This window comes from Symphodus melops (assembly GCF_947650265.1).
Source record: "Symphodus melops genome assembly, chromosome: 7".
In the NCBI taxonomy this organism is placed as follows: Eukaryota; Metazoa; Chordata; class Actinopteri; order Labriformes; family Labridae; genus Symphodus; species Symphodus melops.
The window spans coordinates 14166479-14429887 of record NC_136697.1 but is presented as its reverse complement, the minus strand read 5'-3'; the positions used below and the strand labels follow the sequence as shown (position 1 = coordinate 14429887).

General features: G+C 40.6%; 13 protein-coding genes across 34 annotated transcripts; 4 read left to right on the top strand and 9 right to left on the bottom strand.

Annotated features, from left to right (window-relative positions):
- Positions 1-856: 856 nt before the first annotated feature.
- Positions 857-4674, bottom strand: stap2a (signal transducing adaptor family member 2a). Its single transcript, XM_079349333.1, has 11 exons — positions 4380-4674; positions 3541-3612; positions 3341-3460; positions 3195-3251; positions 2949-3100; positions 2731-2862; positions 2555-2624; positions 2059-2161; positions 1852-1947; positions 1640-1768; positions 857-1518 (listed from the first exon to the last, which is right to left on the bottom strand). Exons 1-11 carry the CDS (start codon positions 4485-4487, stop codon positions 1463-1465), a joined length of 1095 nt encoding a protein of 364 aa, XP_079205459.1. The 5' UTR covers positions 4488-4674; the 3' UTR covers positions 857-1462.
- Positions 4675-4836: 162 nt separating this feature from the next.
- LOC306827490 (endophilin-A2-like) lies at positions 4837-15366 on the bottom strand. 4 transcript variants are annotated; one of them, XM_079349339.1, is made up of 9 exons: positions 15189-15366; positions 11489-11557; positions 11189-11405; positions 10842-10975; positions 10327-10485; positions 9450-9553; positions 8579-8712; positions 8395-8454; positions 4837-7664 (listed from the first exon to the last, which is right to left on the bottom strand). In XM_079349339.1, the coding sequence occupies exons 1-9, from the start codon at positions 15231-15233 to the stop codon at positions 7480-7482; spliced, it is 1107 nt and encodes a 368-aa protein (XP_079205465.1). In that variant the 5' UTR covers positions 15234-15366; the 3' UTR covers positions 4837-7479. The 4 variants fall into 4 exon arrangements, with proteins under 4 accessions (XP_079205465.1, XP_079205466.1, XP_079205468.1 ...); XM_079349340.1 differs by having other exon boundaries at positions 8395-8451; XM_079349342.1 differs by lacking the exon at positions 15189-15366 and adding an exon at positions 14919-15091.
- A 1848-nt stretch (positions 15367-17214) lies between these two features.
- On the bottom strand, positions 17215-30690 carry LOC306826639 (nuclear receptor ROR-beta-like). The gene is made up of 10 exons (XM_079348090.1): positions 30261-30690; positions 23719-23804; positions 23446-23587; positions 22600-23124; positions 22111-22232; positions 21842-21974; positions 21195-21302; positions 20498-20608; positions 19889-20001; positions 17215-19798 (listed from the first exon to the last, which is right to left on the bottom strand). Exons 1-10 carry the CDS (start codon positions 30265-30267, stop codon positions 19637-19639), a joined length of 1509 nt encoding a protein of 502 aa, XP_079204216.1. The 5' UTR covers positions 30268-30690; the 3' UTR covers positions 17215-19636.
- An 11976-nt stretch (positions 30691-42666) lies between these two features.
- Positions 42667-43827, top strand: LOC306827141 (G-protein coupled receptor 55). The gene has a single exon (XM_079348808.1). The coding sequence runs from the start codon at positions 42916-42918 to the stop codon at positions 43762-43764; it is 849 nt and encodes a 282-aa protein (XP_079204934.1). The 5' UTR covers positions 42667-42915; the 3' UTR covers positions 43765-43827.
- Positions 43828-46568: 2741 nt separating this feature from the next.
- LOC306826731 (semaphorin-6B-like) lies at positions 46569-78481 on the bottom strand. Of its 2 annotated transcripts, XM_079348226.1 has the most exons (17): positions 77884-78481; positions 63199-63322; positions 62260-62371; positions 61292-61352; positions 61111-61173; positions 58700-58798; positions 58523-58613; positions 58154-58273; positions 57518-57606; positions 56964-57181; positions 56745-56876; positions 56354-56503; positions 56009-56185; positions 54146-54286; positions 53512-53589; positions 52043-52104; positions 46569-50785 (listed from the first exon to the last, which is right to left on the bottom strand). In XM_079348226.1, the coding sequence occupies exons 2-17, from the start codon at positions 63317-63319 to the stop codon at positions 49800-49802; spliced, it is 2700 nt and encodes an 899-aa protein (XP_079204352.1). In that variant the 5' UTR covers positions 63320-63322; positions 77884-78481; the 3' UTR covers positions 46569-49799. The 2 variants fall into 2 exon arrangements, with proteins under 2 accessions (XP_079204352.1, XP_079204353.1); XM_079348227.1 differs by lacking the exons at positions 61111-61173; positions 61292-61352; positions 62260-62371; positions 63199-63322; positions 77884-78481 and adding an exon at positions 60092-60513.
- Positions 78482-79803: 1322 nt separating this feature from the next.
- Positions 79804-85958, top strand: abhd17aa (abhydrolase domain containing 17A, depalmitoylase a). The gene is made up of 6 exons (XM_079348228.1): positions 79804-80010; positions 80654-80738; positions 81011-81489; positions 81748-81942; positions 82645-82824; positions 83902-85958. The coding sequence occupies exons 3-6, from the start codon at positions 81014-81016 to the stop codon at positions 84125-84127; spliced, it is 1077 nt and encodes a 358-aa protein (XP_079204354.1). The 5' UTR covers positions 79804-80010; positions 80654-80738; positions 81011-81013; the 3' UTR covers positions 84128-85958.
- Positions 85959-87637: 1679 nt separating this feature from the next.
- On the bottom strand, positions 87638-94969 carry LOC306826733 (uncharacterized protein). Its single transcript, XM_079348229.1, has 12 exons — positions 94634-94969; positions 93714-93885; positions 93043-93115; positions 92768-92871; positions 92244-92333; positions 91436-91507; positions 91277-91339; positions 91088-91187; positions 90883-90939; positions 90493-90592; positions 89885-89995; positions 87638-88700 (listed from the first exon to the last, which is right to left on the bottom strand). The coding sequence occupies exons 1-12, from the start codon at positions 94672-94674 to the stop codon at positions 88685-88687; spliced, it is 999 nt and encodes a 332-aa protein (XP_079204355.1). The 5' UTR covers positions 94675-94969; the 3' UTR covers positions 87638-88684.
- A 3534-nt stretch (positions 94970-98503) lies between these two features.
- On the bottom strand, positions 98504-170265 carry ptprsb (protein tyrosine phosphatase receptor type Sb). Of its 11 annotated transcripts, XM_079348030.1 has the most exons (35): positions 169908-170265; positions 155177-155387; positions 150282-150430; positions 149394-149535; positions 138417-138605; positions 130208-130318; positions 124160-124429; positions 122733-123112; positions 120689-120890; positions 118338-118474; positions 117959-118103; positions 115581-115910; positions 115251-115444; positions 115081-115107; positions 114721-114838; positions 113861-114523; positions 113006-113100; positions 112061-112314; positions 111859-111946; positions 111424-111642; positions 110394-110551; positions 109750-109761; positions 109407-109519; positions 107684-107781; positions 107298-107421; positions 106690-106865; positions 106427-106546; positions 105317-105471; positions 104768-105053; positions 104131-104309; positions 103640-103766; positions 103200-103325; positions 102345-102499; positions 102065-102200; positions 98504-101128 (listed from the first exon to the last, which is right to left on the bottom strand). In XM_079348030.1, the coding sequence occupies exons 2-35, from the start codon at positions 155313-155315 to the stop codon at positions 101060-101062; spliced, it is 5886 nt and encodes a 1961-aa protein (XP_079204156.1). In that variant the 5' UTR covers positions 155316-155387; positions 169908-170265; the 3' UTR covers positions 98504-101059. The 11 variants fall into 11 exon arrangements, with proteins under 11 accessions (XP_079204156.1, XP_079204155.1, XP_079204159.1 ...); XM_079348029.1 differs by lacking the exons at positions 113861-114523; positions 114721-114838; positions 115081-115107; positions 115251-115444; positions 115581-115910 and adding an exon at positions 125976-125990 and having other exon boundaries at positions 109407-109522; positions 109750-109764; positions 169908-170255; XM_079348033.1 differs by lacking the exons at positions 113861-114523; positions 114721-114838; positions 115081-115107; positions 115251-115444; positions 115581-115910 and adding an exon at positions 125976-125990 and having other exon boundaries at positions 109750-109764; positions 169908-170255.
- A 2780-nt stretch (positions 170266-173045) lies between these two features.
- Positions 173046-176643, bottom strand: fem1a (fem-1 homolog a). Its single transcript, XM_079347653.1, has one exon. It carries the CDS (start codon positions 176430-176432, stop codon positions 174579-174581), a length of 1854 nt encoding a protein of 617 aa, XP_079203779.1. The 5' UTR covers positions 176433-176643; the 3' UTR covers positions 173046-174578.
- A 2775-nt stretch (positions 176644-179418) lies between these two features.
- LOC306827287 (C2 calcium-dependent domain-containing protein 4C-like) lies at positions 179419-181869 on the bottom strand. The gene is made up of 3 exons (XM_079348998.1): positions 181750-181869; positions 180399-181178; positions 179419-180283 (listed from the first exon to the last, which is right to left on the bottom strand). Exons 2-3 carry the CDS (start codon positions 181146-181148, stop codon positions 179732-179734), a joined length of 1302 nt encoding a protein of 433 aa, XP_079205124.1. The 5' UTR covers positions 181149-181178; positions 181750-181869; the 3' UTR covers positions 179419-179731.
- Positions 181870-206932: 25063 nt separating this feature from the next.
- On the top strand, positions 206933-210395 carry LOC306826958 (phospholipid hydroperoxide glutathione peroxidase-like). Of its 2 annotated transcripts, XM_079348553.1 has the most exons (8): positions 206983-207063; positions 207563-207587; positions 207863-207957; positions 208110-208254; positions 208832-208983; positions 209622-209646; positions 209731-209790; positions 210104-210395. In XM_079348553.1, exons 2-8 carry the CDS (start codon positions 207567-207569, stop codon positions 210134-210136), a joined length of 531 nt encoding a protein of 176 aa, XP_079204679.1. In that variant the 5' UTR covers positions 206983-207063; positions 207563-207566; the 3' UTR covers positions 210137-210395. The 2 variants fall into 2 exon arrangements, with proteins under 2 accessions (XP_079204678.1, XP_079204679.1); XM_079348552.1 differs by lacking the exon at positions 207563-207587 and having other exon boundaries at positions 206933-207063.
- Positions 210396-211784: 1389 nt separating this feature from the next.
- LOC306827363 (phosphatidylinositol 4-phosphate 5-kinase type-1 gamma-like) lies at positions 211785-227976 on the top strand. Of its 7 annotated transcripts, XM_079349120.1 has the most exons (19): positions 211786-211872; positions 211967-212116; positions 215099-215127; positions 215281-215364; positions 215479-215609; positions 215706-215823; positions 217978-218130; positions 221264-221563; positions 221774-221982; positions 222063-222146; positions 222801-222849; positions 223030-223114; positions 223235-223405; positions 224042-224198; positions 224312-224368; positions 224463-224985; positions 225848-225922; positions 226445-226528; positions 226665-227976. In XM_079349120.1, exons 2-19 carry the CDS (start codon positions 212026-212028, stop codon positions 226665-226667), a joined length of 2403 nt encoding a protein of 800 aa, XP_079205246.1. In that variant the 5' UTR covers positions 211786-211872; positions 211967-212025; the 3' UTR covers positions 226668-227976. The 7 variants fall into 7 exon arrangements, with proteins under 7 accessions (XP_079205247.1, XP_079205249.1, XP_079205248.1 ...); XM_079349121.1 differs by having other exon boundaries at positions 211785-212116; positions 226448-226528; XM_079349124.1 differs by lacking the exons at positions 211786-211872; positions 211967-212116 and adding an exon at positions 214346-214575.
- Positions 227977-236696: 8720 nt separating this feature from the next.
- LOC306827478 (ephrin type-A receptor 4-A-like) lies at positions 236697-259800 on the bottom strand. The gene is made up of 19 exons (XM_079349318.1): positions 259544-259800; positions 258763-258830; positions 256172-256369; positions 255745-255855; positions 255055-255409; positions 247284-247439; positions 246088-246618; positions 243899-244023; positions 243601-243760; positions 243371-243482; positions 242364-242422; positions 241995-242108; positions 241717-241902; positions 241567-241628; positions 240924-241133; positions 240496-240672; positions 238011-238198; positions 237740-237925; positions 236697-237195 (listed from the first exon to the last, which is right to left on the bottom strand). Exons 1-19 carry the CDS (start codon positions 259698-259700, stop codon positions 237078-237080), a joined length of 3273 nt encoding a protein of 1090 aa, XP_079205444.1. The 5' UTR covers positions 259701-259800; the 3' UTR covers positions 236697-237077.
- Positions 259801-263409: the final 3609 nt, after the last annotated feature.

Below are 263409 nucleotides of genomic sequence, written 5' to 3'. Positions count from 1 at the left end.
TGATAACATGTTAGGCTATCCTACAAAAAAGGAAGGATTGTCCAGTTTTCTCTTCAGTCATTCACTCAGTATTGATTTGATTCCAACATATATCAGTTTAATCATTTGCACAAGCCTGACACTAAAGACAAATGAATGACATTTAATAAAAGGAAAAGGACACATCACACTCATGCAAAACAATTTAATAGCCCTGATATCTAAAAAAAACTGTTTTGTGTTAGCAATCAAGTACACATGACACACCATGAACAAACATACAAGTAAACATTTCATTGCAAGAAGAGACTTGATCACAGTTTGCCACAAGTACTCAGATGTTTCACATATTCAAGGACTGGCCAATTGTCATAGTGCTAAAAAAACAGAGAAGTTCTGGTTGATAATTAGATCTGTGATGAATCCTTTTTTGTTTATAAAAGGTTGAGAGGTAGGATTTGATGTTAAACTATCATGAAGCCAAAAATGTGTGTGGGGTTCAGTTTATAGTATAAACGACATATTTTAAGTATTATGCAGAGTGTTGTTAAGGTTTCTGCATTTTGAGTTGACAGATGGGCCAATAGAGGGCGCTCTTCAAGACTGAGGAGATACTTGAAGAGGAACAACAATCACCTGCAGTTTCCAGGCAGGTCTGAGCAGGGGTGAGTCATAGCACCGAACAATAGCATATACACAGTTGCAGAGAATAAGGACACACTTTAAAGTAAGCACCAACAGTACAGTTAAACAGTACAGTGTCATTGAAACAACAATACAGTATATTAATGGTTGCTTATTAATTACCAACAGCAGCAGGAACAGATTGTGCATTTTTTCCCCAAGTTTTTGGACAGCTTGATGATTTTCACAAACATTTCTTTTTTTTTTTTTAATCTCCCAGTCATAATACATGTCACAATGTAAATGAAGAAGTCAACTGAGTCTAAACCTAATGGGGCTCATTCAGGTTCTGAGGAGATAAAGTTTCTCAGGTGTCAAATGTTGATCTTGGCATCTTGATCAGCAGTTGCTCAGTCATCAGCTATCAGGCTCAGGTTGTGAAGCACGTTTCAATACTTTTCAGCTGCCAGTCAAATCTACTCAGTATTTGTTGTTGATTTTGATCTGGATGAAAATCATTCCTTGTGGAATTTTTTTTGCTCAAGAGACAGTTTGTAAACAGCTTTATGTAAGTGGACAAAAGACAAGTGTATTGTTACTCCAAGGAGAGCAGCATTTTATGATTCAGTCCAGTGTTTAACAGCCAGGCTTGATCTTAACGACCTCATTAGAGTCCATTTAATCAACAAATCCAAAACTGCCATTGCACGAAACTCAGAACCATTGGCATGTCCTTTTGAGAAAGTGGTATTTGTATTCCCTTGTCTTCCACTTTAAAGGCACAGGATGATTACATAGCTGCGGCGAGAAGTGGTTTGGCACCAAAGAGTGAAAATGCTGTGATCCTTATGATTAAAGGTCACTCCTGGCTGGCTCGTCTCTTCTCCAGCTTCATTTTAAGTTCCTCATTGAGTGCTGTGCAAAAACACAAGAAACATGTTAAGAAAAACTTGGAATCTTGACCCACTGAACTTAAACGTAAGCGGTAATAAAATCAGGTTGGAGTGCATAAGGTGATATCTGATTGTCTACTCACTCTGTGCAAGAGGTGACGGGGAAAGGATGAGGCGTCTCATTGGGTTGGTGGGCGAGGCTGGCACCGATGACGTCAGGATGCGACGGTCAGGGGCAGGGGATCTGGACAGCGGGCTGCTGCACCAACGATCTGAAGCAGAATGGAGGCACTGAAACGATCGTTGTTGTCTGAGCAGGAGTGTCTGCATGTCACTAAATGTAGCTGAGATAAACCTTGTTTTGGAGGCAGGGCAGGAGCCTTTGGCAGAGGGCTGGTCGGGGCAGTGTGGAGGATCCTTTCTCCGTTCTCATCATTAGCCGAAACGTATGCTGATGTCACAAGCAGTACAAGTTTATATTGTAATTGTTACTCGTTTCTTAAAGAAAAAAAATCACAGTAAGACAAAATCTTATGTGCGTGTACTGCATGGTGGGACTCACTGATATTCTCTTCATATGGCTCCTCAAGTAGGAACGGTAGAAGAGTTCCTGCTGTTTTTTCGACAAGGGCATCAATGACTTCATGAAGTGAAGCACATGGGATCTAGAAAGGTGAATGAATAAGCTGTAGGTTAATCCCATACAGACTATGATGTTGATGTCTAGGGCTGTTAGACATAGGAATTTAAGAACTCTGTGATTTACAATATAATAAATGATGACAGACTATTGAACACAATAGCCAGGTAATATTAAGCACAGGCCATGATATCACTGATCAACACTGAAGATGTTTCTTTAGATTAAAAAAAATGACCTGTAGAATCTGTACATGTCACAGTTTAACTCAACATTTGCATCTGTATCAGGAGAGAAACGTTGGGTTGATGCAACTGTAACCTGAGCTTTTTACTGTAAACATAATTACAATAATATCACACTACCATATCTACATCAAATCACTTATTGTAAGAATGTGAAACTATAAACCACTTACAGGATTTTCTACATCAATCACGTAACCGCCCTGATCCCTCTGAGTCACTCTATAATGTCTGAACACTGACCTGGAGTAAAAGGAGAGAAACAGAGTGTATGTGTGTAGAATTAACAGTGTGACTACAATTTTTGCAGCCGTGGCGTGCACACGTTTAGTCTTTTTTTTTTTTTTACCCATTCAGGTCCTGTCGAGTCGTGACAGCCAGTGAGCAGCCATCTCTGCCTGGACGGAGCAGCATGTTACCACAATCTGGGTGTCTCTCTAAGAGGACTTCGGCTTCTGTTCGAGAAACCGGCCGGAAACACCTGCATTCACACAAACACACCGTCTAAAAGGCAATAAAGTAATTCACACAAACAGACTGATGTTCCTACACAGCTAAAGAACTCACGGTGGGATCTCTCCTACTAAAGGCACAGAGAGGGGCGAGGGAGGAGCACGTGTTGGGGTGCGAGTTCTCCGCCTGGACCGTTCTTTGTCCACCACCTCCTTAAGCATCTGAAGCTGGCCAGGCAGCAAGGTAAGACAGGACGGGACGTTAAGCTGTGATTGGACAAGAGAGATAATATTTGAGTTACCCCAAAACTGGGAGGATTAGAATAACAGAGATTTATTTATACAGAAGATGAATACTTGCATCTATGACGGAGTAGAGGAAACCTTTCCATAGCTCCCTAGATTCCAAGTTGGGTGCCTGGGGAAAACAACACACTGAAACACCTTTCAAAAAGTATGGATTTAATGCACATGTATGTGTTAGGCATATGTAGAGTAGAATTATACGGTGAGTTTGGTCTCTCCATCCTTCATGCGCAGGATGAGTCTGGCTGCCTCCAGGTTCCTGTCTCGACTATAATCATCCTTCAGTGACACAAACCCACCAAGGTCCAGCTTCTCCACATACTGTAGTAGCACACATAACACACATTAAGGTACTATTCAGATGTACCTAAAAAAATGCATTTATATAGTCCAAAACTTACATGAGCATCCTTGGCATTGTTGAAAAAGTATAGGGAATTGCCGCACAGACATGTCCACAGACGCCTGGATGCCTGTCACACACGCAGGAAAGGAATATGTACATTTGGCTGAAACACTGCTGCCGGTTTGCCCACATGTATAATGGATGTTTCCTGTTTTATCACTCCCACATGCCATGTCCCAAGAGATGGAGACACAGCTGCTGACAATCTGTCGCCATGGATCACAGCAAAAGCCTGCACCTGAGCCAGGCTCACATTACATGTCAATATTACATTAAAATGCGCCTAATGAGAGAGGGTGGGTCCAAATGTAAGGGGAATGCCATTCCTTATCACTGAGCATAAATCAGCTCATTCCAAGAACATTCAATAGAAATATTAATGGGTAGGACCAGATGCAATTCTATCTTTAATATAGGCTGTTTGAAATGCAATAAAAGGATCAGAAATATAGCAACAAAGGAGTACTTATCTGTAAGCTATGCATTTCCAAGCCAGTGCATTGTTATTGACATAAGAAATCAAATCACAATGGTAGGTGAATTGGCATGCGATACTGACAATCGGATTTCATTCGGGGTTTTTTTTTTTTTTTTTTTTTTTGAATGCGCTCCCTGTCAGAGTAATAACATGACAAATCTGTGAATCATTAAATTGGAAAATCCCTGGCAGTACCAGGCTCGCCTCGCCCTATGTGCACAATAAAGAAGTTGACAGTTCACTAGGAATAGGGAGGATAAGCCGGTGTGCTGCATACACATCTACACACTGACCACCGCTATCCACAGGACACACAGGAAACAACATGGCACTTGATCTGCACCGGCAGAACCTACCTTTTCTTTGGGTCCTCGCTTCTCCAGATAGCCTTCATAGTAGCAGGGCGGGAGCTGCGCCCTGGGTCCCCCCGGCCCGGAGCGCTGCCTGACGGGTGCAGCCGCCATGAGTGTCACTGGCTGGGCACCGACCGAGGACAAAGGGGGCGCTGAGTAATTCGGGGAGTGACACGCCTTCCCCGATGAGATAGTGCTGTGGCAATAATCCAACAGCTGGCTGCTGTAGCCTGCTGTGCTTGGGGATCAGACAGATGGGTGATATAGTGCACATTTAAAAATGTGATTATATATATATACGTAAAAAAAAGACACGAAAAATGATTAGGTGTATTTAAACAAGGATCAGATGGATCTAATGTCAGAGAAATAGTCCTACACCAGCTCAGTGTACTTTATCAATGAATATTGTGTCAATTATTCAGTTTTGAGGGGAACAAATAATTTAAAAAACATGAGCGAAATTACTAAATATTTATTTGAAGAACAACTTCCACTCCCCTTTACATAGTAATACAATAACAGTAAATGTACAATACTTAAAACATAAGATTACATTTAGTATAGAGGTAAATCATATCCTTAAAATAATCCAGGATAATCCCACTTTTGTCACAGTTCAAAAATTAATCATTGCAATAAGACACAAGAGGCTGTAATAAAGACACATGCAAAGCAGTTACATTTTAACTCGTACAATTCCATTAACTTAAGTTATAATAAAATAAGCTTTTTAGTCTGATAATACTTCATCAATATTTGGAAGTGGAGACACAAATGCGTATGGAGGCAACTGAGCCATCGAATGTAGTGTTGCAATCAATATCAGCCTTATCGTTCAGACACATTTCAGCTGTGAAAGCAGCAAACAAAAATTGATCTTGGTTCTTTGTTCCACAACATCATTCATCGTCAAAATTATACAAGCTACATAATAGCTCAACTGGAATCCCTCCTTCATATTCTCCTTCCCAGGGCTTTTGTTTGGTGTAATGAGGCATGTAAACGCACACCTGAACCACACACTTATTACTCAGCATAGCCCCTGGCCCTCCACATAACATGAATAACATAGCAGGAATGAAAATATATCATTTAAGAGGCACATACTATGACAACAATGAGAAGATTATTCCAGGGATGGACCAGGAGACTGAGCTGCAGAGGCACCATGGGATTGGGATGGAGCAGATAATGAGAAAGGGGACAGGGGTAAGGGGGCAGGTGGTGAATAAAGACCAGTGGGGGGAGGGAGGGTATAATCCATTGCTGTGTGCCCTCTCCATCTCAAAAGACCTGTCTGTTCCACTCCCAGTTAAACCAGAGATGGGAGAAATGAGTAGGGCGGGGGGCGGTCTGACAAGGGGATCATTACAAGAGGAGAAAGTTGGAGTTTTAGTGAACAAAACAAACATTTACAGTTCACACTCAGTTCGTAATAGGCTTAATTGAAACTGAAACCAGCTATTGTGTGCAGGCCTTCCTCATTATAAGTAAATTCTGCACTCAATAGTTTGGAGAGAGCATTTTCTGTCATGTGTGGTGCACAGATTCAGCCTGAAAACTGAGGCAGGTACAAAAACACACTCGAAACACATCAGATTAATTTCCATGCTCCAAATTGGAGGTCAGAGTGGAAAAGCAAAAACTTACCACAGCACTATTTGAAGAAAACAACTCCCGGACTAAAAATGTGTCGACAGTTTAGTAAAAGCTCACTAAACAATGTGAGTGACACTGCCTGCAGTATCAATAAGCCAGAGAAAATAAGGAACTGAAGTACGTGTGCTTTTGGCTTCCAAGTGATACTGAAATGCTTTGTGTCACGTTGTTGGAGCTTGAACTATGATGGGAACAACGGTTGCTTCTCTTTCTGAAAATATGTGGTAATGAAAGAGAAAAAGGTGTTTGCAAACATTTAAATTAAGTTCCGAGCACTGACCGCGCAAACAATGTTCACTCTAATGTCAAAAGCAGCCTCAGGAAACATTTCTTTGGCATCAGCTCTATAAGAAGGGAATTGAGTGCAGTAAGAAACAATGGAGCATTGGAATAAAGAAACCCCAGATATACTTTAGTGTGATGAAGGAAATAAAACTGACAAGATTTATGGACACCCAGGGAAAGCAATTATAAAACAAGTTTTCTGTTATTAATAAACGGAGTTAATGTTTGAAAAGCTGTTTCAGTTTTTTTGAAAGTAGTGTAGAAATAGAAAAATATTTAACACAGCTGACCGTTAACGATAGATGCCGACTTGTTTCAGTTATTTGTTTTAAAGTTTGAAATAAATGAGGGAAAATATTTTAACATAAAACAAGCAACCCTGTATGGATTTAGGAAGGGATAATAGAGCCTCTATAACAAATGGTGAAGAGTGATCACCAGTACCACCAGGGGGCAGTGGTGCATAGTGTAAATCATTGAAAAGAGGCAACCAGTCCTCCATGTTGAATATATAAACCAACAATAACAACTTAAGTAAGTCTGAAGACAGAAATCAAAACTGGTTGGAAAAAAAAAAACACTGCATAGAAATGCATGTGTGAAGTACCAATATGCTCAATGAGATTTACTTTAGTTCAAACTATGGAATATTATGAATATATAATAGGCTTATTTGTATGCTATGTATGCAAGAGTGTGTGCATGTGTGCTCCTGCACCTCTAAGGGCCTGATCACACAGAAACATCTTTGGAAAAGCGTCCCCAGTTAAACCCTCCTTTTCCTATGGTACTGTGTGCTTTTACTAATATCATTTTCTCTTGATCTTTCTTCATAAGTCCAGGTGGTGAAGTGTTGTGTACAAAGTACACAGGTGCGTAGAGTTTGAATGAAAGGATTTAGATTTTTGTAAAAGCACCTAAACATCTGTTTAGCTGATTAAACTGTCCGTAATGTTTTTAAAGAAGCCATTAAATCTTGATGGAATGTAAAAAAAAAACCCAAAAACATTTTTTACTTAAGACACAAATAAAGTCCCTGTATGAAGATGTTTACCCTTTCAGAAAAATAAAGAAAATCTACTGTATCTTTCGCATATTAGTGATGCCCTCTCTTCCCCTTTCTTCCTGTTGTCCCTTTCTTGCCGTGCTGTTTTCATTATGGCAGAGGGACTACAACTTCAACATAGTTGTTAGGGAAGAATCCGGATTTGCCGCGAATGCTTCCCTCGAACCAGTTCTCATCGATCTGATTGACCAAGGTGATGATGTCGCCCTCATGGAAGCCCAGCTCTCCGTCGTTCTCTGGCTCAAAGTCATACAGGGCTTTGCAGCACGGCTCAGCTGCACAAAAAAAGGGAAGAGAACGATTTTAAGAAACTTTATGTGTGAAAACCTTCCAGTAAATACATAGACTCCCTTAAAAATAGTATTTATAAGAAGTGCCACCAATGTGTTTTCTAACAGAACTCTGGATTAGATCATAAAACAAACACCAGTGAAACAGGACACGTTTACAAGTTAGTTATCAGTGTGGTAAGAACTTCTGAACCTCAAGATCAAAATCTTCTGACATATAACATAGCCAAAGTATTAATATTACAGTCATGGCAATTTTCAAATTTAGTTTTACAAACATTTACTTCCTTTCATTTGTGAATCAAGAAGTGTAATGTTTATAAGCCATGAAGTGATTTTTCTTGAGCTTCAGAAGCGTCACAGGTCAGTGAACCGAGAGAAACAGAATTCAGCAAACAGTATTGACCATATGTAGTTGTAATTAACACAAGCACAGTCAATGTTCTCTTCAGTCTCAAATGCAATAAGATTTGCCGATGACTTTATTCATCTGCAGCCCAGGTCAGATGGACTCCCTTACACTCTGACGAGCTCCGCCTTGTTTTGAGATCTGACAGAGGGGACTGAGTGGACCCAACAAACACCGTTCAGTAATGTTAGGTGAATACTTCACTATCACAGAGACATGCATACACCTCTCCCAACACAGGAAGTGAAGGCAGTGATGTGCCCTTTTGCTGTAGTAAGACATGTTCCCTTCTTCCGTCTAACTCACAGGTTTTGGTCTTGATGGAGGTTCTGTTGAAGGATTGGCCGCGATATTGTGCCGAGGCTGCTTTATGTCGCAGAGGGGAAAACACATCAGTCTGAAGAATGAGACCTGCACCTTCTTCAGAGTACACAGACATACACTCACTCACATCATATACGTATATACACAAACACAAATGGAAGTTTACCAGGAGTGTAAGCTGGAGGGCTTGTGGCAGCTGGAGAGTAACTTCCGTTAGATTGCTCCACATCTCCATAGTCAAAGGCGGGTCTGGGTTTGGGTGTGTATTCACGCCTTGGCCGAGACTGAGCATCATTCACTCTGCATTTCAGAGAATAAAATAAAACAGTGATTACCACAGCTAATACCCGAGGAACACTCTTCTTCCACCATAACTATTTTTTTTATTTTTTTTTGGAAAAAATAAAATAAATAACAACAAACAAATTTAAATCCTCCTATCCTCTATGTGAGACCATTGACACCAATGATTTGGCTATACGTGAGAAGCTGAAATGCAAATGTTTTCTGTTTCGCTGCATACTATGGTCATGTAGAATAAGGTACTAATAAACACTAAATGTCTTTTACTGCTGCAAACCTTGAATTTCCCCACTGGGGATTAATAAAGGATTATCTGATAATGACTAATAAGCTTCTCATTAGCATGCTAATAAGAAACTAGTTAAGTGTTTTTAATTGGTCTCATCTTCTTGACGACTATAATCCAGTTACTCCGACTACAGGTAAGATGCCCGAATAAAGGCCTGAGACCTCTCCATTAATGCAGAGTGAAAAACCGAATTTCCCCTCGCGGGATTAATAAAGTATATTAAAAAAAAAAAAAAACACTCTTTTTCCAAACTAAAAATATTTATTTTTACGCCTGTGTTGTTCAGTTAAAAAAAAAAAGTGATTAGCGCTCAGCATTATACTCTCCTTCACATTTATTACTTTCAGCCAGATAGACGTGATGATCCTGCTGAATCATTGCTCGTCACGAATCAGAGGACACACACAAAGGAATGCTGTCTTCCACAAACAGTCATTGCACTGACCTTTCTCTCAGTCTGTCAGAAAGCTCCTCGAGTACCTGCGAGGCCTGCCTGTGGTACTGCAGCAGAGACTCCACCAAAGAAGACAGCTGACTCACCTGCTCCACCTACGAGTGCACACACAGTCAAATTATTTAACAAAGACACCAGATACAATGACAGCACCCAAAGCATTCTTTACTGGTTTATGTTTGAATTCCAGTCTGTCACTGTCCCATAAGTTGTTAATCAGGTCAGTTTAAGTCATCATTACAGGAACTTCAGCTCTGAAACGTTGCATGCCAGCAGGTATGAAAATGGTAAACACCAAACAGGACAGGTCTGACAGGCTCCTACTTATGCTAGTCACTGTGGAAAAACACAAGACTCGCTAACGCTGTCCTTCAAAGATGCTACACGTTTCATTCCACTTGTAAAGCTTTCAGCAGTGAGCAACAATGGAAACAGAAAAATCCGACAGCAAGAATGTATGTTAGTACATGCAATACAGGCACACTGACAAAACTGTAGGCCTTACTTTTGAGCCATGAAGGTTGCAGCTTGTACTCTCCACTCTCTGAGGTTACCTGATCTCAAATCTTCTGTTCTGCTTTATAGCAGTGACACTTCAACCCACTGATATTGATGTGAACTTTCCAACATTTATATCTATGTTTCCATGTGTACCATCACAGTTTAACTCTTACTGTTACTTAAAAACATCTTTAAAATAAATATAAGTGACGGGGCAGGGTGGCCCCCGAGCTTTTGCAGTTTGTTGGCTTTAACCTTACAGAGAACAAAAACATTTGTCTAAAAAAGGTATTTGAACAACTAAACAGGTCCAGTAGGTTCCGTCTGCAATGTAAAGTGAATCAAGTTTAGTCTACAGCCTACTCACATCTGTTTCCAGCAGGTTGTACATGGAGTTTTCAGCCATTTGTCTTGACTCGTGGAACTTCTCCAGGGCCTGCCTAATTTCTTCATCTGGGATTTTACCTTGACGTTTCTTTTTGTAATCATAGTCCAGACGGCGGCCCTCCAGCTTCTTAAGATGGTGCTGAGAGATGAGATTGAAACGGGAGGTTTTAACAAAAGGCAACCCCCCCCCCCTGATTACAATTTTTAATTGTAATAAATGTGCACATTTTAAACATTTGTGTCTAGGTCTACTCTGACCCTTAAATTCCACCAGATGTGTGTTCAGTCTGTCTCTGCTCTGTTAGGGTGTTGACGGACGAGGGTGCACAGAGCCGTAATGGAGTGAAGCGAACACGCAAATGTACACATATGTGGTGAACGTTCTGGGTGAGACTTGATTTCATGCTTTTATAGCTGATATGCTGAGGGACTGTGGCTCTAATTAGCAAAGGCCTGGTGTGGACATGCAGAGACATATTACATCTTTAATTTTACCTGAATGTCTTTGACGTCTTTATCAGCAACTGCCTGCAGAGGGTCAATAAAGTTCTGCTTCACATCAATATCCAGAGAGTCCTTGACCTCTGACAACCTTTTCATTGAATCTCCAATGTCTATCAGAGCCCCACCTGCAGAACACACATGCAAGATACCAGCTTTAAAGGCGTGTGGAACATCTCTGGGCATATTAACAACAATCAGGGGTTCCAATATAAGGAGAATAAACAATGAACAAAACAAACGAATGCAGTCTGAACTAATTTACACAAATTGTTTAGTTTCAAAATAAAAACACACGTCTCTCTCTTTATTTCATCCAGAAACTGTGGACACATTCTCACCAAAGTTAGTGTCCTCGCCCATATCCCGTCCATACTTCGTCATGCACTCCCCCAGGAGGCCCTCAGACTGGGGGTAGCCCGGACTCTTAACCTGCCCACGAATTTTGGACACTGTGTTAAGCATGGAAAGCTTAGCTCTTGTTGCTGGGTTGGGCTGGAGGTACTCGGATGTTTTATTAATGACTTCCACCACTGCTCGGCTGGTCACATCTGCTCTCTGTTGGTAAGGGGAGGAGAATGGCAATAGTTAACACCTTTTAACTTGAGTTTAGTTGAAGTATTTTTGTGTTTGTAAGTTACCTTCTCAAGTTCCTTAAAGTCTTCATCCAGTCTGGTTCCCTCTGCACCACCAACCTTCTCGCTCACCAACTGTGAACACAAAGCAATAAGAACATAAACACTTGTTGATGTCAACTTATATCCTTTCTACACTTTTACTAATTTTCCTTTATTCCCTTGTATGCCAGATTTATACCTCCATCTATTGGTATTGGTAACTTTGACTTATTGACCGACATGTCTTTTTGTTTAACTGTTCCTGTAACAGCTACATTTCCCTGTGGGAATCAATAAATGATAATCTTATCCTAAATGTTTCCCGAACAACTACCTAATGATCATCACATGGGTCATCATACAAAAAAAGATGGATTGGGTTCTTTATATTAAAGAAATGATAGTTGATCTTTTTCACCTTTATTTGAGGATTGTATATTTATGTACACACTCCAAAATTAAGCCCTCACGCTTAGCTCCGTCTACTTGTGATCCCATCACTCAAAGGGATTTTAATAGCAGGTGTAAACGGCCCAATACTTTCTGAAAGTGACACGAGATCAGAAGCTAAAAGACAAACCCTGTTTAGCAAAATTGTCAAACTCAAGAAATGCTCATGTTTTCCCCAATCTCCGAACAATCCTTCACAAGGCCGAGAAGCCTGGTACCTCAGCTTGACTCTTTTCCTGTGCTGAGAGCCTCTTTTCCAGAAGGAATTATACTGAAGGTTTTTTGTGTTTCCATCAGGTCAGCACATACACTGCCGTTTCCTACTCGACAGCCAAGTAACTGGATACTTTTACAAAACACGCATGCTAACTTTATCCTACCAACCCTCCCTAATTCAATTTCTCACTGACAAATGGCACATACGTTCTCCACTCCTTATCCAGAGCAACAAACTCGAAAGTCCTGGGCAGTTAGCTGGCAGGCCGAACAGAGACTCACTGTGTGCAGCTGCCATAACCACTTGACTGAAGAACCAAATGGATCAATCAATCACCAGCGTACGCAGCACACAGGCATAGCAAAGTAATGTAGTTAAAACACCAGCATCTTTGGTTCATGGGACACTTTCAGCAGGACATGTTTAATAATGAACGATAAAAGACAACAATCTATTTAAACAAATGTACCTCTTGCTCCCAGATGTTAAAGTTGTAGCTAACTGTATGAAATCCAAACACACACATTTTCAATACTCCATCTGCCTTAAGGGAAGAATGTGAGACTAAAAATCAAGTATATCCTCTGCAAATGTCTCTCTGAGTCATGACTGTCTACAATGAGTGAGAAGCACGAGTCCCGCCAGCTGTACTGTTCTCAGAGCAGTGTTTACATCACGTTTACATGGACAGGACAGACTTGTGTATAACGCTGTTTTAGACAAAGATGAGAGAAAAGAATAACACTGGATGTCACGTAAGTGTCTTTACATTACAGTCATCATTCTGTGTCAATATGAGGCGAAGAGTTAAACAAAGTGTGCTTACATTAGACTGCTAACAACAATGCAGGCCACCAGCAATTACAGCTTGAGCAAAGGAACATTTTGTCCATCGTTTGCACTTCATGAGGATTAATTATGGTGCGTCCTAATTCACAACTCTTTTGTGCCGACGGAGAGGGATTGGAGGTGTGCCGCTGGAGGAGAGCGGAGGCTTCAGACAGTTTGTTTTGGTTTAACGTTGGTGCTCAAGGGGGTGACATCTACTGGTTCAAAATGTTACACATTCTTTCTTTAATAATTGAAAAAACAAGACATTTGTCCTCCATGACTAGTAAGCCCGATTACTTTTTCATCAAAGTTATAACGTTAAGCTTTAAATGCCCATTCTTTTCTTCTTATGAAACCTAAAGAATATAATATGGAGGGTTTAAAAAGGGACGTTTATTAACAAGAACATTTAACTCAGTATTCAGTGGAGGTGGACTTGGGGTTGTTAGTACAGTCAAGTCAATGTTATTCAAATAGGTACCAATTCCTCCAAAACTCATGACACCTCTTACGGAGCAGGTTTTGACCTATATTCTTTTGAAACTATTTTTAACAAAGACCAAATAATACCAACAATAAACGAAAACACAACATAACATAATCCAGATAGAGTGAATTACACTGAAACAGTGAGTCAACTAAACACAATGCTCACAGTGTCAACTGAATACTAACATTCAAAGTACTCTGTTCAATCATTAAGTGGATCTAGAATATTTTATTACATGACTACTTGGACCTTGTTAGGCAACTTAAACAACTGATTACCTGACTCCTCCCTTTCTTTTGAAAGCCTGAATGGAAACACATAACACTTGTTGGCCAGGTATGTTCTGACACAGAGCAGGATGTTCAGTATTTGACCTATTGGTAAACATAATGGATGTGCCATTAATTACAGTGGGAGTTTGCCGGTGGCATTATTTGAAGTTTGTTTCAACAACTAACTAAATCGGCCTCCTTTACTGCATCACTTATAAAAGTGGAAGCTGGTTTGGGCAGAGTATTCACATGTTTCAGATTCCAGGGCACACCCACTGAACATTGAGTTGTCATTTTGCTAAGACATTGTGTAAGGCCAAAATATGAATTTGTTGAAATGCAGGTGACCCCTAAACACAGTGTTTTACCACGTCTTTTTGTGCTTCAATCTTTGGTGGTTAACTAAACTGCCTCAAAAATATTTTTATTATTGTCCTCAAAATGAGTGTTTTTTCACTTTACAAAAGGACAAGAGAATACTGGCTAAAATTTCAATCAACAGGGATGTGATGTTAATGCACAGATGACTTTTTTTTATGAACATTTGACTGAAACACGACACTCAATTTGTTTCCATATTTGCTTTGTTAAATTGGATTTGCTTCCTTAAGCTCCATCTGGTTTCACTCTGTAATTTAGGTCATGTCTGTCACACTGAGAGCATGAGGAAGTTGGTGAATTAAAAAATTCTCTCAGTACACAAATCATTAAAACATGTGTTGAACTGTATCACCAACACTGAAAATGTGTATGTTACAAGGGTGAACAACACTAAATCACAAATGAGAAACAAACAAGAGCATGTGATTGATGTCTCTTTTGTGTACATGCCATCAAAACATGGCGACACAAAATACCAACAATATCTGAAGAATCTCCATCAACACTTTAGAAAAAGCCTCACATGCGGGTCATTTTGACTTTACTTTATTTCAGACCCAGCTCATAAAAAAACAGCAACATAAATATAGTTGGTTTTTTAAATGTTTTAACAAAGCAGCGTTGATGTTATAAACTAGTGACAGGTTAGAAACTCCAAGCAAGATGGACAAAACTTGACAGAAACATATCACAATTAATATTAACCTACCACTGAGAAACGCATTAACAGCGAGGAAAAGTAAATATTTATAGGATGTGAGCATATCTAAATAAAACAGGGGCAAACAATCAAGTACACGTTAACTTGCTTACCTGGAAGATTAGCGTAAGCTAATTTAACAACACAATTGTGCCACATTTAACATTTGATAAGAAAGTGTTTTAACTACTGAGCAAGGCAGTCTTAAGCTTTAAACAAGTCGAATATAATAATGAATCTTGTTGCGTATTTTAACCGCCGCACATAGGTTTTTTATACTCTGGTTTCAAGTCAGCACAAACTCTCAGTAAAAGTGACGAAGACGGAGCTAGCCGAGGAGGCTAGCTAAGCTAACTGCTAACGTTGAAAAGTGGCTCGTTTACCTGACTCGCTTTGTAGAATTGCTTCTTTAGTCCGGCGACCGACATGTTGATCCGTCAATGTTGCCGCTTGGACCTCGACGGGGAAAATGTGTTTTAGTGTCGTTTCTGTGAGTTTGAAGTTTAAAAGCACAGACAAGCAGCAGACCAACACGTCGTCTTCAAACTTCGCACAGTAGATGTAAAAACTTAATAGGCAACCACAATGTGCTGTCTGCAGGAGGGAGGAGGAGGCTCAATGCTGCAGGAGAAAGTCGGTCAGAAACACTCAAATATACACCAGCACACTCAATTCATGCATGCAAACATCCTTCTGTCTTGACCAATTATCTAAATGAATTAAAAGCTAAATTAATCATCTTTTTTTTCAGCTATATTATTATGTGTTGCGCCTGCCTTCTGTCAGCTTTTTTTGCTGTTTTTTTAAACAGAAATAAATGAATTGGGATGCCTGTACACGAGCAATAACAACCCAAAGATTGATTAATTGTAGTAGTTTTTAATGCTTTTAATCGATGCAGATTGGGTAGGTGTCCAGCAGGTGTTTATTTAAATCCTACACTGCAAAGCGAGTGTTATTGTGTCGTTACAAGACAGCATGATGAGATTTTTGGTTAGATAATAATACTTACACATGTACATGACACAAACAGAAAGGGGTTTAGGGCATAGACTAAAAATTAAACGAAGAGTTGTTAATTTTCAAAAACTTAGCATGATTTTGAAAGTAGCACCCTCAGTGCTCAGACTCCACCCATCCCTCTGAAGCCACGCCCCCTCATTTACATACAGTATAAACGACCTCAGCTCATCCTTTACATTGACAAGAAGCTTTAAACTGCTGGTGAAGCTGCAAGTAAACTCGCAGTATAAACCAGGGGTCTCCAACCTTTCTTCATCTGAGAGCTACAAAATAAAAGTGGCGAAGAGATACTTGCTTGCTATTATATAGCTTGCATTTATTTACAAAGCAAACATCAGCTGAATTAAGCTACTGTTTGTACATGTGTGAAAATACAATAATCTGAAATTCACATCAATATCCACGAAAACATTACTACTTGTTTTTTTATAGGCCAAATAAGTGAATAGTGGAAAAAGGTGTATTTAATGTTGTTGAATTTATTTATTTAGTTTTTGTAGGTTTGGTCAACCTACAGGGGAGCTACTGGAAACCTGTCCGCAAGCTACCTGTTGAAGACTCTTCGTATAAACCCTGTCTGTGACCCACTTTAAAAGTGAGCTCGTACAAAGAGTACAGGCAGGGAGACAGGGAGGCATGATTGGTTCATCAAATAGGTACCTCTTGGCAGACTCTTTTTACAGGCTTACAGCTGCTACAGATGACAGATTTCCTTTGCTCCTTTTTCAGAGCACATAGATTTTTAATTTCTGTTAATACCTGAATTTCAACCAAAATATTAAAAAGATCATCTGGAGAAAATTAACCACCCTGCCTTGAAGGTTTAGAGGTATTGCCACAGGGGGTGGCAAAATCAACACAAACTGATTGTTCCTCACACCATTATCACATTAATGTAGCTAACCCAATTTTGTACTCCCTTTCTGTCACAATTAATAGAATATTTACTGATTTGTTAAATAGTTAAGTGAAGATGGGTCTTCAAATGGTACTAGAGTTTATAATGATTATGTTTTCTATCACATGAACCATTTACCTGTTGTTTTCTCAAAATTATTTAACTAAAGACACATAGCACTGAAAACAAATCTTATGTCAAAAAAAGTTGCAACCAGAAAGTTTTTTTGATGTATAAAAGACTGTTATAATCAACCTGTCATCGCATTTCTGACTGGTTGTTTCCTAATTTCCCCTATATGTGCAAGAATTGCTTGCAGATAGCACACAATGATTAAAGGATTAGAGCAGTCAATATCATCTTTTACATTTCCAGTAAAATATACATATTGGTGAAATTAGAGACTCATTGGAAACCAAGAGACAAAATATAAGGGAATTGTGATGGATGAACTTCAACATTTAGGTTAAATGAGACTCATTGAAACATTTTAAAAGAAAAGGAAACCATTTATTACATTCTTAAAACCACATATAATGCATCCCATTGGACAACAATATATATTGCGCTGTGTGACTCGGACTAGTAATATACCTCTTGTACATTTTGTCATACAGGGAAAGAGAAGGGAAAAAGTCTATTCTTTCTTGATTTGACTTGTCCTAATCTTTCTTCAATAAAAAAAACAAAAAACAGATCACTGACTTTACAAGACAAAAGTGGAGCCACTTAAAGAAAAGGTAAATAAAAGACTGACAAATAAATGTAAATCACAGCAAAAGAAACATTTTAGCCCAATAATAAAATCCATCTGTAACTCTTAACTGATTTAGTCGGGGTTTTTTTAAATTTTATGAACTCCTATGTCTTGAAAAAAAGGTCAAGTTACAATATTAGGACACACGAGAAGGGCTTTGACACTTTGTGAGTAACATTCACAAAAATAGAACACAGTGATAATGGTTATGGGTCTCATCTTAGGTGCAAAGGTGTGAGGAGCACAAGGCTTAAAGATGACACAGGTTATAAAGGAACAAGAAGAGATCACAGCTAGCTCCCTGAGCCGCAGGCAGCAGGTCCGCAGACTCTGCTCAAGAACATCACAGCACCCAAGTAAGACATTATGACCATTATCTTCATTTTAGACCGGCCTGCAGGAAGTGTGGTTTTTATGTACATGATTCACATAAACAGATGTGGATGATTTTGAATAACAGATGTGGAATATAAACAAAAATAATGAACTAACTGACTGAAAACCAAGTCTTACTGGCTTTGAGGCCCAACTCAGGGGGCAGCTGGTAGCTCTTTCTGGCCTTAGACTAGTATCCAGTGAGAAAGAGAAAAGTATAAGTGCTTGGTGTTTGGGACTAAAAGAGAGAGGGACAGCAAATGTACAAAATAATACAGATGCCCCAATCAGTAAGGAGGGTTTATGATACATATTATGAACCATGAGCATCCCAGCCTTTAACCAAAATGAAACATTATGAGTGACAGACAAATATTCTACACCTATGGTACTGATTAATGATTAGAAAAGAACAGGTGAGGAAACCCTGTGTATCCCCATTCATCTTACAGTTCATGAAGTCGTCTTTTGCCTTGCTTTCTGTTTTCTTTAGTGTCCTGTTTGTCCTGCTGTCTCTTTAGACAGGGGGGGGGGGGGGGGGGGGCAGGCAGCAACAGCGTTCACTGAAACCTCTCTGATTAATACAATGGAGAAAGGCAATGTCATTTTCACCTTTGTTTTGGGTAATGCTGCCCCCCCGCCGCGTTGCATCTACAACAAGTGTCCACCCCATTGCTTTAGCGCGCCTTACCCAGTTGGGCTTCGCCGTCATGTTCAAGAAGGGATTGTTGCCCAGGAAACCTGAGAGTTCTGTCGAAAAAAGGGAATAGTCCAGAAAAACAGTTGAGTCCAAAAAAATCTGCCTTCATGAAATATCCATCCTTTTTTTCCCCTTCTGCCTTTACAACGTCTTACTTCCACTTTTCTCTCTGGACTGAACTCTCGCGCTCCAACACTCCCCATATACTTATATAGTCATCTATTTACATTCTTATTTAAAATATTTGTTTATAAATGTGTATATAAATTAAAGATAATTTCATCTTTTCCTGTCTCTAAGTGGCATTTACAAGGAAAGGGGTGTGTGGGACTGAGGTTTCTCATTGCATTACAAAAGCCTACAAAGAGGCAGCACCGAACACTGTCTAAATGTGTGCGTGACTGGTTCTATTCTGATTATGGAAGTCAGCCTGAGCTGTGAGTCATGTCATATCTGTGTGTCCTTTATTTATGGGGATATGACTCATGATCTTGGTCCATAAGTAATGGTCGGTAAAAGGATATTCTCTGTATGAATACGCAATGATACCATACTGAGATGTATTAATACAGAGATACTTATTGACTGAAAGTTGTATCAAATGAGCTGTTGATCAAACATGTCTTCTTTTACTATGTGTAAAACTCTGTCTCAGAGTGGCAGGGTTGTACATTCACTATAGATAGGTTCTTAATGGTGCACTGGTGCTGATCGATGAGGTACATTCATAAATGGTTTGGTGATCCTCCGTGGATCTGATGTTCAAAAATGGTTCGAGCTTAGATCTTTCACATGCTAAGTGGGCTGCTGTGTTATTACTACTATGCCCATCCTGCTTGTATTTAATGCTACAATACGCAGAGGACCATAAGCATGTGTGGTCTGTAGTGTAAGGTGCATTTTGCCTGCTGGGAAAATGGAGGACTACTTTGGGATCATGGGAGACGGAGTATTTAAAGTACTGGATTGTCTCGTTACTGCTGGTAGTTATTGAGCTTCAACTTCTCTATTGTACTCTGTCTCTCCTTTTTCTTCCCTACCTCTTAATAAACTCTTTCCGTCTCTCTGGTTAGTCTGTCTAGCTGTTGGTGGAGTCAGGCAGAGACAACTCGCTGCCAAACACTTCCCGGTACAGTGGTGGGAAACTGTAAGCAGTCTCCGGATGGACCAAACGGAAAAACTCCAGTTTGTCAATGTGGAGGTTACAGATAGACTTCATTATTGGCAGCTTGGACACCATCTGTTGGAACAGAAGACATACAAAGGCGACTTTGTAAATACATACATTCATGTAAATACATGCTTGTTTATAAAGAGTGTTTGTATTTACCTTGTCTAGTTTCTCATCAGAAGCTCCGCTGTTGTGCAGACTGTGCTGAAGAGCCAAGTAGACTTTCTCCTGTAGTTTCTGAACCTTTTGGCCTTCTGTTAGCCAGGGTCGATCTACAGGAACGACAATGTTAAGCCATTAATATCAACCCTTTAGTGTAAACAGTTAAATAGTCAAATCTAAGGCTGCAATGTTGTAACTGCTGTATTAAATCAAATTAGCCTAATATATCAGATGTCTCGCACATCTTATTCTTTTCAGATTTCCAAAAGAATCAGCCTTAAATATTTAGTATATAAGGAAACTTAAAGACCTTTATTGAGATTTACGTTTACATTAATAACATTTGTATCCCATTGTCCATTCCACGCAATGTCAAAACTGGATATTAAGTATTGGAATTTGATTTGAACAAGTTTATTTGTGACACATTAATGAATAAATAATAATTGAAAATCTATTTAAAAACTTACATAGTTGAGTATGTTGTTTTATACCAAGAACAAAACAGCAATGAATAAGCTACTGCAGGTCAAATTGTCTTCTCCTTGAGCATGATTGTGTTTTTTGTCTGTCTGTGTGAGCAGGAAAGATGAAAAAAAAAATCACCAGGAGACAGAAGGACTGCGGCACTAAACAGAGCCATTTCTTCATCCGACAGCTGCAGGCGGCAGAGTCCTTTCCCGAGGTCAAACACTGCACTGACCAGGTCATCACAACCTGCAGAAACACACAACAGAAATATTATATTTGAAAACCAATAACTGGAAGTCTTTAGTCGGTAACTAGGTAAGTTTGACCACTGGTCTTAGATATGATTGGGTCAGTTGTCAAACTTACCAGGATTAATATGATTCTGGCCTTATTAAACATTATGGGAAGCTCTGGTACTTCTTAATTTAAGTAAAATCACTGTTGCCTGATTTCTCACTATTAAAAGCGCCCATGTGTTATTAAAAATGTACACAGAAAATCAGTTATGTTAACTAGCATTATATTTATACCAAACAACTTGGTTGACATTCCCTAAATTAGTTCATAGTAATGTTTTTTTGGAATTTGTAGTCACATTTTTCCATCGTTCTTTAGGGTGCTTAAGCAGCATCATGAGATAAAAAACCTGGTCGGAATTTTAGCCAGTTCTCGCTTTTAAGAACAGCTAACTTGAATCCGAAACAACAAGGTCATTTCAAATAAGGAATTGTGTTCGTTTTAGCTCAGTTCCTGCATATTATATTCCAACAAATGAAAAAAAACACAAAAGAAGCTTTCACATGTGATAGTAACATTGCCACCGGAGACTCACCAAGTGCTTTGAAGAAGTGAGCCGGGGCAAACTTCCCGTTAAAGAAAATGGTGTTGTTGTTGACGTTGAAAGCTCGGCACATGCGTATCAGCAGGACTTCCAGACAGCCTGAAATGGTAGCCACAGATAGACCCAAAGATATGGAGGGAGATGGAGAAGGAAGAGGAAGAGGGAGGGAAGGATAGGGAGGGGCCAAGATACTCCAACATTCACAAAACAACACAACATAATTTAAATGTTTGACCCAGATTGGAGCACAGCATATATAAGACATTTTTGAACCATTTCAAAAACAGATGGATACCCATATTTTAAGAGTTCAAAAGATTTACATAATGTAAATGCATTGTCAAATATATGCAATGTATGTCACAAATGTAAAGTTAAATATGTGTTGAACAGATACAGAAAAGTAATTGAAGAATTTATTTCCAGAATGGTGTTTTTAAGCCCCAGTAATTGAACCAAGTGTGTGTCATTCATTGAAACAAAATTATGGATAATAAATAAGGTGAAGGTAGAAGGTTGGAGACAAAAAAAACAGGAAGGAACTAAAGTTAGCAAGTTTCAGACTTTGTTGACTTTGAAAGGATTCACTTGAACATTCAATATTTAGATTGTGAATAATTTATAGGCTGTACACTGACCTGCTTTCAGCAAAATAATCTGATCGTTCTGGCACAGGTCCATGAAACCAGTGATGCGTTTGGCAAACTCCACCACATACTGAATGGCATTGGTGATATGGTGAGCACACTGCTGCCACATCCACTCAGCAGACTGAACAAGTAATACAAAGAAGGAGATGTGAGTTTTCAAGTACATCACAGTGACAGTGAGCAGTTATTAAGATTTTGTCATACTTCAAATTTGACTACAAACACTTTTTGAATACACTAGAAGTTTCATATCGTACCTTGTTTTGAAAAGCCCGCGTTTCCTCAGGTGTGTATTGTGCCCAGGTGAATCTCTTCATGTCTTCAGCGCTGTACTGACATGTCTCCAAGTGAGACTTAACAATACTCTGAGTGATGCGCTCTGTGGAAGGACAAAAAACAACCTAAACATCAGTGTTTTCTCAGTAGGTAGTTTGGGATTGTAGCAGTTTCAGGCTTTCAAGAGAGGGGAGTGGAGCTAAGTGTAAAAGTGGTATTGTTTACATGCACACATCTTGCGTGCATGTAAAGGCAGTGTGACCTTCGATAACTGAAGCTTTGCACCACTCGGCTTGTGTGTTACACGAGCCTCAAGGAAGAAGCTAACAGCTCATCTAATCATCTTATCTCTGAGGATGATAGTATCTTCTCCACCCCAAGAACAAATAATTCACGTTGCATTACGGTACAATGAGAGGCACCAGGACTGAATGCACAACAGGTTCTTTTTAATCATAGTCAGGACTCACCAAGGTCTGTTGTTGAGCAGTCATCAGGCAGGTGGTCCAGCAGTGCATGTGTATGTCCCAGCAGATGTGCGTGAGAGTGTGTATGCAGAAGCTGGAGTCCGTTGCTGTCCCCTCCGTCCATCATGGTCTGCTGTGGGGAATTCTGATTGGACAAGGATGAGGATGAAGAAGAAGCGGACGATGAGTTGGAGGTGTTGCCAGTGCTGGCTCCTCCTCCCAGCAGCTCCAGGCTGCAGTATTCGCTGGCCTCCTCGGGGGTCAGCGGCAGGTCAAACAGGTCGGGCAGCGCCGCAATGTCATCAAGGTCACTGAGGGTGGAGCTAGAGCCCCCAGTGCTGTAGGAACGGCTCAGACCCTCTTCAGCGTCCTCCCGGCTTCCACCACAGACACTATCTTCCTTGGTCAAGGACAGAGTGGTAGGTCCTCCCCCTCCAGAGCCCACACACTCCAGGGACTTCTGGTGTTTTTGCACCTCAGCATAGAGGCTGTCACGCTGTTTCTTAGACATACGACCAAATTTGACAGCTGCAGGGAAAAAAACATTTTATTACATTAGAACACATCCAACACCTTGTACAACTAACTGAAACAAGTCACATCCCATTTTGAAGAGCCATAGACCTATATGCATAACTTAGATTACATAACAACCCGATGTTCAAGTCCCCAAATGAAGTTCACATGAAACGTTTAATCTGTTTATTACATCTCTTTTTCTCTGCAACCAACACAAGAAGAAGATCCTCCTTAACTCAGCTGATGTGAAACATATGCTGTTGTACATTACTACTCTTTTAACGCTGCATGCTGTATTGTCAGAGGGTACTACAGAGTGTGTGTGTTTACCGTCTCTGCTCATGCCCAAAGCCAGACACTTCTGTAGGCGGCAGTGCTGGCAGCGGTTGCGGTTCGTTCGGTCGATTAGACAGTTCCTCTGACGGGAACAAGAGTACATGGCATTGTTCTGTTGGCTGCGGCGGAAGAAACCCTGTAACACACGACACACACATTCAAACACTGTTAATGGCAGGCATACATCTTGAACAGACTTTTAGATTTGTTTTTTGTTTTTTTTTAACTTTGACAACCAGAGTCACTCTCCGTGTGTTTTCTCCTCACCTTGCAGCCTTCGCAGGTGATGACTCCATAGTGGATTCCTGAGGACTTGTCCCCACAGATCTTGCAGGGTATGACCTCGATTTGAGCTGCAAGAACAGAAACAACAGAGGTCAGACCACTGAAACCTTATGTGACCTTGAGATCTGCAACACATACAGCTTTTGCCTTATTTGACTCCATTGAGTCATACTGTGGAGGGCTGCCAAACACAGTTAATATCTAAGCGATAACACAACATTAAGTAACAGGATACCAATTCAATCAGACATAACACACACTTTCTCAGATGCACATGTGTGGCCTATAACCACTGTCAGTGGGGAAAATGTCCTTTTTTTCCCTCTTACAAAAAAGTGAGCCAAGATTTTATTGAAGATCCTCTTTCTTACCTAATTCCCCAAACACAAGTGCAATCAATAACTGTCCTTATATTAAATGATTAACTTATCAACGCTCAGGATTGTTTTTCGTGGTAAAGTTGTTTTTTAGGGCTTCCTTTTTCCTCTTTGCCGTGCTACCCAGTTATCAATTGTGCACTGTTAGCAATATTTAACTGTCGCCCTTTTGGCTCAATATCAGTGACATATTAGTCATTTCCAACTGTGCTAATGATGCACAGCTGTAAAAAAATTATAATACATCCACTTGGAGTTGACAAGGATGCAAAATGATGCTGTTTTGCATAATTCCTCTTTTGAATTGAAAAATTGGACTGTGATTGTTCCCATTTAGTGTCATTAAATAGGAAATTATTACATTTCAATCTTGGCAGCATCTTCATCCCTTCTTTAAAGACTGTCTGTTCTGCAGGTGCTACTTTTGTCCCCCCCCCCCTCTTGAACCCTCTTTACTTGTCTTGTATGTGGTGCAATCATGACTTTAGCCCCTGCCATTACCTTGTCACAGTTGGGCTGATGTAGCGATGTGTACTCAGAGCTCTAATGCTATCTCCTGCCTCAGGCTGATACAAAACACAGCAACAAAGCTTTAAACAACTTTCATTCAGGTGCAACATTGAATTTTTCTTTGCATCCCTTTGTTGGCAGACCTTTTCTTTTAAATGCAAATAGATTCTATAGGTAATGTTTCTAGGTTGACACCCATTGTAATATTTCTTGGAAGTCCCTCTTGGTGTCTGATGCAGTCTGATCCTGAGGTCAGAACCTGAAACTCCTCATCTGTACATGTGTTCTAGTAAGAAACACTACTTTTATCATTTTTATATCCTATTTTGTGTGTGTGTTTTGTCTCTTTTGTTGTGCTTTATGACACCTGAACTGTTGCTTTATTATGGTCCTCCAACAGAACACATAATGAACTGAACTGAAGTTTTATTATGAGGAAATGATAAACCCATTTAGGAACAAATCTTCTTCTGCACCAGACAAAAGTGATCATAGTTAAAAGCACACATTGAGGGTCAGAGCAATGAGCCACCTGAAATCCTGTGTTACTTGTTTATTCATTATTTTGTTGATTAGAACAACCCTGAAGACACATTTTCCTATAATAAGTCAGAGGACAGATAACTAGCCATTAAGTGTGTGTCTCTGAACCCAGCATGTGAGAACAGAGACACAAACAGATAGCGAATCACGTGACTTCTGCTGATATGACATATGCACAAAGAGTCCTTTCTTCATGAAGAACATAAACAACAGCAGCCATATCAGTAAACAACCGTTGCTAAGCCTTGGTATTTGTTTAATCTTCAACTAATTTATCAAAAAAAAATCCCATTTGTCCCACTTTTTGTGGAAAAACCTGCGTTTGTGTAATTGAGGAGGGATTCTTGCACTCTTAGGTACTGGAAAACACCAACTTTCCCTTCTTTCCACCCTTTAATGACACGGTCGTCTGTCTCTTCTCTAAAACTGTTGACTAAAATACTCCAACTGATCACGGCAGCTGCAGGCATGCAATGGAAAAATATCTCCCTCCTCCCTTTCTCTCAGGTTCCCCCTCCACCCCTCCCTGATCGCTCAGTTATATAACTCTCGTCTGTGTGCATACCTCACAACACTCATTCAGCCGGCTCACTCTAGCATTACTGAAACCCCACCCTCCGCAGACGATCTCTTTACGACTGGCTGAGAGCTGCTCGCGGCGTCCTCTGTATTGGCTGAGTCATCTGTCAGTCGGGCACTGTAGCCTGTCAGCCCATGTGGACACTCTGTCCTACTGACACACTTTCCCACTGCAGGGGGAGAGGGAGGAGGGAGGCAGGCGCGCGCCTGGCTCTATACACACCAGTTTTAAGGTGGAACTGTAGATTGCTCAGACTTCCTGATTAAAACAAATGTTTCCCTGTATGCTTACAGCTTGCATCATAAAAGTGGCAGTTACATAACAGCAACATTATTGAAAATAAATAGACATAAAACGACTTGAAAACTGCAATTGGCTGGATTGGTTATTGCCCACAACTGATCTACACGGATTACTCTTGAGTTTATTTCTCTTTAACTTTTTTTCAGATACTTGTTACCATAACAGCTTCTGGACAACACAAATAAAAGAACATTAAGGGGGCATATCACTGAGTCTGGGTTGTGGCTGCATTTCTGCAGAGAGTCAGAGAAGAGAGACAGTGTGCATGTGTGGTTGTAGCAGCGAGGGTGGGTGGCTGGGCAACTGTGTAATTCTGGCTCTCAGCGCAGACAAGAATAGAACGGGTTGAAGCAGAGGCTCAATGTCAAAAAGGGGAGGGGGCTGAATAGCTGACATTCAACTTGAGAGTTTCTCTGCCCAGGTTGGACCACAGCCAGGTACAGTATACACTTTCACAGTTTAATCAAATGTAGTTTCCTGACAATAAAAATGATCTGAAACCAATAATCTAAATACATATCATTTCTTTTAACATAAACTTCACAAGAAGCCGTTGGTTACTTGAAGAACTGAGCCAATGCTTAAAAAAAAACAAAAAAACCCACTAAAGATTGTTATCATTTTAACTTTACTTTTAAAAATCCTCAGCCAGTTCTTTAAATAATGAAATATGTTGACACTTCAATAAAAAAAATAAGATTACGATGCCAAAGTGTCACAGATCAAACATTTTAAGTTTGGATTAAACCCCAATAAAAATCTGTCCATTGCCTGTTTACTCTCAAATCAGACTTAGAAAACCACCAGCTATGCACATTTAAGAAGCAGAAGCCAATATTTGTTCTGTTTTTTTTTTTTTCTTTTCTGCTTGAAAAGCAACTTTAACAATATATTACCAAATGACCTTTGGCCTATCTATTTATTTATTTAACCAACATATCATTTAATCTCTTCAAAACGTCCCTGTTAAGAGATATACTGTACACTCTGTTGAAATCAACTTACAAAAAGATATGTCAAATTCAACTGTCTCAAGAATGACAATAGAGACTCACATCGTACCAGTAGCTAAGCCAACGTTAAAGACACATTTGTCTTTCACCCTAAACATCAATGGTGACCTTTGCTTCAGGACCAGTCTCTAGCCTTTGACCTTAAGCTCTCTAGAGAGAGTCTCCATTCCTAGAAGATCCATACCAATCCTGCTACTTGCTCACATGATGAATGAATCCTGCTACCTTTATCTCTTTACATTTCTCAACCACTGACACAATAACCAAGTCTACAAAGAAAACTTTGAGTTGGCATCTGTTTGATCAGCACATCATCAAGTTTGTGTGGCACACCCAAGCCTCTGCTAAAAACAAACTGGCAACAGACACTTTGTACAGTTCTGCTTCAAACAACACTGACCCCCAAGGAGTGTTTATCAGCCAGCTAAATGTGTAGCCGTGTTATCTGTACTTAAGGCTAATTCAGAAGGGTGGGGTTGTGTGAGGAGGAGGGCAATCACTGACTTTGTGTTTCCAACACTTCTTGGTATCTAATATGGAGAAAAAAAACCCCAGCCTGTAATTGTCCAACATGAGCCTGCTGGACTAGAGTCTGGCAGTCACTGTGTCAGTGTGTCAGCGTGACAGAGGAGAGAAGATGAATTTTGACCCTCAACGTGTTTACTAACATATTTGTGCTGAAGCAAACAAGACCTAATCACACATCTGTTTTCCAATCTGAAGACTCAGTACAGGTCGTTCATGTTTACTTGTTATGCAAGTCACAATAATGTGCTTACTGCCAAATGTCCCCAAGCAACAGATTGACACAAGGTGCAGTAAACTGGCAATCTGTGTGTTTTCTTTCATTTCCCTGCTGTACGAATGACTGGCAGGAGGAGAAAACAAGCCCAGTACGAGGTGAGGGGCCTTGTGCTTGAGCTCTATACAAATTAGCAATGCTGAGGCACTTGTTCTGTCATGCCTCTCTGTGGAGTGTAGGCTTACAGTGCAGCGCATAGCAGCATCACAGCAATCAAATATGGTTGTCCTCTTCGCTTTCTTCCTCTTTTAAAATCATTTCCATGTAGGGGAATGTTTTAGTGTTATCTTGTGTCCGTAAGACGGGTAGCTTGCAAAATCTCAAGCGATCGAATATTGTCAGATATGAAACCAAACCCGGTTTCTTTTCACACCTTCTGCTTCTATCTTTGAAAATGCCATCCTCGTACGCGCATCTGACATTCTTCCCCTCGCAAGGTTGATGCATGAAAAACAGAACAGATGAGACATACAAACTATCCTGTATGAGCAGCCTCTGCATTCAAATCAAGGGGCTCTATTTTAAAAGATGCAAATACCAGAGGAGGCCAAGCTGAGGCCCACTGAGGGGGGATTACAACACTGCTGAGAATTTCATGGCTTTCCTCTGCTGGTTGTTGATGTGGGAATGAGTCTCATGATCTTTCTCTATGGCTTGAAGAAACTTAAAGTGCACACCTCTATCCAGAACAGTAAAACAGATATCCAGGCATCTACTAAAGGCCTTTCTATGTCTGTCAGCATGGTAAAGCTCCTGGAAAGACTTAACAATTCAGACTTACATAAGATTACAGATCTGAGTGTATAGAGGGCTAAAAATGCTGACATGCTCTTCTTTCAAGGGAACAACAGGTTGAGCGACTAACCTACATTTTCAGTGCAGTGAGAGAGAACAGAAAGGGCTGAGGATTATTTACTTTTGGATATCCTGCCAGAATTGGAACCTCCCTACCCGAGAGGCCCCCTCAGCTTTTCATGACTCCCTCCCTCTCTTCTTTTAAGTTAAAAAATTCATCTCTTCCCCCCCCCAAAAAAAAAAAAAAAAAAACCCAACCTCCTCAAAGATTGTCTCCGGCCCTGCATAACAAAAGATTGTAGCGTTTTGCAAAGCTCAGAAAAGCAACAAAAATGAAACAACATGGAAACAAATCTTTAAAAACAAGGATGATTTAAAGTATCATCTGAGTTGTTTTTTTTGTTATCAACCAAAGAGTGCCGCAATAACTTGCATTTTAGATTCAGATGACATTATGTAATGTGTGCACAACACCAAATGCACAAAAAATCTCCATGTCGAAAACATGACGCGCGGGGGCCTAGTTTACTATAGTTAGTGAACTTGTTTGACATTTTTACGTAGGCTGTAATCAAACAACCATTTTTGTTAATAATTATCCGCCGTGCCCATTTCCAAGTTCAAGTTCAGTCTGCACCAGTGAGCGCGCATGGCACCGCACATGGAGGTGCACGTCCCGCGGCAAGGCGCTTCCCTGAGCTGCTCCTCCTCCCTCCGCTGCGTTTGCTGCTGTATAATGTTTGGTGACATAACTAGGTCAGTGGAACAGCCGATTCCCTCTCCCCCCCCACACACAGTCACATTGTCGGCCATGCTGGCACAGCCATCGCATCACAACAACGTCACAACTACACACTCAATGCTTAGATTTTGCTTTTGTAAAGAAAATGATACAACATTGTTTAGTTTACATCAACATATTTAAAAAAGGTCGTTAAACAGAAAAAGTGTTGAATATCGCAACATTGGTTGTTTACATTCAAATATATTGTAGATAATAACTTAATATTATATTATGTTAGGCTCTTTTTGTAAATGTTCACTATTAAAGTGTTGACTTTACTTGATTAAAAACCGGATGGACTCGAATAACATCTTGATTACATAATTCTAGTTTCTCTCTCTCATGCCCCTCCCTCTTCCCTATTGCATAACGCCTAACATGGATCCCCAGACAATCTTTTACAGAAGGACTACCAGGTGAGATGTAAATCATATTTCATTAAAATTAAGACGCATTTTGCAACGCCGTGAATCAGATGACAAAGTCACGCATGTGTGCCACAGAAATCTTGGGCTGATTGAACCATAAACAGACCAAATAGCATGTCTAAGAAAACATTTTTCATTTTCTATTTCTATTTGTTCAAACAAGCTCTGGTTTGACTAAATGCTGACATTCAGTAGAGCATGCAGCCTCGGGCTCTGTGCAACCATAATCCAGTCATGAAGGATTAATGCACACAGGAAGGAAAACAGGCGCACTCAAACCCTTGTCCGCGCACATGTGGCCGCTGAAGTCTGTTCAAAACTGAACTCTGATCATTACCAAGTTGCATCCAAACATGCACACATGTATTGTGACACAAACATCCACTTACCTCTCATGTTTGACGTGTTCTTGTTGAGTCGTGGACGTTGGAAACTCGGCTACATGTGGATCATGTAGATGACAGGAAAGATCAGGATAAAACGCAGTGCCAGAGTGACCTGGCTGTGTAAATATTAACTTCTGTCCGGCTGCAGACAACTCTCGTAATACACGATGAAAAAAAAAAATACCGAAACTCCTCTATCCTTCCGCCAAGTCCGAGTAAAATAAAATAGTGCAGAATGTTGACTTGGATAGCATCGTTTACAGCCTCGGTTAATAGATTTGGCTAAAGTGTTCTGACAGAATAGTCCCACACGGTTTGACGAGTGGTGTTCAACACCCCCCCACTGCTCTCTGACTCTTTGCTTGCTTTCCTCTCAGTCTACCCTGCTAACCTACTTTCTTCAAGCGTGGACTCTCCTATGATCTCACTGCCGACAGCTCCTCTCGCGGGGGCGCGCAGACGGGAGCGAGTTTAAGGTGGATAAGCAAATGATTGACTAGTGTTCAGCTCTTACTCTCTCTGGTTAAAAATAAAGATGATCACTGCAAAGAGATAAGTCAGTTAATCAAACCCAAATCACTTTTGCGTTCACAAATTTCAATGTTTGCGTTTCCCCCTCTGCCTTTGAAATGTAATGCCATTTGCACTAGTTAGCGTAACTGCAGACTGTAGTCTTAATAACCATATCATAGATTCATATCAGTCATATCAGGTGATGAGGAAGTTGAAAAACGGGTTCTTTCTTGTGCATGCTGAGGCATTATTCTGAATGTATTTACTGTATGTGCTGTAATGGTGTTGACCTGGATAGTTTTATGTAACCATTTGGCCTCAGCCAGCTTCCTAAAATAACAAGCTGTAATGCTTGTTAAGTCTTTTTTTGGACTGTTTGTCTGAACAGCACATTTAGATTTATCAGTTGTGGCTTGGGATGAGCAGTTTTCCCATATAGTTACACTTCATAGTCCAAATGAACTGAGATAGATGAATCTATTAGAAGAGATATTTAAGCAAGTTGCTGGCAGATTTGAATCCCCAACACTTCCAAACATTGCACTTAGTGGTGCAGTCATCTTTAAAGTGGTACATGAATATATGACAATGACACGCTCATTCCAACAATTATTTTAAAAAAAATGTGGGGAAAAGCTTTTTTAGTTTTTGAAAATTGTTGGACAATCTCTCTGCAGTGACTTAAGACACCCAGTATATGGACTTGTAACATATTTAATCAAGCTATTCAAATGAACCTTGTCCCTCGGTGGTGTTCTTTGTAAAGGATTATAATAAAATGTCTCTTGTCTCACTCCCATTGATGGCTCACTAAAATTCAAACCAGCTTAGAGTGGTGTCACAGACTTGGATCACAGTCGTCTGGTTCCTGATTCATCTTCACATTTCTCAACTGGACATGCAAGGACATATCACACACCTACTACTGAATCAATTGCGTCTCATTTATGTAAGCCTCGTCTTTTATTGCAGCAACATTTGTGATTTTCCGCTTGCATGAATCATCTCTTGTCTGTGTGCAGTCCTTTCCTTTTTTAAAAACTTGTAAATGTGTGTGACATGTGCCCATGAGGAGGTGTGTGGGTACTATGGAGGGTGAGGGGTGGCAGTGGTGTTGCTGTAATGGGTGGCTTTATGATGCAATGTTCTGGCAGCAGTGTTATGAAACAGCATGAAGGCAGAGATTACTCAAACTAGGTTAGTGGAGCAGCCGAGCACAGAGCGCCTACAGTCACGGATTCTTTTTGCTGATTCTCTTGCACACATCGAACACATGCATTCACTCAAACAGGGAAACACAAGGATTCACATTCTTTTCTATTTTTCCTCTTTTAACCTTTCTCGGGTTTTGTTCCTTCATATAAAAATGCGGATCATAATTTATTTATACAGTTCCTCTTCTCATTTCCCAGAGTCAAAATAAAATATTGTCTTACATTTAAACGAATGTAGCCTTGCAAACATGTTCAAACCTTAATTAATGTTGCCTTCCCTGCACATTTTTCCTCTTAGCTTATTATGTGCTGTTTCTCTCCCCCCCTGCATGTCTGCTTCAAAGCCCCCTCTGTTCTATGTCTCCCTTGACAACGGCAGTGACACTTTGACCTTAGCTCTTATGTAACCGCTGCAGCTCAGTTAGACAGCAGAGGAGGGAGAGAGCGAGAAAGAGTGGGAGGAGGAGCAAGGCCTTGGTGTAGCTGGAATAAGGCAGACATTTTGTTACCTTATAATAAAGTAAGACATGAAAGAAGAGAATGGGTGAGAGAGAAGAAGATGATTTGGCAGGACTTAGTTGAGAATGCCATTGAAAGCATAACAGGATGAAGAAGTAAAAGGGGAAGTCATGCAGGCAGAGCAGCTGCAATAATAGACAGATATTTAAAATGTTAACGTGTGGCAAGCAAAGCTGCAGCACAACAACTCACAGGTAAAATAGCCTATTTACCTTTGATCTGTTCATTCAAAGAAAACCGAGTCCTTAGTAACATAGCCATTAAAGACATATTATTCCCATTTTTCCCATTTTCTAACAGTCCACTGTGGTCTAAATGAAACATCTACACTGTGCTTTGGTCAAAATATAACATGAATCAAACACCAGAGGAGGTTTGTGACCCTGTAGAAACCTGCTCTCTCAAAATATAAATACAATGAGGCCTCGCCTGAGTTTTTTCCAGTAGACATTACTCCTCTGTAGAGAAAATAAAAATGGTGGACCTGTGCAGAAGTTTTGCTCTAGGCTGGAGGTGGACACCATGGGCAGAGATACCAGAGGAGGGGATTTTCCTACTAGTATCCTACTTGGGATGTCACAAACCGAGAACATTTTAAACTGAGCATTTTTCTGTGTGGTAAGACTTATGCAGACCACAAACAAATGACTGGATGGATTTATTTTGATAGCGGTCGACACTCAGGTTACCCAAATAAATGTTCAAAAACACTGTAAAAGTGGATTTTTCACAATATGTCTCCTTTTGGTAGCTCTGTTGAGCCAGTAATAAACAGAAATGATCTCCCTGCAGAGAAGCATTAAAACACATTTTAAAAACCCACTCAAACATGGCCTATAAATAAATTGCGTGTCATAAGGAGCCCCTTTTTGTCCCTTTGGTGAAATGAAGACATTTTCCTGCAGTTCCAGGATGTTTTTTCTTGCCACTGTAACTTTGCAAAGTGTTACTTAATGCGGAGCTCATGGTGGATGAACATTAGCTCTTTTGTAACATGAGTAAGGTTTTTTCCGGTTGTTTTGTAAACTGTCTCCAGATAACATTTGTTATTGATGGGCGCTATCCAAACAAAGATTGATCGATTATTTTTTGTTTGTTAGTGATGTAATATAACAAAGCAGTGATATTTAAGTCAAACTGAAAAAACAAATAAACACACATCTACAGGGTACAGACAGACAGTTACAGTTGTGAGAGTAGAAACAAAAGGTTTTCAGTGATGAATGAAAGTTGAAGATGAGTCTGCTTTTACAGCTAATATATGAGGGCCCGGGCCGCCCCCGTGAGGACTAGAGCCTCGATACATGGTGATGTGTGCGCTGCCACTCTGCAGCGCCCCCTCAAGTAAGTTTTTTAAGCAGTTTTATTTTGTTTCTTTGTAAAACATCGTTTTTGGACGGTTTTTCTTTACTTCACCCACTTGTCTGAGTATAACTTCTTATTGATATTTTATTTCAGTTCACTAAGTTAATACTTTGTTGTTGTCTTCCTGTGCTGTACGAGATTTGCATTTTATATACTTCCTTATGTTTACAAGGGCTATTGTTGTATAACGCTAGTAACGTTGCATTTGTATTTCTCCCCTTCCAGGATATGTTTAAAGTCTGTATGCAATAACGCACTGAAGAAAACTCTCCTTTTTATAAATATCATTAAAGGAGGACCTCCCTAATCATCAGAAAATGTAAGGAAAAGCTTCAGTAGTTTGTTGCTGCTCTTGCTGGGACTTGTCAGATGTCACCAACACATGAATATCATCTACACGGAGAAAACCTATCCGAACATTATGTGTTTATTAACCGGATTTTCAAATGTTCAACCCATCGATGAAAGCCTCTCCATCTCTCTGAATGCCAGGCAGGCATTTTGTTGTTGTCATGAACAGAAGGCAGAAGGTTTCTCCTGACTTAGATCAAAGTCGATGCAGCCTTGGGTTGAATTTAAAGGCCTCGCTCACATCAAGAGTCTTTGTAGGGATGAGGGACTAACTGTAACAGATTGGCTGCACATGGTTACAGTGGGGCCCCATGCCCGAGCTCTTTGCCTGAGCTGCATTGAATACTCACATTCCTATCTTTTGCATGCCTTCATTGAGAAATTGTGGGAATTTTACATGCATCCCTCATAAGAAAATTCACTACAGCTATTTCCTAATGTGTCCTTGTGTATCAATCACAGCCACATGCACAGGCTTTCTACACTGTGCTAGTCCGTTAGCTCAGATTATTTCAGGCTCCTTCCTGCCATCCTACAGAGCTGTAATCCCTGTTCCCTCATTCGCTTAATCTCCCTGTTTTCTCCTCTCTGCTTGCAGCATTAATCCCTCTCTTCCCTCCCTGCAGCTCTGTAATCTGGAGCTGTGAGCTTTGCTGCGTCACTAGGTCACTGTGTCAGATGAAGTTCTAACTTCTCATTTCTTTTCTTTTTTTCTTCTTTTTTCTTTGGATGTATTTTGTAGGCCTTTTTGCTTCTGTTAGATAGGACATCTGAAGAGGAATCGAAAATGTTGGGAGGAGAGCGTGGAGGATGACATACAGCAAAAGGCTGAGGTCGGATTCCCACGTCAGCTGCTATGAGATCTATAGCCTCTGTACATGGGGTTTGCAACATAACCGTTAAGCTACCTGGGACCCCTACATCTGATCTCTTTTTTGCCCTCCCAGCTCCTGTTTCCACTCCACACTAAAGCACATCTGCCTCTTTATTTCCCTCTTTGGCTCCTCTTATCTTTTTCATACTGCCCACACTGTAGCGTTAGATAAAGCCTGCAGTCAAACTAATGTGAGTTCAGTTAAAAGTCATATAGGTACAGATTCATCTCACTGAGTACTCGCACTCCCCCAGCTCTCAGACATTACAGAACAAGTACACACCTATTGACCAAAAATCTGGAAAATGGTGAGGTAGCTGGAGATGGGCAGGTCGACACCAATGACTTTTTTTCTGCAGTCCTTATTGTCTGTTGCAGTCTATGTCTGTCCAGACAGTGATGAAGGTGCAGAGAACAGACTGGATTTTCATTTTGATTTAATAAAAAGAACTCTGAAAGACAACTGAAATAGGATTCTCTTCTTCTTTAAGGCTTTAAACAGCTAATTTTCCTAATCTGATTCCAACAAAGGAACTTGATCCAAAAAAACACAACTGCCAATATGCAAACGAAACACCACTCTGGAATATTTTATTGCAGATACTACGTATCAGTTTTTCTCTCTGCTGTAGGCGGGATTTGCACTGACCAATCAAGTTTCTGCAAAATTTGAATCAGTAGGCCTATATGAAAACTGGACAAACCGCACCTGCACAGACATGACAAAGGAGATAAACTCAGATTCAAGATATTTTTCAGAAAATGTTAAGAAGAAATATATTCTTTAAGCATGATCATTCAATGTTAAATAGAAATACTTCAAACCAAACTGTTGTAAATAGAAATAAAACCACGTCCACAGGAGCTGCTTTAACTGAGACAGAGTAAAAACAAAGTGCAGACGCAAAGTGTTTCACCATATTGTATTTGATTTTTATTTCAGCATGTGCTGCTTTCTGCAAACACAATCATCTGACCCCATTGTACAGTGGGACAGCAACAATTTACCTCCAGTGCACCTGAACAGTGAATGCCTTTTCACGAGCTCTCTACAGTGAGAGCTGAATAGGAGAAGATTGGTCCTTTCTTATTTTACACAAGCTGTCACATGAATAAAAAAAACAAACCTCAAGTCATAAGCCCACTGCCCAAAACCTCAAAATCACATGAATGTGACTTTTAAACATGAAAGATCCTTATGACATGTGGCTAAACCTCGGCTGCATGCATGCACACAGACTGCAAGCTCTGTTTAGATTCCTACAGTAGGTCTCGACTTGTCTTGAAAAACAAAATCAGCAGCGAATCATTAGTTCTGTCATTCACTGTCTCCTTTTCAGTCGCCCCTCCAAGCCTCAGTTTCTCTCTGCCTTTGTTCCTGATAAAGCAGGTTCCACATCCACACCCACAGACATTTGAATAGAGGGAGGACTTGGTTATGTTGACACAGTCACAATACAGAGCCTTTAATTTAGCTAATGCATTGTGAAAACAGTGGAGATTTATGTAACATGCAGCCATTACAACAGATTATAACACTTGGCTTAAACGCATAAGTGGAAATGCTGTGCAGCTTTTGTCTGTGTGGACATTATCGCGTCAATCTGATGCAAATACAAATATGGATGTGGTAACAGGACAAGGTGGTTTCTATGGCAACTGCCCAGTGTTTATCTCGAGTGTGACTCAACGTGCTCTGCCATGTGAGCATGACCCAGTTACACCAGGCGAGTGTGATTGCACCCACACATGGAAGCATACAGGCACCACATGCGACCACATATGTGATCCCACATGGACCCCCGACAAGTCTGTCTACAGTAAACAAGGCCAGCAAACACAGCCCGGTGGAGAATAATAATAAAAAAATCCAATTTCCTGCGCATTTGCCTCAACTGTGACTATTCTCGCTTCCGCCTGGTATCTTCCTGCTTCCCTCATGTTTATCCCAATGACCTACATCATGTGTGCCATGCCCTGGGCACTGCTGGAGACTCACACAATTTCTAAATACTTCAGATGAGCTTTACTCAGAAAACAGAAAAAAAATGAATAAACCTCTGGAAACGATGCTAAAGTCCTTCTTATAACATTACTGGATACCTATTCATTTTCTTTTATGCTTATCTTCTATTTAGATTTATTTCTTACTATGTTTATTCTCTTTAACCTTAAGACCATCTGGTCAAAACGTGGTATGCTGTGCATCCACATACATCTCGCCTCAGCTGGTATCTTTAGTGAGATAAACACTACCATTTTTAAATCAGGTAGTTGAGTTCATGCACTGTAAAACCGCCCAGATGACTCATCCATAAGCAGCCAACAGCAGCAGAGACATCTAGCGGTGGGATTGCAGTACAACATGTTGGGCTTATGTAATACTTGGAGTTTGCTCTTTAGCGTGCATGTTTCATGATTTTCAATCCACATTGTCAACAGACCGTGCGGACACATGTTACAGTTAGTCACCAGTTGGGTATTGTATCAGGTTCAAAAACAGCAGATGAATGCACAGATTGTTATCGATCATCTCTGACACAAACTAATAAAGAAGAGATTTGAAATTTATTTATGTGATCCCAAAGCAAATGTGTATCAGTGACACACTTTCTGAGGTGCTTGATCACAAATATAAGACCCCCACAAACATTATGCAATCATGCAGCCTTGCGTAATCCGTCATCACAAACAAAATGTAGGGCCAAATCTTCGAGACTCGGGCGTGTTATAAGGCCCACATGGTGTGGCCGATTCGTTGAACTGTTTTTTCAAGATGCAAGTTGTCTTTGTTTGCAGCTGATGTGTTTCCTGGATGCTGATTTTGAGGTTTTCTTATGTAATGGATAAAGTGGAAGCGGGTGCTGTATGGTGTAACAAGAGAGAAACAGGCAGACAGTGCAAAAAGTCTGCATTGCGTCACAGCAGGGAGCAGAAGGAAAAGAAGGGAGACAGGAGGGAGGGGCACAGCCAGGGGAGAGAGGGGTGTGTCTTCACTGACCTAGTTAGAGCAATGGACACCCCCCCCCTCCACACACACCACACACACACACCACCACCACCACCATCCGCCACAAGACTGACGTGTAAAGGGCACTTTCAAACAGTACCAGACAGATAGGAATGAAGTCAGGGAAGCACTAAAGTGCTAGCAAGTCAAACAGTGAGAGAGAAACAGGCATATGTTGGACACAAATAAAGAAACCAAGACACAGAGACATAATATAGCGAGGGTTTTATACCAGATCATGGGCAATCTGGGAAATATCTTTGTGAAAACAGGATAAGCCCAAAGGGTTTCAGAACAAATTAATGTTAACAACAGAGCCCGTCCCAAATATGGAGCCCCTTCATATCCTGTGCAATATTAGATTCCTGCCTTTATTTTCAGAGAATAATATCTTTGAAGCAGCTTTTAATAAAATTGGAGTGGCGTTAAAAATGTAATAACCGCTGAAACTAAAAGCTGTAATTCCTAATAAACAGGATGTAGTGTAACATTTCCTGTACTTTAAGGCTTCTCGTTGTCTATTGGAGATTTCAAGAACCTTTCACATCCTGAAGCCACTGAGTCTCCAAGCTCCTTTGACAATGCTGGTCTATTCCCCTTTACAGTCACCATACACTTAACCTTGAGTCGTTTCTCTAAAAGGATGAATATTTCCCCCACTGGCTTTAAATGGTCCCTATTTCAGTTTGGAGGACGCAGTCTACGTTTTCAGCTTGAAAGGTGGTCACCTCTCCTAAAACCATACTCAACTAAAAATACATTTAAAAACATGAAACACCAAGTTAAAGGGCAACTTTGTTCTCAGAACTTTTCTGCTCTGTCATCTGTTTTTGTGTCTTGTGTTCTCATCTGTTCCGTTAAGCCCTTCCAAAACTTTTTCCAGATCGCATTTTCAGATTTCCATTCTCGACTCTTGTTTTTCAGGCCCTCAGTCAATCACTCTTGGTTTCCTTCTCTCAACCTTTTATTTTGCTTGCGGAATAAACTTTCAGCTCTGTATTATTAGTTTCGGTGTGTGTCGGTGTGTTTTTAAGTCTGAAGACAGGAAACGTGGGGAGGAAGTGGGGGATGACTCACACCAAACAACTGACGGAGTCTAACCTGCATCCAATGTGACAAGGACTGTTTTAAGCTGATTACTATAACTCAGAAACAATCTGAAGTCATTTTATCTCTGCACTTTGCTGACCATGCCAAACTCTTAAATAATGTTAAAAAAAAACTATTGTGATGAAGTTAAGGAACCATATCCTGGGATAGTTTTGTTCAGTTGTGTCTTGTACTTGATGCTTGGCCAGTTTGCTTTGATTCATGTTTAAACCTTAATTTCGAGAGAAAGAGAGTACAAAGTTTAAACTGTAATACCTTAAACAGAGCAGTTGTCCTTTTATTATATACAAGCGTTTAAAAGTTTTCAATTATTTTTATTTTTTCAGCTACAACTTGACTTTTTCTTATACAGCCTGAAGGCCAAATCATCTTTCATTTACTTGTCATTGAAATATCAGAATTCAACCTCGGGTCAAAAGGTCACAATGGAGATGATTCATCCAGTCCAATAACAACGACATTTTATGATGACTGGGGAAAAGCATTTTTAGTAAACGTTTAACTTCCTGTATTTATATCAGAAACTCCAATGAGTACAAAAAACAATGTTTCTGTTTATCATAAAAATGTAATATTAAGTTCTAATGTTTGCATTATGTTACATCAATGTATGTTGAGTCATTATGTTAATTCGTGATTTGCGTCACGAAACACTCACTCTCTTAGTCACCCGACACACCCTCTACCACAAACAAGCAGACCAGAGGCCACAAGACAAACAAACAGTTGATGTTCAACATGGTTACTGTATGCAAAAACAAAACAAAACAAAAGCAAAGCACATGCTCCGTTTCTGCAAAGCTTTGCAAAGCTCAGTCTCGAAACAAGCACCCATTAAGCAGGCCATGTGTGCACATTTTATAGAACATAATAAGATAACTAAAAGCAGGTTGGTGAGAGCTCCTATAGTGAGAAAATGTAGCTCTAAGATTCACAGTTTTTGCCATTATCTGTGGGTAATACAATATGTTCAATTCAGAGGCCAGTTTCCAAAATCTCCATCATACAAGGAGGATTCACCCCATGAGGATTGAGACTGTCAGTTGTTGTCAAGCTCAGGAGGATTTTCAGGCTGTCTTTGTTGCTCAGTTGATGTTTGACAATAGAAAAACAATAACACATGGCGTGAGACAATAATTTCTCCATAAACTCATGAACACACTTTTTCCTAGGCAAAGTGCCCAAAATCTAAAAATGTCGTGTTTTTCTTTTGTTTTTGTTGAAGTGTGTCGCATCCTCTTGTCTGACAACAGAACAACACACTGACCCATTTTTCTCTTCAGCCAAGCAGTTGAAGAGTGGAGAGGTTGTGCTCAAAGTTGTGCCTCTTGCTCATGGACACAATTTATTCAGCAATTTCCTTTTCCAGTGGGCATAGTGCAGATCTTGACCTTTAATCTAACCTGCACTGCGGTTTGGAACTTTATTTTTTCCTCTTCTGGGTTGTTTCTGGATAATCAAAACATTAACATGGTTGATTTTTTATTAATTCAAAATTAAACGACCAATCCACTGTTTTCCCCTCAGCACACTTTGTGTCAGTTTGTTTGCAACCATAAAATTATAAACAATTTATGAAAATAAGGACATGCACACTTCCCCTTGAAGCTACGTGATAAAACTGTGCATGTGGTCTACCATTTGGTAAGCAGGTCCTGTTACTTCTTCTGGCTTCTACGTTTCACTTTTAGCAGCAGAGACTTGCACGTGTACAAAAAAGGGGGGAAACTGAATGTAAAGTTCAAACAGTGATCTCTAACTGAAAGACAAAGTTGTGCCGATGCCTTCACAACCATTCAGGAAAGTTTAAGACGAGAAGAAGATCTAATTTGGTAAGTTTAGTTTGTATTCATCATCATTTGATCAACAAACCGTAACAACCAGTATGTTACTGAAAAAATGGATGAGTTAAAATGCTGTTTGTCGTTGTCCTGGGGTCATTTCTGACCCCAAGGTCAATCTTTTGCTGTCAAATATGTTTTTTATTCATCAAATAGTCTGAAAGTAATGGTGGTTGTTCGACAATGCTCTTCATGATTCAACTAAATTTGAAGTATTTAAAGTAAGGGTGTTTTATGGATTTTTAAAACTGTTGTCTTCAAATATACCCCGCAGCACAAAGTGAGGTAATGGAGCCAATTGTCGCACCGTGCTGCTCTCCAAAACATCTTTGATGTTGGATGTTTGATGTGTGGGGTCAAGCAATATTTATGACAACAACAAAAAACAACTAACAGACATGTAAATGAGGTCTTAATGGCCTTACATTTTAAATAACACTTTAACCGGATGACTCCAGAGGACAGCAGGTGTGAATATGTGCTTCCTCTAAAAATATTCAAATGATTAAAAAAAAAGCATAACACTAAACTTATACCTATAGACATACACATATACCACTCGGTGACAGGTCAAATACTCAAAATGATATAAAGTCAAAATATTTCCTTGTTTCATTTTATTTCCACTCAAATCCAGGGGATACTTTTACGTAGAGGTCTATAAGCCCTGAATTCCAAAACGAAAGGACAAATGTGTGTTAAAGGGTTGAACTGAAGTACAACTAGTGGTCTTACGACACATTACCACAAATTTACCACACATAGTAAGATAAGGACGAGCCAACAAGACACCTGCTAGCTCAACTAATGAACATCGCTGCACTTATTTGTTTGCTTATAAACCGTATGGAGCTTTACTCGTAAACTAGTAAGGAAAAAATGTTCTCATTTGCTGCTGACATTTTAGCTATAGTTAACTAGTAAACATTTTCCGAGCCTCACTAGTTAACTAGTAGATATTTTTGCACCTAACAACTTAAGATGTAGGAATTTTTACAGTCTACTAGTTTACTCTTAAATTTTTTCAACGTTGCTGCACTTGTTTACTCGTTTACAAGTTACAGCTAATGACCTCAGTAGTGCAGGTGACTGAGCCAACATCAGAGATATGTTGGAGAGCAGCATGGTGGGACAATGTGCTCCAATACCTCACTTAGTGCTGTGGGGTCTGTTTGACAGGAGTTATAAAATTCCATAAAACACACACACATTCATCAAATTACTTCAGATTTAGTTTAATCATAAAGAGCATAGTATCGAACAACCACTATTACTTTCAGACCATTTGATGAATAAAAAACATATTTGACGGCAAAAGATTGACTCCAGGACAATGGAAGGATTGACTGGATTGCTGTAGTGATTATCAAGTAAGATGGAGATCACTTCCTTAAAGTATTCCAATCTAAAAGACAGAAGACAAAGCTCTCCCTTTAGCTAATTGTATTCTTAGTTTCATCTAATGGCCCCAAACTTTCTTTTTCAAGAAAGTAAAACAAAAGAGAAGTTCTCTTTAAAAAGTCTGCAATTTTGATCCAAACATTAATCTTGACTTTGTAATGTTCATTTGACATAAGGGACGTAACCTTATGTGTGTCTTTTGTGAGATCAGCAATGTTACAGAGGTATCATTCGAAATGGGTTTACTCTCTAAAGAGGGCAAACAATTTCAGCAAGTAAACACTTTTCTGTTTTAAGACAGACCTTGAAAGAATTCAAGCCATTTAAACTAATATTCCAAGCTGTATTGAACAATGTTTAGTAATATGTTTGTGTGTGATTCTTTTGCAAACCTCATCAACTTCCTTTTCTAAACTAAGATACTTTTATTATTTTAACATGGCTACTTCCTGCAGAAACTATGTCCACCAACCTCACCTGCAAAGTGGAACTTATTCAGGGTCTGGCTTACTGTCCAGTGTTTCTTCTGGGTCTCCTTGTCAATGCTGCGGCCCTGCGGGCCTCCATTTCCCAGCGAGCCTACTGGACAGACACCCACATCTACATATTGAACCTGGTTGCAGCCGATTCTGCCCTCCTCCTCTTCCTTCCCTTCAGGATCTATGATGCCTTCTTCTGCCTGCCCAAGACATACTTTTGTACTTTCCTTCTTAATACACATTACATCAACATCTATGCCAGCATTTTCACATCGACTGCCATCAGCGTCCATCGGTACCTGACTGTGCAGTTCCCGCTGCAGGCGAGATCATGGAGGAGAAGGAAAGAGGCAGCTTTAGCTGTATGTTTGACCATTTGGGTGTTTGTGGTGTCAGTATGTTTTACATTCAGTGAGGACAACCACCCCCCAAAACTATGGACTTGTTTTGAACGAAATAAAGATCAGAAGCTGAAACTACAGTTTTTTGTCATGCTGGAATTTGCAGGCTTCCTCGCTCCACTCTTGATTGTCGTTTTTTGCTCCAGTCGGATCATCTTTATTCTGTTAAATAAAGACGCAAAGTCAAAGGAGAGCAAAAGCACCATCAGCATAGTAACAGCAAACATGATTGTGTTCATTGTCTGCTACACACCAATCCACATCAGCTTTGTTGTTGACTACTTTAGCATACTGCCTCCCAACTGGCATTTAGAACAAACCATTATACCCCAACGCATATATAAACTTTTGTCTGAATGGATTGCTTCTACCAACTGCTGCTTTGATTCGATCAGCTACTATTTTTTACTGAAAAAGTTTTATTTATAATTTTGCAGAACAATAAAGTCCACTGTCATCAACAACCTTTTTGACAATGCAAAAACTATTTATGAAAACTGGACAAAGCCTCTTGGTTATAAAAGTTGTTAAACCTGCATCCTTCAGCTGGAAAGGTGCGGGTGACTCCGCAGGCTGCTTAGTAGTTTCCAACTGAATTGAACAGGGACAAAAAATAACACAACTCTCACGTTAATATATTACCTCCTAAAACACGTTTTTTTTGACTTTATCGTTTTTAATAGTCACTAAACAAATGGGATGTGGTCTCTGGTACTGCCTTATACTGGTTCCTGTTCCTTGCCCTACAGATCCTTTAATGTCTCCATTGGTAACTTGTTGTCTTCCTTTGCTCCCCTGGTGTTCCCCAAGGTTTCATACTTGGTCCAGTCCTCTTATCCACATTTTTATCCACTTGCATTGATAACTGTAATCTTCAATGCAGCCACAGTTTAAACAATCAAAAAGAAGAGAGCAGATTACTCCAGTTATTGCCTCCCTATACTTGCTATCAGATTAGTAAAGAATGAAATTATAGTCTGCAAGGTGTTAAAAAGCCTTTTTCTATTGCCTTTCAGAGTTCATGCTCCTATACCAGCCAGTCAGAGAATTTAGATCATCTAGCCAAAGCCTTTTGTCCATGCCAAAATCCAGGACAAGGTGTTATAGGGATAAGTCTTTCTCTATTGCTGGTCCATGACTGTGAAGCGATCTACCTTCCAACATCAATTTCTCGCCTATTGACATTTTGAAGACTCTTAAAACATACTTCTACCCACTAGTCTTCTAGCACCTCTCCATGATGCATCAAGCTCGGGGCTTAGAGATCTGTACGTTTTGTTACAGTCTACATCATTGTTACCTATTCTTTTTTCATTTTAACTGTCGTTCCATTCATTGATATTGTTCCTATGATTGCTGCAGTTGAGGTGCTGCCATGGCAACTACATAAAGTGTTGATGGTACTGCTGTTTTGTTGTTTTCTTGCAGCTAAAAAAATCATGATGGCAATGTTTTTAATGTCTTTGTTTGTCCTTTGTCTGTGACCTTCTAATGATTTTTGCCTATCTTGACATGTCCTGTTTAGCACTTCAACAGTGTTGTTTATAAAATGCTATATAAATAAAGTGGAGTTGAGTTTCATGTATTTTCTAATACTTCATGATGTTAAATTGATAATTTCTTAGGCTGCTAGTCACTATCACAGCCACAACTTAACAATGATAGAGATTTTGGTGAGTAATATGTCCCTTCAGTATCCAAATAATAAGATGGCAACGACCAATCTAGGACTAGTAGATGGCTTCCTCCACCTCTTTGTATTCTATTTGACAATGTAATATAAACACAAGTTAGTTTAACTTAACACAGCAAGTTTAGTCAACCATTCTTAAGGCCTACTAATGAATAATGAAAAATGAAAGAGCCTGTTAAATACCTGGATCAAGTATAATGAGACTCTGGAGAGAGAACAGAGAGAGAAAAAATACTAAAATGCTATTTTCAGGCTACATTTGGGCGCTAAACAATCCACAGATATTTTACAGGCATCACATTTTTTCGCTCACTACCATTTTGAAGCCAAAAGTTTCACAACTTATGACAGTCAAATAAGACCACCTCATTTTGGAATTGATTGCTGTGTAAATTGAGCGAGAATTGCTATGAGGAAAACAATCAGATAAAACCTACTTGTGAATTGACTTCACTTTTCAAGAGTGAATACTAAATCCACCTTTTTAAACAGCGGTGCTCACATTTTTATTGACGCATACCTGCAGTACAAAGTGGAGAAGAGGGTTGAAAACAAAGTGGGCTTTATAGAAGCAAGGGGGATTGAATGAAAAATGATATCAAGTTGAATTATAGGACTTGTAGGCACAGCGTATCTTCTACCTTTGCTCCCATTTGTCTTTTTTGAGTTACTGTACTTTATGGTGGACAATACATAAATGGTTTATCACTTGTTTTATCTGCAGGGCAGTAGCCAGCTGACTGATTGCAAAGAATATGATTGTTTAGAACTTGTTTGAGATTTATTGTCATGAAATGTTGCATACTTATAATTTGAATCTAAAAATAGGCCTACTATTAAACTGGTTCAAAGGGATTTACCAGCATCCATGTAGTAAACTGAACTTTTAATTTGTTTCTATGTTAATTCTATTTACAGTGTTGCTGATTATGTCATCATTTACAGAAGCTATAAAAAAGTTGTTTGATCAGTTACATCTGGCTTAAATTACCAGATTATTTTATTTATTCCATAGATATGTTGTGTGTACATTTTGTGTTTAAATATCAGTCAACTATGTTGACCCTGCTGTATGAGTCGTGTTCAAAGCCTTATATCAAAGTAGAGAGAAGAAGAGGTATTCTAATCTCTGCCAAGGACTTCTAAACAAATCTACAGCCTGTATTGTGCTCAGCAGTTTTTGCTCAGCAGAGAAAGTTTCAGGCACCCATGGGAGACTCTCAAGTCTCTCACAGCCTTGCTGAATGAAGGCCAGTGTCCAGCTCCATCTAGTGGCCAGAAATGTCAATGCTTCTTAGATTTTCCACCTCTTCTGCTTACTGCTTCTGCTTCACTGGAGTGAAGTTGTGAAATCTCAAACTACTGTAAGGATGACAAGTGTGTCTCATTTACAGAAAATAAGCTGCACTAATGATACACACATTATTCGTTGGGAAATGGAGGTGTAAATGTGTGTATTTGTGTGAATGTTTGCACAAGCATATAATGATATGCATTATTTCAATGAGTGCATTTAGAGGCAAATGCGACAACGTGAGAAGTCAGTCATATAATGCTGTTTAATAGCAGTACTCAAAAGATTGATGGTTATTATAACAGCAGTATCTTAGCAACTGCAAAATCTCGGCAGGCATCAGTCAAATGAGAAGGCTCAGTTCCGCCTGCGACTCTACTCTAATAACAGGGAAACAGCTGAACCCAGCAGTCAGCCAAAATCACGTACTGTGACTGTACATACATCTTATTCACAGCATCATCACCAAGAGAAAAAAATAAATCACACTTCAAACAGCCCTGTCTCTCCCGGACAACCAAACGTATACACTACCTTCAGCATGGTTATTTACACTATTCACAAATGATACAGAAAAACAGTCCATTTTCAAAATGCAAAGAAGAGAAATCAAGTTCTTGTGCTTTTTCTTATTACTGCACAGAAAAATGACGACAAAAAGAAAAACAAGTACATTCATTCTCCCAGGATGCTGACGAGTGTTTTCAAGGTCTTCCAGTATGGCAGTTGGTTGGCAACGTCAGACAAACAACAGACGAGCACTTAACAACAGATCTGCAACAAATGGTTATTCCTGTAATAGGTTAGTTTGCTGACTATATTTTACAATTTAATTATTAATCATCAAGTCTATAAATATGAGAAAATAGTGAAAATGCTAAATACAATCTCCCAAAACTCAAAGTTCGAATACAAGACTTTTCATGACAAAATGACCAAAAGCAAATCCTGACATAACAGTAGCTGTAACCAGCACAGAGCAAAGGCTTGATCAAGTTCTTGGGATTAAATCTAAAAAAAACACAACTCTTTGATATCATAACACAATTGGTGATTGGTTTCTTTCTAATTGATTTTTTAGACAAATTGTTGCAGCTCTGTAGCAGAAGAACACAAAAAGTCAAGAATGAGGACACGAAATGAGACAGACAACGCTCCCTGTGAGCGTTTTTGTTCATTTGAAGTTTTGCTTTTGAACTTCTTCTTATTGTTCTCCTTACAGATCAGCTGTCCTGAAACTAACACACTTAACGTCACAGCATCAGTGAAAATACTTCAGTGTAATCATAATGGGGATGACAAGGTTTTTGTCTTTACAGTATTTACAGTATACACGCGTGGTATTGTGAAGTGTCCGAGTAACTCTTACACAGACCTTAAAACACTGTTGGAAACTTTCAGCAGAGAGAGATGGAAAACGTATTCAACCACACACACTTACATTACAGTCAAATAAAAAAATACATTCAGCAGGTATGTTTAAAAAGGCAAACATCAACAAATATACTGCAATAAACAGATCTCCTACTCTGTGGATGAAAACAATCCTCATGGCACTTATAAACAAGTTTCTCTTTGTGTTTTTGCTTCAGTAATCAGGCATCAGTTGATCATTCGTAACCTGCCTTTGGCACTCAGATGTATTAAAAAAAAAAAAAAAAAAAAAAAATTGGGCTCTGTATATATACAAGGGTTCTGCCAATTTGAATATCAGAGCCATCTAATATGAAACCTAAATGAAAACAGATTTTCATTCATTTCAAGTAAAAATGGCATGATAAATGTTCTGTCTTGTTTGCAAGCCAGCCCCTGGTGTCACTTTTGGAGTTTCTGTTTCTCGAACATTATAATTGTATCTGAATGAAAGGTCACTATGTACAAATCAACTATATAATGCTGCAAAGTCAGCACTTCATTCACTTGTCATGTTGTGACTGGCACAGAAAGTGAAAATCGGGTTGAATATATCAAATTGTTACTTGTTGAAGTGCACCTAATTTCAGCGACTCATACTTGCTTTTTCACATCTTTGTCTTGTCTCTCTTTCATGACCTTGATTTCCTTGCTTATACACTCATACCATGTTGTATTGATCTATATGTGTTCGGTGCCACTTTCATTGGCTAAATATATGGTCCCATTTGCCTGCTGGGAACATTTCCATTAACCCTGTTGGCTCTGAGTTAAGCCCAGGGTTTTAGCCATCACTACAGTAACTGTCACTTTGTTCTGTATCACATCTGTAGGACCTTGACCCACTTTGGGCTTCGGGGGAAATTTTGTCAAATAAAACCAGACTGTCTTCTATAACGGAGAATTAATGGCTGTGTGTGTGTACGTGAGGAAAAAACCCTCAGTTGTCAGTGTTTATATATTGCAGTCTGCATACTTTTATATTTCCCAAAACACCTCCCTCTCCCTTTTTCCTTTCTTTTAGTCATGCTCTTATTTTGTAGTAGGCTCAGTTTTCTGGTGCAATCTCCTCAGACGTCCACTTGGAATTATTGGTCATTAAAAAATACATGGCATGTAAGAAGGCAAACGAACAGAGAGCATGCGGTTGGCAGAAATAGTGCTGACATTTCAGTCCTGCACTCTGCTCCAGAAAGACGTGAGTTATGGTCCCATATCCTTATGAGACAAGGTTAGAGGCATTTTAGCACACACACACGTCCCGCTTCTGGTATGCACAGAATACTAAATACTCTGTCACTTGTACAAAAACACATTAGCATCTGCTGTTTGTGTCTCAAAGAGGAAGAGATGGCAAAAGATAAAGAGAGAGGGATTTTGTGTTTTCCTGTCATCCATCAAAGTTGTTTTTACAGTCGGTTTATTGGGCTTATGAGTCACCTCCCGCTTCAGGTACTTTCATAATGTTAGGGTTTTATAATTTCATTCAAAGAACCTTGTTGGCAACCAGACCAACAGGTAATATAGAGTAGAACAGATGGGTGGCGGTCGTGTTAATGTCATCGAGGGAGAAAACGTCCAACTCCTCCATCCTTAAATAATCTGCACGAAGCCAGCTTTTAAGTGCTATGTTCACCTTTATCACTGTCCACATCCTGTGAGCCCCTGCTCTGCTGTCTTCCTTTTCTGTTTTATGTCTTTTGTTATTTCCTCTCTTCTGCCTCTTCTTGCCTCAGTAGCAGGAGAGAGAGGTAACTCTGCAATGCAGACACAGCAACAACCTCAGTCCACCTAACCAATTAGCATGAGTCAGGATATGAATGGCAGACCCAGCAGCCAGTCATAAAGAGAGCCTCATCATGGGTGGCAAAAAAAAAGGAAACGAAAAAAAAAGTGTGTGTGTGTGTGTGTGTGTGGGGGGGGCAGACTGAATGGCAAATAAAGATGTCAGGAAAAGAGAGGGAGAGAGGGAGATGGAGAGGAGTATGGACAGAGTGAGGAAGAAAAGAGAGATCTATGTAAACAAAAACAGAGTTCTGGATGCTTTATTCATTTCCTCAACAGTCACTGGCCAGTCTGAGTCCTGTCATTGCAGTTCTTCTTGCTCAACAACTGGCTAAGATCCATCAGCTCCCCAAGCTCCCCTCGCTCCAGAGCCCCCCTCAGCAGAGCTCGGCTCAGCCCAGGGGTGTGCTGCTGAGACATGTAGACCTGGCTACTTGGAGGGGGCATGGAGGGTGGAGGCAGAGACACGGGGACCATACCATGGCTGCTCAGGATGTATCCCTCAGGAGCCGGCCAGCGCAAGGGAAGTGGCTCGCCATACTCCATGGGGGCGCTTGGTGCTGAAACCACCCTCCGCCGCTCGGGCGAGTCCTGGGGGGTCATGGGGTACACATACTCTCCTGCAGACTTCCTGAGAGGGGCTTTGGGGGTTCCCCTCCCTCCTTTTTCCTGCTTGCTCAGGCAGACGTAGTGCTGGCGTGGCGTGTCATTCCCTCGTCCCTCGCCGCCGTGTCTCCCGCCTCCCCCCTGCTGGAAGAGTCTGGTGGTCAGATAGACAGAGGGAGGGATACGACAGGGGGAACCCAGACCTACAGACCCTCCCCCCAGGTACGTCTGGCTGGTGTCCCAACCTCCTGAGTTGGAGTCCGACAAACGTAGGCCTCTGCGTTTCTGCTGGGGTGTGTGCTCCGGGGTTGGCAGGAAACCCGGGTCCAGCTCCCCAGACTTCACCCATCCATTGGGCATGACAAACAGGGTTTCCCCACCCTGGGTGCATGGACGCTCCCCACCTCCCTGCCTTGTCACACTAAGCACGGAGCCTCCCATCCCGCCACCACTACTCAGAAGGCCTCTTTCACGTCGCTGTATGGCAGACTGGGAGCTGTTGCCATGGCGGCGGTTGCTTGGTTTGTGGGCCATGATCCAGCAGACGGCAAGGCCAGAGAGCGCCGCCCCAATGGTGAACGCTGAGACTGCAGAGGCCACAAGCAGGTTAAGGGAGACCAAGCTCTCTGGTTCTATCAGCAAACTCTGCTGCAGGACTCCTAAGGATTAAAAGACACAATAATGAAGATGACATTTAAAGGAACAGCAGAATGGACTGCCTCTTTAAATATCTGTCCACAGGGTGCACTCTAAAATGATGATCATTGTTATTTGGGCTGTCTCGCTCTTAATGTTTCATAATAAATCAATAACTAAAATAACACTCATAATTGGTGATCATTGTGTTCAGCTCGTCTCCAGTCTGGCCTTGAGGCTCCAAAGGCTCCAGGTTCAGAGGCCTGCAGTTGTCATCAGCACAGCTCAGACCACAGCAGCTGTCTCTCTTTTTCTCCCCACACTTTCCGTCCTGCAGTCTTGCAGGAGAGTCTCTCCTCTCAGCACATACCATTACCTCAGTGTTTCCACCCAGCTCTAATCTATCCCATCTGCAGACACAGCACCAAACGTCGGCCCCTGGCTCAGGCTCTGCTGCGCTTTTCAACGCTCAGAGTCTGTCAGGTCTGCAGTCTGGTAGCGCTGACTTCTACCGATATCAGTTTCTGAGAGTTGGAGCAAAACTAGAAGCCTGTGTTTCAGTTAAAAATAAACAATCTCGGAAGAGACATTTTAAACAACTTTGAAACTGGCCTAAAACTGTCCAGAAAGACTCAGCCAGACTGGAAATGTCTTTTTTAAGATTTTGCTGACTTTGTAAATCCAGATCAAAATTCAAAGAGCCCTCCCTCAAGCGATACTGCAGCGACATCTGAGCCCCGCGAAAATAAAGTGACATCCATATTTTATGCTATTTCAAGCTTGCTCATCGGCTACCCTTGGTCATCCTACTCAGATGTGGTTTCAGCCTTGAGAGAACAAAGCCTTGTAACCAGGAGGATATATCATTTTCCCATTGTGCGGTATAGCTGTATTGTCTACATCTCACATCCTCTCTAATTAAACTGTCTCACACTAGAAGCACGTCTGACCTATGGTAAGTAAAGTTGAAACCAGAATCCCAGTTCCACTCCTACCTGATTCAACAAAGAGACAAATACCCTCAACAATCTCAGATGCTAGAATAAAGTTTGGATGGATTCTGCTGCGCTGTGCGGAAGGAAATCTCAATCTTAATGCTTAATTCAAATTAGCTTAAATGGGGAAAAGTCATCAATGTTCTCTCTTGGATTTTATTTTTCCAGAACAAAATGTTCAGTGACAAAAAGACAGTGTAATGAAAGATTCAGCCACAAGGGGGAGCCTGCTCTCAGTCTACCACCCTCAGACTGAAGCGTCCATGTCACAGTGCTGCAACCTACCATCACAGTCGCCTAGATGGGAGGAGGTGTTTCCATATTCCACATCTTGTTGAAAAGGCAGCCTGCAGTCAAACAGATCAGATCACAGATCATTCATTTCTCTTCATAAAGAGACCGAGCAGGGAACATTTCATTAAGTCTTCTTTATTCACTTTATAAAGTCCTGGGATCTCTCTCATATCTGTTGACAGTCTAACATTCAAACTGAGTGAAAATAACTATTAACAAAAGTGGAAATGCTGCCATTACAAACTAAGTAAACAATACTTGAAAGGAAACATTTGCTAATAGAAATCACTCATTCATATGACATTTATTGATATGTCTTTTCAGTGTAATGGGATACACTATTGATCCCATTATTGATTTTCTCTTTTTTTTCAACACTTGGCAAAGAGGGTCAAAGATCAGGGTCAGTCGACAGGTGGTGATGATACAGTGACTAACCCTCATAAACAGAACTGATAATATTGTTACATGCTGTGAACTGGAATATAACTGAATGAAGGACAGTTTTTAATACTATGATTCAGTGATTAAGGTTTTTATTAGGTACCCCCAAAACATTAAACACCATACAGCCACATATGACAATTGGCTTATAATAATATTTAACAATGATAATAAAATATAATGTTAAAAACACAAAAAATAGAAAATACAAATACTTTTAAAATAATGGTGATCTTTTAATCTACTTAATGTATTTTTTTTTTAAAACCCCAAACACTTATTTTAGAGATTAATGAAAACTCTTCAACTGCAATAAATATAAAAAAAAGAGAGGAAAGAGAAACTTTTTTTTTTTGCATCATCAGATTTTCAAAAGGACAAACATTGATTATTTAAGTGTAGATTGAACATTAAAAAAACACATATTAAAGAGAAAAGGGATAGCTTTTAAATAAAGCGTTTAATAGATGTGGACCGAGGATCCATTGTACTTCACATAGTCAAATAATGAATATTTTATACTTAGAGATTTTAACCACTTAGCCATGCTGAGTTTGTTCAAATAATAATGGCCTCTTTTAAGTAACAACATAATATAAACCAGTATGTGCATGTTAAGTTATTTATGAATCACTATATTATCTACTGTATTTTATTTATTTCTCCTTCAGTTATGTTTCTCTTGTTTGTTTATTTTTTTACATTTGAAGTTATTACACAAAAGAACTCCTTGGTGGGCATTAGGGAAAAAAAGTCCAAGGTCCCCATTTAATGGAGGGGAATAAAATCTGCATATTTGGAACAACTTAAACTACACCACCCTTTCATAATTTTAAAGCATTTATTCTCAAATGCACACTCGACACAACAACACAAAGGATTGCTGTAACTACAGCAATAAAACTCCCTCAGCCCACAGAAACTAATGCAGTGTTTGCAGACAGCAAGTCTGCAGAGGTATGATACTATTATAAGGAAGGCTGGCGTGTGTGTAAATTAGTGTACATTGTCCTCACCGTGTGCCTGGTCTCAGGAAGGAGCAGGTGCTGCCTCTGGTCCAACCACAGTAAGGGTCCCTGGAGGCTAAACAACTCCTGCAAACACACACACACACACACACACACACACACACACACACACACACACACACACACACACACACACACACACAAACACAACATATGAAACAGTAAGTTTTAGTGTTCCATGTTCCAATATATTTATTTGTGAATTGATTTAAACATCTTTCCACACAGCAGTCACACAAACTGTAAGTTGCTCCTTGTCCTCAGTTTCTTGTGATTTATGCCTGCTGTGGGATTAAGGTTCACATCATTCAAAAATCTTCCCCATATGTACAGTAATACACTCCTTGTTAGTATTCATCATTCATAAATCATCTATTCTATTTTACAAGCTCAAGACTTTCTAGAGTCAAGCTAAATGCAACATGTATATCCAAGGAAAACAAATGCTTCCATAATTATTAATAGTCACAAATCTGGAATAAGAACACCAGAAGGAAACAAAAGTTGGCCAGTGAGCAGTTCCTTGGCTAATAGCCACAGCTACATTCAAACTGACCTCATTATCAGCCAAAGAAATATCGAGGGAAAGAAAAAACTCTCTCTCTCACAGTTTGTTTCTTACTTCATGCAGCGTGAGTGCAGGTGGCATCGAGACGTAGGTACTCGCACCAGGCAGGAGGAGAAGGCCAGTAGCAGAGTGTGACTGGTCCGGTCCAACGACAGAGACAAAAGCTGACGGGCCTGAGGAGAATCCTCACCACATCTGCACACACACAGACACACACAGACAGGAGGCAGAGTGTAAGGAGGTGGTCAGTGCACCCTGTTTGTCCTTAAATCAATCTGTGATGGGTTCAAAGGTCTCATCTGTTGGTATTTGAAGACAGACAGACCCAGTGCTCCCTGAGAAAAATGGTAACACCAATTTTATTGAGACCTGCACAGGCACATAAACCAAAGCTGTTTGGTTTGAAAAAATAAACACACTGAAGACAAGACTTACTTTTCCTCTACCATTTTAAAATGGTCAGGGTCAAAAGCTAATCCATCAATCTAAGTAACATAGGTTTCCGGTGCTACAAAACACTGTTTGATTTTATGATCGATTAAACAACCAACCAACATTCTGATTGTCACTGCTAATTCACAAGAAGCTGAAACTTTGGTAAATCAATAAATCAATTGAGCGTTTTTCAAGCAGATGCTGAATATTCTCTATTTCCAGCCTCTGTATTTGCAGATTTTATGCACAAATAAAAGTTTTTGTTCAGATGAAAGAAACATTTTTACTTTGACACTTTTTATACATATTTTACATATTACATATATACATATTAAGTTTTGACATTTTTTGTAAGCTGTAATCAGACATATGAAGGTAAATGACTGTTATAACATTGTCAGTCGCTGGAACCTTAAAATCCATTCTTATTATTATATATTTGAATATACTTACATTTAGAAACCAAAACTTAAAAATCCCAGGCAGAGCCAATTTAGAACAACCAAACTCATACCAATAAAGATCTGAACCTGGGTGTCATGATTTATGACCAGCTAACATTTGAGATGCAAGTGGCCTTGATTGCCTGGTCACATCCATTAACAGTATCAGGAAGATCAGACCTTATCCGTCAGAACATGACACACAGCTCCTGCTACAAGCATTGACTATTACAACTCTTAAAATGGCAGGTCTTCCTGCATGTACTATCAAAAGCCTGCAGATTAAATGCAGCAGCACGATTGATCTTCAACCTACCCAGAAGAGCATGTCACTCCACCATTTATCTCCTTACACTGACTACCAGTTACTGCTCATATCAAATTTAAAAGTCTGCTGCTCGTTTACAAAACAGCAACAAAAACGGCTTTTCCTTACCTTTTCCCAACATTAACTAAGACATTAACAAGACTCTTCTTCTCTGTGGTGGAACAAACTTTATAACTCCATTCAATCTGCAGAGTCCCTGTGCATCTTTTGGGAAAAACTAAAGATCCAGCTCTTTCATGAATACCAAAGACCTTAAGGATGATGATAATGATGACGGTAATGGCGATGCTTTTGTTTGATAACGATAAATTCAAGATGCTAATATATTGATTAGAGTTGTCAAGAACAGCCGATAATGTTGTGCATTGCCTCTGTGCATTTCTTGTCAGCACTTACTGACAATGATTCCTCTTTTTTAGATCCTCGCTTGTGTTGTACTTGCTCTCTGTCTGATGTATGTCGCTTTGGATAAAAGCATCTGCTAAATGAATTGTAGAATTGTAGTGTAGAAAAAAATCGGATTAGTTTTTTTACACTAAAATGCCTTAAAACATGTTTAAATCAAACTCAAAGTAGAGCTGAGAACAAACTCACAGCTTCTCAGTTCTTAAAAGCAGGTCGATAACATGAGTCCTGATCTACCTGCAGCAACGTGCTGGGATGGATAATTTATTGGAGATCAAGCACAAATGTGGCTCAACTCCTACTCACTTCTCTGGGTTGAATCCTTCCACCTCCTCCAGAAACACACTGCTGTGGGAGACAGAATCTCCACTGGGAACCATCAGAAACTTCAGGATTGTTCCTCTGGTGGAGCCCAAGAATAAAACTGTACGGTTTTTATGTGGACCAGCTTCTGTGTCCACCACCATGGCTGTCAGCTGGTACCTAGAGACAGATATGTACATTAGATAACCCCTTTTTTTCAACTAGATCAATAAAAGCCTTTCTTACAGACAGGCTATGATTCATATGTTCAGATCTAAGCTTCTCATTTTCATGCCATAAAATGTTCTGTATGGGTGCTATAAAAAACAATTGAGTCCGTATGTGTACCGTCCCATAGTCTTGACCACCCAGGGTCTATGCCCCAGCAGTGGAACGGTCTCATCCATTAACGGGTGGGTCTTCACAAAGTTCAGCACCTCATCTGGCAGCGTGTTAGAGGAGCTAAATCTGGATCCCTGAACTGCACATCCTCCTGGTCTGCAGATGGAGAGAGGAAGATAAAAACAAGAACGAGGATAATAAATACAAAGAGAAACGACAAAGAGAAAAAGAAAGAAGCTGCTGGAGGTTGTTTTAGAATATTTAATGAATGGTTGTGAAGTTGCAATGTGACTGAAATGGAGCTTACAGCAAAGGAGAAAGTAGACTATTTATGAGACAGCTGCTCAGGACAGCAGCACTGCAGTATCCTGCTAACATCATTTTTTAATAACAGTACCTGGGTTTAGGCACTGCTTCGTCCGGCACAGGAGTCCAAATAGACTCGGGGGATTTCTGCTCTTTAAACCTGCCCTCAAACACATGAGCGAGCTGCTGCATGTCAAACACACACACTGCAGAGCCAGGGATGCTGCCAAAGATGAAGAACAACATAGAATTCATGAGGAAAAAATATTTATTTGCTTTTCGTGTTCTTTTTTTTTGTGCCGCTCAATACCTGTTTGGTGGCGTTGAGAAGAGACCGAGGATGACATCGCGTCCTTGCATGTGAATGATCCCGCTCGTGGCGTGTAACAGGTTGAAGTAAAAGTGTGAATCTCCGGGGACAGAGCAGTTAAGTCGCGCCTTCAGGAATGTAGTCCACTGTTTCTCCAGGACGCGCTGAGAGCCACCAAGGTCTGCCTTACACACGCGAGCCACACGAGAAACCATCACCTAGAATAAAACAAGCAATGTCAAGTCAAATGGAGGGATTAAATTAAAAAATAGGAACAAAGAGATAAAGATAATCTATTCATTATAATGTTCTAATTTATTCCAATAATTATCTTGACATAAAGTTGACAGAACAAACAATTTAGTTTAATTTTTAATAGGAGTCAATACCACCTTTTAGCCTCATTCATACATTTTAATGCTCTAATGCATTTTAATTTTTTGGTCAATTGTTTTGTTAAGTCAAAATTGTGCAGATTTCTTTTTTTTTAAATGCACAAGAAATGTGCAAATGCTCATTAAATTTGAATTGCATAAAATTGCATGTGAGAGAACCTTCTCTAGATGATGAAACTCCATGGCCATCTCTCTGAAGAAGAAATATATATGAGGCCCCCACTCCATGGAGCTCACAAAGTATGGCTCTGAGGAAAAGTCGAATGAGAGAAAACACGATTAGTCACACACAATCTGAACAACAGTGTTGCAGCGACTGAGGCCAAAGAACCTCCAAAGTTTCTGACATGGTGCTGTAATAACACCAACATAAAGTGCTGGTGTCCACCAGCATTGCTCATGAAATATTGATGTCTTGTTTAATTTATCATCATGGACAAGAGGATACACATTATCTAACATTTATTCATCCGGAGCTGTTCCAGCTTTGACCTCAGTCTGCTTGTTATTTTCTCCATGTAAACAGATTCAACTTTTGAATTGGAGACTTGTGAACACCTGAAACTGCAGAGTCTGACTAACCTCTATACATTGCTCTGTGTGAACGTGTTCCACGTACAATAAACCTAAATATAGACCACCTCAGGGTTAGCTTCCTTTTAATGTAGTTTATTTCATTTAGCTTGCACGGTCTTATTATTCACAAATTAGCCAAAAGTCAAAACACACAAAAAAACAATTAAGTTGTCCGGCTCTTCAGGTTCATTTATGCATCGTTTTGGAACTGAAAAGCACCTCTGAACCATTTGGAGTCGTGTTTGACCGTGCGGAGGGCGGGGCTGTCACCAAGGCTGCGATAGATCACAGCATCGATGGCCAGGAAGTCTGTCACAGTGCCCGTGAAGAGACTTCCATCTGAGAGAAGTGTAGGGAGAGGAAAGGAGGAGATTAAGAGGAAGGGGAAGGTACAGATGGGGAGATAGCACAAGGTCAGGAAGATTAAAACCAAACAAGCAATGCGTCGAGAGGTCTGACTATAAATCATTTGCAAACGTAAACACAAGGGCATAAACGCTTCAATGTCTAGAGCTGAAAACTGAGTCTGATGTCTGCTAGATACAGTGAATTCTTCATCTTTAGATCACAAACACATTTATTTGCTACCTGCAAATAAAGCCACGTTGGCATGTCGTGGATCATATGGGCACCTGGCCATGCCACTCACAGGCTCTCCCACTAATTCAAGGGTGTCTCTCTGCAACAGGAAACAATTATTAAGACAAACAAACTGGCAGCTCCACAGAGAAAGATGGCTGACAGATACTGTAGATGGATACTAACAGTGTAGTTGGCACACAGTGGGTTGAATGCGTTTGTTCCACATACAAACAGGCCATCGTGCTGCCTGAGAAGAACCTTGATGAAATTACGGCACTCTCCCTGTTGTAAAAAAAAAAAAAAAAAAGACAAAAGGAAAAGATTTTAGAGGAGAGGAAATTACACAATACAGGACAACTTGAAAGAGACCGTTCTAAAGCAAAGCCAAACACCACGAGTCAGGCCGATAAGACTCCCGGTGTGTGGTATGAGAAAAGCAGCTAGTAACAATTGTTAGAGGAAATAACACTCTCAAACACACTTCATCTGGAGAAACAACAGGACAGGATTTTTTGAGCATGCCCTCAAACTGGTGGCTGCTGGTTGAGTTATAATTTAAAGCTGTTTCCTACCACTTCATCTAAAACATGACAGCACTTGTCACCCCCTTGGTTGCTCCTAAAAAATGTCTCTGATTACAAAAACTTGCAAAGATGGAAAACAATAATTGCCAGCACTTGTATAAGCCTGAGGAAGTTCACCAGGAGCTAATATAAATGGGCCTTCTTCAGGGAGACTGCAGTTTAATTTTATAACTGCAGAGGCTAATAAAAGCAATTATTCCAGTCAATAACTTTTTAAAAAATGTTTCTCTAGTGATAATATTATGCAGTAGCGCTAGTTAATTTGTAAACCTTTTATACCTTCATTTCTCCATGTCAATCAGAGGTAGAAGAAAGAATAACATTCCTTGAGAAGTAAACTCACATGCTAACAGCTAGAGTTCAGGGGCATCTAATCTTTGTAATGTACTTTCAAAATGTTCTTGAAGGTAAATACTTGAGAAATGTCACAAAAAAGTCATAAAGTCTTAAAATGATCACCTCTAAAGCTTATTCATTAAAAAAAAAGTTATAAAAGCTTATTCATCTTCTCCTGTTGCCAAGCAAAGAGCAACCTCCAGAAAACATTGCAAAAATGAATCTGGAATGACCAGCATTGTATTATTTCTTTCTAAATTTATTAAACAGACAATTCAAACCTTCTAACTGTTAATGGCTTGTTTTAAAGTTGCTGGTATGTGAAGCCTGGCTAGCAGTTATCAGTCTCTATGCTAAGCTAGGCTAAATGGCAGCTACATCTAAATTTACCACAGATTGGAGACTTGTGCTAAACTTCCTGTTTCTTCCAAACTCTTAACCATAGACTGTATTTCCCGTGATGTGCTCATTCCTAAAATCTTCAATCATGTATGCAGTCCATTCAGCTGCATCAGTTCAGTTAAGAGATTTATAAAAAACCTTGCCTACGTGACAAGGTGTATTCTTGACTGCTACCTATTTTAATGATTGGGTGATACTTCACGCAATGAAGCTTAAGACATGATCATCAAGAGCTTTAACTAATATTTCCCACCGTCTGTCACTTTCCATCTTCTGTTTCTCTTTCTTGTCTCATAAATCTTCCACACAGGTCATCCTCTCTACTCCTGCCATTGTTTCTCTTGTAACACAGCTTTAATGACTTTTTTTTAATTTGTTCTTATTTCTGTCTCTCACCTGTCTTCTTTAAAAGGAAAATCTATTTTTCATTAGTTGTTTTGTTAGCCCTTTCTTTCTACCTGATGGCTTCCCTGTTCTAAAACGGTTTAATTTTTCTTCTACCCACGCACATCCTATACATACAGTATCCACACGACTCTCATCCTCAGCTAATTCTTATTGCTGTCTTCATCCTGAGGCTGTGTTGATCTTTCTGAAAAGTTTGCTCAGTAATATTTCCTGTTGCCCCGTTTCTTTTTCCTGATCTACATCAAGGTGTTGCTGGTGATCATTCACCAAAATAATTTCTTTTTTTTTTTGTAGCTCAAGAAATAGTGACATCGTAAGTATATAATAGACTATCTACTGTACTGGATATTATTAATAACATGGAACACAGCTGTGAACATTATGTAAGGAGAAGCTGCTTGATGATGATGAATGATAGCTTATTCATCATAAGGTAAACGTGTTATCTACAGAAAACATCCTGACGAGCAAACTTCCCATAATATTTTTCTTTTGTCTATCACTTTCCCTATACACTATGCAACTTCCCTCTTTTTAGCACATGATTTCTCTATTTTCTTGTCTCCCCTGCATGCTATGAATGAACTTCAAAAGGAAGGACGCAGGTGTGCAGAAAAGTGGCTTTCAAGCTTCATAGACATCTTTCGGGCTGGGTAACGTTTCACTGCTCGGGCGTGATTAAGTGATGTGCTGATTCTGTATCAACAAGATCAAATTTGTGTAAATACCGCATGCAGGTGCACCTCGAGGAAATAAGGTTCCTGTAACAGCTGTTGTGTCTGTCCATGCGTGTGACCGTGTAGATTGTGTTGATGCATGAGAGAGTGGCTCTCAAAGTCAGAATGTTGTGTACGAGCGCAGTACCTCATGTTTTCCCTTCATCCGACACACTCGAATATCATTCTTATTGGATTCCCACGTCCGTTTCTGCAAAAAAGAATGAAACACAGTCCCAAAGCTTTTCATATTAGTGTGTATGTGTGTGGACTTTATCAGTTATTAGTGCAAGCTTGGTTTTGTGTGTGAACAAGGGAATGAGTGTTACCTTACTGAAGAACATCTCTTCACCTGCCATGTTATCCAGCTCCACTCTGTACAAATCATCTCTACAAAAGAGGCAAAAAATAAGTCCAATATATAATACACATTAAACGATGAAACCACTCATATCCAATATGATTATTTATTTATTTTTTACAGATTTTTACATTTACAGGCAGATATATATTACAAGTGGGGTAAATTCATCATAGAATAAATCAGATTCACAAAAAAAATCTTGTTTCAGGATTTATCAGACATCAGATGTAGTTTAGTAAATGAGGGCTTACAGAGTCACAGCAGCTTATGTTAATACTCATTTGGCCAAAAAACGATCTGAATTAACTATAGTCGTGGTGAACAAAACTGCAGCCTGCCTCGTTTGTGAAAGAAAATTAAATGCAAGTACTGTTGTTTTGTTGTTGCTGTCGACAAACCATTTGTGTATGATGGCCACCTGTTTGTATTTTTTAAGACTGAAATCGGTTGAGGTCAGAAAGGCTGAAGCCAGGATCAAATATGTATAAAATGTGAAATGTTTTGTTCAAAAGAAGTGGATTAAAATATAATTTGTTTTATTGATTTGCTACATTTATAAGCCTTTTCATCCCGAAGCACAGCCTGCCTCTTTCTGCATGTGGGTGCAGTTTTAGAAACTATTGGGTCATATTTATTTGAATTTATATAAGCTTTTTGTTGTCGGCACCTCAGCTTTCATCAGCACTAGATTTGGCTCGAGGACCACTGCTTGCAGGTGTAATATAATCTTTTATTTCTTGTGTAAGACTGATGTGAACAAAGAGCTTTAGCTTGACATTTAACAACAAGATTGAATTCCTCCTCCCTGGAACAAACTGAAAATGTCCTCTGCAGAGTGACAGCAGATGGAAGCTGTGGCATCAAATGAAAGCAAAAGGAAATTAATGCACAAGCGTCAGTAAGACACAGTTGGAGGCGGTTGCTGTTGGTTACCTGGCTCCTATGTAGAGTGTGCGATTGACTTGGAGGACTGTCTGTATGTGCAGCTCCTGTCTCTGAGCTGAACGATGAGCTCTGCCCAGGAACACTGGATACCTCCGCACAACTAACACAAATAAAAAAACATACATTTGTTTTGTGCATATTTCAGCATAAGCAGGATATAAAACAGCTTCTTTTACCTTCCCTCTAATAGTTTCGTCTCTTAATATTGATGTTTTTGTTTTGAAAAAGAAGGACAAAAATGAACACCAGTGAAGTTACAACCCACAGAAAGATTTTTTGATGCATGCAGCTTCCTAATGAGAAAACCTGTGTGCAGTCATTGCTATTATTTCCTTCACCCCTTCCAACATTTTCACAGTTCAGCTAAATGAGAGAGTACAGATGAGGTGGGGAGAGGAAGTGTCAGCATCAGACTCAGAAAGTTTTAAAAGAGGGAGACATCAACCTCCACAGGAAGCCCTCAGCATCAGGAGACAGATTGGGAAAAGATCTTATTGTCCTTGACTGCAGGGGAGGACGAGAGAGGACATAGCAATTCATCTTCACCTGTCTCCTCCCCTTCTCTCCTCAATCCCTTAGCCCTCTTTCTCGTCATCTGGATCAACCCTTCCGATCCAATGGTCTCCTTCTTTTTCATCTTCCTCAGCCTCTCAACACCCATAAAAATCATCTCTTTCTGTATATCTTTCTGGTATTTATGAAATCTGCCACTGAGAGATTGAGTGAAGTTTCTTTATTTTCCTGCATGCCTGGGTGGCTTCAAAGCAACTCCACACCAAGGCTCTGACCCCTGACCACTGATTTCCACATTCACCTTGGAGCCATTCATCAATTCTTCGTCTACAGTCCCATGAACAACACACACACACCCACGCATGCATGCACACACACACGCACACACACACACAGCGGGAGGGAGAAACATACCCTCTATGGGGACGTAGCTGAGAGGACTAGGTTCCTCTGGGAAAGAGCCATCAGCTAGTTGAAGCAGCAGGAGAAGAAATGCGAGGGGAGGAGCCACGGTCGCCATGGCAGCAACACACATGCACTGTTAACAGAGAGAGAGAAAGGAGAGCAAGGTAAAAATGTTATTGATATGAACTCAATATTTTCTGAGTGTGTGAGCGTGCATGTTCTGACATTTGATCGTTTTTTTCAACAGGTCTGTGCGTTTGCGTGCTTGTGTGTTTTCGTGTATGTGTGTCTGATAGCAAAGGGTCAGAAGTGCAGCAGGGTGACTGCCGCCACCAACCTGACTCCAGCAGCGAGCTAATGTGCGTCTTTTGTCTGCTTCGTGATGTAAGGGGCTTCTATTGTCAGAAATGTCACTTCATTGTCAAGCAGTGTGAATGGAAGAAGACGCTCACAGACATAAAACACACCAAGACACTCCCAGGATTACAAAGCCACTTTGAGACGTTGATGTTTCTTTCTCTAGGAGTCTTTCTTTGTGGACATATGGAGGTTATACTGCTGCTAATGAGAAACAAACAGCAGATAGCCCTTCTTAATAGATCAGAGAGCGACAATAAAAAAGGAAGGGATGATGACTAACTTGGGAAAGCTGGACTCAGGTCAAAGGTCATGAGTGCCCTATATCATTAAAAGGGAAAAGGAACAAATCTGTCTCTTCAACAAGGAATTGGGCCACTAAAGGGTCATGCAGTGTAAGATACGAGCATGCACATTTAAATAACTGAATAAGGCTGTTCTCAGAAAGCAGTGTTACACTTCTAATAAAAAATCTGGTTGCATCACATACAAATGGTGTAACTTCACAGATATTGTTCTCTAATCTCCAACATCCACATGATACAAGATAAAAAAAATAAACGTGTATCACTCGCTACAGGATATTAGTAAAGCCCCTTTCACTCAAGCATTGTACTCCTGAATATTCCCAACAATTCCCAGAAAGGGTGCATGTGTAAACACAAATATTCTTTAAACTGGGTTATGATGATATCTTGTCCAGTCCCCTAGGACTATCCTAAACTGTTCTTGTTCTGGCTCTGCCTTTCCTTGTCTCTAACATCTCTCTGCAGACTTTCGTTACTGTCTTTCCTTTGAGATGGGGGATTTCATTACTGGTCCTTTGATTGGGCACAGATATTGTTATTTGTTTGTATTTCAGATACCTGTTGATTTGCTTCATTATTATTTTTTACCTGTCAATTTGTGTTTAAGCTATTGCTTGGTTTAATTGCTTCACCTACAGTGGTAATGTTGCAATTGCACTACACCACTATGCTTCTTCAAATAGCCATTCTGAGGGGGTTAGAGAAATGGCCCCGCCCCCTCACAGACAATTTTCTTCGACTTCGTGGTGGTAGGGCTAATGGTTAAAGAAAAAGGGGTTCACACACACTTACAAACGTGAAACTTATCTGAACATCTGGATGACACAAACAAAGTGAAAAAAGTCGTCCCTTGAGTGTGAACACAAAGGAAGTTTGTTTTTGCTATTTTTTTAGAAGGTCATTACTCCACAATATATTCACATAGAACATTTTTTAGAATACAGATTGATTAACAGATTAATTTCCCTTCAAAGATTTTGGTGTAATTGTTCATTAAACTTTCATGTCAGATAATCACTTCGAGCCATTTTTACATCCTCAATGTTTCCCCTGTTGCTCTCATGTACTAGTACTCAGTTATTTGGATGTGCCTACTGTTTTAAAATGTTACATCTTCAACTTGTCACAGAACACAATTTTGCTTTGTAATGTTCATAAATTGTTCATTTTAGTGTTGATGCGTTGAAAAAAACATGGTGATTGTAGTTTTTTGCTGACAATTGAAATTAACACAGCTTTGATTTTAACATATTTTTTTAATAGATAAATCTTACATTCAGTTCTCTTTGGGCTGTTTTATATCAACTAGAAGCTTCAGAGACATCCTGAAGGAATAACAGTTATATACAACCTTTGCAGCACATATCGCCATGTTACGAGCTCAGTTGAAAACCCACAAAAGGGTTCAAACAGTCAAAAACAGGCCATCAACATCTCCCTCACCTTTTAAACAGAGACAGTGCTTCCCATAAGTTACTACCAGTCATAAATTATGTCAGCCGCACCGTCAAGCATACATTTAAATGTAGAAGCTTGTCTGTGCATTTACTCCAAACGCCTGTGGCTCAGCTGCACAGCTTGTTTCTTTGATGTGAGAATACTTTGAAAGGAGAAACAAAGAAAGAGGAAGAAGAGACACGACAAATGAGAGGAACAGAAAGGGCGGAGTACTCCAGTTTTGTATTGGGTTGCTGAGGGCTCTGCTAAACCTCTGGAAAAGATGGATTTTGATGAAATGCAAAAAGAAAGGCTGTAGAGGAAAAAAAAACAACAACATTATGAAATCTTATCCCATCAAATCAGCCTGAAAAACATGTTTCCTCTAACTCACGCCTTTTTCCTTTCATCCTCCATCTCTCCCCCTCCATCACCAACATCTCCTCTCTTCATTTCTCTCTCTCTAGATCCTTCTGTTGTCTGTACCAGGATGAAAAAAACACATGACTGATATAACGGCAGGTAGGGAGGTAGATGTGTTTGTTGCTAAGGTGATGACAACTGCTATTTGAAGCACACAAATGCATCCATATGTAAAATGTATTTTGTACACATGAGCACACTCAGCTGTGTTGTTAACACTTCAGACTGTGCATACATTTGAGTGACAGGCTGTTTGAAGACATCACTGAGGATGTGGGGGCTGCAGACTATACTCAGGGGCCACTTCAAATGAAATTCTAGCCTAAAGATTGCAGTTTTGACATCGCTAAGCCTCCTCCTCATCAGAAGCTTTGGAGGAGCCCTGAGGGGGGAGGAGGGTTTGCTCCATCCGACTCTCCATTGGGATTCCCTGAACTAGAACTGATTAAGGTTCAGGGTCAGCCTCATTTCATTACTGCCCTTTCAGGAGAGGGGTCCAAATTTGATGCTTAAATGAAATTACTTCAACTTAAAGGATAGATGGAGGGAATAAAATAAAGCATATTGTAGTGAGAACAACTTAACCCCCCCCCCCAAAAAAAAAACAAGGACAAAACAATCATGTTGCTGAGGGTCTTTTTTTGTATGTCATATGGAGGGTTAGGGTCAGGTTGTTCATCCTGAGTTTTCTTTCTACTCCTCTCTCTTTGCAAGATCCTCCTACCTTCTATTGCAGAGGTAAAGACATGAGTGAAGGAGTCAAGGCAACATGAACTTGAAGCCATTAGACATCCATGTAAAAACGGTAAGGTCTACAGATATGTCAAACAAAGCTACATCACTATTTTGGAAGGAAACATGAAAACAAAACACATTTTTTTCTGTTTCTGTCACTGAATACGATAACTTTTATTTTTGGAAATACTTAAAGTGTTGTGTATTGCAGGTGCATGTTGTGCCTCGTTTGTTGAATACACTGCTGCATCCTTTGTAACACTCTGTAGGTACCCCCATTCCACTAGTGATCTAACTGATCAATGCCTACATTATACTTCCTATCTGAATACCCAAAGCACGTATCTGAGTTGTAGTTCTGAAGTACAAAGAAACCCAATAATATGTGACAAAGGATTTGGGTTAACATTAGTTCATTTTGCAGGGCTGAGATCTGGATGTCCATATGCGTTCTAAAAAAAAAAAAAAAAAAAGCCAAAAAAAGCTGAGGTTACAGGAAGCCCACTTGTTTGTTCCTCACGCTGTGTTTCTCTCACACAAATTCTCTCCACATGCTACATACCTGCAGCCAATCATTGATGCAGCCTCCTCATTACAGTGTGTATTGATTAAGGTTATTGATCTAAAAGGTAAACCATCAGATCTCGGCCAAGTCTAATATGTTAGAGCTCTACTGCTGCGAGTCAGTCTCAAGACACAGGCAGTATTTTTAAAGGTCTCGGCTAAATAAAGGGGTTTGGGGGCAGTGCTTTGGCGTTTGATTATCAGCTTCTGAGTTTTCCCTGTAGATAAATGAAGGATAAAAGACACGCAAAAAAGAGATACCAGCCTTCAGACTTGGAGCTCATCAAGCTCTAAAAATCATCCTGCTGACGCCAGAATGAGTATGAACAAATCAAAGGAAAAGAGAGAGGAGAGGAGAGGGCTGTTAGGCTCTTTGTGTCACATTGTGTTGGCTTGATAGGATCAAATGGTATGACACTGACACGGCTATCATGGGATGCATGTAATGAAGGGGACATACACGCTGTTATCTAGCGGCCCATTAGCAAATCACCTGCAAACACTCACATCATTAACAAATCAGCAGGTCATCTGATGGAGCAGAATCACCTGCTTACACCTCTTATCAGTCCATCCATGTGTTCTTTACTCATAAGCAGCAAGTGACTGAGATCCATTTCATCTTTCCTAAAGATGTTCAGATACAATTGTCCTCCCAAATATCAATTGGGGTTTTAGCAGATAAAGATAATTACTTTGATATCAGTGTCATAAAAAGTACACAAATTCGCAAGGAAAAACACTAATATTGAAATGTTGCTAGATTTGACCATGGACTACGACAAACATGGATGACATGACTGCTCCTTAAAAGGAAAGCAAAACATTTGGAGCTCTCCCAGACTGACTGCTTTAAAGGTCATAGAATCTACCTCCTCCATGTTAACAGATAGAACATGGGTCAATCTATAAAATGATTCAAATGCACTTTCATAAAACCATGGTCTTATCATGCTGATTCATTATAGTGTGTTTATGTCTTGCTCTGTTGAAGAATGCGGCTTCTGTTACTGTGTTCACGAAGAGACGTGTCTGCTTCAGACCCCCACATTAATCTGTTCTGTGCTGTAGACTTCATCACTCTGAAAAGCCTATGCCATTTTAACAGTTACATCTGTATTTTGGTTGGCAGAAGGGGGCTTCTTCACAGTCTACCTCAGGCCTCTCATATTGACTCGCTCAGTGCCTGTCAAGAGGGTACATTGGCTTTTGTACAACAGGAGGAGTTGATAGCATGTTGCCAATCTTTTTACAGTCAATAGTTTTGACTAACAATAATCTTCAACATTTCAGCCCCTGAATCTCTTTCCATATGGATACAAGGACAGGACAGTCACAGAATGGTAGCATGTTGAATGACAACTGTAACGACAACATCATAGATCATCTAGATCTTTCATGTACACTGTAAAGACCTAACGAGGGACAAAAGCTGAAAACAAGGCAAAGCTAAACTTTGTGTCTTACACATCAGTTTCATACTTTGTATTGGAACTCTGTTTAATATCATGATACATATGAACTTCAATTGATTACATTTCATTTTCTGCCAACACAGCAATTTATTTTCGTTACATGAATAGTTACCCAAAACCAGTTCATTGTTTTAGGGTTGATAAACTTTGGTATGAGATCAGTGCATTGACTGGCATATGTGGTAAAACCTAGTTTTTATCAAAGGTCAGACTGAAACATGTGTAAGAATCTCAACAACCCCACTTTCTGTTTTTATCCTCCTAAAACTAATATGCATATGAATCAGCAAGCTAAAGTCTATGACGGAGATCTCATCATTATCTATGTAATATTTACCCATGATCCTGTCCTCAGTAGCCTCAGTGTTCATATTTGCAGGAGGCATGCAAACTAGGAAAGCCGCTGAGGAAGATCAATACACTTTCCTCCTGCTAAACACAGACAGAATAAAGATCTCCTCCCTGTGCACAGAGGGGCATTAACTGAACATGAGGAAACACTGATGAAATAAATACCAAAGGCCTTAGCAGTTAAACCAGACCCAACGCCATGAATGCTGCTCGCACTGTTGTGGACCTGTGCAGCAAAAGGCTACAGCTAGACAATAAGTAATCCTGCGAAATACAGTATGTGCCTGTGCATGGGTGACTAAAATTGGACAAATAAATCTGAATAGATCTTTCTGTCATGTTGGCACTTTGCCCCTTGCTCTGTCTCATCTGTGTTTTTGGATGCACTGTTAAATGTTGTGTTGTGATTACTGTAGGCCAAGAGTAAAACATCTCTCTCTTTCTCTGTGTTATTTCTCTCTCTCTCTGTCTCTCGCTCGCTCTCGAGCTGCTGCAGCCACTCCACTCTATGCCTTTGTTACCGTGGCAACCAATAGCAAAGCGAGGCAGAGATGTTGTATTGCAGTGGCTGTATAAGAGGGGAGGGTGGGTTCGCCCTCTGAAACATAGAATTCATGCGCACACATGTGTAAGCATTCACACATACACACAGTGATGCATACAATTAAACACGGACACAAATGTATGTGCATTCACACGGACATGGAGAAGATAGACAGGGGGGTGGGGGTCCCCTCTGGCCCAGCATTGAGGGGGATGGGGGAACTGCAAAGATTTTGTCTTCAAATATTATCAACACACTGGCAAGGCATTATAGCTCATTTCAAATCAATAGGTCAAAAATTGTGGATAATATTTATTCAACCCCAACAGTGCATTTATAACACATTTTTTCAGTGGTGTAATATTTAAGCCTGATTGAGCTGGCTGAGGGATCATCTTTTATCCATTTGGAGTCAATTATAGTTAAACCAGATTCATAAGGTCAGCATTGATTGCACGGACTAAATTATTGACAAAAATAAAAAGTACCCGTATCAAGATAACACCCTTTTTACTGTTGTGTCTCCAAGGCAAGCTCTGAGATTGTGTTTCATGGATTATAAGGCAGGTTGGTTAAACAAAAAGTTTTAAAAACACACACATAAACATAAAGACCAACAGAATCCTTTGCACCCTCTTCTCATTATAATCACACTCGGTCCTTGAGAACAGTATGCTGGTTAAAGCCCGGAATAAAGCAGGAGGCCTGAGGGTAGAAACACAGACAAGGGCTAAACTTGGAGAAGTGGGTCACCTTCATACTTCAGTCCTCCACCCTACATCACTACAGCTTCATTAATAGACCTAAAACACATTTATACTGTGAATGGAAAGGGTTGAACAAAATGTAGCAGAGAGATGCTTTCAGGGTATTTTTCTTACAGTGTAATGATTAAAGCTAACATCACAGTAAAAGTTCAGGAAAAAGTTATCTGAATCCAAAATAAATCTCACAGTTTGTCCATCAACAAGTCCAGGGTGTGTATATTATAAATAAAGAAATGTATGATTATTATTTAGAAATATACTTTCAGACAAAGTTGTTAAAGGGCGGAGTTAAAGGGCGATACGAGTCCCACAAATGCTCTGATTCTTTCAACACTACCAACAGAGTACATCCAGCAACAACTTTTTCTTTATGCTGACTTTGTATTTCAATTTCAAGCTGGTAAGTCTCCAACTCACTTTAGTGAAGAGATTCTAGACACTCCATTCCATACAGCGCTACTGTATGGAGAAATGTTCTTACTTGGTTGCATTCAGAAGAAGAGGTAGAACAATTAAAGGGCGACCATTTCTCCCTGCTCCAAAACACCAGGAGTTTCCTCTTGGATGCTCTCTGTTTTTATGCTGTCTCATCCTCGTGACCTGCTTGTATAGTGGCGCCGAGGCTTTTGGCGTTTGCTGCCTATAAGTTTACACTAACAAACATTTAAAACAAAGGCAAATAATTCTCACTATGCCACTGATACTCCTTGTTCAAGAAACAAATCAACTCTTGTGAAATGCAGTTTTTTGTTGTTGTTGCTATCTGCTAGAGAAGAAGTCTCGATCAAATATAAGTAGCTACAAAAGCAACGTGACTTTTTAGATTATCATAGCACAAACAAAAAGGAAGAAGCCACTTTCATATAGCTCTGCCTTAATAAAGAAACACCCAACATCTCTTCAGGAAAGTGAAGAGAACAACTACTGAGTTGAGTTGTATTGGACTGTCTGCAGTCTCTGCCACTTTTCTGGATACAGCCGCCTGCAACAAAACCTTGCACAAAATTGCTTATTGATGTTTTTACATGTCATGTTTCTATCAAGATTAAACACATACAATTGAATATGCAAAGAATTTTATATGTCCCAGCTAGCGGATATTTAGCTGTTTTCCTTTGTTTGTGTTAAGCTAAGCTAACTGTGATCCGTTGGGCACATTAACATGCAGAAAACAGGGTGGTAACAATCTGCTTTTCTCTTATAATTTTTTTCACATAATTAGTATTGCAAGTCTGCATACAAACAAATGCATAGCCGATAGACACATAACAAGCAAAACATACTAACATCAAGCTAACACACACACACACACACACACACCAAGGTCAAAGACAGTCTTTTTACAAATATCTAGAAACATGCTCCTTAGCAACCCCAGCGCACTAATCTGCCGTACATGTACTCCCTTTAAGAGCATTCTGTATTACACTGCTATTATTATGCACACACACACACACACACACACACATTTACACGCAGGGATCATAAGGGCACAAAAGAAGATAATGAGGCACATATGTTTTATTTACAGGTCCATTTGGACGTACACATAATTACAAGGCAAAAGTACAGTTGCCACCTACAACTTAGGCCACAGATACGTATTTGTGCGTGTGTATGTGTGTGTAACAGTACAACCACAGGCAGTGCAGGCATAGCAGACAAGGATCCCACCACTGGTCATTTTTTATTTGTTTATTTTTTGGAATTCATGAGGAGATCTATTGTCTTTAGATCTATACCTAGACCCAGAGGAGGGTGCCGACCCTGACACCAGCTTTTATCTCAATCTTTACCAGATAACAAACAATAACATTTACATGGAGTCAGTATTTCCCCACCCCCAACCCAAGTAATTGTATATTTTAATAGATTAGATCTGTCTGTAAATATCATATACTGTACATTGCTTAAGACTTAATGGTAATAATCTTAATAATAATGTGCTGAAACTGCTGGCTTTAGTGTTTTAATGTGAGTTCAAAATGGTTCCTGGAGAGAATTATTAGTTTTATAAGAAATCTCTTATAACAGGTGTCAGTACCGGTATAACCACATAATAAGAAAGTGAAGAGAGATGTACACTCAGATATTTATTCGGTTAAAATGACATGCACGCCTACACAAACAAAGGCAGGAGCAAATGTGTTTTTGAACATCCACACCTATTAAACACACTCTCTAGCACACACACTTACACACACACACACGCACGCACACACACACACTCATGTCCTCCTCAGCAGTGGAATCACTGTGTCAAGTCTTTATCTTATCGAGGTGGAGGCGATATTCCCTCAAGTGGCTGCCTGTCTCCTCTGAAACAGGTCTAATCAGAGTTGAGGTAATCTGTCTTTTGCTGTTAAATATCCTAAAATACTATTCAATCTACAGGGTCATTTATATGCTAATTCAAAGGTTACCTCTGCATAGGCCCTTGACGCAGCAGTGCTGCCTTTTAGGTTATGTGACAAGGTGGGAAAAAAGGTGGAAAGAAGAAGGAGATAGTGAGACTGAATGAAAGACAAAATGAAATGAAAAGAGAGGACAGTGGCAAAGAGAGAGAGGCGGGAGACAAAGGAAGAGAGGAGAGGAGATGAAGGAAGAGAGGAGATACAGAGGCGAGAGAGGATGGGAGATATTCCCCTGGGTGTGTGCCATAGGTAATTAAAATAGGATGGACAGAACTGGAGTCTAGCCAGAGAGAGCTCCATCTCCTCTCAGACTTCTTCCCCAATCATGCATTCTGCCTAAAACCAAATTGCAGATAGTGACAGACACAAAGAAGCGCAAGCATGCAGTGAATTATCGGCTTATAGATAATGGACATGTACCCCAAATCAATCAACCATAAATTCAGGTGACAAAACAGTTGATGTATGTACAGTACTTTTGGTGTTGCAAAGAAATGCACATGACAAAAAAACACATCCAACACACGCACACACACACACACGCACACACACACACACACACACACACGATCACACACGTTTAGTGCTGTACAAAAGCTGCAGCAAGGGCAAACGTTCCTAACCAGAGTTTGACTGCAGTAAGCACATATACATTCACTGCACAGCTCCAAGCTGGGGGCGAGCACATGAGTATTCTGTGCACGCACTCAGACACACACTATGAGCACAGAGTCGAACACACACGCACACACTCGTAGTGTCTATGACAGTAATGAAGATGTGGTCTAATTGCACAGCAGTGACAGGGGTTTGACAGGAATTTAACCTGCTTTAACGTACTGTTAGTCTGTTCGTCATGCAGTGGTAATGGTGCATTTTGCACTGTTCAAGGTAGCCTCGTCTCTGGGGAGCTTTGTGATATTTCTTATGTACAGAACAAAGACCGATGATTTTATTGCTGGAAAATTGGTGTTCTTGTCATTTTTATACCTGTAGAGAATCCTATTTGTTTTCTTTATTCTGGTTGGGTTTCGTCCAGATTTGGGAAAAAACCACAGCGCTGCCTTTTTTCCCCCAAATATGCTAAATAGGTTTTGTCTCAAAGTGACAGCCATTACCATACATCTCACATGCTGTTAGTGCTTCTCCTCTGCTGTTATAGAAGGAGACATGGGGCTGAAGGGTAGCCCATACTCTCATCATGTTTGTACTGTGATCACCAGTAACATAAATACAGCTTTTTTTGGCAGAAGCCTGCTAAGAGGATCATAGCTCACAATAGGTGGTCCACACACAACAGACATCAAAATGTCAACAAAAATTAACCTGTGAGTGGACTGAAATGTGTGCACACGCACACACACACACACACACACACACACACACACACACACACACACACACACAGGCCAGTGATATATGCACACACAGACACACCCCAACACACACAAGACAACATCTCCCCGGAGAGCTCTCTCTCCTCATCGTAGGTATAATTGTGTTGCTGCTGCTCTCCTCTCAGTTGTGACTGGTCCCAGATGAAAAGCCGTAATTAAAAGGGAGAAAAGTTGTGTTTGTTGCAAAAAAGAGGGGATGGGTGTGGGAGAGGACAGGATGAAGCAGAGAGAAAGATTAGCCACAACAAAGCTTCATTGGCTGCAAAACCATCTCGAGTAGCTGGGAGACAAAGGACTCGGATGTGCCTTTATCTCCAAATAAAAAAGTCTTCCAAATCCCTGTGGCTAAGCTGCCATAACTAAAGCTGCTGTTGGCTTAGGTCCTCGCTGAATTTGTTGGACAACAAAAGTAGGAGAAGATAGACCAAACAGGCAAGAAATATATATATATATATATATATATATATATATATATATATATATATATATAAATAAACCTCCCTGTATTTTCCACAAAGAAATAAAAGTCAAGAGCCTCAGTGCTGGCATTAGAGAAAAGGTTATTCTGTTATTGTTTTACTTGCTTGTGTGTGTGAATGAAAATGTCTGTAAGAGACTTGCTGAAAGCATGAAGTGGATGTTCATTTTCTCCCTTTGCAATTTGGTGATGTAAATGAGACCACAAAAGGTGAAAGATTACACTACCTCCATCGTTGTGAGTTGAAACAGCTGCGATATCACTCAACACCAAATTGCATGGCAGTTTCGACGGGAGGAGCAGCTGCATGCAAAGAGCCCGGCTCGTTTTAGAGACAAACTAACTCAAAGTACTTCTAATCTTGCTCACATACACTGAAACAAATACACACACATAATATGCATACACACCTGCATGTATACCATGTATGTGCTGTTAACTGCTTTGTGTTTGTTAGATGAGGGCGTGTCTGAGCTGACGTTAAAGTGATACAATAATAGAAGTAATACTCTGTAAGATGAACACACATGTTAGCACGTTATAGCCCACACAATGTGCACAGGGATGCATAAAGGAGTAGCTGCACCTCAGGGGAGGAATAAGGGAAGACAGAGTAATAAAAGTGAAGATGCATTGCCGTTCTAAAGTATATGAGGGGTTTCTACATTGAAAACAACTGCAAGGCATTATTACAAAGGCTGGTGCAGCCACCAAATACACATCACACATCCACATGACCATCATTCATCTCAACATTACAGCACCATGGATGAGTTACAGCAGTTTGCCATAGGTGACGCTGCTCTGCTACTTTTCACCTTTTAACATCTGGAAGAACTTGTCTGAAAAGCTCCCACATCAGCACAGAGAAGGAAAAATGTTTTGCATGAGTTAGTTTATTTGAAATGTACCTTTCTGCAGGACCCTCCGCCCTCTTTAATCCTGCACAATGACTCCCTAAGGTGCTTGCTTTGAGGAGGACCCTGCTAGAATAGGTCACTCAGCAGATGCCTGGCCAGTGAGGTTGCCTTTGATCTTACTGCCCTGAGGTCTACAGGCTTCAACACCCTTTTTAAATGTGGATTTTGTACTTAAGAAATCCTACCAGATAAACACTGCACCCCATGTGAGACTGAGACTCCTGTTACTGCCGACTTTTTAGAAAAATAAGCATTCCTTCAAATCTCTTGTTGCTAGCCATACCTTTGCTTTATTTTAGCACTAGTTGATAGTGCTAGTTTAAAAAGTTACTTACATTTTATTTGAACATTACGAAAACACAGTTTGGAATTCAATCTACAGCAGGGGAGGTATCAAATCTGAGAGAAAAACATCTTCTTTTTTTAAACTCTTTAAGATGATGTCGTACATGTTTTGGTGAAAAAGAAACAAATCAATCCCATTGTCGAAAAAAGTAAAAAAACAACAACAACAGATTCAGTGGCTGTTTAAAGACAAACAGTCAATGTTCCTCCCTGAACAGAAGAGGTAAAGAAGACAAATTTGTCACTGATTGCTTGATGTATTCTTTTGGCAAAGGGAACAGAGAAGCTGTTAGGTAACGACTCTCTCCTTCCAACATCTTCTGTCTGATCCATCTCACAATATTTTACACACACACACACACACACACAAACACACACACCAAGATCAAAGACAGTCTTCTTACACATTTCTAGAAACATGCTCCTTAGCAACCCCAGCACACTAATCTGCCATACATGTACTCCCTTTAAGAGCATTCTGTATATGCTGCAATCCAATCTTGTTTTTTTCTTCTCCGTGCTTGAGACGGCATGTTTGCGGCTTAGCATGTGTGATTGAATAGGGTCCTGTATGATCAATAGAGCTCATTAAATGTCCCTGTGGGCAGTTGTCTCACCCTGAAGCTCTATTAGATTGCCTTTTACCTGCAGCCTGTTCAGCCTTATTGCTTCAAGTGCTTCCAACTTTGTTTGCAGCGTAATTCATTTTCTAATTGAATTATCCAAGCCTGTCCTTTGTGTGCTATTTTCCTAAATGTAGATTGAAGGATCCATTTGGTTCCTCTCAGATCAGGCAGGGAGTGTTTTTAGGATGTTTTGGGATGGGCGGGTGGAGGCTGGAGGAAACAGTGGCTGCACCTGTTGTTCCCTGCTGTGGCTGTGTGGTGGGGTTAGCACCTGCTCGCACGGCTGCTGTGTGGCTGTCTGTGTGGGCAAGCGAGGCTAACAGGGAGACCATTCACACCCGCTCAGACTGCTGTCTGCAAGCCCTTCTCTCCTCAGCACTCGTTCACTTGCAGCTCTCCGCTCCATCATTTGCTTCTCTGTTGTTTACATCCTCGCTGTAGTCTGTATGCCAGATTGCTATCTGCCACACTTTATCCTTTGTATCCCCCAGTCTGTCTTTCTACTGTATATCTACGTCTCTCCCTCTCCTCTTCTTTTTTCTATCTTTATTTTTTATCTCCAACCATCTCTTTTTGCCTTTCACCTCACAAACACAAACATAAACAGCAGCAGCTGGGAGCTGTTAAAGTCCTTCAGTAAGAGCTGGGTAGCTTTTAGTGTGAAGGATGACGCTGTAAACACTAACTTACATAAAACTACCAAATCACTTCAGAAAGAGCTGGGACGGCAGTGAATGAGCATTTCACTTGGGCCAAGGAGGTTGTGGAGGGTAAAAAAAGGAGAGTCACTAGGTGATAAGTTTTTGTGAGTGTGAAAGACTCAATTTGGAGAAGAATATGTCTTCAAAAATATCACTAATATAACAGCTATGCCTGGAAGTGTTGATGACAGGAAATGAATATGGGGTATTTGAGTTTAAATCATTAATAACAAGGCTTTAATTTGTAAAATGTATTATGCTCAGTGCCACTCCTGTTTTCCCACTGTGACTGGGTAATGACATAATCAATTGGCTTTATGGGCCGCCAAATCATCACGTGACCTTTCACAAGAGACCTTAAGCAAATATTTAATGCAACATTGTCACATGGGGGAAATTAATATAACACCTGAACGCAACAAGCCTAGTTTTACGATCCGGGTCGTGATCCATATACGAATTTCCTCAGGCTTTGTACTCGTCTTTGCATTGCATCTCCACAATGTGCAATAATTACGAGCTCTTATTGTGCTGAGACATCACTAACCTACATGATGGCTTAGCACTGTGAAGACCATGTTGCAAGTGCAACACGTGAGAGACCAATGATTATTTGCAACAAAGATGATGCAGATACAACATGAAACTTGCAGCAGAAACAAAGAGCAGTTCATGTCCACACATGTCCTGACGATGCCAAACACACACCCGGTGTAGAAATAATGCACCATCGCGTTTGGTGGCAGTAATAAAAATGCGCACACGCTCGATATACCTGTTCATCCAATCCAACCCCCCCAGTCTCTTTCGACACTTAAATCATCTCCCAGTCCCACCATTTGGCTCACTCACCGCACCAGATGGCCAGGTAGGAAGGCGGAGGCAGGTGCCAGTCGCCTGCTCGCTCTCTCCGGTCGCTCTTGTCCCTCACAGTGGAGAAAACGGGGTCTGATGGATAGGACGGCTCTCGGTATCCAAAGCCTCAGAGAAATAACAGCAGCTCCTTAGCCGCACCTCACCTGGCTCTTCCCTCTACGGTCCCTGCGCGCCGCCGTAGCATCACCGTTAGGCGAGCGCGTCCAAAATGCCCATTCAAGTACAAAACGTTGTTGTCTTTCCCATTTAGAAATAGAGGACTAATGCAAATCAAACCGTAAATTATGATCCAAAATGCGGTTTCTTATAGCCTAAAAATCCCAAATGTTGTAATTGCGCACTAAGTCTTCTGTCGGAGGGGACCAGTCAGCTGTCTGTCTGCTTTTGGTCAAACTATGGACCTGAGATTAGTGGTCAGCAAAAAATGTGAAATCCTCCCCTTCAAAATTTACAATGTCGAGGTGAAATGTCCAAACGCAGAGCAGTCACTGTGACAGCAGGGGCCCATAATTCACAGATCCTGAAACCCAGTCCTGCAGTGGATCAATGATGAATGGAGGAGCGCTCTCTCTCTCTCTCTCTCTCTCTCACTCTCTCTCTCTCTCACTCACTCTCTCTCTCTCTCTCTCACACACACACACACACACACACACACACACACACACACACGTTCAGTGTAATCAGTATGGAAATTAGTGTGAGAGAAAGGATATGAAACGTATAACATAAAGTCTATCGAAACAATTAAAAGCATTATAACTAATCAGTCTTTTTTTTTGCAGGGTTGCAAAGACGGTGACAACAGCGTTACTCTGTTAGAAACTACCAACAGAAATTGGTTTTATTTAAATTCGGTGCTGGACTTGCTTGGAAACAAATGATGATAACAAATTCACAGATAGCGTTTACAAATGCCACTTATTTATTTCAGACATATTTCGTGATGCAAATGATACAGTTCCTTTTGATTTACCAGGTACTAACAGTATTCTGATTTAACTTGATATTTGATACTCTTATACTTCTAAATTGCAATAGGCCTATTTGTGCCGAACATTAGATTATTTCACAGTCAGAATACAATGAAATAAAAATATCAAAACCCTCCGAAATGAGATTTATTTTTCAGAATGCTGTAAAAACTACCAAGCTGTATAAGGACTACTAAACTAGGTTAAACATATAGTTGTTAACAACTCTAAAAAATGTGAATATTATATTGCCCATATTATCTTATAAGTGTTTTATATAATTCATTTTTTTGTGGGATTTTCTTTTAGGTTGTAGACATGTTTTATGGGGAAAACAGCAAAGATGAATACAAAGTATACACAATGTAAAGAAATTGTGTTGAGTGATTACCAGAAAAAAAAGAAAAAATGAGAAAGTGAACTTTAAAGAAGGCAATCTGTTGTTGTTGCAAAAAAACTATATTTTTGGGGGGTATTTTAAATAAAAGTCTGTCTTCGTTATTTTTATTTATTTATTTATTTTTTTTACAAAGATCCAAACATTTTGTTATGGCTTTAAAGATAAACTGAAGTGAGTTAAAATTAAACTGTGAATTTATATTGCCGTACGCTGTTTTTCTTTTTGCTCTAATTGCGATAACATGTTTATATTTTTTGTATTATTTTGTATGGCATATTCAATCAAACAATTTTAAAATGAAGTCATAGTAAAATATCGTTGTCAAAAAATTAGATTACGAACAGTCCTTTCGTCTTGACTGAGAACACTGCACTTTGAGTGAACAAAAGTGTGAAATCTTAGTCGTAATAGTTAAAATTATTTCATATACATCCATATAAACGTTTTGGGCGCATTTGATCAAACAATACATTAGATTTGGATAAATAATATTACTGTAATAACAAAGTTTTTAGAAACGAACAATCTCCTACGTCACTTCCGGTTTTAGACGGGCTGTAGTAGAAAAAAAATCTGATTGCCATGAATTTGAGCTAGCTAGCCAACGACAAATGTCAGTACATATGAGTAAAAACATCAATGTCAAGACGGAAGAAGGTTGTTGGAAGTGTTGTGCTGCAGCTTTGTACTTGTATGGACACACCAGCCTGTCTGCAGACATACTGTGAATCGGTAAGTAGCTAGCTTAGAAGCTAGCGAGCTAGCGGATTGCTGCGCTAACGACCAGTGATTTATATTTTTTCACTGCCAGCTTCCATTTGGCTTTCCATTGAGTTTTGAATTGTTTCATGGGCACAATCAATTCTCTCTTCTCTCTATTTGCTTTAATGCATGGTTAACAAACGGCACCTGTTATGTGCCCACATCACCGGCTAACGTTAGAGGTGAACACCATCTTTAAACATGTAGCATCTATTAGCATCTCAGCGCGTCCGGGAGTGGATGTGTTTTAATTAGTCACCAATGATCACACCAGGACATCACTGCATCCCGCTGTGAGGTTAAGCGTTCTTGTTATGAATACATACAACTTTATACTTAATACACTGTGTTTAAAAGTATGACAATAACATAATACTTGAATCCTTATTTTGGGTCCCGGATGTTTATCTTGAGAGTCCACTACCTCAAATAGTTTTTATTTCGGATTATTTTATAACTTGTGTCCAATGTATATCTGTGTTTAATATATTATGTTTTAATTATCTGGGTCTGTATATTACCTCTCCTGTCATGTACAAACAGCTGCACAAAGACACCAAGCCTTCATTCATAGCTATGGCCATGTCAATATGTTATCATTTCTTGTATTAAGATCCAGCTGGCTCAGTGACCACAACGAGAAACCTTGGCTCCTTTGTGTGCCAATTCATTTCCAGAGCCAGGATTTCTAAATCCAGGTACGTCTTTGGAGTAGGGTTTCCCCCCAGAAGTTAACACAGGTTTCAGCACCATCTATGTCTCTTCCAACCTCTATCACATACTTTGTTTAAATGTAATAATTTCTTCTGATGACAGTGGACATGTTTTTTTAGGCATGGTTATGAACTGCATATAAAAGACTGAGGGAAACCCTGCTGTTAATAAAAACGGAGAGACTAAGATTCTTGCATACTGTGCTCATACTGTTTTTCTAACTAAGTGCTTGGTCTCCCATGTTATTTTTGACCAGAAGATGAACGGCCTGTCTATACGAGAGCTATGCTGCCTATTCTGCTGCCCTCCTTGCCCCAGCCGCATTGCAGCCAAGCTGGCTTTCCTCCCTCCAGAGCCAACCTACGCCCTTCTCCCTGACCCAGATCCAAGCTCTGGAGCTGGGGCTGCCCCTGGGTCCAGCTCCGGGCCTGCCCAGCCCTCTCTCGGAGCCCCAGGACTTCGCTCCCGGCTAAGCACTAGTAGTGGAGGTGATCGGGGAGGTGGAGGGGGTGGTGTTGGGGGAGGTGGTGGAGGAGGTGGCAGTGGAGGGGGTGGCAGTGCCAGCGGCAGCGGTGGTAGCGGTGGAAGTGAGGGCAGATGGAAGCTTCACCTCACGGAGAGAGCAGAGTTCCAGTATTCACAGAGAGAGCTGGATGTAACGGACGTGTTCCTAACTAGATCCAGCCGAGGGAACAGGGTTGGGTGCATGTACATTCGCTGTGCCCCTAATGCAAGGTGAGACACACATCACCACCAACTTATTCTGCCTGTGCAATCAACCCTCTAAATCTAGGTTGTGATTGTTCTTTAAACAGTGCAGCTCTTTCTTTTGTTTGAACCGAATGCTTAAATGTTTTTAGTTTAATATCTTTTGTTAGTCATTCAAGTCTGTCACGTTATTTTATAAGATTTGAAATTCTAAATTCAGAATTGTTCCTGCTAGTCTCAGACGGCTTTTAAACTCCTCCTCTTCCTCCTCCTTCTGTCTTCTAGGTTTACAGTGTTGTTTTCCCATGGCAATGCAGTAGACCTTGGCCAAATGAGTAGCTTCTATATCGGCTTAGGCACTCGCATCAACTGCAACATTTTTTCCTACGATTACTCAGGCTATGGTGTTAGCACTGGCAAGCCCTCTGAGAAAAATCTGTATGCTGACATTGATGCTGCCTGGCACGCCCTTCGCTCTCGGTAAGCAGGTAGAAACTGTCTGCTCCCATCACACACGGTCCAGAAATAAACAAAAACCAAATGCCACTTTGAGCCTCTTTGCTTGTAAATAAGTGACAGTCACTTACATCGTGGTCCAGTTACTTTTAGTGAAAATAACATTTGGTTGGTTAAAATTATAGATAACCCGTCTCTGCTGACCACATTATCCTCCTTTTGACCATCAACCAGTCAAAGCACAACAATGGCTCTGTATCAAATAGGCTGATGATTGGCTGTTACACTGTGCTCTGCAAGAAGACCAACCCTCTCTCTTGTATGCTGCCAGTGTGTGTAGTGAACCTAATGTTGGCAGAAACTTAGTCTCCCAGGTGGTGTTGGGAATTTTTGAGAGCATCTAAAACATGTACAATTTATATAAAAAAAACAGTGATGTTGTAAATAATCTGAATGCATTTGCATAATCTAGATTTTTTTGTTATTGCGTGAATCATAAATCATGATTTTTGCTGAGCTTCTTCGAAACTTCTGTTTTTAATAAATGAACAACTGTATTATTAACATAAAAACTCAGGGAAGTTGGACTGTACAGCGTACCATTCATTGTTAATGTAAGGACAATATTCACACTTGTATGTTGCATCAGTACTTGAGCACATCTTTTCTTGCAAATTGACAATGTACTGTGATTGTCTGTTCTGAAATCTGTGTGTGTGGTCTCAGGTACGGCATCAGCCCAGAGAATATCATCCTGTACGGACAGAGCATTGGCACAGTGCCCACAGTCGACTTGGCGTCTCGGTTTGAGTGCGCCGCTGTGGTCCTCCACTCTCCTCTCACCTCTGGAATGAGAGTGGCCTTCCCTGACACTAAGAAAACATACTGCTTTGATGCCTTCCCCAAGTAAGTTTTTTTTATCAATAGAGATTGTTATTTTAAACTTTAAAACTGCTGTGAAAGGAAGAAAACTGCTGCTGTGTTTCCTTGACTGTAGTCAATAAGATCACATTTGAACAGGGACAAAGGAAAGTGTTGTTTAAAGGAAGTACTGGTATGGAAATAATCATTCAACATGTCCACCCATTCTTGACGTATAATCAGGTTCTCTGCTGTTATCTGATGTTCCAAGCTCAACTAAGAATACGTTTGTTGCTACACTGAACCATTATGACACATCTATATCTGATCCTGTGGAGCTTGTGTACACTTACTGTAATTCGCTTTGCACTGAAGTCTGCTTAATGAATAACACTTTACAATTTAAGACAGTAATAGTAACATTTCTTTTTTTACTGTTAGGGTTTATTTTATAGATATACTATTATCTATTTACATTACAATCTGTGGTTAAACAATAACATGGTGGATCAATATAGCATCTCATTTAGCATGCCTTAATTATTGGATTAATGGCGTTGCAAAATATTATTGTATTGTTTCCATTACTTGTTACTTTACCAACAACTACATTCATATTTTTTTCCACATGAGATAATGTCCTTTAATTTTTCAGGTAAATAAAACTCATCAATAGAAAGTTTAATTAAATATCTCAGACCTGAGTCTGTTCATTTGTTTAGTTCATCCATTTTCTTAATGAACTTTCAGACGATGTACAATGTACATCTTCTTCCTGTAATTTTGTTTTTATAGTTTGATCATAAAGTTTGAATGGACAGCAAATAAAACTTGTGCCTTCTAGAATCCACATGAATGGACGACTGACTGTATGTGGTGCTGTTTCTTAATCAAATAAGAAACCACAAAGCTTCCATGACCTCTCAGAGTGTCACTGTTTATGACAAATATTCAGTGATCCTCGAAGGCAGATTTTATGTTTGAATCCAACTTCATGATTCAAAATAATTTTGAACTCCCTGTATGTGTTCGTAATCATGACTGATCCATGCTGATTAAAAGATGAACCTGTTCCCTGGATTTTCTTCAGTACACTTAAACCCCTCTTCATTGTTCTTCCAGTATTGAGAAAGTGTCCAAGATCCCTTCACCGGTGCTCATCATCCACGGTACAGAGGACGAGGTGATCGACTTCTCGCACGGCCTCGCCCTCTTTGAGCGCTGCCCCAAGGCCGTGGAGCCCCTCTGGGTCGAGGGAGCGGGTCACAACGACATTGAGCTTTACAGTCAGTACCTGGAGAGGCTACGGCGCTTCATTAACCAGGACCTGGCTGCACAGCACGCCTGAGAAACAAACAACAGCCTCTCTGTTTGTACGAATGACAGTGTGACTGAGTGAGTGAGTGTGACGTGAGGGGGAGAAATCTACCTGAACAAACGTGTGATTTATTATTAATTTTTGGTCACATCTGTTTGTCTTTGAAATGGAACACCTTAAGATAACTTTTTAACACCACATATGTTCAAATAATTAACGGTTAAAGGTGAGACCACTTTTTAATGAGTAACCCGCTGCGTCCATCTGTGCAGCGGTTTGTTGTAAAACACTAAAACAAAAACTGAGATTTACATTTTTAACAGGGGAAAGTTCCGAATCACAGCTTTACAATGTGACACAATAGGCATCAACAATACTCCGTCTGTTCAAGGCACACAGATGTAATTTCAAAGTATGACATGTTGGTGAATGTATGAGCCATAGATGTAATAGTTAAATGTGTACTCATATCTCCATGGACACCTGAATAATGTGCGAGAGTGCATGTCTGTGAACTAGGCTGTGCTGAAAGAAATGAAGGACATCCTGAAGACTTGGACGGATGAAAGTGAAGGAGGCTTATGAAGACTTCTCAACCCCCCCCCCCCCCCCCCCCCCCATTGCGCGTGTTTAAATGAAGAATACCTCCACAGCTCGACCAGTTGTCTCTCTGCTGGACTAACACTGGTCAAGCAGGTGCACCCCCCCCCCCAAAAAAAAGAAAAACTACCAGTGCATTTCCCTGACTGTCGTCCAGCTAACACTACCCTACTTCACGTGTGGTTTGGGGGGGGCGGGGCGGGGTCCATCTCCTTCCCTTTACAGTCAGTTATCGTGGGAACACAAGGACTGGTCTGAATATGTCAGACATCTTCTACTGTCCCTCAGTTTTGACTCTACAGTGGTCAGCTTGCACTTCATTATCTGGCCGTGCTGCAAGTGTAGTCTTTTGTAATCCACAGTATTACAGTTGCAACTTACAGGGAATAACTATAATGTAGTTGGGATTGTTGGGAGCTTGGGGGGGGGGGCCCACACTGTTTGTGGATGACGACTCTTTAGCTTTAATAGAACAGCTGTTGAAATATAGGTTTTAACTTCATTATTGTCAGGTCAAATTAGATCCGCCCACTCCGGTGTGACGCTGATGTGTGATGTTCATTGAATGGGAATAAGTCGGATTTAAAGGAGTAGTTCCACATTTGGTGAAGTGCTCGTGAGGTGAGTGTAAGCGGAGAAGATTTATACCACTCTTCACCTGTACAGAGGCCAGAAGTAGGAACAAGCCCACAGCAAACAATGTGGCACTTTTACAAATCCATTTTTCTACACATTGAACAAAAACGATTCCAAACGTCAAGGTGCTGGTAGTTTGATTTGTTACCTTTGTACAGACAGGTGTGCTTTTCTTCCCAGTGTTTCCAGCCTTTATACAACGCCAAGCTAGTCTGTGCAGCTTGTATTATTCAGCACATTAACACAAGAGTGGTATCATTCTTCTTCTGTTACCTTCAGCAAGAGAGCCCACTAAGCGTTTCCTATACTTGGAACTAGTCCTTTAAGTTCCCGGAGTGAGGCTGTTGAGATGCTGTATGAATAATTTGTAGGCTTTACTGGCAATTTTCCCCTCTCAGTGATATTCCTTGGCTCAATTGGGAGGCTCTAAAGGTTAAAGGGTGACAAATAAGCAGTTCAGTTAAACAAACTAAGTAGGAAATCTATTCAGAATAATCCCTCACTTCCAACTCTTTATGAAATTGGTTAACCTGTGGTCTTACAGCACTGTTTTTTTAAATTTGTTTATCAAGTGTTGTTTCAGTAGCGCTTATTACCCAACTTAGCCCATCATCTCCCCCCCCCCCTCTTATTGTGATTAGTCTGAACTTGTTTGTTGTCGTGTTGGGCCATGGATTGTGTGTTTCAGAACCTGGCGTGTTGACGTTATGACTAGCAAAGTGTGATTCAGATCTGGTGCCAGGATGAGACATCATGCCTCCTCGCTCTGTTTAACCTCAGTGGCCCTAAATGTACAGGAAGCTCTCTTATGGGTGGCAGCACGCTCAATGTCTGACACAAGCCATACTTGAGCCTCTCACTGTTGGTGTGGTGCAGGTTCCACCACACACACCTTTGCACATCATCTAACACACACACACACATACACACACACACACACACACATTACAAGTACTGTAGTTTACAGTGCATTTACACATTTGATATATATATCAGATCAAGCATGACAAAAGCAGGTCTTAAGTTCAGCACTATTGTACAAAGCATCCAAAGTGTAATAAGGGTATAAAATGTAAGTTTGTGTGTCTTCATTACTTTTGACTTGTCTTCTACAGGCCAGCATCAAGGACACTAACATCATGATTGAACATGTAACAAGCACTCTGTGTAGACCTGAAAAGTACAGGACCAAGAAAGCGAACCCGTTTCCTGCTCCAGGAGAGCCATCAGTTTCAGTGACAGTGGCTGCACTTTTTTAAGGGAACATGTACTGAACTCTCACTGATGCGATTACTCCATTTTGGGAGTACAGACTGGTCTTAGGCATGGAATAGTCACTGAACACCACTCGCTCTCTTTTGTCCTTTGAGCAGGGAATTTCTCAGTTGTCATTCTGTACTTCGTATCTCTGATATTTAAATAATGGATATCTGTTACCATCTTGAACCAGAGATCTGAGCCGTTAGAAGAATCATTGAGTTCAATGCTGCCTTCTGACAGTAGGCCTCAGCTTCTCTCTGAAAAGTTGGGTTTTCAGGGAAACCACAGGATCCAACTTTTCATTCATGGAGTTCCAAGAAAGGCGGTGGATACTAGCCGTTTTTAATGATGCACCACTGAAGTTAACGTTTGTCATGTCCTCTGGCCCTGAATGTTTATTGATGGGGGTGGGGGGTGGGGGGGAGTCGAACAGTGAAAACTGTATGCATGTCTATCGTGTTTTTGCAGAGCAGCAAGTGATGGGGTGGGATGTTATATCTATTATGTATTCTATGTGAGGGTAAAGCTGAAATCATGGCATCGGAAGATTGAAGCGCTTTTTAAAAAAATACAAAAAAAACAGGACGTTTATTCACATTTTTAAAATTGCTGATACTAACTGATGTAATGTTGAGTTTTGTGCTAGAGTTTGAGTGGGGCAGTGTTCAGTGGGTGGGTGGGCAGGGATGAGCTAGATAATATTAGTGGGCTGTTTATATGGTTACTGTACTTACCTATTCTATTCTTTGTATTATGATTTTTAATTTTATGTTGCTTTTTTTGAACTGAGAAGATGATGTAATGAAATTAATTCATGAGACTGAATCTTGACCTTTTTATTGACAACAAAATAATAAAAAGATCACTTATGTACAAACTTGTTTTTTTTTTCAATGCGGTGCATGAGTTAATAAACTTATGATTTCTGGTAGTAAAACAAGTTGATATATTTTTGTTCATAGTTTTATTATATTCTGATTGCTAAATACACAGTGGGAAGAAATCATGGGTAATTTATACAAACAAGTGTCTTCTCAGTTTGGCTGGAGTTGATATTTTTATTGGTCTAGGTAAAAACAATCCTTCAGATATGGTAAATGTGTGGAAACAAGTGTCTCTAATGGCTTGATACAGTTTAAAGAAAACATTTAAAAATATTTGAATATGTCCATCACAATGTAACGCAACAATCGCTCATGCGTTCACGTTTTTTGACAAATTCAAAGATCATTTTCAGGCACATAGATTCCAGAAACTATACAACCATACACAAATCCCAGCCATAGAAATCAGTTGGTAAATGTCTATAAACGCAGGTTTACAGTTTCACAAAAAAAAAAAAACAGCATTTTTCTACTTAACATTTGAATTTAAAGTGTTGGGACAGAAGGTGAAATTCTGCCTGTCACAGTTATGTTAATGGACTGACTGCCCCCTGCTGGCTGAGTGTTGTCAATAAGAGTTAAAGACAGTATCATAATGAGCAAGTGGTTCACTCATATAGTTTGAACCTTATTTTAAAACGTACATTTGATTCATAATCGAGAGAGACAGAAAAAAGGTCCTTTTTCACCTCCTTGTTAAAATTAACTTTGTGATGCTCTCACATTTTGCAGGTCAGGTTGAACTAACTCCCCAGAAACGTCTGCAAGCTGAGCTCAGCTGTTCACTCGGCCAGGAAACAAACCTGGCTTCAGCACGCTGCCTCCATATGGCTCTTTGCTGGAGAAATTTCTTCATATTTTTGACCTGTCAGCAGAAAATGACTGCACACCGAACAGAAATACTGCCCTGGTGCTTCTCTGCAAAAAAGCAGTCACTCATCCATGTAGTTCACCACGTGTGTCCGTGTTCAGACATCCAAAAAGCATCTTAATGCTGATCTACATCCACTGTAGACATGATGCTAATAAAAGATTGGAGATCCAATTTGTACACTCAACTGCACAACATTTTACCGAAAGACGAACAGTAAGTCAAATAGTCAGTCTCTTTCCACTGAGTTGATTTTGGGAGTTATCTCGACAGGAATCAATGTAAGGTACATTTCTTGAGTTCCTTAGGGGATTTGTTTATCTCTGCCTCTGCTGGCTAGTGTTCCTGGTACCTGTAGAAGTAAAGCACAGGGTAGAGGTGGACGAAAAGTTGTACAAATGATACATTTGTTTAATAGGTGTACTAAAAAATAAAAGTCCTTCCACAAAATATAAATTAAGTCAAAGTACAAAAGCATTCTCTGAATAATGTACTTAAAGATTAGAGACAATACTTCTAACCCAAAGTGATGATTATTGTATTATTTGCAAGCACAGTTTAAGGGTACCTTCAAATAGCTCAAAGAATAGATTTTCACAATGCACAAGTTACTTCTTCTGTGGAGGTTTATGGCTGTTAGCATTTATAATTGTTTCATTCCCGACACCTCCTGCGTCATAACAGTTAACCATGACATGAATTAACAAGTAATCCTAAACCTTTTAATATCACTGTTTATTCTAAAACTCAGACACATCTTTCTGTGTTTTAGCTAGTCCTTCCCTTGGTGTTATAGCCAACTCCTTTGCCTTAATGTCCACAACATCCAGCAACATCTGGCTGCACCCAGCTCCATTTTAATTGTGCTCTGACTTTCCTTTATGTCCCCTGATCAACCTATGACCGTGGCAATAAAAAAAAAAACGCTTACAGATACTTCAATCCGTTCTAGTCTTTTCTCCCTTTGAACAGTGGTTTCTACGCATCATATTTGATCTGTTAATCAGATTATTATGAAATCTGATGTCAACAATGTACAGCTCTTTCATATAGAGCGTGAAGTAAAATGAGTAAAAGTTGCATGAAAGGGAATTTCTTATGTTCCAAATGTTAATTTATTCTAATAAAAACTTTAAGTAAATCTATTTTAGTCAACCAAGAAAGGAACAACATATATACAGTAGCTAAGTCCACTCTACATTCATTGTCATTGATGAAAAATGATCATCTTTAATGGCTTGTTCCTATTGTACAAGTTGTTTTTCCATTTCTAGTTCATAGCATCATCTCTACATAAATGAAACACGTGGGTGTGACGGGTGGAATGTTATCGCTTATCTTTTGTCCACGTTGTGTTCATAAACCTGCAGAACGACTCTTTTCTTTTCTTCATTTCTTCATGTCTAATCTCATCTGCTGGTTTTAAAAAAATCACCAAAACCGGTTTCAGGCATTTTTTTTTCTCAACACTTCCTCCTCTTTCATCTGCTCACAGGCTCCCTTTTTCATTTTCTTCATGTTCTTGGATCTACTCACTGTCTCTTGTGTAGAGCCAACTCTGTCAGGACTCCCAAGGTGTTCAGCTGCTCCTCCAGAGCAATGATCCTCATCCCGATGTATCCCGATGCCACCAGCAGCAATGTCATGCTGAAAAAACACACACAAACGAAAGCATGAATCCCTTTGGTTTCCTGTCATACACACACATCACTCCTCTCTAGAGTGGAAGTACATTTCTACAGAATGGATCAAAGACTGAGCTGAGACAAGAACATACCGTTCAGCCAAAACCAAAAGATATCAGTTAATTGCATCGGTGTGGAGCCTGAGAGAACATTGTGTGCTGACATTTCTAAAACCACATGTCAAGGTTTTATTTTTTCTCAAGCCAAAAACTCATCTTGACAAAACATGTGCCACTAGGTGCAGGATTTATTGAAAAAATAAAATCAGGAATACTGTTTTTAATGGCTTATAAGTTCCCTCTGAAAATCCAAACTTTACCAATAAAGACATCCTTGTGCAATCTAACGTTTCAAGGGCATCAATTTACAAAGTCTTCCATATTGCAGTTCTTACAGCATTAAACTGAAATACAGTCCCTGGGTTAATCTAATCCACGGGAGGAAAATCGTGACACTTACAGCATAAAGTAGATGCAGAAGAGAATCCTGAGGCTTCTCATTTCACTGACGAAGAGGAACGGTGCAACTCTCTCCATGATCCTCCAAAACCATGGACCAGCTGGTTAGATACAAAGCTCTGTCAGTTTTTTTTTTGCAAAGAATTTAAGCCTGTTTCTATTGTATGGTAGTAAAGGTTAAAGAATAAAAAAGGAAGTAATGCTATCTAAGAAGAAGTTTAATGCTGATGTTAGCTGGTAGCTAACAGTAGCAGTGAAGGTGTTGAAATATGGAGCGCTATCGCTTTAAATTCTTTTGTATTTCAAGTTGTTGATCAATCAGGGAGGAGTAAATAGAACAGATTGGTTAGATTGTGCTGGGTTTTACAACTTGCAACTCAAAAACACACACCTCTGTCGTCTGCGTCCGTTAAGCTGCTTTGATGTGTGAAGTTAGAACTGGTTGGACCTAGAAAATCACAGATACACATTTTACACCGTGCAAATAACGGTGTTGTTAAAATACTCACATAAGCAAATAAACGTCAGTGCTCTCAATACTAGTAGTAATAGTGTAATTCCTTTCAGTAAACCCGACTCTTCCATCTTTTTCTCACCTTCGCTGGACATTTGCGGCACGCTCTTCTTAAAATGAATGCTGTTCTGTCTGCTCAGATCATGGTCAGTGCTTTCCTCCAAGCTGGAATAACTGGGGGCCTATAAACAAGGACAGTGACACTGAAGGTTAGAGTCACCACATCTTATGCACCCATTTTAGCTCCTTGCATGAGCTGCAGCAAACCTACAACGTCAGGCTCAGCTTCATTCTCTGCAGAGGATTGATGAGGGCTGCTGTTTGCACTCCCCTCCTGTGTAAGAAAAACACAAATTCACAGGTTTAAACAGGGAAGGGATTTCTTTCTTTCTTTCTTTCTTTCTTTCTTTCTTTCTTTCTGTGCACCCACCTTAGCATATGCGCAGACATTGTGAAGGAGTTTGTAACACAGCTCGCGGTTCCTCAAAGACACAAAAGAGAACTGAGGGAGACATAAAGAGGAAAGAAAGGGTTAATACTGGAACAACAAAATGCACATGTCTACAAACTGTGATTCCAATTCCTGCAGCTACACTGACTCATGGACTTCATCTTTCATCTTGTCTTGACTAAAAAGAAACTAAAATCAAATGTTCAACAGTGATATGCAATGTCATACAATACAAACATTCATTTACGCTAAGCTAAACTAAGCTAGCTTTCACGTCCAGTCATGGAAAGCATAAATGTATAAAAACTCAGACGATGCCTATAAAAAATACATCTTAAAGAGAATGGGCCTACATACATGTCCCATCCCTCTGTCTCATCCTGAGCCTGTATTAAGGCTCCTGTTAGTGATGTATTCTGAGTTATGTGGTTATGGAGTTCAACAACAGACAAGGATGTTTGTTTACAGGAGCGTTAACGTAACAATTCCCTGATGATCTTACCCATGTTACAGGCACAGAAAGTCCCGAGAGGTTTCACTGTGTTACTGAAACCCTTTAGAGTCTGTTTTTTTACCCATTCATGTTTAAAAATAGAGTATTTCTGCATCCTATCAAAATCTTAGTTGCACAGTTACAATGGAACATATTGCAAAGATTTGGTCAAGTTAAACATCTGGAAATGATAACATACAAAGCAATCCACACAGTAAAGCAAATAATGGAACAAAAACAAGAGAGAACAAAATACATGCAAGTATGTTTTTTTTTTTTTAAGTGTAGTCTGACCTTCTTTCCATCCGTGGTTTTAATTGACAGCATAGATAAAGCCGAGTTATACTTCTTCACCTCCTTGACGCTGCATCCAGAAATCGCCACCTGCAGGATGTTGACAAAATACTTTACATTTGTTCTGTTATTACAGCCTTCAAGAGGACTCTGTCAGTTGTAAAACATTTTCCTCTTGAAGTGACCTGAAAGGTGGATAATCAGAGTGAAGAGGCAGCTTTTTATTTGTATTCTCTGTCCTACAAAATGTCCCTCTGTGAAGTCTGTCTTCGATGTCACGGTAAAAAGCCTGAATGCTTGAGATGAATGGGAATTCCCAGGAAAGGTTAAATGACTGTTGATTCCTTCTTTATAACAAATAAGGTCAAAAGTATGTCAGGTTACTACAAAATTAGAAACATACGGCCACTATCACGAAATCTCATTGTTTAATCAATCTTGAGTTTTACTAACTCTTAGATATATGTTGCTTGACATCTGAATTGTATAATAAGGTTTGACGCCCTCGTGTCTTCGTTTGTTACCTTGGTTTCTTTGAGCAGCACGGAGGAGTGGAAACACACGTGGTGTTCAGAAATGTAGAGTTTTCCATGATACGGCACCTCCTTCTGCATGGCACAGGTAAATGCTACAATAGATGTACACACACATGCGTCATTAAAGCTGCGAGGAAGTGTTCTCTCGAATCCAAAAATGTAATAAAACCGAGACATTCATTTAAACATATATTACAAGCCAGCTGTCTTTAAGACAGAAATGTCAAAGAAAAAGGACACATTGGGACTTTCCCTCTGCTCACCATGTGTCAGCTTCTCCAGCTCTGGAATATCTGGGAACAGTTTGTGAAAGTTCTTGTCATGCTTCTTGAAGCTCTGTTGGGGGAAAAATAGTGAATTGTTAAAAGTTCACGTGTGTGTTGACCAGAAGCAGGTCTGGTGTTTTTTTGTTTTTTTTACTCAATATAACTTACATAACAGATTTTTAGGCCACTTGGAGGCACCAGAAACAGGTTGTTAAAGCAACACACACACTTCAAAGTCCATATCGCTAACTTGTTTCTAAATTCTAACTTTCAGTATCTTAAGCTCTGCTTTTGGTGCCTACCAACTCTTGGAGAAAATATGATTCGTAATCATAATGCCCCACAAAGCTGGCCCTCTGTCTGCTGCGTGGCTCTGAGAGAGTTGTTCTACTTTAGACTTTAGTACAAACAGTTGCAGATCATTTAGAACTCGCTGAGAGATGCAATAAGGCTAGCATCATTGAGATAAATTGGGCTACTGATTCATCACCATTTTAATTTGTCCCCCTGTCACATAATTGTCAAATAGTTTTCACACTGGTAGCCTATGGTATAATTACAAAAGTAAAAGGTAGCCAGTTTAATATAAGGTTGTCTGTGATGCACAGTAGAAAATATACAATCATGTTGGAAACAGGAAGGAGCTAAATAATGTGAAGTACACTTACGCTGCTGTTGATGCGACCATCTGGTAGTTCCTCTGCTATGGCCTGCTCCCTGTGGTCTTGATTTACTTCCTGGGTCTCTAGGAGGGCCTCACCCAGGCTAGGTCTCGATTTTTTAACACCTGATAAGCTGAAACCTCCCTTAGCTCCGAGAAGTCCTGCTCCATCTCCACAGCTGTCCCAAGAGAGGAGGAGATAAATGTCAGAGTGGTGAAGCAGCAAAGAGGTCAACTGATAAATGACAACATAAAATAAAAAGATGTAATGAGAATACAAGAAGACATACTGTCTAAGTTAGTAAATGTGTTGCACAAACGTTATCTTCTCTTAAGCTATACTACATTGTTTCCATCGGGTGAAATCTGATTTCCCACAGAGATATTGATCTTGATGTTCACTTACAGACACGATTGATATCTTAAAAAACATAACACAGTAGCCTATTTATCTCTGGCATCAAAAGAGTGTCAACAACAGAGTTTAAAAATCGATTAAAAAATAGTGAATTTCTCATTCTTTTCCTTCTTCAGTTTTCAAAACGTTGAAATAGTTCTAAAACTTTGAGAAACCTGTCTGTAGCTTTTATTGTCTTTCTCCCTCTGCTAAGGCCAAGTGCCCCCTAATAGACTGTTTACAGCCTCTGGGTGACAGCAGGCATCCCCTTGAGGACAAGTTCACACTTTAAAACCAGCAAACACTGCGCACACCTGGTGTCGAGAACTACAACAGTCAACTATAAATAAAAGACAATATCAATGTCTAGTTTCAAGAGCATCTTGTCAAGGATATACATATATGTATATATATATATATATATATATATATATATATATATATATATATATATATATATATATATATATATATATATATATATAAAGATAGGAAAACATAACATTACTGGGATAATCACGTTTACTTACTCAGCACTGTCCAATGAGAACCTTCTGTTTTTAGAGCTCATGATGAAAAGATATACTACGAGCTCATATACGCACACTTTTAGGATTGCAGAGCAAAGATGTAGTTTGAGCTTTAGCTTGTTATTAAAACACCTTGCGCATAACCGTAAGGCTTCTTTTCCTGAGTTACTTTCAAGAAGCCAGAGGCAGGTGACAGTCAAAGCCAAAGATCACCTACTTTGAGGATTGGCTCGTGTTGTTAAATCAGCCAATCAGCTTTGAAAGGCGGGATTTGTCACTCGAAATACAACCAATCATTGAAAGCAATTTAAAAGCGCTTCTGCTCCTCATCACCAGCAACAGTTGCTATGGGTGGCTCCAGCTACAGTGCCTTGCATTTTTCACACACAATGACCCTAAACCCATTATCTAACCACTACAACTATAATGCCTTACTTTAGATTCAGCCTACAACACAACTAGGATATATGTATTGTAGAAACATTTAAAATAATCCTAATTTAAACACATGAGCCACCGAGTTTGGATTATTTAAAACAACTTTCGTGGGATCATCAAAAAGTGAACATCACTTTCCAAAAGGTCCCAAAGGTAAGAAATAAAAGTAGATGTATATAGATTAATGTCTGAGTGAACTCATACACATATAACCACAGTGTGACACAGGTATGCAAACTCCGCTGTCATATATTTGGCAGTCACGTTTCTAAATGCTGTGCAGCCAGCTCAGCCTGTACAGATAAACATCAGAGGTTCACTTATGGCCTACAGCAAAGGTACACCACATGACTTAACAAAAAGTTGACACAACAAGTTAAACCAAAAGTAAAACTTAAACAAGTATTTAAAATGATACAGACATGTATGCTTAACCCTATTGACATTGTCATTCATAGCTCAGTGGACCAATCTATTTTATTTATTGACTTATGGTTTGTGCATACAGGCACATTAGTGTGTTTTCACATGATAATCAAGTCTCTCAACAGGAGCTAAACAGAAATGTAGCAAATATTGGTGTAAATACAGTTTGTTTACTGTGGGACACGAGCTCAGACTTCCAGTGTCATGAACAACTGTCACCTGATCAAGACAGCACCATGATCTTTACATTGTAGTTTCAGTCCAAAGAGAAATTCAAATTTGTTTCTATTGAACAGTGCACACTATGATAATTTGAGGGGAGAATTTTTAAACATTAGCTCAATAAAGATATATTTCAGTTTGCCTACAGTGGAAAAGCCTAGAAAAATATGGCAAGATTGACCGTTTCATATTTTTGTCTGATTTTGTCAATAAATCAAAGTAGTACACAAACAAAGAAACATTGTGAGAAAAAAACAAAAAGGGCATATAGTTGCATGACAGGATAATAAAAAAGTTGACATACCTATTAAAAAAATCACAAATATTTCTATAGTTCAATGTTTCATTTTGTGTTACATAACGTCCTATTTTTGTAATCTATATTTTTACTCTTTAATATAATGATGAATGCTTACACACTAAATCCCAACAAGTCACTGCTCTTTGTTTATTGATTCATCCAGTTACTGCACATTTATTCACTGTACTATAACTGACTTATTTCCCTATCTACTGTATCTATCTATCTATCTATCTATCTATCTATCTATCTATCTATCTATCTATCTATCTATCTATCTATCTATCTATCGACCGACCGACCGACCGACCGACCGACCGACCGACCGACCGATACCGACACGTTGAATTCAAACAGCAATTAAAGATTTAAGATGTCCATTTAATTCTGAATAGACTTTGAACTACTGTTACAGTAAAAGTGTTATGGGCCGGTCCAAATACACTTTCAGGAGGAAATACTGCAGGTTAGAGACATGACAGTATTATAACAACAGTACACAAACTGTTCTGTGGTGAGAGAACATACTCACTTTTTCTTTCATATCTTACTCCTGCCATAACCTAAAAGTTTAAATATAAAAAGCTGTAGGCAGGCTGACAGACTGTTTGAGAAAGTTATGGAAAGTAAACCCCAGTCACTAACAAACAAATAATTCTCTGAGGTAAGACAGGTTTTTGGATTAACAAATCAGATTATAGTAAGAAAGTATGAGGATTATGTTGCTGTATGTGAACTCTGCACATGCTAAGGACTCTTATCTTGTGAAAAAGATCAGATGTATATCAGTGTGACTTTAATTACAAATATTTAAGAGCAGAATTAATCACCTAGTGCAGTGTTCAGTAGTGGTCAGCGGACAATGAAACGTGAGCATCTCCCCTAAACAAAAATTGTTTTAAATGTTAAATTGTTTGTATTTTAGCTATACCAAGGAATATACAAAATATTTTAATTAAAAATAAAAACACTAGTCATTAAATGAAAGCAATGTACTAATCCTGAAAATCTTAGTTGGCTGATGATAGCAACATGTCCATGTCTGTTATTTCTGGAAAAGAAAAAAAAAAAACTGCACGTAGACACACCTGTGTTTCTTTTTATGAAACTTAAAGTATCCACTCAAAGCATCAGTCTATTTACAGAGAGGAATGATATTCTTACAATAAATTATCAAAGTAATATTTTTGATTTTACACTGTTGTGTTATTTTGTGTTGTCTCAGCTGTAATGAAACACACCATCAGTTACGTAGGGAGCAGCATTCCTTTTCCTTTCATGATCATCAGCATGACGCTCATTGTCTAGAGAGTTATAAGTAAAGGAATACAACCTGAGAATATAACAAGAGTTAGGGGTGAATAACCTACCCTTTGTCATTCACTCAGGAACTGCACATCTGTTTTTTCTTGGTTGCCTTGAGTCGACTGTGTGAGGACCTTCAAACAGTTGCTTTTATCTACAAAGTAAAACTCAAGTTTGATACTTTGTGAAAGATTGATTTGTCTTTCTTTCCAAAATGTTTGTGTTCCCTAAATAGAATGCTAGGTCCCTAAATATAATGCAAGCACCAGCTTCTGGTTAGCTTATCCTTGCAAAAGATGAAATGGAGAAACAAAATCTGAACATTATGTCCTGAGGTTTAATCGTTTTCTCATTAATCCAGCTCTAGTAGCTACGTTTAAGTCTTATGGGACGAGCTAAAATACCTGCTAGCTAGATCAATTCTGTCCACAGGTACCAAAATAAAAATAAACTAAATAAATAAATTGTAAACGATGGTTTATGCTATGACTCTATAACCTAACAATTAACATAATGCATTTGGTTTGATGTAGAAACACTGTAAACATTAGGTTTTTATGGTTGTGTTATGCAGCCATTGTGTTCTTGTAAAAGATCACCAAGCTTGCTGGCCTCCCTGATTTTATCAGTTTTTATTTCTAGGCACTAATAATATTATTTTCCTTTTTAGTGCCAAATTATATAAATTTGACCTTTATTTTCCCAGTATCAGTCACAACCGTGGATGTCAATGATTTTCAGTCACGGTAAATAAAAAGCTGTTTTTTTTTAACTTTACTTAATTAAGCAACAGACCTTATTTCAGGCAAATTCTGTTGTATAGACTAGTTGTAAAATCGAATATGTATGAATGTGGTGTTATGATGTGATCTTGCAGCATCAGATTCCTCACACTGACAGTATTGTAAACATGGCGTTTATCTTTATCATCCACCTGTACTATATTACAACTTAATTTTGTGTTTCCAAGCCTTCTAAAAATCAGCTAATGTTTCCTGAAACTTTGGTGCAAAAAGTCAAATTACATTTCCAAACATTTGCGTTTTTTTTTTTTTTTTATTATATAGTTTGTCAAAACTAGCTGGAGTGACAGAAGAGGGTTTTGGTTTTGACTTACTTTGGCCCCATCTAGTGGACGAGGAGGGAACAACAAAGAAAGGCAACTGGAATCGAGCAGCTCATTGTGCTGTATATCCAATCATCCTGCTTTAATACAAAGTCAAGATACAATATCTACATCCAGGGTTTTGAAAGGAAAGAACAGGTACATCAGTGAGGGGGATGGCATCATCAGAGCTGACCCTCAACACATTTCACATGTTTCATGTGTGTGCCATTTTATATTCCTCTTGACACAATAATATTAGAAATCGAAGGAATAACATATTCTTATATATGTCACACACTGTCAAGACTTCTGGACCACACATAAATTTCATATCAGAATAATTTTAGATTTTAACAATAACTTTCGAGTGTGTGTGTAGTTGTGTGCGTGTGTGTTGTTGGGTGAGAAGTCACCCATTCTCTGTCAAAAAATACACTTGCTACCATTTGCTTTCCAGCAAACTAAATACCAGCAGCTTGTCTACGGTTTTCACCAACGAGTCTGCTCTATAGATCTAACTTCTCTGATGCCCTTTAACCTATCATGATGAGGTGGATCATACCTGTGCTGCCATGATCACACCACTGCTGTTGTTAGGGACGTCAACAAGGAAGGGCATTAAAAGGGCATCACTGTAAACTTAAACTAGGGCTGCCTCTAATGTACATCTCTAGCTAACTAGTCGGACATCAGTTATCAGTATCAAATAGCACCCTACACAGAGGGTATACTTTATAATAACGAAGCAAATAAAAAAGCACCAAAACTGACCATTAAAAAAACTAAACAAAAAAAAAGCAATGACAATATCATACAATTGGCTCGCCAAAAAAAACAAGTAAACAACATCGTATTGGTTATATTTGCTAGATATTCCAAATAAATAAATTAAAAACATACGTGAAAAGTAACAAAATAGAATAATAAATATCTTAAAAAATCATATGAAATAAATATGACAAATTGAACAATAACAATAAGGCTTTTTTTGCAACAATAAGAACTACATCACATCCAATCCCACGTTATATCTTGTGCTCAGACGTACTGTACTGTATAGGACTCCAATGATAGACTGTATGTACAAAATCGGTGAAATCGTCCGAGATGTCTGATATACTGGAACATCGCTGTGCTCTTCAATCAACACATGGAACCAATCATGATTATATGTCAAATCAAGAAAAGATTTAAATCCATATCAAGGACTTGTGCAGTTGTGAGAGGACAAAGGGGAAAACATCATTTGGTTAAGTTGGGATGTTCTGTACAGCATGATTCAGGTAAAGAGAGATTCTTAATGACGTTCCAATGGAGCAGGGTCAGCTGATTTAAAAGAGAAAAACGCTGAAAGTGGGCAATTAACCACTCGTGCTGAATGTTTTTGGAATTTCTCTCTCCTTGCCGTTAGCCTTAAACAGTGAAATATTAAGAGTGATTTAACTGCAAAGTGGTGCAATTCAAGTAGGTAAGCTTCAGAGTAGGACGATTATTACTGATACAGCTTTCATCCTCACTTTAAGATACTGTATGACTATAAATGTTAAACTCACAATGCATGTCAGCAGAAGGCAAAGACATACAGTAAAACACATAGAAAACATGAAATGGGTTGTTTGAATTCATGAGCATCTCTTTCAGTGAGCCACTAATGCTGAACTGACACAATGGGGCTGACATCAAGAGGAACTGGAGGATTAACAAGGAACTATAGCAAGTAGCAAGCAAGCTTTGTTGAATGAAGAATGCACTGGACTTCAACTCTCAGCCCAGTTGAGGACACAAAGGGCTCTAATCACTGCTCTGAGGCCAGCTGAGGACTCAGTTTGGGAGTGCAAACTTATCCTCAGCCAGCACAGCTAGAGTCTGACTCTGTTATGCTGGATTAAAGAGGGAACATGTCTCCTCGTAGGCCACAGTTCATGTTCTTTATGGTTTCTCTTGGCACTGTGCGTCAGGTTGATGGGCATCCACATGCTTCTTCAACAGTCCTCAGGGTGAAGAGTCCGTACTGTCGGCTTCTCCAGAGGCATGACCTCATAATCATCTGCTTTAAATAGAATCAGAACTGCATGTGGCAGCAGTAGACACCTTTGAAGTAGACTCACAGACACAGAAATGTTCACCTTTGCACTTTGTAACCCCTTAGTACACCAAACCTATAGATACAAAGTTGAGGATAAAAAGCCCATTTAGGGTGCAGCAAATATCCAGGCTCTTTGTGTTTTTTTTTTCCTTTTTGTTTTTTTTTATACACATAAAGTATCTTAATTCCTGTTCAGAAGCCATTTGTATTTCACTGGTTCATATTGGAGATAGCTCACAACACACATGTAGTATACGTCCTTCACACTGGAACACTGAGGTAAGTATATGGATTAAACATGGACAGTCCCCACACCCACCACTTCGTCCCTGATGAGTGCAGCCGCTGTTACACACAGATTTTGTTGTCGTTGTTTTTGTTGTTGCTTTTTGTCCTTGTTGGTGTTGATTTCATCTTTGAGCCTTGCCCCCAGAAAAAAAAGGTTCAATGTTCAGGTTGTAATTATTTCTCTCTGTTTCGCTCCTCGGTTTGTTTGTTGACCTCGAGGCAGAAAGACGGATGGGATGGTAGGCTCTTCACTTACGTTGCATAGTGATCAAAGCTACCCAGGTACTCGAGAGCGGCCTGGTAGCAGAACTGGTACTCATCCTGAGTGAGAAACAGATAATATAAACAGAAAGAAATAAATATTATATCAATAAAAACGTGTACGTTTACTGCTCACATCATAGACTGTATAAAAGGGGGATAACATGACCCCCAAAAAAACCCAAAACACATGAAACACCCCCTACTGACTGACTGACTGCAAAATACTGTCGGTCATAAACCCTGGCCTTTTCATGTTAACAGATGGGACATGGGTCAAACTATGAAATCAGAATTCACGTCAAATAAATTGTCCTTTAAACATGGTTTCTGATGTTGTAGTTTGTTCTTATCATGCTAATTTATATGTTAAATAAGCTTCCTTTTGTCTGTAATTTAATGCTTTAAAATGCTTATGATGCCATGATTGACAGCTTAGTTAACAAAAACAGCTACCACAGTGCTCTGTCCTGAATCCTTTACTCTTCAAAGCCGAGGCGAGGCGGTGAGAGGAAAATCATTGAACCTTCAAAGAGTTTCTGCTTCAAACTAGCTCTATAATCTGTTCTGCTGTGGACTGTCCTGACCTGTGAGATCTTTACCATTTTATCTCTAAATGAAATGTGTGCTGTGGTTGGCAGAAGGGGCGTAGTGTAAAGGCTTCTCAAAGCACAGGAGGAGGTGGATATTGTCGTCTATCTTTATATAACATCAATGCTTATAACACTGATCTAGTTTCATTTTTTACTAGAATAATGGCAGAGGAAACAACCATTCATGGGAACCTTGACTTGATGGTATGAAAAATATCATGTTTATTCTTTTTACTGTATGAAGTTGTAAAGATTAATGCTGTATAATGATACAAACAATCCACTGCATTGATAGAAGCATGAGCTTTATGCAGCAACAATGATGTGCTGTTTCAGTGTTTTCATTGTGTTTCTCAGTCCTGCTCTAAGAATAAATAATTCTGACATGTTGTTCAGTGTTTACCTCAGTCTGCACCATAGCTGGTCTCTGTGTGCGCAGCATTTTGACAGTCTGGAAGATGTCCACCGCCCCCTCGTAACGCATCCTCTCCAGGACAATACTCAGAGTTATGAAGACACCTGTCCGCCCCACGCCAGCACTACAGCCACAAAGGAAAACATTTTGTCAAAAGTTTGCAATGGACCAGAGCTCGGACAACGAATGCACTTCATTGATACCAACACACTGCAAATTATTATTCTATAAAAGACATACTGTACATCAACATAAGGAAGCTGTTTACCTGCAGTGAACGCTGATTGGTCCATCCTGGCCGAACTGCTCTTTAGTTTTGTGCACTTGGCCAATGAAATCAATGAATCCCTCCCCAGATTTAGGAACACCTTGTTCAGGCCAATCAGTGAACTGGAACTGACGCACTGTCCGTGATTGGCCGTCCTGTATGGAGTGAGATAAAGGAAAGACATAATGCCACTAAAATATTTCTTCTATCTGAAATTGTATCTGATATTCATCCTTGAAGTGTATGGTTTGTGTAAGGTGATTATTCTTCTCGCAGTATTGACCGCCGAGTGAGACTGCCAGGCAATATCCTGTTTTTCTCTGTAATGATTACTGTTATCTGACCCTGGATCAGTGGCTGTGGTTAACATCAAGCTGTAACGTCAGTGCGTCTGCTATTGTCAGCCACTCAGTTGGCAATTACATCTTTTCTCTGCTGGTCAGCCTTCCTGACTCCTCCTTTAATGGAGATCAATAGAGCATCTGTCAATGTGGCGTCAGTGCAGGACAGGCGTAACTCCAGTTATCTATGACAGGCACACATATGCGCCAGCAGACAGCACACACACACACACACAGTCACACTCTAGATGCTGTTGAGGTAATCTGAAGACAGCGTGGTTGAATGAGTAATCTAGGTCTGCTTGTCAATAGTGCTAACCTGCTGTGTCGGGCACATTCACGTACAAAACACACAATAACTGACACACACTACAGGTCGATTGGACGTGCAATGCACTGCTGCTTTCTGACAGCACTGATGGATCAGGGGAAGGAGTGTTCTGTTTCACTGGTGTCTGACTACAACATAAAGCATGAGGACTGGTCTTTAACCACACTGAAACCATCAACTCACCCTGGCATCTGTAACTTTGAACTCTCGGAGGATGTACTGAGGCATGTTGTACTCAGCCATGGGGTCCACCACAAAGTATTGGTACCTGGCTGAGCGCTCAGCAGGCCAGTACTGGTGACACTTCTCCTAAGAGGGCAGAACGAAAATGAAGTCACGAGACATTTTATACAGCAGATGCACTGTAAGTATTGTCTTAAAGAGAGTCAGGTTTGAAAAGTGGCAGCCAAGGGTCTGGATATCTACATGTTTTAACGACAGTACAAAGTCACGTTTAACATCAATTTTTATTCAGTTCCTCTCCACTTAAACAGCCTTGGTTACTAATTTACATGAAATTGTCTTCTAGTTCTTTTGTATGCTATTCTGGAAGAATACAGGGCTGAACATTGCGGTGAACTGTGGCACTTATTACTGTCATGTTGACTTATTTCATTCCTTACCCGTCCCATTTCTCTTAGTTTAGTCAGCATCACCACTATAGTAGAGTTGTGCTCCCACAGCATCCTCCAGAAGTCCTCCGTGGTCTCAGCCAGTGGACCCTGGGTGGCAATGTAGCCTCTCTGCTGCCTGCACACATACACACATAAACACGCATGATGAAGCCACCTCCTCCGTGATGTGTCCCCGTTTTGTCCTCCGTCAAGCATCAAACTGAAAAGGGGGTCAGGCTTCAGGCAGGAAGCGGAACAGTCAAAATATGTGTGTACAACTACTCTGAACGTCTGAATCATCAGAAGTGCTTCAGCGTACGTCTCCTTCATTGTGCATCGAGACAGAAAGCGGGTACATGTATACAGTAACGTTGGATCTGACAGGACGTGACAGGTGAGAGCACTGTGGTGAAAACCTATCCGATCTATTCACTCATCAACCATCATAAGCGCATGAGTGTGGTCAGGCCATATTAGTGTTCCCTGGGACCAAAACATACCTGTATCCGTCTATGTAACTGGAGTTGATGTAGTCAGAGCCTTCCAGGCCTCTGATTGGCTGCAAGCAGACGCGTGTGGTCTCGTAGGGCATGATATTTACCAGTCGGTTTTTGAATTTGTTGCAAGGCAGGTTAGCTGTGACGAACCGGGACGTGTGGGCTTTGGTGTTTGCCAGTCGCTGAAGAGAGATGGAAAATGTGTCGTTACCATCCTTTCAATTAAACAAATCTGAAAGTCACTTATATAACAAACCAAAACTGCAAAAGTGAAGCGATGTTCAGGATTATTTGCATGCTTAGCTGATGTACTGTGGCAACACAATTCTATGATCTGGTGGTTGCAAGCCACAATACAGTCTAAGTGGTTGTGAGATAAAAAGAAACAAGATAGTAAAGTAGTTTTCCCTGTTTGCACACAATATTTTTAATCTTTTAAACGTTATTATTTTTTAATTTTTTTCTTCCAGGGTAGATACAACATGATTAGGCCTTTAACTGACACTCAAGTCAAACATGTTTAGATGGAAACCTGATGGAAACTGCTTTAAAACTTAAGGACGCATACAAAGTGCAACTAATAATTGTGAGTACATATTTCCTCTGATCTTTTTGGCCCTTTTTGTGCCTTCTCTCCTACCTTAAACTCCAGCTCCATGCCAGTGACGTGCTCCCCGCTCTCCACCTTAGAGAGCTTCTGCATGTACGAGTACAGACTCCTGGCGGCCACCTCTGTGTTTCCACAGGCGACGGCCTCCAGCAGAGACTCATGGATAAAGCTGTATTGGTCCTCTGTCTGCACCATGTAGTTCCTCTGTGAGCGCATTAGGGTCACATGACCATAGATGTCCACAGTGCGCTCGTGACGAATGCGCTCCAGCATGGCGTCAATGACAATAAAACAGCCAGTGCGACCCACACCAGCACTAGGAAAGAGGATAAGGGGAATACATTGTATTAGCAAAAACTTAGGAGGTGTTTGGGAGGTTTATTTTTTGCACGTTTCTTTCTAAGACTTACATGAGAACATGTCTAAAACTGTCCTGTTTGTCTATTAAGTGTAAAGCTACGGCCAACAGCTGTTCAGCTTGGCTTAGACTGTCCATGTCTGTCAGAATCTTGATCAATACTGAAACAACATCGTTAACATGACGTGTTATAACTATCCACTTATGTGTGCACACTGTACCTGCAGTGAGCGATGATAGGTCCCGCATCAGGAGGGTTGCAGGCTTTGACCCTGCGGAGGAAGTTGAGGAAGGGGGTGGGATACTCTGGTACGCCATGATCAGGCCAGGCTGTAAACTGGAACTGACGCACTTCTCTCCGTTCACTGCTACCGCTCTGACATAAGACACAAGTGAAAAAATGGCTTTAATATCACTGAGGTCGACACTGTCAACCAAACATTTACCTATAGAAGTCATTGTCAACATATTATGTTACAGAAAGGCTGTGAAGCTGCTTAAGGGAAACGTGCCAGTTTGATAGCAGTTTTTAAAATGTATCTCCATTGTCAACACTCCTAAAAGTGCAAAATTATATATGCATATATATATATATATATATATATATATATATATATATTCATATGCATATATATATATGCATATATATATATATATATAAAGAAAGAACATGTAAAATGCTGTGATAAAAACAAAAACTCTTATATATATATATACACATGAATTATATATATATATATATATACATGAATATATATATATATATATATATATATACATACACATGAATATATATATATATATATATATATATATATATATATATATATGCTTAAATATTCCCACATTGTCCCCAAAACAAAGGAACAGGAGCAGCATAGTTGAATATATCTGATGTGTTTTATTCTCTACTATATGATGACTCTCCCAACTTGACATTTCAAAACACATCAACAACATTTTAGTGAAGCTGTGCTTCATTTGGAAGCTACAGTTGGCCTAGTTTCTGTGTTTGTAAGTAGGCCACAGAGACACGCTAGTCTGACGGTCTTAGATTAGCCCCTCGCTATAAGAAAGTACTCTGCCTCCAACGGTGATTACATCTCAGGGCCTGACATGGGAAGGCTGGCCTGGTTTGAACACTGCATGAAGGCTAATCTATTCTCCTCGGCGTGTCCATATGTACTGCTTCTTTGTCGACACTGGAAATGTTTGATCACATTGGTAGCTCCTGGTTGCTGTCTGTATTCTTAAGATATCACAGCATGGATGTGAGAAAGAAAAGGGCAGATGGGAGAGTCAGGGGTCGATGAGAGAAAAACACAATTTACCTTATGCAGGGAAAGGGTCCGAACACAGAAAGTGGCCAGCTCCATTGTGTCCAGCAGGGTGACTTGGATCATCCCATAGGTCTCTGTGCCACGACTGGGCCAATACTGGTCACACTTTATCTTAACACAAAAAAAAAAAGCATCACCAACACTAATAAAAATGTTTATTGAGTAATAATCATGCAATTTTTGTTCCTCAGAACTACAGTTTGCAGGTAAACGTAGTCTTTTATTTGTATGTGGGTGCAGGTCCCGTGTCCTACCCTTGACTTCTCTTCCAGACGGGTCATCATAACGACAGAGGCGGCCCTCTGCTCCCACACCATCCTCCAAAAGTCCCCAAATGTCTCTGCCAGTGGGCCCTGTGTAGCAATGTAGGCATTTTGCTTCCTGTAGCCATCAATGTAGTTGGCGTTGATGTAGTCGCTCCCCAGGATACCTGCAAACGAGACACCCTTGTGAGGCTCTTGCTAAACTGTGATGTGTACGAGCGACATAATAAATTAACCTGCATGTATGACATCAAACAGACTAACGAACTGTTTGTTTCCCAGCAGCCCCGGCTTCCAACAGACAGCTGCGGGATGACTAGTGGACGTCAACAAACAAACAAGCCTCTGTCGGTGTAAATTCATGAGCTCTAGATCAAATCCCTTCTCCCCCTTGTTGTTCCGGAGGAGTGCTGGCTGCACTTGAATGCACTCGCGCTGTTTGTCAGTCTCATGCCGCTGCACACAGGCAGACTCCAGCACTGTTTGCAATTTCAGATTTCATCCATCATGCAGTTCCCCCCCCCCTGAACACAAACAAGCTAAGAATTTCTCATTAAAATCTTTTAACATCTTCTTTAACTCGCTGCCTCGTTCCTTACCTTCTATGGGAGCCAGGATGACTCTGGTGTGGTCGTATGCTATGACATTAGCGTAGCGGTTTTTGGGCTTGTTGACCTCCAAGTTTGAGTGCTCCCAGGTGAACTGCTGACTGGGGTCAATGGACTGAGAAGAAGCAGCACAAACACAAACGTTTACAGTGCATGGGGGTATGTTAAGTCTTGCATTTGAGCATAACGGAGGGAGTGCTGTGTAATGCAGACGAGTTACAGCAATAAATTGCAGTGCTGAATAAATCATGAACATCGAGTTTGCACACAGTGAAATACACATTAAATAAGATTTACTCGATGGAGCAAAGGCTTGCATTTCCAAACAATAAAGATGCAATCTATTTATTTGTGTTGCATAATAACGCATCCCTCACCTCGTACTCCTGGGACAGTCTCAGGTTGTCGTTGGCCTTCAGCAGCTCGATGTGCTCGGCCAGCTCACTGATGGGGATCGGAGGATGGCTCATCATTCCTACGTGGGGTCAGAGATCATGCAGAATTAGGCTGGGTAACTTTAATTACAGAAGGTCGACATCAAACATATGCAAATCTGTGGAGATCATTTTTTACAATCACAGAACATCACATATTAAGGAACACGCTGAGGCAGAAAATCAATTTTGATCCATGTGTGAGAACAAAGGGAGGCAAGTCTTGTTTGTTTGTAAATGTTTTTCTTGTTCTTTGATAAATTGCTTTCTCTGTGATCAGAGGAGCAGCGACTCAGAGAAAACAAGCTGACAGAACACTAATTAGGAGAGTTGCATGCACGCACACACACCAAAGAAGCATTCTCTGCCTCCTACAGTTGTTTCATTTCACAGCTGGAGTGACAAAAGAGAAGCTTCAGCATTGTCCACCCAAAAGGCAAATATTGTAAACATTATTTCGAAGTTATGTTGCTTCGTATTCAATAAACAATCAAATTCATGCCCAAGATTGTCTTTTCAGTGTTTGTTTTACACATTGATGCACTATGCAGTCATCGTGCAGCCATAGCTACATAAACAGGCCCGTAATAACAGTAATGTTGTGCTTCGGCGCTTGTACCGCAGCACCCACAAGTGATCACGACAGAACACGCCTGTCACGACCAGGAATGACCTCAGATATCATCAGGCGCTTCTACTGGAAATAAATTTCATCTTTGCGAAACACCTCAAAAGCAAAAAAATCTCAGGGGGAGGAGAAGTGGGTGAGGTGGGAGCTTCAAGGTTGCAGCCACAGGAGAGAGAGAGAGAGAGAGAGAAAAAATGATCGCAGAGAAGAGCTTTAAACTGTGGCTTTCACACTGAAGTCTTGTTTTTCATGTTCCAGGAGGCAAACCATAATCTATGGATTTAATAAAACATTATATTTGACTTTTTAATTCCCTGCAGGAAAACGACTAAACCTTTCTGCTCAGTGACGCATCTTACCACCTTTTCCACGTGAGATTTCTATAAACTGCAACCAGGAAAATATAGCAGGAACAGGGATTAATTTGCTCAAGGCTGCGTTTTCTGAATGCTGCTGATTTAACGTAAGAAGTGAAAGCAAGGCTTCAATAGCGTGCTGCCTGTACGATATCAGCTTTGTTGTTAGATCTCACACAGTAGGGGGTGGGGAGGTGCAAAATCCATGTAGTTACTTCACAGTGGGGATTTGAGCTGGTAGGCCGGTTAGCACAGAGGAAATTTCTGAGCAAATGATCACAGTTAACCCCTTCCTCACCTTTACATCCAGCAGCTTGACCATTAACGGCTTCGAGAGACAGATTGTTGTCCTCTCTGCCTGTTCTGATGTGCTATCTGGGCCTGGCATGTGGAATGTGGGCGAGAGGAGATGATCGGATTTTGTCACACCGTTATGACTCAGCCGTGACTAAACACTGACTGTACCTGGGCGGCAGCCATTTTGAATACGCAGAAAGGACCGGAAGCTTCCAGGTACACGTCTGTTGTCGTGCGCGGGAGTACTTTCACAATCTTGTCTCGCCCAAGATAAAATTGGTGGCATGCATATTTCATCAACCAATCAGGAGGAAATCGGAAGTGTGCTTTATTATGCAAATACAGAGTGTGTGTTTGGGTGCCTGTGTGGGTTCAAGCGTCTCACCAGGAGTCTGGAAGTTGATGCGTCTCATCTCCACGGGATCTGTTGGGTGGTGTGCCATCATTTCTGCGTTGCTCAAAAGGCTCTTGGTCCCCGGTTCAGAGTCCTTGCGCTTGCTGCTTTAACACCAGTGAGTCAAAAGAGCAATTAGCACATGCAAAACAAACAAGAGAGGAAAGCAGACTCACCACTGATGCATCATTTGCATGGCTACTTGAGTCAAGTAAATAGTCCATTAACAGTGTTTTATGACGTGGCTCGATATGAGATTTCTGCACAGCATCTTGTGTCGTGTTATTGCTGCGCGTTAACACAGACAAAGAACTTGACATTGCTTTAATCTTACCTGTCAGGTTTGCTGCTTCCAGTGAAACGAGAGCAAGGCAGGAATAATTAGGGGAAGAAAAGGAAGGAAACAGACAGATTGTTAGAAAGGTAGATCAATATTTTGCATTAGTATTCCAAAGCTTGATGGCTTGCTGCAGATATCACGGGCTAACAGCCAGGTCAGACTGTTTCATAGCTGAGGGGAGACTACACTTCTAAAGTGGAACAAATTGGATGAAGCTGATTGTAAAGCTAACCAAACATGAATCAGTTCCTGTACCTGTTCTGGTTTAAGGAGGAGCTTCTGTAAATAGTAAATATACAAGAAGTATTTATGTTAAGTGAATGTCAACGTTTATACTGGGGAATACATTGAGTCTATTCCACACTATTATACTCACTACAAAATATGATGTATATCAATTCACTGCTGAAATAAGCCAACAACAAAAGCAAGTCCCAGTCAAGTTAAAGTGTATTAAGATGATGAATGGGGGGAGATTTACAATCATTTAAAAATGAAAGTGTTTATTTGTAACCCCCTAAATATCCAGTTTAAAGCATTCAAACTCCATCCAGATTTATAAAACATGCTAATCAACATTTGTCTCATCATTGTAGCATTTGAAATGCTTTATAACAGCGGCTGTCTGTCCCACTCACTTTTTGTAAAGCAGGATAGCAATAACGATGCAGATGATGAAGACCACAGCAAGCACGGGTCCAACCACCCAGATCAGACCATCACCTGCATCCAGGGGCTGGGGGTCCGAATCTGGGGCAATCACTGGGTCCGTATATGGGCTGGCTACATACATTTTCTGTAAAACAAAAAACAAGGGCATAATCAGAACCCACATACAAAAGAACTCCAAGGGAGTGGAAGAGCTTTCAATTATTCTTGTTTTCTTACAAATAGCTGCCTGAATCATCGTAGCTTTAGTTTAACTTTGTTTTTTGTTTTTCAAAAGAAATGGGGTGTTTTTCAGAATATCTCAGGTTAGGCTCTGTTTTTAAGAGTAACATCAGCACAGCACATTCAACTTGTTTAACATTTTACCACACTGTGGACCTGAACACAACACAATGAGTTAAACCAACAGTTCTTTCACTACATTAAATGTAAGCAGCTAAAACAGTATTCATTTCAGAGACGCTGCAGTGGTTAAAGAGTACAGATAGAGATTAGTGTTTAAGATTAGATTTTATCAGCCTTATTTGGCACAACACAAAAACGTTGCACAAAAGGCCTACTAACATCGCATGTGTTTTTATTATGAAAATAAAGTGATGATGATGAAAGTGCCGATCTACTGCATTACTTGTGAATGACTTTCAAAGAGCTTTCCCTGAGCTTAAAGTGCTCCTAATAAAATCATGTCATAATTCAAGTTGTATATCTCTTCCAATTCAAATCAACATATGCACTCAAGCAGTGCACAGGGCAATATCTCCTCCACTGGCACAATGGTACACTCACGCTTTATTGGCGGCTGTGATGGAAGTACATGAGGGTTATTACCTTTTGCTTCCAACACTCTGACTGACATGCTTTTTATTGTTTTAACAGTGAGGCCATATTGATTACAATGCATAATGACAGCCTGCAGGGGGGAAACACAGGCAGCGAGGGAATGAGGAAGTTGATCTAAACACAGATATAAAAGTGATGTGACACAGCGGCTTTTTGTACCCCTGTTGTGGAGTTGAGCTCGGCCAGGATGAAGAAGACGTACTCCTGCCCTGGGTCGAGGGCTCGGTTCTCAAAGCCACCGTAGTCCAGCTGGTCTCCCAAGGTGAAGAAGGCAGGGAGAGTGGCAGGTGTGAAACGGGCTGTGATGTAAGCCCGGCGCAGGTCCACCTGCTTTTGCTGCCTCGTATCCTTCTGCCTTTGACTGATGTCTTTTAACAGCTGAGAGACAGAGAGGGGAAAAAAACAGGGAAAAAAACAGACAGAGAGAAGACAAACACAAAAAATAAGCATTCCAATAAATCTGACTAATGTTTTAACGCTGATATAAAAAATCATAGATGGTAAGCGTTGCCAGGAGTTGTGTGTGTTTTTGTGAGTCTTTTTCTCCTTCCAGGCGCAGACATCTGTGAGTGCTGTCATTGTTGTGGTTCTCACCTCCTCTAGGTCCATCTCATCTGGGCTCTTGAGGTGTCTGATGACGCCGCGGGCTCTCCTCAGTGGAACCACAACGACATAAACATTCCTGCAAAAAGCAGAGGAGGAAATGAAACTTTTGAGGATGATTCAAACGAGTCCTGAACTTTTTTTTCTTCTGTCCAACTTATGGCACTAAGTCTGAAACTATATTTCGTCTTACTTGACAGGACTGCGGTTCTCCAGCGATGGCAGGATGATGGTGACCGTGGTCTCGGTGTCACGGGCGTGGTCGATCTCAGGGCGGCGGATGGTGATGGGTGGGGAGGTCTTAGCGGAGATTCTGTGGCGAAGGCCCCCCATGTTACCCTCCGGAGCTGTAATCTTAAAGTCATAGCTGGTGTCCGCCTGAAGGTTTGGGATTACTGCCTTTCGAAGACGAGCGTCCACCTCCATCTTCTGTCGGTTATACTCCACCTAGAGGATGGCAGGTGAAGGGAAAAGATTTGTTATATCAAGAATGCTGAAGACATGTGACTGTACATTAACAATTCATACGTATAGATGAAGCCAGCCGAGCTAATTCAAAACAACTTTTTAAAAAAAGACCCTGGAAATACATTTTGGAGAAGACATGTTGAATGATTTATTACAGCACTGGCAAAATGTATGAATAAATTGACAGACAAGTCTTTACAGAGGATTGCCTGGTATCATTAATTTGTGCACAGGGAATGTGTAGCTTAATACCACAGCCAGCTAAGTTATCTAAAAATAAAAAGTGGATAAAGGAGGGATATCTCATCTGGCTCTCTTTAAAAAATAAAATCATCTATATCAGCACTTCTAATGCTCACAAATTAGCACGTTAGAAATAGTGAATTCACATTTATTCACCTTTCTACACAGTAATTATGTATTGAACAGTATACAACATGTTAACCAGTGACGTTTAGAGAAGCTTTTGTTCCTTTTTAATTTTATTTTTCATGATACAATATCATGACGTTCTATATGAATCCAACAGTGGGTGTTATACACGTGGAATTATAAAGTTTGAGGATCTAAAAGAGTCAGAACCTTATAGTTATTCTAGGTAGAAGCCTGGCATCTGATACAAAGTTGTATCATGTGCATGTTAATTGCAAGAAGCAGCTCGTGGACATACCGTGAAGCGATATGGGTTGCTGCTCTCTGGGAACTCCCAGGTCAAAAGAACACTCGTCTTGGTGGCCAGATTGACTGAAAAATTTCTCGGCACGTCTGGAAGCAAAGCAAAAAAGGGAGTTCGTTCATAACAGAGCATTTTCTTAAAATCAGCACCTTCTCTCTCGTTTTCTCCCTGTAAAAATGGAAGCCAGGTCAGTCAGATGTAATACCGGGGGAAGAATACATGATGGTGAGGAGGATGGGCAGGTGATGAGGAAAGTGGATGGCAAAAGTAATAAGAATAAATAAGACAGACAGACCGGCTGCAGGAATGTGACATGCCACATTCTCAGAGTGTTAGGTTGTGTTCTTTAGACTCAGACTTCAGCATGTCAGCAAACGCTTTGGAAGAGGTGGAAGTGGCGGTCTATCAGATAAAAACAGCTTACCTGCAGATGCAGCACCAGAAGCCAGATTTCACTTGAACTCAGACTGAAGACTTACCTTGTGAATTAGATACTGTACATCTCAGCCTTGTATTGACTTTTACCTGAGGGTTTGTGATAAGCAGTGCTCTTGAGGCAAACATCCATTAACATTCAGCCTGCTTCCACTGGTGGTGAAGGGTAGGTGATGGAGGTACAAGTGAGTGAGTGGAGGACATTGGGGGGAGTAGTCGTGGCCCCCCTGGACTTTGCAGTTTCTCAGCTTTCCTTGGGTGCAGGGGTGAAAGGCTGACCTGCAAGAACTGGCCCACACTTCATTTACTTCAATGTTTCTGCGCTATGTCCACATTAAAAGGGGGGAAGAGATGTGAAGCTGAACCAGTGCACAGAAGGTGAAGAGTTTTCCGGAGGCCTGAGGCTAACCCTACCTGTTTCAAAGGCCAGGGTTTGGCTCACTAGAGGTGGGCTGAAGGGGCCTGGCCCTGCCACATTGTGGGCTCTGATCTGCACCTCGTAGGTTGTGCTGTGATTGAGGCCCAGGATGGTGTAGCTGGATTCACTTGCTGGTATCACAATCAGCCACGGCAGAGCAGTAGGGGTGGGTACAAAATAAAGGCCAGGGTCACTAGAAGGATCGGGGCCTGGAGCTTCTCTGTAAGCTATAGTGTATTCTGTGAGGACACCATTATAGTCTTCAGGATGAAGTGGTAGCCAGGAGATCTGGATGGAGCAGCATGTGACATTAACATAGCTAGATAATTTGGGATGCCCCAAGGGTGGGAACAATGGGATTGTTATTTCCTGCTGCACTTCATCTCCGTAGCCTGCTCGGCTCTTCGCAGAGAGGACAAAGACGTAAGAGGAGCCCTGAGAGAGGTTGCTGGCGGTGAAGTTTCTCTCACGACTTGTGAAATCCACCGTGTTGTCTAAAGAGGTATTCTTCAGGCCAAACCGTAGGCGGTATCCCAGGATTTCTACCGGGGGCCCCCGGCTATCGGAGCCTGACTCAGAACACTCGAGTGGAGGAGCCCACCGCACCACCACTGATGGACCTGATCCAGGGCGCACCCAAAAGGAGGGTGGGCCGAGTACTGCAAATGACAGTGTAGGCATCAGAAAATCAATAAATGTATATATAAAAACATATATCATGTAAATGTTACAAGAATTAAAATGGATTTTACTGCTTATGTACTTCTGCCTTCTGTTACAGAAGTAACTGAAAGATCAATTATTGAGTATGTTACTAAATCCAGTGCACTGAGCTGTATAGTTGGCATATGCTTACAGATCCCTTGGGTCTGAACCAGCTTGGCTTTGCTGTGTGCTCCATCCCCTTTGGTGGTGTATGCTGCCACTGAGACAGAGTACAAAGTGTCTGCTCTCAGACCACCCAGAATCAGCTCCTGCAGAGGCAAACACACAATTCTGTAAAGTCTTTCTTTTTAAAAGTGACTAACAATAAGCAGGTCTGTTCATTCTGTGTCCTTCCAGTGAAGCATAAGAAACACAGTCTCTAACAAAAACACATCCATGAAGAAAGAAACTGAGTATTTCATAACTGTCTCTTTGTAATAAATGCACAGTTCTGTATGCATTAATAGTGGATTCCTCTATAATGAGAAGAAGACGGGTTGTCTGCACTCACATATTGGGTTGAGTCATCCTCCTCCATCTTATCCCACAGACAGAGACACACCCGGCAGGCAGCCCAGACAGATGACAGCGAGTCAAAGGACAAAAGACGAGGGAGAGGGTGTTTAATGATAAATAAATGAATGCCGTTTAATCACTTTAAACATTCAGTTATCAGTTCACCTGTGACTCATCCAATAAGAGGTCTTTGATGCGAGGAAGGTTTCGTGATTCGCCGCTTTCCGCTCGGGCAAAGTGCACCTGGTAGCCACGGATTTGGCCTTGATGTAATCGTGGCAACACCGATCTCCAGGTGACTCGAAGTGCTGAGGAGTTGAACGGCTGGACGTCTACTTGACGAGGGGCTGCTCCAGGAACTAAGCACACACACACACACACACACACATGCACACATGCACACGGGAGAGTAGAATGAATGGACTGACCAACAGTCTAGCCAGTAAATAATCAACTGAACAATCAATATTGTTCAATTCCATCTGCATCTCTCACCATCTTCATCAGTTCTGCATAGAGCAGCCGGGCTATTGGGTCCAGTCCCCTCTGTGGTTGTTGCTGCTATGGTGATGTTATACCAGCTCCATTTCTCTAGCCCCTCTATTACTGTCTGCCCCTGCTGGGCAGGGATAGAAAGCCCCTTCATTTCTGTACCCTGTCCTCTTCCTCCTCCGCCTCCTCCTGCCCCAGAGACTCTCTGGTATCTCAGCTCATAACCTGCCAACTCGCCATTCAGGCCATCCTTTGGAGGCGGCCTCCAACTTACTCTCAGCGAGGTGGAGCTGGCACTCTCACAGGACACACCCTCGGGTGCGGCTGAGGGCTCTGATTGGACACAGGGGGCAAGGAATTGGCAAAGAGTTTAGGAGAGACCCAAGAGAACAGGGATTGAAAAGAAACAAAAATTGGGGGAAAATGCAAGCAAAAGGGAGATAAGGATAAGAAAAAGAAACAATAAGAAACTATGGTAAACTAAATCAAAGAGATAAGGCCAAGACAAATATGACTTAGGCAACAAAAAAAAATAGCAACCCCATAATGTAAAATCATAATGTTGGACTAGAAGGCTAATGAAATAAACTAGAGACAAGAGAATCGACCCTGAGTGGACAACTTAATTACATCCAAGGAGAATGTGCATCCAATACCCAGTGATAATATCTTATCCTCCAGCTGAGGCATAAAAGGATGCAGATTTATGAATTAGAGACAGACAAAGTATTTCTTTCCAAAGCAAGGATGCATGGCTGAGTGCGCACAAGCACAGACAATCACACACATTTCATAACACCAGCCCCCATGGTGGCATAATCCTTGAGTCCTCTGGGTAATAGAGTGGTCTCAGAATTTCCACTGCTGACTAGAGGAAGGTCTTCACAGAGGGACGAGACAAACAAAACTAAAGAAGATCTCACATCGAGCAGAAAGGATTTAGGATGCAGACAAATAAAAGAACAGGAAGCCCAAAGAGAGAAAAGGCACTCAGACGGATATTGAACGTCAGGCTAAAATGATGAATTGCAGACAAGAGTTGAATCAGGAGGAAGCTGGGATTTTTACTGTAACATAAACAGAGGTACAGAAAACCAAAAAAAAAAAAAAATGTGCACAGACATTTCTGTTCGGTTTTACTCACCCTCTATAGTGTTCCTTAAAGAGCACACACACACTGTGGCGAGCGTGGCCAAGGAGTCTGGGCTTGTGCTGGAGCTCTGGAGTGTATAGCATGTGTGGATGCATGTGTGTGTGTGTGTGTGTGTGTGGGAGTGTAATAGTCATAGCTGACAGGTTCAAGTATCTATCCACTCAGCCGTACAGCCAGTGTTCTGTCGGCCTCGGGGGACAATCTAGATGTGCACCAAAGCTTGGCGATAACAAAGCGCACATAACCTCCCTGGGAAATGAATTCTGCTGCATGAAATAGTCTGCTTATCTGGCACCTCCCCATTCCTGATCCCACATCCCCTTAGCCCCTTCCTCTGCAACCTCTGGTGTTCTGGTGTACCTCTTTAGTGCTTTTTTCAGGTTAAGATTGAAAGGAGACCAGCTTTCGGCATTTAGCCCTATTTTGTACTCAGTCTAAAACTTATAATACTATGACTCATTGTGTTTGATCAACCAGAAAATACTTAACAAAACTTACCGATGATGTTATGAAGCACCGTGAACTCTAGACTTGGGACTCTTTTGTAGTCGACGACTGCTTTATCAATTCTTTTCCTTGAACCATTTTCTCTGCTATTTCATACTAAAATTTACTTTCCCTTCTCCTCTTGAAGGAAAAAAAAAACATGACTAAATATGTCCATCCTTTTCAACTATCACAGAAAAAAAGAGAAAATGAGAGAAGGAAGAGAATTGTACTTCAGTGTGGTTGAAGTAAAGACTGACTGGCACTTACCTGTCAACACAGCAGGCTAACCACCATCATTTAATGCTCCTCACTGCTGGCTAGTAGCCAATAAGAGGCAGACAGTTTCAAAGACACTGACAGAGTGGAAAAAGTGAAAGAGGGCAAAAAAAAAGGAAGAGTGAAACATTAATCGGTGCTCCGTCTCCCTCAGTCACGATGTTGTGGCTATGTAAGCGAAGCAAGAGGCTGATTGGAGAAAAGAAAGGCACGCTGAAACGTAGATGGATGGATGAGAGGAGAGGTGGGGCAGATTGATTGATAAAACAAGATAGATGGAGAGTTGTGACAATGTTTCCCCCGTAGGATCAGGAGCTGAGGATGATGTTCTAAATGCGGGGTCCATTTGTGAGTGTTGAGGAGAAAATATTTGCATCAGATACACACAAAAGTCAAACAATACATAGTTAAAATGTGTGGCATGTGTGTGTCTACAGGTGTTCCCTGTCAGATAGAGACATACTGGCTTGTGACGTCCTTTGCACCAGTTCATTGGTGAAAGCTCCGATGCCTTTGTTGGAGATTGCTGCCAGGGAGAAGGAGTACTCTGTATTGGCTTTCAGGCCCTCTACTGTGTAAGAATTCCTTGGCCCGAAGGTCAGCTTCTCCTGTGAGATAGAAGAAAGAGGAGCAGAGAACGGGACGAGCGAGGGGAGTAAAAGTGAAACATAAAGGAGATTTGGTGAGAAATAAAGATGAGGACTGTCACTAGCAGACAAAGTGGTGCTGAGCGTTGGGGTTAATCTTTTAAACTTCCTCTTTTATCTATTCTCTCATCCCTCTGTCTTATTAGGAAATCCACTCAGCAGAAAGATTTATAAAGAGAGAGCAATAGGTCTTACCAGACTGCCAAACTTCACAGGTTTGTAGAGCAGCTCGTAGTTGACAATGCCCTCCTTGGTGTAAGCAGGCTCCCAGGTCAGCTCAATGCTTGTGTCTGTCACCCTCCCCACCTTAAACTTCCCGGGTTGGCCTGGGACTGAAGGGAACAAGATGAAACAGTCAGTATTCAGTAATGTAATGCGACAATATTATTATAGAGGGGGGAAAACAGCACAAAGGCTTTTAATGCACAAATCACACCTAAGTTATTCATTTCATTACCACTTAGCCTTTTATATTTCAGTACAAAACATCCCTTCTTTAAATTAGAAAAATAGATTTCGATGGAAACGCTATTGGTAGAGAAATATGAACAAAGCATTCCCATATACCGTAAATTCCGGACTATAAGCCGCTACTTTTTTCTCACACTTCGAGCACTGCGGCTTCTACTCCGGTGCGGCTAATGCATGGATTTTTTATGGGGGACAATGAGCTTCTGCCGCAAAAACATTTGACTTCGTCACGTCGGATCTTAATATCAGTCATTTTGCGCTTCATGCACGCACCCTCATGATGGAAAACACACGGAGAAATACATATGATGCAGCTTTCAAGTTAAAGGCGATCGACCTCGCTGTCAAAGAAGCTAACAGAGCTGCTGCACGTTAAGATGACACTGACAGCGACAACAGAGACTGAGGAAGTGAGTAATGAAGTCATTCTGAGGCAGTGAATGGATGGACTTTTTCTTGTGAAATATATTACGGTCATCTTTTTCATCAGCCGTGTTACAGACACCGTCGGCTAGGCTTCGTATTGTAACGGTTCATGTTGTAAAGTCAGTAGTTGATAATGTGTTCATAATTCCGATTATGTGGAGAGTCAGTGAATGCACCAGCGAGAAAGTGTTGAGTGGCTGTATGAGAGAACGCTGGGGGAGAGAGTACGATTGTTACGGCAAGTGATGTGTTGCTCTCTGCTGTAAACGGCGTGGTCACGGCCGACAGTGATCGGGTTATTAAGTTATTATTTGAACGCTCTCGTCGTCCTTTAACGTCCGTACGGACGCTACAGTATTTGCGGATGTTACCGGTAGCCTACGTCTGTGTAAATAGCTCTTGTTATAGCGTGGACACCTGCGGCTTATAATCAAGTGCGGCTTATATATGTACAAATACATTTATTTACTTATTTTTAGCCAGTGCGGCTTATATCCAGGTGCGCTCAATAGTACGGAATTTACGGTAGTCTTAAGGAATGACAGGTTATAAATCATTTATCTGAAGTTCCTCTTACTTTAGTTGTATTGCCACTTATCTTAAATGGCAGAGAACAGGGGGGGGGGGATCCAGACATTTGTGAGAGAAGTAGCCCAGCTGGGGCACTGACTTGCAGGGTCAGCATGAAGTATGTGTGCACAAACCATAGACTGTGTTAAACATGGACGTACTCACAGCGAGTTCACCCATTGGTTTCTGAAGTGCAGTTTTGAAGCCAAACGATGGCAGTCATAAATAAATGCTCTTCATTAATGTGTGTGGACACAAACTTGAAGCCACCCCTGCACCAGTCAGTGCCACATTTGGGCCACCCTAAGTCCAAAAGTTTGGACAGGTCCCTGCATAGCTTCAGCTCTAAGGTGGCCAATAGGATATTGGATAGGATATAAGAGTGGACCATGCCACCTCCTGTATCCGCTCCAGACAGAGAAGTGATTTAAGTTTAAAAACAATCACTTTTCCATCCTGTCGTTTTTTGGCAGGTTATTAAAAACATTGCATAGATTCTCTGTTTTGATGTACACACATAAACTCTGAGCCATAAAGCCAACAGACTCTCACATTCGAACTCTTTCTTCATAATCTTTTTCCTTTTATGTACTTGAAAACGGTAGCCTCTTTTAGGGGACATTTAATGGCACAGCAGTAGCTCAAGCTGCTCTCTTCACAAATTCAAACTAGTAATACCATCAGATTAATCATCTTTTTGTACTTGCCATCACATAAAAACCTGCCACAGGAGTTGTCACGGCATCAAGAGCAGCAATGAGCTACAACAGACATTTTTGGGTGTTAATCCCTGTTTCCTTTTCGTAAGTCCCCACAGCTCTGTCCCGGCAGGTGGAATTTATTCATTTCCAAGAAGTCGTATTTTCTGACAGGTCAAGCTTACATTAAGTATTCCACAGTGGATTGCTTCCCAAACTTTACATAAGTCACTCAGATAAGCTACTTAACACTTTGGATGCATGCACACACACAAAGAATGACTTGTGTGCACATCTTTAAAGATCAACACCACTCTCCTGCACAAATAAATAACAACCAACTGTAATCTATGCACCAGCATGCAGGAGGAAAATACTTACCTCCAGGCATGACTTTAACATGGACTGGGTCTGAGAAGGGCCCGTCCCCCACAGAGGTAAAGGCCAAGACCTGGATGGTGTAGGTCTCGGATGTCACCAGGTTCTGAATGGTTGTGATCACGCTGTCCTGGACGTTGTGGATCTGCCACTCGTTCATTGGCCGGGACGGGTCCATGGTGTAGTACACGCGATAGCCTTTTACCTAAACCAAGAAGAGAAAGAGGAGAGGAAGAAAGGCTGCTTACTGGATTTGGACTCAATTTTAGGACATCAGAACCCCCTGCTTTAAAAAAAAAAGGTCTCTCGTCTATTATTCCAATGACTCTCAAGCAATGTTAATCCACAACGCAACCAGAATTTATCTCAGCAAAGGCCATCATCTATAAACTATGTTTTACTTTAATCCAGATGGTCCCGTGGATTTGTTGGTTGGGTGTTTGTGTGCGGTCATTGTCACAAGGTTATGTCCGTGTGTCCCTGGCACTGTTGTGAAGCCGACCCTGATGAACAAATGTCAGTCAAAGCTTAACCAAACCAGGTCCAATACATTCCCTCATATTGTAGTGCTTAAGATATAATCACTTCTCCCTCTCCTCCGGGATTTGTTTATGGGCAGTTCAAAGTATGTGTAATCCCACTGCCATGCGTTTGCCCTCACCCCTTCAAACTTTTCGGTTATTACTCTTTAATATCCATAATCCCCATATGCACTCATTGCAGTCTCGCACTTTTATGAACAAACTGTTCAGTTAGGAAGGCTAGAAGAGGAAATGGGCCTCAAGAGGGAGCGCTTTTAACTCAAAAAGGACATTCCAATTACCTTTTCTTTCTTTAGCTGGAGGAGAGAGTAGCAAGGGAGTTTCAAGAGGGAAATCTCTGGGAAGATACATTCCCAGTAAAGAAACATGAATCTTCACAGTGGAAAAAATTCCCCAGTAGTCATTTAACAAGAATTCCTCCTGCACATCCATAGTGAGTGATGATGACAATAATGTTGTATATGGAGACAAAAGCATTTTTTTTAATGTAAATATATCTATGTATGTATTTATAAATACGCACAGCAACTGAACAACATTCAGTTTCCCGGACAAAATATTTCCCCCCAGAGACAATAAAGCAAAGTCTCTACTTCAAATCCTGCTGTCCTTTTAAATGTTTCCAAACATCAATTCATTGTGAAATAGGGGAAAAAGACACAACAAAAAATGGTAAAGTTAAATAAAATAGTTATACACTTAATTTAATCTTTTTTTCTGCTTCTTTTTGCAATTGCACACAAAACTGTCATCAATACTAGTAGCTCATGTCTTAACACAACCGACTGTCCACCTAATACTGTACTAGTTAAAAACCCTGCAAAATAACTTTTTTTTTTGTTAGTTACACATTTATTGGATATCTCCACATTTTAGAATATTTTTAAACATTTGAATGGTGCTTGGGCGTGTTTGTAGCGACTGGTAGTGGCTTAGTTTGGTGGATATTTGAAATTATTGGGTCAGCATCTTTATAAGCACTTTCTCAAGATTTCTGTTCAGTCTGAACAACAAATGTACCTTATCAAATACCAATAATAAAGAAAATTAAACCTTGAAACTACTCCAGGGGTATTTAACTCTCAATACCTTCAAGAAGAGATCAGACTGGCTTGCTCTTTAAGTCTCTCTGAAATTAGTTTTCTTTAACTGTTCTTCATATATCACTCGTCATTAAAACTATTGCAATTATGCTCTTAGCAAATGCTTATTTAGTTTCAGTGTCCTTTAAAATACATCTGTTACGTGTTTTAAAACAAGATATTTACACAAAGTTGTAATCAACTGAATTGTTAGACAAACCTAAAAGCATCTGGATGAAGGAACTGGGACTGTCCCAATGAATGGAGTCGCTCTCTTTCTTTAAGAACTTAAAGAGACCAAACAAGCTTTTTTGCCAGTGTTTTTGCAGCTGACTTTTATCACCACATTTAATGCCAACCCCCAAAAAAGAAGAAAGAAGATAAATGTGTGTTATCTACTACTGATAACAGTCATTATCCCACCTGTCCATTGGGCTCCTCCGGCTCTTCCCAGCGGACCATCACCGTGTTCTGAGAAATGATGTGGGCCTGGACATTTCGAGGAGGACTTGCAGGTGCTTGCTCTCCTGTGCGCGCCTCCACTCGCGTAGACGGTGGCCCCTGACCAATGCTATTAAAGGCCGACACTCTGATCTCATACTCTGTGTTGGGGTAGAGTCCCCCGATGCTGTAACGCGTTGTGGTAATGCTGTCCACCGTCTCATACTTGCTGTCTGGCCCTTTGGCTCGGTACTGAATGATGTAGTAGGAGACGGGGTCTGGATTGCCAGAGTCCCAGGTGATGGTCACACTGGTGGCAGTGGTCTCTGTGACGATGGGAGTGCCGGGAGGCTTTGGCAGAGCTGCAGATTTGAGAAAGGATGAATAGAAAGAATAAGATTTTTCATTCATTAATTATTGTTTTTTAGAAATTCTGTGCGTATCACACATACATTAAAACTATACTGTGCCTTGTTTGGGCCTGAAAACAAGAGAAGGACTTGTGGTATGCTGAAGATTAAAGACAACCATGCTGATATTCAGGACCACAGCACAACCTCAAGTCATATTGTTTTATACAACAGTTCTGAATGTAGAAAAGTGTTGTAATCATCAATAGGCAGCCATATGTTTTGTTTATTTAACTTTAGTTAACTGTTTGGAGACTGCAACAGTAGCACTATATTGCACTGTGAAATCTCAGATTTCTAATGCGAGTGGTTTGTTCAGGAGGTTTTAGAAAGAAGGGGCGTATGAATGCTCTGTTGACACTGCATCACCCTACTTTGTAGAGAGAGGATGTCCTTCGTCTGGATGCAGTCTTACCAGCTGCCAGCCAAAGAGGCTGTTGTAATGATATCAGGCTTCTGAAGACTTTGCAGAGGGGAGTACCTCATAGTGAGAACTGCTGTTACCTAGGTAACCCTAATTTTCTCTAGCTTGACTGTTGCCAAGCAATCCAAACTTCTTCCTGCTACTTAGTGTGTGTCTAAATGTTGAAGTGGCAGTTCCTTTTTATTTTGCACAATTATCTTTATGTTTTTATTCATCATACAAGTAGAGAAATACGAGCCTGTTAACGGTTGCATTGGTGTGATTTTTATGTACCAGCTTTAACAACCTAGACAAAGATGATCAGCTGTTGTGTTAAATAACAGTATTCAGAATATCTGATCCTAGGTAATACTGATAGTTAACAGTCCTCAGTGCTGTTAATCTCTATTTTTCTATTATCATGGATTGCCTCTTGTCCAATCAGATGATTTGGCTAACTGACTGTTGTATAATTTAGCATGTTGAATATTCTGCAGCTTTATTGTACAGTAACTTGCAACAAAGGATATATCACATTTCCTTTCACAATGTTGTGTTTAAATAAGTTCTTCTGGTGTTGCTCAAGCATTTCTTACTCTTTACTAAGACCTGAGCAGTGGCCTCGATGATACCCAGGCTGCTCATGGCCATACAGGTGTAGTTTGCAGACTCCCTGACACCCTTGAGTTCCAAAACATTCCGGCCGATCGGCATCTCATCCTCTGGGGTGAGGTCCTCGCTGCCCAGCATCCACTTGACGTAGGGCATGGGCGAACCCACGGCCACACAGGTGATATTCACGCTCCCTCCTGGCATGATCTCGTGGTTTGAGGGGAGAATGGAGAAACGAGGGGGCACACGGCGCACTGGGAAAGGAGGAGAGTTAGGGTAGAGAGGAAGAGGGAAGGTTTTCGGGGTAAGGGTGGGGGTGGGCGGGTGAGGCGAAAAGTTGGGGAAGGGAGTGAGGAGAAGAAAGGCGGAGAAAGAAGAAGGGAGGGAGAGGGGAAGAGCGGGTGAGGGAGAGAGAAATAGAGAGAGAGAGAGAGAGAGAGAGGAAGAGCGAGGCAGAGAAGCAAGGTGGAGATTGAGGGAAAGTGAAGGCAAGAAAGATAAAAAGAAAGAAGAAGAAGAGAGGAGAGGTAACAGGAAGGGGGAGAATGAACTTCAGGGTTTTTACAGAAAATTACAAGGGGATATTTCAAGTTTTGTCCCATTTACTTTATGGTACTGATGACTTAAACAGAAAGACACAAATCTTGTGTTGAGCTCAATCATGTGGAGTGAGCTGCCTACAAAAATAATAAAGTGACAAACTCTTGAGTGTGATTCAGCCAGGACATGACACCTATAGTCAGTTTCTCTTTGTTTTTCCTTCTTCTCGTTTTTCTTTTTAATTAAAGTTGCATTATAATTATTTTCCTCCTCTCAGCAAACATCTTAAAAGTTTCCCACAAACTCTATGTGACAAACTTTTCTTCAAAGCAAATTCTGTGCCTCAGGATGCTTCTGCATCACATGGGCTCTCTTTAAAGGGAATGTATGTATCATAGGGGCCAATCAATAGGCCCTGGTTGCTATTTGTGTCCCCCATAAGAAGAACAAGTAAGGTGCTAAAGTATATCCAATGCTGCATCTGTCAGAACTTGGTTGACTGTTTATTGGGGAGAGATGCATCGAGAGACTGAACTCATAGGTCACTTGCATGCCTGGGCGACTCAAGAGGGAGAAAATGGTGGAGGAACACAAAGAAGAGAAAGAAGAACTGAAGGCTGAAGAGGAGAGAAGCAAGACAAGAGCAGAGACAAAGAGATGTAGAAAGAGCAAGAGATAGAGAGAGACAGAGAGAGAGAGAGAGAGAGAGAGAGAAAGAGAGAAAGAAAGAAAGAAAGAAAGAAAGAAAGAGAGAAGAAAGAAAGAAAGAAAGAAAGAAAGAAAGAGAGAAAGAAAGAAAGAAAGAGAGAAAGAAAGAAAGAAAGAAAGAGAGAAAGAAAGAAAGAAAGAAAGAAAGAAAGAAAGAGAGAAAGAAAGAAAGAGAGAAAGAAAGAGAGAAAGAAAGAAAGAAAGAAAGAAAGAAAGAAAGAAAGAAAGAAATAGAAAAAGAGAGAGAAAGAGGCAGCTCTGCTTCTCTTCCAGACAATGACAGGCAATGTAGCAAAGGACAGCCACATTGTACAACAAGATACTGTACAATACATAGGATTCATAACTGATACAGTGTGTAGTCAAATGAATTGGAGATGTGGACAGGAGTGGGTGCTTAAAAGGTGTCGTGGCAAATTACAGTGATCATTGGACACATTAAAGAACACCAAGACAGCATGAAAGAGGCAGAACAGGAAAGAACAAGTGCGAGCAAAAAGAGAGATATGTGAGGTAGTATGTGCATGTTTATAAGTTAATAAACTTATGTACATGTGTCTGTCGCTCCTACACATCAGGGTGCGGACAGAATGCAGAAGAAGAAGAGAAAAAAAGGGTGGGTAGAGGGAAAGGAGGGAAGAAGACAGGGAAGTGGAGATAAAGAGAGGATTAGAAGAGGGTTTTAGGGGAAGGAGGGAAAAAGGGGGGAAGAAAAGAGGAGCGAGGAAGAAGAAAACACATGGATCTATGTTTAAAACACGGCTATATACCAGAGTCAGGCCCATTCAGAAAAGGTGCTTTAAAAGTAAGAGAAAAGAAAGAATAGTAGAGAACGGATATTGAAGGATCAAAGACGAAAAAGAGGATACCCGAGGGGCACAAGACAGGAAATAGAGAGAGAAACGGACAAACATCTCTGCATGGGAGGAGAGAATGAAGGGGGGCAGACAGAGAGCAGAAACATAGTCGCAAACCAAAACTCAACGAAATACTAGATAGGTAGTATGTATAATAAAACATGAAAGTGGGAAAGCAACATATGTACAACTCAAAAAGACTTAAAATAACAAATAAAAAAGTAAGTAAACGCCTACAGAAGCCAATCAAAAAGCCTTATTAAGATTGTTTTATACAAAATACAGGAACAAATAAATAAATAAGAATGGATAAATAAATATGGGTAAATATCTGCATGACCTCCACTCCAAAATGTGTAACATCATTACTTGGAATCTTCATGGGCCACATCCCCTTTACTCAAAGAAGAAGATAGAAGTTAAATTATTTTTTAACATAATTTCAACAAATAATAATAAAAAAAAAGATGCAATGACAAAACATTTGGAGTACTTTTAGCATGACAATAACTAAAGAAAAGGGAAGATACCCAGAATTGGATACAGAAGTTGAAGACACGAAAGAGACAAAGAGACAAAAACAGGTAGATCTGTTAGAGAACAGACATGATTAGGCAGGCATCTCCTCATATGTACATGCTGACTGACATGACACATAGACATGCATAAGACAGGCAACGCAGATATGCAGCCTGACAAAACATGATTTTTTCATTCTGAGTTTTTTAAAACCTATAGTGTGAGTATTGACAAAAAAGATGTCCATTAAGCATATATTAGTGTGGTAATATGAGGAAGAGCAGGATGAAGGTGAAGACTCCATATGATCGTTTAATGAACCATGACCGCAGCAGCAAGAGTATTTCTAACAAAAATATCAGTCGGGTCAAGAGAGACAAAAGACTGAAGAATCCACTGCAGAGACACAGACGAGGACTTTACAATGAAGTGAGCGCATAACAAGGGATAATCCTTCACATGCTCAAAGAGCCCCCAGCTTTAAGTTAATCTAGCAGGCCTGTATGATTCCCCTCCATTTTCTATACAGTTTGAGAGAGCCAGGAGCCTAAATCTTTATTAGCAGAGCTATCATTAGTCCTGTTCTCTGCAGGGAGTCTGGAGGCTACAGACTGGGGAGACCTTGGCACAGCCAGAAGGATTACCGCTGGATCTCCGCACTGCTCTGTACCCGATCAGCAGCAGCGTCACTGAGCTGACATTTACGCAGCACCATTCGGTCTGTCTCAAGGACACGGCTTTCATTAACCACTGTAGTGCGAGGCCATCATTAATATCCCCCACCCAGTATCTAAAAATGTGAATGGATATGATTCATTTCAAATGTCAGTCAACAGAGGCGTGTCTGAGTGTTTGGCAAAGATAGCAACAGCCAGGACATAGCATTCACCATAACATTAAATATTAGATAGGCATATTGCTTTTTTCTTTTTCTTTTTCTTCTTCTTTTTTTTTTTTTTTTTTTACATTTGAACACTGTTGTTTCAGTGTAAGAATAAATCTTCTGTCAGTATTCAACTCTTAACTTTTACCAACATATAAAAATGACCATTAGAAGTATTTTAAAGGATTTTTCTAACACTCAATTTGTATTTTTTTTTTGTTTGTGGCATTTACATGCTGAAGCTAAATGCTAATTTCAAGCATAAAACAAACTTTTAGAGCTACCCTGTTGATGTTTTATCAAGTGCGGTATAGACTAGCTAATGTGTGAAATACAGTGTTTTTTAAACTAAATTGTTTTTTTGTTTATCAGCATGGCATGAACAAGTGAACTAATAAATGCTAAAGTAGTAGCATAAAGCCACATTGTGTATTTTCAAGCTAAACATTGACTGTCTAATGCTAAAATATAGCGTGACAGGAAGAGTAGAAAAGACTTAGATAGCGTCTGTGAGTAATGTCAGTGACAAAAAAATCCCACAAAACATCCTGACATGAGCTTAAGCTAGCTGGCATTAGCTGCCAATAGCTACAGTACTGCTCATACCTGAAACATTAATACGTCCACTGTAAATACAGAGGAGACTTAACTCTAAAAAGGATTGGTTAGATTTAAATTGCAAATTATTCTTTGAAATTAATACTTTAATTCAGAAAAAAAAATGTAGGAATAAATGTACCATCTAACTGGGATGTTTACCTTATTATATACATTATTATTGATGCCTTCATGTGTATAGGCCGTCACTGGTCAAAGTGACGGTTATTTAATTATTTAAAATACATCAAAATCATACTTAGATAAACACAAACTGCACTAAATAAGGGTATACCTATAAATGAAAATATACTTAGTTCATTTCTTTTAAAGCGACTGTTCTCTTACCATCTTGGGTTGATGTCAAGAATTTGGCAATAAAAACTAAAGCTTCTCCTACAAAACTGCACAACACATCACAGGTCAACACAGAGCAAGTACAAGCATGACAGCAAGTGCAAGATTTCCATCAACAAATGCAGAACTGGACAAGATGTGATGGCATGGAAGCTGTGACACACAAAGGCAGAAAAAAGAGGGACAGTTGCAAGACATGACAAGACAGCACATTCTTTATTATCACAGTCTGAGCATATCAATAGGTGTGATCACACTGTGCCATGCTCTTGTGTCAGTCCGTCAGTCAACAAACATGCAAGCGGTGCTCCTTTCTCTTTCTCTCTCACTCCTTCATGCAAACATCGCCTCATTTTAATCTTCCAATTCTTGGGTCTCCATGACAACAAGATCATACCATGCAGAAAACATTGATCGGGGATTGAAGGCAATAGCAAGGGTTCTGCACACAAGGCCTCACAATGCAGTCAATGCACTCTGCTGCGTAGGCAGACCACTTCTCCATCATCACCATCACCATCATCATCATCATATTCATGGTAGAAAAATCAAATCTTAATTTTTTCAGACAATACTACTTCACCTTTAAATCTACTCTGACATCCTTAACATGACTTTTTGTATTTTTTCTTTTTTGTTTCTCTCTGTTTCAATAAATAAAATCTTTCTGAAACAAAGGAGCAACAAAAGAAAAGAAAGAGCACACCAACCTTCTCGAAGCTCTGAGGTATGGAGGGGGGTTGATGCAGAACACAATGACGTGAGGGGGAAGAGAGAGAACGGGGAAACACAGAGAGAATAAAAACGGCCAGCGCAAAGCCACTCGCACCTATGCATCGCACACGCGCACACACACGCGCACGCACACGCGCGCACACACACGCACACACACACACACACACACACACACACACACACACACGCACGCACACACACACACGCGCACACACACACACACACACACACACACACACACACACACACACACACACACACACACACACACAGCGGATACACACTTCTAATAACGCACTTTAAATAAAAAGAAGAACTTGTAAATCTGAACATTGGTTGTGGTTGTTCAGCCAATTAGCACCCACAGTCCAAACTTAGATCCATTAGACAGGGATCAAGTGGGTGTTACAATATATTTCAAAATTTTAATTAATTCCTGATTGTTTCCAATTATTCAGAAGTTCAACCAAACTTGTACATTTTTTGTGCATACGTTTCTCTTAATCTGCCTCTTGTACAGAAACCATTTTAGTAGACAGATCAGTGATGTTGCCATGCAGTTAAACCGAGGTGTGTCCCCAACTTGTTGTTCAATTTGATTCTATAGTATGGGCTCGCACCAAGGTTTAAGGTGGACTTGTTAAAGGTGGTTGTGAGAAACAACAAAGTCAACAAATACTGCAGACAATGAATGGGTTAGTAGTATTTCTTCACAGTAAAAACACAGCTATGGAAAAGAGATTATTTATAGCAGCACCTTAAATGTAGGGACTTTCTGCCTGTTTTGTCCTTCATGTGTGTGCGTGATGTGCACGTGTTATGTGATAATGTTCTACCTCGCACGTAGAGATTGGCAGGGGAGGAGTAGCGCACCCCCTGGGAGTTGGTGGCCACACACTCGTACTTCCCTTGGTCGGTTTCCTCGCTGTTCTCAATCTGCAGGGCTCCTGCGAGACAAAAAGTGACAGCGAGAGAAAGAAAGACAGGAATAAAGATGTTTAGTTGAGTTTGCAGAAAAAATGTCCCTGATGCTGTCGGCTTTGCATCTTCTGTTTTTCATCCTGCAACATTTGTCTGCTGGTCTGTTTCTGGGCAAGTTTGACCTCAGGCATATCCTCTTCTTTAACTAATAAATTCAGTTCAGCAGAGCATCTGAACAATATGCTCTCAAAAAGTACCAGGGAAATAACATTGTATGACTGCGATCTCTTCCCTCAAACACAAATTGTAGCACATTCAAAAATCCTAAATTCATTCCAAAAAGTTTCGAAGTCAAGTCCAAAAATGACTTTTTTTTATAAACTTCTGTGACATTTAAAGGATCTTCTGTTGTATAGTTTTTAAGTGATTCCTCTCCTTCAGCACTGCTGCGGTGAAGAAAGCCTGTTACTATCTTGGCAGTAAACTGGCAGCAGCTATACAACTTCCCCCCACGGCAACAACCTGACGATGCTCTTTAACTTCTCAACTTGTTCCTTTCACTTCTTCAATTTTTATCCTCTTCCCCTGATCCCAGCATGGTAAACAGTGTCTCCCTAAATGTGCTATAATTACACACAGCCCTTGTCAGGTATTCTTTTGTTTCTTTGCCTTCACACAGTGCTATTCTCACTGCTTTTTTTTTTTTTTTTGCTAACAGCCTTTTGAATTACCAGCAGTGATTTTTCTGCTCTTGCAGCCTGCTCTGTCACATTCATCACATCTGAAACTGACTTTGACATGAAGCCTGAGGAGGAAGCACAGAACCATGGATTACACTCTGCTGCAAGAGCAGAGGGAAAAAAAGACAACTCAAAACGCACACAACACACAAAAAGGAACATTGATTAACTGCACAAACACAGGACAATGTGTGTATCTGATTGGGAGGCTGGGAAAAAGGCATCTGGCTTATAACCAATGTCAGAGAGATATACAGATTTAGAGAGAAACCAAGCACATAGTATGTTTGTTCTTTGACGTTGATTTTGCTTTTGAGAACTAATAAAAAAAACCAAAATAAAAATTATTTCTACATTCTGATTTCTAGCTGATGTGAAAAACGTCTACAAAAGGAAGAGTGGGGATGTTACAGATACCAGATTCAAATACAGAGGAGAAAAACAGATTTAGCTGGTGATAGGCTTATTGAGCAGAGTTTGTTTGACAATGAATTTAATGTACCCATTTAATTATACGTTATAGTCCTGCACTCAAGCTCTAATGAAAAACCATCAAACTATGTGCAATGCTAGACAGCCCATTAAAGAGTAAGAAATTATGTCTTTAATGACTTTTTTTCTGGCTTTAATTGCAAAAAGAATGTTAAATTGTGTTCACTGACAAAAGGGAATACAGCATAAAGATCAAATAAATATTAAAACAAACTTTCTCTAAAGACTCTGATCTTACTCACCTTTACTCTGAGGATTTTTTCTCAAACAAAAACTATTTTTTTCCAAGGTCAACAACTACATATCATTAGGTAGTTGTTTTAAAGTTCATATTTTTACAAGTTAATTTAAGTTAAGTTAATATGATGTGCATGTGATATACTGTATTACAATTTAGACAAAGGCGAGAGAAGTCATGGATATAAGAGTTAAATATTGCCCTCTGGAGAAGCAAAGCATTGATAAACAGGTTTAAAGCTACACAAAGATGATCTGATCAATCAACAAGTTGAATAGAAAATAATATCACTATTGGTTCCTTATTAGAAGCAGTATTTTCTGGAATGAAATGTTCCTTCTGACACGTTATAGACCTAGCAGTAAAATCGATTTATCAACACTTTAATATGGAGAAGATTGAGAGGGAAAATGATCACCAGTTGCATGATGATTAAAAATAAATCTAATACTTGAGTTCATATAATGACAGTTTTTTTTACACCCAAGTAGACATAGATGGTACACATGGTGTGTTATCCTAATGGAGAGAAAAGCTTTCACTGATTAAATCTTAAAAAGCCGACCAGTTAAGCACTAAAAGGCTCCATAGAGAGAGTGAGAGAGAGAGAGAGAGAGAGAGTGTGTGTGTGTGTGTGTGTGTGTGTGTGTGTGTGTGTGTGTGTGTGTCTCCACATTAGCTGATCGGTACATGCTGAAGTTTAAACTCCTTGTTTTTGAAGCTTAGAGGGAAAAGTTTAACTTGTTATGCAATCAAGGGCACAAATGTGTGAGCGTGTGTGTGAGTGTTTAGTTGGATGAAGTCCTGCTAGCTGGAGCTGTCATCCATTCGCTTCTGCCTACTAGATTACATGAAAGAAAAAACGGCACGTGCCCTCCCCTTTTTCGCTATCTCACATTTCCCCGTGGTACAGAGCCGAGTTGGGAGATAAACAGGAATAATGATCTGCTCCACAAGCCCAGCTCCCCTCTCAAGAAGGAGAAAGAAGCGCGAGGAGAAAGAAAGAGTGAAGGAGAGATGGAGCCGGACAGGTGGAGCTCTGCAAACAAGAACTCATCTGACAGCTGGAAGCAGCTCATATGGCTAACCATCAACACAAATTTAGAAATCCACAAATGAAATCTTCTTCTATGCAAAACAAGCTCTTGCTATACGGTGTTCAGGATATATATGCACATATCACCATGTATGCCTCAACAGACGGAATAGGCGGATATCTGGCAACAAGTGTAATGACAGTCGGTGAGGAGAAAACTGTAAAAAGTGAGAGATAACAGAGAAAAAGAAAGAGACGGAGAGCAGTTTGTTAGTGAGTGTGTTAGCTGCTGACAGACCCAGAATGAGATGTGACTTCAGTAAATTGAGCTGCAGTGAAATTGCACAGGGTGTATTATGTCTTCTGGGCAGAGACTCTGCCGATCGGATAACAACAGATAGTGCTAACCTGATCGCTCTGCCAGAACATGTAGGTCAGACTGATCACCTGGACTCTATCTCTTACAGGGAGTTTTAACTGGGGGGACCAGATGTTACTTACAGACAGACTGGAGTTATTTATACTGCAACATACTGACTTAAAGCTCCTGAAAGGAACTTTTAGTTTGCATTGATTTTGACTCCCCCTTGTGGAGAAAGCGGTACCGTTTATTGCTTTGGTGATTTTGTCCTGTGCACATTTAATTAACGTTTTCTAATTTCAATAAAAAATCCCTTCTTGCCTTTCAAAGTGTATGATACTTTCGACCCTATCTACCAGTCGAAAGTGTCACTCGATGTGAATCTTTACGATGGAAAATGTAAACAAAGGCTGTTTCTACATTGGCTTTACCTCATTATTTACACATACCCTGAGGATGTTTTTTTTTTTTTTTTTACAAGCAATCAAAACTGTTATAAAGCATGTTTTAAATGTTGCCACTGATGCTCTCTTTGTGTTTGTAGGTCATAAAGAGGCATCCGTATAGTATCTGTCAGTCTCTTTTATGTTCAGCATGAACATCACCATAAACACATTAACGACAAGACATTATGAAACAATATGTTGAGTAACTTTTGAGTTTACAATACTTTTAGCTTATTTAGACTTAACCAGTCCATAGTCGAACTATCAGATCACTGAAATCTCCAACTATTTATTCTGAACGTATCATCAATTAACCTTTTTTTGTGTGCAAATCACTGAATAAAATACACCTGCTGTTATCTCATAATAGGGTAAACTTAAGCTATTAAAGCTATGGAACAGTTTAATCTTAAACTAGATGAAGCAGATTAATCAATAACACAAATAATCATTATAATTAAAGCCCTTTGTTGGTTTTGATTTTTTCGACATTAACATAAAATGGACGTTAGAGCTCGATAAGCACTTTGTATTAGTGTTTAACTATGACACACAACAGGGAAAAAAAAAAACATCTTTTAATTACATATTTTCTGTCAGTTCTCATCTGACATTTTATCTGTGAAAGGATTTCCTTTTAAAACATTCTGGACGTCCACCAATAATAAATGACTTGTTTTTTTTGGCAAGTGTCCTAATTTCCCATCCAAATTTCACTTAAATCTGTTTTGGAGAGATCCCGCTGACTAACAAGCAGATGAACAGGCTGCACCAAAAATAAAATCTCTGCAGAGATATTTAGTGCTGAACACAAAATATTTTGAGTCAGTCGTGACCAAAGAACCAGTCTTTAAAAAGTGGCAAACCATTTTTGGAGATTCCTGTTCAGAGGTACATTTCCAATTATTGCTCAATATAACAGTGACATGCAAAATAGTGACCGTTACCATAACCACGACCTTTGATCAGATCACAGCCAGGATAGATCCATCCATTACCCAGCAGTCCACCTCAGGGTGCATATTGCTCGCCATCTGTTACAGCAAGGGTCTACGAGGGCTGTTAAGTGCTTAGGTAAACTCTCCAGATCTCATCCCAAATGTCAAAGATAGACGGATCACTTGTCACAGCTCTCCTCACGCACATCTAAATCAGTGCAGCAGATGGCACGGAAAAATAGATGGAACCCTCAGTCGAGACATAAAAATGTTTGGAAGTTCATCTCTATAGCGCACCATATGTTTGTACCCACAGGAAGCTGGCGTTCAAGACTGTCACCTTTTGGACAGTTACCTGCAGAAGGCGGACACCACCGATGATGGATACTTATGGGTTTTAAAGTGGCTAAGAGTTTCCTTTAGTGGGATTTCAGCCCAGCTATTCTCAATGTCATTTGTCTTCATCTTGACCCATATGGACTGTAAAAAATATTTCCAGCAGAGAAAGAAAAGGAAAGACCGAGTGAAAACAATGTTTGCAGCCTGAAACAGATTCCTGGCTGCGCTCCAATGAGAGCTGGCAGCCGTCCACTAAATCAGAGGCGCTGCTTGGAAGGTGCCCTCATTAAACAGATTTTAAAGGAGTGTTTCATCCATAACACATCTCGCTGCTATTTTGTGCCTTAGCTTAGGTGTAATTGATTTCCTCCAAGTCATTTCACTGCAATGTTTGGTTCATTATACAGTGCATTTTGTTGTTTGGCTTTGTGATGCTTTTGGTGATTTGAAATCCTATTAAAGCCTGCGGTGAATCGCACTCAGCCCATTTGTCTTGCTACTGTTTCATTGATGTGAAATGTGGCCTAACGTTGTGTACCGGTGAATCAGTGTCATGTCTCTGTGTGACACCCTATAGAGGGCAAAATGAGCCTCAAAACACACCAAGTGAAACTCATTGTGATGGATTGTTAAATTATTTACACATTTACAGCTACGAAAACAAGTATTCACAGAGCTGTATAGGAATGAAAATAATGACAGAAAGGAGTACAAGAAAAACTAAAACGCATGGAAGTTTTTGAAAGAGCTTCTTTGTTTTGTAGCTCCAAGGCCACCAAAGCTTTCTCATGAATTATGAGCCAAGAATAAAAAATGTTTGCATAGTGTTTATCACAATTAGTAGTTTATAAAACAGTCAGTATACAGTTCCCTCTAGCATAGACCTTATGTTCCTGACAGCAGAGCTTCAGTTTTGGGTCGTCTCTGTGAATTTATTGTCTCGCACGCCTCCAAGCAGCAGCACGACTTTCACCACACAAACTGTAACCCACACCTACTGCAGAGTATTACACGGAGGCAATTACACTTCACATACTCTGTACCACACAGTGTAGGTATTAACACATCAGTATGTTACTGGAAAATATAACAGGAATGGGTGTAGAAGCTTAAATTGGAAGAGAGTGGGCAACAACTCCCTTACTGTACTCATCTGTTAAACCCACCGCAACACTTTTATTGGCCAATCACAGCAGCATGTCATCGCAACCCGCAGGCTTCACAAGTTTTAGACTTCTTAATATGTTGAATCGTTGTGAATGGCACTTACAAGTGATTCTCCAGCCATTTAAAATTGTACTTGATGGAGCTCATGAATGGAGCAAACATCAGCACATACAGACATGTTAATTCCAAGATTACGGTGCACATTATTAGGTTTCGTTGTACCACAGCTTACATTTGGAAAACACTCTGCTCAGGCCTGCATCAGCCTGTGTATGTACTATGTATTGACCCACTGTAGATGATTCCGGATAGATCTGTTTCCGTTTTGGATTAATGTTAAGGTCTCTGCGTTCTTCTTTATTGGATTTGATCAAATTCCAGGAGCCCGTGCCAATCTCGTTATCCGTAATAGCATTATGTACGTCAAACAAAGTCCTCATCCCCAAACCTTTTTTTCCAAAGAGTTTTCTTCCCTGTTGTTTTGGTAGGCTAGGTCTACTAATCCTCACAATACTAACATGCATTTGTATACATATTGATCTAATTTTGTCCTTTTCATACTGCACTGCAGAACCAAGGCTAAGAGCTTTACCTCCCAGTAAAGACAATGAGAACCTTTCTTTTAATGTCGTCTACAGTTGAGTTTTTGCTGAGGACATGTAGATGTGCATTATATGTGGTGCTATGTAGCCACTGATTTACATTTCAGACCATTTCCTGTGTTTCTAGCAGTGATAGACTAGCTAGGTAAAACCTGGATGTATACAGAGGTGGACAAGCGTCCATCCATCCTCCTGTTGTGTCTAAAGCAAGAGTTCCAGGATATGCTCTACTTACTTTTGACCTTCTCCCCCTTTCCGCTAAAACCACAACATGCATTGACTTCAACATGAAACTGCACAGGTCCCTCATTCCAGGGAAATCCACGGCAGAACAGAATATTGTGTCAGTTTGAAGCAGATAATTGAGGTCATGGAAAATGTAATGAATTCTATGTTAGTGGTCGTTCTGTGAGCCAACAGAGCCGTCAATCATTGTGTTAAACCCCCTGTTGTGTCATCAAGACCATCTAGACTAAACTCCTCTGAAAATGTTACTTTCAAAATGATATCAAACAACTTTAATAACCATGTTTTAGTAAAATTCATTTGACATGTATTTTGCTTTAATAAGAGACTGATGTCCTGTCCTGTTATTTTTAGAGCCATCATGTCTTCCATCTTTTAATGCAGTAAAACTAATAAGTCCACTTTCTATGACTTTGTTAGAATATCATGTTTGATCGAAATCAGTTACTTGAAATACAAAATGTTTTGTAAGGCTTGCCAGGCGCTGAAACAGTAAAAATCATAAACTTCATTCTGTTAAGCCAGGTTTAACTGAGCACACACAGACTCTTGCACAAGGCTGATGGAAGGGACTAGTGATCGGTGAAGGCTATTGGCTGACAGCAGGAAGATATGGCAACTGGCAGGACGCAGCAGCACCGAGAATATGGATGAAGAGACAACAAAATGGTTTCACTTCGCCATCACTTTCATTCCCCCTGAGGACGGCTGAGAGGGAACAGCTGAGAAAATACATGTCTGCCATCTCCAGGAGACACTGTATCATCCATACAGGAGAGCATAAACAAAGCTGAGCAAACTGTCTTAAACAAAAGATGTTATTCTTCTGTTTCCATTCCTCAATCCGTCAGCACAAACGCGCGCAAAAAAGAAAATCCTTATTTTCCCTATTACTGTCCCAGGAGGCAAAGTGCTTTTACATATAGAGTTCATTTCACACTCTCTCTCAGTCTGGGAGGCTCAAAAGATAAGAGAAGCAACAGTTCAAAACCTAATGTGGAGAAACTCCCATCACTATGCATTGATTTTGAAATCTGAGCAAAGAGAACTATGGTTCTTTCTGAGGTGGATTGATTATTACTATTTCAAAGTACTCTGAATTTAAAGTTGTTTGTTGACTTTTTTTTTTAACCCCCTTGTGTGTGAGACTTTTCATTTTAATGCTGCTGTTGTTTGGCGTTTATGATCCACCATGGTAAGAGATTTCTCCCTTTTAAGTGTCATCGTTCTCTAATCTTCTCTCCCTAATGTTAATAAAAAAAACCCAGCATTTTAATGGCTTAAGGACAGCACAATTATCCTTTTATAAAAATTGGCTTTAAAAAGGTTTTACACCCCCAAAGGATGCAGATAAACTCAGAGAGGAGCATGTAATCCCTCAATCCTAATTAAAACATGATAATCACCAAATTTAGAGCAACAGGGATTTTACCTGATAGCAATGCTAAGCTCTAGATGCACTGTTTGTTTACATCTTTCCAAATAAAGTTATTTGACAGTAAATGCTCATATGTCCCACCTGATCGGAGCTGTTTGATGCGACCCTGGCTGGAGCTGGGGTCCACAGGCAAGAAGTCTTTGAACCAGGAGATCTCTGGGTCCGGGATGCCGCTGGCAGCACACAGCATGGTGGCCGTCCTTGTTCGCTCCACCACCTTCAGCTGGGGACCCATGTCTATACTGGGAAAGCCAAATGGCAACAGGTCCTCTGGAAGGATGAAGCGAAAGAAGAAAAAAAAAAAAAAAAAAAAAAATTAACAGAAGCAGCATCAATATCATTCTTCTGAAGATGTCAGAAGTTGGGCAAACTATGACTAAATTGAGAAGGAAAAATTGTAAGAACGTTGATGGTAGCTCTGGGGTATTTAAGACATGGAGTACTTCAAGCTCAACGTTAACTTCCACACATGGGCCTTTTTTAAAGTGGGTTTTTCTTTCAACTCATTTAATTCACCTTACAATATTTTGGTAAATGTAGCATATACATAAAGTTGATTGGAATACATCAGCTTAATGTGCGAACAACAAGCATACCAAGACACACATTTCTGGAAGTTCATGTTTCATCATCGTGTCTTAGTGTGCTCCCATGCCAACATTCTGTAAGCAGTATACACAAAAAGAAAACCAAAGCTAAGATACTTAGTGGGATATATGGAGGGAGGGGGCATTCAATAGCTTTGGTTGTGGAAGGGGGGCAGTATAGGAGTGCAGGATGAGATAGAATATTTAACTCAAAGTCCCGCCCCCCTCCCCCAATCAGACATGTTCCTAAATATCAGGGTCTGAGTGTCCTGAAATGATCTTAAAATGCCAGGTGTTCAAGTGTAAAAAGGGCTATTGTTGAGGTTAGTGTCAGTGTTGTTTAGAGAGCGACAGGGGTGCTCATTCTTAATTTTGGAGCAAAGTCACTGGGACCATTTTCTACAAACGTGTGTACTCTGCATGTTGATGACAGTTGAGCGTTTCTAAACACAAATGGCTGGTTTATCTGCCAGAGCAGAGATGGAGTCAACCCTGCCACGCATTGAATGTTTGCCTACTGACAAAGTGATGTGAGAGCCACTGTCACTGCCAGCCCCCACCCCACCCCACCCCCACCACCACCACCACCCCCAAACCCACCCCCACCCCTTAACATCTGCAGGCCTTTGAAAGTGGAGCTGCTGCCGGCGAGGACAGCCAGGCCACAATATCCCTCCTCATCAAAGCTGCGTTTTACTTCCTACAGCTAGCTAGTCATTAGGTGATCTTGTAGGCTGGAAGAAACACAGCTAGGTTTGAATGTGTGTGTGACAGGCCGTTTCTACAGGAGGATAAACACACCGCCCAGTCAGCAGGAGGGACTTAAGTGGTGACACACAAACATAGCCACACACACACACACACCCCAGACACAGTACTTTCCTCACCTAGAAACACAGGTGTGTGGTGGCAGTGTCGGTGAACTGTGAGGTTTTTCTGTGGTGTTGTGTGCTTGTAATGATTCTTGTCTAATAACTATGCAGAGAGCTGCTCAGAAACAGCAGCAGCAATTAGAAACTGGGATCAAGAGGAGGGGCAGGGCACTGGGGGTAATAAGGACTTGTTAGCAGTAATTGTAAAAATGTACCCATGATTAGAGAGGCCGATCTGGGATGTGTCTGCATGCAACTGGAAATGTCTGATTACGGCGGGGGGTGGGATGGGGGTGGAGGGGGTCATTGGAGAAGTTTGTGTAAATATATTTGTTTCTGTCGTCGCGTTCTGATTAGCATCTTCATATATTTATACAGAGTGTAGAATAATGTACAGAGACACATCCACACATATCCTGGAAAGTGAAGGTGTGTGCGTGGACGTTACTCACACAAATAAACACACACACACACACACACACACACACACACAAGCACATGAACACCCTCTTTCTCTGCTGAATGGGATTAAGCATCTTGGTGACAAGAGTCCAGATGGCGAGACACGTAATCAAGCATCCATCAGCCTTCCTGCTTCCTCCTCGCCTTACCCTTTACCCACTCTCTCTCTCTCTCTTTCTCTCTCTCTCTCTCTCTCAAACAAACACACACACACACACACACACCACCCCCATACCTGGGACTATAATTATATATTCCACCTTCCTACAGCAGCAAAGCAATTACCAGGATGGTAATTTGCTTGGCTAATAAATCAAACTCACCGCAGCCTCTTGATTGTCAAGCACAACCAAATACCCCTAAAAGTTTGCTGTGGCTCAAGCACAACATCTCTGATAAATCTGGAGACAAACACAGTCCAGGACGCAGACCACAGCCACGTCAACATGTCTGTGTGTTTATCCTTCATTCCTCTTCTCCGGGCTCCCTGCTACCTAACCACATGAGAGAACCGTACCATCTGCTTCCACACACTCCGCTGTGGGGATGAGAGGCTGAGTGGAGATAGGATCTATCGCCCTCTTTTCTTCTCTCTTTCCACAGTCATCAGCTTTGGAGAGACAAACTGTCAGATAGGAATGCCAAGCTGCTGTTGATGGCAGAGTGGAGACGAGGAAGGAGAGGAGAAATGTCGCAAAAGGCAAGAGAGCGGATCAAAGCTTCAAGGAGAGACTGGCGTTTAGACTGAATGCAATATGGTTTAAGTCAGAGATGTTCCAATGGCAGTTTTCTCCTGACCGATACCAATTCCAATACATGAATCTGAAATCATCCAGTACTGAAATGGGACATAAATAAAATTAACAGAATAGTATATCAAAATCGCTCCACCAATGAGATATGACTACGACTGCCATTTTTATATTGCCTGGCTCATAAAAAGCTCAGAGACTTGAGAAACAACACGTCTCTCTTGTTTTTGTCTGTTAAAGAGTGGATGGAGAGATGCTGATTTTTTTTAAATGTAAAATGGCTTTATTTGGTGTTTTAATGCTTCTCATTTGTTTTTGTTGCGTAAGGAATGCTTCCAGTGATTGGGGTGTGTTTAACTCCATGAACAATCAAAGAAAACCAAACATTAACACAAGCAGAGCTGAGCTAATCTTAGCTAGATAGGTTAGCGGTCGCTCCAATATTACATCCATTGTGGCAGTAGAGCACTGCTTGCTGTGTCGGCTACTGTTTAAGATGGGCCTTATTGAATTTACCTTTCTTGTAAAATGTGTTACATTTTATTCAAGGCTAATAAATAACAGCTTCGAATCAGACTGGTGTACTAACAATACTCATTTTAGGTAGTATTTCAGACATTTCTAATACTGGGAATATTATTGGTACCATTGGCTCAGATGGGGATCATACTACACAATGTCTTTATTTAAGCCAAGAAGACCTATGTTGATGGAGGACAGTAAACTGACCCTCTCCCAGATCTACCCACATTTCCACTCCTGTCCCAATCGATCGATGCTAATTATCCCCCTGAATGGAGGCCACTGGTAAGGCCATTGACGAAACACGGATGTAGAGAAAGAAAGAAGAAGGAGGGAGATCGAACAAGAGGTCAGGAGGCCAGCTCCCCAGAGGAGAGGAATATGCTGGGCCTACATCTGCTTCCCCCTGCCCTCCCCAACCCCACCCCTCTCCTGAGAGGGTTCAGATGGTCTTTTTATCGGCCTGCTGGCTACCACTACATGGACTCCCTGGCTGTTAATTAGAACACGCCACTGCAGCGGACTGGGGGCTTGTGCAGCAATGTGTGTGTCTGTGGGTGTGTGTGTGTGTGTGTGTGTGTGTGTGTGTGTGTGTGTGTGTGTGTGTGTGTGTGTGTGTGTGTGTGTGTGTGTTCATGTCTGTTGGGGGGTCTGGATCTGTATTCCAGTCAGGTCTTTATCAATGCTGAAAATAAAAGGTGTAGGTGGACCTAAGACTGAATCACTGGAAAGACATGAGAAACAAGGATAGATGGATGGATATATTTTTAGATACTGCTGAATAGGAAAAACATTTGATACAAATATATACTAATACAACAAAATTGCTGTTTTTAAGTTTGCTGTAGCAGCATTAAACAGCCCCTCTTCAGCAGTGTACTATTACGTAAAGATGCAGTGGGCTTTTGTAGGCATTTTTCTAGACTAAAATAGTCTACCATGTGAATAAAAAGCCAGTTTGTTCTCCTTTTAAGTTTCAATTATATAGTGCTGAATAGTCTTTTTTTGTTGTTGTTGCTTTGATCAGAGAAGCTGGGTGATTTTAAGGCATCCCTACATGACCATTTTGGATACCCCTTAGTTTGTCAGGCAAACAGCAAACAGGTGTTGCATAGATGGAAGCGGGAATTAGTTCAGATATAACCTACTCTACCTGAACTAAAAACCCTGAATTGTTCTAATAACTTCCACCACCAAAAAGGTGGTAAAATATGGTAATATTGGAGATGCCTTAGAAAAATGGAGAGAGGTTAGAACACGTAAAGTTTTTAAGACCAATGCACAGCTGGCTAAACACTGAAGCTTCATTGACAGAGCCAGCCAGCAATGTTTTGACTTTGGACTGCAGCACCCATTTTAAGTGCCATACATATCAGAGTTACATATTGCTCCTTTAAAATATGTCAAAGGCAAATAGTTTGATGCTCCTCCAAAATGTATGAAGATTCTCCCTATAGGACAGGAATCAGCACTAAATTAGGCATCTGGACTCCTGCATCAACGCACTATTTGAACTGAAAATTATTTTTATACCACTGACATTTTGAAGACACAAGTGACCTGAGGTACTCTCTACCATTGTGTTAGTTCATATAAATGATCATATCATATAATCATGTGTGCTACCAGAAGATTTATTCCTACAGAAATAACATGATCTTTCTCATGCTTTATTATATTTTGTATCAAAAGGTCAAGTGAGCTTTTCTCAAAGAGACACAGAACAACAAACAGCCACTCACTGAATTCAATACATGTTTACCTTTCACACATTTCTAAAACTTCCCCTTCGCTATTTGAAAATGCTTTGCATTTTCATTCTACATTTCATTTTAATAATTTTATTGAATTTAAATTAGTGGCCCAAGGTGCCACATTTTGGAGCTTTAACATACCTGTATTCATTTTCACCTTTAAATAATCCGGATTTATCTGATAAAACGGCTCTAATTATAATCCGATAAATCCGATAAGTCAGATAAATGTTTTGTTTTTCTTATTATCACTTGTTTTGCCTTTCTGCCTTTTACTGATAGTCAAGCTAAAGAGAAAGAATTGTGGGGAAAGGAGAGTGAGGCAGACAAGCATGAGAGGGCCGAGATCGGGAGTCAAACCTACGGCTGATTCTTCGAGGACTGTACAGACTGCAGACTGCTAACAAGTCCTTATTACCCCCAGACTGTAGGACTGCTCCGTCTACGGGGTGCCAGCTCTACTAACTGAGCAAAACCAGCACCCCTTCAGAGCTTATAAGTAGAGAAGGTAGACTTAGATTTTACCAGTAAGAGTTGTTATAATAGACAAAAAAGTACCAGAAGCACAATACCACACTGCAGCATATATTCTGCAGATAAAGCAGCAGATAGTGGAACTGGACACTGGAGTACAGTTCACTGGAGAGGAGAAAAGGAGCTACAGGTATTCAGCCAGGCTCCTGGATGAGTCAGCCGCTGCTTGAAATAGATTCTGCGGCCATGGCCTTGATCACACTTTTCACCAAATGAATCATTTATCAAACACAAACACTGCCGCCCAAAATACAGCTTATTTTTCATCTCCTGTTTAAATTGATAAGACAGCCTATGGAAAAATGAAGCGTGTGTATATAAACAGTGTGTGTGTCAACACATGGAGGGGGGAACATTGGCAAGGAATGACCAGCACTGTTCCCTGGGGCTTTGTGTTTTTGTGAGTGTGTGTGTGAGTGTGTGCATGAAGAGGGTAAGAGCGTAAATTTGGCCTGGTTATGTTTGCAGAAGGGCAATCAGGCCCTCTGCCCAAAACCAGGCAGTGGAGCCAACCGAATCTGGGCAAATATGCAATTCATGCGTACGTGTGCACACAAACACACACCCACATGGACACAAGGACATACACACAAACACACACACACTCTCAAAGTAAAACATAAAGTGCATTTGATGCAAACAAACAAACATGAATCCAGGTTTTGTCCTTTTCTTGGCTGCCTTTGTATTTCTCTCTCCATCACCCAAACACAGACGCACACACGCCCCAACACAGAAAATTATCATTCGTCCTGGTTAAGAAACAGGTTGTCTATTCATCTTTTAGTTCATTTCAGTGGGGAATGGCCATGTGCATGAAAGAGGCCTGAATAAAAAGCGATCTCAGGGAGCCTGATTCAGGATTAATCTGTCGCTGCTCTTCAGAGGCTGTAATGCTTTGACTCCTATAGACTGCAGGAGGGCTGGAGGGGGAGCACTTTAAATGCTAATGGCCCTTTATGATAATACATCACAATACAATGCACAATACGACTTTGCATTGTAGATCAATCCCGTCAAAATCCCACATGTGTCCCCATCGTCCCGAGCCCCTCTCTGGCTCTTCAGCTGACACAAAAAGCGTCATGATCCTACTCACAAAACTCTATTAAACACAAACACGCGCGAAGAACAGACTGCAGGAAAACAGGAATAAAAGGAAGGAGGGAGTAAAAACAGTGAAGATGAGGAGGTATATGATGAAAGAGCCTGTTCTCCACTCCAGGAGTGTAATCCTCTTGCAGGCTGAGTTGATACTCTCAGTTGTTTCCAGACCGAAACGCTGCTTGAGCCGCCGGCCTGCCAATGCAGCAGACGCCCGGGGGGAATCACTGATCTGACTCTGTTGTTCATTTGAAGGGTGTTTGCCGTGGTGGCAGAACATCTCTCCTCCCCCTCCCCTTCTCTCCCTCTTCCCTCCTCCATCCCTCGTCTCCCTTTTCTCCTAAAATGGGACACTGGGAGGTGGGTATAATCAGGATTACTCTGCATAAACCAGCCGCACAGACATGCACACGCATGCACGTAAACAAAGAAATCTGTGTGCATGCACAACCAGACAAAGATAATCATTAAGGTTGTGCGTGCAACCTCACACACAAGCAAGCACACACACACACACACTCACTCATATAAATACTGTATATCTACAGCTGCAGTGATGAGAATCCCTCACCCACCAGAGGTTTTTAAATGCAGAACTGCAGATATTCACATCTCCTTTAAGCAGAACATGACTGAAGTGTCCATAAAAAGCAGTTTGGGTGCAAAGGGGATGGGGTTGGTTCTAAAAGCGAAAGGGTGAGGAAGAGGAGTTGGAGCAGCGGCAGAGCCAGTAAAAATACAAAAGGATGAGAGAGAGACTGGGGATAGACAGCCAGGGTCAGGCAGAATAGATGGCATAGAAAATGAAAGAATGAATAAAACAAGAGAGGAGAAATTAGAAATGGACATCGCTCTGAGCCAAAGACAGAAAGGGGGGGTGTTTAATGAGATGGAGGAGGGTGATTTCGAAGGCACAAAAAAAATGATCTCCCCGACCATAACCTACCACATCTCCATCCATTAGGCAGCCTACACAAGCAGCAGCCCATTTCCTGTGGCCAGCCACAGGCCCCTTACAGTATACCACACTGTTATTAGTGTCGGTCAGCCATTGCGAAAAACGATGCGATGAAACACTTCACAGGGTTTTTTTGTGTGCCTGTGTGTGTGTGTGTGTGTGTGTGTGTGTGGGGGGGGGGGGGGGGGGGGGGGGGGGGGGGGTCAGTAATGGAAAGCCTCTTTTCTACTTTAGTGCTTGATGGACCTTTCTCCAATGAACCGTGTTTAGAAAAGCGACTGACACCATCACAGACTTTTTTGCACTTAACAGCCTTCCTGGATAACATGCTATCATACAGAATACCACTAAGCTGGGCTGTTTTGGCACAAAAGTCAAACAGTCAGAAGAACTGAGCTGGGTTTTTTTCCAGGTAAAGACTTGTGGAAGATGATGATTGCTTATAAGCATTCAACCGGAAATGCTCGACCGGAAGGCTGGGGGTTTGATCCCCAGCTCCTGCAGTCACATGTCAAAGTATCCTTGGCCAAGACACTAACTCCAAAAAGCTCCTGCTGCTGTGTCAGAAGCACTGATGTCATCTGATGTCATCAGTTATACTGATGGACACTTAACTTAGCAGCCTCTGCAATCAGTGTGTGAATGTTGTGTGAATGGGAAAGTGTGGCCTGCCCTTTGAGCAGTCAGTGCAGGACACAAAAAAAAAATCCATGAATGACATTTGGAACAATTCCAAGTAATGAATGGGCATAAAAATCATCCGCAGAAAAGACTCTCAGCTGCATTGGAAGTTATTTTACTTTGCTGATAAAAAGTCAGGGCCTAGAAATAAGCACAATTAAAGAAGTTAGCAACTGACTCTTGAGCCTCTTGGAAAGAAAGCATATTATCACAGCTCTTCAAGGTTTATGCCACGTTAAAACCAGATTATGTATTTTATTTTGGTATGTTATTTCTGAGAGACTGTTTGGCAATGGTGCATTTTATTCTTCTAGGTTCAATGTTATAAAAATGTTATAGGAACTATATTTGTATTGGATTGTATTTTTAAATCACTCTACTCTTTGATTTATAACGTTTTTTCTGGGCTGTCGACATGGCAGGCTGCTGAGAGACAAGGTTGCCATTTTGATTTAGTTTTGACTAATAAAGAAACAATGCCATAGTATGAAAACTTTGAAAACTTAAAAAAGAAACAATTTTACTAAACATTCGTTCATTTGTTTTTTGATATTTGGGATTTTGAGTCCAACTTCTTACCCCATAGTGAATTGCTTGTGTGAACAGCTACACTTCACAAAGAAAGTTCAGCATCATCAGATTATAACTGTGTAACTTCAACTGAAACGTCAGGACTGTAGCAAATATCACAATACGTATTTAGTACAGTTACACATTTAGCTGTTTGCCCAACCCTTTTTTATTTGTGAAAAAAATAACTGGAGCCACTTGGTTACCAATTTCCTCAAACCATTGATGACGGTAACCAGGCAAATGGTAGATGATTTCTTAGAAACAAAACTGAATAAATTAAGCCATGGCCTCAACATCAAATAATCAAGGGCATTTCATATCCCTGCCTTGTTATAAATTTACATACAGTAATGTTTGGCAAAAACATTTTAGATACTAATAATGTATAAAATGAACAGAACATTAAGAGTTTTTTTAGTCAAAATGTTTGAAGCACATTAAAATGCAAACAAAGGTATAACTAAAATTGATAATATTAAAGTATTTTAAACAGGGTCAAAAATAATCTAATATTGACCCCATGATGATTTTAAACACCTAGAAGTATTAAAGAAACATGATACTGTATGACAAAAAATTATCTGCGGCCCTGTTGTATCATCCTATCAGTTTATATCATATTGACCGGTGTAGGTACCAGGTCGGCTCGGGGTCCTGCTAGTGACGTCACACAAAATAATTTGAGAGTTTATACGTTTTTGGCGTTTTTGTGGGTCTTTGAGCTATACTATACTACAACTATAATAAAATTAATTCGGCACCTAAACAGCATTAAAAAAAATGGAAAAAAGGCAACGGTACAAGACTGTTTTCGTGATTTTCTGAAGTCAAGGAACTCCCCATCCCACAATCCTTTGTGAATTATATTGTTTTTTTTGTTTTTTTTAAAGTGTGTATACTGTTCATGCGAGTGTTGTACTATCTTGAAGTTTGTGTCCTGGAAAATATAAACTATATTTACAGCGGAATGAAAAGTTTATTAGTGCATTTCGTGTTAGCTAACTAACTAGCGAGCCTGCTAACAAGATATATCTGTTCGTGTCAAGGTTTGCAAACATACGACACAGAGGAGCGGGAAATATTACCATGGTAACAGCAAGCTCAACCAATCAGAAACACTCTGTGATCGTGGGTAGAGTAAATTTGTGTGACGTCACTAGCAGGCGCAGGACCCCGAGCCAATCTGGTACCTACACCGGCATAAAATGTATGTCCCTTTTATGTGTTTTTATCCTGTGGATTAGGAAGGATCAGTGACAGCTGACTCTCTTTCCACATAGGGAACAGAAGCATCAAGGAACACAGAACTCAGTAAGAGAAAAGTTTGCACAAACAGGAACAGGCACATAAGGCCACACACACTGTGAGGCTCGCCCTCGAGGTGTGTTTTATGTGGTAATGTGCTTTAGATTGGGGCTGTGTGTGCAGAGATGATGGGCTGGGTAACAGATGGACAGGAGTCTATTCCCTGGGCTACCAGCCTTCTGCTTACCACACAGCCCTGCCAAGTCCGCAATCCTCATCCATCTCCTGATTTCCTTCTCTGCTCCTACAACACCCTATTTCATCTTCATTCTTTCATGCTATCCTGTTGTGTTACTCAACTTGAACCCCACCTACTCAACCTCCTCGATACTCCTTCTCACCTCTCTTTGACCTTGTCCCATCCCCCCCTTCCTTTCTCTTCCTCAATTTCCACGGGCAGAAATGGCTTGTCTGCCAAAAGGAGGCCTAATCCCCTGATTTTTGTTCTTGTAGTAGCATCCCAAGCTGCCATCCCTCTATTTCTCCATCTTTTCCTGCTGTGCTGCTGGGCCGATGGCCAGCGCTCAGCTCCCAGGCTTGCAGCCACATGCTACAACCGTAGTTTGCAGCATGTTGGAGCACTACATTAGACAAGTTTCCTTCTGAGGAGTCAGTGTTCATTAGATTAACACCCTCCCTCGAGCAGGGAAGCGCAGTGATAAGCTAGCTGGAATGCTAAAGTACCCTTTAGCTAAATGCTAGCTGGCTCTCTCTGTGGCCAGATCACGCTTGGTCGCACTCAACCGTGACTATAAAAAGAACAGTCGACTGCAGCCTGCTGTGGAGGCAGGGTGTGGCACGTCTCTATTGTCACATCTACAACTGACAACCCAGGGAAGCAGGGATGACGGTTGATAAGAGGTGTGTGCAGGTGGAAAGAAAGCACTACTCAAGTGGAAAAAAGGATGAAAGCAGTGTGTGAGTTTGTGTTTGGCAGGGGTTTGTGGGTCTCACCTCGGATAATAGCCAGCTTTGCAGTGACGGACACCTCTCCTTCACTGTTGCGTGCCACACACTCGTAGATGTTCTCATCTCGGGGTGCTCTAAGTGGTTGGATCCTCAGTACAGCACCTGCACCATCGTCAAACTCTACCGTCTGGACGGCCACAGAATCACAGAACAAAGAGAGTTAGCCACAGCAGAGGAAACAGATGCTTGATGCTGTTTAACTCCAACCAGTCTTAACATGAAAGTGATCAAACTATACACATTGATTCTTTTTTTTTTCTTACTTGCCCCTTTTCCTTAAGGCTGGCTCAGGTACTGTTCATTGGTCTGAAAGGTTTTCTTGTACAGAGACATTTCAGCAGGGTATATACTTACCAACACGAGGGAATGAATGTTGGTCCTCGGGTTGAAATCTCTAACCATTAGGTCAAATTACTGCATCAATACACAATCAGATCACTAATGTGGTTGAGCAGCAGGAATTGAGAGCTCTGTGGAATAGCTTAGCAGGGGAATAGCCTGCTTAATAGCATTTAGCTTTGGGACAGCAATATGCTCACTTTATATAATAGAAAATGTGATGCAATCTCCCTCATAGTTTTATCTGTAGTTTTGGAGAAAGTCTCTGAAATCCCTGCACAATTACTTTGTAAAAGATGATCATTTTCCAGAAACATGTTTTGATGAAAGTAGCAAGGAATTACACAGAATAATAATAGTTGATATTAAATGAAAAGTCTCATCTCTTGTAGAATCTATAGCAATTAAGCACGTTTTTACATATATAACTGAGACATTGTTTAACAAGGTCTTTTTTATGCCAGTACATAATCATTACTGGATTAAGAGCTTTGCTTTGTTTATTAGGAGTTATCCATTGTGAACTGTGACAACCACCTCGATACGCTGGGAATTGACCTTCTTGCCCTTCTTGTTCCAGTAGACGACAGGCTTGGGATTTCCAGAGGCCTGGCACACAAATGATGCCACACCTCCCGACACTCCGATCTGGTCAGTGGGAATCTTGGTGAACTTTGGGGGTGCTGCAAGAAAGACAGAGGGGGAGGAGGGGGCAAGGAAATAAGATAAGAAGAACAAAAACAAACTTGAAAGCATGAAAATTGATACCCGTGAACCTAGAGGACATCAAACTGACTCCACAACTTGCAACAACAACCCCCCTGCTGACCACGCCCCATTTCACTGTCAGTGACTGGTCAGGCGGACTTGTGCTCTGATGGCTGCGTGTTTGTGCTTACTTCCTGGGTATCATCTAGAGGACACGCTGAAGGACTTCCTGTGGGTCATAAATAAAAGATGGGGTTGGGCTTCAGAGAAACACCTCTCTCCGACTCTCTCTCACACTCGCTCGCTCTCTTTCTCTCTCTCTCTCTCTCTCTCTCTCTCTCTCCTCCAGGGCGGGCTACCCTCATCCAGGCAGCAGCACAGGCTGTCATTGCATATGAGTGTCTCACAGGTAGGAGAAGTGTTGGCTGCAAATTCACAGCATATAATTGGTTTAAATGTATTAATACCGGAGGTGTCATTCTGTTCTCCACACTCTCCCACTATGTGTTCTCCCATTATAGGGAATTTGCACCTACAAATAATGATGATCTTTAGAAAAACAATGAATACATGGACATTACTTGTGTTAATGTCCTGCACTACTTTGGGCAAGACTTTTTGAACAGCATCTGTTTGATTCGAGTTGTGTAAGTGCAGGACTTGCCCTCTGAAAGAAAATAACAATTTCCGAGTCTGATGTTGAGCCAACAGTACTGAACCTGTATTTTTCACAGTGGCTGAGTCAGATCAATCGCACAACTTCATGCACCCACCCCTCGCTATCAGTCTGTGGCCTGTTGCCATGGTGCCCAGCTTAACTCCTCCTCAGCTACAGAATCACTGCTATCCATCAGGGTGAAGTCAAGATGACCCTTACCATGGCAACCTGGATCCCTCCTCCCACTCCCCCTCCCCCCCACCCCCATGTGCCTGGGTGGGTGAGGTCCTGCTGTGTTGATTCACTTTTGCTCTGAAGACGGAACAGGAAAAAATAACTGTCTAGGAGATGAAACACTCGCAAATTCTAAAGCCTGTTTTCACATTTTCCCACCCTTCTCTGGCTAACAGTCACGCAGACTGCTTTCCAGTTTCACTACACCGCCTTGACAGTCTCTGCTATAATGCCGTGTCAAAAGGCTGCTCCTGCGCCCGCTGCACTGTGTTGCAGCTCTAAAAAAAAAAAAAAAAAAAAACACTCTGAATGTCAGATTTAAAGTAGTTTCATTTTATGCTTGCCATAATCCTCAACAGGAAGAAGCAAAAAAGCTGGCTCAGTAAAGTCAATCAGAGCAAATTTATGCCTAAAGTCTTGGGACTCAAGAGCCGGAGCTTTCCAGCCTGTTACACTCTGAGAGAAATGCACACAAAGTGTTGAGCAAATTGCCCGTTTATCATGCCAACAATATGAGAATTTGAACCATCAAAAGAGGCCCAGCAAAAAAATGTCATGGCTGAGAACCATCATCTTCGCTGGCTTTGGGATTATACATGAATTTCATGTGTTTCTCAGAGCTTGTGGCTGGTCTCATGGGTTTCACTGGGTTTATGTTGAGTCCAAGCTGTGTTCTCTTAAATGCGCTTCAACATCCATCCCCGATTCCCCGTACAAAAACTGACCCTGCTGGTGATGTTACAATTCAAGCCTCTTCTGAGAACCAGGGAAAAGTCGGATTGCTTCTTATGAACGGACTGTTCTAGCTACCTGTCTGAAAAACAACTAACTAATGAGCTGTTCTGTCTCTTGAAAAGATGGCTTTACTCACTGTTTCAGGCAGGTTTAACACTGATATTCTGCTGGCTCGTTTATAATGAAACACCTCTGTTACCGGTCATCATCTAACTGAGTACTGCTGTGCTCAGGTATGAATGAGCCAACAGGTACAGAATAAAAGTACTAGTATCGAAACTGAAGTGTTTGAACTCTTTCTTCAGGCCATTTTTCAGGAAATGAGTCAAATAAAAATAAAAATAAGAAGTCAATGTTTCTTCAATTCTTTTGGTTTACTTAATGTAACTGCTGCTAATATGTAGCTTCACCTTGCTTCTTAAAGAAACATGACTTATGGCCACGGCATCAAGTTCTACCAGCTGTGGTCTGAGAAGCCTGTAAGCCACATTTACTGATGCATCCATTCCTGTTTGCATGTCTTTGCTGTCAAATCTGTTTGCATCTCGCAGCCAAATGTTGTGTAACAAAAATAGTTCTGTGAAACAAAGATAATGAGGCCCCGGGTTTTAAGACTGTGTAGCTACACGGAGGCAGAACGGTATTTTGAAGAATATTTGTTGGGCTTTCTTAAACATGACTGTGAAGGTCTGACAAGTAAACTACAAAATACTGACTTCATTTGCATTTTTTTTTAATTGTTTGTGCTTAAAAGTTAAGTAGAGGGAAATATGATATCTTTGAGGGAAACATTAAACATGTCTTTCAGAAAATTCTGAAATCTAATGAAAAACATTTAAGCAGAGCCAGGGAAATAAAAAGACAGGGTGCGAAAAAATCCTTGTACATAAAGCTTTTTAAAAATAAAAATCTTAACTTTTATCTCAATTCAATTGTATTGAAAATAACATTTGTACAAAGGACAAAAACTAAGAATTATTTTCAACATGTAAATTATGTATGGTTCGTTAAGAATAACAATTTTCTTTTTGTTTGCAGGCCCTTCTGTGGGAAAACTGACTCAAAAGCGATGTTGCAATACCTCTGGGTAATGAGGAATTCTCGTCTGTGTGACTTTGCAGTCAACTTTATTTCTATTCAACAGCCAAAAAGTGTTGGCTGAAAGAAAGCGAGGATACATTCATTCAGTGTATGCAGAAATCATGAATATTGGATCAGCTTTGCAGGAGAAACATTGCGGAATTCGGTGAATGTTTCCAAAAAAAGACAAAAGAGGCACTTCTACTGAAAGGCAAGCAAGGTCACTTATACATAAGATTACCTCATTTTAAGGAGCATTTGTATATATAATAATGTGTTTTTAAACAAAGCATACATTTGTCAATATGTTTGATTGGTGGATTTAAAAGAACACTAAAAAAAATCACTCTAATGTTCAAGTTCTCAATATGTGTAGTTATGGAAGACAAATTAAATCTCAGTTTTCCATAGTGCTATTTATTCTTTTATAGTCTTTTTCTTTCCAGGGAGAAGAGAGAGGTGATGGAGCTTTTAAGAAAACACCTTCAGTTCTGCAGAGTTAAACTGTAGGTGGTCCAAAGGCAGCATTCTACAGTCACACAACACGTCCACTGAAAGCAGGCTGTTGTGTAATTCAGCCTCTTCACCTAATACAGAAATATTTTTGAAATGACGCAAGTCATCCAGAGGGCTCATTGTCTTGAATTGATTACACAAATAAAGAAAGGAAATAACTTCAGACAATTCATTTTGATCATTTTAAAGTGCTAGCTCCATCTTTAGCTTGAATCAGCGTCACAAAAAATCAATTTGGTTATAATAGCAGTGACAGCTGAGTGTGTGCGAGCTCGTGTGTGCGTGGGTGGTTGTGTGCTTGTGTGTCTATGTGTGTGAACCACTGAGGCAGGAAATCTGTGGAAATGTTGTAATCAAGGAGAAGATGAGAAACATGCTGATGGGACCTCCTGGCCTATCAACACACATTAACAACGCCACAGTCCAGAGCTGATGAACTGACACACACTAAGGATGTAAGAACACATACAGTAATTTAGCTATACTCACACCTTTAAACAAGGCAATTACTGCTGCTTATTGAGCAGGTGTTATTTACACGAGAAAGAAGCAAAGAAATTAAAAGAACAACAAAGCTACAAAGTTATAGCTGGATAATGTTAGACAAAAAAAAGAGACATAAACCCTATGCAGGCTGCTTTTTTCAATAAAAGTCCCGTTACTAAACTAAGCCGTCATCACGTCTTTGTACATAGCCTACTTGATTCCTGCAACGGCTTAACTCACATTGAACTCACATTGCGTTTCTGCGTTGCGGACACACGTTACAGTGGGAGCTCCACATAAACACGCCATCAGACATGCACACACACCCAGGCTGCCCTCCCCCGCTGGTTCAGCTGATACCGTCTCTCCTCTTTAACTCCTCTGTTACCACCACCAAAGACGGTACAGAGGGGGATCACTTCTTCCCCAGATTACAACTTCAGATTAAAGGCGAGACATTGCGGGGGCGTAAATAACACGGCGAGAAACAGCCGTCTGAATAGGGTCTATAGAGAGATATATTCAGTGATATGTGGTATGAATCTATTATTTAATATGCTATCTAATATTGAAGCGCATTTGCAGGTAGCTAGAAGACTAGCTTTCTAGGTAGATACTGATACTAAGGTTAATAGCTTTATATACACAAGCTTTATGTACATTATTTGTTAGTACACAGGCTATATGCTTCTGAAACTTAGAAGGTAAATGTAGGCTATAGCTAAGAGCTAGCTTAATAGCTAGATTACTTGGCTGAAAGCAAGGTGGACAGTAGCTTAAACAAATAAGATAGATAGATAGATAGATAGATAGATAGATAGATAGATAGATAGATAGATAGATAGATAGATAGATAGATAGATAGATAGATAGATAGATAGATAGATAGATAGATAGATAGATAGATAGATAGATAGATAGATAGATAGATAGATAGATAGATAGATAGATAGATAGATAGATAGATAGATAGATAGATAGATAGATAGATAGATAGATAGATAGATCATACCTAGTCCTCCATGCACACTGATCAGTGGGTTGGTCAGTAGGATGATGAAAGACAGCAGCAGACACAGGGGAGAGGGGTTGAAGCAGAGTCCCAGGAAAGGCCTCCCGGACAGAACCCCACCTGTCCTAGGCAGAGGCATGATGGCACCACCGTGGGTTGATTGAAGATGACAGATATTCGGGTAGGACGTCACTCAACAGGGGTAGGCACTCTGCAGACACAAATAAAAACCCCATAAAGGTCAGCTGAGATAAATTAATGGCATATTCCCTTCACCTCTGATTCATCGTTCTGCTTTTAGAAGGAAAGTTGAAATGTCAGTGCGCCATCAGGAGAGAGGAAAAACATACAATAATTCATACAGATGCAGAGAGAACATCCTCATGAAGAAAATTAAAGACAAATTCATGCTAATGCAGGATTAGGCCTTTTGATTCAGCCAGAGCACTTCTGACTTGGGATTAACAGCTCAAGCAGGCCAGCTCTGACTGAACTAATACCAGAACAATGGGGCCTTTGCGACACAACACAAGACAAGAAAAAGACAGAAATAGTTTTGGGCATACTGCTTCTGTGTTAATAAGACTTCTTTTCTAGTGAGCCGTGAAATGAGCTTCAATGATACATTTTAAAGGATGCCTCTTTTTTTCTTTAGACGTCCCCATAATTTCATTTCACTTTAGCTGTGGCCTAATTCCTTCTTAGCGTTCAGTATTTTACTGTTCTGGTGGCACATAAAAGTGTTAATGCAATAATACAGCCAGAGTGTGCCACGGTAATGGAAAACACTTAAACAAAGAGGATTGAGGGGTCAGTAGGAATGCAACAAAATTCAATAACAGCGAATGTAAAGCAGAAACCGCTGCTTTAATAGATGTCCCCCTTCTTGTTAATCCCCAGCCCTGGGGGGGTTCTCTCTGCATTTTGCTCTTTTTTTCCTTGCACAAACACAGTCAGTGGCACACATCTGGAAGTCGGGACATAATTCAGCTCTGTCTGCTTACAGAGATTTAGACAAGCTGTGCTGAAGCTCCCGGCCTGGGAGTCAATAACTCCACAGTCCTATCAAGCTCTCCCGACCCCCACCCCTCCGCTGATGTGTCAGAACGCAGGTGGGGAGGCCAAATGAGAAAGGAGCCTTTGTCAACCTGTCATATATCACAAAGTTACACGGCAGATACACATGCAGGATAACATGTACACAGTGTATGCTCTATAGACACAACATGTATTTGCAGGTGACTTGCCACATTGTTACCGTCAATATAAATTTGCACAAACAGCCACAAGAAGTTCCTCCCTGACAGCCTCAATTCACCGCCTGAAATGGAGAAACAAGAGATAAGGGATGACCCTTCTTTGCCTTTACTAAATGAAAAAGGCGTTTCTGGTGAGTTACATATTCAAAGACTCCTTCAACCACTTATTGAGCTAATGACCTGCTCAAACACATTACCGTCTGCCAGTTCATATACTAAAAATAGCTCATCTGGAAGAAAAAAACATGGCTGACTGTCTGATAGGGGCTTTTTTTTCCAACGCTGCTTTGCCCTCGTCCTTATCTGACGCCTCGTAATAGACGTTGAATAGAAAAGCTTTCAGCGTCCCCCGTTTCAATTGAACAATGTGATAAGGGAAATCAGATCAGAGCTCATTCAAGCACCATTGGCAGCATGTTAAGTAAATTCTCCTCTTATAGAAACTCAATTTACTGTGGTTAATCTAACTAGGAATACTGCTCTGCGTGGAGCCGCACGGTCACTGAAACATTAGGTACTCCTCCTATGTTACAGCGTCTGCTTCCCCTGTCCTGTGTGGTGGATTTGAAGGGGCCTTTATATCGTGCTGTGACCCCAGTCTTACCCTATCTATCCATCTCTATTTATTCAGCTCTCCATGTTGTCTTTCACCTGCTGACAAAGGCCTCTCTGTTCACTATAGCCTACAGTCGCTCAACCTACATCTAATCCTTAATCTCGGCCTGATCTCACTCCTGTATTAGTCGCTGTATAAGTACATTTCTATTTATTTTTCCTTTCATCCTCTTCTCTCCAACCCTGTGTCTTATTTCATACCTAAAATACATTTTATAGACCAAACAGCAATGGTAACCGTGTTACCCAGTATATTTGTCTAATTTCTGGTCAAAAATATCTAATTTCATTTCATATGAGTCACATTCACCTGACTAAATAATATATTTATTTGAAGTAACAGGTAGTAGAAAAAATAAGGCCTAAATTGCATTGCTTGTAATGCTGCCATTTCAACAAGCGCATGTAAATTTAATTCATTTTCTTTTGTGTTAATTGTCTGAAATTAAGACAATTTTGTTTTTAGAAACATAAAAACAGTTCATTTTCTTTTCTACTTTTACAACAAATTTGACTAATAAAAGCACTACAGTCCTTATTTTTCCTTATAGAATCTGTAAATAACATTAATCTGGACTTGTCAGATGAATGTGGCCCTTCTTAGTGTAATGGCATACCTTTGACTAGAAATAAACATTTGTTAATATTTAATGTTTCTGCAGTAAGCAAGTCTGTCTGTCACATTTTATTTCTCCCTTTATTTGTTTCGAGTAACCTTTATAAAGTTATGAATATAACTGTACTGTCGTTAGACACACAGTGTTCTTTTTTAAACAACCTGCATTAGTTTTCATGTATATGGTACAAAGCCAGTAAAAGGCTTTTGAGAAGCTAAAAAACATATACATACATATACATTGTACATATGTGCTGCAGCTTAATGGCTATATTAGATGAGGTGATTTACTAAGCAATTTGTTAGTTTAAAAAAAATTACAATTGACACTATACAAATAAAGATTGATGATTGATGGCAATGAATTCCTTGTCATTGACAGAATATACGGAATCACAAAGGCAAATAAATACCATCTTTGACTGAGGGGATCTGCAGAACAAGCTACCAACTATGGTTCTTTCGTTTCCTTCTGACCCATACACGTCACATTGTGGTCATCTGAAATAAACAAGTTGTTTCTCAGTCTTTGTATTTGAGTCCGTTTTTTATTTTTGACTGAATCTGTCTCCCCCTTACTCTCCTCTCCTCCTCTCGGTGCCATCTCCTCTTAGCATCCTATCATTTATCTTCTTCCTCTTTCTATGCACACTCTAACCCCTGCTTGTATCCAAATCCTCTTCTTCTTTCCCCAGCTGCCCCACACTGGCTGCTCCAGCTGTTGTTGGTCCATTGACACAGTTCAAACAAAAGCGGGTTTAGAGCTTCCTACAGCTGCGAATGTTGGAGGAGTGAGCCAAAACAGATACACAGACGCAGCAGTCCACCAGGGCCGGTCTTGGACAAGTCTGGGCATGTGGTAACGGGTTTTATTGCCCATTCTAAACACACTCTTTTTCTAGATGGAGGACATCCATGCACTTTGCTTGTCATACATGTAGAATTAGAGCATTGTGAGGATGAATTTCTCATGAGTCAGGCTCTCCTGCCCCCTCACAGCTATGACAACCTGCTCTCTCCGAGCATCCGGTGCTGCAGCCAGAGAGAAGACAGCAGGGGTTGGTCTTATTACATTTTCGGCGTGACAACACAGATGGTCAGCCAGACAGATAGATTGATGGGGATACATGTGGTATTTATTGCGGGGAGGCAGATAATGACACCACAGCTCAGGTGGTGAAATGTACACCGGTTATTGTGCTCTATCAGGCTGATGAAATAAAGTCGTTTAGGTGGCACCCAACCTGCACCCTGCACCGCTGGGGATCTCACAAGATGACATGTTTTGTTTTTCTCACCTCGCACCCACCCTCTTACCCATGATGCCTTTCACTACCAGTGGGTTGAGATGGTCTCCCAAGGCCTGTCTCCATGACAACCAGCTAGGAGCACTCATAGAAGGATTAGATCTGTTTCCTGCGGCACCGTGCGAACTGTAAGATAGTCACTACACCCGAGTGGAGACGTGTTTTTCTATATTTATTTAGCATTTAATTTGGATTCAACACTTTGTGATCAGATCCTTTTTCTAAAGAATCAGAGAAAAGATCTCTGTATGTATCTTAAGGAAACAAGCAAGGAGAAGAACTACATTTGTGCAATGCATTGCAAACCTTTTGAGGGAACTTTTTATCTCTATTGGTGCCCTGAAAAAAATATAATAAACTAGGGAAATTTGCAGCATTAAGGACCAACATCAAAACAGAACAACATTGCTATTTTAAGACAAGGGTAGAAACAAGGGTATCTTGGACAAAGACAAAAAGTCATAATAAACAAAAAATAGTCATGCTCAAGTCAAGTCATTGAAATCATGACGAGAGAACAGGAGGAATAAGTTTAACTCAGTTTTTATACGATATAAGGTACATGGCTGTCGGTTGTGTGCTTGTTTAGACGCTTGGATGCTTGTCGCAGGTAAATATAATTATTTGTGTTCTTCACAGGTTCATGTGAAGAGTAATGGTATCACCTGTTTTGGGAAAATCAGGAAGATAAAAAAACAATGTAATAATTTATAAACTGCAAAAAAACCCAAAAGATTACATTTAAAAAAGAATGTTAAAGTCGTTATCATGAGGACAGTTAAGAAATACTGCAGTATATATACACCCCTTATAATATATAGAAGGTACAATAGTCTAAAACAAAAAATAACATAATAAACAATTACTTCCTCCGTCATGTGTCCTCTTTTGCACTTTTACCACTGATTCTGAACTTATTGCTCACTCCTATACTTTTCAGAATAAAAATAGCCGTGTGTTGAATTATGCATGGCTTTGTGCACCAGCTTCAAGAAAAAAAAAAGTTCAGAGTAGAAACCATGTACAAGGACGGGCTGGGACTGATATTACCTCACGTCTCCTCTGACCTCAGCCCCTGTGGGCACTCACAAGTTATACACACACAAATGCACTCTCTCTCTTACACACACACACACACACACACACACACACACACACACACACACACACACACACACACACACACACACACACACACACACACACACACACACACACACACACACACTTGCATAAAAACACGCACATAAACATGGCAGATGGCAAAGCATCATGGGGGAGATTGGCACTCTCTCACACTTCCCTTTTCTCTCTCTTAAACACACAGCCCAGAGACACACAAGTATGCCGACACACACACACACACACACACACACACACACACACACACACACACTTGCATGAACACACACACACACACACACACACACACACACACACACTCACAGACGTTAAGGATCAGAAGCGCAGAATGAAGCACGGCTTACTGCAGGCATGAGCTGCACCGCCCCGGTTACATTTTTAGCAGAGGAAATAAACTATGTGAGGATCCTCTCCAACAAGAAAACACACCTGTCACTCAAACACTGCAGCTCTCTGCCCTGAATATCAATGAATCTGGAGACAAGGATGCCTCAACTCAAATCTCTATCAGTGATGCTTAATGCTGCAGGATGCTGATATTAAGGATATGTATGCCGCAGTACTACACAGACATCCAAAAAGATGTGTGATCATGGGAAGTATTAACAAAAGGCAAATAACACTCCAAGCCAAAAGCAACTTTTTTTGTATCACTGGTCTAAAGCTAGAAAGAAGGCGGCTGCTTTAGTTTGGAATCTGCTGAAAGCAAGTATGACTCATTGAATATCACACCAAACCTGTAGAGATTGAAGGGAAGTCCATATAAGGGAAGTCACAGGAACTGATATTAAAAAAAAAAGTTATATAGATCCTTTTGTCACTGAAGAGTGAGAATCCAATATTTGTGTTCTTATGCATTTTAGTCTCTGCTATTGTCTCTACTTTTATGGATTTTTTTTGTTCGCAACTGAAGCCAAATCTGTTGCAAATATCTATATCTGCATGTTCTCCGTCTCCTTCTATGATTAAATCAAGGATAGGCATTTTCCTTTTCGAACTTCATGGTATGTTCTTAAATAGAAAGAAAAAAAAAAACAATATGATTTTCTCATGAAATAATGAGATATGAATCATAAAAATAGCTTTCACGGGATCATAAGAAAACAGAACTGAAACATTGTATCCACCCACATCCTCTCTTTGCGATCTTTGGCAGGGAGCCCGCATTTGCTTCAGGCTATAATTTAATTAACTGATCACCTGCAGTTAGGGACGACTTGAGCACAGAGTCTTCAAAGATTGACAAACTTATCTTGGAGTGTATAATTCTATCAACACCCTGATTTGATTCAATTTAAGTCACAATTAGGAGCAAAGTCCCAAACTTATGTCTGATCTAAGCAAGAGTTGAAGAAGTTATCAGCCTTTGACACTGCACAGCATCAAAAGAATAACACACCAGCATGACCGTTACATCTGACCATTTCAGCTCTTAGATAACCGTTCTCCATTTTAAAAGTACTGGATGTACTTTTGCTCTTTTCTCATCACAAATTCACGTCACAGCTCAGATGGCACATGGATTCATGATTGACGAACAAAGAGAATGCATGACTGAAATTGTCTCCCTCCCCAAGCCTTTTATCAGCAAAAATAACCAAACTAAGTTTCCCTTTAACCTCAATCTCTGCACGTCTAGGACACGTCAATGCTGCTGCAGCTACCTACAATAGTGCGGCAATGTACTCCCACGCATCTTTACGGGGTTCCAAGGTCAGACAAAACCAACACAGCTAGAAAGAGGCATCCAGTAATGGAGGCATCAGCCTTGAATGAGCCCTGCAACAGATGGAGCAGCTCCCGCTACGCAGGAAAAGTATTACCAAATGGTATAAAGTACATATAGGGCAGATTATTGCAGGGGATCAGAAGAGAGGAAAGCCGTAGGTTAAGAAAAAATCACATCTAGCTCTGCTCTAACGAAGACTCTGTGTCTTTACGCTTACTCTAATTGAGATCAAATAAAATATTGCCATATTGGTTTTTAATATGATGTTCTGTATATTAATTTACATTCAAACTAATTACAGTGCATTAGTCTCATACCTTTATTTCAACAACTAATGCTCCTTTAATCAGACTGTAGTACCACCTGGTGTTTATGGTGCTTTTCTTACCCATGCACAAACCGATTATGCTCACTTAATAAAAACATTTTTTTTTTTTATCCTCATTGTTTCATAATAAAATTATTAATACTTTCATATCTTTAATATTTTGTTCGGCAAATACAGCCTCATAAATGGTCTTGCATGGGCTGGATGTGCATCGTTATATTCTTTAACACAGGTGAGAAAGTCAAGGCATGAAAAGCCAGAGTGATTGTGCACAACAACCCTATGCTTCACATGTCCCAAATCTGCTTTAGAAAGGAAGTCATGCGTCACACTGATGGCTGCAAACCTCACAGCTTCAATTTCAACAATTTTCATGCTTTCAAATAAGTTGAGGGATTACTTGCTCCTCTGTGAGCTGAGTCAATTTTTCAACCCCTTAGGCTCATAAACCTCTTTCAAACCCCCGAGTGTAACGCCAAAAATGCAATGTCATCCAGCTGAAACATGGCTGTTTTTTCCTCTTTCAAGAAATGTGCAGATACAGGTGAAAGTTTTCCCCTGACAACAGCAGGTGCATGTCCAGTTGCAGGCACCGACACAACGTTCACTCAACTGAAACGACAACACAGGCCCTGCAAACACCCAAACACATTTCATAATTTTACTGTCGGCGACCTCCCCTCTCACTGTTGCTCGCTCTTCAGAGGCCGCACGTCTTCTGTGCAGCGGCTCATTACGCAGGCTGATGGTTGAGTCCTTGTCAACTCACTGTCCAATTAGCATATCTGAGGCTGGCACAGACTCTTATCCTAGCAGGAGAGAGAACTGTGTATACATACTGATGTTCACATACTTATGCACTTGCATGTACATCCCTAATTGTTAGGCAGCTCTGACATACAAGAGGGGAAGTATAAATTATCCAATTACAGGTCCAATCCCTAATAAAAATGTAAAATGCGCCACAGTTTGCTCCTTTACATAAATCCGAAAACACTCTTCATAAAAAGTATTCTGAAAAAAACATCACAGGATAAGTTTTGTTATTTTAGGTTAGGATTATTAATGATTTAGTTTGTAATTAGTATTTTCATGCATAATTTAATTCAGTAATTAACTGAATAATGAAAAGGTGCTGCTTGTAGAGATGCTGGGGCAAGAAAGGTGAGGAAATAAATCTCTCTATCTATCCACCCTTAAGCTTACCAAATTTCTCCATAAAATCATTGATTAAAAGCCCCCCCACCCCCATACACACATTAAAAGTAAGCGCTAGCCAAGACACACCGCAGCCAATTAGTGAGCTTCTCCTGCAGCAGGACTGAGGCTCCCTGACAACAGAGAACACCTTCATCTCCCAGGACGTCATTGTCATCATCCCGGTCATCATCATATTTCAACTATGCTTCTTTAATGAGACATGCCAGCCATTTTTCCCTCCCTGTTTCCTTGCCTTTTTAGCAGAATCCACACATCAGTCAGGAGACAAAGTCAGGTTCGGAGGGCTTGTTGATAAGCTTGTCTTGAGACTGATAAAAGCAGCCTTGAGAAACACAGTGCTCTATTTTAATAATCTTCTATTGATTGATCATTCATACACATTTTCCATCAGGGATGCATTTAATGTAAGATCTGTGCACAGCCTTCACATGGATTCATCCTTTTATTGATTTAAAAAAATTATGTAATTTTTTTTAACTTTGCAAGCATACAACATATTTCAAACACACACCTGGCACAACAGCACTAATCTGCTTTGCATGTTCATTCTTTTTTTTAAATATCTCCAGTCCCTTTGGGAGATGCCCATTAATTTTTCTCAGACTCTCTGTTGTGTTTGCCTGTGATCCACTTCCCTCCTGTGTATCCGTGCTGCCATGGCCCTCACCTGTCTGTCTTGGTCACATGATAAGTCGTCCACTGAGAGCTCATTATCTCACAGACGCAGCTCAGTTCTGCAATAACACCAAGATCATCCATCCAACATTAATATACATTTCACAAACTGTGTTGTTTGATATGTGCTATTCAGTGGAAAGAAAATGTATAGGGAAACATTTTTGCCACAAAAGCTGATCAATCACAACTCACAGAAGCAATAAACTAAAGAATTTACTCTACATAAACCTGATTTCGTTGCCTGTTTCTGAACAAATCCCATTTACTTATACAACACAGGCGACCAGCCTTAGCAGTTCTGTCACTAACCAGCCATTGCATGACTTCCTGATGGAGATGAGATTTGTGATGCCAAATGAATTTCTCCTTGAGGGGCGATAAAGTTGCGAATAGAATTGAAAAGCAGAGTAATGGGGTAGAAAAGCTGCGTTTGTCCACCGTCTCATTGCTAGAATCAGACAGAGAGTGTGTCTCTGTAAGTGAAAAGATAAAATGCTTGTCGAGGATAACAGACTTGCGCACGGATGCTTTCAACCAATGACTTGCCATTACTCTCACCTCCGTCAAACAAATACTTCATCCAACCTGACATCCTTAAGCGCCGTGGAGACAGAGTAATCATGAAATGCCACAAACAAATGTTCGGCTGTTTTCAAGTGCCATGTCAACCAGTACTCACTACCTCCACCTGCACGCACACAGAAATAAAACAGACTGCAAAATGTTCCTTCTGATCCCTAGAATAGTTTAATCTTCAAGCTTTTAAATTTGCTGTGTTTGAGTTAAGGTGATGGAACAGTGCCACAAGTTTCCTGGATTTGTGACTTTCCCATTCTGTAGGGTCTTTTGTAGAGCAGAGCCTCTTTTGCTGATGCATTGAAGATGTTCTTTAACAAAATTGTTAATTTAGCTCAATAATAACAAGCTAACAATGACAATGCTAACAAGCAGACAAATAGCAGGTTCACAGTTTAAAATGTTGCAGTGCCTTACGTTAGCATACTCTTAGCATCCTTAAAAGGAGTTAAAGTCACAGCTGTATAGCTAAGGCTAAATGAAAACGCTTTTTGCAGGCATAAAAAGTAATTTAATGGCACAAAATGAAAAATTAAACATTATCTAGAGTTTTTAAAAGGATACACTAACGTCTGTATCAATTGTCACAACAACCCTTTGTGTGTACGTTTGTGACTCAAAATCTCAAAACCAACGACGTGAATCTCATGATAATGGAGGAAGAGTAAGATGTGGACTATTTGTATCTGTACTAAATGTCATGGCAAGACAGCCAATGGTTATTAAGATGTTTTTTAGTCAGTGCTAACACATTGAACCGGCCGACACTGCTATCCCTAAAGCTACAATACTAATCTAAAAAAATAGACTGACATCCTCATACGGAAACTAAGCTAACTTATAGTTTGCGTATTTGTTGTGAGATAATGGTCTGATAAAAGACTGGATAAAAAAAAAGTATAACATGGCATACCAAGAGATACAGTTCTGCTGTTGCATAAGTATTCATATCCAGCACAATTATGATCCTGAGCCTTCTTTATCAGCAAACTCAGATGTCTTTATCTTGCACAGTTGAGATCAGGAATCCTCCCTTCTCTCTGGCCCTGGTAGATAGTCCGATTTAAAAACATGGAGGAGGTTAACAGCTTGTGTTGCCTATGTGAATTAGGAAAAGTCAGCAGTAAATCTCTTTTCATTTGTGTTGTCATTATTATGATGATTCCAAGAAGCCTTTGATTAATTAAATGTATCTTCAGTACTCTGAAATGTCACTGTGCACTGATGACTACAGAATGAAATTATAGCCGCTTATATTTTTGCTTGTAATATCATTATTAGTGCATGTATTTCTCGACATTTGTTGAGAGGTTGTCAAAACGATTTATTTATTCTATGTTATTTGTAATCTATGCGACTACTTTGTGATCTGGTCCCTTTTCCCTGAATAATCATGTCATGTTAGCCTTGAATACTATTTATAAATGCCATAATAATAAAATCAAACAATCACAAGGGCTCATCTTACATATTACGGCACACCGAAGTATGTACAGTATCTTTTTTCTCTTGCATTGCAGCCATCCAGCCTGAATGAAACAGTCATCTTCTTCTATTCATGTACCAAGTTGAAAAAACCCCTAAGGACTTATCAAGCACTCGAAGCAAGGTGCACAGAATATTCTGCCGTTTGAACATTTATCTGCGGCTAACTGTAAACTTCAAAGCGTGTGGAGCCCACTCTTTCAAAGTTCTGATGATGCAGTTTGTCTCCTGCTTTGTCAGCCATCTTGTCAGTCAGCCCTACCCTCCTAATGACTGCTGTCAGTCAGGGATGTAACTGTCAAACCGAGTCAATGGCTGCACTCCCACCTTCCTGATTAGATGATGAGCTGTGTACATCAACACGTTTAGCCTTTTTCAGTGCAAATGCCAGCAGAATAAAAGAGGAAACATGTTTCTTGTCACACAGTGTAAAGAAAATTATGTAAAGAAAAACTTTGGGCAGAAAAAGATGACAGTTCGCCCTCATCTGGGGGAGAAGAATAAGTTGGTTGTTGAAGAAGAGATGTGGGTTGACAGTGAGACAGCAGTAATTCAGAAATGGTGCCCTCTTTTTGTTGAAGAGAGGGGAACTGGGGTGAGGTGAGGAGGTATAGGTGAAGACATCTTCAGATGTGGCAGAGAAGTGAATGACTGAAGACAAGAGGTGGAGAAGGGAGGAAGAAGACGAAGAGCAGAGAGGTAGTGGAGGAGTGTGCATTATTCATCTGTGCTGACACATCAGAATCTCTGATTCATCTGGTGAAGGGCATCAGTCAAGTCATAACCCATCTCTTAGCCTTCGCTCATATGCACACACGGAAACACAGACACATGATTGACACACACGTAAATGCAATGGACTGCCTGAATGGATAATTATGGATCTGTTCGGCTCACTATGAAGACCCTTAACATCAGACTGGGTGCCTGATTTTATGTCCGGATATAAATCTCCCATCGAGTTCATCTGAAGCTTGATGTGGATGACAATGCAGTATGATTCTTCCATTATTTTGTAGGCAACATTTATTTTAATTGTTATTTAGTCTACCTTTTTGTTTCATAAATATTACTGTGTTCTGTAGTCAGTGTTAAATTCAAGGATTATTCATGTTTAACAGAAAAATAAAATCCAGATTATAGAACAGAAGTACCTCTTGTCCCTCAGCAGATCGTGTAAACTACATGCCCAAATAGTGTTTTCTGATTTAAAAAATCTTATCCTGCTGCATTTTAGTTTATAAAACAACAGTATGAAAAAAACTAAATACAAAATGATATAGTTTTTATATGTCTTAGGGAGGGATCAAAATGAATTCAAGTATGTTTTATTACCAGTTAAAAAGCCAACACAGGATTTTTAACATGATTTATTTCAAACCAGTAATAATAGAAGGAATTGAAGGAACTATAATTGTGTCTTCACAAGTATTTTTTTGTATATTAGGTGATGCACATAATCTTCAATCATTATCTTAGTATCATAGAAGTATTTTATTAAAAAAAAGGCTGAAATACCTCCTATTTACATGTCAAAATAAAGGTGGCTAGATCTGCTTCTTTCATTGCAGAAAATTTAAAACTGATGTTATAATCATTTAATCTAACATGATTCTGCTGACAGCCTATATGAAAATAATGCTGATTTATTGCTCTGCTTGGGATAATGTATCTGAAGACATCCCCCGGTTTAACAGAGGTTAAATGAATAGTAAATAAACATTTATCATTTCACTGCACATCCTGGATCATCTCTATTATTCTTAATGCTGTTAACAATTTACCCTGTTTTGCTCGGCCCTAATGACTTCATTCTGCATGCTGTATGCTTTTCTTTCAGCAGCGCCTGACTAAACAAGAGGCGAAGCACAGCAGACAAAAGCTCACTGTTTGGAAGCCTTTGAAAAGGTCAATTAATATCAATGCGGAGACAACAACAAAGTTTCTGTCTGCATGTAATACAGGTGGCTATGCACCCAGCATCAAAGTTACACGCCTTATTAGATGTTCTCCCTCCTTCCATCTCACTGCTGCGTCAAAGCAAATGGAAAGTGCGCATAGAGACTCTGACAAAATCCACGAATGTGCACAACATGTAACACAAGGGAGCGGAGCAGTTATGGGGCAAAGCTGCTGCAGGTTCTGGGAATGAGACTTCAACGAGGGCTTTGACGTGAAACAAAAGCTTCTCCACTGGGAACACACGTCATCTGGCATATTCAAGTCTGGATGTATCTTTCAATGGTATCTGCTAGAGAGGAACAGGAAACCATTGAGGCCTATAGTTGAACCCTGTGAAATTCTATTTAAAGGAGCTCATGCCATCACTGATTTCATAAGCGTCTGCTCTTAACAGGGCTGAGATGAATACCTGTGGGGCTGAGCATCTTCTGGCTAATGGAGGAGTGCATTTGATTTGAGACAGACAGAGGACATTTTTACAGTTGACTTTCTGCTCTATAAAAATGACATTTACTTATCAAACTACTAAAAAATATATCTTCTCCTATAAAAGTATGTGGTTGGATAAGTCAGCTCAGCTGAGGATGGAGCTGAAACTTCAGGCCTGAAAATTTACGAAAGAGAGGAATCCATGTGTAAAAATGACTGATTAAGAATAATTAGGGATGTGGAAATGGTGTGGAACAATAACCAGCAAACGCGGGGCGCCCCAGGGATGATTCCCCATCTGTGTGTGAAGAGGAAGACCTCCCTCAAATTCAGAACGACAGTTTGATTTTTCCAGTTTTGCGAAGGCCATGTAGAGGAAATACAGAAAACTTAAACAGGCATTTAAAGTGATTTAAATCCCGAGCAGGCAATAGCCCTTGGAAGATGTGTCAGGCTGAATTGATGTATCATTAAATTACACTGAGCCTGTATACGCCTGAGTGGCTGCGTTAAGAGCAAATCCCGCTGTGTATAATTATAGACATATGAGAGGTTTATGGACTACAAAAACACTGACTATATGTGCAGATGGGATTGTTCTAAGTAAAGCTTGATGCACCAGTCACTCTATTGTTTTAAAAAAAAGTCTTATAAATTATTCCATCCGCCTTGTCAAGCAAATTCCAAAAAAAAATAATAATAATCAGATCAAAATAACAGAAAACGTGGATTTATATGACTGTGATACACCCTTCAAAAGTGATTAGATAACATTAGGATAATGGGATTTTTACTTTGCTGCATAACTTGAATACCACCAAAAAATACTTATTTTAATCCCCTTTTCTAATTAAATAAAAATAAATACATTTAAGGATGCAGGTGCTATTTTATTTTTCAAATAGGGATAAACATTGCCATTTTCTGTTTCCCACTCCTGAGACAAAAGAAACGTGTCTTAACCCTGAGACTCATTATACCTGTGTGTTAAATGTCAATCAGAGCAGCCACTTAAAGCAAGAGTGGATGAGGAACAAAGGCTTCTCTGCTCTGCCAGTCTGCCCCGGTCCCTCGTGCTGCCCAGCCAACAATAAGAAGGGGGGTATTGGGGGGGCACGCGCACTCACAGCGCTGTTGCCAACCTGCCTGGTCTGCACAGCCTTACGCGGACTGATTCTCACCTGAACGTCTGAAACAAAGTCTAAAGTGAAGCTGAGATAAAAGACCAAGAAGCCTTTCAGGAAGAGAGCGAGAGAGTCTGACATTTGGTGACATTTCATGAGTTTCCTAAAAAGGATGTGGACAAGTGAAAATAAGGCGTCTGGGCGGAGTGCACGCGCAGCTGCAAACATGAAGTGTATGAGGATAAAGGAAGCTAGATACCTTGGTAGGAAGTGCTCCGTCTTCTTTACAGTCTGCTTGATTCATGTGGGTGGATTTGCAGCTGGAAGCGTCCTCTCCTCAGGAAACAGCGGGGATAAATGTAATCCAGAGAAAGGTCTGCCTGTGCGGGGGGTGCATGCACACATCGCCGGCGTTTCCCCCCCTCCGTGCTGCCTTGGTCACGGCTGCTCCTCAGCCTGTGTGTCGGGAAAGCATTGCTAGCAGGTCGGGCGGCCTCAGATACTGCTGGTTGATGTCATTGATACTCCCTGCCTTCTTCTTCTTCTTCTTCCTTAATGCCCTCCTCCTTCCCACCCTCTCCTCTCTTCCTCTCTCTCTCTCTCTCTCTCTCTTTCTCTCTCTCTCTCTCTCTCTCTCACAGACACTCACCGGAGCTCTCCTCCCCCTCCCCCCTACACATGACGTGATGCAGGCAAGATCTCCAATAGCAACCGTATCCCCCATCACCCCTATTTACCCCCATTACCAACACCCCACACCACCCACCCCGCCTCCCCCCACCGCCTCACCTCCTCCATGCAGCTCCCTCCTGGATCGCTGACTGGTGCAAAGAGGAGGCTGCATGCTGAGGTAGGTTTTCTTGTGTATTGGTGGCTGTTTTTCTCCCCACTCTGCTCCCCAAGGGGCTCGAATAAAGATAAGCACCTTGAAAGCCTGTATAGACTCTCATATAATAAAGTCTAATTATAGATGATTGGCAGGAATTCAGAGCCCCAGAAAAGCTGCAGGAGAAGAGAACTCCCTCTCTGAATTATAGCACTCTTAACATAGCAGATGAGACAACTCAGAACAATATGATCGTTATTTAATAACACTGAAGGAGAAGGTGTATTTTTTGGGGCGCTGTTGAACTTCTTGAAATATTTTGTTTCCTCCTTAATGTCTATAAAGGACGCTCTGTGGCTCCATATAAATCTATAATTCATATCAATGGGATTTCCCCAAATGCACTTTTATCTCAGCTTTTTCTTCCCCCCCAACATATTATGGACCAGACTAGTTCTTTTATTTTTTCATAATGCTCATATGAATGAGACCAATACTTGGAAAGGTTCATATTAGGACACTTAATCTGAGCCAAACTCTTGATAAATGAATTGCTGCTGGCAAGAAAGCAACGCATGAATAAAAAGGCTGAAGGGAAATCCTCAAACCAAAAACAGCTGGACTGCAACTGTGCATGAAATTCATTTTAGTATCTGACCTTTACCTTACAATAGGGGAAATATGAAATAAAAAATCCAGGAGAGATGGACCTCCATGTGAGCAGATGGTGACCCAAAACATTCATTTTATTGAAATATCCAGTTCTGTTTTTTTGTGTGTTGCCCACTTGCAAAATAATCCTTTTAAAGAGAAATATAACTGAAACACCAAGAAATCTGAGGAGAATGAAACAAAGCTCCACGTGTATAAGATGCTGCATTGTCGAGCAAGTGCTTTTGCTTTATAAGATCTGTTCATATTTAGGTCACCCAACATGACAAAACCAACCGCCACAAGGGCAAAACGTGAGGTGTTGACATTGTTGTAGGTTAGCACAATGCCTTAAGAGTGTGGTGAAGTCTTTACTGCAACCTCTTTGATGACCTCAGACTCAGCATCTGCAATGTTCTGTTCATCATGAAACATTACAAATGCATATTCAGCCCTGCTTAGTTGTTCAGGAGAAGTCCTTCTCGACGACTCCTTCTCTTTTTCTGACGCAAAGATTGGCCGACAGGGTGGGAGACAAGAGATGGGGAAATGAAGCCACTGTCACCACTTCTGAAGCTAATTGGATGCTACAGTTTGAGAGTCTCTCTCATGTTGTTACAGGGACAAAGGCTTCCCCCAAAGATTGATTTTCTTTGTTGCTACTGACATCTAGTGGCAAGTTGCTGTCATGTGAGTTAGTGGAGGCATTAGCACAAAGGACTCTAGAATCTGGGATCAGGTTTTTCAGCATATCTCATGGTGGCACTGATAAAAAAAACACAGCATAACTTGTACATAATAAACAGGTATACACATTTGAAATCATACAGTTTCTCTTTTGCTTTCTCGCCTCTTGTGCTCTCTCGCTGAACCAGGTTGTGATTGTGTTATATCAGTGTTTTAGTGTTATGTTTTATTATCTCTGTATAATTCTTGTATTTGTTTTGTTTTGCGTCAGCATGATAGCACGAGGAAATGCTTTCTTTGTGTCTTAAAAATCCCATAAGTGATGGGCGGGAGGCATTGTCTTGTTGCTTATGACATCATAGGTCACGCCGGCAATGACAGTAACCTCATTGCACAATTATCTGGCACCTTCTGCAGAAAGGTCAGAGGTCAGGTTAGGGTTAATATTGTTGTTATGGGGACTTGAACTCCTCTTTAACAAGGAGTTGTGTTTCTCTGCTAACTACGCCGACATGACATCCGTCTCATACGCAGTATCAAAAGATGGCATAGCAAAAGATGAAAACACACATTTGGGTTGAACATTTCCCAGTAATCCTCGTACATAAAAATAAAAGAAGCCCCTTTTAGTTTCTTGTCAGAATAATGTGCTCTCTGTTGTCCATGTGCCATCTCTGCCAGTCACCCTGCGTGTGACCTGCCTGACTGTATAGCATTACAGTATTCCCATTTTCAGAGTTGAAGCTAGGGCAAAAGATCCCTAAAATTAGCAGGGTAAGTGCCCTGTCTCTACCGCTGCCCTGTAGCGGTGACGTTAATTGCACACTATTTATACTCTAAGGGTGTGCGACTCAGAAAGATCAAGTTTCTGTTATACTTTATTCCAGTGTCCTGGGGTTTATGGGGGCATTGCAGTGGAACGTCCCTGTATTATATAGGCACTGATTACTTTTTAATTTTCTGCTAACGCAACAATTTGTATGCACGCTAAAGATAAGTGTCTTTCCCTTCTGAATAAGGTTACTTTATGGACCTGGATAGATCTTTTTATGTCCTGCACATTTCAACTGTTTAAAACAATGTCCATATGTATAATGATGCTCTTAATGAACAGCAGCTATCTTCGGGGGGGGGGGGGGGGGGGAACACTCAAGCTATAAAGAACTATTTTGTAGCTCAGAAAAGGAGATCACTACAGTAAACACAACACAGGATTGAGATGAACAACAGAAATAATGTTGTGACACTGAATTTTATTCAAGTATCCCCAACACACGTTTTGTTCTCAAGTTATCATCAGTTAAACGAATCAGTTGAGAAAGAGAAAGGCAGCGACAGTTCGTGGCCTGAATGTAATTGTGTCTATTTAGGATTTAGAGTTCCCTCGGTGTGCATTCAACTCGGCCGTGCTAAGCACAGACGAGACAAATAAAACATTCATGATGACACAAGATAAACAAAAGAGAGACCGTTAAAAATAAGACATTGGATGCAGCGGAGGCATCCGTTCCGTTTCCGTGAACTGCATCTGAGGTTAAAGGGAGATTTCATGACACATGACCGTGGACATGTTAGCACTGAAGCTGCTTCTCTGACAGTGAATTAAATATATTTGTGAGTGTCGACTTTGGCCAAGGGAAAGAGGGATTTAGGCACACTGTAGGCTCCGGTGAAAAACTCATCATTTCAGATGTAGGCAAACACTTCAAGAAAACATTCTTAGTTCGAAGATATTATTCTTTGTCACTGAAGCAGCCCGATATTTGAGTCGTCCTCCTACAGAGATCAGCATGTAAAACAGAAGAATGACCTCAACGTTAAATCGTTAAATTTTGCTTGAGAATGTTGCCTCAGATCCGAATCTTAACAAACTGCATAGGTTAAAAATGTCTATGTGCAGACTGGAAGAAGTGCCAGCCACACGTTCAGCTCCTTTTTCTCGGACTCAAAGAGACATCACTCATCTTTAATCCCATAAAAGTCTCTCGAAATGATGCCTCTGCAGTGATGACACATCGTGTTCCAAATGGAAATATCAAACTGCTCAGGATGCTGATGCAAAGATTAAATGATGTCTCACCTTTGGGTATTTACTTCTGCCTATAATTAAGACAGATTACTTTGTTGCATTTCATTTTGCCACCCGTTAACAGTCTGTAACAGCCTCATGGCTGCCATTTGGCACCGTAAATTCAACACACTCCTGTATCGAAGAAACAGAGTCACGTTGAAGGTGAACAAGCCAAAAAAATTACCTTAAGCGAGTTTGTTCATGCATCCTCTATCTGGACTTGCGAAACAACACGAGTGCGCTACCACTCTCACTCTTCTTATCATGCATGTTACCTGACTAGTTTGATCAGATGCTTTCTATCGGTAATACTAAAACCCACCTTCGATACATCCCAGCCACCACCACACGCACTCAAGCACCATCATACAACAGGGCTCCTTTTTTAGTCGGGGAAAAGTGCATTTAAAGCCTCGGTCAGGTTAAAGTTTCAGCCAGTATAAAATAGCGGAAGAAACCGGGAATCAAGCGAGAACTGACCAGATCTCAGGCAGAGATTTAAGCCCAGAAAATGGAGTTTTATTGCTAAAGTTTAGTCTGATATAAGGTCGGAAAGTCCAGGAGCAAAGCAGAGATCAAAAGGAGAGAGAGAGAGAGAGAGATGAAAGATTGACAATTGTGGCAGGTCAGATCTCGATATGAGGGACAACAGAGGAGTAGCGCAGGGACGCCTAATCGGGACAGTGCAGTGGATGTCAGTGCAGCTCAATGAAAGCCTCCATCTCCTCAGAGATGAGTCCCCTGTAGGGCAGTCTGTGCTTTTCAATTGCACGCGCCGCCAGGCACTGAAGAGTCACATAGTTCAGCGGGTAGAGAGCAGGGTGTCCGCTGCTCTGCTCGTCCAGCAGCTCGTAGGCCGTCTTCCTTTGAGCGTTAGTAGCGTCAAAGTGTGCCCCAGTCTTCATGAGCAAAGCCATGATCTCTGGACAGCCATTGTTGGCAGCGACGTGCAGAGGTGTATTGTTATCACAGTCACGCGAATCCACGTCTGCGCCGCACTCCAGGAGTAACGCAGCCACCGCCTGGGAGGGGAAGCGGCCGACGGGGTAGCGTCCAACGGATGTGGTCTCCTTGTCTACAGCCATGTGGAGAGGGGTGAAGCCGTTTCGACCCCTGGGGTTCAGCTTCAGGAGGCGGTACACGGTGTGCTTCTTCTGGTGCTCCTGCTCGGGGCTGCATTCCAGCTTCTCCAGCAGGAAGATGAGGTGTAGGATGATGGAGAGGGCTTTGGTGAACTGAGGAGCTTCGGGAGGGTTGTCCTTTTGGGCCACAGCTCTCTCCACCTCCCGAACACTTTTCCCCAGCACAGTCATGAGGTCGTGGAAGGTGATGCGTGTGGACAGGGTGCCTTTGGCCCGGTCTTGGAGGACAAAAGAGAAGAGCTCTGCAAAGGAGAGGAAACTTGAGGCTGTCATGGGGCTTAGGGGGTCCAGGTTGCTCTGCTGCATGTCTAAAGCGTACTTCCACAGGCTGATGCAGCGTTCGAAGTTGCCAGAGTCTGCGTATACAGCTCCCCTGTAGCGGATGTAATAAGAGGTGTCTGGGTGGGAAGGACCCAGGATGCGCTCTCGCACCAACAACGCCTGCATCCTCATTTCGTCAGGGTCGGTGATAAGAGCCTCCAGCTCCTCTGCAGTGTTCACCTCCTGTGCACAGCCATAGGCAGGAACAGGGGGACCAGGTGGAGGCTTGGACAGGGACCCAACTTTGTCCCCTGGCTGCCTCAGCTCCATGGCCCTTCTCCAATACCTCATGGCACCTAAAAGATCCCGCTTCTTGTCCACAAAAGTCGCTCCGAGGAGTTCAAGTGAATCGATGCGTTCCTCTCTCGAGGTTCGAGGCTGATGGGCGAGGTACTCCACAATGTTGGTGTGGCCTGTGACGCTTGCAGCGAGGAGGGGGGTCATCCCGTATCCATCCCTCTCCATGCGAGCATTGCACTTAAGCAGCATCTTCATGATGTCCAGACTGCCTGACTCGGCACAGTCGTGCAGGGCGGTGTTGCCTTTGACACTCTTGCGGTTGACGTCAGCTCCGCGGTCCAGGAGGAACTTGGCGATCTCCTTGTGGCCCTTGTAGCAAGAGATCATGAGGCAGGTGTGACCGTGACGGTTGGCTACCTCCATGTCGGCTCTGTGCTCCACCAGGTAGCGGACTATCTCCAGGTGGCCGTCAAAGCAGGCAGCCCGTAGTGGTGTTGAGTTAGTTAGTGTTGCATTGTTGACTGAGGCACCGTGTTTCAGAAGCGTCTTTACCACTGGGAGGTGACCGGCTGCTGACGCTGCCCACAGCGGCGGGGCCCCCTCGATGGTCTCGCCGTCAAAGTTGACCGCCCCGCCGAGTTCCACATTAGCTTTGCAATGTTCAAGGAGGTAGTCTACGACCTCTAAATGTCCGTACCGCGAAGCTATCAACAGAGGGGTTCCTCCCAGTGTCTTCTCCTCGGCTAACGCCTCCAGCTCCTCTGGAGTTTTGTTGCTCAGCAACTTCTGGATAAGTTTCAGCTTACCATCTCTGGCCGCGTTGAAAACCGCCGTCGTTATATCCATTTTAAAGGCTCTGTGCTACAGCTCTGGACTCCAACCCCATAGCCACTCGTTTATGGAAAAAACTGTCGAACTGTTTTTTAAAAAGTAGAGCACAGGAATCTTAGTTCGGACTTGGTTTCGGGCTCACATCTTTCTGCCATTTTGAGGGTGCTGTCAAGATGGCGTTTGTGTTGTTTGACAGGTCTATGTTTACGATAGCAGCGGGGCATTGTGGGTGACGTAGTTTTGATGGAACTGCCCGTTCACGAAGCAGGAGGCTGTTTCACCTTGTGCATAACTACGTTTCCCATAGTTCACTGGGAGTTAAATCGCCTAACATTTCCAGCTGATGGGTTTCGTTTATTATGATCGTTCTGACAAACGAGGGGCAAGAAGAGCGCCACTTCATGCCGAGCTTACATACCCACCCCTCATGATTCTCATCAAACGGATTAACTAGAAATGTGTTGTGAGGTTAATTTCCATGGACCTTCCTCTAAATTATTTAATTGATATTATAAATTTTAAATGTAGGCTATATCTCATATACATATCCTTGATTTTCTTTTAATAGTTGACTCTAATAGAAACTTAAAAAAAATTTCAACATTCAGAACTAACTTTGTTGATATTTAAAAAAAAAGATTTTTTATTTGATTTTAGAAATTATGGTTTACATTTATAATTTATTTTATAATTTATGAAAATGTATTTGTTTTTTAAAAGCACTTAAGGATGTGATATTTGTAGCCTATAAATAACTGGGCCGTGATTATGTATACTGCTAGGCCTACTGATAGGCTTTTCAGTTCAATGGCTCTTAATCTTGAGTTTTATAAGCCTACATCAAAATGACTTCGATCTTGCACCTAATTATCACTCAATCATTATTTAACATTAAAAAAACAAAGCAATATTTCCATGATGACAAAAGCCGATATTTAGGTCTTTATGTTTATTCAGAAAATATCAGAATGTTTTTGCATGCATCACGACATCATTTCCAGAAATGATATGCTTTAGTATTGCATGCATATGATGGCCATGGTCATGAGTTTAAGTCTTGACTCTTAACCCTGCAAGCTAAGGAAAGCTAAAATAATCATCGCAGTCAGATGACATTAACTTGAATCTCACAGCTTCATTCATTGTCAGCCTTCCCCTGCCAACAGCAGGCTTCTAAGTTCATATCACATTATTACGGTTCTTAAAAAGAGTGGGGTTGAACAAGACTTCCCCATAAAACATGATTGTTTGTAAATAGGCTACTGGCTATATAAGACTTTCTTTGGAGAATAACTATATAGCTATACAATAACCCTATATGTCTCCCTAAAGATTTGCACTTAGCGATTTTGAGATTGGTATTACCTCAAAAAAAAAAAAAATCTTCCAAAAAGAATAAAACAATGAGTATAGTCGTATTTAAATCACTTTTCTTTAAAGGAATTATAGTTAGGCAGTGAAATCCTTTAGAGGAAAGAGCAAAGACAAGTCTTGAAAACTTTTTTTCCCGAACAAAGCCATATAAACTGTGGAAGATCTAACATCAATTCTAAACAAACCTGTTGGCTCTTCTCCTTGGACGAATAAGGATCCCTCGCGCGCTCGTCTGCAACCTCTCCGCGCTCTTTCTTTGGAGAATAACCTGCAGCATGAGCTGAGGTCATGCAGCTGTTGCTCATTGAGCCATGAAGTATTGGCATATAAATTCAAAGGATTTCCTTTGGGGGTTTTAGATGGATAGTTAGATAGACTTTATTTGACATGGACATCACAGATACATTGGACAAACCAGATGAAGTGTTCAAGAGTTTCAGCATACATGCTAATTCTGAACTGGAGGCTTTTGAAAGGAAACAATCACAGGACAGGAAGAGTACAGGAAGCAGTAAAACAGGGAGAAACAATAAAGAGAAAATGAGTAATATAATAAAATGTGTAATGTTCCACTGATAAATACCTGAATAATACCAGTGTAGCTCCATGACACCTCTCTACCCGCTAACAGAATGAATAAGTAACATTTTCTTGTTAGAAACTCCAATTGTAATGGAAATAGCCAACAAGTTTGTAATATCTTTAATACAGGCTGTGCAAATGGCTGTTTTATGCTTAAAATTAAATTATCTCAGTTTCAGACATTGTAGGGTGTCATTCTGAGGCCTCACCAGTAGGAGAGGCAACAGTTCCATTTGGATAATGCACTTTTCTTCCCTGCATGTGGACATAGAATTTATTTAGCATTTTTGGTACTCCCTCGCACAAGTGCATATTCACTTGTCAACTTGCAAAATACAATGAATTAATCATGATTCAACCTCTCTGTGCAAAACAATCATATCTAGACTATGTAGACTAGTGTGTGCAGAGGTTTGTTTGCATAGAGTGACTGAACCCTGATTAAACTTCCTCATCCTTAATAATTATTTGAAAATCACTGGAGGCCTGCCTGAGGAGCGAGCGTGTTTTTAAAATTAAACAGGGAGTTTGAATGCGCACAAAGACAATATTACACACTGATCCCGGATTAAAAGCCTCACAAATGACACTCGGCTTGTGTGTGTCTCAGAGGACCCACATATACGCTGCCAATTGGAGACCTACAAGGAACAGTAGAGGTCTTATCATTTCCTAGAGCTTGCTATTTAGCCTGAGAAATAAGTGACGATGGAATCAATGAAGAAAATCTGCAGAACAAGAACATCAATGTGATTTTAAGATCTTTATTCTTATTTACTCAAAGGCATTTTACACATATGCATAACAGTCATTTCAGCATTACATCCACGAGCATCAAAATATGATTTTCAAATATAGACTCTTTTAAGTACATAGAGGCATTATAACCTTCCCACAGAAACGTGCAAATTTCCAGGCATAGCTACCGCCTAACAAAAAAATACAACTTCAATTTTTAACAAAATAATCATTGCATCACATGATATGTTACTGAGCCACAGCACAATGCCCATCAGAGAAGGTAACACAATACTTATACGAGGAAGACACAAACATGGACAACAGAATATTTGATCACATGGATTGTGCGACTGAAACAATACACTAAACTAAACTAGTGAGTACTGGTGGTTTCATTTTGACGAGCTGGACTGTAAAAAACTACTGATGCAACTTGGTCAAGTAATTCTACAGCCTTTTTGTTGGTTGATTTAAAAAAAAAAAAAACCTGTTTGCAATATATAACTCCCTTTTCGTCAGCACCTGCCTGGTTTCTATCAGATCTGTGGACTTGGATAAAAGGTAGCCAGAGAAGAAAGGGCCATCATGCTGCTTGTTTCCAACTTGACAGCTTCTCCCTAGAGGCCTGCGAGCAGCTCGCTGAGCAGCACCTCCCTCTCTCCCAGCAGCACGTCTCTCCTCAGACTGGTTCCTTTGTTCACCACCTTTATCTTCATGGCCAGACACTTTACCTGCGTCTGAGGCAGCGCATCAAAAAAAAAGTCCTCGTTGAACACTGGATTCTTGCTGTTCTTGATGATTGTGCTCCTCTGTTTCTGCTGCTTCCCAGGGTTCAGGTAGAGCGCCACACAGCAGTTGATGCTTTTAGGGTCTGTCTGTCTGTCGTAAAGGGCCTCGGCTGCCAGCACACGCACTCTTAGACGTTCTGACTCTTTATCGTAGTGAGTGCTCAACCTCAGCGTCCCCCCCTTGTGGAGGTTGATGGTGTGCTCGCGCTGAAGGAGGTCAGAGGCGACGGTTCTAAGCCCACTGCTTTTACATCCATGAAAGGCTGGAGAGGGCGGGCGACGAACGCGGCGGCGCTGCATGTTGGGGCTGTTGTCGGCTGAGCTGCAGTCATCTGTGGAGAGGGAACTGTGGCGTGCGAGGGAGCGCTTGGCACGAGATACCTGGAGAGAGAGAGAGGAACAAAACTAAAACCCCACAAATCCAGAGAGGACTTGAAAAAACTATTTTATAACCCCTCTCCAAATAGCTCATCCATGTTCACAGACTTTTACTCACCTTAGCTTGAGTCTCCTGCGTAATGGAGCGCAGCAGAGATGCAGAGCGGGAAAGCAGCGGGGAGTTAAAGGGGGAGGACTCTGCAGAGGAGCAGGTGTCACTCTCTCCACCGCTGAAGTAGCGATATGGGTTGGGGTCCGCCGGGGCCAGCAGAGTCCCCCCTTGAGAGCGCCTCTGGGAGTTGGGCGAGGTAAGTGGGCTGCTGGGGTCGCTGTGGAACAGGCTCTCCTTACGGCGGGTGTGGGGAGACTCCACCAGGGTGGAAAAGCCATAGGAGGTCTGAGCTTTGGGGACGTAGGGCAGAGACATCGCGGTCTGAGACTGGGGGTCTGCATTCGTGTTCACTGTCGCCCTGAGCCTGTTTGTCGATCCGGCACTGGGCTCATCAGCGCTCTCTATCTGAATTATGTGACGGTTGGCTGACTTCTGCAGACTTCGGGTGTCTCCTCCCAGGCGAGAGAAGAGACCAGGGCTGCAGGGTCTCCTGCTGCTGCGTGCTCTGGGGCTCTGGCTGCAGATGGCGTGGTCAGAGGAGGAGGGTCGCAGGGTGGAGCAGGGCTGAGGCTCTGGGGGGAGAGGATCCTCTGGTGGGCAGCAGATCAGTTTTGGTGGGATAAAGAAATCAGGGATCTTTTCTGGAGTGAGGACGTTGGCGTAAACAGAAACAGGAATGGCCTCCACTGTCTGCGGGGGCTGGGATTGTTTCCCACTGCTCTCCACGGAGCTGCGGAGCTTCTCCAGGAGCCACATGCCTACTCAGATGCCTCTGTTGTCAGCTCTCTGTTAGAAAAAAAGTGGTACATGGAGAGAAAAAAGGACATTGAACCATGAAAAAATAAACGAAAAAATTAAACGAATCACATTATCTTATGTTAAATGCAACTAAATATTCCAAAATATAAGAAATAATGCATAGCCTGGTGACTTAACCCCCAGCACAGAAAAAGACTAGAACATGAATCTCACTCATCAGTAGGTTAAAAGAGTAACATGGAGAGAGAGAGAGAGAGAGAGAGAGAGAAAATTGCAGCCAAGGAACACATTTTGTTCTCCAGTCATCTCAGAAAGTTAACTAATTATGCACCAATATTCAAGCTATACTATAACCCTATATGTCTCCCTAAAGATTTGCACTTAGCGATTTTGAGATTGGTATTACCTCAAAAAAAAAAAATCTTCCAAAAGGAATAAAACAATGAGTATAGTCGAATTTAAATCACTTTTCTTTAAAGGAATTATAGTTAGGCAGTGAAATCCTTTAGAGGAAAGAGCAAAGACAAGTCTTGAAAACTTTTTTCCCCGAACAAAGCCATATAAACTGTGGAAGATCTAACATCAATTCTAAACAAACCTGTTGGCTCTTCTCCTTAGACGAATAAGGATCCCTCGCGCGCTCGTCTGCAACCTCTCCGCGCGCTGCGTGCGTAAAAGGCTGTCTATTTTCTCGTTGGTATTGATCCAAAATATACTCGCCAGCGGTTCAAGGCTGCTAGATCAGGCGCTCTCGCTTTATATGTAGGGGTCTCTGTCTTGTGAGCCAATGAGAGGGTGTGGAAATCTTCCCACGATATTTACCATCAACTGCTCCATGCGCAGAGAGAGTAGGGAGGGGGGAAATATTTGACTTAAAGGCTTTTGTTTCAACACCCTCAAAGTGTTTGAAATTGTGTGGCGCTCATAACTTACAGCCTCATTGATTTTTCAGAGAGGACGTCACAGCAATTTAACGATTGAGCTGTAGTCCCTCATGTATTGTTATCAGAATCTCATTCCTAGTAATGAGCGAAACCAGGGGCTTCCTGGTGACATGTGATGTGAGGTGAGAACATGTTATGTTCACATGCACCGTTTTTTATGCAACTCTTCTTGCAACGATAAAGGCACAGGAAGTGTTCCTCTTTGTTTTCACAGGGAGTGCACAAAATAGAAACACAACAGGAAGAATACCAAACTAACCACAAATCTGAGTAAACAGCTAAGAGTTTGTGTGTTTCCCCATAGCTATAGTTAGCTTTAAATTCAATTTAGGTACATTTAAAGGGCTGAAAGTTTTCCAAAGTAACATGTTTAGCATATTATATCACATTGAAATATGTCACGTAGGCTACATCCAAAATTTGAACAACTTTAGTGAACTGATTTTTCCCTGAGTAAACTTGTTTACAGGGTTTTGAAACGTACCTAAATCTTTGTTTTTGTCCATAAATGTTTTCATGAACAAACCACAGATTTAGAGTTATTACATGGAAGTGTCCGTAGAGCCTTTAGATCACGACTCCCTGCTGCCTGATGAACCGAAAACTCTGCCAAAGACCTGCAGCTAAGCAGCCTTCTGGTGCTCTGGATTCAGTCTCTGGAACAGTCTGACTGTTGATCCACAGGGGGGTGATGAGCAGCAAACATTTAGCAATTTTAAACCCTGTAAGACACTTCGAAAGATATGCTTCTATCCCTGCTGAGCTACAAAACAAATGTGCTTTGGTAAAATAAAATAATGGTTCAAGAAATATTGGCATATACAGTAAGTGCTTTGGCTCTTTAAATGTGTCAATCATTTTTGCTTTTCTTGTTTTTTCTCTGTTAAGACAAATAAAGTAAAGTGACAGAAAGTTGCACTGAATATCATTTAATTTTCACTTCAATGTTATGCATCAAATAAATTATTGACAAATTAAAGAAATAAAGATGAAAAGAGAATAAACATCACTCTAATGTTGAAACATCTAATACATCACCTTTTGTTCTACTATTTATCAACTGTGAGTATTATATAAACGTGATGAACATGTTATAGCTGTAGTCATGTAGTTGTTCAAATAATACTGTATGTCAACAACAGTAGGTGCTCCTGTGCCCAACTTTAAATTGAGACCACTTACTACGGGTGAATAAATGGAAATGTATAGAAGTTTTAACTTTTACTACCCCATTGATAAAGCTTTATAAATATCTGCTCATAACGACACAAAAGTGTGTTATTACATGTATTAAATGTTTGTATAATGCTTTATAATACATTTGACTCCATCTCTTTTGTGTTACAAGATCTAACAGAGCCTTTTTGAATTTGAAAAATAAAAATCAGGTATCACATTTATGCTGGGCCTGGAAAGAATCATTACAGAATCTAAAGGAAAAAGAAATGTTCGACTTACCAACTTTGTATTTCATTCCATTCATTATAGTGCCATGTATAAGGACATCAATTCTGATCAAGGAAAAGAAATGTGGAGTGATTAATTGCCTTTTGTTTTTTATCTGGCACTTCTTTATGGAGAAAGCCCAAAAATGTACTCAACCCACATCATCCTTTGCCAGGTGTTAAACATGGAGGTGGATCTGTCATGGTATGAGCAGCCACCACGTAGGAGTCATTTGGACCAGTCAATGATAAAAAAAAAAAAAAAAACTCCCAATGAAAGTGAAGCCATTTAATACAAGTAGTAGCACTATATTATCTCTATATTTGTTACCAAAATCCTGCACATACAGTATTGTATGAAGAACAGGTGAGAAAAAGCAGAACTGCGCTTTCTGTGTTACTTTATATGACATGATCTTTTATAGACTGTTGTTAATTTTCACACCCGGTTTGTTACTTTCTGTTTGGCTCGAAACTGTTATGTCTACACTTATGGCTCCTTGTGGTTAGTGTCTGATCTGCTTGGCTGGGTGAAACTCTCTAGTGAATTTCTACAATCCTTGGAGCTGCAACTGCTTACTTAGCAGTGTTCTTATTTTTGCAATGTTGTTGAAAACACAATACAAGCATCTAAGTTTTCCCTTCTTTTGATTCCCTATCCTCTGTTCTTCTAATGTTTCTCTCCCTATTTTCAGTTAATGTGTGCAGACACTGAATGTCTTTTTCAGTGAACATGAGTGGAACATATTGGAAAAATTTCACAATTTTCAATCACTACTTGCTTACACGGTTAGACTTAGACTTAGACTTAGACTGAACTTTATTGATCCTTTTGGGATGACTCCCTCAAGGAAATTTAGGTTCCAGCAGCATATACAATAAAATAAAATGTAGCAGGTAACAAAAAGTAACAATATAAAGAATAAGATAGAATAAATAATAGAACACTCTTCCAAGCAACAGTTACAGTAAGCAAACAGTTTAAAAGCAAAAGCTTCTTTTTGAAAGCCTTAAAAACAGATTTAAGTTTCTTAATTGTATACTTACCAAGGGTGAGGATACAGCGTCATCTGCATTATACCAACATTTTCATCAAGTTTGCAATAAAAAATATTGATACAAATTGTAAAGAAAATAGGACCCAGGATCGAGTTATGTGGGACAACCTTTTGTATCTTCAAGAAGCAATGAGGTAAACTACAACTACAAACTTGGACACTTTATAAAAAGGTTTTTTGTATCGATCACAGCAAAAACTGAGGTAGTTAACTACCCTCATTGCAATTTTTTTTTTAGTTCTCTTCCCATATAATCAAATTACTTTGGTATGAGTTCATGGCTGATATTGAAGGACCCTCATCTTTGCTATACATATATTCCTTTAAATTGGTTGCAATATATGAATATTATGTGGTGTTATGGATGAATGTGGAAACCAGAAAATACCTGTTTAATGACTTGTCACAGCCATCAAATGCAGTGAGTAGTCCAGATGTTGATATTTCATACACATGAAGACAAACACTTTACATAGGGATAATTGCTGCTAATAATAACTGTTCAAAGACCTTGAACAAGGTTCTTAATCCTTTTTCAAATGAGCTCCATTTGTCCTTTTTTCACTCCTAAAAATAGATTGTAGTCAATTATAGATTAGTGATGAACCATTAAATGAGTACATTAGGCCAAGGGATGAGTCATCCACTGGTCTAACTATTCGTGTCGACTTTGGATCAGTCAACTATCTGTGGCTTTCATAGACAAAAATAAAAAATAATAAAATTAATTTTCTCTTTTTTCCCCAACCAACTAGGTAAATTGACCTTAATAATACTCAATGTGTATAGGCAGAGGACCTGTGAGGCTGGGAAAGCTGAAAAGGACACTATATTCTTAGATTCACATCACTAATAGGGCAAACTTGGAGAGAAAGAACATGTTTTTAAAATTGAAAGTGTTTATCCTCTACACATGTCCACATCACAGACTCAGCCTGTTCTACTATGCAGAAATATTACTTTTATCAGATCAACACTTTGGTTATTATAGAGTCAAGAGGCACAAAGTTCATCACATTACGCCCTGGTGTGTGCATTTATTCATAACTTTACTGTGCTCATGTTTTTTTTTTAAAAACACAAAAAAACCCTAGAACTGTTAGTGCACTGTTCTGTTTTTGTAAAAAAGTTTTTGTTGTGGCTATGAATAACAAAGACACTTCAAATATGTAAAAGCTTGGAAAACATGAAGATGAGTTATGGACACTTTGTTTGCATCACTTTCCTGAGCACTAACCTCTGAGGCTGAAAAATGAAGCCAAGTAAGAAATGCTAAAAAGCTTAAAAAAAACAAACCTGCTGTAATTTGTGTGTCCACTTGAGGTCATCTTCAAAAGAAAAAAAAACTCCCCATTAGTCTCAATGTTAAGATGTCCAACTTGACAGCATAAATGTTGCATTCAGTTACAGCCTGGTACAAAAGGTTGTGGTGTCTAAAATTAATGCATTAATGCAACTACTGTATAAAGGGAGGAGTTTTGTGTGAGGATTACCTGTTTTCATTTAAATAAGCCTTAAAGCTTTGGGTCTTTTCAGACTTCATGGTTTTGTTGACAGGATTGAGGGGACAGATGGATCCTTTTGGCTCCTTTGATATTACAACTTCAATTATCTCTACCTAAGTTGTCTCTTCACTTACCCTGCCCATTGTGTTTGTGTTGGAGAAATTTTTAATTCAAAATTTGAAGAAATTACTCTCTTTGTTGTTTTTGGAAACAACTGGCCATTAGAGCAGTCTTGGCTTACGTTTAGTTGTTGAGGGAAATTATATTGTAATCATATTAACATTTTTGCACTTGAGGCATGTCTGACCATTTAGTATTTATTAAAAATTTACTTATTTATGGGCCCCTGCGTAGGAGTCAGGATTACCGTTGGCTTTCAACGGAAAACATTTGGTTTAACAGTTGTGATGAAAAGATTTATTTTTGGCACTTTATTAGAGAGGAAGGACAGTGGACAGGAGCAGAAATCAGAGTGAGAGAGCGGGAAGCGACTTGCGGGAGGGGAGCCACAGGCCGGACGTGAGCCCGGGCCGCCCGCGTGAGGACTGTAGCCTTGATACATGGGAGCGCGCACACTGCCACTGTGACCAGTGTCACTGTGTTGGTCACCTGCCACTCTCTTAAAGGGATACTTCACCCATTTACATGAAGCTTTGTATCATTAGAAACATGGTAGCAGTGTTGAATGGTCGTGAATCCAGCCCTCATTTTGTAAATGGGTGAAGTATCCCTTTAAGCTAACAGAGACGATTACGCTTGCTAGCTCCTACATTCTCTCCGCAATCTTACTATAGCTTGTTTAATGTGATCAACATCAACAGTCAAGCGTTCACTCACCATATCAATAATGTAATCTTGTAGGAAACAAAATGGTAAACTAGAGCATAACACTGCTTATAAATTAGTCTAAGCTATTGACTGATTTGCTTTTAACTTGCTGTATGAATCAGTAAGAATCTCATATTTCTAATTAAAGATACACACATGTGCGCCCACACACACACACACTAATGTGACTGTCATTTTTAATTGGACAAAGGCTACTTTTCTTCTGTTTATAATGAGGCCTTCAAGCTCTCTTTGATTACTTTTGCAACTTCTTTCACTCAACCAATAACATCGAACTCACCATTTTTTGACCAATTACGTCTCTGCTGTCAGAGACACAGATAGCCTGCATGTCATTTCAGCTAATATCAGCTCATCAAAAAAATCACCAATCATCTATGGGTATTATGTAAAATGCTAAATGTGTGATTCCACAGAAAATGTATCAATATCCCATTCATACCAAACCTCCTCCCATAAATTCAATATCATTTGAGCAATTTTCCCCTTTTCTCCCTCCTGTGGACCCACCACCCATAGAGAAGACCGTAGGGTCAGGTCCAGTGTGGATTGGAAGTCGATGGCGGGGGCCTCGCTGACCCAATCCCCGGACACAGCTTCTGCCAGTTGGGACATGGAATATCACCTTACTGGGGGAGAAGGAGCCTGAGCTTGTGTGGGAGGTTGAGAGGTACCGGCTAGATAGAGTCGGGCTCACATCCACGCACTGCTTGGGCTCTGGAACCCAGCTCCTTGAGATGGGACTCTTCACTTCTCTGGAGTTTCCAGCGGTGAGAGGCGGGCTTGTGTGTGGACTTGCTTATAGTCCCATAACTCAGCTGCGTGGTTTTTTGAAAGGCACCCATAAATAAAATGTATTATTATTATTATTATTATTATTATTATTATTAAGGTGTGTTCAAACTACCAGGGAATCAGACTCCTCAGCCTCCCTGGGAAAGTCTATTCCAAGGTACTGGAGAGGAGGATCCAGCCGTTAGTCGAACCTCGAATCCAATAGGTATAATGCGGTTTTCGTCCCGGCCGTTGAACACTGGGCCAGCTCTATACTGTCTCGGCTGTCGGAGGAGCTCGGAGGAGTCAGCTGAGGTGGCTTGGGCATCTGTTCCGGATGCCCCCTGGACGCCTCCCTAGGGACATGTTGAGGGGATATCCCTCCGGGAGGAGGCTTTGGGGTAGACCTAGAACCCGCTGAAGAGACTATGTCTCTCAGCTGGCCTAGGAACCCCCTGGGGTAGAGCTGGAGGAAGTGTCTGGAGCGAGGGAAGTCTGGACATCTCTGCTTAGACTGCTGCCACCACGACCCAGCCCCGGATTAGCAGTAGAAAATGGATGGATGGATGGATGGAACAAGTGTCGCTGTGAAGCCCACTTTTAAATCCTTGCTTTGTTTGGATAATCAACACATGACCAAAAAACTAACAGCAAACTCACCGGATTTAATGGTTTTATATTGATCTCTTTTTGACCTTTAGCTTTCCTTAATGAATACTGTTAATCGAACCAGAGATGTTAGGTGCCAGCCGTTATATTAGCTAGGAAGAGTAAATATTTCATCCCTGTTTGCCCTTTAAAGTGAGTGTGTTTACACTGAAGTAAGACTCAGCATCCAGCTACAATAATTTACAGCCTGTCGAACATGCATTACTAATTCAGGTTGAAAATGTTGATATCCTTTATATCCAGTGTTGTTTTGTGCCGCAGTTATTATTTACTCGTTGATTTAATGTAGGGCTGTTTGTCATGTTTTATGTTATTTACTAATGTTTTAGAATGTAATGAAAACTTTTTTTTTTACCTTTTACATCTGACCTCCAGACTCACTGTGAAAGGTTCAGCAGATGTCTGATTTGTTCCAAGCAAATGTTACCTCGAGATAATATAACACAATCGTATTATGCAACTTGATATTATGTTTAAGCGGCATTGTGTAAAAATGAACCACTTGAGAAATTACTTAATGACCTTTAAAAGGGTAAACAGCGTTATTTGACTGGTCATGCTGTGTTAGACAAAAGAGAAGCAGGACACATGGTGAAATAGACCAATGTTGAACTCTGCCTACACATTTTACAATCTTTATTTGTGTGTATTTAGCGCTGGATGTCCTTTGTCTGTTATTATGGGCCATATGGGCAAAACATACACATCATGTGTAACGTGACACATAAAAACAACAACAATGATATTTAAAGGAAAGCCTGCACTTCCTTTCCATCAACCGAGTGAACCAAATAGTCAAGGGAACTGTTTGAATTTAATTTAATTAAATTCCAACAAGTCTACTTACAAGTGTTGGAGAGTACCCCAACATATTCGAAAGAAATATTGGGAAAAATATGTGGCTGTGTGAATTTAGAAATAAGTAAGCTAACCAGAACTCTGTAGCAATTTGCATCTGGATTGTTGACCAAGCGTTCTTCTTTTAAATGGCATTAGATGTAATGAAGGCACCATCTTTAGCAAAAAGGAAAGAGCTTGGGGTATGGAACATACTTGTGTGTGTACGTTTTCGTCCTTTAAAAAACTTTTGTCTTTAAATTATGTATTTGATATTAAATCCTTAAAAGGTATATAAGCTCTTTTCTCTATCTCTTTGTGTTACTGTATTTATCACATTAATTTTCAACACATTCTAAAAGTTTTGTAGAGCTTTTAACAAACCTCTGATATTCATCCTCAACTTTCCTCACAGGGGAAAGGTTTTATCTTTGGACTACAGTAATCGAGCTCTGTTATGTGGAACATATCACATATAATAAAAGCCATAATTGCCCATAATAAAGTCAAGAGCTTTCTGAGTGACTCATGGCCTGCACTGAGGTCAAGGTGAGAGGGTGCTCATGTGGAGTCAATATTTAGCGAGTTTTGTTTAAATGATGAATATCCTGATGCATATTAAATTACACTATATAATAACCAAACTGTATTACACAAGAACAGCACTACATAAGCAAAGGATTGGAGACCGTTTATTCCCAGCTATCTGCTGGGTTCTCTGTTGTAATGCTCGCTATTATAAAATAGCTTCTTTTAACATTGTAACTACAAAGTCTGGATAATGGACATTGTGGTTATACAATATAAATACCATGGAGAAGTTATAGTGGGGCGAAGTTGTCACATCCAAATGATCCGCACATCAGCGATGGTAACAAAGGTGTAATGGAGGCAAACGGTGTTGAGCAAGAAGGTGTGCAAGTGAAGCTCCCTTTGTGTATACTTTGTACCTCTCAGGCATCTGCAAGCCAAGGCAGATTTGTAAAATCACACATTGGGACACAGATATAATTTGTGAATATTATTGATTCAGTACAAAAGTACAAACAAACTCGTAATGACGAGGGATCGTTGTTTTTTTTGCTTTGTCACAATTCTGGAGGCTGTATATTCTCAGCAGAAAATATACACTGTTTAATAGCAGTGTGTTGGTTAGCAAGAGGCTCATTCTGCTGCTGATGATATCCTGTTTGTAGCTTTTAGATCACCAACCCATCTGGTGAGGGTCCACCATGCACCAAGGTAAACAAACACAAAGCTAATGAGAGAGTGGATTATTCGCTGCTCACTGTCGATCTGCACAGTTACAATGATACGTTTGTTTGAGGATTACCACAAATACAGTCTGACCAGAAGCGATGAGTATACATAGGACAAGCGAACACGACAAACAGAAGAAAAAATAGGAGCCAGATGGAGAGGGGGTGAAGACAGCACAAGATGGATAGAGGACAAAGTGGAGAATGGACCTGCACCATCTGTAAAACAGTTGGGAGATATGGACGACAGACAGTTGTAACAAAAACAAGAAAAAACACAAATAGAAGTCATTTCGTTTTTTATGTGTCATTGTCTGGAGGCACAGCAGTTAACACATAAAGCAGATGTTCTCAGCTCCGTTAAAAGCATTAAAACCCTCTTCAGACACATACTGTATCAGCATGTGTTTAAAACAGAGATAGAAATGTGCAAAACCTGCCTGAAGTGCAAACTCTCGACACCAATGAAAAGCAATTCAAGACAAACCAAGTGAACACGTCCATAACGCTCAAGTATGATTGCAGACCTCTATGTAAAGCAAAGCAGTTAACATTTGATTAATATTCACAAGGAAATGTTTCTCAAACTGTCAACGTAAACTCTCCTTGGTAGGGTTAGTAACAGTTTCTTATCTCTTAATCCGTATGCAATACACACTTACACTGTAGCTTAAATGTCTAAAATGAATACATCAAATTGTAATTAATTGTCCAGTTGAAGGGGCTCAGATACCATAAATAATGAGTAAGAGCTTAATAATTAATGTGTGAGCTGACTGAGGAACATAATGCAACATTTACAGCTTGCCATGAGTGTTTCATTACATTTTATTTACAACCTATTTTTATGCATATTCTACCTTAGACTTAATCGTTAATTTGGTACATGTAAAGTTTTATTTAACACAAGGTATTCACAAATGGGAGGAATTGTTGTGCTTTCTACCAATTTATATCACAAGCCTTCAGTTGAACTGGAGAAAATAATAAAATAATAATGGAGTTTCCTAAACCACTGTACAGGAAATAACTTAATTAATTAGCTTAACCCCCCCCCCTTTCTATCTTTATAATATACTGCACACCTGCAGCTTCCCTTTTATGGGGCAATAAACTATACCACATGCTGAATGACATTTCAGGAGACATGTGTCAATGTAATATTTATTTCTCAACTTCAACACAGGGAAAGCTACATCCAGATACTGAATATGATTTTAAACTCACATCTTGCAATGTTTCGATCAGGCCCTTGTTGTAATGGACTCTCCCAAATACATCAGATTTAAATGTAGCAAAGTAAGAACTCTTTAGCTCCATCTGCATATGGCAAACTTTTTTCATGATAAAATTGGCAGCAGTTGTTTCTTGGTCTGAAACACCAACACTGACTATAATGTTTAACGTGCATTTAATATACAGGATGGATTTAACTTCGACAAAGTTGTTCGTAAACTGCTCTTTTACACCATCTCTCTAAACGTATTATAGCATATTGCACTTAACATGTTGCATACAGTACTTGACTGTACGTTCATGCAGTGATGTATGTTATGATTGTGGCTCCAATCATGCAGAGATAACTTTTTTTGCTTGTAAAGTATTCTTTCAGGTGGTATTTGTGGTGCTTTTATTAACCTTTAATAAAATAAAGGTGTTCAGGAGAAAGAGAGACATGAAGATCGAGAGATGGGGCATAGACTAAGTGTATCAACAATACCGTATACGCTGCTGTGGGGCATTCCTTTTCTGGCACTTGGCCATGCCCCTCAGGTTTAAGTGCCCCTGCAGCAGGTAGGGTATCATGTTTCTTTTAAGATAGTGGATATTCTTCAAGCCCTCCAACCTCTCTCTAAATGGCGTGTTCTTAGCTATTAAACAAAAAGAATGCTTTGAAAACGGTGACAGTATAGAGTATGCAGGAAGACAAACCCATTTCTTAGTTAATCTTTTTTAAAGTTGTTACTTAAGTTCTAGGTTCTTACTCTAATAAAAGGTCCATGTACTTTTAACGTTATTACAAAGTTTAAAAAAACTAATATTAACTACAAAAAAAACTAATATTAACTACAGCACAGTAGCAGACTGATCTATGTTGCGAACACGTACATACACATTAAACATTTCTGCACGTCTTAAATCACTGCACTGTCATGTTTTATTTGACAAACATTGTATTTTTAAATTGTTTTTTAAAATCCTCCTGATTTTCCTAGACTGTCTCTCAGTTATCTTGTTATGATGTACCGTATTTGTTTTAATATAGTTTTTTTCATCATCAAGTTGTATTTTAAGACGAGACGAAATCCTTCACCCATTGGATTTGCTTTGCCTGCATTCATGCCTGTATGTTGTTTTGTGAAGTGTGTAAGGCTCCGTCTCTTGTGACTTCATAGCATGTTGACAAAATTGCAACAGTGTCATTAATGAGCAATGTGATGAATATGCTGACAGACAGACAGACAGACAGACAGACAGACAGACAGACAGACAGACAGACAGACAGACAGACAGACAGACAGACAGACAGACAGACAGACAGACAGACAGACAGACAGACAGACAGAGAAGAAAGCACAACTAAATGCCACAGTGTACATTTTTGAAAGAAGATAAGCACAATAGTGGAACTCATCAGCAAAGCAAATAAATCAATTAATCATCACGAGTGCTGATTGGCTCGAAGACAAGAGGGGCTTGATTAGTCACACAATCAACACACGTCAATGATTCTTAAAATGATTGAACCATTTGTGCTCTCTCAGTGGAACAAGACCAATGAAACTTTGGGCTGGATCTAGAAAAAGATGCAAGCAATCACATGGAGCTTAATTATAAACTCCAACAGAAACATAAAAATTGTGATATTCGGTCGATCCATTAGGTGCTCCACTGTTTATCTGCTTCTTTTTCTGCTCGATAAAGTTTTTGTTAAATGCAATGTCTATTTATAATTCTTTGTATGCAACAGAAGAAAAACACTTCCCGCTGTCATTAGATTGATTTCTCAGAACAAACACGGAGCCCGAGGGGAGGATAAAGAAATGGCAGGAGTGAAATACTCAGGAAGAATTAAATGAAACAAGGACCCTTTAGGCTGCTTTCTATAGACTCTCTCATGAATCAGTGTGCATTTAATCAGACTTTCTTTCATGTGGGGAAACATTTAGATGACTCACATGAGAATGTGAATGATGTACTTTATATACTTTGTCGGTCAGAAGTAGTAAAAGGAGAAAATGGAGGAGGAAGGCTTCACTGCTCTCAACGACACTTTTAATCCATAATTGGACAAAGACTGTTTGTGTGAACAGAAAACATTCATGTCTAAAAATTCAAAGCAACCTTTTTTAATATGTTCATATATTGTTCTCAACATGCAATATGCCATATACCTGTAAGTGTTACCCAGTTTAGTCACAGATAAATGTAATGACAGTTTAATCTGAAAGGAGAAAAAACACATAAAAGAATGAATTGCGCTTAGCTAAAGAGAAATTATTATTTCATTTGACCACTTAACTCCTCCCTTTATTAGAGATCATCTTATCATAGCAACAAGTTTTTGATATCTCCATGTGTTGAAGTGTTGGGCATGTGGCTCCAACAAAGAAAGATTGAAGAACAAGAGCATTACTCTTGTAAGAGTGCCTTTTTGTGAGTTGTAGAAGAAGTACTTACATGTCATGTATTGTTTTTGTCCATATATTTAGTATTGTTATAATTTCCTGTTTTATTCGGTAATTACCCTTGTTTCATGTCTTTCAATTCCTGCTCCTCATGCTTTCCCATCTTGTGCCTTTTTGACTTTTTCTTTTTGCCTATCCCTCTTTGATTTGTTTTGCTTCAGTATTTTGGATTACCTGAATACTGACCTGGACAGTTTAATTCCCTTTTATTTAATTTGGGGTCATTTTGTCTATCTGGTTCTATTACCTGATGTTTAAGCACTGAGAAGACAAGTTACACCTATGGCAGTTCGGTTAACAAATGCAGAGAAGGCTTTCTGTACAAGCTGGTTCAGCTAACTTTATAGGGTTTAATAGTTTTGCCCTGCAGTTTGTAGCCAATAGTAGTCCAAAAGATAATTATTAAATGTGTTTGTTTTTAATTGATAAACACCAACCAGGAAAGAAATAACTTTTCTTGAATCTTTTTCTTGAAATAATGAATATTACCTCTGTTGGCCCCAACCACTTGTTTGAATTGAATCACTTGAGAAATCTGTGCAGTGAAGTGGAAGGTTCAATATTCTCCACTGACATTTGTAGGAAAAGAGTATGCCTCTTCGAGCTTGACAGACTGTCTTCACTACATGACAGTTTTCATTCTGACATTTTGACAGAAACCAGAGCTTGACTCACAGGCCAGAAACAGCCTTAACAATGACACATTGATTGATTCACACACATGGACACAAGTCCTTATTTAATTCAGCCAGATGGGAATTTTGGATGATTTATAAATATGAAGGCATTAGGATAAAGCCATTTATATACTGATATTTAATTTGTGTAAAATTATGTTTTTTAATTTATCAGTTTTAATTGTTGTGAAAACCATGAAAAATACATTCTAAATATGCAAACAAACCAACTAGCCAAACGGACATGTTTGAGTTTGTTGTCCTTCTCATTGATTTGCCTGGATTCCACTGCATTGTACAATAAGTCTTGAAACTGTTATATTTTACTTTTTCAATAGAAGTTGACAATAACACATGATCATTTATTTCTTCTTTGGTCAATGTTCAATGGGTGTCTTTTTCAAAAATGTCTTTAAGCTTTTGCCTTTTTTATTTGGACATCTATAGACTGGAGTAGTACTGGAGTATTTTTGTATGCCAACCCGAACCTATGGTGAATTCCTATATTGGATTTTTGCATTGGATCATCATTGCAAAAAAAAAAAATCTGTGGCAAACGCACGTTTCTGATCCGTAGCTGTTTTGTTCATCTGGATCATCTTTACAGATGCACACCACTTAGATGAAGTTTGAAGTGTTAATGCAGTTCAGAGAAGTAAAAAGATTACATTATGCTACAAGATTACTACACGGCGGTCAGTTGATTTTGACGTTACAACCGTTATGCTTCATTGATCTAATCACGGGTTTTGACAAGCTCACAAGACTTTAGCTTAATGGTGGTTTATTAACCAAATAGTTGTAAGCACACTGAAAAACATGACTAGAGGCTGTAAGGTGGACTAGTTAGAGAGTTCCCTACTTGATGACGTTTAATCTCCCCGACAACTGCTATAGTCTCATTTAGCCACTTGTTAGCATCCGTGGTTTTAAGTTTGCGTACAAACTTTAAAATTCACAAGTGGGGATCTTAGCTAAGATCTTAGCTAAGGTAGTTTATCTCGGCCAACAAAACATCAACATCATCAACATCTTAAGCTTATGTTAACCACAGACCTTGTTTGAGGCGTCTAACCACAAACTCATTTAAAATCCCCATTGACTTTTAGTGTTTAGAGTTTGAACCCACAGCGCTAAAATGCCAACTCACCTCTGTGTTTTGGGACTAATTCCTGTGCCAGTCTATGGAGAGACAGGAAGTGTGGGGATACAGAGTGGGGTATGAAATGGAGCACATTGTGTCATTAGCAGGAGTCGGGCCTGCGACCACTACTTCATGGAATCATTACATGGGGCATGCTCTACCAACTGAGTTAAAATACGCCCTAATTTCTCCAAGAGTCGATAATAAAAAAGGCACTTTGATGATTAACTATCAAGAATATTATAGACTTCTTGGCAATCCTCTACCAATGCCGTGATCATATATGAAGTACACATTTGTAACCTGAACTAGAAAAACTTGAAAATTCAAACTGGAATCATTATCAGTGTAAGCCTTGAGTCATGTATTCTGGAGATAAGGTTGGGGATCCCTGCTCTGAACAATCTCTTCAAAACACACAGTGGGTGTTTCGTTGCAGAGTGTTTTATGTACGTATTTCTGAGAAATGTGACACCTGGCTGTTCTATTATAAGATAAGCTTAATGAGCCGTAGGCAAGAGGTTTTGCAGAACAATAATTTCATGAAAAACCTACACATATCTTCACCAGCTGTCTGGCTTTGATTGTAATATTGTATTTCTGGCATTTTGGCTTGTTAATTGGACTGACTCATTCACATTAAATAATTGTTCATGTACATGATTCATCATTGCAGAACGACTATTTGGGGCTTAAAAACAATAGGCCGACAGACTGTAAATGTGACCACTAAGGCCTCTGCTATCGTGTTAAAAGAGTCCTTAATATTTAAGGTTCAGTGTCATTACTAGTAACTGACTGTTACATTTCTTGGCCAACAATAAAGTCTTCACAATGGGAGCTTAGTGCTGAAGTTATTGAGACATTCAGCAGACACACATAGCACCACAGATAATGGGTTTATTTACGTTTTTAACACTCCCACAGATTTCAGCTGGAGACTTACCAGCGTTAAGCTAGCTGCATACAGGTGCCAGCAAAGTAAATAATAGTGAGCCATTGTTATGATCTCAAAGATGTTTTAAGTAATAATGTGCTGAAACCATTTAACCCTAGAAAAACCTACACATTGTTTGTCTCTCTTCTAATAATGATTCAAAATACCCTATACTTTGTCTTTCATGAAGGCAAGTTTGCATAGACAGGCAGGCAAACAAACTTGTACAGGCAGGTGTAGTATCCAGGTACACAATCCAAAAGGAAAATATCAACCAACAAAACAACAAAGTAACATGGCATAGGAACAAAGGAACTGCAACTAAACATTGGAAATGTTTCTGCACATATGGATTTAGACTGAATACTGGTAGTTTATTAGAGGCTGGTGAGCAGAGAGACTGCAGGTTATTTCAAGACACTGATGTCTTGATTATAAATGAGAACAGGTGTGTGGATGGAGAGAAAGAGGGAATGTCCAAGGGCCTCCCTCTGTATTTATAGTTTTAGAAAGGATACACAGCTCTTCATTACTCCCAGGAAGCATTACGCAGTCCAAATCAGCTGGATTCCAAGATCACTGGGGAACTGCAATCACAAGATCGGGCAACAAAAACAGGCAACATAGGCTACAATGTCTGACACTTATTGTCTCACTTTTCCTGACTTACAAGGTTTACAAATGTATGGTATTTGACAATGGTTGTCATTTCCATCTGGATACACACTACAAGATAACAGAGCCATTTTTGGGCCGGACTCTCCCATTTCTTACAAAAATATCTATAGTGAAATATACTTTCACTCTCGGTTGCTAAAGCAACAAGATAATATCATGCACAAATACAGCCTCCTGAAGTGAAGCAGAGGGGAAAGGACATGATGATCACTTTTCTATCCACTGTTTCTGTGCCAACCTGACACCTCCACCTATTACAGAATTTCACCTGTCCACACCAGTCTTCTTTATAATGTCAGAAGCAGACAGTTACAGACAGAGAAGAGAGATGTTGAATCCAGAGTATCTCCTTCAAACATTTCTCAGTTTGATGATATAGTTGAAGAGCTGATTTTAATGTATGCACTTTTAATTTCAGTTTTTCATTGCAGATGAAGCTCTCTGCTAAACAATTATCTCTTTGTTAACATTTTATATTTAGCTCTGGGAATATATGCGTCCTTACTTTGCTGTGCTTCATAGCCACAGGAGTGAGTAATTACTCACCTCTCATGGGGTCTGACAGCTATCAAGGTAGTCCTCTTTTCAGATGATCCTGAGCTGATGACAGATCGTAAAAAACATCTTTCTCATTCAACTAGTGCAAAGAAAGCAGAAATATTGACATTTTGTGATTATTTCGTGGAGAATTGCAATTGTGTGTGACCTTCAAATAATGAGGTTCATGAGTGTCTTCGATCTCTCACGATTGTTTCATTCTAAAGTAAACCAACATCAAATCACGCTTTAAGGTTATAAGCTGATATTGGGTTTGAATTGGGTGCGTTTATACTCAGTGTTAGCGTCGTGTGTTAGCTGAATTGGAACAGCTAAGTGCCCCCAGCTTTTCAATTTTTCAGACGGGAGGGTTTCGTTCATGCCTTTAAAGAACAGATTTTGCTTGTATATGTTCAGTTTCGGCTGTATAGGAGCTCGGTTCCCTAACAATTGGGTATGATGTTGCGCTACAGAACCGTTATTTAGGGAACAAAAGGGGGCATCTCAGTTCTGTTGCAAGTTCTAAAAGCTATACTGATAGAAAAGAATGTTGTACATAATTTGCAACACAGTGAACTGTTGAAATGAATACTTATCTGGCTTTCTGACTCAATTATCAGATAACTTAAACAACGGGTAAACTAAACTGTCATGTGATATTTCTGTGCAAAGTATTATGCATTTTTACCATTTCCAGCCAAATTTCAAAAATTTATTGAAGAATGTTGTGATTTGTAGATTCATAGAAGAATAAATATTTAGCTCATTTTGGAATGTTACATTCATTTTTTTTTTAAATCACATGCCTGGTTTCTTATTTATCTACACAAACCATTAGGACATATCCTATTAGGGTTTTGATTCAAATCAAAAACTATATCCAAAGCATAAAGCTAGCAGTTTTGATAGTAAGCTACTACTTACTATAACACCACTATAATGATAAGTGTATTGTTTCTATATAATTTTAAACTTTTACATGTCTTTATCTTTGTTAGAATTGAGCACAAGGAAAATCTCAAATAGCAGCCTAATGAATTGTGAACCATGCACTGTTTTACACTAAATGATTCTGTAGTCATGTACATTTAACTTAACTGCCGGCACACTCAACTCCTTTAAATCAGGCCTTAAAACTTTGTTATTCGCTCAGGCTTTCAATTAGAAATATACTGTCTGCCTTACTGCAACACAGTCTTCCTTTTTTAATAGTTTTAACAGTTGTTCCTTTATCGAGTATTTTCACTTTCATCCCCGTCTTTTATTTTGCATTCTTTCCTTAAGCTCTGTTTTAATGTTTTTATGTTTTTATGTCTGTAAAGCACTGTGAATTGCCTTGTGTCTGAACAGTGCTATATAAATAAACTTGCCTTGCCTTGCCTTAATATATCTGATAAAATGTTTTCAATATAAATACGTCCTTGATTTTGTGGCAATTGTTTAACACACACACACACACACACACACACACACACATCGACTGGCTAATGAAGCCTTTCTCGGGACATGTGTGCAGATGAGGAGACACATTACACAGAGAAAATGAACTCATTTTCTTGAGGGATAGGCGAGAAATGCAGCACAGTGTGGAAAGCAAAGAGAGGAAGTGTAAAGGAGTAGGTTGAAGAAAAGAGTAACGCAGAGGAAGACCTAAAAAGACAAAGGGCAATAACAAGGAAAGAATGAAAATAATAAACGGACATGAAAGAGATAGGCCTCTTTTTGAAGACAGCTGCAGATCAGTGTTTCTGTGAGGCAGCAGGTGACCATCAGTCTCCCACTCACTCCTTGATATTCGTGTGATATTGCAGATACACTCACCCCCCTTTTGAAAGCACATCTAGAGCAGAGGTGCTCCGCTGCGATAGCCAACAGCACATCTGAGGCACTTTCACCATTTTTTGTCTGATGTGACTCATGTTTTCTCTCTTTCTCTGTTGTACCCTGTCACGCTTGTTTTAAGGAGCCATATTTATTGATTCATTGACGTTGATGAAATACATGTAGCCTCTGTTCCGGGGAGTCAATTTTCTATAACAAGCTGCAGCAGAGATATTATGCTGCTGCAGCTTGTTCCTGCCATATTGGTATCATTTGGTGAATGTTAGCAGTGGAGCCTGTTGACTGATCAGCAAGCAGACAAGATATCGCCGCCTGCCTTCACCTGCACTGAGGGAAACGCTGTTTGTAAAAGAACAGATAACTTCAGTTTATTCAATATTTAATTTTTCTGAGTTTTTTTTGTGTTATTTGTGGTTGGAAAAAAAGGCAAGAAGGCCATTGAAATCCTTACAGCCACGTATGTGACATTTAGCAGTCAAAGAGTTCATATGGATATTTAAAATTGCTTTGTTTTATGGTGTCCTTCAGAAAAAACACACCTGTCACTCAGAGACAAGAACAGCAACTCCAGAAGTGTTTCAGCCACTTGGCTTTCATACTCCTTCTCCTCTTTATCATTTAAGTATTTCCATTATTTTGGCCTCTAAATGTGTTGGTCCCTGTTGCTCCACACCATCTCCTTCACCAGGATCATAATGAATAGTTAATGAGTTCCAGAAGTGGAACTTCAGTGTTTCAAAGGAATTTAAACCAACGACGAGCTATGTGTAAGATTTGAGTGGAAACATTAGCCTTCGTTTGAACTATCTCAGCTGGGGAAACATCATAATATCAGTAGAGTGTAAACTACAATAATAAAATAAAATGGTGTATTTGGTGCTATTTCAAGCTTCTTTGGGAAAAGTAATGGAGAGGAATAAAAACTGCTTCAAGAGTCGGATTGATTAAAGGAACAGCAGTCAAAGACTGATTTCTATTTGTATCTAGCACATATTTACATGAAGAAGAGGGTAAGAATTAGGGCTGCAGATTGTACACAATCAGTATACATTTTATTTCATTAAACTTTGTATAAAATTTGCAGTAAAATATGTATTTTTGCAATCAAGGACAAACCAAGTATCTTCCAATCAGCCCCTTTTTCAGCTTGAGTATTTTAAAGACAATAACAATTTTAAATATATTGTTTCTAAACTCAAAAAGATCCTATGGTGTATCTGAGATTTTCCAGAACAAGGATTTTCTGTTTTGTGCCTCTTTATATGGCGTTATTTGGGAGACAGGACAGTGGGTAGAGTGGGTAAAAGATCCAACTTGAGGATAGCCTCTGGCACAAGGCATCACCATTTGTGCCAAACTGGCAGAGCAAGGATTTGCAACTGAATGTTTACATTTTTAACAAGACGATGTTGCAGTTGCAGCTAAATCTTATTGATTATTTGAAAGTCGTGATTTGGAAATCACATTTTTGTGAATGTTTCAGAAGTGCAGGAACCAATTGTTTGGAAAATAGGTTGAATTTATTGGCTCATTATTGTATCGGATTTCTCTAAGGTTCAAACCATGACAAGCATGTCAGGTGGCACCGGCTGAAACTTTGGTATTAAATTTATCTTGGTGTTGGATCTGAGCGATATTGGTGTTGTGACAAAGTGAGCGGTCTGCCAATTGCCTGTCAGAGTAACGCTGAGGGTTCGAGCACATGGCTCGCCTGCTTGGTCTTGCTTGTTTTCACTTGTGGAAGATGGAGGGATAATGAGGCTGATCTGGACCATTGAGATGCAGTCATGGGAAACAGACTGCAGAATCTGTTGCCTTGCCAACCAAGCCCCTTGGAGTGCGAGGGTTAAATGTAAAAGATTCTCTGCCAATGCAAATATAGGTTGCCATCTGTTTTCATTACACTTCTTTTGTTAGATATTTTAAAACCTCCAAGAATGTGGTGTAGGTGTTCAGATCAGTGGAGCTTTAAAGTAATTAGATCTGATGTGGAAGCAATGTGCACCTGGGTAGTGATTACAAGAACATCAGTATGCCTCTAAAGTTGTGAGAATATGATGGCATATAGATGTGGGCTCCAGATATAGCACTTCTTCTTATAGCCATCTACACAGGTACATGATATCATTTTGAATGGGTTGTGTTAATAGTTTGCTATAATTATAGCTTTTTTTTATGTAGAAGCTTCGAACACACGAATATTAGAATAGAGAATTTCTCTGCCCATTCATGATTATTAGTTAGTATAACATAGGCTTTTAAACATAATACATAAAATGTTGAGTATGTCGCACAGCATAGATTAAGGACACAATTGCTTTCTCAATTGCCAAGCATCCAGCCCACTAGATGTCAATGTTAACTCTGCTTGGAATTCAACAGAAAACGTATTGTAAAGTGATAAAGTTTTGTGGTCAACATAATTTGAGTGTCTGACTATTAATCTAGTCGACAGAGATATGGTAAGGGCAAGAAAACAGCAAACATGTTGCTTAGGAACAGAGAGAAATAACCCGAACTTTTCTTTTTGCATTTGATCTTGTCTCCCATGGTGGGTATAGCCTGTGTTTGTGTGTGTGTGTGTGTGTGTGTGTGTGTGTGTGTGTGTGTGTGTGTGTGTGTGTGCGTGCGTGTGTGTGTGTGTGTGTGTGTGTGTGTGTGTGTGTGTGTGTGTGTGTGTGCGTGCGTGTGTGTGTGTGTGTGTTACAGAAGATGGTCGGGGGAGTCAGGTTCAGCAGAGGGTGTTTCTAGGCAACAGTTTTTTTTTCTTTTACATGAAACTTGTTTGTTTCGCTGTGTTTTTACCGTCTGTGTCTAATGAACATCATCCACTTTTTTACCGATCAAGTTTCTCATCATCTTGACGGGGTTGACTTGCAGACTGATGTCTGACCCAACACATCTTCGATTAAAAATTGATGATCAACAATGAGGCTCCTTCCTGCCATTTTGAAAATGATCCCGCATTCATTACAGCTTCTTATATGCAGCTATATACAATAATATCAGGACTTGTCACGAGCTGTTTGGAGGCATTAATGCTGGACAAATAAGTGGAACGATTAAACGTGGTTTATAAGTTTTATTTTCTGTCCAAAAAATAAAAATACGATTTTTGCTCATGCCTGCAGCGTGTACTGTGAAATTTGAATAACTAACCTACAATATGTGCTGGCCTGCTGCCCAGCTCTCCCTTAGATTGGAGCAGTAGGTTCAATAAAACAAGTCAGCAAAGTTAACAAACAAACAAAGAATTATTTTTTTCATGAGTGATATTGTACCCGATACACAGTTATTATGAAAACGTTTGTGTGTCATGCAGCAGTTTGAAATGCCATCTTGTGACATCATCACATTTAGCTTTAATTAAAGTTGCATGTGTGAGTCTGTGCAAATGTACATTAATGTGTGTACATTAGTGTGTGCATGTGAGTGAGTGCGTGTGCAGATACATTTACAGGACTTCACTCAGCCTCACCTAATGCATTTTACATACATTTTCTCAGTTTCATAATGTTTTATTAAATCAGTGAATAGATGTTCCACATAGTTCACATGAGGTAATATAACAATAAATGTATTTCAGTACAGCTAAGTGAAGAAAACACATGCACAGCAAAATCCTGTATTATTATATACAAGCACTTTGACAGTACAGGCGGAGCAACAACTAATTACAGACTTTACCCTTCCACACGCACACAGCCACACACACACACAACAATGATTGTGCTGATATCTGTTACTGTAGAAGCGCTTTGATTTGAGTTTTAATTGGCTTGTGTGTGAGGTGTTTAATTGGGGGGTTTTGAACTGGATGCTTCAGGTGGAAACCTGTGGCAGTTTCTGTGTTTTGTCAAACCCTAATTAAAATCCTCTTTGCTAGAAGACATGCAGCCTCTACATCAGCTAAACTGTGCTTGTGTGTTGGAGTGCAGACAACCCACTGCTTTCACTAAAAGCGATTCACAGAGGCAGCATCTCTTTAATCATCCCGCCAGTTATTTGTCCTCATGATCCAGATTCTGTATAGTGCAGTACAGCAAGGAAATTTTGTCAAATCACTTTTCCTTAGTGACGATGTGTCCTGTCAAATGTGTGTAGTGATAGTTCATATGATAGATGATAGATAGGTAGATAGATAGATAGATAGATAGATAGATAGATAGATAGATAGATAGATAGATAGATAGATAGATAGATAGATAGATAGATAGATAGATAGATAGATAGATAGATAGATAGATAGATAGATAGATAGATAGATAGATAGATAGATAGATAGATAGATACTTTATTGATCCCAAGGGAAATCAAGGACCACCATGGTCACCAAGGTCACCTAATAGGATAAATGTAGGTTGAACTTGTTCTTTTCCTCCTATGAAATGTCACATTTCCATGTCCTGAAATGGATATAATCTCTTATATAAAGTTATTTTAATATGTTTTTCATGCAACTTTAGGCCTTTGAAATTCTTGCTATGTGTTATATTTCGAATTTTATTTTGGACTTTTCGCCTTTATTTTAAGAGCAAAGTAGAAATCTGGCAGAGAGTGAGAAACAACATGCAGATATAAGGAGCTATAGGTTGGACTTGAACCAGGGCCTCCCATGTGGAGGACAACTGTATAGCCTCCGAACATAGGCCATTGTTGTCCCTCTTCCCAAGTTTTTAAAAGCCTTACATTACAATCCTATTCCCATGTGATATTCGTGTGACATTTGTATTGACAGTTTACAAAAATGCTATTGACTTTTTTTCTTGCTTAAAAGCATCAGGAATAAATAATCCAAAAGTAAAAATTCCTGATAAGCCATCACTCTTTTTCTCCAGCTGATAACCTGTTGCTTTACAGTGACTCCTTCATTTGTGATTTCCCACTCCAGTATCGAGTATCAGCAGGGAATACTTCCAATTAAAGAAGCAAAATGCTGTTTCATAGGGACTTTAATTGTGGCACCACTCTGATGTCGGACCACAGGAGTCTATTTCAAAGCAATGTCCCAGAATGATTAAAAAGGAATAAGTCCTTGGCCTCATTCAAGTGCAGTAAGAAGAACAAAAAAGAGATGCCACGGTTTCAATGGTCTGGAGTAAACCAGTGTGCATGTGTAAGAAAAGTAAGTGTGTATTGCTCTCAAATGTTAATGGGCTCCTAGTCAAACTTTGCAGGGAACGTATCATGTTTTTGAATCTTGGAAATGGAGATTTCACAAAGAAAAAAAAGATTCTCTGAAAACTGTAGGCATTTTGTGAGACTCATGTTTACAATTGTCTCATGTGATTTCTATTCATTAAGTTTTCAGCTGTGATTCAGTTTTAGGGAGTCAGTTTTTGCAGAGCAGCAAGAACATTCAATCCTAGAGATAGACACTGCCCTCTGTTGGAAGAAAAATATAACTAAAAGGGAAATGGTTAAAAACAAGAGACATTTACATTTGGATTCATATGCCAAAATTACAATTTTGGATACACAAAATCTAGAAAGATTTCAACCTTTAGACAGCAGGGAAGTCTAAAGGTTAAGTAAAAAAAAAAAAGATCTTCAGAAGAACTTAAAAATATCTGAAATGAGCAGCAATGGCTATGTAATGTTACTGCACACCAATTTTTTTTTAATAGAATTGCTTGTAGACAGACAGAGACCGACAAACAGACAGACAAACAGACAGACAGACAGACAGACAGAGACACAATACATTTGTAATTTACTGCATGTGCTGTTTAAAAGAGACCTCTAAATAGTTAAGGAACCTATGTAATTAGGCCTGTGCGTCACAATTGGAAAGTGTTGATCTTCTGAATGTATGTCTTGTCTATACATGCACAGCGATGTTTGAGGTGGGTGTAGTGCAAAAGGTGTGAAAACAGACATTGGTCAATGCAGACGTAAAGGATGCAAATTAAAGTGATTGTCATTAAAGTGTCCAAACAATAAGGTGCAAAAACAAAGTGATTGTAAGAAAATGAAAGATGAGTCCAGGAGTCACTGTGCTTTTCCCCTGCAGTGACAGTGAGATGTTGTACAGTCTTATGGCCAGGGGGACAAAAGAGTTCTTGAGCCTGTCCGTGGAGCATGATTGTGACAGCAGTCTGCCACTAAACATGCTCCTCTGCCGGGTGAAGGTGCTGTGCAGAGGGTGGTGGGTGTTGTCTATGATGGAGAGTTTTTTGGCCAGAGTCCTCCTCTCTGCAATCATCACCAGAGAGTCCAGCTCTCTACCCACCACAGAGCCAGCCCTCCTCACCAGTCTGCCCAGCCGCGTCCCTCTTCTTGCAGCTTCCTCCCAGCACACCACTACGTACAAGAGGACACTGGCCACCACAGACTGGTTGACTGTTGAATAACCCCAGCCTTCAAGAACAGACGGCTCTGTCACTTCCTGCAAGTAGTGTCCATGTTTGGTGACAAGTCCAGCTGGAGCCCCAGATACCCGTAGGTCCTTCTAATTGCTTGTTTTAAGATTTCAATGGAAAAAAACCCCCCATGTCATCATTTCACTAAATATGGGTGTGTAAAATGGTTTGTCACTAGTGTTACCAACACATCTGACTGTTTTTCAATTGCACAAACATTTGTAAAGATCATTCAGCAACCGCCTGTCTTGAAAACATCCCAGAAGGTATGCTACTTTAGCCTATGTGTTTTGGTAGAGTTTTATATTCAATAATCAAGCTGAATAGGACTAATGCTCTTTTTCAGTACAAAGATGCCAACCCCAGCTTTGATGTTGTGTTTACAATTTACAGCATGTACACAAGCCACAAGAGTAAAAAATAAAACAAAATATTAAAGAGCATCAAATACCATCAAAATCTAAGACTGACATGTTTGTAAAGTAATAAAAAAATCTACAAACTTGAAAGGTAAAGCTGTTGCTAAGGGCCCTATATTAGGTGCTCAATGCGCAGGCGCAGTGGTGCGACACTGTCCTTCAGTGGGCGGGGTTGAGAGGTCACGTGACGTGACAGCGGTCTGGTCTTAAGAGGCAGTGGCATGTGGTTACTGAGATCGACGGTGTTGTTAGGTGTGTTGGGCAGCAGAGGAGCAGTGAGAGGCATGGTAAGTGTAAACACAAAGATAATATATGTGTCACTTTTTGTGTATTGTGAGGGTACATATTTGAAGTAAATATTTTGCCTGCTTAACGAGATGTAGGTCAGATAAAGAGTTTCTATTTTTGAATGCTGTGTAACAATGAAATGTGTCCGGCGTTGACGCAGCAACAAACTCGAGCATCATGCTAGTTTATGGATAAGATAAAGACTCACGGGACGGTATGTAATTTTCGGTTAATTATCTTAGGTTAGTTTTTTTAGACAATTAACTCAGACATCTCTGGTTTTCTGTAGCAAAAGTATGTCTGGTTTTGCTAGCTGTCAGCGATAACGATGCTGATAATCCCGAACAGAGGTTGTGTTAATGAACACTCGTTCCACCATTCATGTTATCCTTTTAACCCTATTCTAAACGATGCAATTAATAAGTCGTCCTTTGACTATTTTAATAAATATCACACGTCTGAATTGTGTTTCTTTGTGCCAACTTTCCCAATTCTTAGTGACATGGCGTTTTTTTGCATGCAGGTCAGTAATTGTGAAATGTGCAGCCCAAACCTGTTATGTATGTACATGGATGGGTTGACTCACTTTAAGGTGATACAAATGGGCCAAAGTGCACGGGGTAATAAACTGTTCACATCCTGTCATACTCTCATGTGTCTGAGACATGAGCTTACTTTTTGCCCTTTGGTCTGCTTTTATTGTGTTCAACTGTGATAATCTACAACAATTTAGCTGCATTACTCAAACACACGCGTACACGTTTTCCTATTCCCATTTTTTGTTCTCTCTCTTTGCAGTGTGCACAAGCAAGTGATTGGCAGAGTGCCAAGTCAATATACGAGTTTTCTGCCAATGATATTGATGGGAATGAAGTTTCCCTGGAAAAGTACAGGTATGAAATATGTCTGTTCTCCAATGAAGGGCTATGCGATTAATTGCTGTTTGAACGCAAGCAGTATAGACTTTAAACAAAATAAGAGGTCATTTACATGTTTTCTTACATGTAACTTCTTGTTTGCTCTGTTTGTTTGTTCATTTTGCCAGAGGTGATGTGTGCATCATTGTAAATGTAGCCTCTAAATGAGGAAAGACCAAGGTAAACTACACTCAGCTTGCGGGAATGTACGCCTCGTATGCTGAGAAGGGTTTACGCATCCTGGGCTTCCCATGCAACCAGTTTGGAGGACAGGTAAAAAAAAAAGGATTGAACTTCATTTATTTCACGCTTTAATAATGATTCAATGTTAAATCCTAAATGCTTAAACTACAGGCTGTTCATCTTAAAACTTCCACTACGTCAACACTCTTTTTGTTAAAGAGACTAAACTTGCATATGAATAGTATTGTCATGCATGAGTTTTGGAGAATAATATAAAGTCTTGTTTGCTATATACATATGTTAACGTCTTGGTGTTAATTATTACACACTTTTTTTTTTTTTTTTTTTTTTAGCGTCAGCCAATCACAGCTTCTGAAACATGTCATACCTAGCAACGGGGTCAACCACTCCACCTTACAAAGATAAACGTTTTTTCTCTTTTCGCAGCTCTGAGAATGTTCCTTTAGTTAGGAGGGCTCTGAGCGGATTGACAGAATGTTTGTGAATACAGGCCTGGTTTGTTAGGGTGACTGGAAGTCATCTAAATGCCCATTGCCCGCTTTTGAGAAGGCTTGTCGATTTAATTAAGATGCCTAATAAAGAGAACTGTTCATATCCTGTTAAGTTGCAAATGTTCCATTAGAGTCTTGTTATTTTTGTGATTTAGGAACCAGGGACTAATGCAGAGATCAAAGAGTTTGCCAAAGGTTACAATGCTGAGTTCGACCTCTTCAGTAAGATTGATGTGAATGGTGACAACGCTCATCCTTTGTGGAAGTGGATGAAAGCACAGCCCAAAGGCAAAGGAATGTTGGGAAAGTGAGTTGTGTTCCTGTTTTATTTATTTAAATGGTCTTACCAGTCATGACATTGTGTTTACACAATTTAATTTAACACGGTAGTTCTATAATGTAAAAAAAAAAGAAGCTTACTTTTATGGGTGATATCATTTCAACTATAATGTGAACTCTGTCGTACATTGCCTGTTGAGTTTCTATTGCTTAATCACTCGTCTTCCTCTTTAGAATCACTTGTTCATTTTTACATTAGTTTGGTTTTTTTTTTAAGGCTGAAATGAAAACTATCTACTGAATTAAATCATAAAATGACCATCAGACATAAAGGAAAAATGTTATGTTACCAGTATGTCTTAAGTTTTTATTAGATTGCCTTAGATTTGGACTGCACTACTAATTTGAAACGCCAACTGTCAGTTATGTATTGCTCCTTGTTTGTGTTATCCAAAAGCAAAAACAAAACGGCAATTATGATGCAAATGTATAATCTTGATGGAAATTTTTTTATTTTGGCATCAGAATCACGTTTTTGGTTTTTTAGATGCAAGAAGTTGTTTCCGGTGAGGACCAAGCTGAGTCATGAATGACCAAAAACTGTCCTTCAGTGAGACCGTAACAGCCAGGTTGTGATGTAACGCACTTTGTTTTTTCTGTCCACAGCAGCATCAAATGGAACTTCACAAAGGTGATTTAATAAGTATAGTTTTTCTTTCTTTTTCATTGATTAAATTATCTGCTGTACTAATATTTGGATGTTTAATTTTTCCAGTTTCTGATAAATAGAGAAGGACAGGTGGTGAAGAGATATGGCCCAACAGACGATCCCAGTGTAAGTGGAAAAATCTTGAATATAGTGTTGGTATTGTGGTACAGGTAAAACAAAATGCTTATCCTCTATTTTGTTACTTTGCTTTTGCCATTTGTTACACAATCAAAAATTATATTTAAAGTGGATTGAAAAAAGGATTACCGGAGTGGAAGAACTGGGACTTTATAAATTCTTGTTCACATTTGTAACTTTTGTTACAAATCTGAACAAGAATTTGTGTTTTATCTTATCAGTTTTTATCTCTGTGGAGCTGCAATGGTGCTTTTCCCTTCTCACCATCTCCATCAGTAAGATATCTTCTTTCTTTTTGCAGGTTGTTGAAAAGGATCTGCCGACGTACCTGTAATACTGCTTTTTCTTTTTGTCTGACTCCTGACCTCTCTCATGGACTCGAGGGTGTTGATGTGTGTATCTGGACTAGTGACGGCCTGTCTGTAAACCCTTTACTGGGTAGGGCAAGCCTGATGATTCTCAGCGTGCAACAAACCTCCAGACCCACCCACACCATACCCATTAGACCATGAGAGAGGACATTCATGAGTTGGTCAAAGTAGAGGCTCTCCGTCTTTCACTTAATTCCTCATTAAATTCCTTAATGTTAAGTACCAGGTTTGTTCATTGTCAGTTTCTGTAAGAACATAAATGCCATACATTTCTCTCACCGGTGAAAATATGTTTGCACTTCTATAGCTCGTCATTTATCGTGTAGAAAATAAATGCCATCTTGAACATGATGTTGTCATTTAACTTGTCCATGTTTAAAGGTAGTTGAACAGTAGCTCTCAAGCCAACTTTGGGAATAATGACTGAATGTTTTTATGTATATTACTTAACGTTTACCACAATATCATTAGTTTATGTGGAAAAAAAAAAAAAGAGTGCTTCAATGTTCTATTGGGCTGCAATAGTAAAGTACAAGCAAACATTTCTTATTAGTTTTAAACTTATCATTGCTGAGTTTATTTATATAGCACTTTAGGTAGACAAAGGTCACAAATTGCATTACTAAAACAAAAAACATCCATACAATAAAAACGGGGACAAGTGAGCACTTCATGGACTGACATAACATCCTGCTGTAAGGAGGAGCAATTGTCACAGTGAAAACATAGATCAGTGTGTAGACTGGGTCGACCCATTTACCCATAGACCTGTCTAAACAAGGAATGTTTGAGTTGCTTTTTAAAAGAAGCAACAGTCAGAAATGTTACAAGATGGGCAGGAATTTCCAGAGAATTGGTGCCAGGGCCTCAAATGCACAATCACTACGAGTCTTTAAATGTTTGTGGGACAGACCAGGTGTGGGATGACCTGTGAGAGAATCTGGGTAAATCAGTTCTTCCAAATGTTCTGGGGCTTGACTGTGAATATATTACATTACCTTCTACGTCACTATTTTTAAATCTAATGAGCAGACATAAGGCATTAGATTTTTTTATTGTTAATAACGCAACTAATTTAACATTTTCTCCAATACTGTGAATGAATAAATATAGGAAGTTGATACAAAGAGACCTGGTACGAAGACAACCATAATAAATACGTGAAAACTATACCATCATGTAGATGCTGTTTATTGAGCATACCTTTTTTTAAAATAGGATTTTGGAGGAACCAATTGAACAGCAAATATAATCCTGTTAATTATTCTTTTAATATATATTGGTAAACGTTTTCAATGTCTTCAATACTTCTATTTGTAAATACATCAACTGTGTGTAAAACCTAAAAGTCACAAATTGAAGAATCTAGTTGCCTACATTGGGTTATAATAAAATGTTCTAATTAAAAACAAAACACGAATTAATTTGTTTTTATGATTAGGTTCCTTATTTCGGTCTTTACATTTGCTATGCCTTACTCTATATCATTAAAACATGCCCAATCCGCTTTTAACCAGTGCCCTATCAACCACACTGTGTCATAGCCGTCCGTTGATCTAACGCTCAGACTACTACTTACGCTCTTGATGATGCTGCAGCGGCACGCGCATCATCAGCTGTTGCGTGAGAGTGATGACGCACTGTAGCGGCAGAGATGATCAGCACCGCTGGATATGAACATTTAGCTAAGCTTGGCTAAGTACGTCGAGAACGAGACTGTTGTTGAATGATGTAAATGTACCTTTAAAAAATGAAGATGGGTTCAATGACAGGATTTCCACATCCTTCCTCAGCGCTTACCCCCTCAACATCTTGTCACTGAGGAAGGTAAACTGCGCGTCGTCGTCAGGAGATGGAGGGGACTGCGGAAACCGGGAATGACGGGAGGACGAGTGAGGAGGCGGGCGCCGGCCTCTGTTTACAGCTTGACCTGGGGGACAATGGTTTGTATGAGTCTTTTTGCGTGAAAGTCAGGTGTTTTCGACAGAGACAGAGTCTCATCTTTTTGGTGGGCTTATTTAAACCTCGTTTCCGGCGACAACAGACGCTGGACTCAAGTGTGTGCAGCATCTTACTGTGCATCATTTTAAACTGTCAAAGCACGTTTACCTTAAATATAACCTATAACGTGGAACCTAAGACGTGGAGATGAATAATAAATAGGTTAGATAACAGTGTCAAGATACAAGTCAGTGCCGCTGTGGTAAATGGCCCACAGTGTTATGGGTTTCACTGCAGGCTTGCAACACACAAAGGTGCACATTAGTGATGTTTACACACCATTACACGAGACTTGACAAATATCATCTACACAGGGATGGCTGTTGCATATCACCAGAAGAAGTATAGACTGCAAACGTATCATTTGTATACACAGCAGCCACTACAGTCAACACAGCACTCTGCACCCTTAGGTGTCATTTTGCTCTTCTCAACTCTCTCTCAATCTCTCTGTCTCCACAATTCTTACCATTTCCTTTTTTTTCTCTTCCTGGCTAAATCTAAAAAGTGCTTTACATAATCTAAAATGGAATTATATCAACCACACTCTAATCCCTTGTGGGTATCAATTCCAAGCATCTCTGTGGATTTCGCGGCTATAAATACAGTATGACAGAACGTGCATGACCGCTTTATGAAATGTATGTGCACATTTAAAAATAAATAAATATATATTTTAAAGTGGGTCCCACACGTTGTTTGTGCATTGTATGTGCATGCTCATATAAACATAAACGTAGGATGTTGCATATGGATGATTATTATTAAATCCACCAGATTATACTTGTGTGCGGAAAAACCTCTGGGCACGAAACCCGCTCCTGCATTGAGTGTCACATTAATGTTACAGCAACAGACCGGCGCTTTCTCCGCTAAGAGAGAGATCTAATCCTCTTTACTTGTGACACACACAAACAGGCCTTAAGGCAGAGTTTTCTTACACTGGCACAACATGTTTCATCACAAGAATATCAGAGTGAGTTTTCTGAAATGGATCGTTTCCGTAGTTAGTTGCTACATATACAGAGCATGTTATTTGTTTACAGTTCAGTGTCATACTATTCCCGTTTGACCCTAATCCCACAGAGACTCTCTGTGTGTGTGTGTGTGTGTGTGTGTGTGTGTGTGTGTGTGTGTCTGTCATAGCAAAGTCCTAACCATTGTTCCACCTGATAGGCTTTGATACAGAGTTAATCTGCAGGTTACAGGTGTGGCCAAACAGGATGTCCTGTCGCTGCATGAATCCCCCTCCCCTCCCCAAAGGGACAAACATAAAAACAACACATTTTTGAAATCAACTTAAATACTCAGAGAAATACAACAAACATGACCTGACATAAATAACATTTCGCTATTAAACAGAACAAATGTTCTGCATGTTTTAAGTGAAAAATGACTATTAATTAATATGAACACTAATATTAGTATTATTAGTACTATTAGTATTATTAATATTGTATTATGAAGCTTGCTATTCACACCCATTTTGTCGGTTGTGGTGATTGTGGGTTTTTAGCTTAGTTAACTTTGGGTTGGCTTTAGTTGTGACAACTATTTGTATTATTGATTTTCCATGTGAGGCAGAAATGTACTTCCCTTATACCTGTCAACATGAAAACATGTTCAGGTAAAGTTCAGGAGACGTTCCATCCGCCTCAGCTATACTTTGTGTTTAGTGCGTATTAGCACAGAGTAGCACGCTGACGCGCTTAACGTGTACGATGAACTGCAATCAGCACGTTTGCATGGAAACACACAGAGCATAAACATGCGTGTTAATATTCAACATTCTGATTGTGTGATTCTTTCTTTTTGTTTGTATTGATTCCCTGCTCATCTGAATTATTAGTCAGGGTGATATTGTGTATCAATAATTAATGTGTTTTGCCCTGCCTTAGTTTGATGGTATCTCTTTAACAGTGTGCTGTACTTCATAATGGCTTAAAGGTTCATTATCTGTGCTTCATCAGCTGCTCCTTCTTAATCTTCTCTCTCACATGACCTGCCATTCAGCACGATAATGTTGACCGGGCTGTTTTGCTCCAAAGTGCTCTGAACTGTCCCTTTTCCCCTTCACTTCCTCCCTTCCCTCCCTCTGTTCCTCCTTCTATACAAACACACTAATGAACAAGTTAGCTCCTCGTTGTCAGTGGAAAAGATTCTCTCTAATCCTTGCGTGTGATTGGTTGGTGATGTCATCTGGAGACTTTAGCCAATGGCAGCGCTCAGATTAGAGAGGAAGTCAATCCAATCCAGAGTCTCCCTACATGCTCAGTGCAAATCTCGCTGATCCAGGAATAGAAAACAAAGACTACAACTCTGCAGTAAGTCAACTACTTAATGTGAGACTTTCTGCACCTCCAGAATATTGAGAAACTGTAGGCATTGAACTCTTCTGCTGGTGAGTTGACCAACGATTTATTTTAAATGAGACTGGTGATGCTGAATTATGATGAAAGTTGCTCAATTAGATAAAATAGTCTAACTGGAGGGTCAGTCAGGGGTCGGTCTGGAGCTTCTCGTCATATCCCACAATCTGTCCCTGCAGATTACGTTGTTTTGAGGGGGCGGGATGGAATTTGTAAACTTAAATTTCCAATTTCCTGTGCACCCAAACCTATTCAGATGCTTATGAAAAGCATGGGTATGACATTAGGATGATTTCACGTGTGCGTTTCTTTTTAGGATTGTAGGGAGTGTGTCTTCAGCTGTGAGGCTTGTCCTGATGTTGCAGCTTAAAGAAAACGCTTCAACTTTTTCAGTAAATGTTAAGCAGATAAATTAGACACATGCCCTGATGAAAGGCTGTCAAAGTTGGGATTTCATGCTAAATGAACATAATGTTATACGGTTTGGTGGTATGCTTCAAGAAAAACTTCTAAACCTATTTCTCCCTCCCCTTTTCTGTCCGTCTCTGCTTACAGATTCAGCCAGGAGAGCTCAGATAACAGAGGTGAGACGCCACTTCAATCCTGTGACCTGTCAATCACACGTGTTCTCTTTTTCTGTCTCTTGCTGCATGTTTGTAGGAACAAAATACGTTATATGCACTAACAATGTTAGGTATAACCTGCAGTTACATTCTGCTTTTCTTTCCTTGTGACAGATGCCGTCCCCGTTCGGCCCAGGCCATGAGAAAAAGATCGGCCACAGGAGGGTTGACGCCTCCGGAGAGACAACATACAAGAAGGTAAACTTTTTCCATTCTTCTCTCCTTCGACTTTACGCCATAAATATTGTTTTGTAGGTTGGCTTATCATCACGATTTCACTCATTCCACCCACACGTCTCTCTCCACCTCCAGACCACCTCGTCTGCATTGCAAGGGGCCATCCAGCTGGGCATTGGATACACTGTTGGCAACCTCAGCTCCAAGCCTGAGCGAGATGTGCTGATGCAGGACTTTTATGTTGTGGAAAGCATCTTCTTCCCCAGGTCTGTTTGTGTGAGAGGATGTTTATGTGCACGAGTGTGTGATAACTAACTTCAATAATTATTCATCTCTGTCTTCCATTTGGTCTGTTTCTACAGTGAAGGCAGTAACCTCACTCCGGCCCACCACTACCCAGACTTCAGGTTTAAAACCTACGCCCCCGTGGCCTTCAGGTACTTCAGAGAGCTGTTTGGGATCCGACCAGATGACTACCTGGTGAGATATTAATCACATTGTTTTTTTTGTGAACTGATGAGGCATTGCAAGGATTCAAATTTAACCTGCAAAGCCTCATTCAGTTGAAGACTTTCTCTTACAACACTGTCCTGTTTGAAACATTTGACCAAAGAAAAACGAGTATTAAAAAGTCAAGTAACTCTTCGCCGACGCTCTTCTGGTGCTATATTGATAAGCATTTAAACACCTGCTCATTCAAGATGTGAGTGTCAGGTTTGGCCACTGATGAGTTCTGTTCCCGCGTCGGGCGATTAATCAAGTTTTGAATCACAGGGACGATTTTGGCTTCCCGCGATCACGAAAACAAAATCATCGAGATTAAACAATTACGGTGTGATGCATGCCATGTTGCGCTTGTTTTGTTCTTAGGTTTGATCGTGTGTGGTGAATGAACCTCGCAGCATGTTCTCTGGCCCTCTCACTCAGAGGGAGCCATGGTGTGAACTCTTTCTGTTTAGCTTTTTTTTAAAAAAGGTTAAGACAATGTTCTCGGTGTACTGCTCGTGTCCATAGTTCCATGTTTCAAACTGTTCGATGCTAGAGTTTCGCCCCAACGGCACAAACAGAGTTATTTTCCACCATTTTATTTTTAATTATTAATTATTATATTGTAAATGTGATATTGATTTTTGCCACAAAAAAAAAACAGCAGCCCTCGTTTCCATCTCTTATAACAAAGTCTGTCCTTACTACTGCTGCCAATATTATGATGATGGAGAAAGGTCTAGACCAGCTCTGTTTGGAAGGTGTCGTGAAATATCACTGTTGTTGTGCTTAATAGATACAAATTAAATGGTTGATTGATTATATATATAGTCTACTCCTGACAGCTCCTATCAAAGGGCCTCTGGGATTTGTCCCTCCGTGTTCTCTTCTATGACCTCAAAAAGAAGCATCACGTCACTTATCACCTTTTCATTTGAATTCACATGACTTTTGTGCGTGCTTTAAACTCTGTATAAATGTGAGTCTATATATTGAAAGGATTTCTTAGTGAATTGGAGTTAATTTGTAGTTTGTTTTATAAGCTTCAAATAATCAGCTTTATTAACAGAGCACTTTTCAATATCAAAGAACACGAGGTACAGCAAAATCAGACATAAAACAGGCAGGTCATGTAATCATAGCTAAGATAAAGACATCAACATTTCAAGACATCAAACCCATTTAAAGTCACATTTTTTTCGACATGCAGTATTCTTGGCCTCACGTTGAAGCTCACCGTCTCCCTGTGCCAAAGGGAGATTAGCAGACTAAAGCTTTTCTTTTTTAAACTCCGAGCGCTGACAGCAGGCAGTCAGAGAGCAGTCAGAAAGTGTCTTTTGTCTGTGGGTTGGTGAGGCTGAGGTGGAGCACGGACATAATTGCATCGTGCTGATTTAGAAAAAGGTGCAAAATTGGATTACTTTGTTGGACAAATGAAGGAAAATCCACAGACACTTCCTCCTGTACTTCACAGAGTGTCCGGATTATAACCACGTTAACAGAACTGATGCCGTTATTTATAAAGTGTTAACAGTTCTTCATCACATTAAGACATTAAGTGTCCTTTGAAACCAGCTGTTGCCGACTTACTGTAGGAGTTTATGTTCAGCTGCTTGTTTAAAATCGTTAAGTTACTAATTCTGATTTAATGTGTAAATGTCATAATGAACAGTTGAGACTCTTAACAGCATGTGCGAATCTTCCCTCCCACGCACAGAACGCCTTTTCCACTGAGGCGTGGACACAGTTGCGCTTAAAAGCAAAAGTTCCCTTCTTGCTCAGCTGCTGATGAGTAATGCCGTGTGAGTGGGATGAGGTGTTAGTCTTTCGGTTGGCTTTTTGTAAGCTCTGTTGGACCCCGCATCAACAGCGCTACGCCGCCCTGCTGTGACCACGAAGTGTTGAACTAAGGATGAAATGATGAACTCGGGTTCAACAAATCACTCGATTAAACACTTTTAAAGACATTTGCCGAAGGGACACGCTCTTCTTTTAAAGTAGAAATAACATCGTCTAGTCTGATTTGTACTGTTGTATGTTGAAACCGTCTTTTCAGACATTGTGGGTCAGATTGTCACATTTTACTGTCGGCCTTAAACAACAATGTGTGGTTAATCTGGTCTCCCTGTGTCTCTATCCCCTCCCCAGTATTCTCTGTGCAATGAGCCGCTGATTGAGCTGACCAACCCAGGAGCTAGTGGCTCCATATTCTACGTAACCCGCGATGATGAGTTCATCATAAAAACTGTTATGCACAAAGAGGCCGAGTTCCTACAGAAACTTCTCCCTGGGTACTACATGGTAAGTCAAACCAAGCACCGTCCTCATAAAATCCATTTGCTGAGAAGCTAGAACAAGCTCAGTTGTGTGAACAGTTTTGGATCAAGCGTGCATGAATGGAATTCACATCCCAGACACGTAACACAAGAAAACTCGATTTTCACTTTCAATTCATGCTGCATCTTTTGGCAGAATACCCCGTAAATAATCATCATCATCATCATCATAACTGTGAGCCAACTGGCTGAAAGTCAAATGAATGTGTGTGTGTGTGTAGGTCGGAACAAAAATGGCTTTACATAAAATTACGTAGCGATGAGAAGTTTCAGTTGCTCAGTGTTGACACTTTTAACCAGCAGGTTGGTTTTGTCAGTATGTTCTACTTAAAGGACAAAAAAGTCTATTTAAACCTGAATGTGTAAGACACTGAAAAGGGTTATAAGAAAACTTACTAAAAGTGATGAAAGATCATTGAAAAGAACTAAACCTATAAATACAAATAAATAATTCTAATACAAATGATAACGATTGTAATAATTATGGTATAGTTATAATAATTGTAAAAAGAAGCAGAAACAGACAAAATCCTTTCTAAGAGTAATCTCAAGCATCAAAAGGTCAAAAGTTTACCCGATGACGGCGGTTACAGACTGATGTCACTGCATTCAAATCATCTTCTTCTTTCTGTTGCTAGAGGCTGTCCTCATATTGTTCCTGTTTTGTCATTTCCTGTAAGTGTTGCAATGGTGTGTTCTGAGGAAAGGGCTTTACGTAGGATCCTGTCATCACACAGTCACACTCCAAAGGTTGTTTTGTCCCTTAACAATGTTGAGGCTGATGGGGATTGTAATAAACCAGACTACTGTTAAACTTCACATAGAAGCCCTGACTGATCGAAGGCCTAGTTCTGTTACTAGCCTTTCGTTGCTGCACGTTTTTGACCACTAAAGACAGACAGCTCTCAGTGAGAGGAGCCGATGCATCGATCGCGAAATGTCCAAAATTAAGGAGACGCTTGTTGCAAATCAAGGCCGAGTCATTTTATAGACTGAAGTAAATACAGTAAAAGCCATGGCTATTACGTGCATTGCAACTCAATATAACAGGACAACACACACCCACTGAACACCCACTTCACAACACTTTCCTCACGACGGAGCTACAGAGCACTGAGCTGCAGAAGAGCCTGATCCCTGCTGTCCTAACAGCTTTGAACAAAAGGCCTCGCTGAACAGGCCAGAGAGGGAACTCTTGATTGTTGTTTAAGTCTGTGTTGTACTTTGTGTTTTGTGTATCTGCAGTTCTTTGGTGGTAATTGTCTGTTTGGAAAGAGATAATGGGAACAGGAATTTGTGGGGACTATAAAGTCTAAAGAAAGAAAGATGGATGGATGGATGGATAGACAGACAGACAGACAGACAGACAGACAGACAGACAGACAGACAGACAGACAGACAGACAGACAGATACACTACAATCTGGAGATTCCAATACTTTGGCAAATTTCTACATGTGTAATAAGTAATTATAATAAATTAAATATTTGGTTGGGTAGACACGAGGTGCTTGTGTCCATTGAGCGCATGTTCAATGGCAAAGATCCCGCTGAAACTTCCAGTTATCCTCTTTATCCTGCCCCCTGTTGTTTGCCCTGTGCCAGTGACGTCAGCAGGTGACTCTAATAGAATTGAGCAGCAAAGGTTGTTCCTGACAGAGACACGGGCTAAGTACTACTAACAGGTTAATCATGCCAACTCGAGAGACACTAGTTTGGGCTGATGCCTGTGGATGTCATGCTGTCCTGCAGGTGCACGGTGCTGCAGCCAAAATACCGTACATCAGGCTTTGTGTGTGTTTGTGTGGGTTGTCTGTGAACTCTTCATAATGTTGACATGAACAGAACACATATACTTAGAGTCCAATGTCCCATGCCCTGTAGAATCCAGTTGTGCCTACATGTGATGCATCTCTATTTGATGCTAGATTTGAGCTGGTTTTAAGACGCGGGTCACTTCGGATCAGTCATGTTCTGCCCATGTGCACAACAGCACAATGACATTTTGTGATGCACAGGTTTTTAGTTTTGTCTCCTCCACTCACCGTTCCCCACACCTGAACCGGTGAGTGCATTTCTACATGAAACAAGACGCTGTGCACAATTACGCACGAGGCACAGCAGCATAACTTCATTTATTATGTATATCTCCATATGTATGTATATATACGATTGTTCCAGATGTAATCTAAATGAATTTTCTTTGGTTATTTGCATCCATCAACATTTCTCAGTCAATTTACATTTATTTCATCAGCTGTATCACATGGCTGTTTTCTCTAATGCATTTGTAAAGGAGACTGGACAGTAACAGTGTGTGTTAGCAGGTTTGTCGGTGCTGTTTGTAGTCAAGTGTGAAGCCTATGGCTCAGTTGGTAGAGTCGTCGCCCCCTCAATCGGAAGGTTGAGGGTTCGATCCCCAGCTCCTGCGAGCAACATGTCCGATGTGTCCTTGGGCAAGACACTTAACCCCAAATTGCTCCCCCTGCTGCGTCTGGGGCGTATGAATGTGGTGTGAATGTATAGATACTGGATGGGCTACATATCCAGCCCATCAGTGTGAATGGGTGTGAATGGGTAGGTGTGATGGGTAGGTGTAAAAGCGCTTTGAGTAGTTGGAAGACTAGAAAAGCGCTATACAAGCTCAAGTCCATTTACCATTTACCATTTATTAACTTGACTCAGTGTGTTCGTATTAAAAAGAGTTTCGGCTGAGAGAATTGGTGTTGGGGCTGGAGCAGAAAAACCACCTAAGGTAACTGAGGTGAAGCGGTTTGAAAGGAGGTCATGGTTTACGTGTCTTTGTCTGCCGAGAACACCTGCACAATGCCAAAGCAGGATAATGATGTCAGGGAAACAAAGGTTATCTGCTTCTAAGACCTGTGTCCTTGACTTTAGACCATGTTGTGATAAACAACGGGGTCATAACTTTGGCTGCCTTTGGAAAGCAAGAAACTACACTACATACCTTTGCATATTAGCTCAGGTGCTGTGCTTTCCCTGCACTCTATGCCATTTAGCTCAGGATGTAGGAAAGGACTAATACTGTAATGTAATCACTTCCTGTCTTTTCTACCATTGTCTGTTTTATGAATCCAGAACTTGAACCAGAATCCTCGGACTTTGCTGCCGAAGTTTTTTGGCCTCTACTGCGTCCAGTGTGGGGGCAAGAACATCAGAGTTGTTGTGATGAACAACATTTTGCCGCGCTCTGTACGCATGCACCTCAAGTTTGATCTGAAGGGTTCCACGTACAAGAGGAGAGCATCCAAGAAGGAGAGAGAGAAATCCAAACCCACTTACAAAGACCTGGACTTTTTGAATGACATTCCTGAGGGCCTCACTCTGGACCAGGACACATACAGCGCTCTGGTCAAAACACTTCAGAGAGACTGCCTGGTGAGAAAATCAATGTAGTTTTTAATAAAGTCACACGGACACAGTTATCTGTTCAGAAAGTTTACTGTAAATAAAAATCAAAGGAAAGGAATAGAAATGTATAAGAAAAGAAAAAATGGCTGGCATCTTTTTATTGCTTCTGATTATTTTCCACCCCCCCCCCCCCTTCTGAAAATGTTCTCACATATCATAAATGTGTTTCCCCTTTAGGTTCTGGAGAGTTTTAAGATTATGGACTACAGTTTGCTGCTGGGGGTCCACAACAAGAGCCAGGCAGAGCGAGAGCAGCAGTCTCAGGGCTCACCTGCAGGAGGCGGGGATGAAACCAAGCGTGCAGCTCAGAGAGCTTTATATTCCACTGCCATGGAGTCCATACAGGGAGGCTCCACATGCAGAGACACCCTGGACCATGATGACACGTAGGTCCCTTTTTACAGTTTGTGCCCTAACATCACATTACAGCCAGGGATGATGGTCATTTTCTTCTTTCTTTTTGAAGTATGGGCGGTATTCCAGCTGTGAGCGGTAAAGGAGAGCGCCTCCTGCTGTTCATTGGAATTATTGACATTCTGCAATCCTACAGGTAGGCAACCCAAATAACAGAAGGTAAAGGTTCCATGAAATATAAATCAGGTAAATGATTGACTTAAAAAAAAAAAGATAGTGTAACACTTTACATTAAGGGTGGTTGGGAAATGTAGATTTGATTTAAAATGAGTCTCCATCACTATGGTTACCAGTTTTTTTCCAGCAGCATAACATATTTCATCATGTTGAATCCAAGTTTTCAAAGTTAATTTAAGTGGATGTGTATTGTTATTCAAAATGCTCTACTAATACCTCGACTCCCCCTCTAATAACTGCCGTACTCGTCGTGTCAGTCAAATACTCAACGGACGTTTCAGGAGATATTAAATGACAAAAGTTGGATTTTTGTCTGCTACAAGGGCAGGAACTGATTAGGTTTAGGCTTACAGTAATCCTGGCATTATGCGTCTACAAGGAATATTAAAAGGCTGCGAGAGCACAGCGGAAAAACACAGTCCCAGACCCATCTGTTTCTACATATCATCCTAAATGTGTGTTGTATTGCATAAAATCAGACTATTAAAATACTTGTAAATATTTAAAAAAAAAAAGTGGGACTGGAGTTTCTGATTCAGCCCTGTGTTGCCAGGTAACTACAGTTTGTTGTTTAATGAGGTTAACTAAATGATTTAATTGTCTTGTCTGACAGACTGATCAAGAAACTGGAGCACTCTTGGAAGTCTCTCATCCATGATGGGGTGAGTTATATAACTGTCTGTAATCAAGTTAAAAAAAAGAAAGACTTATTTTGTCGCTTTGTCTATTTTAATTTGAAAGGCTAGGAAATGTAACTGTGTTTGATAAGTGTAACATTAATAAAATATCTTGAATTTCTCTTTCTTGCATTCTGTTTGTTGTTCTGCCTCGACCTTCCACAGGACACGGTGTCGGTTCACAGACCTGGTTTCTATGCTGAGAGATTCTACAAATTCTGCAGCACCATTGTCTTCAAGAAGAGCTGCTGTGAGTGAACACAGTTTTGTGGGTCATATCCTCCAGTGCCAATGCCAAAATACCACACCAATAACACGTTTGACTTTTTGCTATGAGAATGTGTGTGCAAACTGTGGCATGCTTTCACAGCACTGCGATCGTCTCCATCTAAGAGAGGAAGAGGGCCTCTTATGTCAAAGTCCAGTGCTGGTACGGGTTCAATTGGAAAGCGTCCCTCAGTATGTGATGACCAGCAGGAAAACCAGGACAACTTGGAGAACTTACGAGGAGCTCGAAGCTTTCCCATGCTGGAGGATGACGGTAAAGCTTTTACACTCTTTTTCTTCTGTTTTAGTCCAAAAACGAGACACATTACACACAGTATCCACTAAGGATTCTCAACCAAGAAGTAAAAACAGGATGCTTGATACTATTATACCTCAACTGAGAACTATAGGAGTCTTTGGCAATGTGTCAGTAGCCTTCTTCAAAGCTTGTGAGAGGATGCTTTTGCAGCTTCCTGGTGCTGCTTGAATAAAATAGTTGAGAACAAAGAGAGACCTTTGAGTGCTGGTTCTCCCTTGTTACACCGAGCCCCTCTGAAGTTGGCACACTATTAGCTTCACTTGTGTGCAGCTGAGAGCTCCATTTTCCTGCTAAATGAAATGAAGTGAGCTTCTATCGATCCCAGTGGAGAAGTAGAAGAGCAGCAGCAGTGTAAAAACAAGAGCAACAGAAGCAAAGTGAAACTTTTAACAAAGCGAGACAAGATATTGATGAGTAAAAACTATGTCAAGTATGTTAGATGTTGGGAAAGCATTATGTCCAGGCCATATCAACTCAGTTTACTGGTTAAAAGGTTTGATGGAAATACCAATTATACATTTGTTTCAGCCTGATTTTGGTGAAACTAATTTATCATTTTGGTCTTGCTTTTTTTTTTTTGGTAAATATCAGGAAAAGAGCCACCCTGCACTCCTCCTTCTTTTGAAGATGCCACTACAGCCTCTATTGCAACCACCCTCTCCTCTAACAACTCCTTACCCACCACCCCTTTCGATACTCCTGAGCACCCGCGCTACCGGAGACAGATGCATTCCCCAAGTGTGGCAAGGTAAGAATGATGACATAATTATGTAGTAATGTATCTAGAATGATGATATTCTGTAAGACAAATGTGCCCTTCCCCTCAGACATTAAACCCTACATCATCCTGTGTGCTTTCAGGTCACAGAAAGTTGATGGGGACAAGCATGACACCATAACAGTGCAGGTCGAGCTCAGGTACATCCATACAGAACTGCTCAAATGGAGAACTGTCCATAACTGTGTTGCAAAGTTTGAATCTTTATGTTTATTTTATTCTTGTTTTAAACAGTAAAATCCCAAAGAGCACAGAGCTCACACAGCTGACAGAAGAGACCTCCCCCAGCCACTTGTCACCTGATCGTGTCATCCCTTCATCCCTCCCTCCCTCCACCAATCCAACCCCCACACATTCCTCCTCCACCCTTCCTCCTTCCTTCATGTCCTCCTCCTCTACCACCCAATCAGTCGGACAAAGCTCCGCAACACTTTCATCATCCATCCGTCCCTCAACCAAACCCCTCACCTCTCCAACGGCCGTGGAGCCTTCCACTCTCTCTTCCCCAGCTGCAAAACCCAAGTTTCTTACCCCTGACCCAAACGCCTCCACAACCCCTCCTGCCTCGGCGTTCACTCCAATCTGCCCTGCATCTCCTAACTCCTCCACCCAGAGCTCACCTCACCACCTCCCCTCCTCTATTCCTGCAAGCCCCCAGAGGCCTCAGCGGCCGTCGCGTCCGTCATGCAATCAGCTGTCTTTGTCCAGCAGCCACAACTCACTGGATGGAGAGGTGCCCGTGTCTGACATCTACTTTGTAAGTGTCTTGAATTATGTCTCAGTCTTATTTGTGCTGGGGATGTAAAAGTAGGAAGAAGCTCATGATGCCGCTTAAAAGTGGTGAAACTAAACCAGAAAAGCTGGAAATGATCTGCCACGGGCCAAAAAAATAGATAATCAGTTTTTATGGGTAATAATGGAATTTAACTTGTTCACTAAATGTCAATGATCAGTTCCCAATTTCTACAGCAGTCAGTATACTGCAGCAAGCCCTCTTTGGGGTTGCTTTGTTGTCAATCCTCTAACAGAGGGGAAAAGTCATTTTTCTTCTCTGGGTCTCTTGCAGTGGTCCAGTCAGGACAGCGTGGTAGAGTTATGATGGTGAGGGGATGGAGGCTTGGGGAGTGTGTGCGTGTGTGTGTGTGCGTGTGTGTGTGTGTGTGTGTGTGTGTGTGTGTGTGTGTGTGTGTGTGTTAGAGTCTGCACGTACGTCGGGGTTGTTCTCGCTCTCAAAGCAGTTTATTTTATTATTTTTTTTCTGAAGCAAGAGGCTGCCAGCAGTCAAAGTTCATGCTTTTGAATGACTCAGCAAAACATCAGGGCTGTCTTTCCTGCAAAGCATGATGTATTTCTATCTGCCAATCTGCGTTCTTGCATCCTGTCAATCTCATGAGCAGCTTCCATTATTCTCCCTTGTCGTGGGACTTTTAATAGCACTACATTATGTTGGAGTTTCTCCATTCTCCTCTCGATCTCAACTTTCCATAATCATAATTGCATCCCATTCACAGTTTACTTTTCTGTTTAGTTAAGAATTCATTCATTTTTCATCCCTTTCATTTCATGTGCACTCTTTATATGGATTCTTGTGTTCATCTGTGTGTGTGTTCATCCATTAGTACGCAGATGGCAGATATTGGGTGTACTCTCCAGTTCTCGGCCGCCGTAAGCTAAACTCTAGCTCAAGCTCCAATGTAAGTCATCAGCAAAGTAGTTAGGGTCATTTGTTCCACATCCCCTCCCTGTGCTCATAGCTGTCAGAACGCAGCTTCTTATGGATCTTCAGAAGTACTTAACATTCAACGTGTATTTCTCATGACTTATTTAGTGGTAATGCCTGCAAAAAAAAAGGCATTGCACATTTATATGTGCAGCTTCTGAAGGGCCATCATGTGCATTTATATGGAGCATGCATACTTGTGTAACATGTTAGCAGCAGTAAACTGTAGTTTCAGTGTGTGAGGAGCGTCTGTAGATGTTTAGTGTTTACAGTGCTCAGTTACATTGAGATCATGTGTTCTTAACTGACAGCCTGTAGAGTTGAGTTCAGCTGTAATCGTGTCACCTCCACATTGAGGAAGAGTTCACAAATATAAACTAAATCGCACCTGATCGTAAAAGACCCTAAAGCCATTTCTCTCTTGCTCTTCTCTCATCGTTCTCCTCTTTTCTTTGTTCTTGTGTTGCTGCCCTCTGCTGGCTGTTTTTAAAACCAGCAGAATCAGGAGGACCGAGGCTGGGTGTACTCTCCTCTGCACAGCTCAGAGTCCAGAAGAGACTCAGAAGGGGAGAGTGATACAGTGAGTATACAGCTCAACCTTTGTTCATCATACTGTGCAACCACTAAACAAACGTGTTTAATTACAAAAATCACCATTCTCATGTCGGTGTCTGTCTTACTATCTACCTCTTTATCTTCTGTCTTTGCTCTTGCAGTAACTCACAGCAATGGCAGCAGTGATGGGGGGAGCCAGATGTTGTCTCCATACACAGAGGCTGGTAGCCAAAACTTCATGTGGAAGCTTGCAAAGGCTGAAGGAAAACATGCACTCAAATAAATTAAGAAGAAAAGGAAAAAAAAGCAAGCAAAAAATATGCAAAATAAAACCTCAAAGCATGGAGTCCTGGACAATCTGACTGACATTAAAACAAGAAGTAAACAGAGGTCCCATGGTACAAACAGCTGGAGGGCACTGTGAACAACTTTGCTTGCTGCTGTAATATGAGGGCCATGCTGCACTGTGCCAGATCTGGCTATGCAATACAAATATACAAAAACTCCAATCATGCATTTATTTTTCACTAGGGGTTGTGGCAAAGCTGTATATACTTTAATTTATAGCACTTTATACATGTGGAGTCTGCAGTCATTTTTTCTTCTTTTTGTGATCAGCTGTTGTTTGATGACGCTCAGATTCAAAGTTAATGTGTGTTCATGTGTGTGCTGTGTATGAACTGTGGTGGTCTGTCAGTGGTGGTCCACATAAGATCTTACTTCAATCTGACAATGAATGGTTGTATTCAAATTGCCTTATTGACTAACACATTTTCATACCTGTTTTTGATATCTTAATCACATGAAGCCATGAGAAAAAAGGAAAAATCAAAAAATGCAAAATACAGTATTTTATTATCAGTAAATACCAAATCTTTTCAATCAAGAGTCAAACGGTATAGCAACCATGCATTACAACCATTCAGGATTTAAAAACATAAGAATAAACACAGTGTAAATACAAAGTGTGTGTGCTGAAGCACAGGCATGTAAGTCTGTCGTGCCCTTTGTGTTCACTTGTGCATGTGTTTGCATGCATATCGATGTGATTGGGAGTGAAAGTCCTGTTTATTTGTCAAACTGTCAAAAGTTGTAAGTTCTATTTGTTGTTATGGGCCATGAAAGACTGAAGCAGCTATGAGCATGTAAGCTGCGAGTGAAAACAAATAAACCGTGTTATATCATGTGACCAAACTAAACATAACGAGCTAAACTGAATTAAACTGTTTTCTGTACAGTTCAGTAGCAAAAGAACTAATATCGCCACAAACGGTAGCCTTCTCTCTTCTTTACATGGTGATACTTGTTGCAACAAGATTGACCAGAATTAGACTTCCTGATGGTATCTTAAGCAGAGCTGTAACATATCACTGTATTTCCTGTTGAAGCTAACCTGCCTGTTTGTAGGCAACAGTGTTTGTAGCTGATCACTGTGTAAAAGAAAATAAAGATTATATTGTGTAAAAAAAAGTCTTAGCTGATTTTGAAAGAATATATCTGATGTTGTTGGCAGTGTTTGCCCACTAGATGGAACCATTGTATCTCAGACATATACTGGCCCTCAATTTGACACACCTTGAGGGGAATCTCACATTATTTTGGACTACTTGAAAATGCAAGACTTACTGTAGTTGCACTTTAAAATCAAATAGCATAGAGACATATGCCAATATATGAGCTGCCATCAGGCCATAATTCAATCGATTGTGTTCTTTATGGACAATGAAAGGGAGGGCCATATTTCAAGCCCCCCCCCCCGTATTTTACACACACACACACACACATCTTGATTTGTTTCCTGCTGCTGGCATCTTATTTGTCTGCACAGGCTTTACTGCTAAAAATAAACTGGCATAAAACAGATAAGGATCAATATGGCTTCAACCAATACAGCCTATTGGGATACAAGCTGGCTATCTGCAATAATACACACAAATACATTGGTAAACGGGACAAGGAAGGGGAGAGAGAACATTACCATTTTGGTCAAAAATCAGCCCCGAACAGTTGACAGTCAAAGCAGAGTGTGTTCACTGTATTCCACACATGTGTTTGGTACACTACTGTTACTGTGTGCACGTGTGTGCTTTATGTGTAAGCCAGAGTTGTGAATGTGACTCAAGGTGACAAGTCAGCCATGTCGGTCCATGATGGAATGTGTGATGGACAAGGATCAGCAGCCACCTGCTCAATTGTACTGGAATGAAATTGTTCCTCTATTTTCTTTCCTTCCACTTTTTGTCCTTCTACCCCCCCAAACACACACACACACACACACACACACACATACACTGCTTCATGCCTCCTAATTTCTTTCTTGCTAACATTCAGCCACAGGTTTCTTTCATCAGTTCACTGAGGAAACTGACTGACTTCCTGAATGCTCACTAATGAACCTGAATAAATGGATATTTTTTGGTCAACAAATCTCAAAACTCAAACTCTGAAAAGGCATGTGACCAAAATGTGTTGGTTTTCAGCCGGCGCTGCTCTGGCCGGTGACTAGTATCACAAGTATAACCTATTTTGAGCCAAATTCAGACTTGAGCAGTTTTCCCACACAAACACTAACAGACAACAAACGTACATGCTAGCAGTGTAGTGTCCATCAGCGGAGCAGAAAAAGGTTTGACAGTCTACAGAAGGATACACACAATGTCTCCCTGCACCTGCTCCCTCCTCACCTCTCTGCGCACAGAGCCACGTTTCTTGGAGGTTCACTGCACCTGTTTAATTAATATTCCTCTAATATTATTTGGTTACAGAGGAACACTTACATGACATCAACTCAGTGTCGCTGAAGTGCTACAAAGTCGCTTAATAACAGTCTCTGGTGATACTTTTTAACTACACTTTTTTTGTCTTTACATAATGAATATGTTAACAAGAAGAACAACATATTCTTAATTATTATAATCCTCTTACCACTGATTGATTGTTGAGACCACTGAAGAGTTAAGACTCTTGATCCTAACAAGTTTGGTGCATGTCATCCCCCACCCTGTCCCACATTTCCTGTCTCTCTACATCTGTCCTTTCAAATAAAGGTCCAAAAGCCTAACACATAATCTATTATTAGCGATTATATTTTTCTTTTTTTTTTTTCGTCATTTTGTTCCAACTCCTTTTTCTGCAGTCTGTCAAGTGCATGCTGGGATAATATCGGACACCTGTTACTTTGGACAGAAAAAGAATGGCAATGATTATCATGAAACCCAACAAAAAGGGACAATATAAAGCAACAATGTGGTCACTCTAAAAAACGGACAGTTTTTGTTTTCTTAAAAAGATTTAAAGAAAAATTATTAGCTGCATAATCTGAACATGGGTGGAACAGGCCGTCACAATGCCGAGCTTTTATCTGCGGGAAACATAAACAAATGCCTTTGTTCCTTCAAAGGACAGAGGGGCAAAAGCCACAACAAACAGTGTGTGTGTGTGTGTGTGTGTGTGTGTGTGTGTGTGTGTGTGTGTGTGTGTGTGTGTGTGTGTGTGTGTGTGTGTGTGTGTGTGTGTGTGTGTGTGTGTGTGTGTGTGTGTGTGTGTGTGTGTGTGTGTGCGTGCGTGTGTGTGTGTGTGTGTGTCTTGCACGTGAAAGGAAGAGAAAGGGAGAAAGGAGAGAGAACAGAGAGATCAAAGCAGGGGGTATGTTTTTGAATCTCTGTGTGGGAGGTGCAGCCTCACCTACCCAGAATGCCTTGCCTCACTCCTCACAACCCACTCAGGTTTTTCAGGAGCATCACTTCTTTTCTCTTAGCAGCAGGCAGCTTATGATACTTTCTCTTCGTCAGTTATCACAGCTTTATTCTCAGAGCGCATTGAAACGGTGACTTGGAGTGAACCAGCAGTTGACCTCTGATCAGTGATACAGAAAATGCATTCCCTTTTTCATAGCGTTAACATTTCAAGAGTTATATAACTGTCATTTTTCTGAGTTCAGATATACAATATGACAGCACAGGGACTTTAAACCATGTTTCACTCTGCTGCAGGAGCTAACTGATTTGGATGGAATGAGAGAAATATGTGTCATAAAAAGAAGAATGCAGAAACATTTATTGAAAGAAAAAAGGTTGTGACTGCAGCATGGGTTAAAAAAAATGTCGAGAGATGAGGTGCTCTTCAAAAACAGGGAACAGAAGTCAAATAGCTAATAGCTTGACTGTCCTGATGTCAAAGTTTGTTGTTTGGAAATGCAGTACGGAAAGTCTGAGGCACTCTGATGCAGTTTAAAAAACCTTGGTTTTTTTTTTTTAACAGCAGTGTGCCTACGTGTTTCAAGTCTTTGTCAGGACAAAATTGACAGAGACAAGAAAAAACAGGTGTTGGAATATAATCAAGACGTCTCGTGACGTCATTGTTAAGATCACAGAAAACTGATTTAAACAACAAACACAGCAAGACGTCAAAAAGAGATTTCATCCCTCAGAAAACGTATGTTTGAGTAGGGTGTACCTAAGAAAAAACGCCTAAAGGTTTCTTGGTTGTTCTTGGTGCAGATAGTGCTGTTGTCATACATCAGGAAGGTACCTGGTGTAAATCCTGGTCAGACAGGAACCTCTCTGTGGCCCTTTTCCTTCCACCATTTAAAGGTGCAAAACCTTTGTCCCTGTGACGTTTCGCCTGCAATCGTATGTGTATTTGGAGCTCCAGCTTTGCTATGCTTCCATAACGCAGAAACCAATTTTTACCACAGCTTAGTTTTGGCACTGTTGCAGAAATGTAGTCTGACAGGGGATAGTATGGAGTGGCATTTTCTCCCTGTGCATGCATGAGTTCCCCCCGAGGTTCTCCAAGTTTCTTCCCACAATCCAAAGACATGCTCATTAAGTTAATTGGTGAATCTTAATTGCCTGTAGGTGTGAGTGGGACTGCTGGTCTGTCTCTGTATGTCAGCCCCGTTATTGAATGGCGACCACTCCAAGGTTTACCCTGCCTCTTGCCCAATGACAGCTGGGGGAAAAAATCTTCAAAAAAGAACAACTTTGTCTTGATTTAGTTTCAACGGAAAATGATTGTTTGTCTGATCTGAGCCCACTCCCACTCTCAATCTTTATCCATTGAAGGGATGATCAAAGTGTCTTTTTTTATACTGTGAAGATGCCTGTCAGTCCACACAGAGCGAATGTTCTGACCTCTTACACTCACATGAAAAGCCATGAAAGTCTCTGCATTTGGTCGTCACTGTCTTAAGGCAGTGTTTATCTTTCACAGGCTGAAGAAAACAAAGCCATCGATTTCTAATCCTAATCCCCTTCTACAGCTCTTCTCCTATTGATCATCTATCCATCTGTAATGAGATGGAGGAATAGAGGGATGGAGGGCTGATGAAGGACAAAACTTTCTCTGCCTGTGTGCTAACGTCTTCACCCTCCCCATCTCTTTTCAATTTGTCTTTTTCTCTTATTTGTGGTTACTGACCTGTCGTTCTTTATGTTGGAATAGAAAATAAATGCAGAGGGCTTGCAGAGCAGCAGAGGTTTACCTAAATATTGGAATTGGATGACATGGATGAGTGCACTAAACACACAGAGGCACATGCATGCATACACAGTGAGAAAGGATTGACTTTCAGTCCAAACAGCAGTAACGGTTGTGGAGCACAATCTGTCAATGAGTCAATGATATTCTTTAATAGTGACCCATCCTCCTTGCACTGCAAAATACAACGTAACAATCATTCCATTCACCAGATCTTAAAGAAAAATACACAAAGATGAATTCCTCTAATTAGGACTGAAGAGGATTTTGAGGTTTTCTTCTTCAATATTTGGTTTTCATGGCCTGTCGGTTTATTTTGTGGCTTTATGGTGTGTGATTATCAAAGCAATTTTACATGTTACATCAAACACTTTATCTAATTTCTGGCTTAAAATAAATAATATCTTCAGCCTCATAAAACTAACCACAAAGCACAGGGTAAAAAAAAAAAAACCTTAAAAAGCTGCACAAACACTTTTGCGATACAGCAAACAAGCAGACTCCAAAGAGAGCACAAGAAGTATTAAATGCACAGCTTACACCTGTACACAGATTCTATACAGGTATCAAGGTAAAACAAAACAACATCTTGTCAGCTGCGCATGAGCTTTCCAGGTAATACTATTCTATTGGAACCTAAACCTGGACAGGTTGTCAAACACTGAAGAAGATTGTGAGGAAAACTTTTGCACACCTGCTGTTGATGTTGGAGATCCTTGGACGTTATTCACAATGTTTGTGCACAGACTTGTTGGATTAATGTTAATCACAGTGTTATTCCCTGTGGGATCACGAGTAAACAATGGGTCTGATGTGGGAGGTCCACTCGCCACACCCCACATTCCTCAGGAGTCACTCCTGAAAGCTTACAGACATCATGGTGTGCAGATGATAGTAACTTCCAAAATGAAGCTAACGTTTGTTTTACAAAAAAAAAAAAGTTGCTGTGCTTGAAGAGCTTCGGAGAAATTTGGATAGTTTTGAAATATAATGCATGTCACTGCAAAAACGGCACCCTGAGGATGTTTTTCCCCCCTAAGTGTGTGATAATGGCTGCAGAAGATGTCATTAATAGCAGGCTAATGTGTGTCAGATGGTACCTGTCCAGCAGCCGCAGCAGCAGCAGGGGAGAAGGATCCAGGACACGAGTGACTGACCAGAATAATGAGAGGGACATGGCCTGCCAACTTGGGCAGCTGCTTCTCTAGCGGGACAAGTAAGTGTGTGTGTGTGTGTGTGTGTGTGTGTGTGTGTGTGTGTGTGGGTGTGTGTGTGCGTGTGTGTGTGATTTTCCTGTGCTCTTTCTGCATATTTCCTAAATGTATTTCCCAACAGTTTATAGGAAATACAGCTACACACACGTGGCCTCACACACTGACAACCTCATCAGGGTAACCGTGGGAATGCCTGTGGCATTATGTCAGTCATTGAGGTGATGCCTTTAATCCTGAAACAAATCTAGACTTTGTCTGTTGTGTCTCTGGCTGTGTGTGAGTGAGCATGCCCGTGTGTCAAACCCCAATCTCACAGCCATTAGATTACGGCTGGCCGCGCAGCAAAGACACCCCGCTGCCACTCCCACATGGAGGAGAGAGCAGGATTAGCCAGCTCCATACCCGCCCTAATCTGGGGACAAAAACACACAATCACCTCCCACTGAGATCCAGAGACAGAAAGATTTAATTTGATCTGCCCTATACTCAATATAACAAGAGTGTCTTTTAGGGTTAAAATGACTACTGCTCACTCAACCATCAGTCAATATAGCATCAGGGCTAAACGGTATCCTTTCTATCCCTGTGATCGATCCCTTTTATCAGAGTTTGGAACACATTCAGGCCCTGTGGCAGTGAACGAGTCTCCAAATTTAAAGCGACTGCTGTCTTTGCTTGCACAGGAAGGATATCTGGGAGAGGAAATGAACTATTCAGAGTGGCCTGATGTATTGCACCTTCATCTTCAATTTGTCTGTTTTATTGTTTCCATGATTCATGATGTCCAAATAGTCTTTTTATTTCACATATGTTTTGGAGAGATCAGTTTGGTATGGTAATAGTTCTTTTATAACACTGCCTGGCTAATGTTATCTTGGAAATGGCTATTTGTGGTAGCTACTGGGAGTGTATATAGTTTTTTTTTATTGCAGTGCAGTTACAATTACAAAAACATTAAATTCACAACTTGTAGCTTTAGCGTACAGGAATTAGCTGGCAATAACAAAAGATTGGAAATTAGTGACATTAATTTGGCAGGCAATGCCATGTGGCATCAGACACAGGCTGATGATCATTCAGGTGTGAGATTTATTCTGTTTTGGAAATACAATTGTAGTCTATGTGCAGGGAGGAAAACTTAAAGCCAAGAACAGAAATTCTGCTTCTACGCAGCACTGAGCCAAACAACATGCTTCTACTAAACTAGCTTCAAACACCGGACACCCAGGTGCAGCTCACTATAGCATGGGAGACATATCAATTGAAAATGGCTACAATGTGCCAGTTGTTTCTTCTTACTCTGCCACAGCAACACTAAATAATCTCAGACTCAGTATGAATCCTTTTAGGGCACATGTCACAGTGATGTCAATGTATTAGCTGGAGGCAAACAAAGCTAAGAGGGAAACCCAAATGGCCACCATAGGATAGGTGAGTTACTGACAATGACCCAAGCCTTGTACATGGCTGTCATCTGCTCTTCCCATTGGCTAGGCAGAACATTGGACCACGTAAAACAACTCAATTGAGTGTTTTTCAAGCATCAACCTCTGGTGTGTGGAAAAAGAAATTCATTAATTCATGTCTTGATCGACACACTATCCAGAGGTGATTTTCGTGGTAACTCTTCCGTTTTGATTTTATGAGGGATAAGTGTTATTCACAATAACGCAAATAGCTGAACTGATTTGGCTTGGAAGAATTTTGGATTTTTAGTTGAAAGGCTTAAAAGGCGCCTCAGCTCCAGCTCTGACCTGTTGTTAGGCTGACTGAAAGTTATGTTGAGACAGCATTTACAGCATGGTGACCAAAGCATGGGACTCCAAAGCCCTCTGCAGTAACATATGGGTGATGTCATTTAAGGCATCATCCATTAATATTTACAGTCTATGGTGTCTTTCTTTTTCTTTCTTTCTTTCTTTCAGGTTTTTTATTTTGCCTATTAAAAGAAATTGATGGTAAGTGTGCAGTGGAGGATATAGTTTTACTTTAATTTATGTCAATTAATTACAAATATCTGTGATATTATATCACTAATAGCCTACTGTCACCTTGACAGAAAGACAGCAAGAACAACTGTGAGCTTATCAACCAATTGCATGCAGATATTTTCTGTGAGCAGATGCCATTGTCTCACTTTGACAGTAGAGTAGAATGATGCATCAATTAAATGCCTACCTGCTAAATGTTGTCAGTGTGTCATTATTTGACATAAGCTGCCTGTTTCGTCGCCCCCAGTTAAACTGACCCTCCCTCTGTCTCTATTTCTCTCTCTGTCTCTTACTCAGAGGCAACTGCCTCATTAACCACCATCAGTATCTTGTTTGCTGTGTGGGATTTAGATGTTTTGGTAGTGAGGCAGGGAGTGCTGTGTGTGTGTGTGTGTGTGTGTGTGTATGTGTGTGTGTTATGGTGTCTGTGTATGTGAGAGAGAGTGCAGCTCTCATTAAGATGGGAAAACATTGACATTTTTTGCCAGAATTCAGATCATATGGTTTCTTCTTTTATGTATTTGAGGGTTCATCCATTCAACTCCCTGGTGTGTGTGTGTGTGTGTGAGTGTGTGTGAGTGTGTATTTTTAGTAGGGGTGTAGAGGAGGACAGCTGTTTGCTGATTCGACAGGTTTGCACCGCAAACTCAGCCCAATTTAGCCGACAAAAAAAAACACAGTGCCACAAAAACACTAATGGTGACAGCACACTCTTAATTTTCTCTCTTCTTAATTCAGGCTCTCTTGCTTCTCTCAGTTTTCTCTCCCACTCTTTCTTCCTCTTCACTTCTCTGCCTGCATCTCTTTCCAACACTGTGTGTGGTTACACCATTAGTCTTCTTTAAGAGTTGTTTCTTGTTGTGGGCATCTCTAACTAAGCCTCAACTTTCAAAGTCAGCATTGAAAAACAAAGTTCTTGAGGTTTCAATGCACACCGAGTCCACAGTACAATATATCTGATACACTGAATACATTATATGCAAAAGTTGTGTTGAAATAAAATTAAAACCTATGTGCATGGATGAATTTCGGGATTTATTGCAATGCAATACAGACATCATTACAATATTTCCTGTTTCTAATTTACAATGTACAAACTAGATTTAAAAAAGGCCATAAATAACATTGCTTTTTGTAGCTAAGTTTTAGCATTAAACAAGAGACATGTACATTTGACACAGACGGATGACATTCTAATCTTAATGTCTAATTCAACACAATTTTACAATTCAAAATTAACTGAAAATATAAAAAACACAAGCAAATCATACAGTGTGTTAGTATCAACAGGTAAGAGCTCGTAATGATACATTCTGTCTGGCTCCTCCCACTCACTCTCTCTTTATTACTTTGCATATTCAAAATATTCAAAGATGGCTGAAGTCTTGACAAAAGAGATTCTAGGTTGTGTACAGGTACACCACATTCACACAATCCCTCTCTCACATGCACGCACGCACACACACACACACACACACACACACACACACACACACACACAAATATGTTCATATGAGCAAACATATTTTATTCAAGTCAAGCCCAAAGCAGCAAAAAGAAAACGTTGGAAGCCATTCTGCTTATGCACAGCCTTACATGTCAGCCTTCACAAAACCAGAGAATAAAATAATGACAAATAGAAGTGGATAAGAGGATGAGGCTTCAGTCTGAGCTAGCAGTAGCTTAATGCTTTCTGCTGTCATGTCCAGATCGTGGATTTCAGAAAACTCCCCAGGATGGAAGTTGACAAAAGTGCTGCTTCTCTCTCTCTCTCTCTCTTCTCTCCATTCGGTCTACTTTACTTCGCTCCTTGAAAAGTCCCTCTAAAGTGCATGGATGAGGTAAAATGAAATTCTTCTTGTGAACAGGATGGTATCTGTTCCTCTGCTCAGACTGGAACCATTGTGTGTTGCATGTGCTGCATTTGAGACAACATTTCCTGTTGCACACTGGCAATAAGTAAGTCCTGGTGTGAGGGTGTGATAATTCCAACTCTGTCCATTTCCCTGTGGGTGCACAAACATGGATTTTTTTTTATCATATAAAAAACAACATTCAGAATTCACATGACAAATGTCATTTTTCATTATCACCAAATTTGAAAAACCCTCAATGTAAATTACCCCAAATAAAAATCTTAAGAATAACAGTAATAAATACTGATCACTCTACTGATCAAACTACAACTGACTACCAGGTGGTCATTGCATTTCAAACCTAAATTCACTTGTTTCATTGATCTCTATTGTCATGCAGAACTAGCGTTTTCAATACATTTTGGATGGCTCCAAAGGAATTTGCGACATCAGACGAAAGCAGCTCGCAGGATTAAATTAATGACGGTTTTGAAGTCTTCAGTGAAACTGTTCAAATATATACGTTTGTGCTCAAGAAAAATAACAAAAACAGTATTATGTCAATATTCATTTGGAGCTACAAGAATTGTTATCCTGAATGAGATCCTGTCATGTTTAAGCACAAAGAGAGTTAATGAAACCATGCAAACTGACTCTCTCCATTTAGTGTATTTTCACATGAATTTGCACTTACTGGTGTGTGAGAGCCAGAAGGCTGTCGAGGCTGGTGTAACCAGCTGCTGCCAGAGTGTCTCTGTACCGCTCCAGCCCGATGGACTGCAGCCACACACACACTGACCACTCTGGCACACACACCTCCGGTACAACAGACACACACACCTCTGACCCCAAACCAGACTCCAACATGGTGGCTGCGGGTCTGAAAGAACAGAGCGTGGAAAGTGAGTAGGTTGTAAATCTACTAATCTACAATATTTCTATGTTTTAACATGCTAAGTGTGTACCTCTCTCCTCCTGTGCGGCGCAGAGTGCCGGGGTTACGTATCAGTTTATCCAGCATGTTGAGGATCTGGCTGAAGGTGGGTCTCTCTGCACGCTCCCTCTCCCAGCAGTCCAACATTAACTGGTGCAGCACCACAGGACAGTCCATGGGAGCAGGCAGGCGGTAGCCCTCCTCGATTGCTTTTATCACCTACAAGAAGGACAGAGGGGGAGGATTTATACTTTATGATACACGTCAAATCCAACTTTAACAAATCCCAACACCTTAGCCTCGGTAAAAACACTTATTCCAGAACAAAATAAGAATTTAAGAATATTTTTGCTGGCTCAGAAACAACATTTAACATTCCTTACTTATAAAAAACATGCATACTGTACTGAACACTTATTGTCACAGCATGTTTGCAAAGAAATTGTTGTAAATTATGGTTTTGAACAGGATACAATTTAATGTGTCCCAGCCAAACTGTTAGTTGGAAATGCCACTGCCAGTTAATCTTCAAAAAAGAAAAGAAAGCCACTCCTGTTGTCAAAGATTTACGACGTCTTCATTGTTTTCAAATATCTCACAGAGCTGTCTCCCCACCATCTGTAATCAAGTTCAAATGTTTTGCAGCTGTGAGCCGCTCCTCTTGTTTCCTTCAGTCATCGGAACCTTCTGAACTGCCAAAAATCTCACCTTCTAACAATCAAAGGTTAGTATAATGGTTTCTGCATCTCCAAATATAGACCGTAGTTCTTACACATAATGTACTGCCACCTTAAGGGTAAACATCACCCAAGTTTGGGGACTCAAGTTTAAACAATCAGCTTATATTTGTTTACATTTTGGGAATTGAAAGCTGCTGAATAAGTTATTCCTGATTGCACTGTAATCACGGATGTACAGCCAATCAGGGGATATTTTTGATAACACAAAAAGTAAACATGGTTGTTGACTCACAATGGAAGTCAAAGATCTGACTATGTTTTAATAAACCTTTATTTCCTACATGAGCTGTTGGCCACAGCCTCTGTCTGCAGCAGAGTGCTGGATGTGTAGATAAGAGGCACAAACATGTCAAGTTTTTAAATATGACAATACTAAAAACTGCCTTAGTATTTCATATTGAAAAGACTTATAGCTAAGAGTAACACTTGAAATGAAATTGAAGACGCTTCAGTTGGTATGTGGATGTGTGATAAGTCTGTGCCAACCAATCAGCGAATAAAATAAACAGCTCAGTGTGTGCTAATATGAAAAAGAAAAGGGAAAGTAAATAAGCTGTTATAAAGTTTATGGAAAGCAGGAAAGTTTTCTCAGATTTCAGCAAGGCTTGAGATGAAATCAATCATGTTGGAAAATGCCCATATGCCAGACTGGCTCTGTGACCTGCTCAGACTTAACAAGCTTTGATGGCGTAGATAAAAGTGTAATTTTCTCTGGAATAGGATTTTTTTTTTGCCTCAGATCTTAAAAACTGAATAATCTCTTAATTTATTTAGTGTGCTCGTCTGACAGAAAACTCAAAGCAGCAGTTTCTGGTTATTTTCTATTATGTCTAAATATTCATCTTCCATAAAATGTCCTTGTGTCGGGGGACACAGGCTTGGCCTGCTGCCCTCTCTCAGGATGTTTTTTTGAATTTAAAAAATGATAAATGGTGCAGAGCTCATTGGGTCAAAATACATTATGATGCACACAGCAATTTATGGGCTCCAGAAGTCCTTTCTTAAAGTATCTACATCGAAGAGTTGTCTCTGTTTTATTAACTTATCTGTTAAAATTGGGTCCAATTGAGTTCAAATTGTGGGCTGTGCAGAAGTAAAAGTTAAATTTGACTTCTACCATTCAAATTATATTTCAGGAAAATATAAAAAATGATACTGTCTGTGACTGGCTGATGCTGCTAAAGAGTTATTTTAATATTGGCGCCAGCTTCTCTATCAGTTCACTGCTTAAATCTGGTTGTTTTAGTCCCCACTTTGACCTCATTACATAAAGCACTTATTGAAAGGATAATTGAGGTGAGTCTTCAAGTTAGTACTTTCTTTAAAAAAGCCATCGACCTTGTGAACCTGATAAACATGTAAGACAAACTGTGTTAAAAAAAGCAATTCAACTTTGTCTTATCCGACCGTTAAAGAAAACACATTTGAGATGAGGCTCTGTCATAATGTGTCGTGCAAAAAATTCACATCCTGGCTTTTAACTTGAATCTCTTACAGCATTGTGAATAACAATTAGCTTTGAGCTAACTCTGGTACAACACATCAGAAGCCACACTTTATTTGAAACATGAAGCCTTTACTCGTCGAATAAATACATAACATTAAGTTATCAGCCGGTAAATTGATTTTCTTGTGACTTATATAAGACATCCATATTCCATGAAGTGTTTATATAATAGTGATTCTGCATTTTGATTGGACATGTGCTTTAAAAAAGTTGTGAAGGTGTCAACTGGTGCAGACAGCTCATGGCTAAAGGATGTAAGAATGACTCACGTCTTGGTTGTTCATGTCCCAGTAAGGTCTCTCTCCATATGAAACCACCTCCCACATGACGATACCGTAGCTCCACACATCGCTGGCCGTGGTGAACTTCCTGAAGGCTATTGCCTCTGGAGCTGTCCATCTGATGGGGATCTTCCCTCCCGGGGAAAGATAAGTCCCTGTCGGCTCCTAAAACAGATCAAAAAGGAAAGTTAGCTCAGAGAATAATACAATATGATTATTTAATTATGTGATGGGAGGAGTAGTTTATATTTTAACTTTAACTGCCCATGAGAAGTCTATAATATTATGTTATTGAATCCTATTTCTTGAAATATTTGTTGGAGTAGTGGGAAAGTCATTCATGTCAAATATGCAGACAAACAGAAAGCAGAATATATCTCTAATTATGGATGAATTAAAAAACGTGTGTGTCTTACCCTCGTAGTGTACGCAGCCTCCGGGTCGTCCTCCAGAACACGACTCAGGCCAAAGTCCGACACCTTGCACACCAGGTTGCTGTTGACCAGGATGTTTCGAGCTGCCAGGTCTCTGTGAACGTAGCTCATGTCCGACAAATACTTCATACCTGAGGCGATGCCACGCAGCATGCCGACCAGCTGGATCACTGTGAACTGGCCGTCATGTTTCTGGAGTAGTGAAGTCATACAGAAGGTTAATATGGAGACCAAAGACTAGCCAGGCAATAAAACTAGATCTATATGTTTTCATGAAAAAAAATCTGATTTGCTGAAAGATCAGCCCGAGTGATATGTGCACCTTTTTTGTTGTTTATTGTGATGGATTTCAATGTATTGTTGTTTGCATGTTTTTTTACTCTTGGTTCGCTTGTTTTTTTTGTCTATGAAATTTACAGTCAATCCCCAAGCATGTAAGTTTTAATGAAGGGTCTGTATTTGATATGTGAATCTCAAAATAAAAAACAAATGTAGTTTCAGAACAATACTTAGAGAAGATGGCAATGGTAAACTAACATTTGTGTATATGCATCTCCTACATCCTGCTTCTATTTCTAAAATGTTATGAAAGCAAAAGTAATAATAATATTTTTAAAAAATGTACCCGGAGAAAAGCATCCAGTGATCCATTTTCCATGTACTCCGTTATGATCATCAACGGCTTGCCTAAAAACAGAGTAACAAATTTGAGGCTGAACCAAAACAAAGCAAAACATGAAAAACCACACTTTACGATTCGTTTTCAGATTCTCACATCTTGTGACAACTCCCTCCAGCCGGATGATGTTGGGATGGTCAAACTGTCCCATGATGGAGGCCTCAGACAGGAAGTCCCGCCTCTGTTTGTCCGAATATCCCGCCTTCAGACTTTTGATGGCCACGTATATCTCCCTCCTTCCCTGAACACGCAATCGACCACTGCACACCTCCCCAAACTCTCCTACACACACAGACAAACAGCAGTGTCAGCGCCAAGTAAGCAAGCATGTGTGGGTTTATGCGTGTGTGTGTGAACACTAATGCCAGGCTTACCCATGCCAATAACCCTCTCAATGTGAATGCTGCTAACATCAATCTCCTTTGCAAACTCGTGGATGGCCTGATCTGGGTCTTCATAGGTGAACGGGTCCACATAGATTTTGACTCCTGTCAAGGAGGGGGAGAGGAGGCGAAGAGAGGACAGGAAACGAGGGAGGAAGAGACAACGTGGATGCAGAGGATGAGAAAATGAGTTGTGTAACTGCTGCATATGTTATGTAAATGTCTTTGGCAGTATGTGTATACGATGGGTGCAGGTGGATCGAAAAGAAGATGAGAAAAAAGGAGATCCATCTGTCTTGTCCTCATTACAGTATGTTTGCGTGTGATTCTATCGGTGTATTAAACGTGTGTGTTTGTTACCTGGGTTAAGATGCTTCTCCTCCTCTGACTCCTGCTTTGTTTTGCTGTACTTGCTCCTCCTGATGACACAAACAAAATAACGAACGTTTGAAAAAAAAAAAACACAAAAAGAAAAGACACAAATGTCAGTCAAAGCATCACTCAACTTTTTCTTGATCACTTCCTTTTTGTTGGGATCTTTACAGTTAAGAGACCACACAAAAGGGCATGCGAGTTTTTTAATTACGTCAGTAGCTGTGTGCATTCATGGGGTTTTTCAGGATTTAGAGCAATAGAAAGCGCTGACAATGAGAACAGAGGCTGCAGGAAAGACACCAGGCGAGTAGATGAAAGCGTTTAAGGGAGCGCTGGGGAGGAGGGGCGACGCCTCAGGTAGAAAAAGATAAAAGGTGTTTTCCATTAAACAAAGAAACTGTCAGAAATACCTTTGTTGGCAAGCAGGTGTGTGTGTGTGTGTGTGTGTGTGTGTGTGTGTGTGTGTGTGTGTGTGTGTGTGTGTATGTGTGTGTGTGTGTGTGTGTGTGTGTGTTTTAGGGCAATGGCGCATCCTTGTGAGTGTGACACGCAAGCTGCGTTGCTGAAAAGACAGTAATGACAAGTCAGGGACAAAGGGATTATCACTGTCTCCAGTCTAATCCCCTTTAAAAGCTTCAGGTAACACACTTTTTTTTTCAGGCACGCAGAGGTGTCTGTGTGTGTGTGTGTGTGTGTGTGTGTGTATTTTTCTATATGATGTGGGCAGTTCAGCAGCAGCAGTTAAGTTAGAGGCAACACACTGATTGACGTCAGTGATGTACTGCAGGGAAACCTCCAAGCAGCATAACAAGAATAGCGTCAATGTGAACGCCTGCCTGTATCCTTGCATTAGTGTTTGGAAGTGAATGTTTTCGTGTGTGTGTGTGTGTGTGTGTGAGAGAGAGAGTGTGTGTGTGTGTGTGTGTGTGTGTGTGTTTGTGTGTGTGTGTGTGTGAGAGAGAGAGAGTGTGTGTTTGTGTGTGTGTGTGTACCTGCGGCTAATGATGAAGACAGCTGCAGATATCAGCAGTAAAATTCCAACCCCGCTGACAGACAGCAGCAGGAAGGCCGAGTTTACTCCTTCTCCAATCAGGGGGAAGGGATCTAATAGACGAAGGACACAAAAGTCATCAACAGTAAAGTAAAACACTTAAGCACAAGGAATTTAACACAACTAACTTAATTGTTCTTGTTTCAAGACTGACTGTCATTATGAGAGTACCTGAATTCGTGGAGAACTCAAAAGGGGCACTGAACTCTCCGTATCCCGCTGCAGTGCGAGCTCGCACATGAAACACGTACACAGTGAGGGGGTTGAGACCCGCTACGTCGACACTCTGAGAGAAGGTCCTCATTATGCGATAGGAGCGCTCTCTCTGGTCCTGATTTGACAAAGAAAGAGTATCTTTTCAGTGACTGACCGAAAATCTATGTTGACCATCAGGGAAACATAAACAGAGGACCCACATATTGACAATCCAGACAGCTGCCCGAGCTGCATTAACCTGCCACCACCTCACCTTTTCATAGAACTTGACCTCGTACTCCAGGATGACCCCGTTGGGTCGATCTGGCTGTTGCCATGACAACGACAAACTGTGCCTGGTAACTTCGGTGGCGTGGACTGAAGAGACGGGGGATGGAGCTAGGAGGGGGAGAAAAATGGGGAGAGCTTGTGTAAATTACAGGGTATTTTATTTCCTCCAGATAAACCAAAGTTTTTGGTTGAAATTGTCTTTATGTCCTGACAGTAATTAAGATCTTATGTGCTCAGAAAGAGGAACGAGGAAAATCCGTCATCATTAGCAGCTGCAAGGCTGTAAAAACTTCAACAAATGTCGGATGAACGTTTGTTTTTCCTAAACCAATCAGGCCTCTCTACACTTTGCAATGCACGAGCCCACACTCAAATCATGAGCTGAAATCAGCTTCTGGACCAATGGCGCTAGTGCATGTAAGTGAGGGGCGGGGCTTTTGAGGGAGCACAGAGGGGAGGGCGTGAGTGAATACGGAGAACTGTGAGGATGCTACGTTCAAAATCCTGCTTGTCTTCAAAAATGACCAACCCTGCCTTTAAGTTTACTTTAATAGTTTAGTTGAGTTTAATTCGAAAAATGTATAAATTAGGATTCGTCCCTTCACCCGTTGTGTGACCGACATCTTACATGGGTGACTAATGAGATGTTTCAGATGACTGGACATTTGTCTTGTTCTTGTATGTCGACAACAACACAATTCAATGTCGATGCTTTGTATTTTCATTTCACGAGAAAACAAGTGATGTTTTTATCCTGTCTTGTTAGTTAATAGAGTTATTTTGATAATCTGTGTTATTATATGTCACTTTAAAGACAAATGCACAGATTTCTAACTTGGTAGAAAAACAGTCTATATCTTCTATAATAACATTGCACGCTGTTTCTGAGCTCTTTATACAGTTTATAAAGATGTATGTTTCCTCTGGTCAACAGTCCCACTGACCCGCTGTACCTGAGATCTGACCTAGATCTCCTTCCTTTCAGCTCCACAGAAACACACTTCATTCTCTCTCTCCTCTTACATCCCTCCCTTTCCTGTTGCTTTATGGCGTTTCTCCTCCTTTGTGTCTGTTAATATGATACGGGGCCATATGGTGGTGCAGGTTGGACTTGACACATCGCAGACAGCCCTCGTGCTGTGCACACAAACATTAAGTTATTTCCCCAGAGCACCTGGAGCTAAGCAGGTATGCTGTTCTCTAAATGCCACTATAAAGACTTAAAGCGTGGACAGTTGAGATGTAACAGTGTGAATATACACACACACACACAAAGAAAAGAAAAGCACAGGCTGAAAAACTAATGAAGAACATGTGTGAGGAGTGCCACACACCAGCTGACACCTTCACAGCTAAAATGAAACACGCTGTAAAATCTGTGTGATTTTTAAAACACTTCTGGGGTCCAGAGCTGACACGAGTAAAATCACTCCATTAGACACACTAATGCCGTCAACAGTTTCACTATGTACTGTTTTATTGTACTACTTTCCTCTCAGCAGCCTCTGTCTATTTGCATTTAGGTTAGTAATTTACATTTCCCTGAATGCTCTCCGAGATCATCTTAAGAGCAGCTCTATAATTAAATCAGCTGTTCTTAGGTATGGGAGGACAGAGTATATGACAACTCTGACAGTGATAGTAAGAGTCAGAGTTTCTATTTGCTTTTTAAGGTGTTTTCCTTTATTTAACTAATAGGAAAAAAATGCATTTGTAAAATATGTATACAGAACATTTTCTTAGATTTATGCAGTCAGCTCTTAACATTACAAAAAGTAGGTTGCACATCTGAACGAGAAGAATGGCACGTCTGAGCCAGAGGGGAGGCCGAGCTGATCTTTTTGCATTCCAAATGTCCCTGTTGTTTTTAGCAGGTTATGAAAAAGACTCAATTAAAACTGATGGCCATAAAAAGCCTGCAAACGCAAATGAAACCAAATTTGGTATTTCTTTACATGCAAGTATGGCGCTTTAAACATTTCAACAGTTCATAACACGCCTCCCCACACAGCTGAGCATTACCCATGGGGCCTTGCTTCCCCGGGGGCTCACATGCAGAGAACAGCATTTTGCTTTGTGCTGACCCAATTCCAGACAACATCCACAAGCACATTTTCTTTTCATACAACACTGCGACCATCCCACAAACTCAATCACCAAATGATTTCTTACCTGCTTGGTTGGTGGTGACGGTGACGGACACACTCTGGGCTGCACCTGTGCCGCTGACCTGAGAAACGCCGTTGCGTGCGTATACAATGAAGGTGTAGTGCGTGTGGGCCCGGAGCTCAGTCACCACCACCCTAGTGTTTTTTAGACCCGTTTGACTGGGGGAGAAGAGCACATCTGAGCCACAGGGGAGGCAGAGCTGAGAGTTGGAGCCTGAATCTGAACCAGGTCTTGGGAAATCTTCAGGTACTGGTCCACTCTGGAAGACCCCTCTCCCTGTTTGGACTTTAGATCCCACAATCCCTTGGTCTGACTGTATCCCCAGGCCACCATACTGAGCCTCTGGCAGTGAGATGCTGCGATTCCTTGGGAGGGCTTTACCGGTTTGGCTGTGGCTTCCTGTTTGACAAATGAGACACTCCAGACTGTAGCTGGTGTCGCTGCGTCCTCCCAGCCGGCGAGGGGGGGCCCACTCCAGGACCACCGACGTCTCGTTCACCACAGAAATGAGTTGCTGAGGGGCCGATGGTGGCTCTGAGGAAGAAAGAGGGACAAAACTTGAGCTTGAAGAAAACATAGCAGGAAAATGCACATATGGGAAGAGGAAGTGTACAGAGTGTATGGGGAGGTTTGTGTGAGATGCTGGCACCGCTTGAAATGCAGACATCTGGCATCAGACTTACAACCATACTGTTCAGAGAACTTTTGATGGGTTAGATGTTTTCTTCTGTGGTATTTTTTTGTATGTGTGTTTCTGAGTGTGTGTGTGTGTGTGTGTGTGTGTGTGTGTGTGTGTGTGTGTTTTCATTTTTCCCAGGCCAAAGAAACCATGTGCTGTATATAGGCATAATTAAGTTTATGACACACAGATCGAGGTCTCCAAGTCAGTCACACAGGACATACTCGGAGACTTGGAGACACAGAGAGAGAACACATTTATTCACTTCCCGATGTCTTTAGTTATCTCTGGCAGACAGCATGTAGATGGTGGCTTAGTCATAAGTAATGGGATCATGAAACAGGGGTGGCATTCAGACAAGTTTGTGTCTCCCTCTGTTAGCTCAAGATAGAGAGGTTTGGGAACAATGAGCATGCTTTTTGCTTTTATTTGAGGCAATGTAAAAACACTGTCTGTATTTTCCCTTATCTATTGTCTGACTAGTGTGTGTGTGTGTGTGTGTGTGTGTGTGTGTTCTTACGGGTACAGGCCATGGAGGGAGGGTCACTGTCAGCACGGTAAAAACTAGAGTGGCAGTCACAGGCGGTTGCCCCGTCTCTGAGCGAGTGGCTGTGAGGAGGACACTTAAAGCATCCAGCAGACGCAGCTTTTGCTTTGTAAAAACCAGCAGAGCAGGCTGCGGAGGCACAGAGAGCACAAGACGGACATGTCGTTAGAACACAGCATTTATATCATATACAGTATCTATATCGAACACATCGATACATTACTGAAAACGTTTAGTTAAAAGTACTATTATTATCACAACTTAATATTATATTCTGGTCTGGCTGCTTTTGGACAACAAACAGGTTATCAATTTAGATAATTATCAACAGATTCATTACATAAAAACATAATACCTACAGCCCATGTATGCAAAAACCACAAGAGAGATGAGATGCTATAACCACTGGTTTCATGTGGTTACAGACACATGAAAAAAGCGAAACCATCCTGTTTTTAAAGAATGAAAACAGCACAGTTCCTTTTGGTTGAAATCCTCCTCAGGTAACCTTTTACATATCGATGCGTTTGCTTTGTCTTTAGAAGTCCAGCTGGATGTGGGTACTTCCAGTCCAGATTGACTTCAAGCGTGCTGGCCTTTGACATTTGATAGAGTTTTTATTGACAGCTTTGACATCCTAGAAGAGGAGTTCATCAACACACAGACCGCGTTTCAATCCAGAGATAAACCGCTGTAAAGCCACAACTGGAGGAAGACATGGATCTAGCTTGAAGAGGAGGGGCACTATGACTTCTTTTATCTCTGATTTTGATGAGCAAAGAAAGAAAACACATGAAGGAACACTTACTGATCAGCACCCACTCATACACAAACACACACACACACACACACACACACATACACACACACACACACACACATTCACACATACACACAGACACACACACACACACACACACATACACACACACACACACATACACACATACACATCATAAACAGTAGAACTGAATAAGTCCAAACTTCACAGTACTGCAGCCCACACAAATATAATTGACATTTAAATATATAAAAGAGGAGAGACAGAGAAAGAGAGAGGGTGGGGGAGGGAGATAAATCTTCTCTCTGTATACCATGCATTGACAGAGTAACAATACAATAAATGAGAGCATAATTATACTGCTTGACATCCACTGGTGAAGCACCAGACATGGCAGAGCAGGGCTTGTTAGAGACATTTTTTCTCTCTCTCTTGAATTTCTGAAGGAAATCCTTCATTTGTTTCTGCTGCAATCACTTTTCACACACCTTCTTTTTCATCATTACACCCCATTCATTCTCCTTCCTCGATCCCGCCATCCTTCCCGTTTCTCTCTTCTTTAAAATTTCCATGGGAGATGAAGACATCCCAGTGGGAGTGGAAAGGAATGTGGGAACGATGTGTGTGCGAACATGTGTGTTTGAGTGCTTTATGGCACTCTCATCAGTGGATGAGAGGGAGGAAGTCTCCCCTGTAATCTCCTCACGCCGACCATCCTGCCCCATCTGCACGAGCCTCCGTTGATGTGTTCTTTCACACACTCGTCTACCCCGCCATGCCTTTTTCCCCCCCCCTCATTTGCTCCCTGTGCACTTCCTCCTCGACCTCCACTTTTCTCAGCTTTGTGTCTCTCTCACTCCTGCAGTATCTCTGTCTATCCCTCTCCTCTCCCTCTCTCCAGCAAACCTCAGAAGAGCCTTTAAGGACAGGTTATGACAAGACATCAGCAACAATTCAAACATGGCTGAAAACCATCCTGTCAAAACCCGTAAAATTCATAATCACATTCACAGCTGATAAGGCTGGCTTTCCTCTGCTGAATGAGTCACAACAATGTGTCAGCTAACGCAAGATAAAATATCCCTTATATGCCTTTGTTTTTAATCATCAGAGTAGGTTCACACATGCATGGGAAAGAGAGTGAACCATACAGAGAAAGTATTTGACCCGCTAAGGACTTAAGACTTGATTACAGGCCTCCACAAGACTCTGCCAGGGGGGCTAGAGCACAGCTTTTGTCTCTTTTCCCACCCAATACTCTATCCTTGTCTCCAACATAGAGGACAGGGTGAAGGAGGAAGAGAAAGAAAGAAGCCATAAACTTCCTTCAGAGCCCTCTCATGTCTCTATTCTCTCTGTTGTCTGTAGCCTTTTGTGTCTTTTTAGCGCTGGTTTCTGGGGGGGGGGGGTGTTGCTGACCTGGAATAAGAGCTCATGAGGGTGTCATTAACCCGACATTAACCCTACGCTACCGGGCGCAGTGTTGAGTATGAGCTAGGAATGAAAAGGACACAAACAGACTGATAAGATGAGCTTGTATAGATCCTTTATCTTTTAGCCCACTAGCTTCAGCAAGTATAGTCTATGATCAGCTGTCTGGTCGGCCTCAAACAAGTACAAGAAAGTGACAAAGTGTAAAGTATGACGAAGGTTGACTTGGAGAGACTGTGAGAGAAAAGAGACTGACAAGGGGTGAGAGATAAAGAGAGAGAGAAAAAGAGCGAGGGAAGAGGAGGGAGACAAGCAGGACGGGAAGGTGCCCTTTGATTACTATCAGCATTGTCTGCATTTGCATATGCATTCTTCTGCTACCTAAATGCAAATGCTGCTCCCTGCAAATCCAACTAAAGAGCCTTGTCGGCACACTGTATGCATGTGTGTGTGTGGGTGTTAGTGTGTGTTCTCCTTGACCCCGTGTTATCTGTCATCATCCCTTGTTCCTTCCCAGCAGAGGGGTGTAGATGGAGGAAGTACCCCTGACCGCTCCAGTCTGACACCTGTCTGCGTGATGGATGGAGGGGAGGGCGGGACAGATTGACGGATGGATGGACGGATTGATAGACTGTCACCCCAGGAGGCGGGACACTATTAATCACAGGGGTCATGCCCTGTTAATTAAAACCCACAGAGATGTTGGAGGTAAGATTGAAGTCTTATCTTCTCCGTACTGTACGTCTTCATTAAATGGACAGACCACCCTCTAAATATCAGATTCCTTTTCCCACAGAACTTGGCATTAGGAGTTTGTCCGATATCTCAGCCAGTATTGGTATCGACGTTCCATTGCAAATTAGCGCCCCCAAAAAATCAAGGTAAGGTAGGTTTGAGGTGTGGTGGTAGAGTAGAGAGTAATGTAAGTCAACGCTAGCAAGCTCAAGCTCATCCGTGTTTTTCCACCCATGTTATGTATATCTTTTTAAACCACATGAGCAGCCGACAAATACTTTGTACCGGTCAATGTTCTTGTTCGAAAAAATGGTATCAGAACATCTCTCCTTGCTATCATCTTCGCCTCAAAATCCCTCCCCTCTCAAATCCCTCTGCTTTTAATACCTTAGGAATGTGCTCAGTGGAAGCCGGAGTTTTTAAGTTTGTCTAAATTTAAATCCACACAAAAACTAGTGGTTTCAAGAGAAACGTGTGTGGATTGTGCGTGATTGCCCGAAGCCAACAGTGCTAACATTAGCATGTGAAAGGGGCCTCTACAACAATAACCCTCCTCCCCATCACACATGGATCAACCCCCTGCCACCAGCAGCAGCAGTAGAAGCAGAACCCTCTACCTCCACCCACCCGATTCCGACCGGGGATCAGGGAGAGGAGTTGGAGAAGAGAAAGGAGGGATCATGAGAGCAAGACAAAGTTGTTCCAGTGCCAAGGAGCTACAGACGGACTGGCAAACCTCCTCTATGTTAAGAACAACCTGGGAGAAGGAGACAATAGCACAAACACGCACACAAAGACACACACGTGCACACACACACACACACACACACACAGTTTGATTGTGACTGGGCAAACCATTTCCCCCCACCTGGGATTGGTTCGCTTCAGGCAGTCCCATTCCTTTGCATCGCTTTGTCACCTGCCATACGTGCGCCTGCATTTAAACACATACACACAAAAACAACACACACACGCTCCTCCCTCTCTGTTTTTGCCCCAACACACTCTTCTGCAGGCATTCCTTTCCCGGGCAGTGCTCCAAACTGTGAGTACATGGGAGGGAGGGTTTTGTTCGGCAGAAAATCAGCGATAGAGTACACACACACGTACACACATGCACACACACACACATTTTAAATCAGCAATCCAACATGTCCAGAGTCCAGAAACACTATGCAATAATTAGAGGGGCTGAATACAGCGATTAGGCTCTCTTTCTCTCATCCGCTCACTGCTTTCTGTCATCTCTCTTTCAGCTTTTCTCTCTTTTCATCACTCTTCATCCAAACGCTTTCTGCTGCCGACGAGACACTGCAGGTGTGTTGGAAGGGAGCACAACCATGAAATCTCTCTGGACGCAGGGAATACATAAGCACAGGAAATGCAAATACACACACACACACACACACACACACACACACAACATTCCAACCCTGGCTGTGAGTAGTGTTGAGCAGAATCTGACGACAGAAGAAGAAGGAGGCCAGAGCAGAGGCAGAGAGAGAAAGAGAGACACACACACACAAAACGCAGGAGGCTTCTCTTTTATTCAGCCTCTCTGTCCGTTTTCATTTCAAATTCTCTCTGTTGTGTCTCCTCTTTTCTGCCTCTTGTCTCTCCTCCTTCGTTTCCGAACCTCCCAGACGGATCGCAGCTGTCAAACTTTTGACGTCTTCATCTGCCTCGGTCATGACCCTGCACTCTGCAGCTAAACTCTCTGTGTGCGAGTGTGTGCGTTGTGTAGCTGTCAGTCAGAGTATTTGACGTCTTCATCGGGGCGCAGTCATGACCTCGGTCTTAACCACGGGTTTTATAAAAGAAGGGGAGTTCCCTCTCTCTTGTGTCTCCCCACTCGTCCCCTTTGCACCCGATGACGGACCCCCAGCGGGGGAGGGGCGGCTCTGTATTGATGCCTTCTGCTGTCAGTGGCATTCTTTCAATCCCCCTCTTGCCTCATTCAACATCTAATCCCTTCTTCCTCTCCCAAGCTTCTCCTCTCATCCTTTCCATCCTCATTACTCTGTGTCGAGACTGAAAATGAACTCTTCACATTTCACTTCATTTTCCACTTTAGCTAAGTCCACTCTATTTGTTTAAGTTCATTTAAGCAGAAGTTGTGGGGGAAAGCTGAAATCCAATAATGCTAAAGATTTAGGTCTGCAGTGTAAACATTTACTGAGACATCTCAGGACTCTTAGCATGAAAACAAAAGATGTAACGTGTTGTCAGCCATGATCTACTCTGGATCTAACCTAGGACATACAGAACAGATAATAACAAGAGTCAAAAACGTTCCAGCTTGTTTTGTTCTAAACACAACAAGGTTCTGTGACCCACAGATCCTGGAATCTTTTTTTTTCTTCCTTAAATTTCATTTAATTAATGTTTATAATTAAAGCACAAGGCAGATTATTGTGTTGCTTTATAGGAGTAAGACAACAATATATTTATTCTTCTTTTAAATTGGAAGCGGTTAGCTTAGCACAAATATTGGAAAAAAGGGTACAATTGCTAGTTGGCGAGCTCCATCCCTTAATAAACTTCCTCATGAACATGTCATAAGTTAGGGCTGTAACAGTTTCCAAATGTTGCAATGTCCCTTTAAGCTATTTGGTGCGAATACTGAGGATATATGACATGTTTGCATTGTTCAGTTTGATTCCATCAGTGGTCCCAGGTGTCTCTGTCTCAGCTTTTCTCACTCAATTTCTGTCTTTGCCTGTGTCTGTCTGAGTAACTCATACTGACTGAGTGAAGATACGTTCGTCTTCAGGATCCAGAGACCTTTTGACATCAGAGACAGCAGGAGAGACAGATGATCTAAATCTACTCTCACATCTATCTGCCTTTACCTACATCTCCCTCTCCCCTCCCCTTCTCTTTCTCTGCAAATCTCAAACTTAAAATGGGAGAAGCGTTACAAGGCTCTATCTAATACTGCAGGGTCAGAGTTTTTCTTTTTTTCCACCGAGCTGCAGCATTCTGTATTCATCCAGACTTTGATGGATTTCCATCGAGGCAGCTGAACCGGGCCAACAACACTGACAGGCAGTGAGAGCGAGCGAGTCGTACAAGTGAGCAGCAGATAGATAGATGGCACTTCACATCTGTTGGAGGTTCAACAGAGTCAAGGGTCTCTCTTAAATCTAGTTGAGGAGGAACATCTTTCAGGCCTCAGGGACCACCCCGCCAACCTCCTCCTCCTTTTCACAGAGAACAAACGGGCCAAACGGGGCGAAGGTTTAAGAGAACGTTTGTCACACGGAGAATTTTGGCTTCTTATTGCAAAGAAAAAAAGTCAAGTCTATTTCTCTCCTCTTCGCCAAATGGCACAAACTCCATCCCATATATTTATGTCCATCTCTTAGTCCTTCTCTTTCTCAGCATTTCTCTTTTTCTCTTTGAATTATGGTTCTGTTTGTTATACAATTAGCCTGCTGGGACAGGCTTCATAAATAAAACTGAGGGAGCAGATCAGTGAGCTCTCTCTTTTGTCTATTGGTCCATCTGCGTATGTGTGTGTGTGTGTGTGTGTATGTGTGCGTGCGTGTGTGTGTGTGTGTGTGTGTGTGAGAGAGAGAACAAACATGTTGTGTGTCTGTTGTGTACAGGACTGAAAAGGGGGAAATGAAGGGACGTTGTAAAAATGTCTCCACCAAGTCTGTTGTCCCGCGTCTCCCCAACTTTCACACACAAACGAGCCGATTTAGAAGTCTTCACTATCACAACAGTCACTTCCAAACATTACACGTCATCCCCGCCACATGTATGTTGGCGTGAGGTGCGAACAGCCTGAATATTTGCCATCGTAAAGTTCAGTCCTAATTTGTAAGTGATAGAAAGAGATTTCTTTGTCCAGATGGTTGCTATCAGCACACCTCACCCAGAGACCTCAGAGCTTCTCGCGACTCTGACTGCAGAATTTTAAAAACTTTTTACATCCTAGATTTATGACTAATCATCCAACGTTATCACGGACTATGACTAAGTAACTAAGCAGAGCTATAGTTACTATGAAGAACTTGCCATCCTCTTCGAACATACAAACCCCTTTAACAACAAAATGGGTTCTCTTAAAATATCGCTTTGCAGTGAGGAGGCAGTTAGCTTAGCTTAGCACAAAGCCCTTAAAAGGGTGGAAACAGCTCGACATAGGTAAAAAAAAAAGGGCTCACTTGCATTTGGCTTACCAATAACACATTACACATACAGCTGTGGTCCTGTAGTGGGATTTGTCACCTGCTTTCTTGCAATGAAAACCAGCAGTTCCCTTAACTTAAACTAAACTAGACAAAGCAGTTCCCTTAACTTAAACTAAACTTTCAGAAAGAATCAGTCGACTTCTCCCCCGTTTCTGATCTTTATAAGCTAACAACATACTGGCTCCATCTTCATTTTAAAAAAGGCATTTTAAAAAATGCCTGATGTGCTAATATTATCAAATAAATCTTCAATCATAAAACAAACTGCACTTTATGATAAGCCATGTTTCTGATTTCCCAACTTTTTATTAAACCATGTTTGCAAAAGGAAATTACTTTAATTCTGTATAACAGGAAAGTTCACAATTGCATTAATCCACATAACTACCAGACAGGTGTTCGATACTGCACAAACCCAAACTTTATCACTGTTTCCATCATCAGCAAATAGCCTGTTAATTTGAAAAGTAATTATTGTTCCTTAAATCAACATTGGTCTCAGCAGTGGCAACACAAGGGGTGGTATTGGTCACAGTGTGAGTGCGAAAAAGAGACGCTAGATCATCAAAAGTAAACAACAACAACAACAACTAACCTTTACATCCTCCGCCTTTCTCCTGATATCCCGGGTTGCAGAGACAGCCACCAATAGGAACCAGCCATTCTCCATCAGCACCACAGTACATTTTAGGCTCATCTCTCTCTTCTGATTGGTTTACACATGACCCCCTGACCTCCACTAAGGAAGAAGTATCAGCTCCGGTGACAGTGTCAGGAAAAGATGCCAGGTTCCGTATGGTGAGAGGGCAGGTTTTGTAGAAAACTCGGACAGAAACCAAAGCGATGCAGGCACCAACGTCCTGAAAGGCCAGGTAGAAACCTTTACGAGTCGTCACTTTTACATCCCTAACCTCAGTGTTCAGTTTCATGATACGGTCCCCAACATCCACCTGAAGAGAAGAAAAGGAATGGAGTTTTAATATTGAAAAGTGTGCCAGACATTGTTGATTTGATTTTTTTTTTAACTTAAGTGGGAGTTTTTATTGAACCATGACTGATCTTCACATTATCACCATTTGGAACTCATCCAGATTTATTGATTTTGAAGGTAAAACAAGCTGTAATGCCGTCAATGCTAAAAATATGAAGCAATTTTAGAAAACTGAAAAACCCAGGGGTGAAGCAAAATAGACATCCAAAATAAAATTCAATATAAGGGCAAATTAAAGTGAGTGGAGGAGGGAGGCTAAACAAGTCGAAGCCTGACTCCGTTATTGAGTGTTACCTGGGTGAAGCTTTCGTCTGCTGCCACAGTGTCCACCTTAATGAAGCTGCTCTCTTTGATGTAGCTCTCTCTGTCTTCGTTCGACTCGTGGTAGTATAAATTGAACGTCTCCTTCAAGACAAAAGGGGACCGAAAAATGTCAGACTTAGGTGTCTATTTATCATCATCAGCGCTCATCTTTTCTCTTAATATGATAATGAGTCAAAAGGGGGGTTTTGTGCTTCAATGAACCAGTAGCTGTAATATATAATAAAGGTCCATTAGCGGCAGTCTGTCCTTCGACTAATTAGCTAAAAAAGTTAGCTCGTAAAGAAGTCGTAACTTTAGCTGAAAATCTAAATTTTGTTCAAACTTTTGACTGTTCTTTACTAATACAATGACAACCTGGAAAAACATCGTTAGTACGGTTTTTTGGGTTTTTTTTTACCTTGCAGGTGCCAGTGACCCCCGGCAGGCTGTTACAGTCTCTTAGGGTGAATTTGACTTCGACGTAGACCCTCTGAGCACCAGAACGAGGAATCCAATCCGTCCTCAGCCAGTTGTTCTGATTTGGCTCCAACACATTGCACACCTGGTATGTCCTGATGGGGATATTCTTCTCATCCATAATACTCACCTCTTCCCACTGCAAGAATTTCAGATTTCAGACTTTAACTGCTTAACAAGAACCAAAAAATAATAGTATAAGCCATATGCATTTAAGGCATGTACTTGTTTTAGTTCAGGCAAGTGGTAGGAAACCCATTTGAGATAGTTCTGATATATGAAATGTATTAGAAGGAAGCTGCCATGTTGTACTGGAAAACAAAGTGTCAAGAATTTAAAAGGTTTCTGAAGCCCTCTTCATGGATGCAATCATGAAACTTTCGAGAGGAAGGAGTTAATGTAAAAAGAACGCCACAGTAGTCATGGTTGCCGAAAATTGAAAGAAGCAGCCTTATTGCGCACAAGGATCGAACCAGTTTGGCAACTGTCGCATGATATATAAGACTTCATCCCACCACAACTCACGGGCAGTGAATTTTCAATCGATATTTCCTGCTGTCCGTTTTTGTTCACATGTACCCAGAAAATGTGGGGAAATTTCCGAAGCTGAGGTGCATGCATGAAGGGAGGTTGACAGTCAAGTTTCAGATATCATAGTGTCTGACTATGATAGTCAGAAGCACTTAAATTTGCAAGTAAGGTTTTTTATAAAAGTCATCTGATGAAGCAGCAACTTAAAGGAATGAGAAAAAAAATCTTAAACCTATTTATTATTAGAGATAAAAGGTCTAATCCCCCTATTTCATACTGTAATAACTCAATTCCAGTCTTAGCAGACACAAGCTTTAACACAAGTGACCAAACCAGCTCACTGTGGAAAACGTATCTTGTGTTTCTATGCCCATTTTTACTCTCACAAAAAAAATAATAATGAAAAAAAATACTTTTCAGAGGTTAAGAGGAAACCTGTAATTCACTGCTGTCGTTTGGCACCACACAAATTCACATTCACTTTTGCGTCAATATTCTGCAGTGCATAGTGGCTCAGATTTGTTGCAACTCCAAGGTTTTTAAAGGCATATTTCCATATGAGTGAAGCCAGCTCAACCTTCACTGCACCATCCATCTCAATAGAGTCGACTGTTTGCCTTGTACTGTGACCCTTCAAATGACCGCTGAGCCTCCCAACTCTAAATTGGCTTTTTATTGCCCCTGAATAATAATCTGCACTAGTGTGAGCTGTATACACACTAAATGCACCGTGTCCACGAAGAGAAAAAGAGAGGGAGTCAGGGAAAGTGTGCGTGATAGGGGGTGGGAACTATGTGTGAGTGTGTGTCTAATTGGGCTTGATCTAAACTATATGTCATCACGTCAGATCTTATTTGCAGATGTTGGCTTATCGCAGCGATAATGACAAATTGGCAGCTCTGGAAAAAACAAAACTTAATTTAAGAAATTGCTTTTTTTTCCTGCAAATTTGACCACTTTTGTTTCTTTGTGTAAAATGTATCACAAATATTGCAAAATTGCATTGCACTTAAGTTTGATGTTAATACACAGACTGACATATTCTCCGTATTTTTTTTAATTTGTTTCCAAAATCAACGCATTAAAGCCTGAAAATCAAAATCCCCCAAGCTTTCCAGGTTTTAACACTGCATTCCTCCACAGCACAGTACATGAATAAAAGACCATCTACGCATGAGCGAAGGCATGAGCACATGGTCGTGTCTTTGTGTGTACTTGTATGTTGCCTGTTTTTATAGGGTATGTGTGTGTTGAAGAAAATGGTTGTAACAAAAAAAAGCTGTCAGGGGGTATGATGCCTACTTGTTTTGTGTTCATCTCTTTTGGAGTCTTTGTCAGCAGACAGAAATCACAGCTGTCAGCAGGGGTAAAAAAGCTTTGCCCCAACCACACAGAGATGGTGTTTTGTGTGTGTAGCTATGGGATGCAGGAAGGTGGGGGTGCCTGTAATCAAAAGCTCAGTGCGTGCAGACCAGGACCCCGTCAATCAAGCAGCATGCGAGAGAATGAGAGCATGGTGACGGAAGAAATACAAGTCAAGTTCACTAATAACTCCTAAACCAATAAAGACTGGGAGAGCATAAAGAGCGAGAGATGAAGAGGAAGACATAAACATGGCAGATCAAAATGTACTGAAATTTAAAAAAAGATGAGACGATGTAACATCAAACAAATATTTTCAGGATTTATTCTGGCTATGTAGTGAAAATCCCTAAAAAATAACACCCACCACCAAGCTGGTTAATGTTTTCTGCAGTGCCAAACACAACGCCAGCAAGCTCATATTAGCACTTAGGCTCGCTGAACAACAGCACATTTCAAGATCTGTGGGATGATTCTTTACAGTTTCCAGACCAAGTGTGTGCAAGTATGTGTTTGTGTGAGATAGGGGGAGTGTGTTATTGAAAAGAGAGAACACACTGTAAACAATATCTGTAATTAAAAATCTAATAACTAATAAGTAAAAGAAGAAGAAGAAGGAGAAGAAGAGCTCCCACTCACCCCTCCCTCTGAAGGACTGGCAGCCCATTTCAGCTCTCCTGGCACTGTCCTGGTATCCAGCAGGGTCACTGAAATACACACAAACACACACAAATACACACACAGATAAGCACAAACACATGCAGTTGCTTTAGAATACAGCAGCACTGAAGCACTGTATGCTGTACAGCAGGATAGGCAAACAGCATACAGTGCTTCATTAAGCCATAGTTAAATATACTATAAACATCACAAGATCACCAGCATATATATTGGTATTAATATAAAATCAGCTACTCACTTGATTCTGAATATATAACTTAGAACATACACTTTCTTATATAAAGACATGATGAAACTGAAAACACATTTTCCATTTTTATTAGGATACACATCTGATGAAGAGTCCATACAATTTCGATTTATAGCTATTTTAATCTTGCCAGAACTAAAGGCATTACGAAACGACCTGTGAATGAACTCTTTTATTCCGTTTATAAGTAAAAGATTAGTCTTATGCATTACATGTTGTTCTCTGCAGTTGCATGTTAAAATATCTAAGCAACACAAGACTTCTGTTATAGTAAATAGGGTGTGCATGTGCATCAAAAACGCATGAAGACAAAACTGTACAAAAGAAATGACGAAACGCTATTTATTTAATTTTAACTTTGGAGCTTTGTTAAGTTGCATGCATTTCTCTGCCCCGCATGTCACCGCAGGACGCGCACGGAGCGGAGTCTCCCAGCAGTGCAGGACAGCGCCGGAAACCCGCTCGGACGATCCCCCTGATTTAACTCACCTTCGTTGGGTGGATATATCCTTGTCCTCGAACTTGAAACGAGTGTAATTATCCAAATGAAAGTAGAAAATATTCGCCTTATATTCGCAGCCATGTGTCCCGTGTGTAAAGGTGCGTGTTCCGCGTTAGCTCCGCGCGCTGCTTGACGCGGCTCCATCCCGGTGGGAAAAGTGTTGAATGAACCCAAGTGTGGAAGCGAGTTGGATGCAGCAGCGGATACTGGGGCGGTCTCTCACACTCAGATGCTTCCCATAATGGTGATTCAAACGGCATGAGCCAAATGACAGACATTACTGTGGTCCACATCAGCGACAGTTTATCACCCATAGTCTGTTTTAACTCAACACGAAGAAAGATAAACGGAAATGGAGTAACTGTTTGACCTATGAGAAAACTATAGGGAAAAAAACAGGGGATCTCTGGAAGTAAAACAAACCTACCTGATTAATAACTGATTCTTATGTAAAACGAAGAACATAATGACTTTCCTAACAAATTTAAGGGCCAGTTAGAACCCCCACCCGTAAAACCTCCATCTTCAGATGAATAAGATATAGTAGCATATTAGTATAGTACAATAGCACAAGTCTTAAGGCTTATTCATTGAACGTCAGAAGTGACAGTTAAGTCATAAACCTGAGGGGTACAAGTCATAACACCTTAATTTTTGATTAGGTTTCATTAATAATAAAACATGTAGCCAATGTGTCACAATTTCCTGATATAAACCCCCCCAAAAACAAACAAAAACTGCATCAATCTGGTTTCCTTCCCAGCAAGAGAAGTTGATGAGATCTCTTTGTCCACATGAGAACTACACAATAGTGTGACTACAGCGCCACCTGTTGATGGTTGTTGGGGGAGGAAGAAGGGAGCCAATGAATGCTCAGGGATCTTTTATAGCAGTTTGTTGGATATTTTTAGGCTAATAAGATGGGAATAAGCTTCAGTCATTCAACCACCATCTGCCAGCACAAACTTGATTATTTTCATCTTCAAAGTATGGACATGATAAAGAAAAAAGAGCAGATGAATTCATCATAATGAGATGCATAAACAAAAAGAAAGGAGGACTATGGCCTCACGTAGAAGCGTGGTGGAGCAAACAAAGAGCAGGCTCATGACCCGTCCTCCTACGCTCTCCCTTTCTCGAAAACGATGGAGAACAATCGCTCTGGATGGAGGCACAGCTTGAAGAAGTAGATACTTTCAAATACATTGATCTAGAGTTTTCCTTTTTGCTGTACATACACAATAACCACAAAAGATAAAATAAATGACAGATAATGGTCAGATTTCCTAAGTTCTCATTTGATTTGAACCCACAAAGACTAATGAAAAGAGAGGTTTGCTCTTGGATTTCTAAGTTGTTGTAAACAAGGATCAGTATGTCTTAATGGGCTTGCATTTGGATGTATGCACTTGCGTGAGTCTGATTTGTCTCCATCTCGCTTTGTGTCTTCGCAGTTGCTACGACGAAACTATCTCGATCCCCTGTAAGGCATCATAAAGAACCCAGGAAGAGCATCTGGCGCTTTGAGACGCCAAAAAAAACAATCTCCCCGCTTCAACCTGCCACTCTTCCCCCATCGACCATAATACGGTTTTCACGTTTCATTCTCCCCCAACGCTACGACAGACTGCGCAATCACAAAGACCCAATTAGCCGAGATGGGATCACGATTTCGCCAGAGGACCGAGGGACCAATCATATCGTGCGGCGTATGGCGAGGGCCTATAGGGCAGCAGCGCAGGTGGGTGGGACATGGCTGTTGGGCGGAGGTGACACAGTGACATGGATTGAGAACGGCCCCGTTGTTTCTGGTCATTTGTGTCACAGAAGTTTTGATTGATGACCGTCGGGGTGTTTTTCCACACTCTCTCTTGAGATTCCCAGCTCTCCAGAGGGGGTTTCCACATCGGGCCCTCAGCTTCGAAGCTCTTCTTTACGTTTAGCCCTGTGACACACAAAAACACATCTACACACAAACACACTTTACTTTTTGGTCCATTCAGGGCCCCAGATGGCTGCTGCCCACACATCTGTATTGTAAAGCACCAAATTTAGCCCTTTTCTATTTTTGGTTTGTGTATCTGCACACATGAACCTGCATTCAGACGAATACAGCATATCCCAAGAGTGATGAAAAGACACGAAGAAATTAAGTAAAGAACACAGAAAGTAGCCAAATGTAAATGCGTTCATGTGTGTGAGAGTGTAAAGAGAAAAGCCCGAGGGACGGTAGGTGTGTGGGCGGCTGAGAGAGACGAACAAAAGAAGCAGAGAAGAGAGATGAGGAGCAGCGCACTGCCAGGGAGGATTTGATTGGAAGGGTGGGTGGTAGTGGTGGTATAGTGGTGGTGGTGGTTGGTGGGGGGGGAGGGGGGGGGGGTGTTGTGTGTTGAAAAAGGATCTTTCCTCAAAGCCTCTCTAAGATATTCCTGGAGCGAGTCAGGGTTTCATTTGGCGAGTGCATACATCGTTCTGGGGGATAAAACCATTTAATATTCACACAATTTGAATGATATCCTCTGGGTTATACAACAGATAATAGTCAGATTGTCTATCTGTGTAGCCTCAGCATGCGTTGGCTGAACTTCCCATGGTCGACAAAGCGCCATCAGCATGTGAGAGGCATTTTCGTCAGGACCCAGATCTCTACGTAACAGCTGCTTGTCTGACGAATTACTCAATTCATGTGTGGATGTGCGTCTGTGGTTTTTTTTTTTTTTTGCACGTGCGTGTACTTGATAAACAAAGGAAGAGGCGAACAGAAGGTTTCATCGAAAACACCAAAACACCAAAAGTGTTGTGTATGTGTATTTGCATCATGTGCACACTTTGATGATTGAGGAAATCTCCATCAGCATCTTGCTTTGGAGCGTATATGTGTGTGTGCAAGAGGAGTGTTTGCGTGTGATTGCATAAACATGGTGTCAGAGTGATGAGATGTTCTTTGCATCCATCTGTTCGGCTGGCATTTACATCTTTTAAGGGCTACCGTAGAAGGGAGGTGGAAAAAGACAGAACACAAAAAATATATATGGAGAGATGAGCTGTTGAGTGAACAAAAATATTGGTTTTTCGTTTGTGAAAAAAAAAAAAAAACGAAGTCATGTAATCTTCACCTGTGGAGCTCAGAGGCTCCTTCTGACATGATGTTTTAACAATGCTGAGGGTTTGTGAGTGTCTGTGAGAGGAAGTGTGAGAGTGAAGCAGCAGTATCTTCCTGTGGTTGTGGTCGGGAGCGTAGTTTTTGTACCATTGTGTGTTTGAGAGACAGAGCTACATCTCAGTGTTCTTGTTCCTCCTTATCTGCTGTCTCAGTGGAGAGCCAGGGCTGTTTCCCCCCTCAGCGATGTGACCCAGCTGTGATACGGCATGCCCTCGTCTCCACAGAAAACAGTGCACCCTAAAAATACTCGTCTTTCTACCACTCTACAGTACACCCCTGCCCCTTTGTTCTGCTTACCTCCTGGCTCACTGTATTCTCCAGGAGGAAGCTCTGCCAGATTAAAACACCTCAGGGCTCTTACTAATGTCACAGAGGTCCTTTACTTTTATATTTCCCCCTATTTTCTTCTTCTACTACTCATTCTGGTCTTGCAGCATTGGCTCAAACAGCAGAAGTGCATCTCAGACTGTTACATCAGAAGTTTCTTATCATTTTTCCACAATAATTCCTCATTCACCGCCCCCCTGCAGCTACTTCAGTCACCCACACTCTGGACACACAGGGCAGATGGGATGTAGGAGGAGACGCTGAGGACAGAATCTGCCCAGCTCGCGTAATTATACATCCAGTAATTGACCGCAAGTCCTCAATAAAACATTGAAGAGCATTGTTTTCTGTGGCTCATGCGTC

Coding starts and splice junctions, on each gene's coding strand:
- LOC306826639 (XM_079348090.1), bottom strand. Junction 21,303..21,841: donor GATTATTTTGCTGAAAGCAG/GTCAGTGTACAG, acceptor CTACCATTTCAG/GCTGTCTGGAAGTCCTGCTG. Junction 20,609..21,194: donor TCACTTCTTCAAAGCACTTG/GTGAGTCTCCGG, acceptor GTGTTTCTGCAG/GTTGTGATGACCTGGTCAGT.
- ptprsb (XM_079348030.1), bottom strand. CDS start 155,315: ATGCCTCTGCCTAGGACAGGTGGGGTTCTGTCCGGGAGGCCTTTCCTG. Junction 118,104..118,337: donor CTGTGAAGTTTGGCAGTCTG/GTAAGACCTATT, acceptor TCTATCTCACAG/GAGAAGCTGACCTTCGGGCC. Junction 114,524..114,720: donor GGTTCAGACCCAAGGGATCT/GTAAGCATATGC, acceptor TGTCATTTGCAG/TACTCGGCCCACCCTCCTTT.
- fem1a (XM_079347653.1), bottom strand. CDS start 176,432: ATGGATATAACGACGGCGGTTTTCAACGCGGCCAGAGATGGTAAGCTG.
- LOC306826733 (XM_079348229.1), bottom strand. CDS start 94,674: ATGAGCTCTAAAAACAGAAGGTTCTCATTGGACAGTGCTGA. Junction 91,508..92,243: donor AAACCACGGATGGAAAGAAG/GTCAGACTACAC, acceptor TGTCTCCCTCAG/TTCTCTTTTGTGTCTTTGAG. Junction 91,340..91,435: donor ATGTCTGCGCATATGCTAAG/GTGGGTGCACAG, acceptor TTTCTTACACAG/GAGGGGAGTGCAAACAGCAG.
- abhd17aa (XM_079348228.1), top strand. CDS start 81,014: ATGAACGGCCTGTCTATACGAGAGCTATGCTGCCTATTCTGCTGCCCT. Junction 81,490..81,747: donor CGCTGTGCCCCTAATGCAAG/GTGAGACACACA, acceptor TCTGTCTTCTAG/GTTTACAGTGTTGTTTTCCC. Junction 82,825..83,901: donor TGCTTTGATGCCTTCCCCAA/GTAAGTTTTTTT, acceptor TTGTTCTTCCAG/TATTGAGAAAGTGTCCAAGA.
- stap2a (XM_079349333.1), bottom strand. CDS start 4,487: ATGGCGGCTGCACCCGTCAGGCAGCGCTCCGGGCCGGGGGGACCCAGG. Junction 3,613..4,379: donor AGCGAGGACCCAAAGAAAAG/GTAGGTTCTGCC, acceptor CGTGTGTGACAG/GCATCCAGGCGTCTGTGGAC. Junction 3,461..3,540: donor ACAATGCCAAGGATGCTCAT/GTAAGTTTTGGA, acceptor GTGCTACTACAG/TATGTGGAGAAGCTGGACCT.
- LOC306826731 (XM_079348226.1), bottom strand. CDS start 63,319: ATGTGTGTTGCTGCCATGGCGACCGTGGCTCCTCCCCTCGCATTTCTT. Junction 58,799..61,110: donor GGATGAAGGGAAAACATGAG/GTACTGCGCTCG, acceptor TTTTTACAACAG/GGAGAGTGCCGTAATTTCAT. Junction 57,182..57,517: donor AGTTTCATCATCTAGAGAAG/GTTCTCTCACAT, acceptor GTTTTATTCTAG/GTGATGGTTTCTCGTGTGGC.
- LOC306827478 (XM_079349318.1), bottom strand. CDS start 259,700: ATGGAGCCGCGTCAAGCAGCGCGCGGAGCTAACGCGGAACACGCACCT. Junction 255,856..256,171: donor GGGTCACTGGCACCTGCAAG/GTAAAAAAAAAC, acceptor TTTGTCTTGAAG/GAGACGTTCAATTTATACTA. Junction 243,761..243,898: donor AGGTCAAGTTCTATGAAAAG/GTGAGGTGGTGG, acceptor TTGTCAAATCAG/GACCAGAGAGAGCGCTCCTA.
- LOC306827490 (XM_079349339.1), bottom strand. CDS start 15,233: ATGTCGGTCGCCGGACTAAAGAAGCAATTCTACAAAGCGAGTCAG. Junction 10,976..11,188: donor GGGCGAGGACACTAACTTTG/GTGAGAATGTGT, acceptor TGTGTTCTGCAG/GTGGGGCTCTGATAGACATT. Junction 8,455..8,578: donor CCCTCCAGCTTACACTCCTG/GTAAACTTCCAT, acceptor TGCGACATAAAG/CAGCCTCGGCACAATATCGC.
- LOC306827141 (XM_079348808.1), top strand. CDS start 42,916: ATGTCCACCAACCTCACCTGCAAAGTGGAACTTATTCAGGGTCTGGCT.
- LOC306827363 (XM_079349120.1), top strand. CDS start 212,026: ATGGAGGGGACTGCGGAAACCGGGAATGACGGGAGGACGAGTGAGGAG. Junction 221,983..222,062: donor ACCCTGGACCATGATGACAC/GTAGGTCCCTTT, acceptor TTCTTTTTGAAG/TATGGGCGGTATTCCAGCTG. Junction 222,850..223,029: donor AGTCTCTCATCCATGATGGG/GTGAGTTATATA, acceptor GACCTTCCACAG/GACACGGTGTCGGTTCACAG.
- LOC306827287 (XM_079348998.1), bottom strand. CDS start 181,148: ATGTGGCTCCTGGAGAAGCTCCGCAGCTCCGTGGAGAGCAGTGGGAAA. Junction 180,284..180,398: donor CGCAGGAGACTCAAGCTAAG/GTGAGTAAAAGT, acceptor CTCTCTCTCCAG/GTATCTCGTGCCAAGCGCTC.